This window comes from Vidua macroura, chromosome 12 (assembly GCF_024509145.1).
Source record: "Vidua macroura isolate BioBank_ID:100142 chromosome 12, ASM2450914v1, whole genome shotgun sequence".
In the NCBI taxonomy this organism is placed as follows: Eukaryota; Metazoa; Chordata; class Aves; order Passeriformes; family Viduidae; genus Vidua; species Vidua macroura.
The window spans coordinates 14,472,082-14,751,078 of record NC_071582.1 but is presented as its reverse complement, the minus strand read 5'-3'; the positions used below and the strand labels follow the sequence as shown (position 1 = coordinate 14,751,078).

The 278,997-nt window shown below is 50.0% G+C and overlaps 9 protein-coding genes, 2 long non-coding RNA genes and 1 other non-coding gene across 17 annotated transcripts; 6 read left to right on the top strand and 6 right to left on the bottom strand.

The window, feature by feature from the left end:
- Positions 1-45,002: 45,002 nt before the first annotated feature.
- Positions 45,003-91,541, top strand: ACAN (aggrecan). 2 transcript variants are annotated; one of them, XM_053988768.1, is made up of 18 exons: positions 45,003-45,310; positions 66,366-66,442; positions 66,966-67,337; positions 67,996-68,170; positions 68,699-68,826; positions 69,407-69,700; positions 71,385-71,924; positions 72,422-72,596; positions 72,998-73,125; positions 73,246-73,539; positions 73,701-73,892; positions 74,013-77,204; positions 85,163-85,276; positions 87,966-88,124; positions 88,468-88,550; positions 88,872-89,016; positions 89,559-89,741; positions 91,191-91,541. In XM_053988768.1, exons 2-18 carry the CDS (start codon positions 66,373-66,375, stop codon positions 91,277-91,279), a joined length of 6,333 nt encoding a protein of 2,110 aa, XP_053844743.1. In that variant the 5' UTR covers positions 45,003-45,310; positions 66,366-66,372; the 3' UTR covers positions 91,280-91,541. The 2 variants fall into 2 exon arrangements, with proteins under 2 accessions (XP_053844743.1, XP_053844744.1); XM_053988769.1 differs by lacking the exon at positions 85,163-85,276.
- A 678-nt stretch (positions 91,542-92,219) lies between these two features.
- Positions 92,220-97,313, bottom strand: HAPLN3 (hyaluronan and proteoglycan link protein 3). The gene is made up of 5 exons (XM_053988356.1): positions 97,264-97,313; positions 95,607-95,753; positions 94,985-95,365; positions 93,592-93,894; positions 92,220-93,431 (listed from the first exon to the last, which is right to left on the bottom strand). The coding sequence occupies exons 2-5, from the start codon at positions 95,731-95,733 to the stop codon at positions 93,151-93,153; spliced, it is 1,092 nt and encodes a 363-aa protein (XP_053844331.1). The 5' UTR covers positions 95,734-95,753; positions 97,264-97,313; the 3' UTR covers positions 92,220-93,150.
- A 3,676-nt stretch (positions 97,314-100,989) lies between these two features.
- On the bottom strand, positions 100,990-112,611 carry MFGE8 (milk fat globule EGF and factor V/VIII domain containing). 2 transcript variants are annotated; one of them, XM_053988773.1, is made up of 10 exons: positions 112,430-112,611; positions 108,766-108,891; positions 108,380-108,505; positions 107,774-107,887; positions 107,176-107,357; positions 106,616-106,771; positions 105,589-105,733; positions 104,555-104,757; positions 102,659-102,814; positions 100,990-102,390 (listed from the first exon to the last, which is right to left on the bottom strand). In XM_053988773.1, the coding sequence occupies exons 1-10, from the start codon at positions 112,500-112,502 to the stop codon at positions 102,247-102,249; spliced, it is 1,425 nt and encodes a 474-aa protein (XP_053844748.1). In that variant the 5' UTR covers positions 112,503-112,611; the 3' UTR covers positions 100,990-102,246. The 2 variants fall into 2 exon arrangements, with proteins under 2 accessions (XP_053844748.1, XP_053844749.1); XM_053988774.1 differs by having other exon boundaries at positions 104,555-104,739; positions 112,430-112,610.
- A 13,821-nt stretch (positions 112,612-126,432) lies between these two features.
- Positions 126,433-163,884, top strand: ABHD2 (abhydrolase domain containing 2, acylglycerol lipase). Of its 2 annotated transcripts, none has more exons than XM_053988396.1 (11): positions 126,433-126,484; positions 136,189-136,269; positions 137,065-137,265; positions 145,720-145,895; positions 146,799-146,966; positions 149,754-149,937; positions 153,477-153,569; positions 155,232-155,345; positions 156,567-156,636; positions 157,363-157,447; positions 158,316-163,884. In XM_053988396.1, exons 3-11 carry the CDS (start codon positions 137,072-137,074, stop codon positions 158,510-158,512), a joined length of 1,281 nt encoding a protein of 426 aa, XP_053844371.1. In that variant the 5' UTR covers positions 126,433-126,484; positions 136,189-136,269; positions 137,065-137,071; the 3' UTR covers positions 158,513-163,884. The 2 variants fall into 2 exon arrangements, with proteins under 2 accessions (XP_053844371.1, XP_053844370.1); XM_053988395.1 differs by lacking the exon at positions 126,433-126,484 and adding an exon at positions 127,144-127,218.
- Positions 163,885-165,932: 2,048 nt separating this feature from the next.
- RLBP1 (retinaldehyde binding protein 1) lies at positions 165,933-171,148 on the bottom strand. Its single transcript, XM_053988585.1, has 8 exons — positions 170,960-171,148; positions 170,096-170,139; positions 169,732-169,860; positions 169,256-169,457; positions 168,001-168,179; positions 167,236-167,394; positions 166,483-166,593; positions 165,933-166,372 (listed from the first exon to the last, which is right to left on the bottom strand). The coding sequence occupies exons 2-8, from the start codon at positions 170,105-170,107 to the stop codon at positions 166,214-166,216; spliced, it is 951 nt and encodes a 316-aa protein (XP_053844560.1). The 5' UTR covers positions 170,108-170,139; positions 170,960-171,148; the 3' UTR covers positions 165,933-166,213.
- Positions 171,149-173,201: 2,053 nt separating this feature from the next.
- On the top strand, positions 173,202-197,471 carry FANCI (FA complementation group I). Of its 2 annotated transcripts, none has more exons than XM_053988269.1 (37): positions 173,202-173,323; positions 173,400-173,472; positions 174,010-174,140; positions 174,545-174,701; positions 174,781-174,838; positions 175,270-175,311; positions 175,570-175,693; positions 176,622-176,707; positions 176,885-177,017; positions 177,246-177,338; positions 177,834-177,970; positions 178,756-178,936; positions 179,515-179,602; positions 180,722-180,852; positions 181,505-181,575; positions 182,468-182,582; positions 182,974-183,096; positions 184,189-184,257; positions 185,313-185,414; positions 186,237-186,419; positions 186,514-186,635; positions 187,022-187,186; positions 187,437-187,616; positions 188,894-189,057; positions 189,453-189,529; positions 189,964-190,080; positions 190,784-190,835; positions 191,392-191,519; positions 191,644-191,712; positions 191,838-191,925; positions 192,228-192,409; positions 193,030-193,086; positions 193,166-193,225; positions 193,958-194,044; positions 195,059-195,154; positions 195,691-195,816; positions 196,568-197,471. In XM_053988269.1, the coding sequence occupies exons 1-37, from the start codon at positions 173,240-173,242 to the stop codon at positions 196,631-196,633; spliced, it is 4,017 nt and encodes a 1,338-aa protein (XP_053844244.1). In that variant the 5' UTR covers positions 173,202-173,239; the 3' UTR covers positions 196,634-197,471. The 2 variants fall into 2 exon arrangements, with proteins under 2 accessions (XP_053844244.1, XP_053844243.1); XM_053988268.1 differs by having other exon boundaries at positions 192,225-192,409.
- Positions 196,250-207,423, bottom strand: POLG (DNA polymerase gamma, catalytic subunit). The gene is made up of 23 exons (XM_053988270.1): positions 207,363-207,423; positions 206,197-206,821; positions 205,712-205,907; positions 205,151-205,318; positions 204,754-204,900; positions 204,461-204,540; positions 203,868-204,050; positions 203,595-203,752; positions 203,260-203,383; positions 202,956-203,180; positions 202,688-202,808; positions 202,433-202,504; positions 202,201-202,320; positions 201,861-202,021; positions 201,697-201,750; positions 201,490-201,607; positions 200,912-201,047; positions 200,559-200,805; positions 200,363-200,485; positions 199,891-200,062; positions 199,416-199,624; positions 198,167-198,324; positions 196,250-197,049 (listed from the first exon to the last, which is right to left on the bottom strand). The coding sequence occupies exons 2-23, from the start codon at positions 206,775-206,777 to the stop codon at positions 196,988-196,990; spliced, it is 3,615 nt and encodes a 1,204-aa protein (XP_053844245.1). The 5' UTR covers positions 206,778-206,821; positions 207,363-207,423; the 3' UTR covers positions 196,250-196,987.
- A 111-nt stretch (positions 207,424-207,534) lies between these two features.
- TRNAR-UCG (transfer RNA arginine (anticodon UCG)) lies at positions 207,535-207,607 on the top strand. Its single transcript has one exon. It is a non-coding gene; the product is annotated as a tRNA-Arg (tRNA).
- A 2,147-nt stretch (positions 207,608-209,754) lies between these two features.
- On the top strand, positions 209,755-212,010 carry LOC128813447 (uncharacterized). The gene is made up of 3 exons (XR_008439041.1): positions 209,755-209,839; positions 210,440-210,877; positions 211,701-212,010. It is a non-coding gene; the product is annotated as an uncharacterized LOC128813447 (long non-coding RNA).
- A 570-nt stretch (positions 212,011-212,580) lies between these two features.
- Positions 212,581-253,693, top strand: LOC128813517 (basic salivary proline-rich protein 2-like). The gene is made up of 5 exons (XM_053988712.1): positions 212,581-212,645; positions 212,737-212,884; positions 213,187-213,445; positions 228,142-228,211; positions 253,043-253,693. Exons 1-5 carry the CDS (start codon positions 212,581-212,583, stop codon positions 253,050-253,052), a joined length of 552 nt encoding a protein of 183 aa, XP_053844687.1. The 3' UTR covers positions 253,053-253,693.
- On the bottom strand, positions 216,617-217,708 carry LOC128813441 (uncharacterized). Its single transcript, XR_008439040.1, has 2 exons — positions 216,972-217,708; positions 216,617-216,811 (listed from the first exon to the last, which is right to left on the bottom strand). It is a non-coding gene; the product is annotated as an uncharacterized LOC128813441 (long non-coding RNA).
- Positions 229,184-233,851, bottom strand: LOC128813440 (uncharacterized). Of its 2 annotated transcripts, none has more exons than XM_053988569.1 (2): positions 232,467-233,851; positions 229,184-229,520 (listed from the first exon to the last, which is right to left on the bottom strand). In XM_053988569.1, exons 1-2 carry the CDS (start codon positions 233,499-233,501, stop codon positions 229,455-229,457), a joined length of 1,101 nt encoding a protein of 366 aa, XP_053844544.1. In that variant the 5' UTR covers positions 233,502-233,851; the 3' UTR covers positions 229,184-229,454. The 2 variants fall into 2 exon arrangements, with proteins under 2 accessions (XP_053844544.1, XP_053844545.1); XM_053988570.1 differs by lacking the exon at positions 229,184-229,520 and adding an exon at positions 230,072-230,400.
- Positions 253,694-278,997: the final 25,304 nt, after the last annotated feature.

Genomic DNA, 278,997 nt, shown 5'->3' with positions numbered 1-278,997 from the left:
TTCAGCCCTGTTCTCAGCCCTTTGGGTTACACCAAGATTGCAACCTTGTAGAAGACCGTGGCAAAACTCCAGCAAAGCTTGAAGGTCTCCAGTTTCTTCTTAGGAAAACTTGCTGAAAGAATAGTGATAAAAATAGTATTTCTGAAAGAAAATCAAATGCCAAGCAAGAATAGTATTTTCTCCTAAATATGAGGCAATAATGAGAAAATCCTGAGTCAATAAACTACAAGAGAAATGCTAAGCTGCTAGAAATCAGGTGGGGCTGCTTCCAACTAGCCTGTTACCATGCAAATGTAGCACATCTGGATTTTCTTTTGTTGCTCTGACATTTCTTTTCCAAAAGCCATAAATGCCCAACATGGCTTTTATTTTTTTTTTTCCCTTCAAGACCTGCCTTTCCCAGTGCTCAGTCCTCTGGCAGTTCTGCTTTCCTACTGTAAGCGGGTGAGGTGGCAGCTTGCGCCACTGCTAGAGAGATTGCCATTTGTCCCAGGGAAGGTGTGGCAGGTGAATCTGAGCTGTGTAAGAAAATCTGAACCTGGCACAGCAATGCCAACATGCCCTAAAGCAAGTCTTGCAGCTCTGATAGGGAGGGAGGGCTATATGGCACATCTTCTGACCTCCACCGTGTGGGAAAGGCAAAGATGTGAGTAAGGCAGGGTGGAATGAGGTTTTCTGTCTCGAACTGCAGGCTTTGAAGGTCAAGGATTCTTCCATAAAGTCCCTGCCAGGGCTTACCCAAAGGCTCCTGTCACTCAGCTCTGCCATGGAGGTTGCAGACAGGGCACTTTCCACCCAATAGGCTCCTGCAGGATGAGTCAGGCTATGAATGTGGGCAGAACTTCAGAACATCCTGGCACACCCACAGTTTGGATAATGTTGGCCAGTATCTTCCCTTCAATCGAAATGGGCAGAAACCTGTCAGCCTGTGGGTTGCTGAAGTCTTTTGCCTTTTTGCTTGCCCATTGCTTGAGAAGAAAGCAGAGATTTCTGCACAGTGTGTGTTTATTCAAAATAAGTTCTTGAACTCCTTCCCTCCCCAGGTTTGGGACTGCATGATCTCTGTGATGACAAAGCTGCATTGCTTGCTCTGATGGGACACAGGTCAAATTTCTTTCTCAATCCCTCACTCCAAACACCCTCTCCAATATCTGCTTTAAAAAAATCACCCTTTCCATGTCCATTCTGCCAGTAATTGCTCTTACTGGAATCTCTCATAGTTCAAGTGCTGTCAAAAGAAGAAAAATTGCCCAAATAATCTTATTCCCTTAGTGTTACCACACTCTGACTGCTCCATCCAGAATGTGTCTGCACTAAGGTGGAGATGGAGTCACCATAATAATTTCTATAATGGCACAGCTGAAGGTCTTTAAAGGCACAGTGGTTATGGGCAGGAAAACCTGCAGCTAGCAACCAGGTCCAGTTTATGCAAACACAACCTGACTCACAAAAGCCGTAGTCAGAGGAAGAGTTGAGAACTCCTTCTGTGATCCCAGGGCTCTTTCCAGCTTTCACTGGGCTGGCCAGGCTTTGGGATGAGCCATAGCCTGGGCTGTACTTTGTCCCAAAGCCTGCTGTGTGTGTCCCAGCAATGCAAGCCCCTCTGTCCCTTCCCCAGGCCAGCCTGAGCTTGTCTGCACAGCACAGACTCCTCTCACCACCCAGCCAGCTGCAAGGCACACAGGGCTGAAACCTGGGCACTGAAACCTGTCACTACTGCCAGGAGAGCAGCAAGAGAGCCCTGAAGGATTGCTCTCCAAGTAGCATAAGCATTTTCCAAGCCTCAGTACAAATGGAGAGGATGTTTCTGTTTCCAGGCCTGTCCCATCATGTCAGGCTGGGGAAAGCTGGGGTATCCTTGACCTTCCCTGGGCACAGTCCCTGAAGCCTACACCTCACATTGTCTGTAGCAACAATTATCTCAGTGCTCTGGCCATTCAGAAACAGCTGTCTGATCGTGCTTTTTAAAGACAAAAGCTCCAGAAGGTGCTGGAAGGAGGACCCTGAGCTTCCTTTACAGCACAGCACGTGCTGATGTTTTCTGAGCAGCACCCCTGCCTTGAGACACTGAACACATCCAGCACTCATTAGGTGATGGATGATTAGTGCAGGATATGTGCTTGTCTCCTGCCCAGCCTATTCTTCTTGCTCAAGATCAAGTACAGTCTCCTCCTGGTCCTCTCTTTTGTTAGGTTTTTTTGGGTTGTTTGGGTTTTTGTTTGTTTGTTTGTTTGTTTGGGTTTTTTTGGGGGTGGGGTTTGTGGGGCTTTTTTTTTTGTTTTGCTTTGTTTTTGTTTTTGGGGGTTTTTTGTTTGTTTGTTTTGGGGTTTTTTTTGTTTTTTTGGTGGTGGGGGGGTGGTCCCAGGTGGAAGCAGAGGAAGAGCCAGATGAGCTTGTTCAATTCCCATGGCAGAGATGTGACTGCCAGGTGCCTGCAGCCTGTGTCTGCAGAAGGGATGATCCTGCTGGGCTCCCGTCCTCCAGAGATCCCTGTTGCTTTGATTATTATCCTTGCAGCCAGGCACATTGACCTGACAGGACCTTGTCCCTTCCTCTTGTGCACATCTCTCTGTCTTCCCTTCCTCTGGGAACAGAGCTCTTGGCTGGAGGGTCAGGATAGATTCTGCCCCATTGAAGTCTGGGGCTGGGATATTTAGATGAGTATTTAATGTACAGAAGTTTCAGAGCCATTATGTAAGGAGGAGAGCAGTAGGGGTTTGATATCAAATCACCTACCTCTGCTTTTGTCCTGCTGCTTCCTGCTGGGAGAGGAATGAAGTGCTGACCTCTGTGTGTGTGTGTGCAGCTGTCAGAAGATGCTGGCTGGTCACAGAGGTGTTTCTGCTGGTGAACTCTGTGAGCAGGGGTAAAAGGTGATGCTGAAGGCAGCATTGCACCCAGGGCTGAATCATCCATGACTCGGGGGCAGACAGTCTTGGCAGGGTCTCTGGTGTTTCCCTGTGTGCTTCATCATTGCAGAGACTCCCTGGTCACGAGTGAGGGGACAGCTACCAGGACTCTCAAACCCACCACTGCCATCTTTCTCTCCAGACATCCTGGCTCCAACCTCCCCAGGTTACCATGGAAGCCACAAAGTGCTGCCAAAATTCACACCTTATAAGAACTTCAGAGTGGAAACTCCGAATCTGTGCAATTTCCACACTTCCAGTGGCAACCTCTCCATCCTTCTCCACACCTCCATCCTCCCTCCCAGTACTTTGTTATCCTGCAGATGCACAGGCTGGGCAAGCCCCCTCATTTCAGCAGCTGTGCCCTGCAGCTGTGTGCTCTGCCTGCCCCAGCCCTCAATGGAGTCATTGATAAGCAAACCCTGGTTTGCTTTGGCCTCTGGTTCAGCTCCTCAGGAACCCTGAAAAAGAGACACCAGAATTTTCCCAATGTATATCTAGGAATTAAGCATTTCAGGAGGGGCACACAGCCCCAGGCCTAGAAATGCAGCAGGACCCAGAGGATTTGACTTCATCTCCTCCCTGTTCCTCCTCAGAGCTCCTCAGGGATGAAGCGCCATTGCTTTCCCAAAGCAGGCATCACTTTCTCAATACTGTGGGTACAGAGACCTCACAGCTACTGGTCTCCAGCCCAGGCTCTCCACCATTTGTTGTCCAGCTCAGGAGCTGTTCTAATATAGGGACTATCTGCATGTGTTGTGGGACACCCCCAAGTCCCCTCCTTCTTGCCTCTAAAGTGCCCTGGTGTAAAGGCACATCCAGCTGGTTCACTGGCTGGTGCTTTTGGCTTTATGCTAATGGAAAGTTTTCCTTCACAAGGTATTTTTTTTTTCCTCCAAGTGACAACTAAAGTCCAGTCCTCAACTTAGCAAGGACAGAGCAAAGGTCTCTGTATATGAGTTGTGGGTTCTGGCTGGCAAATATTAACATCATATATGGTTGTTGACTTTCCAGGTTTACAAATGTACAAGTCACACACTTTGTAGACCAGCTGGTGGGAGATATTTTCTTTAAGCTCTTTGAGAGCACCAGTGAAGAACAGTGAACATTTCTTATTCCCCAGGCTACATACTTATTTTATCCTTAAATGTTCTTAGTAACTATTCACAAATTAACTCCTTAATTTTCTTGAGGAAGAAAGGCCAATAGATTATAGATAGCAAGGGCTACCAGCAGAGATAGGGCAGCACAGGTGAGAGCCTTTTTTATTGCTACAGGGTGATGCAGAGAATTTAGCAAGCTGCATGTTGCAAGGTGAAAATTACACAGACCAACATTTTGATGAGTTAGATAAAGATTTATATATCCATATTATATATGGATAAAAGCACACACACGGAGAAAATGAGTTTAGCTAATGGTTGAGCCTGGCATTTACATTGCCTTTGTCATATAAGGAGCCAAGCGTGTTTTATCATGCTACACAAGAGCAGTTTTCCCTCACCACTGAAAACTGGGGGGAGTTGTTTCAGTTTTTCATGGCAACAACTTGAAAGAGAAAACACAAATGTCCAAGCAGAGCTGCTGGCCAGATTGGTGAAGCAGCTTTATTGGAGGCTGCTTGTGTAGAGTTAGTGCCCTTCTTCCATCAGGTACCAGGGGAAACTTGAAAGGTATTTATCCCATGTATCTACAGTGTGTTAGAGTTCATCCCAATCTTGGCAATGCCCCTCTGTGCTTTGTTCTTGCACAATCAGGAAAAACCCCTGGATTTTACTCCACATCATGCCATTCCTGATGAAGGATGTTGACTGATATAATTTTGGTGTCTGGATGTTCAGCCTAAGCTGTTGTTCCCTTGGCACACCATCGTGCACCACCACACATGTACATGGGTTCTCCTAACCCTGGGGGCTGCTACTCCATCCCAGGGAGCAACTTTCCATCAGCTGGAGAACCGTGTGCTCCCACAGAATGAGAACATACCATTGGTTCTGCCTTCATCCTTACTGTTGCCCTCTTCTCAATTCTAACAGTTGCTCTTTTTTCCCCCCACCTTGGTTCCTCTTTCCCTTCCCTCCCTGTCTCTTCTGCCCGTGCCTGCTCCAATTCATCTCTTCTTACTTGCCTGCTTGTGTTTTTTTAAATGAAAGGGCTATACAAACAGAACCCCGTGAGTGCCAGGCTAAATTCCTAAAACAAGCTTTCTCTTCCGGGAGGAGACCCAAACACATTCGCTCATTGATTGGGCCGCTAGATGATACTCAGCCTCCCCCCCTCCTCCTGTATTTTAGATAGGTTCTCTTTTTTTTATTAAATGTCTCTAAAAAGACCAACAGATTGCCTGTGAATGACCACACAGTAGAATCCTACAAAGCTCCCATTCATGGCCAAGAAACTTGTACAATCCCAGTGGTGCAACAGAAAGACAGCTCTTTATAAACCTACCTGAGTTAAAAGGTCAATGGCCATAAACTCCCCCTCCCTTCTTTCCTGCAGGGTTTGGGTTTTTAATAGTAATCAGTGGTTTTTTACTATCACAAGGAATAGGTCTTTTGAAGGGTGGGGGGAAGGGTTTGTTTTTTTTTTTTTGCAGGAGGGCTGCAGGGAAAGAGCTGTATCATGCTGAGAGTTGTGCCCCAGGACCCCTCCACTGCTGTTCCCTTTATCCAGGAAGGGATGGATGGATTAAACCTGGCTTGACTTGATTTTTGCTGCTGGGTTTGGAAAGCAGGAAAGTGCTTTACCTTGAACATCATCTGAAGCTGAAAGAACCTCCTGTGGATGATGACCATGGACATGGTCTCTGAGAGAAGACAGGAAATGGAGTTATGTGATCAGGAGTCCTAAAATCAGGCCAAATGTTTTGACCAAGGACAGGCAACTTTTGATGGTGTCAAAAGTACTTCCAGCAGCATCCTTTCCTCTCAATGATCAGACCATGAAAAAGCTGGTTTGGGTGCCTGAAACCCCTTTTAGCCTTCTGTTGCTTTGTTATAATGTACAGACAACACACAGGTCTCTGCACTTTCATGTGTACTAACAAAAGGCCATAAAAGAATGCCTGCAAAAGAAAAAAAAAAAAAAAAACAGAAAGAAAACAGGTCATCACAGACAGAACATCCAGGTGTGTGGCCAGCTAACACTGATATGTCTCTCCACAATGGCAAAGCTATGATAGAATTAGGTGCTTCTGAGAGATACTCATGGAGAGGCATGTACAGCAGGTTAGCTTTGTTACATCTCTGTGAAGGGAAACTCTGCCTTCTCTGAGCAGTTTCCTCAGTCAGAAGGTTAAGAAGAGCCTGTGAACATTGCACATGAAAACCTGGGGTGCATTGCCAAGGAAGAAAGTGTGTGAGTACTCTCTGCTGTGCTAAGTCAGAACCAGCGAGACCCATTAGCAAACAACACTCAAAGGTTTGTCCAAGAAGGAACATTTGCCAGCCTCTACAGGAATTGGTCTGGTTACTTTTATATCTCTGATAGCTGTAAAAAATGTAGGTGATTCTGAAAATGTTAAGTAATTTTTATAGAAATTATAAAATCAATTTCCTAAACATCTCTGAGGAGAGAGTCCTCCCCTGCAATAAACAGCTCATGGGACCATAAATAAGAGGACTTCCAGGTGCAGTGTTTATGATTGTAGCATGTATTTCCTGTCTGAGAAACACATTTTTATTCAGGAATTATTGGGAAAGGACTACAGTTCCCCATGGCAGTAGGGATAAAAGAATAGGTGGGTCTGGATGAAGGCAGGTGCATGTTTGTTTGAGGAATCTTCAAAGGCATCAGCACACAAACATACATACTCATTGTGGTGGGAATAAAAGGTTATTTAAGTTCTTCCATTAAAAAATATCATTCTTCAATTGTTTTAGCATGTTTAAGATGTTTAAGCCCTTATTAATATCCTTTAAATCTCCCTTTCACACACACTGTAAAGCCTTTCAACGAAGGACTCATTTTAATGGACTTAAATGTAATCTTGTTGTTTAGCAAATAAAATAAAGGTTTCACTAATTAAAAATGTTACAACATTTAGACTGGTCTTTTCTTTCCACTGCTTTAATTAAAAGGCATCTTGGGGGAAGGTTTCAAGAGCTGTATCCAAGTTTGATTTATTAATTCTAATACCAAGGCCAAAAAGGAACAAGCTGTTCTTGAAAGAATTTTATCCAGGAGATGTAGAGGGTGGAAAATAAGAAATGTAGAGGGTTTGAAAGGCTTGGCTCAGCTATGAGCCACTGGTTCAGGTGGTCAGCTCTGAGCAAACCCTTCAAAAGAACAACAAGGGGGTATGTGAGGCAGAGACAGCATTGCTTAGTCTGTGTTGCCATGGAGAGCGGGGTTAAAATAGACACACTTTGGAGTTCAAGGACGAGGAATGTGCTCTTTGGGTCCCTGAAGAGCAACCATAGCGACGGCAGCTCCGGCCCCATGTCGCTGGCTCCGCATCCCACCAGCTATCCATGGGCTCTGCAGGGCATCATCGGGCACGAGAGCCCCGTCCCTCCAGCAGGCAGTGGAAGGACACCAGCACTTGCTTTGCAGGCTCCTCTGACCACCCACACCACCCTGGCAGGCAGTTCAGGCACAGGGTGCAGGAGCAGGGCTGAGATTTGGTGATCCCCATGTGTTTGCTGAGAAAAGGTGGGTTACCTGTTAATGGGATTAGCTTCCTGCTAATCCTACACAGTGTGAGTGCTCCCTCCAGAGCCCCTGCTGACTCCCACATGCACTGGGTTTGAATCCATGTTTTGGTGGAAAACTAGCCAAGAGAGGTTCTGCTCCCTCTGCTTTTTCCTTCCCTCACTCAAACTCCTGTTGATGAGCACCTGCTCCATGCTCAAGAGCAGTGAAATTTTCAAGGTTCATAAGAAAGCTTGTGTTTGTTCTCAAAGGCCATTTTTAAACTCAGATCCCTGACCCAATTAGACACGAGATGGCACAATGGAGCACGGTGGCCAGCTGCCTCACTTCAGAGAGGAAGGAGTAGCTGGAGGATGTGAACTTCAACTGGCTTTGCCTCTAGGAAAATTGCAGTGGTACCACACCCTGTACCTCCTCTCCCTTCCCCTCCTCCTAGCAGTGCTTGAACAAAGACCAAATTCCAGCCTGGTTTGCCATGGACACCCCATTGCACAATGCCAAGCCTGCTACCTTGGCTTTGATGCTGTGAGGCATTGGGTCAGTGTTAAATGGCAGGGAGGCAGAGAGGTCCTGGAGTCCCTATAGTGCACAAACTTATGAGGAATGATATCCTAAGGGCTGCAGCTGTTGTCCCCTTCAGAGAATGGCAAAGGGATAGGGGCTTGCTTTTTCCTATGGAAGGAATTTGGGCTAGATTATCATTTTAGGTCCCTTTCAACTGAAATTTCTATTCTATTCTATTCTATTCTATTCTATTCTATTCTATTTCTATTTCTATTTCTATTTCTATTCTATTCCAATCATCTAAGCCTGTTTCCTTTGATAAGTGCAGAGATAGTTGCACTCATGGCTCCTGCCTCATTCTGAGGAGCAGGAATGGGTGAAGCCAGGTGATGAAGGTGAAGCTTCTCTAGCACTGACCTAAGCAGACACCCACAGCTCTGCCCATGGCTCTTCCACCTCTCAGCACTGATTGTCTCTCCCATCCCTGGGTGGGGGAGCTCGGAAGAACTCTTTCAATCTTCTGTTTGTTTTACAACCTTCACCTCGCTCAGCACCTGAGCTGTGAAAACATAAAGGATGAGATGGTGGGAGTCTGAGCCTCAGATTCAGCATGGCACCTTGCCACTAACTACCACAGAACATCTCTAGGTTCACTCCCTCATCCTTCTTAGACTATAAAAGCTATTTTTCAAAGCCTGGCCTCATGTGTCTTTACTGCTGTTGAGCAATGACACCGCTTTCCAGCTCAGTCACTTGTATCTCTCCCACACATCTGTTAAAGGACCAGCAACAACTGTTAAAGGGAGCATGAGACATCATCCACTTCTGGAAAATGTTAATGTTTTCCTGCCTGATATGCTCAGCTAGGCTGGAATTATTAAAAAAAAAAAAAAAAAAAAAAAAAAAAAGGACTTTTCCACAAGATTTCTGGGAGGGGTCTGCAAAGAGGAACTTGTTGTCAGCCACAGTTCATGACTAATGTAATATAAAAAGCAACTGTTTGGCAGAACTTTTGGCAAGGGACTGTTTCAGAAATGAGGGTATTATTTTATGTGCAAGGTTATATTTAGAATTTGTAGACTGCAGAGTCGCAAGAAAATAATTGCATCAAGGAAATCTGGTGGAATCACAAACCATGAGAATGCAAAGCCTGAATCACCCTAGCCCTCAGGAGCCTGGGATTCATTCCACCAGTGCTCACAGCAGCTCATCCAGTTGTTGGAATTTCCTTGACTTTAAAGCAGTTTGTGCTTCCCTGTTGATATATTTACAAAGGCAATAACTGCAGCATGTGAGAATGACGGAAGCTGTAAAATGGTTTCTAGACCCTTAGAGAACAGACTTCAAACTGTCTCATTTTGAATTATATTTCCTCCTCCTGGAACGGGTGCATCTGAGAGGTCTGAAGATAGGAATCCTCAGGAATTTGATTATTGCTCAGATGTGGCTTTCCACACAATGATTCACACGCTCCTCATTTGGGCATCCTGATGTCACTTCTTCCTAAGAATGTGTCTAGAATACAAAATGCCCCAAGATGAGAATGCAAAGCATTGGGCTGTGACACCCTCACCCTCTGCGCCCCACAAGATCCTCTCATGGCAGCTAAAACTCCCCCAGGCAGCTGTGGGCAGTGTTGATAGTAGAGGCCACAAAGAAAGCTGACAGATATTTCCTTCCAAATTCTTATGCTGGATGACAAAAGTGGTCTGATCTGATGTGTAGTCTTTAAGACACCTCAACAGTTTGCAGCTGGCTAAACAGATGCCTGATTTTGTTTTTAAATTAGATAGGTGTTTTGTTGAGGTTTCACTCTGATTGTACAGTGATGGGTCAGGTATGATCCTGACAGTCACTGATCTCTCCTTTTCTAACTAAAAGTGTGTGTTTATCTCAGGGAAGGGACGCATGAATAGTGCCAAGGGTTGGCTCAGGTTAACTGGCCTTGCAAAAAACACATAATGCCTCCTCTTCACTCCTGAATCTGAGCTGAAGAGCATAATGGCTTTCAGTTATTTTTATTTGGTCAGGGAAGACAAGACCCTTGTCACAGCATCCCAAGGGGCAGATGAATACAAACTGTCCATGGCTCCCAACCTCCCTCCTGCTGAAGGGCACGAATGGGACCTAAAGAAGAGTCTCTTTCTTCACAAGTTAATACACAGCCATAGTGTCCTCAGTGAGCAGGAAGGAGGGATGGGGCAAAAGAGCGCTTCAGAGAAAGAGATGAGAGTGGTGGTGACATTTATTTCAAGACCTTCATGATGAAAGTTTCCCCATGCTGTGAGGACTCATTCATGCCTTTTCAGAGCTGGCACTCAACCAGGGCTTAATCCAGTGCAGAATGAAATCAGGCATTATGAAGAGATGGATGGTTCTAATTGAAATAATAACATAAATATAATTGAAATATAAATATATATATATATATGGACAGACACATGCACACTGTGTAAAACCCCTGTGGAAACAACAATAACCTTTCAGCTCTGCAAGCCAACCAGCCTATTCCTGTAACCACCTCTAATCTGTATGTTTGCACCTGGGGTTCTTTAAGGAAGTGCAGAGTTGTAATTAGCTGGGGGTGTGGAGAAGTCAGATGAGTGGGATATTCACACTCTGAGACCAGAGCGTGAATGTGCACGAGGTCACAGGCAGAAAGAGCCAGCGTGCCAGCCTCATCCCAAGAGGACATTTTACATGCTCTCCATCATCAAACAGCCACACACTGCAACTCACAAATTTCCTCCAGTGACCATAAAGCTTTTAAAAAAAAACTTTCCATCTGACCTAGTCATTCAAAAAGTTGCTCTGTGACATTAAAGAAAGACCCTTGGATTTCACTGGGCTGCTGCACAGCTTTAGCAGCCGTGAAGCTGGTACCAAGCTGCCATGAGGCTTTACAGTGCCTACATTGTTGGTGGGAACCTTAGGGAAAGAGGTTTCTGGACATGCCCTAGCGTCCACTTTCAGGTGATAACTTCTTGGCTAATAAACACATTTAAAACACAAAATATGAATTTCCCTTATTGCTCATGACGGAGTGGCTGCCAAGCACTGGCAATTAGGATTATGTCTGGAGAGGGAAGGGGCTTAGCCAGCACCTTTAGACGTTCAACACAGGAGACTTGGCTCACAGCTGAGACTGCTCCCACATCTGGCTGAAAGGGCTGGCTGGCTGTGACACTCAGGTGAGGCTTTAAGCTGGGCCTAGGTCTGGCAAGGTAAGGCACAGCTTGCCCCAGGTTCCTACAGGCCAGTTCCTGGGCAAACAGTTCCTTCTTTTCCCTGTTCACTGCTTCTTTGCTGGTGTTATCTTGGGGACTAAAGTTGTCTACGGAGTCTACAGATCCACACCAGCAGTGTCAAAAGTGGTTGGGAGGTTCCATGAACAAAACTGAGGAGTTTAGAAATCCAAATCTCCAATCAGTATAGCACAGCCCACAAATGGGCTCTTGTCTCTTCCTCTCCTGGACACTGCTGGCCACAAAGAGACTTTTGGAAGGAAATGTTTGTATTGTTTGTGAGAAGGATGCTCTGTAAACAACTGAGACCTGAAGCTACCCCAAGGTAACATTGTAGTGTGACTAGTGGGGCAAACAGAGAATTTGACAGAGTGAATGGTGAATCTGAGAGTAATGTGGAGACTTCATTCTGTCGAGGCAGATGTTGCCATTGGGTGGAGTGTCTGGTGTGTGTTCTTGTCAGTGACAAGTCTGAAAAATGCCAAAAAATTGTCATCAGTGATTAAGCTCCTTCACACAGGGTGGCTTTGGGAATAGCAGTCAATGGCTTTATAATTAGCAAAAATTACTGAGAAAAGTGTAATTTGGATGCTTCTTTTCTCTCATCAAAGACTTTTCGTCTCTAAGTCCCCTTCTGAGCTGGCCTGTCTCCCAGCCCATCTTTCCTGTGATGACAAGGGACAACAGACCGCCTCAGATCACACAAGGCAGGACGGATTCACAGTTGCCAATGTGTGAATCATACAATGACTAAAGAATCTCTGCTGGAGTCTGCATTTGCATTGCACCTGATCCTGGCTGGGTGGTCAGTCCCAGGCACGGTGTTCCCTGCTGGGACTCATGCCTGCCAGCTAAAGCATGGATCACCCAGCAGACTTGGAGCTGACTAACACAGCCAGAAGCCCGTGCTCTTGAAACTCTTTGATCCTCCCTGCCTGCAGCCCAAAGATCCAAACTAGAATTAGGACCACATCAGGGCCTTCATCTCTGAGCTGGTCCTGCTGGATGGATCATGGCTTCTGTTCTCGGTACCATTAAAACCTCTTCTCTAGCTGGATCACATATGTGTGGCTGGAGGAACAGGAGTCTGGCAATGTTTAGAAGCAAGGTTGCTGACTTTTTAGGCATTAATTACACTCAGGAAATATATCTGGTGTGGTTTGCATGCTTAGCTCCCCACCATACGTGTATGAAGCTTGGTCAGCACAGCCCAGCTGATGCGCAGAGCACACAGAAGCCCAAACTTTTCCTTCTGGAGATGATGAGCTCAGGTGAGCCCCAGGGAGCTGTGACAGATTCACACCCATGCTGGATGAGGCCCCAAGAGGATGTACAACACCCCTTCCACAGGCAGATTGCATACATTAATGTAGAAATTTCTCAGGAAAACCCATTCTTAGAGAGAGCTGGCTTCTATTTAGCAAATGCCACATGAAACGAGCTGTCATGAGACTGCTGTCTTTTATAGTATGATGAATCCCTTTATTTCTTGACCTCTTTATTTCTTGAAGGAGTTCTCTTGAATATAGAGATTTTATCTCCTCAGAAAGAAAGAAATTCACCATCTTTTTATCTGAGGCTATATTCTCCTTCCCAGGGGGGCTGGACAAGCCTGCCTGTGAAGCTGCTCCTACTCGTATGAACCCAGGGAATGTCACCAAAAAAATGTAATTAGAGTTCAAGGGAGCTGGTGGCACTGTGGTTGTGTGCTGGACGGTGACAGCCAGAAGTGACATGCTGAAGTCACATGTCAGACACATGTCAGCATGCAAAGCATGTGTTCAAACACCCACAGGTGGGTTGGTTCCTTAGACGTGACTCCATTGATTGCAGGGGAACTGCAATGAATGAGGGACACAACACCATGTGGAAGTGGCAGATACTGCTTCTGCTGCATTCAACAGCTGAGCCTGTAAAAAACACCACTGGAAACACCAAATATCTGGACAACAAAAATCCCTGCTCACTGCTTCAGGGAGACAATTGGGAGAGGTCTCCAGAGGCATCAGTGGAGTCTGGGGCTCCCACTGGGGCCAGTGCTCAGTCTCCCTGAGTCCCACAGCCTCCGGCGAGCCCTGAGCAGCATCCTGCCAACAGACTGGAGCTTCTTAAGGCTCAAAGACTGGAGGTGTTGTTCCAGGCACAAGGCAGCAGTGTTTAAGCTGCCAGTCCCCAGGGCTTTCTCTCTGAGCTCTGTGATTGCGTCATGTCTCCAGTGAGGTCAGCGCTCAGGTATCACACGGAGTTTCTGCCACTCCGGGCTCGCAGGCGCGCTCTCTCCGAGCAGGATGTGGCCAAGCCATCACCAGGAGGGTGCAATGGGATTGTCCCTCCTCAGTAGTCCTTTCTTCAAGGGCTGGCTTCCCCCTGCACACCCATGTGAGTCCTGTGGTGGGAAGAAAGGGGCACTTGTTTCTTGCCTACCGCTAATAGAAAGGGCTGGAAGTGTAACCTGAAATGACAACCTGAGTGAAATGTGATGCCTCTGGAGGGGCCCAGAAGGCAGCAAAGTGGTGCCTTCCAGCCACGCCAGAGACCCTTTTCTCCCCCTCTCCAAAGAAGCAGTCAGCTTGGGAAATCTTGTGCTCACAAACGTATATTTTTCCCTCTAAAAACAATAAATGCTGTTACAGATGGGCAAAGCTGAGGTCCAATGTGGCCACACACCGTGAGGCTTGGCAGGCTTCCTGTGCTGTCGGTAGGCTCTTCGTTTCCCAAGGAGACTTTAGATACTTCCTTCTGCTGCAAGGGCCACACATAGAGATGGAACAATCTCTTGGAGGATGCTCTGTGCCCCATCCCATCCAGGATCTGGGCAGAGGATGAGACACCAGTGCCTGACTGGAATTTGTGCCTCCAACTCCATCTGCCACTGCTGACCTGCAAAAGTAGAGCCTGCCTGATGTGTAAAGGTCCACTCCAAGCTGCCCAACCCATTTCTCGATGCTAAATTTCAGTGGGCAAGGCTGTGAATTCATGTGTTCACAAAATTGACCATCATGTGGAGAAACAGCTCTGAGCATCAGCTGCTCTTTCAGTCTCACCAACTGCATGGGCTGGACTGACTTAGAGTCATCCTTATCTCTCAGGTACAAGTTTTTTGGAAGCTTTTTTGGTACAGATGTTCAGGCAAAGGTCCAATTTCATCTGAATAAGGTGTAAGCAAGAAAGAAACATTGTTTAGTGTCTGTCTTGGACAATGTGTAAATTCTCAAGAGCTGTCTTCATAATTTTACCCCAGCACTGTCTTTGACCAGCAGTTGCCAAAATTAAAAAAAAAAAAAAGGTCAGACCCTAGACAGATGTTAGAAAAGTTAGGGCAAATAAATAGTACCTGGCTTCATATCAGGAATCCAAACTATGAACAAAACTCAATGTCCAGTTGTCATTCAAGCAAACATAGGACAAGAAAGCAGAAACTGACCAAGACCTTGATGTCTTCCACATATCTGCAACACCAATCTGCTTCCCTGATTCACATCCCCTCCCGGCCCTCCCAGCTCCAGGCACCACATCCCCTGCACAGGCTGACCTCAGTGTGAGCATAGGCACTCTCACATTCAGACACACTCAGACACACTCTCACACTCTCTCACACACTCTCACACACTCCTGCTCCCTTTCCTCCTTCCCACCCAGCCCGCAGCGCTCGTTCCGGGCAGTGTCCTGGCTGCCGTGGCAGGGATGCTGCTGATTCACGTGTCGTCACCGGCGGCTGCCCTCCCGCATCCCTTGGCTCTGCTGCGCCGCACGTCGCTGGCACACGGCGGGGCCAGGAGCCTTTTCTGGTGTGAAGTAGGGTACTGGGGCAAATGCCCGCTGCATAGCAATGAGGAGAGAGCCGCCCGTGAGCAGACACGGAGCAAAGGTTCCCCATTCTCTTTTCTTGGCTGCCGGTACATGTGGGGCAGCGGGGATGTGGGAGAGGAGGGAAGGAGCGGCGTGAGCCAGAGACAGCAGTGGGAGCTCTGTCGCACTTTGGGATGAATGCTAAGCAGACCCCACTGGGCGGGAGTGCCCAGATGAATGGGATCCTTTCACATCAGCCTGACAGAAAAGGGATTTCATAGTTCTCCGAGCAGCACAGAGCTGCCTTAATCCAGCAGATACAATGCCCTGCTCATACGGCTCAGGAAACAAAATAAATATGTTCTTGCAAAGACATCACAATGAAGCTTTTAAGGACTCAACACAAGAAGCCTCTACCTGGTTCTCGGGTCTCCTTGCATGTGTGGGAGCTAAGAGCTAGGCTTTTTGTTTTCTCCCTCTCCTTGCCTTTCTCAACATCTTCCCCCATCACTGAACCTGGCCCTGGGGTGGAGGAGGAAAAGAACATTTCCATATAGGCTGTCCTCTAAAAACAAATAGAAGCAGTCACCCCCAGGTTAATTCTAATAAAAAAGAAAGCAATCACAGATACCACTGAGAAAAAAATTTACTCTGCAGATCAAGTGAAAATAAGCAAAAAAGACAAGAGCTGAAGGGACCGTGTTTTGGGAGTACAAAGAAGGTGTTTGCTCCCCATGTCTACCATCTTTGCCATCTCTAGCAAACAGCCATCACAGCACCAGCAGGATGCAGTAGTTGTGACTACAGGTTAACCGTGAGTGAAGCTCACTGTCAAGGACCTGTGGCTGTTCTTTCCACTTCCCCATTAATCCCACATGCAGGGATTCAGCCAAACAGTCCAACAGGGCGCAGTGTAGCAATACCAAAGCCAGTTTATTTCAAAAGCAGCTGTGGAGATGGAGATGAGTCCTTTGCACCATGGCTCAGTCCTTCAGCATGTATCCTGGCCTGCCAGACTGCAGGCTGCTGCTGCTCAGCAGAGTCTGGTACCCAGCAAGCTCCAAATGGCTTTGAGACTCCTTGTGCACTTGCATCCAGCCATGGGTAGAGAGGAGTCTTTGGCAGTGGTGGCCATCCTAGCTGCCCTGCTCTGGCCACATGCTTGGCTTTTGATATTCTGGCTTTTTCTTGTGTGATGCTGCTGCAGCAAAGAGCATTTACTCCACTGTATAAGAGTGATACTGTACGGAGGATCTGTGGCACCCTCACTGCGCTCATGGGGTTGTTTATGGTGCTGCCATCAGTGATGCTTGGGTCTGTCCTTCCCTTCTAAGACTTTTCTTCTCCAGGTGGCACGCAGCCTTGAGAAGGGGCTGGGTGACTTCAGCACAATTAAGGTATATGTAGTTAATTTCTTATTTCTATACTGATTTGGGTTCCCAGTTCAAGGTGACCCTTATTGTGCCGGGAGATGATATATTAACATCTCTGCTAAGAGGTCACAAAGGCTCTTTGAAACACTGCAGTTGAAACCTCTCTGAGGGGATGGGCTTGTAATACCCAGAGGTTGCAACAGAATTATACCACATATATGGACACGTGACTGCCTTCACTGGCCATCTGTGCTGTCCCTGGTGTGGAGCACCAGGTATGTCAGGTTAGTGGAGCAGCCTTTGGCACCTATCCGGAACAAATTTCAGCCTGCAGGACTCTGCTGTCACACATCACCTCAGAAAGTCTCCTGCCTGTTCTGTGCATGGCAGGTACCCCACAGCAGCATAAAACTGCCAAATCCTCCCCTGACATAAAGAGCTTGTGTCAAACTAACCGAAGCATAAAGACATTAAAAAGAAAAGAGGCAAAGGTTTTATGACCAGAACTGGTGGCTTCCCCACCAGACCTCCCTGAATAGACCCAGCCCATAAAATGCCAAGCGACAAGGGCAGAAATTTTTCTTTCTATCAATGAGCAGAGATGTACCTTTTGGAGACAAAACTCTGCTTTCCATAACCCTAGCAGCCTCTTAACCCACTGCAAGACTTCTGGTCACATTTTGCTTTTCCAAAGTGTTAAGCCCTGTTTCTGGTCATATTTTGCTTTCCCAAAGTGTTAAGCCCTGCTGAGAACTATTGATGATGCCCATTGCTGATGCCCATTGCTGAAACGAAACACGCTCTTCCCAAAATTAGCCTAACTGTGGCTCTTGTTGTTGGATGTGTGTTCGCTCCCATGCGTTGCAGCCTGTCTGGATGCAGAGTAAAATGCCCATTTTTCTGCCAGCTTCCCGTGCCCCTTGGTGTGTGAGCGCTGCCATTCCCGTGCCAGAGCTGCTGAGATGAGGCGGTGGGCTTGGCTGGGATAGCAGCAGCCCCACAATTCCCCAGAGCCACGAGGTACCAGCAGTGCCAGACTCTCTCAAGAGATGTGTGAGCCACCAATCAGCTTCTGCTCAGTGGCAGAGCAGAAATCCACAATTCTGGCAAAATTTAGGCCCTTTTATTATTCTCTCTAGCAGCCTTTTTTAGCGTCCCAAACCAGAGTTGAATGGAGCTGCCAAGGGCTGTCATCCCAAGTTTCTGTTTCCAATTTCCTTGCAGTGGAGATGCTGAGATGGCTGAGAATATTTCATTTTACCACCTGGCTGCCAAAAGGCTGGGTCTGCATTTTGGGTGATGTCACATTTCCTGAGCTTTGGAGAATGGTTGTCTCTCCTTTCTCTTTTGGCGCAAAATGAGCTCAATCATTCAAAAAAAGAAATCCCTGATGACCTGCCAAGGAAATACCAATGAGAGAGACAGGAACAAAAGCACAACTGTAAAATCAGAGGAGACAAAAGGATTCAATAAATCTAATTTTTTTTTTTCCCCACACAGACTGTAGCATCCATGTCAACTAATGACAAGAATTATTTGGTGACATCGAAGGGAGCTGGAACAAATCTGTTCTTCCTTAACAGCCTTGTGTCTAAATCACCCATCCCAGTGGGTTTGTGGTTAATCTGGCTAAGGTCTGTGCCCTCTTGGACACAAGCTGTAGCTCCCATACAGCCCTTCCTAGCAGGATTCATCTCGGAGATGTCAGGGAGATGACTAATAACCAAATGTGCTCTCAAGCCCAGGGACTGAATTCATTTGTGTGGCCAAAAGCCCCATTAATAGTCTGTACACACAATATATATAGTTACCTTTTAAATATAGAGGCTTTGTCCAGAGGTATTTCCATTTAAAAAAAGCCCTGTTTACTCCCAAACCACTTGGGCTCAGACATCTCGACGTCCTGAACCTAAATGTGGATAAAGTGCAAGGCAGCTGTCCAAAGGGTGAGACAGAAGGGAAATCACTGTGCCAAGCAGCTTTAATGGAAAAAAACATTTGGAGTTGCCACAGTTCAGTATTTCTTTTTTTTTTTTTTAAACCTGGGTAGCCCGAAAAGTGCAATGATTGGGTTACATCAGAGGTAGGGATTATGTGCTCAGGATTACCACCACATTAGGTGCTCATGGAAAAAGAAGACATATCAGTCACAAAGGGAAAGCTATATTTGGTTATTGGAATATCTCACTACTGGAAAAGTTTGGAGTCTGATTTGCTGGGAATTCCCACAGCAGCAACAATCTCCTCTTTACGTCATCATTTGCCAGAGCATGGCATTTTTATCAGTTTGCTAGTGAAGTGACCCCAGCTTCTTTAAGAACACTTGCAATTCCAAATCACCTATAATAGAACCTCTCTTCAGTAATTTTGGGTTAAGAAGTATCCAATTGCTCCTTTTGCTGCGCCACTCAGGAGCTGAATTGCACCAAGTTTTGATTTTGGTTTGGGTTTGGTTTTGTTCTTGAGGGTGTTGACTTTGGTTTTTTCCCCTTTCTGAATTAAGAACAGGAAATCAGTTTAAAAGAGCAACAGGAAAAAATAGCACCTCTATGGTGAGGACATGTGATGAGAGGACGGGTAATGCTTAATGAATACAGGGGTTTGCAAATATTTTCACCCAGAAACAACGTTCCACCACCTGTAAATAGCAGCAATTCAAACAGAGAGCTCAAGCTCAGAAATAAATACATGAATCACTGTTTTTATTCCTTAGTCACATTAGTTACTAAATCCTTGGGAACTCCAGTTCTTCCACTCTCCTGGTTGGGCTAGGAAAAGCAGAGGTGCAAGGCCAAATGTTGACTCAGAGTGGCAAAGTAAAGCATATATGTGACAGAAGGGCTTTCAAGAGTCATTCTCCATGCAGTCTGCTTTGTTCCTGCTAGAGCTCTTCTGAGGCTCTTGTTGAGGACTCACAGATTTAGAAATGAGGTTAGGTTTGACCAAAATAAAAAAAGAAGCTATCCAGCTAAAGGAAAGCCTGAGAATCTATGGCTCTGGGGTGGTTCTGCTGGCTGGTGTGGAGAAGGATGCAGTAGGGGTCTGATCCCAGCCATGGATGGCTGTGGGACTGCACTCTTCTGTGTTGCCATCACTGCCTTAGACAGTCCTTTTGGCTGGCTGCAGGAGATCAGTGCAGGTCTCAGCTCACCAGGGAGGCTTCTGGAGCATCTCCCAACATGCCAGGAATGGCAACCACAGCACAAGCTTTTATTCCCACATTTAGCCCCATAGAGAAGCACTGTTGGCGTTTTTGGCAACAATGAAAACACATGAAATAAAAAGGGTTCTTGGGAAAGGAAATGGGGAGAAATGAAAAAGGAAGATCCTGAGACTGCATCTCTGTCACCTAAGGGACAAAGAGAAATAGGCGTTGCTAATTAATGGGTGTTTTTCAACATTATGTAAAATGTTCTATAAAGTCTCCTTTGAGCACAAGCTGCCCTGATGGGCTGGGGGGTGTTTGAGCCTTTTCAGGTCTCAGCTGGCTCGCTCGCACCTCGGCCCTGCCGAGCCCGCCGGCTGCTCCTGCAGAAGTGGGGCATTCATGCTGCAGGAGTGTTAATGATTTCACTCGCCATAAACCCGGCCACTCAACCGCGCTCCGTGGACACACACCGAGATGAAATGCTCCCTTTGAGGGCCACGAGGACAGGACTGAAGTTTCTTCCTGGGAGAGTTTCATCTCCAGCCCCAGGGAGGTGCTCATGGGAAGCATTGTTCTGTTCCTACCAGCCACAGAAAAATCTTTCCCTCTTAGCCTCACTGGTATTGATATATTTTAACGTGCTTAGACAGCCCTGGGCTGAGGAGGCTGTTAATGCCTGACCTAGAACATTTTCTTGGCTCCTGCATTGAAAAGGGGGCATGGGGACTCTGTACAGCAGCAATGCCAGCACTGAGGGGCAGAAGACCTTCTCATTGCTGAGCTCTCCACCCCAGACATAGTTAATTTCTTCCTCAAGCAATCTGTTGACAAATTTTACAGGAGGCTGGGAAAGTAATGAAAATAGTCTGCACTGCATGTTTATTTGAAAAATGCTATAAAAGCCCCTGAATAATTTTCACACTGAGGTGATCTGACCAGCCTGACATGGAATACTTAAGTGGGTAACAGCCCCAGGCCTGCCTGCGTCACCCATCTGGGCACGATGCTCTTTGTTGCTGGTGCTGCTCCAGCCTTGCCTGGGGGTGAGACAGAGTCTGCTGCTGGCTCTGGGCTGCTCCCGTTTGCATCCAGCTGTGGGATTTGCCATGTCACTGTCAGGACAACTGGTGCACTGTGGTGCTCCATGATCCACTCCCTTCACCCAGAGCATGGGATACAGGGAATGAACCTGCACCAGGAATGCTCCTGCACTGGCAGATCCTCATGTGGTGACTTAGGGTAGCAAAGCATCATCCCAAGGTGAGATACATCAAAGGGAAAGGAGGCAACAAGCAAAAAGCAGGATTTTCTTTCTGTTTTCAAGGAAAGAAAATGATGCAACCACTCAGATGTGGTAAATTAAATGTGATCCTATCTTGGGAGCCATCCCTTCAGATGAAACTTCACAGGTTCCTCTCTGTGAAATTGGACAGATTGGACATTTGCAGCTCAAAGGAACTACAGATTCCAGTGTGCAATGGTCCCTCTCCTTCTGGAAGGTCTGAAGGAATTGTGGATACTGCTGGATTGAAATGTTTTCACTAGTAAGGCTCCATGCCAGTAGAGATGTTTCTATAGCTTTTATCCTCGCTCCATCCACTGACCTCAGAAGTATTCCCTCTGTGATACACTCCTGCTTTTCCCACAGATGTTAACAGCAGGAAGATCCAAACCTACAATCTCCATTGGGTGAAGCAACTTTACATGATGGTTCCCTTCCAGCAGATCCTTCACGGATATGCTGGGGCAGTGGGAGGTGGGACTGAGAACTGGGGAAGAGCAAGGATCTTCTCAAAGAAGGGGATGGGCCACAGCAAGGCTTCTTCTGGAAGTCTTCTGGGAGACTCATGAGTAACACCTCTATAAAACTACATGGTTCTTTCGGAGGGAGGGATTTCTTTCATGGGGTGGCTGAGGTCAGAGTTTGGACCAGTGTGTAAGACAACAACTCAAGTTGTTCTGGGCTTCAAGAGGACCCAGCAATGCTTCTTCCAGTGAACAAAGCTTTTTCTACCTCTTCTATAGGAAGAAATGCCAGCACTCTGCCTTCCTGCGTCAGTACCTCTGTCCCCCAGTGAGGCAGGGAGCAGCCTCAGGAGGATGGGTGAAATCCCTTAGCTGCTGGCATCGTGAACAGGACGTGTCACTTCAGTGCAGGAAGGGAACACACACTGCAGACTTCCTGAGCAAGCAGGGAACTCCATCCTGTACCTGACACAGCCCCTCCAGCCTCCTTTGCCTGAGCCACCCGCTCCCCTCCACGAGACTGACCATCTGCCAGCCTTCCTGCCTGCCCCTCCCGTCCCCTCCTTCCTGCCTGCCCAGATAGGCTCTCCCACTGAGGCAAAGCAGACAGCTTCTGTTTATTCCCTTTCCTCCATCTGCTAGTGCATAATATGAGCCCACTCCACCATTTTTCCCCTTCTTTTCCCCCTTTTGCCTTGCTGAAGGAGCCACTCTCCACTGAGCCAAGGGACAGCCACCTGCACTGCTCCACTGCCCATGTCCACACTGAGACAAAGAAGATTGTCTTTGGTCCAAAGAAGAAGATTTAAAAACAAACAAAATCTTTCATTTGGCTTCAGCACTTTCAGATATTTGTCACAGGAGCATAAATCCAAAATACTGACAGGACATGAAAAATATCTCTTCTATTATTAACGTTCCAAGGTTTTTTAAAAAATTATAGCCTTCACCTAAATAAATTAAGAATGGACCTTTCAACACGAGGAAAATTTTTTAAAACCCTAATACAAATATCACTCTCTACTGAGCTGGACAGCCCCACACTGGACACTGCAAAGCCTTGTGGGATTTTGGGTCTGGGATGCAGTGGGAAAACATCATAACTCCCTTGCACAGCTGCTCCAGCACACAACACCACTCTTATGGACTCATAACACGACATTCCTGGTGTTTGCTCTGTTGCTGCACAATTCCCTGCAACTTTCTGTGGAGCTTAAGCATGTAAATCCTGCATAAATACACAAATTGGTTATTTCATAACAAAGCACCCTGCTCATAATTTTTCTAGGAAGAAATGGCTCAAGAACAGCTGGGGGTGGGGAGGGTTGAAGGTTGATTCTTTTTTCTTTCTATTTACCCAAGTCATATACTCTGTATGCAACATCAAATTAAGGTGTCCCTTGCAAGACTAGAGCAGGTCCCCAACAGGGACTTGCAGCAGAGCCACATTCAGCACGACAGTATTTCTGTGACAGTGTGACAGATCCCTGGCTGGATGTTCTTGCTACGCTGTACATGAGTCCCACCTCATATATTTCATTAATACTCCCTGCAAGCCTCACCTATGGGAAGTTGGGAGTGTGTTCATCACCTCTAGAGGTGGCAAAACCCATCCCAGTGTCTGGGAGCAAAAGGAGCTGCTGCAAGCATTTCTGCACTGCACAGGCAGTTCCCAAAAGCCAGCAAGAAGCCCAAGCCTCCTAAAACAAATTTTTTTTTTTTGGTAGTGGGTGGAGGTGGGAGGAGTTCTGCCACCCCCACTGAGAGTTATCCAAGGTGAGTCTCAACTATATTGCTCTGCTTCCAAATAAAAAATATCTTTGCTTACACATAGTATTTATATGTTCCTCCACCCTGGTTTTGGCTCCTTCCCACTTTTCTTCAGAAACTGCAGGCTGAAAAGGGCCATTCAGGGAGGCTCGGCAATGCGAACACGGCTCCAGCCCCTCTGCCAGCTCCCTGCTCCAGAGTGAGCACAACAGATTTTCAGCAGGAGAAAAAGCTTTCTTGGCCTGTGTTAACATTTTCACTTCTCACACTCAGACTATGTTCCCTTGGGCTTTTTTTTTTTCTCTTCTTTCTTCTTTTGATACTCACCATTGTAATAGAGACCATAGCAGCAAGCAGGCAGCAGAGTGCAGCCTATGTGAACTCCAGCTGAATTCTGTATGTCCACATAAGCCTGAGGAAGCAGCACCTTCTTCCCACGACCCCTCTTCTGCGATTACACTAAGCTGATGTAGGTGGCCCTTGGTTTCTGCTCCTGAAACATATTTGTAGCTGGTTCGCTACCAATAAGTGCAAAATGGAAAATAAACACAAATATGCATTTCCCTCTTGTGGATTTGGACATAAGATTCCATTGTTTTGTTTTTTTTTTTTTTCCTTGTTGGAAATTGAATTTCTTGCTCTCTACAGTATATTAACTGTGTCCTAGTGGTCAGGTCTTCAGCCAGGACAAAACAGTGTGGCTCCACTTACTCACTGGAGCATGGCTGATTTGCATTTCACAGCCAATTCACCTCCCAATTCCAGTGCCCTACAGGCTTGTATGAACACAATTCCAGTGTCTCCATAATTGTTATGAAGCTGATTTTCAGGGGAAATTTGAAATCTCTTCACTGTATGTCAACTCTCTGAAGACATTCTTAGACTCTTGGATTGATATCTCTATTATCAGTGCAGCTAGTCTGGGCAGAACTGGGACAGAAGCATTTCATTGGTCAGTAAGGTCAAAGTAGTCAGTATTGGTCAAAGATAAGTTGAACCTGGTGGGAGAAGCCCATGGAGAACTCTGGAGCACACAGAGTGACCTTGATCCTTTTGCCAAATCACCAAGCCAGGCAACACCACAAACTCCACAGCTGCTGATTTTTAAGCATGTTGTCACTGGGATCAAAACTAGGATTTCCCAACTCCTGCAGCCAGAAATACTACCGAATTGTAATGGCTTTTGGACGTAGCCAGTGTCAAAACTGAGGACGCTGCTCTAGAGAAAAGCTATGTTCCTCTCCCAGTACTTGTGCTGGCTGTGCAGGAGACAGCTCTTCCCCGCCCCTGAAGGCACCAGGGGCCATTTGCTGTGATTCAGGGTCATGTTTGTTGTACACAAACACTCCTCCAGACTTTGGGAACCTGAAAAAGTATTTGTGAGTGCAGTGCACACAGCATCACAAAGATCTACCTGTGAAGGAAATGTTTATGGAGAAGCACATCATTATTGTCTTGGTTTTGAAAATATGTTTTATACAACCAGGGCGCTGGACTCTGGTGGCCAATTGCCAAATGTGGACGCCAAGTGAGTGAAGGATGCAACACACAGATTGCCCATGGGCTGGCTGGGGTGATTCAATAACTCCTTAAAAACATGAAGGAGAACATGCTGAGGGCCTGGTCCCATGCCAGGGTTTGTGGTGGGGATGCCAGGATGCTGAACAGCGATTCCCATCATTTCAGTCCCAAGCTGCATCTCCTCTCCAGGTGGACTGAGACAACAAAGCCAGAAAGAGAAGCTAGGTTTGTGCACGATTTTGCATGGGAAACAGGGAGTAATGGCAAGCTGGGGGAAAGCTCTGCAGTAAACCAAACTATGGGAAAGGCACAATGCTCTTTGCTTCCACAGCAACACCCAGAGCTACACCATTCCCGGAGGACTGCTCATAAATCCCAGCCCATCTTCACTCTCCAAAACATCCCTGGAGCAAAGAGTGCTGCTACCTGCCCTGATGTAACCAGACCTTGTCCTGGTGAGCTTGGCAGAACAGCCCCCCAAGAGCAAAACCAGGCCACAGTGTCTCCCTGGCATCTACCACAGCACTCCCCATGCTGCCCAGTTCCAGGGATCTTACAAGCTTTTCTTCTCCCCATGCACTTGCCAGGTGTGTTTCCTTTGGCTGCCTCTCCCCAATCTCCTTTTCATTTCTAATTTTTGTATTCAATCCCTTCACACACAGCAATTGGCTCCAGTTGGAGCAGACACAGGTCCTCATTTGTTCCAGCCAGAGCCATAGACCACGGAGTGCTCTGAGTCGTGAAGAGGAGGAACATGGTGACAGAGAAGTGACTGACAGGCCCAGGTGGATAAAGGATAAGGCGAGTGGAGGGGACTAGGTCGTGGGAATGCTGGCCCAAGGGGTTTGTGGAGCTGGGTGAGCTCCACTTTCCTCAAACAGCTTTCTGTTTTCCACCAAAAGGAACATCATGTTTTTTAAAAACCCCAGCAAATCACAAGTGCCAGTGGAATACAAAACACAGTGTTGTTCATGGTTGGGTTTTTCATCCAGGACTGGTTTTGACTGTATTTTTCCTGTTGTTTATTGTCACTTGTGGTGTGTGTGTGTGTATCAGCTGGTGTCGCCATGCTCTGGTGAAATGAGACACTGATGGTTTGGTTTGCTTGCTCTTCTCCAGGAAATGTGGCTCCCTTGTGGCAGCCTGGTCCTGTCACTCCCTTCTGCCTCATGGTGTAAGTGCAGAGGTTGTGATGGTGTGTGTGCTAAAAGCCATTACAGAACTGCATGGAAGGGATGGACCCAAGACCATACAGAGGACTGCGGTGAAGGTGGGCACAGGATCCATCTCTTTGCCCCAAGTACAGCCTTTGTCCTCACACAGGGACAAGAAACTCTGCCATGCAAGCCACTGAGGGAACTTTGAAGGGGTAAAGCCCTGAAAAAGTAGCCATCTGTAGACCATACTCTGCACCACATCCTGCACCTGCACTGGGACAAACCTCGTAACCCAACAGCAATTAACAGGTGCGCTGAAGTTGGCTAAAGAATTAGATAACATCCTCTCTCCTCCTTCAGGTGCTTATTGCCTGTGAAATGTCTACAATGGGACACTGCCAACTTGGTCAACCAGGGTTCTATAAGGATCTTCACAAACATCAGTGCTGCCATCCATAATGTCACCAATGTCCTTAGGACTCAGTTAAAAATCTCCAGGTCTTAAGGCTAACATGCTTTCTCAAGACTTCTTTTCAAATTTGCTTTGACAGGTGACTTACTCTTTACTTATATTGATTTTACAGCATGGAAGTGTCCCATTATGAAATAAAACACCCCTGACCAAAGACACATATTGCTTCTGAAATGCAAACACAGGCCAAAAACTGTCTCAGCCATTCAGAAAGGCTCAGAAATGACCCACAGAGCTTGTCCCTGCCCATGGGGAACTTCCCAATCTCCTACTTTATCATCATCTTTCTAAACCTTGTGTCACAAGCAGATGAAAGGAGATGCCTTTTGAGAGGGAAAAGACCATAGTGACTGTGGTAGCCTGGCACTGAAGGAGTTAAACCAGCAGCACTTTGAGGGGCTGGAATCCACAAAGGTGTGCAAATGGCAGCCAGCCTGTCAGAAGTGCTGAGTTTGCCCTGGGACTGCTAAATTCCTGCCTCTCCCCATGCAGTTGACATCTCCATCCTCACCAACTTGCTGGCTGCCTTCCCTTCCCTGCAGGGCTGGGAGAGAGAAATGAAAACACAGATGACTATGAGGAGAAAACACTCCTAAAAAGGTGGTTTCTGGCACAGGAGGGTTTGCCACGTCACGGGCACTTCTTGGCTTCAGCCCTACAAGCAGCTCCCACCGAGGTAGCCAGCAGCCTGCGAGGAGGAGGATGGAAAAGTACCAGGGAGTGCTCACTCCCAGCCCCCCTCTCCTCCCACGGGGGGCTCTGCAGACACCCTGCACACACACAGCCCTGCTGTGGTATTTAACACAGGGCTGTGGGGACCGTGGTGCTTTTAGAGGGCATGGGCCTCGAGGGGTCACAGAGCCCTGCAGTGGGAGCAGGGAGAGCACAGGAATACATGACCTGGTCCTTGCAAAGCTGCACTGGAAAAAGGTCTCCAGCTGGCCCTATTCCCACAGCTGATCCAGTACATTACAAGGACAATGGAGGGGTCACTTGGACAGTCTCAGGATTTTCAAGCCTGTCTGCAGGCAAAGGTGTTAAATCTTTAGACAGCTCTTACCAAACTCCAAGCCCAAGAGGCGGTAGATGGCCCAGAGAGCACAGACAGCCTGATTTGAGATCTGGATGAATATTTTGCAGTCACTATTTCAAAACGGGACATGAGCAATTTATAATGAAGCAGTGTCACCAGCTGGCATCTGAAAAGCATTTCCTCTCCGTCAACAAGCAGGAGAGAAACTGGAGGGAATTATGTGAAACCAAATTTCATTTGCCTTTATTTATGAAATTATTCCCCAGCTCAGCAGCTGAGCAGCCTCAGAATCAGTTTGGGGATCAGGGTTCAGGTTAGGATGTCCCCTAATCCACCAGCAGCAAGTGCCTTAAGCCCTGTTTGTGATGTGATATAGTGCAAAAGCTTGCCAAGACAGCTCCTGTGTTTGAATATTGACAGTGGAGTCATGCCTGTATTTTCTTAAGCTGATGCTATGTAGGAGATAAGAAAATTCAAATCTCATGTTTGTGAGCTTCATGCAGCCATGCAGAGAAAGAGAAACAGCTTTTCTCTACCTCTGAATCTGATTTGCCCATTATCTCCCAGCTCCTGTCCTCCAGCCTGGGGAATAATTGGGAATACAGATCTCTTTATAATTCTTCTCCATAAGCACATGAGTCAGAGCTGCTGCCTTCATTTGCAGGTAATCACACTAGTGAATGCAGCCACACTAGTTCCTTGCTTTTTAGCATCCTTAGAGGGGGTCTTTGAAGTTTTATTGCTTTGGATCTGAATTAGCTCTTTCAGCTCATTATTTATGGCCATTTCTCCAACCTGAAATGGGTCCCACAAACTCTCTGATCAGCTGGATGAGAGATCATCTAACTCAGAGGGAGTTTCTGGAAGTGTCACTGCCCTCTACTCAAAACAGCATCATCAAGAACACTTAGCTTCATGATTTTCCTGTCATTTAATGTCACAACTATGCCTTCCATGCCTCTGCAGCTATCAAGGAGTCCTGGGACCTGTGCAAGTCACCCTTCTCTCACAGAAACACACTGTGCAGAGCGTGTCCCCTCTGTCTGGGCAAGGGGAGGGGAAAGGCAACGTGCTGCATTGCTGCACAAGGGATAAATCATTAACCTGGTTCCCTGTTCAGCTTCCCTGGGCAGCAGGTAGTCAGTTCTGAATTCATTCCTCAGTTTTCATTACTCCTGTGGCTCTGCTCTTCAAAGGCATTACCACCACATACCTGTGCTAGGGCAGTGCTACCACTCCTCTTCTGTAATAGGAAATCCAGTTCCTGAGAGGACAAAGGCCACAATGTCCACTCAGAAGCAATGCAGGGAACTGAACAGGTCAACACTGCATGACACAGACGTCCTTCCTCCTACCAGGTAACCCATGGAGGGAACAGCACTGCAATTTATAACTGCCCCTAAGTACAAAGCACTTAATGCAACTTGCAATCTGACTCATACCACTCCTTAGAATCATTTATTGCTATATGATGTCATTTGTTGACAGCGATTTGCTGTCAGTCAGGTTCCTGGTGTTGGATAGCAGGAAAAATTTCTTCACCAAAAGAACTTTTAAGTGTTGGAGCAAGCTGCCCAGGGAAGTGGTTAAGTCACCATCCCTGGGGGTATTTAAAAGCTGTGGGCACTAAGGGACATGGCTTAGTGGTGGACTTGGCATTGCTGGGTTAATGGTTGGATTTGATCCTCTTAGAGGTCTTTCCAACCTTAGTGATTCTGTGATTCTATGATCTCCCAGTGCCATCAGTGATCCTGCTCTGAAAATCCTGGTGTGGTAACATGGGAGGGGAGGGAATTGGAGAGCAGCACTCCTCACACCTCCAACCGCCTCACCAGGCTTTCAGCTTTGCTAAAGCAGGAGAAGCAGTGGTGTCTCCATTAGATGGCATGGGTGGTTGTAGCTTGATTTCTGCACTGCCCAAGCTCAAGGCTGCTCTCAGACTTCACAAATAACCATTTAACCCCAGATAACAGTTCAACTCCCACTGAATTGCATTAAAGGATTGAACAGCATGTGTCTGTTGAGTTCTACGGGGAAAAATACAAAAGCAGCAAGCAAAGGAGCCTGTTGATTTAGGAAGGGTGACAGGTAGAAAACAGCTGTCCAACTAAGCTGAGGAGCATGAAGCAAAGTGCAGGGCCCACTCTGAGCCTTGCTAGACAAGAGTGCTCTGTGCACGGAGAGCTGCAGGACTTCCAGTTCTTCCAGAAGTCCAGGTCTTCAGTCGCTGTTCCCTGCCAGATGCCTGTGGTCACTAGCTCCAGGGCACTGGCAGCCAGGACAAGATGACCAGAGTTGCCTCTTCTCTCCTGAAATCACAGAGTTATGCAAATTGCTCACTGGCTTAACAAACTGTTTTGAATTAAACATAGATGTCTTTTTCTTTTTTTTTTTTTTACGTGAAGGTTGCAGTGCTATCTGTGCTACCACTAACACCAAGAGGGTACGTTAAATTCTTGCCCAGGGCCTGAAAGAAAATCATGGCTAACAGGCAGAGCTAATCCAGTTTGTACTCTAAGCCTACACAGTCCTCAGTGTTTTTGTTTTATCACCCAGAAACCCATCTCCATGCAATTTTATGCTGCTTTTCTGATGAATCTTAACCTTCTCCCAAAGGACTTGATCCTGCCACCACTGGCAGGAGCCCTGGGTTTATGTCCTCATTGGTACCTTCAAGCCCTAAGCATGAGTGCTGTGTTAGGGCCACTTCTTGCATTCCCATAATATTTCTGCTGCCTTCCCCCTGCAGGCACTGTTTAAGGAGACTACCCTAAAACCTCTGTAGATTTCTGGTCAAGAGCTTCAGAAACTTTGGTCATTTTCATGCCAGGGCACCCTACTGCTTTAAGTTCTGCTCCTGACTTTTCTGAAGTTGGGGAGTTTACCTCCTCTCCAGCCAGGACACCTCATGACACCTATTATAACAGACTCACTGATGTTTTTAGGAAGATTTGCTGGTGAGTTGCTGGAACAAATGCCTATCAGCTGGAGCAGGGCCTGGAGAAAATATATCCTCCATAAAATCCTTCTCTACAGCTGATTAGAGCTCAGCAGGCTTTTCTGCTGAGACACTAAAGCAATCCTTGGTCTCAAAGAGGGGCTTTTCAATAGTCTGCAGTGGATTGTTTAGTGAACTAAGCACTGGACTGGGAAGAAGACTCCTACTTTTCAGCCCCAGGGCTGTCTGCAGCTTTGGCCCCATCCTTTAAAGCCACTGAGTCAGTTTTTCATGAGCCTGTGAAGAGGCTGCTCTCAGGCCATGTGTGCACTGCCAGCAGCACAGCCAAGCACAGTTATCCAGGCAGCTTTAAATGAGTTACCACGGGTGCTGGAAGGAGCCCAGCCCCAAGTGTCCAGCTTTCAGTGCTGTGCACTCAGCCCTCTCCCCCCAGTAAGGAGGCAGAATGCAGGGAGGGAGCTGGGAGGCTCCCAGTGCACCAGTGTCACCAGGAGAGACATCCCAGCACACCACTCAGCCCACAGTTACATCACTGCAGTCTGGGGCTTTGACAGTCAGGGCCACCTAAATTAATTTAACGAGTGAGTGCAGTAAATACAGACCTGCCCAAACTCTGCTGCCTGCTGCACCTCCAGCCCTTCATCCCAGACATACACCTGGCCAGGCAGGTGCTTCTCCAGCCAACCCAGCAAGGGGAAACATATCTCTGATCAAATCTTAAAATCTCTTTTTCTCTTACTCTTGCTTTCTCTCTGCTGGTATTTTTTGGTCCCGCTGGGTGCTGGAGCTTGCGTGGAGGTGTCTGATGTGTGAAGTGAAATATGAAGGCAGCCACAGGCCCTGCAGTCAGAATCTGTGAGTCTCCAACAGCAGCAGGTTGGCAACTTCTCAGAAGACGGCGCTAGCAGTCACCCCAGGACAGAAGATTCTGTCTGAGGGTGTTTGAAGCCAGTCTGCTCTGAGCTCTGTCAAGCCTCTCATTGAGGCTTCAGCCCTTATTAACCAGTTCCTTCACTCCCCTGCACTTCATGCTCATGCCTAGAAAGGAAACCTCTTTCTTCATCTTTACACCCTGAATTCCCTCAGCAGGAGCTCCCTGCAGTGCAGACTAAGGCCCCATGGAGAGGCTGGACCCAGGGTGGGGGAGGCAAATATATTGCTGTCCAGAAAGCCAGAAGTTGTTATACCAGACCAATCTCTTCTTCCTCCAGCATCATAAATCTCATGTCATTTCTTTTGCTGTATTGAAAAGTGACCATTTATTCCAAATCAACCCAAATTCTCTCATCTGGATTCTGATCCTGGATCTCTGAATTTGATCTTGAGGCAGAAGTTTCCCATCAATTCTCTCCAGGCTTACTGCTTTGAGGGACCTTCAAATAATTGAATTGTTGTTTCATATTGTATGCTTGTATTCATTTGCCAAGTGTTTTACTTCCTGCTCAAAGTAGGGTTTCAGAAGGAGTCCTTGAGTCACTCCTTGTCACATAGAAAGGAGGCAGTTTTCCTCCCATGCTCAAGCAGCCTTTAAAGTTAAAGTGGTGCAAGCAAGATAAAATTACGGTGTCTTTGTTACAAGACTGTCAGAGAGGATAAAAGTGAGAGAGTTTGGCAGGGCCAGCAGCAGGGAAGTGACGCTCTCAGCATCCACTTGAATAAACAGCAGGGAGGGTGCTGGGCTCTTACTCTGAGTGGCTTAGGACTACCAGCCTTGAGCTGGGGCAGGGATGCTGCACCTGGCCCAGGTATTCATGGAGGCAGGGAATTCCTGAGAGCAGTACTGTGGTTTGTGGGGTCTGTGGGAAGGACCCCTGGGGTGTGGAGCAGCAGTTCCCATGCAGTGGGAAGGGAGGATGCTTTGGGGCACCGGGTTTCCAGCTCCCCCTTTCCCACCACTCGTGCTGCCGTGTTTTGCTCTGGTGCCCGCTCTCTTCTGCCTGTGGTGTGCCACACTCTGCGTGGCTGTGGCAGAAGTGCTGGACCACTAACTTTCCTAAATCAGAGACACACTAGCAGCTTATTTGCCCATGTCAGCAGAGAAAGAATTAATGTCACAAACCAACCTCAGCACTAACGGACATGGAAAATTGGCAAGGAGGAGAGGGCCATAATTGCAGCGGCTGCGGCAGCGCGGAACAGTGCTGCCAGAGACACACATCAAAGGAAAATCCCTGCCGACCTGGCTGCCTCTGCCATCAGCCCTGCTTCCCTCCTCCATCTTTTGTCTCCTGCCCCGAGGCTACCCCAAGCCAGCCCTTCACCTCTGCAGCCAGACTGGGGTGTAAACAGTGTGGCTTTAAACAAGGGAAGAGTGGCAGGGAAGAGACATTCGGAGCCTGAGTGTCTCCGGGGCTCCCAGAGATGGGTGCTGTCCTTCCTCGCACCCCAGCCACCTCCCCACAGCCTGAGCAGCGTTAAATAGAGAAGCCTCTTTGGGGACAACTGGAGCCAGGGCTTTTCCATGGCTGGCATGAGTCAGGGGACAAAGATGAGAGCCACACACAGGGCAAATGGAAAAATCCAACCAGCACACCTTGCTGGTGGCTAACAGAAGGTTATTCTTGGCCACCTTCACCCTGTGCCAAGGAGGAGTGCTGTAAACACTGTCCCAGGGCCTGCCCTGCCTCCTGGTACCCCTTCCCAGTTAATCAGCATCCTGAGTTACAGGCAGCAGCTTAGTAATGGGAAAAACACTCATTTGCTTAATCATTTCCCCAGTGCCCAGCTCTCCTTGGCCAGCAGGGGTTTGATGCATGCCATGTTCCTCAGGTCCATTCTCAGCCCCAGCAGCCCCAGTGCAGCACCTTCACCTGTGACAGGTGGGATCCCTGGGCAGATCCTCCTGACTAAGCCTGGGTACCTTTCCAGTCCCTGCACTAACCACCAGGCACTGCTCCTCCCTAGTGGCTGATAGCAACCACACAAACAGGCTCCTAGAAGGAAATAAACAGCCTCAGTATATTTTTGCCTTCTGCTGTAAAGCTGGCACATGGCAAAACAGAGGGAACATGAGCTGGGAGTCAGGGATGTGCACAAAAAAAATGACCTTTCAGATTGGAGAGAGATCAGAAGCTTCAGGAGAGCCTAAGAGATATTCCAGCAGGGAATATTGTACAGGGGAAGGTATAAAGTCCGAAAGGAGAAGAGGACAGATGAGCTCCCAAGAAAAAGGGATAGGCAGAACTTGAATGTAGTGTAGAGTGGCTTTTTGCACTGCTTCCACAGCCCTCCCTGCTCAGCACCCCTAAGTGTGTGTGCTGTGCCAAGCACCACCATACAGCCAGAGAGCACACGGTGACAGCTGAGGTGGCACACAAACAATTGAGCTGCTGTTGAATTACTGAATTATCCAGGTGCTGCCAGCTCGCTTGTGGAATAGTTAAATATACTGATGTCCCTGTCGAGGATGAGGAGCCCAGGTCAAGTCATTTTGCCCGTCAAAGTCAGTGGCATTGCTGTGAATATAACCCAGGAGCCCATGCCCGTCCCTCTGCCAACCACCAGGCACTGCTCCTCCCTGATGTCTAATTCAGCCACCACAAATATGCCTCACTCCTCTCGTAAGCACAGCAGGAAATAAATGGCCACAGTATATTCCTGCCTTCTGTAGAGCTGCTGTTCAGCCCTGGCATTGCCCTCAGGTAACCTGGGAAAGAGTGGCTCTTGTATGACACCCAAGACGTTGCTGGCCACAAAGTGATGTAAGCTTTGAAAACCAAACAAGCAGAAACAATAAGGAAGACAAACCAGCCAGCAGCAAGCACATTATTTTCATAGGAAACAGCAGGATTTGTGAGCAGGAGAGTCTAAATGCTGCTTCCCCTGCATGGGAACAATTGTACTGGGGCACTGTAGGTTGATTTGTGGGCAGCTAAATATGTGTGAAGCAGAGATTTTTAACATGGCCTTGGGCAGGGCTGTGCAATTCACATCTCTGCTTTTAAATAATGGTACTTCTGTGTGTCTGAAGTTAAAGTGACACCTCAGTGTGGGTGGAGAGCTCAGACAGTTCAACAGAAGGTGCCATGCAATAAGGTACCAGTATGGGTCTCATGGACACATCAGTCCTCTGCTCCTGTATCAGTGTGCTCAAACTAGAGTAAAACAGAAATTTCATTTTCAGGCATTTCACTGAGCTCCAGGGATCAAAAAATGCCACCTGAATAAGATCACACCTCACTCACATAACTCTCTTTTGGACGTAAGCAAGGTTCGCCAGGAAACTCCAAACTCCAGGGAATGCAAAGCCCCCAGTGACTGGTTTCATGGAAACACCCAGGGAGAGAGAGGCCTGTGGTGGGCTTTTCACTGGAGTATGGACAAGGCTGAGCAACTTGGGTTTGTCTTGGAAGTTTTTGCATTGAAAGAGCTCCTGTTCTCTTTGGAGTGGGTTCAGCAGATGGAGGAAGCAGGCGAAAGTTCTTCTATTATGTTGAAGAGGTCTTCAAGATAGAAGGACTGGCTGATTTTGTACACTGGCACGAGGGTAAAACTGCAATTGGGTGGCTTTAGCTGAAGGAGACACCAAGGATTTTGATATTGAGCAGTAAATTGGGCTCTTGGCCCTTGCTTTCCTCCATCCATGGGAGTGGAGTCTCCCCCTCGCTGACCACCCAGGCTGGCAGCCCTGGGGGAGGGAAGCAGGAGCATCATGGCCTGCAGTAGCTTAGTTTAATCCCAGCCCCTGATGCACATGCTGCCCTCCTGAACAGTTTCTTTCTTGCAGCTTGAACACTCCACATTGTCCTTCCCCACGGTTTTGCAGGCAAGGTCCTTCTCCTGGCTGTTAGTGTTAACACAGGTTTCCCTTGTTCTGTCCCTTGAAATTTCCAGTAAAGCGCCCTTAATACAATCTCTCTGTGGCTGTGCTAATTATGTGTGAAATATTTTTTTTCCCCCATAAACCAAAGAAAACAAATCAACACAGTAAGATCCTTTCTCTCGGGCTGTTTGGCAGGTCTCACAGTCGTCAAAAACGTTACCAAAGGTCCACACAGTCTCTGCTGTCTTTTCAAAACAGCTACTTTTGGGTTCCTGTAAAAGGACCCAACAAAGGAAAGGGTAAAACAAATCAAAAGCCCTGAAAGACTATTTCCCACCTGAGTAGTCCCAAGCCAAAGGACAGGCTGTCTGCTGAATGTTTGTGCTACGTGTGGGGGCTGAAGAAAGCAGAGGAAAGGGGTAGGGTAGCACATCCCCGCAGCCCTCGCTCCCTAGTGTGGGATTTCCTTGGTCTGCTAACTGCTTCCACCTTTGCAGCCTCAGCTGCTGCTCAGTTCCACTTTCCCATGCAATGGATCTGGCTTGTCCTTGCCACCCAGGACATGTATCCAGCCTTTTCTAACTGTGATTGGGAAAAGAGGGGACAGAGGTGAAGCAGAAGACAAAGCATGGATGCCACTCCTTCCCTGCAAGAAAATATTCTTGTATTTTTTTTTTTCCAGTACCAATACAAAGCACTTACCACTCAAGGGAACACTATCCCAATATTTAGGGAGGGAGGGAGGGAGGGAGGGAGGGAGGGAGGGAGGGAGGGAGGGAGGGAGGGAGGGAGGAAGGAAGGAAGGAAGGAAGGAAGGAAGGAAGGAAGGAAGGAAGGAAGGAAGGAAGGAAGGAAGGAAGGAAGGAAGGAAGGAAGGAAGGAAGGAAGGAAGGAAGGAAGGAAGGAAGGAAGGAAGGAAGGAAGGAAGGAAGGAAGGAAGGAAGGAAGGAAGGAAGGAAGGAAGGAAGGAAGGAAGGAAGGAAGGAAGGAAGGAAGGAAGGAAGGAAGGAAGGAAGGAAGGAAGGAAGGAAGGAAGGAAGGAAGGAAGGAAGGAAGGAAGGAAGGAAGGAAGGAAGGAAGGAAGGAAGGAAGGAAGGAAGGAAGGAAGGAAGGAAGGAAGGAAGGAAGGAAGGAAGGAAGGAAGGAAGGAAGGAAGGAAGGAAGGAAGGAAGGAAGGAAGGAAGGAAGGAAGGAAGGAAGGAAGGAAGGAGCGTGCTCTGGGAGCAGCTGGTCTTGGTGCTGTGACTGTGCCAGGCCTGAAGGCTCACCTGAAGAGTCCTGGCATTACATCATGTTTGGGCTCCCAGCCCATCCTCTCTGAGGTGGCAGGTCCCCTCCTGGGGTCAGTGACGTTACTCTTGCAGCCTGACATCGGTGTCATTACATCAAGTGTCACCTTCTTGCCCACTCTCAGCTGTCCCAGGACTGTGAGAGTCAAGTCACCATTAACTTGTCCCTCAGAGGGAGTGGTTTTGACACGGTTTTGGCACAGGAACTGTGCTGGAGCAGCATCATTCCTGAGCAGGTATCACTGCTCTTGCCCCCAGGCCCTCAGACAACTCTGCTGCAGTATCAAAGTCAACTCATTCGTGCATTTTGCTGAAACTCTACAGCATCAGGGCAGTGCTTGCTGTCTGCTTCTCTGAAGAACAGGATAAATCACACCCAAACCTCAAAGGGGCAGATAAGGGCTGTGAGTAGAGCCATCCCTCTGCCTCCCCCAGCCCTCAAGGCAGGACTGGCCAGGGGCTTCTGCAGCAGTGTGGGGTGTCCCAGGCTGAGCCCCAGCAGCTGCCCCAGCCCTGTGCACAGAGGCTTGTTTCTGGAATGCTGCATCTGGCAGGGCCCTTCCCACTTCACAAATATTGACACTGGGATCTCAACATCCCAGCTGAGGAATAACATTTCCAGAGAGCCCTTGATCTGCAGAGCTGCTCTGATAAAGATGGGGGAATTTGGATTTTAATCCTTTGCTTTCCTCTCCACTGTAGTAACTCCTCAGGTGTACCTGTCCAACCCTGACCCAGATTCAGGCCCCAGGAACCTCTGGAGAGAGGCACTGAAATGCCTCCTTGGAGCTGCAGCCACCTCTTTGCAGGCCAGTGGGGGATGTTTCCCAAAAATGTACAGATGCCAGGAGGCAGCAGCTGTCAAAGGGAGACCTGTTTAGAGCTCCAAGCACGGTCCCAGCTGGGTTTTTAAGAAAGCAGTCAGTAAAGTAGAAGTGTACAGATTGCTGGGAAGGTGTTCTGAGGACTTCTCCCCTGCAGCCTTTCCGGGTCCAGCATTGGCAGTGAGTGCAGATCTGATCCCAGCACGGACCCAAAAGCCTGGGGCAGTTCAAAATGTTCTCTCCTAACACAAACACAAGCCAAGGTAAGTTTTTCTTACCAGACACACCACATGTGCCTCAACCCAGGTTCAAACATCTGTTGTTCATCTTTTCCACCCAGAAACTCAGCAGAGGGCAGAAAGAGACATCAGCCTGAGGGAAGGACCCAGCAGCACCGAGCTAAGGAAAAGGAGGAGGCTGTCTGGAGGTGTGTTTAATAATGGAGACCCATATGAGCATCTCCCTGACTCTGGATGCTTCTCTGAGAACCTCAGTCCAGTGCTGAGGAAAGGATGGGAGGGTTCACAACCTCCTCTCTAACCATGGTCTTCTTAAAGGAAGGTTTATCTACCCCCCCTGAGTACTCAGAGCTAAAAGATGAGGCAGGTTATATATCCACTGGCAGAAAAAGTAGAGGTGTGCTATTAGGAGTAACCTGAGGATATTCTGGTCCTTTTGACCTAAAACTCCAGCTCCACCTACCCAACCTACAATCCAGAAAGAGAAATGTCCTCTCTTCTGCAGCAAACAAAAAGACACATTTGCTGAAAATAAAGAGTGAAATGATGGAACCAGAGGATGAGATTTCATAGTTAAACTGAAAAGGAAAGAGACAGACTAATAATAAATGCAAGAGAAGTGGAAGGAACAAGCTACCTACTCACTGCCAACCCTGAGGTTGGATAATTTATCGAGGTTTCCGTGTGTCATGCCTCAAGAAGCCCCCTACACTCTTTTCCATTTGCACAGTTTTGCAGCTGAGTTCTGGCAGCTCCAGCAGCTGCAGATAGCAACATCCAGCACTGATCTTACATCCACATCTGTTATATGTGTAATTGCTGTCCAGCTGAGGGAAGCTTTTAGTGGGGTTTTGGTTTTGAGATTGACTTTTTTTACAACATTTCCTTGTTTACCAGAATGAAACCTCTTTCACTTGCAAATTAAGAAGTGAGATATAAATGGGAAAGGGAAAATGAATATTCTGGGCAGGACTGAAAGGGTTAAGAGGCTCAAGGGGATTCTTGTGTTAATAGGATGACAGAAGAGGCCAAGAGATGAGCATACACTTCTTGCTGAGGACTGAAAACCAGTTAACTACTGTAAGAAAAGCCCACTGCCTGCTGTGAATGTTCTTGGACAGTCTGCTTGAAAAATGACCTCTGGGCTGTTGCATGCCAGCAGAGCCAAGTCTCCCTGCAATCCTTTTATTCCTCAGCTGAAGCTGCTCAGCCTGGAGGATTCCTGGAAAGCTCTTTGCCACCAAGTGCCTTGGCCTGGTCCTCTGCTGAGGCTTTAAATTACCAGCACAGTGGCCATGACCTTCAGGGTGGGAAGTACAGAAGGTGTTTCTTCCAGCTTTCAAGAGAAAGCCTTTAGCCCTCCAGAAATAAGTGACTCTGGGTGGGGAGCACCTCAGTCACCCCTCAGCGCTGAGAGGCACAGGTTCATCCCTCCTGTTTTCCAGCAAAGGCTGTCCAGAGGACAAGCCATACCCAGAGCTGTGGAGCAGCCCTTTCCATGGGTCAGGTTCCTGCTGGTGTTTCTGTTGAGCTTTCTTCTCACCACCAACAAATCAGCTCAATATTTCCTTGTGAAGGGGCATTGGTGTGCTCAGGTCAAAAGCCTCTCCAGTGACCTCTCCCACCTCCAAAGCACCTGGCACATCCCACCAAGCCCAGATAAGCTTTTTGAAGGAGGCAGATGAAGTTTCACCTGCTACCAGAGCCTATTTGCTTCCTGCTCTTTGCACTCCCACATCCATTCCCTGCCTCTTCCTTGCTGACCTCAGACAAGCAAACACTTTCCACTGGAACAACACAAATGCCATAAAAAGCCTTGTTTCACAAAAAGAGCAAACAAAGATACAGGAGAAACTCTCTGAAGAGCTTCTCCCAAGCAGCAAATTTCACTGGGGGTTCAGGGAGACTCCAGGCTTCCCTGCTGCCACAGGCAGAGGTGGTTCCCCCTCGGGAGCCGGGCGGGGAGCTGGGAGTGCTCAGTGTACGTCAGAGGGTGCGAGACCATAAATACCCAGCGCAGCAAACCTGCCGGGCTTGACGTAACCCCTCCCAAGCTTCCAAGGTCAACAGCGACCTGTTTGTACTGTGCAGGGTGAGAAGAGGCATTCTGGGAGAAAGGCAAACAGAGGAGATGTCCCATGCCCGTACAAAAGGGGCTGTATTCCCGTGTTGCTCTGTCCCAAGTTGGGAGGAACATAAAATTAGCACTGTTTTCATTTATTCATTGTACAAACATTCTGCGTCGTGCCCACCCCCACGTTTCCTTGCTGAGCCTGCAAGTCTCCATCAGGGAGGCTGGGAGAGGGGCAAAGTTAGGTTCAGTCCAAGCAGCTGATTAACAAGGTGAGGTGAGGGCATGAATGTGGCAAGCGGGGAAAAAAGGAGAAAGGGACAGCCGTGAGTTGTGTGTGAGGGCAGGGAGCTGTGCACAGCCTCGCCCTGGCCAAGGGAGCAATGCACACTGTGCCTCCTGTACAAAAGCTGTTTCACTGTCACCCAGGGATGGCCAGGAAGGCTGGGTATGTGTCACACACTGCAAGCATGGAGCTGGGCAGCAGGAGGGACAGCAAGTCCCTTGTGCACCATGGACTGTGAAGCCATGTCTCATCCCATTAACAGCCCTGTGCCACCCCATGCTGCCACCTCGCCACTGCTATCTCCCCTCACCTAGGAGATGTCAGCCCTTCCCTGCACCTCAAAATACAAGAGCAAGTATCCCTGGGGAGCCCTCCAGAAGAACAGAGGGATGAGCAGCCCCAGGACACTGGGAATCCCTTCCGTGTGCTGAGCCCCAGCCCAAATGCTGGTGTGAGCCCTGACACCACGTATCTTAAGCTGGTGGTGCCCATCACCTCCAGATCTTCCCTTTGGCCATCCAAGGATGAAGATGAGATGCTGGGCAGCTCGGAAAAGCATAAGAGGCCTCATCTTGGTGATCCAGTGTTGTCCAAATCTTTAACCAAACTTGTCCATCCCCGCTCCCTTCATACAGCCCTGTTGCGCAATCGGAAAGACACCAAGGGGACAAGAGAAGCAAAAAGAAGAAAATATTTTTTTTAAATGCACCATCAAACAAACCTCGGACTGTGTGCACCATCCCACCCGCCAGCCCGGGATTCTATTTTTGTCAGGGGATGAACAAGCCACAATATCAGGGTGGGGGCGAGCCCCGCTGTTTACGTCTGCCAGCGCTGGGACGGGCTGAGAGCAGAAGGCAGCTCATTCAGCAGGAGCCTCCTGGCCACTGCACCTTCAATAGGTGCTTTGTCCAGCACAGGAGGTTCAGGAAGGGCATCGTTTCCAATCTGGGATGCAAACAGGGCTGAGAGAAGATGTGTGTGTGTGTGTGTGTGTGTGTGTGTGTGTGTGTATGGGGTTGACTTTTTAAATATGGGGTGAGTTTTCCACCTGCACTGACAAGACTGATATTCACACTGGAATAAAGGGGCACAGGTACTGTGTTTGGTGGGGAGGTTCCTCTGTGTCCTTTTTACCCCCAGATGTTGACTCATTTCTTTTCAGTCCCCTTCCATGCTTTCAGGATAAAATTTAAGTAGGCAAAGTCTCTCCTGGGAGGTTTTAGGCCCCTCCTAATTTTTAGCTAGAGGTATGTCAGCACTGTCCCTTTTCATCCCTCTGGTGGGACTCCAAAGTAAAACTATACAATGACACCCCGTCACGGACCCAGTGACTAAAGCAATGACATGGGCATTTCTGTATTACACCCATCATGGGATTTTGGCTTGGAGAAATGCAGAACCCAAATATGAGGGTCAAAGCTGACATTTTGAGGTGGCAGCTTCACCTCTACAGAACATCACTGTCCATAAAAACAACTTATCAGAGCAGCAAACTCCTGAACTGCTGCAGCAGATAAGGGCTTTACTGGCTTTGAAAGAGGGAAGAGGGCTGGGAATGGAGATGTTCTGGCTCTAAGACTGCCTTCACCCGTAACCTTGAGCAAGGCACTTTGGTTCTGTGTGCCTCAGTTCAGCGTAGTGTCAGAGCTTCGGCAGCACTGCGGGGCAGGGAGAGCCCAGACATCGATCTCTGAAGGAAATTGTGGCAGCTGATCAAGAAGTGTCTGTTGCAATGTCAGACGACTGACTGTAAAAGAATGAACAATACTTTTTGGACATGAGTCCAAAGGTCGTGGATTGACCCTAAATCTTCACCTGAAGATTTACACCTGAAGAGTGTTCATAGACTGAAATCGTGCGCAGACTGAAATTGTGCACCCCACTCTACCTGTGCACAGAGTAGCTGGGATCCCACAGCCCCTTCTCATGTCCCCAGTGCTTTTTAAAAAATGCCAAATTAGCTTTTAATACAATACAATAATTCCAGAAATGATAAGTGTTTTAGGGACACAATACCCTCCTTTTCATTCTGAGAGTAAGACAAGCTGGGAGCTGTGAGATGACTGCTCTGGTAGTTGTAGGAAAGGAGCAGCAGTTCACAACCATGAGTGGTTTGATTAGCACAATTTTTAAAAGCAGTTTGAAAGGTTTATTCTTTATGTTAATATTTTTTCTATTTATTTTTTCTTTCCCCCTCTCTCTTGGCTGAAAACCCACCCAACCCCACCTTTGATTGATTTTGAAAAACTGTGACTATCACCTTAATTGACACAACCTTTTTCTGTCTGGTGTTTTTCCCTTTTCTGGCCATTTTCATTCAGTGACTGCTTCCACTATATAAATTCTGGATATTCAATAGTTTTCACAGAAAAGCTATTATCTACTTTTACTTGGCCACAGGGTTTGTTCTCTGTTCAAATATTCATGCTCCCTGAAGGCTAAACTTAACTGGGAATAGACATAAGCCTCCTTTTAACTTTATAATGACATGTAAAAATCTTACCTAACTGCAAGCACTTTTGCAATGTGTTACCTGTATTTCAAAAAGCCATGAACTGTTGCTTTCCTTCTTTAAACAAAAAACAAAAGTCATCTATGTGACTTTTTTTTGACCTGGCCACTCCTCAGCTTAAAGAACAAACAAACACAAGAGCAGTTTATGAATCACAATTTCTCTGAACATATTTAGCTGTTTTTCCAATCCTTCCTGATGCAGACAAAAAACTGGGACAGCCAGCAGGTACTGAACAGTTTCTATCCCTTTCCTGAAGCTGCTAAGAAACCGGTATGTGTGGAGCATCACATTTTCCTAACTGGTCAGCTCTGAAGTGGAATTTTCTCTGTTCCCTGGCTTAAGCTCACCAAAGGTTCAAATGAGGTTTTCTTTGCCAAACCACGGCAGCAGCAGAGGGTACAGAGGGCTCAGTTATTCCACAGCAAAACAACTAAACATGTACATTTCCCAAAAGATCTTTATGTTACGGGGAGAAAGGGCTGTGGTCAGGCATGAGCTGTTTCGGAGTGTCTCACGTACGTGAGTCTGAGCAAAATCAGCCAGGTCACATTTTATAGATCCTGTCTATGTGTCTCTTATACCCAGCTGGAAATACCAAGTCCTGCCTGGAGCATGAGCTGTCATGCCCCATCTGCAGTGTGTTTTGCCTCTCTCCTTTCATTGCCATGGCTACACTGTGCTGGCCATGAGGAAACACCCCAGCTAGTGCGGGGGGGAGGCAGGTGATGATCCTGCACAGCCCTGTCTGTCCCAGCCCACCCAGCACCTGCAGATGGTGGCAGCCCTTGGATGGATCCAATGTCCTTTGAGCAGGGCCCAGGTTTATCTCAGCAGATGAAAAATTAAATTTGATATGAACAGACAGTGCTGGTATAGACAGACAGGCTCGTTGAGGTGGGGGAAGCAAGCACAAATACAGGCTGGGCAGAGAACAGATTGAGAGCTTACTCTCACTGAGGAGCAGGACTTGGTGTTGGTGGATAGGAAGCTCAGAATGACCCAACAATGTGCACATGCAGCCCAGAAAGCCAAATACATCCTGGGCTGCACCAAGCAGTGTTTCAGGTTACAAAGACACTGTCCTTTCCAGTGTCCTTTCCAAAGCTCTCCCTCACTGCCTTTTGGACTTTTAACAGATGGGCACCTGGAAAGTTTTGAAATTGATATCTAGTGCTGCACTACTGGGGGAAAAAAAGGTGTGGAGGGGATAATCCAAAGGGAAATTCACAACCAAAATTTGGTATTGAATCTCTGAGATGGAATAAGGTACTTGCAGGAAGAAGTGAGGCTCCATGCTCTGTGGTCTGGGAGCATTACCTGTCAGGATGATGGATGCAGGGCTGGTGGTTATGAGCCTCAGGTTAAAAAGTGAGGCAGTCAAGGAAGCAAGTTTTGAAGTGAGGCATGGGACCAAAATAATTTATGGAGAGAGGAGAAACTATTATATCACAAATCAGACAGAAAATCAGGATCTTGGGAAAAGAGCAGGAAGTGCAGATATTAAAGATCATATTAAAAGAGAAATGGAAGGAGAGATACTGAGGGCAGCCATGTGGCTTTGGTGCACTGGGGGACCTGCCTGCGCTCAGTTTCAGACTTTACCTTTACTTTAGGCTGGTGGTGCTCTCTTCCATGTTAGAAACAACAGATTTTTCAAACAAAAGTGCTTTTCTCAACTGTGAACACCTCAGCAGTTTCTCACCTGCTCCCAGCTGTCATTTGGCCCCTTCACAAGCCAAGGTCTGCAGTAACAGACCCATTTCCTCCTCCCCAGTCACAGCTTTTTATCCATCTCAAAGGTACCAGCAGCCCCACAGAATAAAAAAAACAAAAAAAGAAAACACATTACAGTTCTCTCAGCACTTTCTCACAACTTCACTCCGGCCAAGGATTCAGTTATGAATCCTCCTCAGTTTTGGGGTAGTCTCTTCAGGCTCCACTATTCCTAGGTGTGTGTACGAGCTCTCCATTTCTCCCCAGTTCACCCCAAATAACCTTTAAGCACACTTATTCCCAAATGCCTCCTTTCTCTGCCTTTATATCACTTATCAGTTACTGATGTTCCACGTGCTTCCCTTTTCCTGATGCTGAGCATCCCTTCCTTCCCTCCATCACCTGCCTCCCTACCTCAGAAGCAAGTGGGGCCATGCAGAAGTTCCCTGAACTCTCCTGTTTGCTGCTGGTTTTGGGCTTCCCAGTGGATCTGCTCCTTTCTGCTCAGACTGCAGTGATATTGACTGCACTGCAGACACACATACTTTGCTCAGGTTCCTTAATTAGCTTCATCTTATTTTAGTTTGCATAAACCACATTCTCTTTTTACTACACAAACTATTTCTTCTCTCTCAACCACTTGTGGTGCCCCAGCCAGGTTTGCTTCCAAACCAGAGGGCTAAATTTAATCCCCCACTCCCCATTCGGCTTTCTCCATTTACAGTATTTTTTTCAGTAATGCTTTTTTTCCCCTTTCTTTTCTTTTCTGGGTTGGGTGTTTGGTTTGGGCTTTTTTTTTTTTTTTTTTTTTTTTTTTCCTCCTTCTTTCCAAGAGGCTGGGCTTCCTTTTTGGTCCATAAGCCCTCCTATTTCCCCCTGCCCCCTGGATGCCTGCCTACCTTTACTCTAAAATCCAGAGGAGGATCCAATACACTTAGAGTGCCAGCTCTTCAAGAGGTATCTAAGGAGGCTGACAGGAGTTTGATGGTCTCTTTTGCAGCCAGTGGCAGCTAATGTGGTCTGAAACCCTCTCTCTCTTTTTTGCCATTCACACACAGTACTTACTCTTCAAGCTTGCTGCTGCTGCCACTGCCTGAAAGGACCTGAAATACCACATAGGGAATTTTGATTTCTTCTGGAGAACCAGGGAAGGAAAAAAAAAAAAAAAAGCCAAAAACGCAGGAAAACTCATCTGGAGATTGTGAAGAAGACGTACAGTAACAGCAAGAAGTGGCAAGTTCTTTACTTCTTGAACACTGAAAAAGACCTCATTTCTCTGCCAGGTGTATGGGACTTAGATTCTGGAAGCACTGCACTGAACTGTTAAAGGTAACGTATCGCACTTTCCTCCCTTCTCTCTCTTTGGTGTCTTTGCCTTAACTTTCCTAAGTGCTCTACAGAAGCAGGCTCTCGGTGGATTGGTTGTTTCCCTGCTGAGCAACCAGCAGAGAAATGTGAGAGTTGTAAAATTGATTGAGCCAGAGCTTCTCCCTCCTGCAAGCAGCGCTGCTGTGAAGGGGAGCCCGTGCCTGGGCTTCACCTCGGCACGATGGGTCCTCACCAGCACCCCACACCTTATGGGGAGCAGACCCACAGCCAGGGGCAACAGCTGTGTGCCAAGTTGGTTTGTTGGCTCAGGGAAAGGAGGGAAAGAAGGATGGATTCAGAGATCCTACAGTCAGAACCATGAGGTGGGAGAGCAGGGACAGGGTTATCCCCATTCCCCCTCCGAGCCATCGGTGTTTGTTTGTGGTGGATTTCAGCTGCTGCTGGAGCTCAGGTGATGTGTCTGATCCTGTTCCGGAGCTCTGGGGATGGAGGCTGCTGTCCTGCTGATTTGTGGCGAGTGTTCCAACCAGCGCTGGGGTTTCCTGTGGTCATAGCTTTGCTCGGTGTCATTGCTCTGCCACAGGGCAGGCAAAGGGTGAGCCCTGAGCTGGAGGGGTGCTGAGCTTTGGAGGGCCTGGCAAATTTAGAAAGAGAATGAAAAGAACCAGGGTGCCCGAGGGTTTGACAGCTCTCCCCTTACGTGAGGATGTCAGGGACTGGCAGCTGGCAGAGTCCCCTGGGTTGCTTCCAGTGAGCTGCTCCGGGTGTTCCTCAGTACCTGCCCGTTTTCCGAAGCCGTTCACAGATGAAGTATATTTTTAGCAATAGTTTTCGGGGAACTGAGCTCTTCTCCAGAAGTAGAGTGAACAAAAAAAGGTTTTATTTGTCAGAATCTCTATCAGAAATTCCTTCTTTCCATTCATTTGCTACTCTTTAAGATTTCTCAGTTACATCTTGTGCTCAGTAGAGCTCTGCACACAGAATAAAGAGTACATTTTAACCTTTCTCTTTTGAGTCATTTAGCTAAAAAGACGTCAGTTTGTTAAGCTTTTCTTGGTTTCTAAAATAGCTTTGCCAGATGTGGAAAGGGGCAAACATCCCACAATGAAATAGTTGGGAGAGAGGAATTTCTTAGCATTCCTCACTACTTTGGTTTCCATCTATAAGCTCCTGGTAAAGGATGTTGGCTGGGCAGAGGGGCCAGTGGTTTGGGGACTGAAATTTGTGGGATTTCAAATCCTGCAAAGGCACTACTGGGAGCTGAACTATTCCTTTCTTTGCTTTGGTTGTTTGATGTTATATTTTCCTGCTGGCTTGAAGAGACTCTATCTGCCTGACAGGTCAAAGGGGACATTGCCCCTTTCTGAAATGTTTCGGGTTGTTGTCTGAGTGGAAAAGGGGAGGCATCACCCCCCACCATCACTGACAAGGACAGAGACTGAGCTCTTTCTGCAGCCTGGGCAGTCTTTGGAGGGGCGCTCCATCTGTTCCACTTGAATTGCTGTTTAATGTTTCATATAATCACCTCCGTGTACAGTAGCCAGGTTTGACAGCAACACGAGGACTGGAGGATGGATGGGCAAAGACAGCAGACAGGATAGGAAATTGAGGGTGTGAAAGAGGTGGAGGGAAAAACTTACTAAGGAAAAGAGGACACGAAACAAAATTCAGCAGACTTAGATTCCATCAGAGCAAACTGCAGCTCATCGCTGTAAAACACTCCAAATAAGTGAGGAACATTAAGGGGTTTAAAGGAAAAGAGAATGGGTGGTATCACTTTAAAGACAAAAAAAAAATGAAGGTACATGGAAAAAAGTTTAGATTGTTGTTAAGTCCTCTGGTCTCACCCAGAAATGCACAAAATGATCAGGAACTCCAGAACTCCAAAAGCCACTCCACTGTTGGTCTCTACTCTCCTCTCCCCTCTCCGGGGCAGATCTGCAACTTGCACGGACCCAGTGACTTCACTGCTTTCCCATGCTGACTGACACCCGGCGGCAACGTGGGCTGGTGGAGGGCCAGCTGGTCCCATTTTAAAAATCAACGGGACCTTTCTTAGCTGCCTGAGGAATCTTTTCCACCGCCACCCGCCTCCATCTCCTTGCTTTCCCCTTTCGCTTGCCAGTAGTGGGACGGCTGCTCTTCCACAAGACATCCTAACCCAAGTTGCTCTCGTCCGCCTCCTCCTCCTCCTTTCCCCCCCTTCCCGAGCCCTCTGCAGCCTCCACGTGTGGAACAAGCCGGGCTGTGTGTGCTGCTCTCAGGCAGCTTCCCAGCATCAGTAACAAAAGCCGTGTTCATAGCGGCTCTGGACCACATAGGGAGCCAGCGCACGCCGGCTGCCGAGCAGCCCAGAGCAGCCGGGGCTGTTTAAAGAGTGAAGGAGAGAGAGGGACGGCAAAGAGAGGGAGCTGTTATATATTAAAAAAAAAAAAAAAAAAAAATACTTGAGCCCAGTGCAACAACGGAAACCTTACAGTTTACTTTTAAGAACTCAGAGCTTCCTTGTGAGCGGGCAGAACAGCCCAGCCTGTGTGTGCGGGGCAGGTCTGCGGGCTCTGCTGTGTGCACAAGGGCGGTGTGTGAGCTGCCTCCCTCCCCTCCCTCTCAATGGGCTCACAGTATAAATCTAAAGAAGCTTTTTGTTGGCCTGATGAATAGGCAGGGGGTTTTGTCGCGCTACCCGCGCAGTCTTTTTTGAGACGCTTCACACCGAGATTTTTTTTCCTCCGTGTGCTTTTCACTGGACTTTCCTTTTTTAAGAAAAATTTCCACGTCTCCCTTGCATAACATCGCCCCTCCCCAATGATTGCTCCGTACGGAGCAGAGAGCAGAGGGGTGGGGGAAGGATGAGAAACACCAGAACCATTCTGCTTAGGCACCCCAAGACCCTCCATGTGCTTTAGCTGTTGAAATGCCCTGAGGTGTTAAGTAGCAGCCCCATGGAGCGTCTTGCTCCCACTTCCTTCCCCTGCTTTACAAGCCCAACTGCTGTGCCATCGGCTGTAGTGATCCAATGCTCCCAAAGGCTCCAGCACATGGATGGAGGCAGCTGGAGCTGTGTCATTTTTGCTGTGACCAAGTAAGGAAAAGGGAGATGCTGTGACTTGAGCATGTTGGTCACACAGCAATGTCCAGAAGCCACCAGGACCTCATTCCTGCTGTACACGCTCTGTGGAAGTAGCCTGGAAGCTGGCTTTGCCTGTGGGTTTCCATAGGTCTGGCAGTTCCTGAGGCTGGCTGAGGGGGAAACCTTGCTGTGCCAGGGAGCAGGGCAGGAGGAGAGCCACAGAAAGAGTTCTGCTGAGAGAAGGGAGCAAGAGATGAAAGTAGGGTAATGAAAGACCTGTGACAAGCATAATCCTCTGGGTTTTCACCTTTGTAGTTGCTCTCTATGTTAACCAAGGCTTTATGCAACTAATGGCTTTTCCATAGAATACACTTTGTAGATCAATTCAGAGGATACCTGGGGCAGATGAAGTAGAGAAAATTTTGGACAAGACCCAAAATTAACTCAGGTGAATGAACAGCCCTACCTCACTGCTCAGCTCCTGCCAAGTTGTCACTGTGTCCTAATTGCTTGGGGGCTTATGATGGAAAGGAGCAGTTATTGCTGTGAAGAACTTGGGTTAGGGGATGTCCCATGAGAGGCAGGTCTGGACAGCTTGACCCCGGTGCTTGCTATGATATTAGTGAGGCACCACATGACCCTTGAACACTTGGATAGTCCTGGTTGCCACCATGTTATCAGGAAGCCAGCTGGGAGCCAGGGATCTCCTGACACACCTGGGTGTGGGGGAGATGAGCCCAGCACAGGGTAGGGCAGGTCCTGGAGGAAAGGGACTCGCTTCGACAGAGCCCACATCAAGTGGCAAGAGACAAAAGAGCATCTGCAAGAGCAGCCACCTCATGTCATGGGAATGAAGTGATCAGGACAGGAAATCTCTTCTGGCAGGGTAGTGCTCATGGGTTAGACCTGAGAGGAGTAAAATTGTCTATTAAGCCATGCCAAGCAAACCTAGTGTACATTAGTGGGAGAATATGGAATGTAAATACTCATGCTTCAAGGCAGAAGGGAACCACTAAATGCCTCATGTTAAAAGAAACTTCCTCCTCAGCAATTTACTCCCTATTTTTCGATGATGAGAACTTTGCTCTGAAGCTGGTAATATAGGTCTTGTCTAAGACAGGATGCTGGTCTGAACACACACCATTGGTTTCATCTGCTCTGGCAATTTCCATGTGCCTTTGGCTTCTCCAGTGCCCTTGGTTAGCAGTGGGCAGAAGACTTGGACACTCTATTATTTGTTTATTTAGTAGTGTAGGCAACCACTGAAAGACAAAAGGAATCATTTGTCATGGCTGTAGGACATACAGATTTGACTTAATAGGAATAATGTGACAGGACACAAAACTCTGTAGGGGAAACTAAAAGGAAATAACCAAGGAACATCTTCTGCCTGAGGTTAGATCACAGACTGGATGCGAAAGGTATGTGGAAAAAAAATGCAAAGGCCAGCAGCTGATAAACGGATGAAAATGTTGTTGATCCCTTCTAGCTGGAGCTCCTATCCATCATTTGCACCTCTGCTGAAGGAGCAGTCACTGTGCTGGTGATTGAATAACCTATAATCCACAGCAAAACCTGCAGCTCCCGCTGGGATCCTGCACAGGGTCAGGAATAAACACCCCTGGAAATCCCCAGGCACCACAAGCTTTGCACAGGGCAGGGCAGATTCAGTAGTTTGGCTGGCCTAAGTCTATTGACTGCAGAAGATTATTCCAGCTTAGCAGTCCTGTGGTAGAGCAGCTGTAGATCTCAGTATAATTAACATTACATCATCTGTACCACAGTTTCGAGGTTGAAATAATCATGTAGGTTACATATTGGAAATTACAGAATGGCTTTCATGTAAATGATTAACTGCCACTGTTACTTAACCCCAAAAAAATAGTTTCTCTGGTGTTTGGTGTATAAATAATACCCTGTACTTCTATAGTGCTCGGCTTCAAAGTAATACTTCAGTGCTCTACCACAACAAACACTCTGCAAACTGTAATAACTGGTCTGCAAATTATGTCTTTTCCTGTGTTGTAAATTATACCATGCAGTTACTGCCACTGCTGCTATGGCATTCGGTCTGGTTAGTAAATAATACTCTTTCCCTACCATTGTATCTGGGGCTTAAATAATAACCTGTCCTCATACAGTAGTTGGCATGTAAGCATCACCCTCATCCTTCCTGGCACTTTGGAGTGCACAGAGCATCCTGCTGGTGCAGAACAAATTGTAGCTTTCCTGTCCATAGTATTTGCCCTCTAAATATTGCTCTGCTGTTTTGTATAGCACTTACTGTATAAATAATACCCTGCTGCCTCATAGTAATTGATATGTAAGTGATCCCATGCAGGGTTCTTACTCTGCTAATACCAGCACTGTGCAGAGAGGGACACTGGGCTCTCAGCTCAGCCCTTCACCACTGATACTTGGGCCTTCTCTCAGAAAACAGGGTGGTCAGTGGCCACAGAGCTAATGCTACCCTGCAACCATCACTGTGTGTCAGCAGGAAAAGGGATCACCCCTTTGCTTAGCCAGCCAGCCCGTGGGATTGTTACCCTTCCTCATGTCCTTCACGACCAGGAGCCACTTTTCCAGTCAGGACAAAATCCTTGTGCCTTCATAATTCCCAGATTCCCTGCAGTTTGTCTCCTGAAAAAAACCCTTGATGCTGCTTGCAGCAGAGATCACCTGCTAGTCCTGTTGTGTGGCTTCCTGCCTGTCACAGGACACATGAAAGGATTCAGCACCACCAATAATGTTGAGATGTGTTTAGCAGAGGACAGAAGGGTGTTCATTGCTCAACTCTGAATCTGTCTAGCATTTTGAAATGCTCCAGACCAACCCCAGCATGCCCTTGATCCCCTGCTCAGTGCTGTACCCATTTCATCTGCAAAATCATTCCTGTATCAGCACAGAGATAGGCACATGCAACTTCCTTTGTACCCATCAGCACATGAATGTGTTTTGGATCGTTTTGGCCATTCTTTCGCCATATCCAGGTGGGAATGTGGGTTACCGGCACAAAGAACTCAGAGAGAACCAAGCTCTTCATTTCAGCTTGCCTTCAAAGCTGTGCTTCCAGCTCTCAGTACTGGCACATAAAAGATACCTGAATTATCTCGCCCAGGCACCATCACCCCTCTGAGAAATATGGCTTGAAGTTCAGTGTGGTCTATGAAGCCTTCCTGAAAAATAAGTTCTCAAGTGAGCTGGCCTCTGCTGAATATCACACTGCCATTTTTCAGCTTTTAAATCCACACAGGATACCTCACTTCTGATCTTGTTTTGGTTATTTGCATACAATTGCCATTGGCCTCCTACTTGGATAAGCACATTGAACTGACATAAACACATGTCCTTTATGAATGTTATGCTCAGCCCTTTCTTTCCTAGATGCTAAGGTTCTCCACTCCTCCTGCATATTCAATGGCACCTCATCTGCTCAGGTATTGATGGAGAAAGGGTGTTTTAGGAACTTCAGAATCACAGTCTAGCAGAAAAGGCAAGAAGGTTGGGTTTTTTATGCTTGGAATGGAAACTTTCTCACACTTCAGTCTCAGATTAACACTGAAGCTTTTCTCCATTGTGTGTATTGGCAAAAGTGAATATAAATACATTTGTTGGCACCTTCTCTTCAACCCTGGCACAGTTCATTTCCAGTTTCTTCTATTCTCCAACTGGATTGCTTTCTGTTCTGTAACGTCAAGTGCAGCTGACTGGTTTTCTGTAAATCTGCATGCAGTACCTCACCCATCAGAGATGTCTCTCTCTTCTGTGCTGTTGGGTATAATTAAACAATAATGTAACTAAACTGGTTGGGTACAAGGGTCATTAGATGTTCAGGTAGCTGATTGGATTTATCTCCCTTATAAAATCAGTCCTTTCCCAGAAGTTGCTTTAGGGATTCAAAGCCAGTTTTACAGCAGAGTAACCAAAGAGAGAGAGAAGCAATTCTGCAAATTCCATTATGTGGCTTGCTCATCCATTTGTATCTCTAAATTCTGAAATACCATGCACAATTTGGCAGCCCATCAGAGTTTTACTACACAGTTTTGACATCTCATGGCATCTCAGAGAGCACTATACCCTTTGCTATAGTGTCAAAACTTGTACTCAAGATCCTTGAAAGCACCATATAAAAGCAATCTGTTAAATTTGTTAATGGCCAGTGGGTCAATTGTCTCTTGCTTTCCAAAATACTTGCTTTTAGTTTTCATTCCCTTTTGCAACCTCCTTATGGTGGGAATGAGATTCACTGAGCAGAGGGCAAGCACAGGGCTCACAGCCTGAGGGGAGAGGATGTCCAGCATGGATTTTGTACATTCCCAATGCCCACAGGAGGTTCAAGATATTGACTTGACTCCAGATATTGGCTGGACAAGGCTGGAGTTTGTATGGACCAAGCTTAAGGGGCCAAAATGATTGTCACTGTAGGCCCTCACCTTCCCATTATGCTTTCATTAAAAATGATTAACTGAAAGCATGACTCATTCAACATGTTTGCAGGAATGCTCGTCCTAAATGTTAGAGAGAACATTTTTGGTTTGCACATTTAGCTGTCAGCTATTTTTCTGAACATCTCTCCTGTTGTGTGGTTTATTTCAGTGGTGCATCAATGTCCACTAATGCTGTGATGGCTCTTCAGTTACACTGTGGAATTTCCATGATTTGCAGGCTGCTGTGTGACAGTGCCCAAATGTTATGTATGATTTCATCCAATTCTCACACTGTGTGTAAAAGCCATAGAGCATTTTCCTTGCTATATTGTCTTAAGGAATCAATACTTCTTCTGTCTGAAAGCAGTGTTCTCTGTGCCAGCTTGTGGGGATTTAGACATCCTTTTGAGGGCTCTCCCCCCTGTCTTTTCAGGACTTGCAAGCAGTTACCTGTCTAGACTAGGTTTTAATAGAAGAATTTGGGATTAAAGTTCCCAGCCTCAGAGGTAAATGGCATCTTTACTACTGATTCCAGTGGTAACTGGATCTGGCCACCTGCCTGTCTTACTGGAAGAATGACAAGATAGGTTAAAATAGATCATAATTATTACTTGCCTTTGAATTGGTCTTTTATGCCAATAGTACAAAACAAATTTACTTTTATACAGTTTCCCTTAGTATTGTTGCATATTTGAGTTAAAATACCAGCACAACATGCTCCAGGGTCCATTTAAAGCCCACATCTCCTCCATTAATGCTAGAACATGTGTGCATATTTTAAATACTTTGCTAGGCAGTTATTCTGCCTACAAGGGGATCTGTGTTGGTGCCTTTCTGTGCCTCAAAATGTGGGCACTGTTGGTTTTAAGGTGTTCCACATATCTCTGGAAAAACATTTTCTGTTGCCCTTACAGAATGCTTCACCAAACACTGGACAACATTTTGGAGCTCTTCCTCAGCCACATCTTATTTATTTACCTCTCAGAAAACTTGTTTTTCCCATATAATTGCTGTTTGGGTTTTCTCCATACCTCACTTTCTCTTTTTGAAGGTATGACATACAGACTTTGCTTAGCAAACTGCAAATTTGGGCTTAGCAGCAGCAGCTCTCCAAATGTCTGTGGCTTGTATTAAGGTTACATTTCTTTCCCTTCACAGTCTACACCTTACAGAATAATTTTATATTTCATGCAAGAGCCTTGCTTTTGGATTCCCGTGGTCTCCACAAATTCACATTTGGTCTCTCTATGCTTGCCCAGCAGCACCTTTCTAGATTCCAAGATCTCTAAGGCAGAGATTGTCATCTGCCTGTGCTGGGGTTATCCAGTGGAGCCCAGAGATGTGAGCTGTAATGAAAAAATTATTGATATTCATTCACTGACCCTAGACTGAAACCCATTTTGGAGGGTAATTGTCTTCCTCGTGCTCTCTCTTTCAATGTCACATCCACACAGTTTTCTCCTAAGTTATACCATACCTAAAACCATTTATAAGATTTATAAGATTAAAGGATCTCTATATACAAAATGTACATTCAGGTCAAAGAGTTTGTCTGTATTTCCAGTGCAGTGTCTCTGTTCTTTAGGATAGTTTCATCATGTGTTTGAAGGGAACAGGCCTTTCAGTGTGGGCAGAGTTCCAAGACACTAAAGCCTCCTTTGGAAAAAAAAAAAGAAAAGGCTGTGATTGAGTTTTGGACTGAGCAATGGGTCCAATATGATTAAAATTTTATTCTTTTATCTTTGTTGCTTTTTTCAGGAAGTGTTTGTTTGAAGGGTTTTCTTGGTGAATTTTGGCCTGAGCCAAGATGAGAACCTCAAGGCAAGGAACTGAAACTCTTCTGTCACTTATTCTCTCTCTTATGATGAGGAGTCCCATTACCTTTCCTCCTGGGTGGGTGAATACATCACCCAGAGAACAACATCCACTGGAGGGAGGGGTCAGAGGCTGAGAAAGGACAATTTTTTAAGCATCTTTTCCATCACATTGCTCCTTTCTTTCTAGCTCCCTTGCCAGTCTCATAAAATAGCACTTAAAGCTTTTGAGGTCTCTGATGGATGGTCCTTCTCTGTGGCAGCCCCAAAACAAGCTTGTTTGGCTGTGAACCATTTTGTCCTTATCTTCTTTCTTGTCGTGGTTTCTTCTCTGCTGTACAATTTGGCTTTGTTCTAAAGCATCACTATAGTAGAAAAACACAAGAGAGAGATTTATTTTCTGCCTGGAGTCCCCATTGGTTTCTTCCCAAGAAGAAAAGGACAGTCTGAACCAAAGGCAGGAATTACTGTTTGGACAAAGTGACCCGACAAGTGAATAGGAGCAGTGGATGAGTGTTCGTGTCCAGTGCAAGTGCCCCTAGCACAGAGAGCTGAGCATCCCTCAGTGTTCCCTGCACAGTGAAATACCCTTGGCTCGACTGGTGCAGGACAGGGCAGTTGACTGCACTCTGTTCCCCAAAAGGAACGGAGCAGTACTAAATTAGACAGGGGACTTATTGACTGAGCCAGTTAAATTAAGTTAAACACACACTGCGTGTCTTAGCTAAGAGTGAAGAGAGCACTGCGCACCAGAACGGTCTTCTGGTACAGGAACAGTCTGAGCACACAAAAAAAGGAAGGAACTGTGCAGGCATGCAATGCTATGAAGATGCTCAGAGGTCTGGAGCACTTCTTCTTTAGAGACTGGCTGGGAGAGCTGGGAATGTTCAGCCTGGAGAAGAGAAGGCTCCATGGAGACCTTAGAGCACCTTCCAGGACCTAAAGGGGCTACAAGAGAGCTGGAGAGGGACTTGGGACAGGAACATGAGGGAATGGACTCAAACTGACAGAGGGGAGTTTAGATTAGATATTAAGAAATTCTTTCCTGTGAGGGTGGTGCAACACCAGCACAGGCTGCCCAGAGAAGCTGTGGATGCCCCATGGCTGGAAGTGTTCAAGACCACGTTGGACAGGGCCTTGGGCAAAGTGGTTTAGTGAAGGGTGTCCCTGTCCACAGCAGAGGGGGTGGCACTGGATGATCTTTAACATCCCATCAAACCCAAACCATTCTATCATTCTATGACTACCAGGTGCCATGAGATGGCAATGGCTGGGAGAGTGACTGGGGATGAATATAAAGGAAAAACATGAAAGAAGAGATTATCTGGTGAGATTTCAGGGGCTTAAGCCGTCCACACACTTACAGGAAAGCCCCTGGATTGTACAGCCAGCCAGCAGCCTCAGGCACTGCCCCTGCTCAGCTCCCGACGGCTGCTTGGCTCCATCCCTGGACGGGACCAAGAGGCAGCGCTTTGTCCATGGTCCACAAAATCTTTCACCACTGCTGAAGCTGTCAAGAGGGGGACAAAGTGGTCTGGGAGAGCTGGTCGAGGAGGAAATGAGAGGAGACAGAGAACCATTCTCCTGCTGTCGTGCATGAGGCAGTTTCAGGGGGTGCAATGCCCAGCCATTGATTAAGTTTTCCTAGAACCAGAAATGGGAGTGAAAAGCTGCTTCTCTTCCTTAATCCTTCCTGTACCATTCAACCTCCTGGAGAAATACAAGCTGGCATGGATGTTTTGTGCTCAATTTAGTTGTCAGAGGTTTGCTGGCAGAGGAAATGGAGAAGTAGGAGAGTCTTGTTCAACACAGCCAAGGCAGCAAAACCCTCATTTATAGTCTGAATGTGAAGCTTGTGGTCTCTTTGTGCTGTGTGCCCTCTCCATAAGCTGGAAGGCAGAGTGAGCCCAGCACCTTCAGAACTGAGTGATCATATAATTCCCAGACAACAGACCACTTTGGTGAAAACCCACCCCAATGCTCTGGTAAAGGCCCTTCTTTTGACACCAGAGTGTGTGAGATCCTTCAGCAGCAGTGGCAAAACTCACACTTGCATTGTGGTTGGGGGTTCACGTTGCTGCCAGAGAAATTACCTGAAGTCTTAGTGAGTAGAGGGTGAGAGGAAAAGCTCTTTTACTCCTAGGACTTCCTCTGCTTGCCTTGCACAAAGGGTGTGTGGGAACACTTGATATGCATGTGCCTTTCTAAGGAGTCACAAATACTTTAAGGATCTGGGTACAGGAGAAAATAGTAATCCCTTGCTTCTCCAATGAAAATGCCAGTGATCTGCTGAGTAAGAAAAGATTGTTCTTCATCTTCTGGAGTTATGAAGATTAAAAAATGCCAAGATATTGATAGATTTCAAAAGTTGCAGATTATTTATGGCAAATAGTAACAGTCTCTTGGAGCACTGGCACTGCATCCTGAGCAGCACGTGGCAGGATGGCTCCCCTCTTTCAGCCAGTAACCAGAAAACCCCAGGCCCTCTCCCGTGCCATTTGCCCTTTTGTCTTCCAGGTCATCCCAAAGGGAGGATCAGTTTGAGATTCCACCTTCTTAGCAAAACTAAACTGTTCATGTCTTGAATTTATGAGACAGGAAATCTACTGAGGAGGAAAACTGGGGCTGAAACAGCCTCATTTAAGTAAATCTAAGCACAGTGTTTACACAATGTCTGGAATTAATGCAGAGAAAACTTTCAGGTGCCAACTTTGGAAAGAGAAAATGGGGAGCAAAAGGAGGCAGATACTGAGACTGTGATGAAGCTGGAAGGTCTTCCTCCAAGTTGGAAGAAAGGTTGCTTTTACTGCTGTTAAGCACCAGCAGCATGCTGTACTCTCTAAGTCAAGGCCCAGATAGGATATGATTGCTCACCTATCTTTTTTGTGTCCAAGGAGTGACACTATGAGGAGGTTTAATATCACCAGCTGTGTGCATTCCCAGCATGGACAGCCTCACCAAAGATCAAGGTGGGCTCTGATGTGTGTAGCACATCAGTAGAAAGTGTCCTTAGCCAGAGGTTGCTGCAGTTTTGTATCTTGTGAGAGGTGCCCATTCCCATGAAGGGACATTAATGCAATGGGGCCATGGGGTCACAACATGTCATCAGTGTGGCACAGTGTGTAGAGAGACCTACAGACACAAACATGGTCCTGTGGCTCTCACCTTGAGCCTCCTGAGGTTGTTGTTATTCCAAGCTAGCATGATGTTTTCTGTCTACCTGGAAAAATCATTGTGAAGTTGGCAGGAACCAGCTTTGCAGTGTCTCTTCCAGTGCCACCCAGTGCCCTGTTAGGTGAACTTCCACATGGTATTTCTTAGGAGCGTCCAAGGTGATTTTGGGTAGCAGAGTATTAACAGTTAGCAATCTGGGCAGTAATGAGCAGAGTCTGTGAAGATTTAGGTCTCCAAGCCTACAGATTCTCTAAGAAAACATGGTTTCAAACACTTTATTACTTTCTGGAAAGCCATCCTTCTGAAGGGCTGAGCTGGGTCAGAGCAGAAGGGTTGTCCATGAACCCTTTCAGGTCTGTTCCAACCCAAACCATTCCATGGTTCTTTGAAATCTTCTGCCAGCATAGAAGCACTGCAGAGATTTGCTGTTCTGTAGTCACACTCGTATCTTGATCAGCCAGAGAGGGATGATTTCTCATTGTTAAGGCTACATCTTTGTACAAATGAGGTTTCAGCCTTCTCCTGAAGGAGGCTTCTCCAAGTGAGAAGTCAAATTTTGCACGAGGGAAAATTTCCAGTGCAGCCTGTTCATCATCCACACATTCCAGCAGAGCAACAGGACATCCTGTGGTAGGAGCAAGTGAATGCTGCTACTCAGATGAGCTTTACCTGTCCTACACAAGCTCCCTCAGAGGATTTTCCAGGTCCCTCAATCTTTTCTTCCTCCTCCTCTGTACTGTGCTTTGGCAGCTCAGATCCTAAGTGCACAGAAACAACAGCTTTTGTGGTTTTCATGGGAGTTGTAGTGATCCAGTGCATTTGGATGGAAAAAAGTTGCCAGTTGAAGGACTGATTATTGACTTCCTTGGGTCATGGCCCAAGCTGTCATCTTCACACCTCACATCTGGGGAGAATCTGGTTTCTCTTCTTTTATATTGTGGTGGTTTTGCTTCCCATGTCTGGGGGAGTTTCACTTGAGGCTGACAGCAGCTCCAGAAAAAAGTGCACAAGATATAAGAAGACTTTACGAAGTGCATAATCACCCACCAATTTCTAAAAATTAGATGTCTAACAGTGCTCCAGGCTCCCTTGCTAGCTGACAGAAAAGGCTGAACTCCTCTTTAAAGGTTCTCAGCTGAGACACCTATTTTATAAGGAGATTAACTGCTTTTTAGAAGTTTCAGTTCCTCCTCTTGGACTAGAGCAGATTTTCAGTGTGAGCTTCGACCAGTCTCAAAGGCTCATTGTTCCCTTGAATTGAGAGGCTCCAGGGCCTGTTTGAGTGTAGCTCTGGCTTTCCATATCAAGCAGATACTTGGAGCCATGGCAGCCCAGGGCTTGGTGCTGATCCCACACCTTGCCTGAAAGGCTCCAGCTGTCATCTTCTTGCCACAGTGGGTGTTTTGCAACTTCTCTGTCCTTGAAGGATAGAAAAATTACCATGGTGGGTGTTGCTAGTGGCAGACAGTTCTGGTTTTCCTGCAAGAGGGGTAGCTTTGGAATAACTGGTGGTATGGGCTTCTGCTGTCCTGGAGCCTGTGTGTTTAACTTGTTGCTGAAATCAATGGAGATATAATGTAAAACCAATGAACACCAGGGGAAGATGAGAGCTGTTCTGTGGCAGATATCAGATAAATGCTTGGGAAACCTTTTGTGTTGAGTAGGAGTTTTGTTCCAGCCCATCTGTCTGAGCTTGGATCACTAACTGAACCTAGCACGGGACTGTTTAGGTTTTGTTAAGATTTCCTCTGGCATCTTGCTCGTTGAAAGCATGAGCCTACAGCCTTGAGCACTTTGGCTTTTCCTGCAGTGTGTGAGCAGTATAATCAGATAAACAGTCAGACTATAACAGGCTGCAATTGTTTTATTGGAAGAGAAGTCATAAAGACACTGGAAAGGGTAGAGCAAGCACCAGCTTTGGCTGTCTGTGTCGGAGGACAGAGAGGAGCTCTGGAGCTGATGACATGGCTAAAGGCAGCCTGGTGCCATCACCAGGGTGCATCAACAGAGCTGTGTCTGACCATGTCCATACCTACAGTGGCCAGGGGTGCTTGAGGACAGGAGCCAGCTGAGGCTTGAGGTGAAACCTCACATTAACCCTAATCTTCAATAAATGTTCTCTGTTTTGTGCACTTACAGTGCCTCAGCGCCACCAGTTTGCCATCCCCTGGAGCAATCCAGGCAGCCAGTGCTGCAGGGCTGTCAGGACCACATGCTTCAATGACAAAATGCCTGAGCACTTGCTGCCATGTGTCTTTTTGATTGGGAAAAAAAAAAAAAAAAAAAAAAAAAAAAAAAAAAAAAAAAAAAAGACTTTATTGTTGCAGGGATAGTTTCAGAAACTGAGCAGGCAGGAGCAGCATCCAAGCTGCTCTGCACATAAAGAGCTTGCAGAATGGTTAGGAAGCCAGACAGAATGGAATATTTCTCTTATTTTCTTTACAGCTGAAAAAACATGAAAAATCACAGGAGTACATTTATTGCCATATTTCTGTTCCAAGGTTTTGCCTTATTTAAAAAGAAAAGAAGAAGAAGAAAAAGAAATAAAACTGATTTTGCTCACCTCACTCACTTCACCCACCTCCCCTTCCTTCCCTCCCATTTCCTGGACCTGGGTGAGGTTTTTAACTGAAAATCCCTGAGTCCAGCACAGAGGCTGAGAACACACAGAGGGACAATAAAGTGTTTGCTTGTAGAGATCACAGAGGAGCATCTGTATGTTTACAGAGAGGATAAACCACTGTTTGATTTCAAAACCTACAAGGGCACAGGATGTGCTCTCCTGATGCCCCTGCTGGGTGATGGGGTCTCCTCAGACCTCATCAAACCCCTGGTCTCAAGTGCTGGTACCTGAAATATTAATGTTGAGATAAGGCTGGATGAAGGTGACCACATGTCCTCAAGAAACTAAGGTCCATTCCCTGAAAGGGAATAAACTGGGGATGGAAAACCAGTTGAAGAAAGAGAATCCAAGGCTAAATAAAGAGAGCTGAATGTAACTCTTGCTCAGGAGACTCTTTATAGCCATAATTTTAAAGGAAATATTGTCTTTGGACATGCCTTTATGTCCAGGCATATCTTCTAGGTAATGAGTGACATTTTTTTAGCTGCCAGAAGCAAAATGTAAGTGTACTAAAGGCTTTCCAAAACTGAGGAAGAAGGAAGCTTAAAACGACCCATCTGCCCCTACCAAAAGAAAAAAAAAAGAAAGAAAAAAAAAAGAGCAAGCAAAGGCCACAGGAAAAACTGCAGATGGGACTCAATTAAAAAAATTAAAATAGACTAGAACAGAAAATGCTTTCCAGCAAGCAAACATCTTCGCTTGTGCTGCAAATGGGCCATCTGGCTATTTTCCACTGTATAGCCTGACTGTGTAGGTACTTTGTTGAACTTCCACTGTAGTGACTTTTCCTTTTCTTGCTCCCTCTACATTCTTCAGCCCTTTGAAAAGGTGGGGATGTGGTTGGAAGAGCAAGGAATTAAACCTGTCTGCATATAGGTACACATTTCCCTCCACACACACTTGGATTCTCAAATAAACATATTTATATGCAGCCAATTTAGGACACTGCACACAACCTGACACAGAAGCACAGTCTTAGCAGTAAAATAGAGTGGCAATAAACTTCAGTGAAAGGGACAGTTGTTCTCCGGGTGGGGAGCTCCTGAGCATACCAGCAATTCCCAACCCTGTCCTTCTCAGAAATGTAGGAGTTTTTTCCTGAATTCTTCCAGGCCCAGGCTGAATTGGAGAGGGCCTTGTTTCTGTCTTGATCACTGCTTAGAGATGGTAGGATGGCCAGAATTTTTGTGGCAGTTTGATTGGATTCTTGTTGCTCCACACTGCTCAGTACCCCACACAGGGACAGAGGCACAGCCATGACCTTGTGTAACTCCTCCTGCCTCCTCCTCTCTTCTCACCACAAAATCTGCCTGCTCCAGCTGCTCTCTCAGAAAGTGCAAATGGAGTTTTGCAGGAGAGCAATCTGTAGGGATGGGAGGTGTTTTTGTAGCACGGACTGGTAGGAAGCATGGTGTGATCATTGCTGCCTGTCTGGAAGACTCTGTGCTGAAAGAATTACCTCTCACAGTGCTCCCCACTAGAGCCTGGACAATCTTCTCTTTTCAGCTCCACCGAAGTGTGTGCAGGACAACTTCTCTTCAGGGTGACTTCTGCCCGAAGAGAAGGACCCTGCAACTGAATTGGAGTTTGCCAGCAGTGATCTGGCAGTTCCTGTGGGTGTAGGAACTCACCTTTTTCTAGTAGCCAGAATACCCCAGTGATTTTCAAGGAAGTAATCAAAGGAGGATATGTCCAGAGGCCTGTGTCATTTATGACACATATGGTAGGGGCATTGGCTGTACTTCCAGCATGTTTCCAGGCTTCTCTCCTTAGCCATTCAGCTGCAGCTGGGGGCCAAGCAGGAAGATCCTGAGCAGGGGATGTTCCTACCATTGCTTAGCCTGCTCCAGACCGTACCGAGCCTTTACTCAGTCTTGCAGCTCAGCCACTTATCCCTGAGGACTTTTTCTCTGTGCCAGGTCCCACCTCAGTGAGCACACACTGATACTCCCACACACTGAACTGCACCTTCCTGTGCTTTGGGCACAGCCCACTCAGCTTGACCCTACACCTCAGTGAGAGACAGAATCCACATTTGAGCTACTCACCCTGCCCTGCCCTGACAGTCAATCTGTTTAGACGTTGCTTTAGAATGACAGGAACAACCTCCCCAGTTCCCTTGTCAAGGCAGACCAGGTCTCCATCGCCTGTGCTATCCACGTCTGCTCACACAGACCTCCCTCTTTACTCACTTGCTTCCAGAGCTGCTTGTTCAAGGAGCTGTTTACCCATTAGCATGTGCCTGGACATCCCACTGGAGACACCACAGAGCAGAAGTGTTGCAGCATGGAACCACTGCTGTAACAACGGGACGTTAATCAAAGACATTCCCAGCACGGTGAATCCCAACCAGAGCTGTGTGCAGACTCAGGGTTGGATCTCCTTGGCATGCTTCAGCGGAATGAAAAATGAAGATCAACATTGCAAACAGCACCCTGAGGAGTAGGTTGGGTTTCTTACTGGCAGGGACTCAACACTTTCGCAGAATACACCCAAAACATTGTTATTCTGATTTGTTAACCACTGCTCACAAGGAAAATCTACTTCCTCTGGACTTCTGTGGGATAGGAGGAGGTTGGGTTTTTTCCTCCATAGCTAAACCAAACTGCAAGGATACCACTGGTCTCAGCTGTTGTCATATGAGGCTGTTTTTCCTTGTGGAAGATCAACATAAAGCCTTAATAAGACTAAGAGTACATGAGCTTGTCTTAGCTTTTGGGACAAAGGAAATTTCTTCTGGTTAGGGCATTCTGTTGTGTGATGTCTGCCTGATGGGCAGATGAACCTGCTCTCCTCCTCTCCACTGTTAATGTACACAGAAATATCAACTCAGAACAATACCTGTTTCCCATAGCCACAGACCCTGTAAGTCTTTTCAGCAGCCAACTCCTGTTATATTTAAACAACTCTGTTTCCTTGCTCCAGGACACTTCTATTCTTTAGTAGGTAACCCAGGCCGAAAGCTGCCTGCCTCTCTTGGCTGAGTTTCTCTCATGACACTCAGGGATATTCAGCTTACTTTGATTCTGACAAAATGCAAGTAGGTGAAAGGTACCTCATCTAAGCAGTCTGGAGAAATAAGACTTTTTATTTAATACTCAAACAGGTATTTTACTAGTGATTAGGAGAGTGTCCTCTACCCAAATCCCTTCTGCCCTGCAGGATCCACCCTGATAGAAACTCCATTACTTCCTTTGGTAACGGTTTCAGTGATCCATCACCCACTGTGCAGAATGTGGGCTTTGTTTCCCATTTGATTTTACTCAGCATATGTCTCTCAGCTATTAGTTCTGGTCATGAATTTCTTCTAGATTAAAGAGCCCTTTAGCACCAGCAGTCTCTGCTTGAAACGGTATTTCTGCACAGTTGTCAACTTCTCAGTTTTTCTTTTTTTTATTTGTTACAATAATTAGGTTCAAACTTCCTACTTTCCAGTCTTCCCCCATATAGCACTGTCCAGCCCTCAGATGTTTGCTAGTGGATATTTCTTCACCACCTTTTTCTGGTATCTTCATGACAGCCCAGGGGTGTGCAAAGTATTCCCACTGTTCACCTCTAATACACAGAGAGGAATTCCTGTTTGGTTTACTGTGAGATAATAGCAGTAGCTCTCCTGTGACTTCTTTCTAGGACCCAACATCCCCTTGTCAGGCATGAATTTCTTGTACAATTTTATATTTGATTCCATTAAAATGCAGTCTGTATGGAAACCCATTGGATCTAATACCAACCCCTGTAGATGGCCATTAGAAATATTTCCCTCAAGGTCCCTCAGATGGATCCCATTAGGGAGCCACCAGCCTGGCTTCTGCTAAGCCATTTTAATGGATGTGCTACTGACATTACACATCTTCATATCACAGAACCCTGAAAAATTCAAACCTTATCAAAATCTAATTACATTGTGTTGCAGCCATGCAGGCAGCTTTATCAAACAAGCTTAGAATCATGCCAAATAATAAAAGGCTGGAAGCACCTGTTTTATACACAAGTGCCTTAACTAAGATTAGTATTACGTCTATTCTTCAGTGCTTAATGAACTGAACTCTGTATCAAATTTTCCATTATTTTGCCTGGAATTTATGTCAATCAAACTAGCACGTATTTATGAGGCTCATCATTGTGTATCTTGGCTGACTGGACTCAGAGCTTCAGTACTTGGGACCTGCCCCAGCGCTGCAGCAGAGATTATGAACGAGCATCAGTGGGCCAGCAGCTCACTCAGCCAGCTCTTTAAGGACTCCTGGGTACTGCTTGGCCAAGCTGATTTCAGGCTGTTTGTCAGTGGCAGATGGTGTTTCCAATTCCCCTTGCTTTACTGAGGAGCAGAAGGCCCTTCATTGCCCCCACAGCCCATGCTGTGGGCACAGCCCACTGCCCCAGTGCTGGCTGCCAGACTCTTTGACCTCCTCTGAGCAGGGCAGTAGCTCCACACTGCCCATCCCTGCAGGGAAATGGTGAAGTCAACTGACATCTGCAGAGGAGGTTTGTAATACAATGTTTGTGCAGACATCACCCCTCACCAGAGAGACACCCAAACACATGTACAGCTCCCAGAGTTCTCCCTGAGGTTAGCACTTACCTGGAATTTTATTCCCATGCACAGCAGAAAATGGGATATCTCCATTTGATCTTGTTCAGCCCTACAGCTGCAAACTGTAGTCTCCACACTCCTCTGCCAGTGTGATCCATCCCTGTTCTCTCCTATTTTCTGCCAGTGGAGCTGTCTCTATTCTCTAAAGATAAGGTTCTGTGGTGTGTCAGATTCAAATGAATGAGTGCATGGAGGTCAGTTTTTTCATAGGTGAAAGGTTAATGCTGAACTGTACAGGATGGGGCTTATTTTTGACCTTTTCTTGTGTCAGTGTGGATATATAATGGAGTTTTCTACAAGTCCAGTAGGCATATACCTGGAATGTTACCTGTCAGGTGAAGTCACCTGGAATCTTTCTAGATCACAGGAGTGAAACAGCCAATATTCAGACCTCAAAGGAAACTCCAGTGATTCAGTAGGTGTGGTCCTTCCTTCTGAGTCAGGGCTGAAAAGTGATGCCAAACGGTGCTGGGTTGCCAGAGGACCTGTTTTTTATTTGAAATATTGAAACCAACTCGAGTCTTTGTGATGATTTAACACGGCATGATATTATACTGGATGGTAATCCAGTTAGGATTAAATTAGCTGGCCTCCCTATATTGCTTCTGTCACTCAATGTCAGCAGGACGATCCTTTCTTTTCCTAAAGCCTTCATAAGAATCAGGTTGCTCTGACTAATTGAGGGATCCCAAGAAGATATATTTAAGGTGGATTTAAGATGCCCAAAACTGTATCCTGTGGATTTCTTGTATTAGTTCTGGATCAATTTGCACTTGAGGATATGCTGGCTCTCTGTGCATGTTTTTTTGGAAAAGAGTTGTAACATTTTACTTTTCCCCATGCAGAGGGCAATTTTTGCTTCAGAGCATTTTAAGGAATAGAAAATTCTTCCAACCATCTGGCCTGAGAGCCAGTGCTGGCTTGATTTGGAATGCCCAGTGAGGAACAGCTCCTGTTCTGAGACAAAGGCTTAGTGGATGTGATGGTCCCTCTTGAGTAAATACGTAACAGGTGTGTGAAGACCTGTTGTAAAATTGTCTTTCTGCTCCATAGGTAAGACTGAATCACAAGAGAGAGAGTGGGAAAGCAATATATTAAGTAGTGTATAAAAACACTTCAGACTGTTGTACATAGCAGAGCATCTTATTTATTTGTCCCATGGACTGATGTCCCAAAGCAAGTAGCCCTTTGGGGCAGAATCCTTCCCCAAGGACAGGCTTTCCCTGCTGGTGTGAGGAATGTAGGAGGCTTTAGGGGCAGCTGAAAGCATTGCACTGCCTTGCAGCAGCATCCACAGCACTCAGCTGCCTGTGAACATACACAAATCCGTTCTCCCTGTGTTGTCTCTTGCAGGTAAATTATGACCACTTTACTATTAGTGTTTGTGTGTTTGCAAGTCATCACCGCAGCCGACTCTGTGGAGCTCTCAGGTACGTGTCCAGGGCATGGCAAAGCAGGACTGAGCCACGTGCTGCACTCTACTCCCATCCCCATGGATGGGCAACCCCCAGAGATAAACGTGCCCAAGACCTGTGCTGTGCACACACAGGGCTCCTCTCTTTGGATGGCTGCTGTGCCTCAACCTCTCACTGCTCCGGTGCTTGGGAAGCCAGGGAGATAGCTGCAGACTTGTGGGGAAACGAAGAGAATTTCAGCATTTCCCTTTTAAAACATTACCAGGTGTGAACTCGTAGTGTGGGCAACAGCTAGGCTGCAGCAGAGCCCTTTGTTCCCTTCATTCCCACATCCAGCACTGGTCCAAATCTCAAAAGCAGCCATGGTGCAGTGGTCATTGCCACAACTTCCCTTTCTAGACTAGACAAAAAGATCATGTCTGAATATGTGGGTACACGCTTGCACAGCAGATACAGGCACTGGATCACATGGAAACATGGGGTATTTTGTATTACATGTGTTATTGATGTAACCATTGCTCTGTTTGGGAACTGGCAGACAGTAGTGATGGCCTGGAAGTCAAGATACCTGAGCAGTCTCCCCTGCGTGTTATCCTGGGAAGCTCCCTGAACATCCCGTGTTACTTCAACATCCCAGAGGAGCAGGACACCAGTGTCATGCTGACCCCACGGATCAAATGGAGCAAGCTCTCCAACGGGACCGAAGTTGTCTTGCTGGTAGCCACGGGTGGGAAGATCCGGCTCAACAGCGAGTACAGGGAGGTGATCTCCTTGCCCAACTACCCCGCCATCCCCACGGATGCCACACTGGAGATCAAGGCGCTGAGATCCAACCACACCGGGATTTATCGCTGCGAAGTGATGTACGGCATTGAGGACAGACAAGACACAATAGAGGTCCTAGTGAAAGGTGGGATCCTGCCCTTGCTCTTTTCTCTCAGTGTCTTGCTGCTCGACCTGGGCAGAAGGGAGGAAGAGGCACGCAGGCAGAGAATGCAGTGTTCTCCTCATAGGAATAAGCCCTTTCTCTCAGGTCACAGATAAGGGGATGGGTGGAGAAGCCACAGGCCAAGCATTTATTTCAGCAGGCTAGGACCAGACTAAACAAACCAGTAAAATTAGTCATGGCAGAATATGGCAAGCAAATGTCTCTTCTGGCAGAAGGTGAATTACAGAGGCAGCAAGACGACATCCTTGGCAGGAGGTGGTACTGGATACACTGGGCTATTACTCAAGCGGGTAAAGTTGGAACAGGGCCCTTATCAGACCTTTAATTTTTTCCAAACATTTTAGGAGATGGGATGCCCTCATCTGGAGAACTGGGCTGTTCTGCAAAAATTTCCATTGCCATATTGCAAAGCCTGTCCTAGTAATAGGTGGATAAAATAACAAAAGGATTTTGTACAATCCTTCTCTTTTTTATGGTTTTTGCTTTCTGTATAAGACAGGGAGACAGCTTCCACTGCAGGACTCTACTACAGGATGAGGCTTAATTTTGCCTTTTTCTTGTGCCTTTTCTGGAAGGCAAGGGGCTGGTGATTGTGAGTGATGTCCATTGTCTTTTCCAGGCATCGTATTCCACTACAGAGCAATCTCCACAAGGTACACCCTGAACTTTGAGAAGGCAAAGCAGGCCTGTATCCAGAACAGTGCTGTCATTGCTACCCCTGAGCAGCTGCAGGCTGCCTACGAGGATGGCTACGAGCAGTGTGACGCTGGCTGGCTGGCTGATCAGACTGTCAGGTGAGAAGCCAGGCAGGGGAAGGGAAAGCCACAGCAGCAGTTAGGGAAGGACTCCTGTAATGAAGCCAACAACTGAAAACAGTTGCTAAATCTCAGCTGTTGTAACTGCTGGTGTGCAGAGGGGGGTGGTGAATTACAAACCATTCTCTGCTGGAGGTGAATCTCTAGTAGGAAAGCAGAGTGACCACTGTCCTCCTGGGCTGGTGGTGACAACTGACTGGACAATATTTTCATCCTGATCCTCCATCTCCCCTGAACAAAACCAGTGTTGTGCCAAGATGCACAAGTTTGGCTCAATCAGACTGAGCTGTGCATCCCTCACTGGGGAGGCACCTTGTCCTGATGTCTTTGGTCAGAGGTCCAAGGACCCTCAGAGGGAGGGCAGGACAACAGATCATCCTTTCCCTTTCCCATAACCTGGGAAAAGCCATAAATCACCACACTGGGCAGTGCTCTGCAGCTCCCTCCCAGCTTTCTGTGACTGCCAGGATTCTGCCTCCCCCTCCTTATCCACAATCTCTCCCTCAGGTACCCCATCCACTGGCCCCGGGAGCGCTGCTATGGCGACAAGGATGAATTTCCAGGAGTGAGGACCTACGGTGTCCGTGAGCCAGACGAAACCTATGATGTTTACTGCTATGCAGAGCAAATGCAAGGTGATTTGGGCCCTTTTATTGTTACTAGACACAGAAGCAGCCAAAGCCCTGATCATGCCTAGACTGGACAACAGCAAACAGAGAAAAGACAGGTTAAAGCTCGAAAAGCACATACCCCGGCCAGCCCAGATGTTCTCTTGTCTTTTTTATTAGACCTTGGACAATTTTAATGTGAAATGACTAATGCAGCACTGAGGGTGGAGTCCATCTAATCTCCACCAGAGTCCACACCATCCTGCCTGGTCAGCCATTTGAGTGTGTGACTTGCAGACGCATCAATCATTCATGCTTGTGACAGGGATCCATTGAAATATTTGGCACAACAGAACTGCAATTGTCCTTTATCTCCCCCTCGCCCTGTGTCTCCAGCTGGTGTGGTGTGTTTTGCTCAAATCTGCATTTGGTCTGTAAGACTCACTTTCTTCTGGTCTTTACAAAGTCACCAACATGGGCTTGCATTTCAGCTCTAATACAGGAGTCTTCATCTTATCCAAAGTCTTATGAGTGGGAGGGAGACAGAAAGGGAATTGGGATTAAAATCTACAGGCAATTCCTGTGCTAATGGATGATGTGATTACAGGCAAAGTCTTCTATGCCACTGCCCCGGAGAAGTTCACCTTCCAAGAAGCTTTTGACAAATGCCGCAGCTTGGGAGCGCGCTTGGCCACCACGGGAGAGCTGTACCTGGCCTGGAAGGACGGCATGGACATGTGCAGCGCGGGCTGGCTGGCCGACCGCAGCGTGCGCTACCCCATCTCCAGAGCACGGCCCAACTGCGGGGGCAACCTGGTGGGCGTGAGGACGGTGTACCTGTACGTCAACCAGACGGGCTACCCGCACCCCGACTCCCGCTACGACGCCATCTGCTACAGCGGTGAGTGCCTCGGGGCACCGAGCAGCGCCTCTGCACACCAGCACAGAGGAGCTCCCTGGCCAGACACAACCTCTTGCTTCTTTGGTGTTGGGTTTTCTTTAAAAAAAAAGGGGAGGGGAGAAAGCAGGTTTGGCAAATGACTAAGTCCTCTGCTCGCGTTGAGGTAGGAAGGCTGCTTGACCTGTACATGGGGGGCTCTGCGGAGGTGGGGGTAACACAGTCCACGTCTCTTCAGTCCTCCTACACCCTCCTGCTTTTAAAGCTCTTCTGGAGACACGAAGCAGAACTCAGGTGCTTCATATAGAAGACTTTGAATGCTGGAGAAGGAAGTGAAGGAGAAAGAGGGCAGGTCTGACCCTGAAGATGTGTGTAGTGATGAGATGTGGTGTGGTACAAATGCGTGACTGAGTTTCCATGCTGGGATAAATCTGAGACTGATGCAGTCTCTGGGAATCGTGGATTAAAATTGCACCCAGGAAATGAAGAGCATCCCAGCTGCCCCCCCCCCCCCCCCTTTCTTCTAACTGCACACTTCTCCCTGCAGCAAGAAGAGGGGAAAACACAGTGATATATTGTCTCTTCAGGGCAACCAGAGGCCAACATTCATATAGGACTGCCACAGTTAAAAAAATCTGTTATGCCCAGAAACATCTCCCAGACCCATGGAGGTACCCAGTTATGTGGACAAGCTAAAGACTGGTCCACCAAGCCACAGCCTTCTGATTATCTCAGGGTTTGCCTCTGAAACTGCTGCATATGGTCAGTCCTTTTCTGAGCAGCTTTACAGAAATCTCTGAATCCATGGAGATCTCAAAGATACTGCCTAAAATGAACCAGCAGTAAAATTGCATTGGAAATAGAGCAGGAAAAGTATTATTAGAGGGAAAACCCAGGCATTGTCTCATACTTTTCCCCTCCCCAGCCAAGAGCTGCCTTGCTGCACATCCAAGATGTGATCCATCCCTCCCTTACCTGCCCTCACAGTTCTGTTTCATGCTGCTCTGCAAACCAGTGTCCTTGTCCGCTGAGCTGCTCAGTGCCATGTTAAGCACGTTGTCCTAGATCCAAGGGTGTGACTTGGGCAGGAAAGTGATTTGGAAGGGGAAAGGTGGGAGCTGTTTCAATGGGTTTGGTACAGCAAGTGGCCTTGGCTGTCCTTACAGTGGGTTAGGATGTTTATATGGGATGAGCTCTCAAGTCTCCGCCTGGGCAGAGCAGAAGGTGATCGTGATCCTGCTGAGGTTTCATGCACCGAGTGTGAGGATCCAGGCTCAGGCTCTCCCACGGCTCAGACGGATCTGCCGTGGAGGTTATCCAAGCTCACCGACTTCCCTCCGTCCACCTTAATTTCCTTGCAGCAGGCACTAGGGGTCAGTACAGACTTGGATATGGGCAAGGTGTTCCCGGGGAGGAGAACTGGCAGGAGCGAGGGCAATGTCTCCGCTGATTAACCAGATTTGGAGCACGAAGTGGCTCAGTGCCTCGTCACATGCCCTCCGTGCTGAGGCGTTCTACAGAGCCACAGTGGAGGAAGTAAAACCATTTCTTTTACCAAACTGTCACTATTTCCCTAATCCTCCCAGAGCCAGAGATACCCTGCTGCTTCTTGGAGGCAGCACCAGGGCAGCTCACCTCATCAGACTGACATTATCCTCCCTGATTGCTGCTTTGTGTCCTGATGCAGGGGACGACTTTGAGAGCCTGGTCCCAGGGCAGTTCATCGATGAGACAGGGAGCGAGCTGGGCAGCGCTTTCACTGTCCAGACTGTCACCCAGACCGAGGTGGAGCTGCCTCTGTCACACAATGCCACGGAGGAAGAGGCCCGCGGCAGCATCGCCACCCTGGAGCCCATTGAGATCACCCCCACCGCCACCAGGCTGGACGAGGGCTTCACTGCCCTGCCCGATCTCTTCACCACCGCTGTCACAGTAGAGACAGCTGCCACAGAGGAGGAAAATGTCACCAGGGAGGATGTCACAGCGGTATGGACTGTACCTGAAGAGGCCACCACCATAGATTTAGGCACTGCCATCACCACCTTAGCCTTTGGCACTGCTAGCACCACTGAAACAGCAGAGGTGAGCTCGGTGGAAGAGGTCGTGGGGGTGACTGCCACACCAGGACTGGAGTCTGCCTCAGCGTTCACAGTGGAAGATCAGCTTGTGCGAGTGACAGCTGCCCCCGGTGCTGGTCACCTTCCCGAGCAGCCCATCTCCCCCACAGGTAAGGCACCAGGACTCCAAGAAGCCTGAAGGCCAGTTCATTCTAGAGGTAACCAATCAGCTGAAAAAAAGCCTGAGTTTCTGCCATCTCAGAGGGCATCCAGGTCCCTGGAGGTGCACAGGCATGTTAGGGGTCAGGGACAGGCTGAGCACCTCCCTCACAGTAGGGCAGGAGGGAAGAGGAGCCACCCCATCATGTGCTGACCAGGGCTCAGCTGGCTGATGCTTGGGCTGCAGTGGTCACACTCTGCTCTCCCATATCCACCTGACTCCAGGGAAGGGGAAAGTCAAGGCAAGAAGACCTTAGAGGAGGGCTAAAGAGATCCCCAGAACATCACCCTCAGTGGCATCAGGGCTCCATGAATGAGGCATTTCCATCAAAAGGGGTTTGAGAGGGCCTAGTCCTTGCACTGATTTTTGGAAGACCATTTCTGGTCACACATCTCAGTGCAGGGGAGTCCTGTACCTGCTGTCTCACCACAGCTTCTCTTCCCCCAGGTGTGGTGTTTCACTACCGTGCAGCCAGCAGCAGGTACGCCTTCTCCTTTGTCCAAGCCCAGAAGGCCTGCCTGGAGAACAGTGCCGTGATTGCCACCCCCCAGCAGCTCCAGGCTGCCTACGAGGCTGGCTTCGACCAGTGTGATGCTGGCTGGCTGCGGGACCAGACAGTCAGGTAAAGCTACACTGACTTGGGGAAGACACCCTTCAAAATGGCTATTCAGCCATTGAGGCTTTACTCTGGTTTGTCCTGCTGCTCTCCTCATCAACACTGAAAGCTTTGCTGACCCAAAATTTTCTCCAGGCTGTGATATTCAGTGGCCAGTAGATGTGTTTTGCCCATTTTTTCCTCTCATTTCTTAACCTGTGTATACATCTTGCACCAGTGAGCCCTCCTGGTGTGTAGGAAGAGCAGCAGGAAATTTGTATTTATTGCCTCAAGCTGTAAGTGGACTTGTCTCTGAGGACCTCAAACAGTGAAGAGTTCATGTCCCGCTCCCAAGCACACTGAGGTTCTTCAGTCCTGGCTACATAAGGCTGACCTTGGATTACCTCTTCTCTTCCTTTTTTTGGTAGGTATCCCATTGTGAATCCCCGGAATAACTGCATAGGAGACAAAGAGAACACTCCGGGCGTGCGGTCATACGGCATGCGCCCCGCCTCGGAGACCTACGACGTGTACTGCTACATCGACAGGCTCAAGGGTACATCCTCCCCTGTCCCTGGGCACTGCTGTGGAGCAAAAACGTGCCCCACACGTCTGCCTCTGTCTGCAGATGGCTGGGATGCAGGGATTCACCCGTGTTTTCCCTCCCATCCCTCAGGCGATGTGTTCTTCGCAACCCAGCCGGAGCAGTTCACCTTCCCAGAAGCCCAGCAGTACTGCGAGAGCCAGAACGCCACGCTGGCCTCTGTTGGCCAGCTCCACGCCGCCTGGAAGCAGGGCCTGGACAGGTGCTACGCGGGCTGGTTGGCCGACGGCAGCCTGCGCTACCCCATCGTGAGCCCCCGGCCCGCCTGCGGGGGGGACGCGCCGGGCGTCAGGACCCTGTACCAGCACCACAACCAGACGGGCTTCCCCGACCCGCTGTCCCGGCACCACGCCTTCTGCTTCAGAGGTACCCTCCCACCCCTGCAAAGCACAGAAACCTGTCTCCTGGGGGAAAGGGATTTCAAAAGGGAGGCTGGGCATATTGGGGTGGCGGTTTGAGCGAGGCACTTCAGCGGCATCTTGGATTGTGAATTTTTGGAAACTCCCTCCAATGCCTTTTTGTTCCAGCTCTGCCTCCTGTGGAGGAGGAGGGAGTCACCCCCTTCTTTGAAGATGTGCTGGCAACACAAGTGATCCCTGGAGTGGAGGGGGTGCCCTCGGGGGAGGAGGTGACCATGGAGACAGAGTCTGCCACTCAACCTGAGAATCAGACAGCCTGGGGTACAGAGGTCTTTCCAACCGATGTGTCACTGCTCTCAGGTGGGTTCAGAGCTTCCTTGTAGCTTGTGTCGTGCTGGCCTGGTGGTGTAGGGTTGGGACCCTCACAAAGTATAAATAATTTTCCCAACTCCTTCTCTTTGTCTGTTCTTTCTTTTCCAGTGAGTCCATCTGTTTTTCCTCCAGCTACCATAGTACCAGAGGAAACCAGTACCAATGCTACCGTCAGCAAAGTGTCAGGGGAGGTGACAGAATCTGGAGAGCATCAAGTCAGTGGTGAATCTTCAGCATCCGGGTGGGTTCCTGGAGTTCCAGATACAAGCACAGAACCAACTTCTGGAGTTTTTGAACTTAGTGGAGACCATTCGGGCATTGGAGAGAGTGGATTACCGTCGGTAGACCTGCATGCCAGTGGCTTCCCACCTGGAGAAAGTGGGCTGCCCTCAGGAGATCTGAGTGGTGTGTCTTCTGGTGTTGTTGATATCAGTGGCCTGCCTTCTGCAGAGGAGGAGATATCGGTGTCTATTTCAAGGATACCAGAAATTAGTGGGATGCCATCTGGAGTGGAAAGCAGTGGGCTGCCTTTTGGAGCAAGCGGAGAAATCTCTGGCACTGAGTTAGTCAGTGGTGTGTCATCTGGAGAGGAAAGTGGAGTGACCTCTGGTTTTCCTACCATCTCTCTCGTGGATACCACATTAGTGGAAGTTGTAACAGCAGTGACAGAACGGCAAGAGGAGGGAAAAGGGTCCATCGGAGTCAGCGGTGAAGGAGATCTGTCAGGGTTCCCATCCTCTGAGTGGGACAGCAGTGGTGGAATCCAAGGCTTGCCCTCAGGAGCTGAGCCCAGCGGGGAGCCCTCTGGGGTACCCGAGCTCAGCGGGCTGTCCTCGGGAGGGTCTGAACTTAGTGGCTTGGCCTCAGGACTGGATGCCAGTGGAGAAACATCTGGAACACATGAGGCCAGTGGCCTGGTGGACCTAAGTGGCCTTACCTCTGGTATTGAGGGAAGCAGTGAGGCCTCCGGCATTACCTTCGTAGATGCCACTTTGAAGGAAGTGACAACAACATCGCCAATTACAGGAGCAGAAGCAAAAGAGACTTTGGAAACCAGTGGATTGCCTTCAGGAGATGAAGATGGATCAGGCATGATATCTGGGAGTTTAGACATCAGTGGTGAGCCTTCAGGGCATGTAGACTTTGGTGGGAGCGTTTCTGGAGTGCTGGAGATGAGCGGATATCCGAGCGGAGTGACAGACAGCAGCGGAGACATCTCTGGAGTTGATGTCACCAGTGGTCTGCTGTCTGGAGAGGAAAGTGGACTCACCTCTGGCTTTCCCACGGTGTCTCTTGTGGATACCACTTTGGTGGAAGATGTAACACAGACATCAGTGGCACAAGAAGTGGGAGAAGGACCATCTGGGGTGATAGAAATCAGTGGATTTACTTCTGGTGACAGAGGACTATCTGGAGAAGGGTCTGGAGCTGTGGAGAGTAGTGGGTTTCCTTCAGGGGCAGGAGACTTGAGTGAAGAGCCATCTGGAATCCCATACATCAGCGGAGAATTTTCTGGAGCCACAGATCTAAGTGGACAGTCTTCAACAGTGGCTGATATCAGTGGGGAAGCCTCAGGGCTTCCAGGAATCACTTTAGTCACTTCTGATTTAGTAGAAGTGGTGACAAGACCAACAGTATCACAAGAACTGGGTGGGGAAACTGTCACGTTTCCCTACAGTTTGGGGCCCAGTGGTGAAGCCTCTGGATCCGGTGAACTGAGTGGGGAAACATCTGCACTGCCAGAAAGTGATCTAGAAACATCAACAGCTTATGAAATCAGTGGTGAAACATCTGCATTTCCTGAAACTGGCATAGAAACATCCACGATTCATGAAATCAGTGGGGAGGCATCTGCATTTCCCGAATTTAACACAGAAACATCAACAATTCAAGAAATCAGTGGGGAAACCTCTGCATTTCCTGAAATTTTCACTGAAACATCCACAAGTCAGGAAGCCAGGGGTGAAACATCTGGGTATCCCGAAATTATCATAGAAGCATCCACAGGTCAAGAAGCAAGTGGGGAAACCTCTGCGTTTCCTGAAAGTAGCACAGAAACGTCGACAATACAAGAAATCAGTGGGGAAACATCTGCATTTCCTGAAATTAGAATAGAAACATCCACAAGTCAAGACCTCAGTGGGGAAACGTCTGCGTTTCCTGAAATCAGAATAGAAACATTCACAAGCCAAGAGGCCAGGGGTGAAATATCTGGCTATCCTGAAATTAGCATAGAAGCTTCGACGGTCCACGAAACCAGTGGAGAAACATCTGCCTTTCCTGAAATCAGCATAGAAACTTCAACAGTGCATGAAATTAGTGGAGAAAGTTCTGCATTTCCTGAAATTAGAATAGAAACATACACAAATCAAGAAGCCAGGGGTGAAACATCTGTCTACCCAGAAATTAGCATAGAAACTTCCACGGTCCATGAAACCAGTGGGGAAAATTCTGCATTTCCTGAAATCAGCATAGAAACTTCGACGGTCCATGAAATAAGTGGGGATATGTCCTCCTTTCCTGAAATTAGCATAGAAACTTCGACAATCCATGAAACCAGTGGTGAAATACCTGCATTTCCTGAAATTAGAATAGAAACATCCACAGGTGAAGAAGCTCAAGGTGAGACATCTGTATTTCCTGAGATTAGCATAGAAACTTCTACAGTCCATGATATCAGTGGGGAGACATCTGCATTCCCTGGGTTCAGCATAGAAACACCAACAAGTCAAGAAGCCAGGAGTGAAACATCTGCCTATCCTGAAATTTTCTCAGAAACATCCACAGTTCAAGAAGTCAGTGGGGAAACTTCTGCATTTCCTGAAATTAGAATAGGAGCACCCACAAGTCAAGAAGCCCGCGGAGAGACATTTCCTGAGATCAGCATAGAAGCATCCACAGTCCATGAAACCAGTGGGGAAGCATCGGCGTTGCCTGCTGCTAACATCAAAACAGCTGCCACATCTTTGGGCAGCGGGGAGCCCTTTGGTACTCCAGAGGAGAAGGAGATTCCTGACACAACATCTGGAGCTGTGACACACTCTATCACAGGCATTTCAGGGGAAACCTCTGTCCCAGACATTGTAATTAGTACCAGGACTCCAGATGTTGAACCAACACAGGGACTCAGGAACCCTGAAGAGGCTCAGCTTGAAATGGAGCCTTCCCCTCCTGTGGTGTCAGAACAAGAAACAGAGACAGCTGTTGCTCCAGACAGCCCCCATCTGCTGGCCACCACCACTGCTGCCCTGCCCCAAGTCTCACAAGAAGCAATTGACGCATTAGGACCCACTACAGAAGGTAATGTGTCTCATATGGAAGGGAAAGCTTTGTGGATGGGAAGGAGGGGCATAGCTGTCACTTTTTTTGGTTTTTATACAGCAGAGAACATTAACACGGAAGCAGACTTGAGCAGAACATTGTTCTGATGGAAAGCCATAAACATGGGGTTTTCCACAGGTCATGATCACAGAATGATAGAATTGTTTAAGTTGAAAAAGACATGTATGATCATCAAGTCCAACCATTAACCAAGCACTGCCGAGTCCACCACTAATTCATGTCCCTCAGTGCCACCTCTACATGTCCAGAGTTTTCCACCTGGCATGCAGCTGAGACTTCGGAGAAGATGGGCTGCTAATCTCAGTCCTATTTTGTTTCTCTTTCCATGGTGGGCTGACTTGCTGCCTAGCCCCAAGTATTGCTCAGCATGTGGCCACCCTCTGCTCTCTGCAGCTACAACAGGATAAACGTGTGAGATAATGCTCAGAGCATCACTAGCTTCTGTAAGCTCTGTTGATAAATGCCCTTCCCTCCACCCTGCCTTTTTAGTGTTTTAGTGCTCTGTCTTTGGTTGGGCCCCCTTGTTGCCAAGTACAAACAGACAGAATAGTTAAGCCTGATTAACCTCTTATGGTGGAAACACTCTCCTGGCATTCTGATGAGCATTTCCTGAAAAGAGGTTGTGTGCTGTGAAAGCAACAGTGCACAGCAGAGGGGAAAAAAAAACAAAATGCAAAACATTGTGCCTCTTGGCCAAGGGAGGTGCCCAGTCCTGGTAACGCAGGATGTCCTGCAGCATCCTTGGACAAAGCCTGGTTTCCCTTTGCTGCCATCAGGAGCTGGCACCTGGGGACAAGCCTCATTGGAAAGCCATTAGTGCTTGTGCTGTTGTATGAATGTCCTGCATGTCCTCAGTTCTCAAAGGGCCACATGTTCTTGTAGGGCCACACATTGCTTAAGTATGGTACAAAATGTATGTGCAAAGAGTTTTACTCACTTCCTTCTGGCAAAAATGTCATCAATTCTAGCCCTTCCCACATTACCTCCTAAAATGCTTTTCTGGGTCAATTTAAACCATTCAGAGTAGCTAGCTCTGGACTCAGTAAGGGTCAGTAAGTGCAGGGCTTTGTGAAGCTCAGCCTGGTTTCTAACGTCATTTCCATCCCCAGAGTGTTTCCAATGAGTCACTGCATTTCTCTCTGCCCTCTCCCTCTGCGAGCACAGGTAATCACAAACCTTTGTTCAGTCCTGCTCACAGCACACCTGCGGTCCCCTCTGCCCGTGCTGAGCAGCTGCCCTGGGGATGCTGCAGGAGTGGGTGAGGGCAGATCAGCAGGGTCATTCCCACAGCACTGCACCAGCCTGGCACAGCACAGGGTGGTACAGGAGTTATGGACCCAAAAACCCTTCTTGCAAAAGTAGGCTCTGCTTTTGGGTCGTGCCCACTGCCACGTCCAAACCCAGAGACAAAAATAAGCCAGCAAAGGCAGCATTGAGGGGAAGGAAGGAAGGAAGACAGTGAGGTTTAGTAAAAATAATTTTAAAAAAAATTGGCCCCAAACTATGGATTTTATTCCACTGCTTTTTCTTTTTAAAAATTAACCACAAGGCGATTGCCAGATTCCTCAGATCATTTGTTAGCCAACATTTTTGTGAAGTATTTTGAAAGAAAACCATGTGTTCAGCAGCTCATGTGTGAAGAATCTTGAAAAATGTTCTGAAATTGGAATATGTGCATTTGCAAGTCACAGAGAGGACAATGTAGCAGCTGGGGTTTCTTAGCAGGAGACAGCAAGAGGTAAGCAACCACTACATGAAGTTTAATTGTACACATTATAAATTAGAAATGGACTTGAACACATGTGTTTGGCTGGTAGTCCCACCAGGGAAGATATTCTAGGGTAAAACTTCTTTTTTTTTTTTTGTAAACTTTACTACAATGTCCCTACAGAGTTAAATGCAGACCCAGTCAGGGTATGAAGGAAGCTCATCCAGGTGTCAAAAAAGTGTTGATCATGAACTCAGAACACCCCTAAAACAAGGCAAACCTCTTCTAGAGAATTACAGCAAAGAGATGACAAAAGAAAAAAAAAAAAAAAAAAGGAAAAAAAAAAAAGCAAGAAAAGGGATCCTAGGTTTCCTTTTTTGGGTTGTTACTTTTTACAGAGCTCTGGGGATTGTGAACATGGGAAGTCTACAAGGAAGAACGGTAGGCTGGATCCCAAAATGCCATTTCCCATGTTGTGGCTGCCTTTTCACTTGAAGATTCCCAGCGTTGAAATCTAGCTCTTGCAAAAGCTGTCAGCTCCCATGTGCATGCCTTGTGCTGTGCTCAGGGTTTGTAGGGTGCAATGGGGGCCCATGCAGTGCAGTGGATTTTCACTGACATTAAAGCACGGGTGAAGCTGGTTCAGCTTTACAGGAGCTTAGAGCGAGGGACAGGAAGAAATGTGGATTTTGCCCTCTGGCCCTGTTGTTGGAGGGTTCCAGTTAGATCCAGCAGTCTGTTTAGTGGGATGATTTAAGAAGAATGATATTATTCTGCTCTGCTGGAGCCTAAAAGTATCTCTAAAAGCCAGAGCCAGAAGACTGAAGATTAACACTTGGAGTGCCAGTATGTTTTAGTGTTTAACCAAATTGAAGGCTGTGCATGTACATGTCTTTAGTCAGCATTTGATTCCTCCATGAGGACAGGAACCCCACAAGCTGAAAGGATTGTCCATAGGCTTGGCTTCCTCACCCAGGGTTTTGCCAACTCAGCAGGTCTTTTTGCTTCTGGTAGCATTTGAAGGCAAATAATTATTAGCTGAAAAAACATGCTGGCACTTCAGTGAAAGGCTGCGGTTTGGAGCTCTGAGACCAGTCAATGACTTTAAAACTTCACTCCAGTTGTGGGGGGGAAGAGAAATGTGCTGAAATGGCATCTTTTTATGTGAAGTTTTGCTTGTGTCTGGTGAAACAAGTCCATGAAGTCTGTTGCCTATGGCCCCACACAGCAGAAGGTTAGAATACAAATGAGAAAAGGTCTTAATGGGCTTTCCTTTTACTTCATAACCTGGAAGTCCAAGGGATTGAGTTTTGTTGGTCCAGAGAAAATCATGCAGGAAAAAAAGCCAAGAAAATATTCCCCTGATTCAGAATGTTTCACCCAATGTGGAATACAAATGATGCTCTCAAGGAGTTGGAGGTCCCAGTCCTGGCTGAGAGGCACAGACCCTTTGTGGCTGAGCAGGTGATTTGATGTCTCCTGAACACACTGTCTGCTTTGCATCACAAGTTAATTTGCTTAAACAAAACCTTCCTCTGCAGAGGTAGCCTACAGCCTTGGACTAGTGTTATTTACAAATCCATGTATTTTACACATAATATTTTGGAAACAGAGATATCTAAATTTCCTTCTTCCTCTTCTTCCTCTTCTTCCACGAGAGTGTTGGACAAATTGAAGGTTCCAGCAGATCAACAAGTCCTCCTGGAAACTCCTGGTCTCTAGGAAAATATTTTTTTTAAGGCTACAGCAATGCCTGCCCCTTCTGCTGCATGGAGGCTTTGGTTCAATTAGTGTAGTTAATTATTTTAATTACTTAATTGCTCATTGTAAGTCAGTAGCTGGCTATGTAATGTTCAATACTGGCATTTAACTTAAAATGTGAGAGAACTGGTTTCCCCAACTCTTCCTATTCTTTTCTTCCAGGAGTCACCCTACAATTGCTCCAGTGTTTTTCTTTGATGTTTGAGCTATCAGACCAGTAGTTCTAACTTCCCAGCAGACTCTGAAAAGCAAATTTAATTTGTACCTGGATTTTTTTTTTCCCCAATCTCTAGGAGATAATTATCTAGTTGGTCTCTAATTCCCTGTTTGGATAATTGCACTTACAAGGAGGCCTATAAAGAAAGGGTGAGAAGCACAACAGGCACTGTTGGGCATCCTGAAATGTCTTGCCCTTCTCTCTGACCTTTTCTGCTCTGTAGAACAAAAACAGGACAATATACAAATATCATAGAATATATTACTAAACCTGTTACTCGCAGCTTCAGGGAAACTATAGTTTGTTCAGGGTTTGGGTGACAGCATCCTCTCTGTTCACCAGCTGCTTCTTCTTAGTAGATGTTTTAAACACAAAGATGACCTTGTTTAATGGATATTCTCGCTCATCTTCCATATAGGCAGGCATGGAGAGAAATGCACAGACTGCACTTTTTTAGGAAATGGTAGCATTGTTTCTGGTATTGTTGTCTCAGCTTGAGATGAAGAATTTTAAAAGCATTTCCTTCTCACCACTGACACTGCATGTTCACTTTTACATACCATTTGCCTTCTGAGCAAAACCAGGACCAATCTATTTTTCTTTCATTTCTTCCAGGTTTCTCTTTCCAATTTCCATTATCTAGTACAAAAGATTTTTTCAAAGGCATTGGGAGAATCATAGAATCATAAAATGGTCAGGGTTGGAAAGGACCTTAAAGATGATCTAGCTCAGACCTCCCCCTACCATGGGCAGCGATGACAAGAATACTTCTCTTGTTTTTAGTTGCACAAAAAGAAAATTATTCTGACTAAATATAGTGTATATCTGGCAATGGAGAAGAAGTCTTAGGAAGAAAATGGTGGAACAAACTCAAATTTGCATTGCAGCTGTGTAACTCCCCTTGCTTTCTCCAGCCAACAGTTTACATCTTCCAGATGCAAGACCTGGTTTACATTGTCCATTTTGTTGTAATTGGTTTATTAAAAAAGAAAAGAAAAGGCATCTGAAAGTTAGACCTTGGGTCCTGATAGTAGCAAAAAATAGAAACTGTTGTGACAGTAGAATTGGGGAATTTTTGCAACTTCTGGGCAATATTAAGTGCAGTATGAATCCTCTTAAGAAGAATTGCTAATTCTGCGTTATCCTCAAGAAGTGAGTTAATAACATGTTCTAACTGGGTTTCCTATTCTTGGCACCGCGAGGCATTTTCTCCCGTCTTTGTTTTACATCTGCAGCTCTTGAAAGCGAGGGCTGCCTCCCTTCTGCATTCCTCGACTATCGACTATCGCTGTCCTTTGTTAGCTCGGGGTAATAATAGCAGTGGTCTTGTCTCCCTGTCAGCTGATAAGCACTTGAGCTGCATCGCAAAGCAGAGCTGACTTTTTGGATGACTGCTCAGCCAAGCAAATAAATAGCTCGTGTCTAAATCCTTGAGTGTCAAGGTACCTGGCAGCCAGCGCTGTGGAGGTGGGGGCTCGCCCCTCGCTAGCGTGTTGCAGGCTCTGCAGATGGCTGAAGATGTGTGCAGTGATTTGCTAACCTCATCTAGCTCTAAACAATGCGGAAATAGACACATTTATAGCATATAAAACGCTATAAAAAAAAAAAAAAACACAAAACAAACACTTAGTGTTGTGTGATAGATGGATTTTTTTTTAATGGAGTTCTCGCCTCCTGTAAATTGTGTTTGTGGCTTACATGCCTTACCCTAGAAACACCCACAAACCAATTTGCCAGGATTTTCAGAGGCAACATCACTGCCAAATTTACAATTTAGACCTCTCTTGAATACCTCTGAGATCCAGATTTTCTGGAAGGATCAGAATCAGCAACACTTTCTCCAACCTGACAGATATATTTGAGTTTTTCAATATCAGCTTGGTGAAGTGATTTTACATCTAGATGGAGAGAGGGTCTCTGAATCAGCCCAACAGGCTGAAGGGGATTTTGGTGTTTATGATCATCATGTGTTTAAATCATCTTCTCTCCAGCCATTTGTAGCACAATTTTGGGGAAAAAAACCTGTCTATGTTTCACTTGTATTTGATGTTTGTTTCTCCAACATTACCTACAAGTGCACACCCTTTCTCTATATGTTATATACAAAAATATATATGTATATGTATGGAGAGATATGTAACATATATATTATAATAAAAGATTTGTTTTTACTGCATATATAATATGTGCAACCATATTATATGCAATATCTGTAAAAGGAAACTCTGCTCCTGACTTACTTCCCAGCTGGAAATTTGCGGCAATGTGTGTCTGCTCCCCCCTCCTCCAAGACCAGGGATGGCAGCACACAGCAGGTCTCCTGCATCTCAGAAGAGATCTTGGACACGCCAAGTTTTATTCCACATGGCCGAAGACAGCTGAAGGCTCATTATCCACTGCTAAACATTCAGCTTTAGCTCTTGTGAGTGCTTCCCTCCCTCTTCTGCACTGTTCTTTCCACTTCATGGAGCCTGACGAATGAAGGAAAGCCTTTCCTTACATGTTCAGCTGGAGCCCACTGGAATCAACATGAACTTCTGCTGCCACTGCTGTTGAAGAAGCCCAAAGGGCCTCTTGAGTTGCAATCACCCCTCAGGATGCCTCGTTTTTCTTTATGCTCTCTATCATCTAGGAACTCCAAGTGTGACTAATAAGAAGTACTCAGCCAAGTTCAGCTCCTCTATTCTTCCTCTAGGCTTGTGACTCCCATTTTGCTCTGAAAAGTCTCAAAGTATTTACTAGTATCATGGAAACAGGGATTATCTTCATTTTGCAGTGAACAAAGAAATCCAAAAAGCATCCATGAGATTTAGAAGTGCAATCCAGAGTGAAAAATTCCTTCTCTCAGAGAAGATCTGCAAAACTGGAGTGAGAGGCTCATCAGCCATCTGAGGAATGATTTCACTGCTCACAGCCTAGAGTAAAGATGACAATCTCCTTGCTCCAAAGCACACACAGATTTACCATCCAAGGTCAGAAAGGATTTTTTCCATCACTTAGGCACATTACAGAACATGTCAGCTTTTAGATGACGTATCAGACCTTGGCCACTGAGTCACTAGACAGCCACAGGGAGTATAACGCCCATCTGTTCTCTTGTGCCTGGGGACACTGAGCAGCTGGGCCTCAGCTCCAAGAAAACAATACCCAACCAAATACACCCCAGTCAGAAGATGAACATAGATCTTGGGGAGTCGCTGCTCTGCTCTGCTATTTCCACAACCAGTATATTTATCACCTTTGAATCTTTCCTCACTAACCCTGTCAGCCACAAGAGCATGGAGTCATCACTTTTAAACCTTGCATTTCTCCTGAGTGTGAAAGAAACGCTGTCTCACATGATGATCTAACCAGCCATCATTTAATCCAACCTGCATGGATGTGTTCCCATTTCCTTCCTTAGTCTTCCTCCTTGTTTCTGAGTTGAATATATCTGAAATCTTTCCATTCTGAATGACCCTTCTTCTGATTCCAATGCTCTCTTCACCAAGATGGAGTCCACAGCTGGAAAAGATGTACCAACTTCTTCCATCTTCATCACAACCTGAAGAGCACATAGTGAGGACAGGTCTGGAGAAAATGTCACTGCACTCCAGTATCCCTCCCCAAGGAATAAGCACCCATACCCAGGCCTAAGATCCTCAATGAGAAAAAGCTGAGGGCCTCTGAACCACCTTTGAACCCACTTCTTTTCTTCTCTGCACTTTCTTCATCTTCACTGAGAAGAGATTTCTTGATGCAGAACTTCATCTAAATTATGATTAGGAAGAAACTATTAGTGAGGACAGACAACCAGGAATGCTGCTTAGGACACAGAGATCTATTTGAGTATGTTTCTATCACTTATGGAAGAATTCCACATTCCTCCTCATAGACCTTTAGCTGGTGGAGGCACAGGCACAAGTTTACATGTTTGATGCATCAGGCAGAGGCAGCAGACAAGGAGGAATTACCACAGCCAGTGCTGTGTTTCGGATACATCCTGCTGAGCTTTGTTCTGATATCTTCAAAGTGGTGTGCAACCATCACAAAACCAATGTCTTCCTTGTAGGGTGGGTTGGGTCTCTTGCCTTCATTCTTCCAGCAGCAGTGGCAGTATGTTGTGAAATACAACCCTCCCAAGTCCCCCCAAAACAACTGATATTCCCTCCTACACAAGCAAGGAAACAAGTTCTCCTGTTGGTGGAGTTGCCTCCCAGAGCCCTAATGGAAGCCCTTGATTTCTTGCAGACACTGATGTGTGCCACTCAAGCCCCTGTCTGAATGGAGCCACCTGCGTTGATGGTATCGACTCTTTCAAATGCTTTTGCCTTCCCAGCTACGGAGGGGACCTGTGTGAGATCGGTACGGCCTCCCTGGCTTCAGCTAATCCTACTAACTGCTGCACCACCTTGTTCCCCTGCTACTCCCCAAAAAGAGCTGATCCCCAGTGCTCCTGTCAGTGCTGGCCTCATCTCAGTGAGCTAACCTCTAACAGCAGCTTAAAACACACAAGGGAAAAGCTTTGAGGCTTTTGAGTACCTAATTTGATAAGTTTGTTCCTCACAGCACCGTGTCCTCTAAGATTCCTAAGCAGGAGCTTCTGGTGTCTTCTTCAGCTTTCTCTTTTTCAAGTGTCTCTGGTGAAGCTCCACACAGATCATAACAATGCTGATCATCGAAGTTGCTCTCTCTTTGGGCCAAGGGTCATTCTGTTCATCTGTAACAGTAGGGAACTTTCTGAGTACATCTTCACCCCAGGCAAACTTTCTCTGCTAGACTGGAACTTCGTGGAAGGATGCTTCAACTGAGCCATGAAAAATGACTGTGTTTCTCTTGGGGAAGATGCAGCTGAGAGACACATCATTCACTCCAGGAATCTCCACTGATTTGACAGAGCATGACATTTTTGTCATCTCCACAACATAGCTTCCTGTGGCAAAATCAGCAGGGAATGTATCTTTGAGAAAATGGGAAACAACCTGTATTTCCATGAAAATTAGTGCACTAATACTTCTTCTTGTTTCTACAAGGAAAGGAGAAGAGTTTTTTCCTTAAAGCTGATGAAAGTCCAAACTTTTGTCAGCTTAGATGAGGGGAAGCTCTCCTGCCTTACTCAAACAAAAGAGAAATAAGGTTGCAGTATCTTCCTCACCTTGGCATGAGTCGTGGTAATATATGTTGGATTTTCTCTGCATCTCTTTCTGCTTCCAATATGAACATGGAGTAGACTATAAGGAGCAGGCTTAGGATCATTGAACCTTCTGGGCAGGAATTGTGCTGTCTTAGCATCAATTTTCCAATGCAACCTCACCAGTTCTTGATTTACCCACCCATGATACCTGTTGTTGAAGAACCTTGTTATCCAGCCAGAGACTCTCCACCCTGTAACTGCTTATGATCTTGTTTTGTCCAAGCCAGACTTAATTTTCTCTTTTCTCTGAATTATGGGCTCTGATACCTGGGAGATGCAAGAGGAAGCCAGTTCCCCAAAACTTGTTGGAAATGTAAATCTTCATATTCCCATGAGACAGACCATCCTTGCCATTGGTGTCCAAGAACAATGGGATACTGTAGGTGAACAATGCACACAGACAGTCCCTTTTGTCACCATGAAAGTGTCCTTAGCAGGGAACAAGATTTTCATCATTCTTTTCCAATAAAATTGCTGTCATATTTACCTGTAAGAAAAAATTATGTAGGAAAGCATAGCCTTTCTACTAGAAAATCGCCTGCTGAGATTCTTTATCATGTGCTGTCCTATTCTCAGTCTGTGATGACAAGGGATGCCATTAAAGATAATAGGAAAAAGTCTTAATCTCAAAAGACTGAGCGAGTTCTCGGTTAACTTTCTGCAAGAGATCTGCCTGCAAAACCCAAGAATCCTCTGAGCTTCACCTACTTCCAGATAACCCATTTGATCTGTTGAAGAAAGCAGGAAATGCTTTTAATGTCTCAAATAACTACCAACCACTCCAACATCTATGAAGTGCCTGCAATCTCCAGCAGGAAGAACACCAGAAAGGTGGATTAGGAGGAATTATTGTTACTGAAAGTGACAAGTGCTTTGACCTACCAAGTTTAACAAAGAAGAAAGAAACTGAGTACAGAAAACCCTACTGAAAAGGGAGAGAGGCATGAGGGCTCATGGAAGCCCACCACTCTCAGAGCAGCAAGGGCCTGAGAAAGGATGGTAGATCAGGCATCTGAAAGGCTGAGATTAAACACATTTCATTTTCTGTTTCCTTCAGTCACATGTAGCAGACAGATGTGTGGTGTTGCATTGTGTGGGAACTGCTGAAGGTCTTTCCTGGTGGTTTCTCCATTTGTCTCTACTTTCCCCCATCTGTGGTTTTATTTTTTCTTAAATGTGTTCAGTTCCTCAATATTTCTCAGATGATAAAACATCTTCTGAAAAACTGGGAAATGTTTGTACTTCTTTAGCTTCTAAGCTTCTAAGCTGTTTCATTGAGACTTAGTTCTCTCTCTCCACTGTGGTAAGTTTCTGTCTCCATTGCTTTTCACCCCTCTTGGGTGGTTTGTTTCTCCTCCAGAGCTCCAGAATCACACAAAGTGATGGAACCACCCACACCTGGTGGCCCCTTCTTTCACGTTCAACACATATGCATTGGTTCTGGACATCTGGATATGGGGTTTGGAGGGTTTTTTTCCAAAGCAAGAAAACTCTGCAGGACAGCACAAGTGGGAAGAGAGGTGTTCTTGCTTGGTCAGTTCCTCAAAAGCAGATTTCAGGAACATTACACAGGGATTGAATCTCTCAGGAATAAGTGAGTATCATTCAAGCTTTCTAGTAGCACTGCTTGTGTCACTGCAGACACAGGGCCTTCACACAGGCTGCCCTCTCTGCATGTCTTGGATGCCTTCTGACAACCTTCCCAGGGAATTCCTACAGACAGCAGTGTCAGGGTGTGCTTTTTAGTGAAAATGACCATGTGTTGTCCCATGCCATGGGAGCATGAGCTGCTAAGAGGTGAGTTGAAAGCTTTCAGACACATGCACCAACTCCTTTTCATCCCTCTTCTGTGTGTTTCAGACTTGGAAAACTGTGAGGAAGGCTGGACCAAGTTCCAGGGCCATTGCTACAGGCACTTTGAAGAGAGAGAGACTTGGATGGATGCAGAGACCAGATGCCGACAACATCAAGCCCACCTGAGCAGTATCATCACCCCAGAGGAACAAGAATTTGTGAACAGTGAGTGCTGAGGGCAGCCTAAGACTGAGCATGGATCCAACCACTGGATTCTGGCTCTACAGGCAGATTTATCCAGAGCAGTGTAAAAACCACCATTTGCCCCACTGGTGCTCCTATGAATCCTGACAAAGCCTCATCCTTGTATGGGTGCACCCATGCTCATGGCAGTTGAGTGGGGAGGGAGCTGGACAAACATGAGGTAAGGGAAAAGGGCATCAGGAATATTGACTGGGAGGTAGCTGAATGAACCAGAGGCTCCAGGGACAGGGACAGCTGAGATGGCAAAGAAATGCCTCCAGCAATGTGTAGCCATGACTCTTTTCTCTCCCTCCTACTTTTCCAGGTCATGCACAGGACTACCAATGGATTGGCCTCAGTGACAGAGCTGTGGAGAACGACTTCCGCTGGTCTGACGGGCACTCCCTGGTGAGCCTGGAGTCCACAGCACGAGTTGGCACCAGCTTTTCAGGGTGGTGGGAAGGGCCCCATGGCTTACATGTTGAGTGCTTGGGTTGGGCATTGAGTGGAGGCAACCATAAACTTTGCAGGGCTCAGGGTTTTTCCAAGCCTCTAGAAAAGCTGGTTGGGTTCCGGCAGCATCACTACAGAAATAACTGGTGTAGGGGCAGTGCTGGCAACTCACGGGCTCAGCTGGAGAGAGGTGTGGGAGAGGTGGGGTGAGGATGAGGGAGGGAGCAGAAGAGACTGGGGCCCAACCTTAGCTGAAGGACTGTCCTCTCTCGGCAGCAATATGAGAACTGGCGGCCCAACCAACCCGATAACTTCTTTTCGGCGGGCGAGGACTGCGTTGTGATGATCTGGCACGAGAAAGGCGAATGGAACGACGTTCCCTGCAACTATCACCTCCCTTTCACCTGCAAGAAAGGAACAGGTCAGCACCCTCTGCCATACTGGCAAGGATGGGGGACTCAGTAGGCGGCTGTGGGTCTGGAGCAGAGTGCCCAGTGCCCAGGAATATGGGTTTTGTTACTGCAAAGGGTGATCAAAGAGATAGAAGGAATTAGAAACAGAAGTTGGCCAAGTCTCTAGGAGAAAGTTCCATAAGGACTTGAAACTAAATAGGACAAGCTATTGACATTCAACATCCCCAGGCAGAGTCATACCCTGGCTGCAGCATCACTCGCACACACCAGCTCTGTGCCCTCCTGCAGACACAGGCAGCTGTTGTGATGCTCAGCTCTCACAGCCTCTCCAGGAGACAGATCCCTGCTTAATTTCAAATCACAGAATTTCTATATCCCCCTGCCCCTAAGCCTTGTGAACAGAGGGAGTCCAATCTCAAAGGGAGTTAAGGCTTTATTCACGGAAGAGTGACGAGGCTTTGCACGCCCAGCCTGCCCTGGGTGTGAGCTGCCTGCTCAGCCAGGCTGCTGTGCTCTCACTCACTCTCCAGTCTGTGCCCATCTCCCACAGTGGCCTGCGGGGACCCCCCTGCGGTGGAGAATGCCAGGACCTTCGGTCGGAAGAAGGAACGCTACGAAATCAACTCCATGGTGCGGTACCAGTGCGACCAAGGCTACATCCAACGGCATGTGCCCACGATCCGGTGCCAGCCCAACGGGCAGTGGGAGGAGCCACGGATATCCTGCCTAAACCGTACGTCTGGGTCCCTGTACCTTCGGGGTAGGGCCGATGCCTCCCTGCAGCTGGAAGGAGCTGGGAATGCGGGACATCATCTCGGGGTGCAGGATAGCTCTGAGACAGGCAGCAGGGCACACCATAGTTCCCTTGACTTCTTGGAAGATTCCACGGGAGCCATGGGAGCTGACATCTTCTTGGGCAGGTGTGGACCATGGAGCCTGAATTGCAGGACTGCCCTGCCCTGGATTGCAGGACTGCCCACCAAGGCAGAATAGGGGCAGCTCCAGAGTCAGGAAAGGGCAACAAGGAGCTTACCAATGGCCCAGGCTACTCAGAGAAGGAAAAATAAATGGCTTCTGAAAGGGTGAGTTTTGGCACAACCTGCATCAACAGAGAGAAAAGGATGGAAGAGCTATGGGGCCCTCCAGCCCTTCCCTGGTGTCCCCCTGCCCTGGGAGCAGACAGGAGTCCTGCAGCAGACACAAGCCAAGGCATAGGGCTGGGTTCCTGACTCTCCTTCTGTCAGGCCTCCAGCTGATGGCAGTCAGCCTTCTTCCACTGGTGTCCCAGCCCACTCCCAGGCCTGCCTACACCCCTGTCCCGTCTCTGATTGCCTGCAACTTCCCAAGAATTTTGTTGGCCTCAGACAAATCACATCTGTCCAGTGGCCTCCTTGCCAGGTTCTGGTCCTGCTGGGCAATTCCAGATAAGGAAGATTAAGCAATGGTCCCACAGCCAGGGAAAGCCGATACAGGCTTAAGGGACAAATCTCTGCCCAGAGAGGAGATGAAAGGAGGAGGGATGAAGGAGGTGTCCAAGGGCGGCTGCCTGGTGCAGACCAAGATGCTGATTCCTTTGGCTCTGCTGTGGGTCTGGAGAGCTGCAGGCTGTTCTTAGCACGGACTGCCAGCGATCAAGAGGCCAGGTCTGCTCCCAGCCAGCTTTTGCTGCTTCCACCAAAACCCTTCTGCAATTTCACACCAGAGCATGCCAGCTTCCAGGGAGACTGGCAGCAAAGATCAGGCAGAAACCTTGTCCCTGCCAGCCAAGCCGGGCTGTTTTCCCTCCTGTGCCCTGAGCACATCCCACTACTAATGAATATGGGGGTTGGGGATGTAGGGATTGATAGGGCAGTGGGTGAGATGGGGACGAGCTGCCCTCGTGGCTGGGCACAGGGAAGGGATGGGACAAGCAGCCGTGGAGATGATGCTCCTGCCCAGGCTCTCGCCGAGCCGCAGGCAACTTCTCCCCTGGGTGAAGCAAAGCCGGGGCAGGGCAAGAGAAGGGCCGATTGTGCGTGTGCGGGCGGGCTGGCGCCGGGGCACACGCAGCCGCCCCCGGGCAGCGCTGCCTGCGGCTGCCCGTGTTTTTCCAGGCAGCCAGGGGCCGGGGTGGCCAGCGTGGGACAAGCAGCTTCTCTGTCCCGGCTCCTGCCAACAAGGTGCCTTTTCTTCTCCTCCACAGCCTCCAGCTACCAGCGCAGGCTATATAAGAGGAGCCCCAGGAGCCGGTCGAAAGCCAGCGGCAGCGCCGTGCACAGACGCACCCATTAGAGCGGGGCGAGAGACCGAGGGGAAAGCAAGAAAGAGAGATTTTTAACAGAACAGTTATATTAACAGAGTCGATTTCTTCTTCTTTTTGTTGCTTTTTTGTCATATAAGGAAAAAAAATTATATTAAAGACAAACCCACCTTTGTGTATATATATACAAAAAAAAATTGTTTTTCCAAGCACCAAAGCAAAACGAATTAGATCTCAGCATTTTTACTAACCGTCCGGTTCCAATTATCTTCATGCCTTTGGGGACAGGGAGGGGGGTGGGTTTGCAAAGGGCAGGGGGTTAAGTTAAATAATAAAGATGATTATTTTTTCCTGATTTTATCCACGAACAATGTAATTATTTCTGTTATTTAATCTCCAGGGTGAACAGCACCTCTTGGGGCTTTATTTTATTTTTTTTTTCCAGAATCCTTCTACTGCTGCAGCACGTCAGGACGGGTGGGGAGGGCTGGGGGGCTGTGGTGGAAGGAGCTGTGGGAGGAGGGAGGCAAGGGGATGCTGAGACCCAGGACACAGGTGCTGGGGACTGTGGCCCCTCTCTGCTTCCCCACTGCCCCCTCTGCAGCACAGCACTCGTCCTGGGACAACGTGCTCTTTCCAGGGGACCGTGCGGGGCACCAGCGTTCCCTGCACCTATTTATATTTTTGAACATATCCTATTTTGAAAGAATGATAAATAATAAAGAAAGCGAAATCGGAATGGGCACTTGGTCAGTGTTGTTTTTTTATAGGGAAGAGGGATGTCTAGTGGGCTGGGAAGAGAGGGATCTCCCATGGCAAGGCAAAAAGGAAGGAAGGGGAACCCAAAGAGGGTGCTCCAAGCTACACAGGAATGGCTCAGCCCCAGGCAGCACCTAAGGGACCATGGAGGTAGGAGGGGTGTCCCAAGCCCTCGCTGAAGAAGGACTCTGGAGTAGGATACTGACCCTCCTTGTTCAGCTCCCAGTTTGGAAGGGGATTAACCCATATGCCTAAAACCCATGACCAGTAGGAACTGCTTCACCTTCCAGCTTTCAGTCCTGACACCCAGAGGGTTAATTAACACTCACTAATGAGGGAACACAAGGCCCTTGCAGGAGCTGAGCTGAGCCAGCACTAATGAGACATGCTTAGCCAAGGATGAGACAGCCAGGGATCCCCAAATCCTTTCTCCACAGAAGACCTCTCTCTTGTGTTGGGACAGAGATGGGGACACAGCCATGTCACTCCAGGGCTTTCTCCACCATTTTATTAGAAGATGTTCAGAAAAACACATCTTTTCATAGCCAATGCTCAGAGAAGAAGGCACCAGAGTTCAAATGGAGTTCAGGCAAGGGGCACACAGAGATAAGGCACTTGTGCTCCAGCAGGGACAGGCACAATGGCATCCTTCAGCAGGACATGGATGGGGCTGGAAGAGGGGCCAGGATGCAATGGAGATACCTGCTCTCTGCTCTGGCCAAATCCAGCCTTGCCTCATTCCCTCATGGCCTTGCCTCATGAACTCGGAGGCAGGACCAGCCTGGAAGGGCAGGTGGGTGTCAGTGACAACCTGCCACCGCAGGAAGGGGTCACCACCCATAGGGTGGCACGGCCATGTGGGGTGGCAGCAGCAGATCCCCCCATGGGGATCATCCTTGCATACATCCCACGACAGGGACTGTCCCACGCTGCCAAGCTGGCAGCCACCCCAAGCAGCTGCAGGTGCCAGCTGCTGAGCAAGGTGTGGAAAATATAAAGGAAGGAAACAAAACAAAACAAAAAAGAAACCTCCCCCCATCCCACCTCCCCCCAGTCAGCCCCAAAACAGCCCTTGGAAATGCCCGACACTGGGCACTGGCAGGCTGGAAACATCCTTCATCCAAGAAGGATCCCTCCTGGCTCCTTATCTCTCTCTGTAGCAGAAGACTCCAAACCTGCCCTTGCTGGGGAAGCCGAAGCTGCGGACACCGGGCTCCGCGGGGCCACAATTGGCCCGGGGTGTGACAATGGGGTAGCGGACACTGCCATCTGCCAGCCAGCCGGCATTGCAGCGGTCCAGCCCCACGAACTTCCAGGCGGAGTAGAGCTGCCCCACCCGGGCGATCTCGGCCCCTGCATCCTGGCAGCTCTGCTTGGCCTCCTCCAGCGTCATCCCAGCCAGGCGGTCCAGGTAGAAAACCTCTCCTAGGAGGGAGAGCGGAGCGTGAGAGGGGAGCATCATCCCGAGCATCCCCATCTGGAATGCCTGGAACAACCCCACCCAGGCCAAGTTCTGTGCCCTAAGAGGGAGGGACACACAGCACCTTCCCCAGCATCCTACCCCCACCCCGGGCCCAGAACCCACCTTTGAGCGCGGAGGAGAAGCAGAAGGCATCAAAGCGGTGGAGGTGCCGGTGCCGCGGGCCGTAGCTGCGGATGCCCGGGGCGAGGTGCACGCCCCCGCAGGGCTTGCGGGGCAGGCGGATGGGGTACTGCACCGTGCCATCGGCCAGCCAGCCCGCGTTGCACCAGTCCAGCCCCTCGCTCCACGCCTGGAAGAGCTGGTTAAAGTTGGCGAGGATGGCACCTTGGTCTTGGCACACTTGCTCGGCTTCGTGGAAATTGAGCCTGTACTGCCCGCGGGGAGGCTGGTAGGGGAACACGATGCCTGGAGGCAGATGGGACACTCAGCTGGCTCCGTGGGCAACCCACCCGAACCGAACCCAGCCCCAGCAGGAGCCATAGGGGTCCCTGACCCGTGTCAAATTCAGGGTCTGGGACAGGGACCACCTCCGTGTACGGAGACAAGGCTCAGGCATGCAGGGATGGGGTCGCTCTGGACATGCAGGCGCCAGCAGCGAGTTGCCAGCGACATCTGGTGGCACAGGGACACACGGGCTCGGTCCTGGGGACACAAGGACCCCCTCACGGGGACAGCACCTGCACATACAGGGATTCACAGACTATAATGGGGATGCAGGGACCACCACCACGGGGTTGTACAGACCACGGTCCTGGGAACACACAGACAGTGGTCCCTGGGAGGCATGGACCACCCCTGCGGGGATGTCATGGAAATGCACGGAACAGGGATACAAAGGTCAGCGTCCTCATGATCCCAGGGGACACATGGACCACCAGCATGGGGATGAATGCTCTGTCGTGGGCATGGATCCCTATAGAACCACGGGCATCACCACTTTGGACACAGTCACAAGGACTGGTAGGGACAAGTCACTGTGGGAGGCAGGGCCAGGGGCCAAGGGGGTGGGGCAGGGACAAGCAATGGGGACATTTCCACAGCTCTGAGCTCCAAAGCAATGTCAGGGCTGAGTCAGGTCCCTCATGACAAATGAGCAAGAGAGGCTGGACGAGTCACCAAGGATCATCACATGGGATGCATTGGGATACCCAGAGCTGGGAGGGGAGGGGACAGCTCCATGTAATGCTGCACAGTGGGAAGATGGGTGGATAAAGGCAGGAAATGCTGCGGCCATAGAGTGACTCCCAACTCTGACTCCAACAGCACCCTTGGTGTCCCAGCTGGGCAGACAGCTCTGGGCTCACTCACTCCTGAGGCTAGAGCCAGACAGCCTCAAGCCACTGTTCCATCAGACCCAGCATCCCAGCCCCTTTCTGCCGTGATCAAGCTCCACAACCCCCCTGCCTTGCTGTGTCCCCAAAGGAGAAGGTACCACAGGAAGGCCAGGCTCACTGGCTTGGTGCAGAGGGTCATGTGGTCCCCAGCATGCCCCCACCTTGCAGCCGGAGGTCCACAACGTCACTCTCGTCCTCCAGCCCATCGATGACCTCGCATCGATATTTGCCATCGTCCTTCAAGCGCACATCGCTGATGACCAGCGAGGCCTCGTGCCGGCTGGCCTCGCCGGCCTGACGCATGTGAGCACGGCCCTTGAAGTCCCCAAAGGCCACGTAGGTCTTGCCAATGGCCACCATCACATCCTGCTCTTTGGTGTAGTCGTCCCGCAGCTTGGACCACTTGATGCGGATTTTCCGCTTAGGTCCCAGGTCGGGCTCGTAGCGGTAGTGGCAGGGCAGGGTGACATTGGCACCGTTGTAGCTGTAGACAGGGTCTTTGGAGGCTTCCACCACTAGTTTGGATCCGCTGAAGTAATCCACTGGGGGGAAGAAGGAAGGTGTGACGGGCAGGTCAGGATCCAGGGCTGGGCAGCATCCCCAAATCTTCCCTCCACCCACCACCTCTTCTGCCAAGAGCATCCCCCAGGTATCCCTGAAGCATTCCCACTGCTCCTTTGGGCCCTACATCCCACCAAGTTATGGGTCTCCAACCCATCCAGAGGCAAAGGGGCACTTCAGCCTCCTGTGACAACCTGCCAGCCCCCATTGTCCCCAGTATACCTTTCTCCTGCTCATCGCCATTGTCATTCATGATGTGGTTGTAGTAGAAGCCGTTGTAGAAGGGGCGGTAGAAGCCACTGGCCAGGTGCAGCAGGGTGGCCTTCAGGAGGAGTGGGAGCAGCAGCATGGCTGGGAAGCAAGCCTGGGCTGAAGAGGGGGAAAGGACTGCTGTGACATCCCCAAATAGCCAGGAGAAAGCCAGCACTGCCTGGCAGTGGTGCCAATCAGACTCCATACCACGGGTGCAAGGAGAGGGGTGGGAAGAACCAGCAGAGCACCTCCAGCTCCCCTGCCTGCAGGGGAGAGTGCAGGCAACCTGAGCCATGCCCCCAGACCCACCCTCCAGCTGGTGCTCCCAGTCCCCTCCATCCTCATCCTCCCACCTGGCTCACACTGCACACCAGCACATTCACTGCTGCTGCCCATTGTGGGGGTGCCCAATGTGGGGAACACCTGGCCCAAGAGCAAGTCAGGGACGGGGCAGCTGGAGAAATGGGATCCCAGGGTGTCTTTCAGACAGGAAGTACTGGGAAAAGGTCACATAGGGGTGCAGGGGGAGAGAAGTGGCTGAGCCCCACCGTAAAGCAGCAAGCTCGGTTTACAAGAGGCAGCCGAGCGTGCAACCCGACCAAGGAGTGCGGGAGAGAGCTCGGGCTGCCTCCACTGCCCCGGCTCCAGACAAAGCCCAGCAGCAGTCATCATCCCGGCCAAGGATCCCCTAGTCCAACCCAGGGCTGCCACTCTGCATCACAGACATGGCTGGCACCGACCTCATGCAACACATTTGGCTGCCAAAGCATGTCCCATCGGTGGGGGGTAGCCTGGCTAGCCCACGACACCAGAAATGTGCACTCACACAGGGTGCTACCAGCAGAATTGGCTACTTGTGAGCATTCCCGGAGCCGGCAGAGGGGGCCCGGCACCCGGCAAGCCTCCCGCAGACCCCTTCCAACACCGGCGGGGGTCTGACATCTGTGCCCTGCTTAGACAAGGCTCACGAGTGCCTGCAAACACACCCCGGGCCAGGGGGCTGTGGGAGAGCAGATGCTCAAGCCGGAAGGGTCCAAGACGGGGTACGGTGGTGCTCTCCAGGGTCCGGGGCGTAAAACCGGCTGCTCTCACCGTAGGTTGCTCAATCCGACTCTCCTCTGCAGTTAGTGCCTCTGCTCACCATGGGGTGCAGGCACACTTGCCACCCACTGAGGCCAGCAGAGCCGGTACCCGAGGGTGCAGGGTGCACCCGCTGGAGCGCCGGCACAGCCCCGGGAGCTGGCACAGCAGCGCGGCGCTGCTGGCACCGGAGCCGCGGGGACACCGCCACGTGCTGCCCACGGCCGCAGGGTGGGCTCGAGGCACGGCAGCTTCACACCTCGGTCTGCAGGGCACCAGCCCTGGTCCCCCTGCACCCCAATGCCTGGTGAGCCCCCCCAGAACCCAGCGTTGCAGTGACGTGCAGTGTGCCCAGTGTTCTCAGCTGCAGCGCCGTGAGCATCGTGCTGCAGCACCCAGCACAGCGATGCCTGGCACCTTTCGCAGTGATGCCCGGCTCCCTCCATGGCAATGCCATCCCCCCCTGCCCTTAGCGGCAAGCAGGGTGCCCATCGCCCCGGGGTGCCAGCCCTCCCCAGTCCCGGCACTGGGGACAAGCCCTACTCACGCTGGTTGCGGGCAGGCTGCAGGCGGGCGTGCAGGCAGGCTGCAGGCAGATGCACTGTGTTTAGGGCTCTTGCAAAGCTGAGAGGAAGCAGCTCGAGGGCCTGCCTCTTAAAGGGAAACACACGCCTTTCCCAACCCCCTGCTCGCAGTCCGGAGCTGGGGTGGGTGCCCCTGGCCCCCTGCCTGCCCACCAGGCCTGTGATGGCCTCACTGTGCATCCATACACTGCCCACATGCTGCCCACACACCATTCACACACCTTATCTGCGGTGTGCCAGCTGCCTGCACTGCCCCCGACTTGGAAGGGACAGCAGTGGAGAGAAATGTGCCCTGTTGGGGCTGGTGGAATCCTGTGATGTCCCAAGCAAAGCCCTGTTGAAGCCAGAGTGCCAGGGAAGAAGAGACATCCCTTGTCCCGCATCCCACTGGAGGGCACTGGCCACAGTCTCCAGACAAAGGAGGTGTCCAACACACATGTGGCAGGAGCACTACAGGCACAAGCAGCTCAGGACAGGTGGGCTGTGGCACGTGGCACGGAGTGATGTGTGCCAGTGCCTGCCTGCTCTGGAATTCAGGAGGGACAGCTGAGCTGTGGGGTTCAGCCTCTTCAGGGTCTGCTTGATGCCGTGGGGACAAAGCAGAGGTACAGAAACCAGAGTTTTCTCTGGGATGCCCAGCTGCACCCATCTGTGGGGGCATCATCCCTAAACTTGGGCGATGCCCTCCATGCCAGCTCCCACTGGCACACAGACAGGCAGATACAGCTCCAGGAGGATCGAGTCCTCAGGAAGGGCAGCACGGCGGCGGCACCGCCAGGGGATGCCGGTCAGGGGATAGACAGAAGGGACAAACAGAGGAACCACGATGCGGCGTGTGCCCTGACCCATCGACCCGCTGTCCCAGTCCAGTGCGCTGCTTCGCCCCCCACTTTGTTGTTTTACGGCAAGGAAATGAGGCGTGGGGGCCCCGGTCCAGCTCTTGCCGCCGTGCAGGATGGCTTCAAGCCGGAAAGAAAACAAGCCGTGTAAAAATAAACGGCCCGAGGCTGGCTGCGGGGTGAAGGGGGCCAGGAGCCCTTCCCGACAGCGCCCAGCACGGAGCGCCCGGGGTGCGATCCTGCCTGCCCGTCGCCGCCGCGCTGATAGCGAGCAGCCAGCAAGGAAACGGCGTTATCTGCCGCCAGCGCCGGCACGACAGCCCCTGCTCCGCGTGGGAAGCCCCGACCAGGGATGGCTGCGGGACCCGGGGTCTGGAGGCACTGCTCTTCCTTATTCTCCTTTTCCCTGCACACCCAGCAGCCCTGCCAGCCCTCCCCGAGGAGGGACGCGGCGGAGCCGGGCTGCCCCGGGACACGGGAGTGTGACGGCCGGGCGCGCCGCCTGCTCGCCTGCCCGGAGCAGCCTGTCCCGCAGCCCACAATGGAGGGACAATTACATCTTCCGGCATGAGGCCACTGTACTGCCTGCATCCTGGCCGAGGGTCCCTGCTACCCCCGGCCCTGCCACTTGGCCGGAGGAGGTGGTGGGATGGTGTCCCAGCTGCATCCTGGCTGTCAGTGTCCTGCTGCTGCTTGCCCAGGTTGTTCTAGTGATCCAGCAATTGGGATGGTTCCCTCCACCCCCGGGCTGTGCAGAAAACAGACAGCCCTGTTAGGGCACGTTGCTCCCTGGCATGGCTATCCCATTGTTCCAGAACCGAGGAACAAGTCCCACAGTGTCCTGCACTGCCTGCACCACAGCACCTGCCAGCAGCCATCCCCTGCCTGGCCTGAGGAGGGGAGCAGCATCAGGGAAGGGGACAGGGATGACTCTCAGCACCTCTTTTCAGCAACAGCTCCTGCCTCACCTTAGGCGACTCTTGTCTGGACATGGCCAATGATTTCTCCATCTCCTCCTAGGGAGCAGAGGCATGAGGAAGGATTTGGCCACCAGCAGTCCTTGAGGAAGAAGGGATCTCCTTCATTCCTTCCCACTTCTCACCGTCTTTTTGTTTTCTATTCCCAGAGATGTACCCTGGGTGTGACCACAGGTTTCAGGTTGAGCAAAGCTGTGCAGGGTCAGGGAAGCTCTGACCTGGGAGCACATGTTTAAGGCACATGTCTAGGGCTGGCTGAGCATTTGGCTGAATGGGAGCCGTAAAAGTGTCATCCTCATCTTCCCCACCTCAAAGCCAGCGCCTGACAGCTCTGCTGTGGCCTCACCAGAGATTTGTCCATGAAATGCTGCTTGCACAGGATTATTTCAGCAGGAACACTCACATTCCTGGTGGGATGGAGGAGCCTGTGATCTGTGCTGGGCTTTCCGGGTGGTGGTGAGAGGATGCTCTCCCCGACGGCTGCTTCCTGAGGAGCCAGCTCCCAGCAGCTGGCAGCAGTCAGCAGGGTGCCGCAGCGTGCCGGCCATCCCGGCCTTCCTGCTGTCCCAACAACCCAGCCGCGTCCAGGAAGAGCATCCGAGGGATAGGGACAAGCCATGAGGGGCTGTGTGTGGTGGGGAGGGCACTCTGGCTCTCCCAGTGCCCCCATCCTGCGGCTCTGGGGGATGAGGGAAATGCCACAAGGCTGGGAAAGGGCTCAGAATCCGTCAGAGGGGCTTGCTTGGGGAGTAGCAATGGGCAGGGGGAAGCAGCAGCCAGGGGCTGAGGATGCATGCCCCGCTCTGATGTGCAGCATCTGCTCCCATCACCCTCCTCATGGAGCCTCTGCCGTATCCCTGGCTCACGGCTGTCTTGGCTGGACTCGAAGCGAACTGCTCTTATCTCTGCCTCAGCTTCCCGATGATAAGGGTGGCATGTCTGGAGGTGAACTGGGCAGACTGTCCCCCCTGTCCCAGGCTCTAACTGTGGCTGCTATTTGTCACCAAGCAGCTGCAGCCACAGACACAATGAATTCAGCCCAGTCTTTGCAAGCAGATTCCCAGCTCCTCTGATGCCCATGGCTGGCACTCCCAGGACAAGGCAAGAGCCCGCCTCCCATAGGCAAGGCCCAAGGAGGAGATGCCTGGCTGAGCAGGGCACTGCTGGCCACAGGGAGGTGCAGGAAGATTGTCCAGAACTGCAGGGACAGAGGGTTGTGGTAAGACATAGGTGACACTTGGCTATTCATGCCAGCTTCAGGGGTCCCTGCCCAGTGTGGCAGATTCTGGACAAGAGCAAAACTCCTCTCTCCTGTTCACCACAATGCCCCCTCCCTGGGGGCACGTCCTCAGTGCAGGCAGATCCTGCTCCAGCAGCATCCATGCCCCAGCCCTCCCCAAGAGGGCTCTGTTGGGAACATCCCCACAGGCAGCCCTTGCAAAATTCACAGCTCCCTCCAGCCCTGAGAGCGTGCTTGGGTGTAAGAGCTGATCCAGCTCCAAGCTGGGGGATTTGCTCCAGGATCAAAGCCAAAGGAGGAGACACAGGGTGTGGGGTGCTGATAGAGGCTTCCCCTCCCCAAGTCCCATCCCGCCGCGCCTGGCCAGCTGTGAGCAGTCTCCAGCAGCTGCGACAGGGTGGAGACAGTGGGAAGGATGCACACAAAGCCCTGAGATACCCTGTTTTTCAGGCAGGGAAGGGAGCTAGGAGGGTCTGTGAAGGCAGGAGAGGTGCAGGGCCAGCACAGCAGCTGGCCACCCCATAGGATGGAAGAGTCGAGGGGCTCAGAGGGAATCCAGGAGGATCACCAGACCAGCCAGGCTTTGGGAAATGGCCTTTGGGGAGGCACACAGCAGACAAGCCGACACCCCCAAAAGTTTCAGCTGGTTTTAATACTGTCAGAGACACCCCAGAGTGGGGCCATTGCTGCCATCCCACTCGGGCTCCCTCAGCCCTTGCCAAAGCAAACCCACTGCCAGCCCAGCCCCACGGCTGCTTCACTTCCCGGCAGGCAGGGGAAGCATCGCTACCAGCCCAGGACAGCCTGCCCGTGCTCCCACCTGGGACTCACTCATCTCCTACTGCTAATCCCGAGGGCTCGAGCATTGCAAGAGGCTCCCCTCCACCCCATGTACAGGGAAAAAAATCAGGTTACAAAAAGGATCATGGCACGGCTCTCTGCCCACTGCATTTGGAGGGTTTAATTACCACCTTTCCCATCTTTTCTTCGTATCCTTCTGGCTACAAACCAACTCTCCCCACTACCAGATCGTAGTTCCCCTGGTCACCACTGGGCTCTGAGGACAAGGGACAGCCAGGCACGCCAAACTGCAGTAAGCTGGGGATGATGGCAATGCTGAGACTTGAGAGGCTGCTGGAGCTGGCATCCCAGAAAAGGGAATGTGTAGTGCCTGCCAAAATGCCTGCTGTGGTGCCTGCCAGAGTACCCAGCAGGTAAAGCCACCATCACTGGGGATCTGGTGCCTCTTGACAGAAGCCATCTCATCACTCCACTCGCACTATGTGGTGCTGACATCGCAGGTAAGGAGACTCAGGGCCTGGCAAAATGGGCAGGGGACAACAGCTGAGACTTTTCAGAGGATTTTCACAGCCCCTGCAGACAAGCAGGGAGGAGGAGGGACATTGGAAGCAGTAAGCCAGGGGAGCCTGCCCTAAGACCCTGAAAGCAGCTGAGCCCCAAGACACAGTTCAGGCAAGGGACTGCCACTGGCTGCAGCCTCTCTGCTGGAAGCAGAAGCAACAAGGAGAAAATTTGTCCCCAGGCTTAGCTGAGAAGATAAAGCCAAGCCCTGGTTGCAGGACAGGGTCCCCCAGCAAGGCCTCATTTGCAGGATGGTGTCCCCAAGAAAGCCCCAAGTTGCAGGAGGAGGTCTCAACCCTGGCTGGAGCAGCAAGAGGGCAGGAGCCATCCCCACATCCCACCTGCAAGGGCCCTGTAAAGTGCAGTGCTGCAGCCCCAGCACCGACGCGGGGCAGGGGAGCCCTCTTGGCCGCCTCCTGAGTGTGGGGACATGGAGAGGGGGGTGTGAGGTCAGAGCAGGAGTGGGCAGGGGCAGGCAGGTGCAGGCTGGGCAGCGGGGAAGAGCAGCCCCGTCCTTCTTCCCCGTGCCTACTCATCGCAGCCCAGCAGCTCCACGCGCAGGGTGATGCGGTTGTTCCAGGCCACGGGCAGGATGCGGACATAGCGGGCATAGAAGGGCACATCGAACACGTTCTTCTTGTGTGAGTAGTTGTCATTGTTGCCATGGAAGATCTAGAGGAGAAAGGTGGGTATCAGTGCTGCCAGGACCCCAGGGCAGCAGTCACAGCTTCATCTGACAGAGTTCAAGAAGCCTTTGGACAACACTCTCAGGCACATGGTGTGACTCTTGGGGTGCCCTGTGCAGGGCCAGGAGTTGGGCTCAATGACCCTTGTGGGTACCTTCCAACTCGGCATATTTTTGTGATTCTGTGACCTCAGCCCTCCCCCCTCATCCTTCCCCACCATGGCATGCCTGGCACCTTGCCCTCCCCACACCCACCTTGGTGCTGTTTGTCTGGGCATCCCGGTACAGGGTCCAGGACGTGCCGTTGTCACTGTAGGCCACCTTGTAAGCTGCCACATACTGGATGTGCCCAAAGTCACGGGCTCCTTGTGTGATGATGCCTGTCACCTTCTTCTGGTCCCGGAGGTCAATCTGGCAGAGACAAGGCTCGTCACAGCTCCTTGCAGGAGCAGTGCTCCCACCCTACAACACCCTTCATGCTCCAGAGGCAGCCAGGAAGAGCTGGCCCTCGGGGGTCAAGAATGGAGAAAACACCACTTGACCCCCATGCCAAAGCCAGACAAATCATAAAACATGACTGTGAAATATTTGATCCTTCAACACTCACAGCATCCCTCAAAGCAACCAAAAGTGGGTGCAAACCCATCTCAGCTCCCATGCCCACCCCTGCCACCTCCACATTTTTCCCTGGAAACACCAGTGTGGGAAGGACAGCAAAAAACCTCAACTAAAAAAAAAATACAGGATTCACAGAGGAAATGCATTTCCACTGGAAAGTAATTCTGGCTGAGAAAATATGCAGTTCAACACAATCTGACATTTGGGTTCTAAGTGAGACAGTTTCTATTCTCTTTACTCTGCCACACTGTGTTTACTGCTGCTGGCATGTTACAGGGTAAACCACCAAAGGAGCTGAAAGCCTCATTAATTTAGTTCTGTTTTCATGCTCATAGAGGGCAATTCCAGCTATACAATACATATAAATCCTGAGTGTACATGTAAATCTATACACACATACACAAACAGGCAGCCTGTGGTGCAACAGCCCAACTCAGCGTGTCATCCTGACCCCGTCATCAGCCAATGCCTCGATAAGCTGGTTTATTTGGAGTTGTAAGACAGCTGCTTTTAATCATTTCCCAAATATAAAGTGGGACAAATATCTAAACTGCCTTGTCCTATTATGTCATGGAATCATGTGAAAAGTACAAAAACAGGGGAGCAAAGGAAACTGAGAAGGAAATTTCAAAACTATTTGTTTCTATTCCAGACTGGGAAGAGAAAAGCAAGCCTGATTTTTTTCCTGCAAAACAGAAACATGGTGTTCTGGGCAGCCAGAGGCTGTTGGGACGGTCACTCCAGGGATGGCATTTCCTTAGGGGGTGAGACAGAACTGGGGTGCTGCAGGCTTGATGCACCCCACAAGAAGCTGCAGATACGGCACCACCTTGTTCCTATGAGCACTGACTCTGACCCAGAGCTCCAGGACTGCTGTTAAAACCGGTGGCTGTGGTCCCATCTTGACCTGCCCCTGTGATCCCTGCTCAGGGAGAGCATTGCTGGACTTTGTGACCCACAACAAGGCTCTGGTCACACCAACCCAGCTGTTCCAGCTACCCTGAAAAAGGAGATGGCCCTAGGCACAGCTGGAGGAGATGGTGAGGAGACATGAGTGAATCATGATTTTAAAGAGTTAAGATTTTAGCTGAGGGTTAGAACTAATTCATATTGAAGTTAGATACACCAACAATAGGTTAATGATTATTAGATGCTTAAGTTAAAGCTAATTGTTATATTATGAGCTCATTTGTAGAAGGAAGTGGAGCAAGTAAACCATTATAGAAACATACCAAATATGAGACCACCAACCCAATTCAAGAGAAGAATTACGCACGCGTGAAGGACTGAAAACCTAATTTTGATACAAAGCAGGGATGGGAGGTGCTGGGGTTATGCACATGTATTATTTTGGGAAATAAATAGAAGGCAAAAATCCTTGTGTGGTGCGGTCACACATTTCAGGGACAATCCCCACAGTGCTGCCCACCGGCATAATAAACATACCACTTTCCAACTTTGACTAGTTAGAGAGTCTTTGTCCGTGATTTTCTGTTTGAACGATTCATGAGGTTACAGAGACCAGAGACCCACCTGCAGCCACTCAGACTGGTCGTTCTTCAGGGCTGTCCAGGCGTTGGTTTTTCCCGTCATGTCCAAGCGAGCGTAATGAGGGTGCCAGGCAAAGGCATCGATGCCCCAGGTCTTGAAGACACTGGAGGCTGTGATCTGCTGGTCGGAGATGAGGTGGGATTTCATGCCCAGAGGCTCCGAGCAACCTGCCGTGTTGAAATACACTGTAACACAACAGTTTACACGGGCAGTGAAAAGGAAAGAGACAACAGCACCGCTGCAAGCAAAACCCCGCAGACCTGTCAGAAGCCATCCCCACACTCTCATTCCACTGCCCAGAGCAGCACCAGGGCCAGGCAGGGAAATGCGCAGAGCTGTCTTTTCCCGGGATTTTTAGCTCCCAGCTATTCCCTGGCTCACAGTGCCTCCTGCTGCAGGGATGAGTAGATGTCCCCACAGCACAGCACAGCCCAGCCCAGGCCTGGAATACAGAAAGCTTTGGCAGGAAGCAGAGAAGGATGTGGAAAGAGCAACGCAAAGATATCCCCAGCCAAAAGCACGGATGGCATCGCACCCACGCAGCAGCAGGACAGGCCCCAAGCCCCCACAGCATCCCACTCCCACACTGACACACGAGTCCCACTCAGTTCCCAGGGATGTGCTGCACGACAGGAATGCAGGAGGCACAGGGAAAGGGCTCCTACTGATGATCCTTTACATTTCCCAGAGGACTTTGATCCTCTGCTGCTTTTCAAGCTCTCCAGCAGGAAAAGCAGCGGGATCACAGCTCAGATGGGGAGGGGGCACAGTAAAAACCCCTGGCTTGGGAAGGTGTTAGCAGCGTGAGAATGCAGCTCAAGCTGGCTGAGCCGATGGGATTAACAGCTTGTGCTTCCCAAACGCACCCCTGGGTATTCCCAGGCATCAGCGTGAGCAAAAACAAGCATCGCCAAATCCCTTGTCCAGAGGGATCAGAAGCAGGCCAAGGGGTGATGCCCTGCCCCATGTCACCCCCTGCCCTGCAGCCCCCGGGAGGGGACAGCACCGGCATTTACCGTTCATCTCGCAGCCGATGAGCTCGAAGCGCAGCGTGCAGGCGCGGCGGCACATCACGGGGTAGATGCGGATGAACTGGGCCGTGATGGGAGGGTTGAACATGTTGGTCTGCATGGTGCCATAGTCCACGTTCCCCTCAAAAACCTGCAACAGTGACCAGGCCTCAGTGCCCCAGCTCTCCCACAGTCTCCTGCAGCAAATCCCTTGCACAGCAGACAGAGAGATCTCGGCACTGCCAATGGCAAAAGAGCACAGAGGGGGAAGCTGGGCTTTGTTTTTGTGCCCCGGAACAGTGCAGGACCTTGGAGGAGCTCCAACACTCTCATCAGAGCTTTGCAACATTCCCTGCTTCATCCTCACCCCCACAGAGCCACACAAGCAGCAACACCCACTCCCACTACCACGATGCTCCTCAAATCATGACAAGCACAGAGGTGGCTCATTTCTTTCTTTTTAACATAATAAATAGAATCAAATTGTCTTTCATGCACTTTTTCCACTGCTGCAGAAACAAGGGGAATTTTTCTATTTTTTTAAAGCAAAGCAGATACTCCCAACCATTCCCTGGATGCTCAGAAAGCCAGCAGGAGACACTTGCCATAAAGAACTGCAAGTGGAGAGCATGGCAATCTGTAAGTCACTTTGAGAGACACTCTGTCAGCTGGTGCTTGCTGCAGATACAACACCGAGCTACCCAAGCTGCTCAGTAGCACTCCCAGACCAAGCCCAGTTCCCACAGGGTGTCAGTGGTAAAGATACTATCTGAATGACCTAAATCAGGCCTGCTGCTTCTTTGGTTATGCTTATTATGGTCAATTAAACAGAGGCAGGGAGCATTGCTTGGCACTGGAACCGCCTGTGCCATCTCGCTGCTAGGAGAGTTCCCATCAGTTCCCAATGCAGCTTTGCCCCAGGTCAAAAGCACTTTCCCACGCACAGGGATGCAGCTCACAGCCACTTCAGCACCCACAGCACCACTGCATGGGGGGAGCTGGGACACCCCCTATACAGAGCATCGTAGCCCACCTTGTCCACATCCTTCTTCTCATCCTTGAAGAAGGTGAATTCCCGCCCATCCAGGCTGTAGGCAACTTTGTAGGCGCGGACAAACTCCTGCTGCCCCACGCGGCGCGCGCCCTGCGTGATGATCCCGCTCAGCCGCATCTTCCGCAGCAGGTTGGCCTGTGGAGGGGAGAAGAGGATGAGTGGGGTGCAGTGAGGATGGGGTGCACAGTCCTTGCACCCACTAGGACCACCAAGTCTGGGTGGGAGGGTGGGCACTGGGACAAGGAAAGGGGCTGCCCATGGCACTGGAGCTCCCTTGGGGAGGAAGCAGTCCATCCCTCCAGCCTTGCATCCCAAGGTGGGCAGAGCAAGGGGAATCATGAACCCATGTCCCACCTTCCTCCAATGGATTTGCCTCCTCCAGGCACACCTTAAGATACCCCTGGTGGCAGCTTGATGCAGCAGTTTAGCCCCACGCTTGCCACCAGGAGCAGTGAAATCCTGTGACAGCAGCACTGCAAGACCAGCCATGGCTGCTGGGGCTGCTCTCTGTGCTGGCATTCCAGTCCTGCCACAGGTACCTGGATCCAGGGGTTCTTATCGTAGTTGCTGGAAGTCCAGGCATTGACGATGCCGTGGTTGTTGAGGCGGGCGAGCTCTGGCCCCCAGCGCTGGAGGCCAAGGAAGCCGTAATAGACAGAGGATGCTGAGAGCTGGGCATCAGAGATGGCTCCTCCTTCCATGCCCAGGAGCACAGCACAGCCTGGGGGCAGAGGGGAGATCAGGATCAGAGAGAGACACTAACCAGGGAGCAGAACTAGGGGTCATCTGTTTCTTGTCTGGGGGCAGAACAGGAGAGGGAGGCCAGCCCTAGGGTCTGGCTGTCCCCAGGGTGTCCTCTCCTCCTCATCCCTCAGCCAAAACCACACCGTCCATCAGTCCCTCTCACAGCACAGAGGTCTGGAGGAGAAAGGATCTTCCTGGGGCACTCCAGAGAGGAGAAAGCACCTTCTTGAGGATGTTCCCTCCATTAGGACCAGGCCTGCTGGCATCAAGGGTAGCCACAGCTGCCCTCCAGATCCCCTAAATCAGCTGGTGAGATCCCTCCTGGCAATGAGGGACAGACAGTAGGGAACAGGAGGGAAAGGGAATTCAGTACAGTTGGTGCCAAAGACTTACGGACGTGGCAGGTCTTCCCCAGAAATGGAGAAGGACACTTGCAGGTGTAGTCACCATCCAGGTCCAGGCAGGTGCCTCCATTTTTACAAGGCTGGGAGGAGCACTCATTCTTGTCTAGGAGAGAGAGAGGAGGAGCTCAGGAGGCAATTCCAAAACCAGTCCTGGAGAGGAGACCCCTCCTTCAGCACAGCAAGAAGAGGGAGAGGCATCCCCTAAACAAGGGCCATGGAAGGGTCCATGAAGAGAGGGTGGCACAAACTGAAGCTCTAACCCAAGGACCCATCTATGCTGTGTCCCCACTGAGTGCAGCCATGCAGGTGCACCAGGACACACAGTCACATCAAGGCTGGGAACCTGCATGGAGCAGGCTGAGCCTTGAGGCACCCCTTGTGTTATTAGTTGAGGCACCAAGTCCCTCCAGAGATGCAGAGCAAGGTTCAGACATAACCTGTCCCCACACCATGGTCCTTCCCTCCACCCTGCAAGCTCCAAAACAGCCTGGTGCCCCACACAGTCACAGCTGCTCACATCCCCTAGTTGTCACCCAAGGGGTCCCCAAGCTCTCAGTGGACAAGCTTCCCCTGCCTGCCCCCCTGCTGTACTCACTGTTCTGGCAGTGCACCCCATCGTACCCCGCAGGGCACTTGCAGATGTAGTCGGTGAAGACGTCGCCCCGGTTTGGGACCAGCTGGCACTCACCATTGTTGTGGCAAGGATTAGGGTGGCAGGGCCCTGGGGAAGGGGAAAAACAACTGTAATATAGGCGCAGGTGGAAAATAAGAGCATCCAGTGAGCTTCCACTCCCCACACACATTGCATTACCCCCAAGTGCATCCCGTCACCATATACTCAGATCTGTGCTCTATGTGTCCATCAGCCATCAGAAGGGCTGAACCCCAGGGCCAGTGGTGCAGGGCCAGGACAAGGGCACACTAACTATTAGCAAGGCTCCTGGCTGACAGGGAGCACCTGGGAAAGGGTCAGCTCCTCACCTTTCTCTGTCTCATTGCAGTCAATCCCAACATAGCCCTCAGGGCAGATGCAGAAGAAGGGGGCCTCATTAATCCCAGTCAGGCAGGTGCCCCCATTCTGACAGTGGTTCACGTCGCAGAAGTCACCTGGAAGTAAAGCCAGGTGTCACTGCAAGCCATCCCTAAGGCACCAATCCACCAGAGCCCCATGCACACGAAGGCATCCCAGCCCAACAGCAGGAACTGGTCTGCTGCAAATCCCACAGGGAAGGGAGCACCTGGCAGGGACAGGCTGCTGGACCTTGCAGAGGGCTGCTGGCATTCAAAAGCAGTGGTTGAGACTGGGAGCATAACCAGCAGCAAGGACCTGCCTTGCACTGACACATTAAAAAAGAGGTTGAACAGATGCTATATGACAAAATGAAGACAGGAGAAACCCAGGTTTGGGGGCATTATATGTTTTTGACACTTGGCTGGGAAATGTGAGTGACCAGGCTGGGGCTCACTCAGGCACGAGAAGGACAGAATGATTCAAGGGAATGGGGCTGGTGCCGTTGCTGGGTTTTGCTAATGTAAGTTTGTACTTGTAAGAACACAAAAAAAAAAAAAAAAAATCATTGTAGGGGGAGCTCGCATTCCTCAGTTCCCAGATGCTGGAGTCAGGCAGGGAGGAAGCACAAGGTCCATCTCTGCAGGACGCCTGCCAGACCTCCATCATTCTCCGAGCAGCTCCCACAAGGCAGCCCTGGCTCACAGGCAGGTTCCCCCAGGGAGCTGGTGGGGCTGCACCATCTTCCCTGCTTGTTCATCCATCTCCAGCATCTGCCACGGTGTAGGGTTTATGTGGCAAGGTGGTGGTGGCAGGGGGCTGCAAAGGTGGCTCAGCAAGAAGACAACAGGAGCTGCTCCCATGCTGGAGACAGCCACTCCCAGCCGATGCCAAAACAAACCCTCTGCTGCTCAAAGATGGTGCCTACCAGCACAGCTTCTGTGATAATATATCCAAGATAAAATAAAAAACACTGTGCAGCAGCTGTAGAAGAGGAGTGAGAAAAAAATGAGAGACACAGCCCTGCAAACACCCCCGGCAGAGAATAAGGAGGGAAAGAAAGTGATCCAGGTGCAGGAACAGGGATTCTACTGCAGCCCATGGAGAAGACCTGTCTCCCTGAAGCCTGTGGAGGACCACAGGGGAGCAGATATCCACACTGCAGCCCACAGACAACTCCAGGCTGGAGCAGTCTCTTCCTCATGGACTGTATCTCATGGAAAGGACCCACACCAGAGCAGTTAATGAATAACTGCAGCCCATGAAAATGACCCACTCTGGATCTTTTCCTTCTTTTCCCCACCCTGTCCTGTTGAGGAGGGAAGTGAATGATGTCAACCCACTGCACCCTCCAACCTTCTAAGCTCCATTGCAGGGCTGAATCAGATTGCAAGAGCTGGGCTGAAGTTCCTTCCACCCTCAATTTATTCTGCCTAAAAGCCGCAAGGCAGCAACATTCCATAAACCTAGACCAGATTTCCACAGGACTGGTTGAAAGCATCAGTAACTCCTTGTCAAACAGGACAGCACATCCCTTGATGCCAGGCATTTCTCTGCTACACTGCAGAAGTCAGAACAAGGACTGAACCCAGGTAGAGACCTAGGAATAACCCTTCACTACCTGCATGACCTGGAGAAGGTGGAAGTTGATGAGCTGTGGGCTCACTGCCCAGATGAACACCAAACAACGCAGCTCTCATTTGCTTAAGCTACTACTCAGTGAGCTCCTACTCATTAGTCCTTTAATAGCAGGACCTTCGAGTTAATCCTTCTCTTCCTGACACTCCACATGTGTAAGGTACAGGCTGGTGGCAGGCAGGCCAGTGTCAGGTGGAGGTTTCCGTAAGGATGTAAGGATGCTGTAGCTCCCTTAGCCCAGCCTCAGGAGGCAGAAAAACTTGGGCACCAGTTCAAGTCACTGCCTGTGCTGCCCAGCCTGTTCTGCATGACCTCATGCTCCATCAATGTGCTGCCATGAGCTACAGCATGGGAGGAGAGGGCTCCTGCTGATAAGTGGGGATGCCTTTGCTCCACGCCCCTCCACCCCTCCGCAGGTCTTGGGCACATCCATCCACCCCCATCCCACGGATCTCTCCCAGCAGCCAGTCAAGGCTGTGCAGACCGAGCTACTTCTGCTCAACAGTGGGAGATGGCTGATTCCCCAAACACAGAGTGTCAAGGAACGGATGCTCCCCAGCATCAGTGTTGCCTCCAGCACAGGAGTGTCTGGGGTGTGACATGGCAGCAAAGCAGCAAGGTCTCCTCCCATGGGTGGGACAGGAGTGGTTCAAGTTTTATACTTCAGTTATTGCAAGTAACTGGACTCCCTTTTATCCCCTCCCAGGAATAATCCCTTACATGGTGGGTGTTGGTAGCCATCCCCCTGCCTAGCAGTGAGGCACACAGGTCACTTTTTCCACTGTAGCAAGCAGTTTTGGATGCTCCTGTTTCTGGACTGTTTCAGGCCTTGTTTCAGAGCTGTTCAGCATCTCCATCCTCCACACACACATTTTTCTCCAGTCAAGGACAGAGCTGTCACAGGCTGAACGCTCAGGAACCAAGGCAACAAAGATCAACCACTGCTTTTGGAAATGTTTGCTTATATGAGCCCACAGGCTGGCTGGGAGGCAAAAATAACATCCTCCGAATACTGGGACAGCTCATCCCAGCGGGGCTGGGGGAAGTCAGGTCTCGGGAGGGCAAAAAAGGCACCTCAGCCATCCAGGGAGAGCAAACATAAACAGAGCCTTCCTCACCCCTTCCTGCTGCCCTTTGTCCCTGACCGGGAGCCTGCACTAAGGCTTTGCTCCCCTTTTCCCTGGTCTCCTCCATCCCTTTCGGAGCCAAGCCCCCAGGCATGACCCACGGGGTTACGATGAAGCTGCTGGTCCCCGGGTTTGCCCTGGCCAGGCCAGCTGGGCGCGTACCAGGCGGTCCCAGGGACGCTGTTTACATTGCACGGTTATCTGAAAGCACAGGACAGCCCGGCTGAGAGACTCCCGCCTCGGAAGAAGGGACGGGGCCGTGGACCCGAGATCCTCCGCTCCGGCAGCAGCAGCCCTGGGGCTGCACGCCCTCTCACTCGCACTGCGTGCCGTGCAACCCGCACCGCAGCCTGGACCCAGTCACCCTGCACCCCCAGGTCCTCTCGCTACACGTCCCGGATCCCCGGCACCGTGGATCCCTGGCATCTCGGGGTCCCCTACATACCAGACAACCCCTACACACACCCCCTACACCCCGGACAACCCCTGCACCCCGGATCCCTCGCACTCCACATCCCCAGCATTCCGGGCTCCCCTGTATTCTGGATCCCCTGAAACTCGCCCTGTCCAGCACCGCGGATCCCCTGCACACCAGGCAACCCCGCACTCCACACTCTCTGCACTCTGGCTGCCCTGCGCCTCGGACTGCCCTGCACCCCGGAATCCTGCACACCGGACAACCCTGCACTCCAAATCCCTACCGCTCGGATCCACAGCATTCCAGCCTCTACCCAGCTTTCCCTGCACCCCGGATCCCCTGAGCCCTGGCTCCCCGGCACCCCAGATCCCTGGAATCCCGGCTCCCCGGCACTCCTGATCCCCGGTTCCCCGTCACCCCCGTTCCCCGGCACTCCGTCTCCCCGGCACTCACCGGACACGAGCAGCAGCAGCGGGAACGCCACCGCCACGGCGAGCAGCGCCCTAAACAACCTCGCCGCCCCCATGCTGCGTCCCGAGCCGCGCCGTGCGCTCCCCCCCGGGCCGCTCCGCTGCGCTCGGCTCCGCTCGGCTCGGCTCCGCCGCGGGGCTCGGGGCGGGCAGTGACTCAGCCCGGCCCGGCGCGGCCCCACGTGCTCCGCCGCCCGCCCCCGGGGCGGGACCGGCCCCGCCGGCGGGGAACGGCCCGGCCGAGGGTCCGCGCCCCCGGGGTGCGGGCAGCACGGGGGTACAGGCAACAAGGCAGCGGAGGTGTCTCTGGAAGTGAGAGCCACCACGGCCACGCTGATGATGCTTCAGTGAGGGGGACCGCTGGCTCACCCCACGCCACATCTTGGCCCTCGGGTGGCCGGTAGGGACTTCCCGAGCCTGGCAGTGCCCATGGCTCCTGGCCCTGGCTGGCAGGCAGAGGGTGCAGAGTTGGACCGGAATGTACTGGGGGCTGCCAGCACTTGGCAAAGGAAGAACTGTTTTGCAGCACAAACCCCAGTTTTCTCTCCCTGGGTGGGATGAAAGCTGGAGAGGGCTTCCCCTCCGATGGACAGTGAACACAAGTGCCCTGTGCCATCCTTGTCATCCAGCATGCCAGTGGCATGGGGTTTTCCCAAGTTCCTCCTAACTAGCACCAAGAAAATCAGCTTGCAGCCAGGTCCGGCAAATATGTGAAAGGGATTTGGAGTGACATAACAGCTTTCTGCCCAAAGCACTGCACCACAGCTCCACTGGTTTGGCCACAAACTAGCTCCTTTTTGAGCTGTGCCCGGCCACTAAGACCTGGAAAAGCCCAGCCACACTCTTGAGAGGAACTGGTGCCCTGTGGGGAGCTCTGGCCTGGAAGGCAAAAACATATTTAGCCTTGGAAGGCTAAAGCATATCCAGGCTAAAGCCATATTCAGCAGCAAATTCTTTGGAAAAGAGCACTGCACAGCACAGGAATGCTGGATCATTTGACCCTGTCATGGAAATCCACTCCAAACCCCCCTCCTCCTCCTAAACGTGAAGCTGATTTTATCTCTTCTTGCAAAACCCTCCATTTCAGCATTAACTAACCCACCTCAGACACTTGGGCTGCTCATGTTTATGTTGACTCTGCCCAAGTGTTGCTACATTTCTGCCTTTGGCAATGCAGCCACGCAGTCCAGCTGCATGCCATGCACTTTGACCAGTCTTCCCACCTCCACTCCAGTGTCCAGCTAATGCTTTTGTCAGACACAGTCAACCAGCGCCCATGAGAGCACCCAGAGCACAAGCAGCACCCTAGGGAGAGACTCAGTGTCAGGTCCAGCTGCACCACTGCACTGGTGACTTCTCAGGGCACCACAGAACGAGAAACACATGGAACTGGACACGTATTCCCACCCACACCCACCACCCTCGCTGCTGGTGTTTCCCTAAATTAGTAACAACACAAAGAAAACTCCAGGTAGAGTTTAACTCCAGTGTAGGGAGAAACAACAGCTGGAAAGGAGGGAGCACGCAAGACACAGTACTTGCTTTCGAATAACCCTTCAACCTCAGGGTAATTGCTGCTGTGGTGTTCTGAGGAAAACAAGGTCAGGAGGAGGAGAGCGCAGGGCAAGATTCCCAGGGCTGTGCACAAGCAACTAGGACAAGGGTGTTTGTTCGGCCTTTTGAGGGGCTACTGCCTGGATTAGTCTCAGAGGGAATGCAAGACCCAGAGGGAGCTGCAGAAAAAGCATCAGCCTCTCTAAAAACAGAAAGCAAAATGTTTTCTTTCTGTCCCCAGAGAAATGAATGCCAATGTCCTAGGAGCGTGCATGGGAAAGGATATTAAAACGCGAGTTGTGGAGGCCAGATGGAGCAATGCTCTCCACAGGGACAGTGCATCTTGCAAGTTCCAGTGGCTCTTTGAATTATGCGATGGAGAGTGGCATCCCACGAGAAACTACACTTGGGAAGTGTCTCTGCTGTCCCAGCGGGCAGAGGGAAGCTCTGGACATGGGCAGCAGAGAAGAGAGAGGAACAACTTGTCAAGGACAGGGAAGAAACGAGGAACAGAGGCAGCTCCCACAGGCAAACACCACGCCCGGGCTCCTACAGCCGCCAAGTTTTTGCAAGGGATGGCTCTACTTGAAAGAGTTGGGTAGGTTGAAGGTCAGGCATAATTTCACTCCCTTCTGCAGGGACTACTTAGGCCTTGCTATTGCAGTATTTACCACTGGGTTTGGTTTCTTCTGCGGAGATCTGCCAGATTCTGCCGTGCGTAACCCTTTCCGAGCTGTGCTGATAGCAGATAGCCTGGTTCCCGTAGCTGGGGTGATAAAGAGGAAAATAGGTGAAGATGGGGGCCATGTATTTCTCTGATGCAATCTTATTTATTTTCCAGCTTATACAAAGGTGTTTTCCTGTGAACAAGAAAGGTGAACAATGCACAGGTGATCCCTTGCCCAAGTCCCCATCTGCCATAAAACTGACCAGGCTGATCATCATGGCTGATGAATGTGCAGTGACAGCTTTGGTATCAGCATAGTTTCATGTGACTTCCCTCCACTCCCTCTCAGAAACCCATAGAACCTCTCCCCACCACAATCAGGTAGCAAAGATGCCCCTCCACCCCCCGCTCAGCCCTTGAATGGATCTTGTTTTGGGTAGCAGCTCCTATTCTTTCAACTATCTGTTCTGTAAAGGAGTTCACTGGCTTAGGTCTATCTCAAAAGTCAGCTGTTACACCCCAGAGGGATTTCCCACCCAAAACGCTCCCACAACACTCCTTGCAACATGGTTTTCCTCTTTCACCCCAGTTTTGAGAGCCCCAGAAAGATCCCTGACAGAGGTAGCCCTCATCCTTCACAGGCACGACTCTTAAAAAGAGTTCAAAGTTGTGGTTCAGGCCACAACACAGTCCTGGGAAAGTTTCCTGCCACATGGGATCAAGCCTTCCACCTGCCACACGTGTTAGCCACTCCGAGTGGGAAGGAGAAGTGATCTGTGGCACCACAGCAGTGGATTAAGCCCCAGTCTGCTCTTAATCCCTCTAACAGGATAACCAAGGGCTTGTGCCAGCATCTCTAACGTCCTGCAGCCCCAGCCAGCGTCACTGCCCACTGGTCTACCAGCACGAGGTTTCCAACAGCTGCCAAAGATATCCACTGGCTGGGACAATCCTTGTGTAATATATGTTATGGAATAATTCATGCTTACATAAAATATACATGAAATAAGTTGTGCTTGTATGAAAGATTCTTAAAGTTTTAAATAAAAAGCCACAAGCTGCAGCCGGGGAAAGATTGTGAAACCACAGATGGCAGCAGGGAGAAAGACCTAATTTACAAACGAAAAACCGTGGCTTCATGCGGAGATGGGCCCTTTCCTGGGACAATCCAGGAGACACCCAAATATCTACGATCAAGATAGTCAGAGTCCTCAGGAGCGTGCAATCCAGTACCAGGTTCCCATAACTCAACATCAGCATTCATCGCTTCCCACAAACAGCTTTGTCCAGCCCAGCACAGAGAAAAGGAGACCCCATGAATATGTGAAGCAACAAAAAGAATAGGAGAACCTCTGCCCCAGGTGGAAAAAAACTGTATAAAACTAACCAGACAAAGACAACATTGGTGAACAGAGGGCATCCGAAGCGGTAGAGTTCGGATCAGTGTTCACCCAGTGCTGATCTCGGGCTCGGCGCTGTCCCTTTGATCGTGGCTATCAGAGACGGAATCTCGGTCGCGAAATAAAAACCTATTTTTTTTTATTATTAATTTGGCTCTATCATTTTATTACCTATAACACTTGCATGTAGCCAGACTTCTCTGTTTAGTTTCTTGAGAAACAAAAGGCTTCCACACTCTCTGCCCTTTCCACCAAATGGGTAATAGTTTCTTTAAACACAGCTGTACACTTAGGGATGCTAATGTTTAGGAATTGGGAACTTCAGGACTAATCAAAAAATCTAGATACTGAATATCCTTGGGGCATGGAAAGCTCCATAAGGCTACTGAGAGCCCTTCTGGATACCTAAAACTTTCTGATTTAAAAGGAAGAAGGCAAAGGGCAGCACCATCCCCTGGTTTTGCTCTGCTGCCCGCTGCTGATCTCGTCAGAGCTCAGACGAGATTCCAGCCAGTTTAACTTCAAGTCCTTTGCTCTAACCTAAATAAACAAGATTATACCCAGCTTAAAGCTGGTGTGTCTGTGTAAGGTACTTAATATAAGCACCTTTATATAACCCCCCTCTCTGAATCCTTTGCAGTCTTTAAGGATTTATCCATGCTTATCTCCAGCAGAAAAGGTGTTGCCTTCATCTTCATTTGGCAGATGGGAAACCAAGCACTGGAAGGGCTCGAGGGAAGGACGTATCTCCCTTTATTTTGTTCATGCAAAAGCTAGACATGCAGGCTTGGCCTCTTACACACATGGCCTCCTGAGCCAGTGGTAACAGCACCACTTCCAAAGATCATTTGTAAATGCTACAGCAGGAATTACCCTGGGAAATACCTGCCTCCTCACTGATGATGGATTAGCATTGACCTCAGGCCAGGATTAAAGCCCTTCCTGGTGGTGGCTCCCTGTGGTGCCCATCTCAGAGCACTGCCCAGGACAGACGGGGCACACTCCACATCCCAGACTTGCCTTGCCCTCTATAGCCTGTTGCTTGGGAGCACCAACCTGTAACACGAGCCCACACTCTGTGGTTCACCACGGTGCTTAATCTGCTTAATCGAAACCCCTGATGGATTAGAAGCTTCGAGCAGCCTGACCCTGCCTGAGCACCGAGCAGATATGACAGGAAGATAAACCATGGCTCTTTGTTCTTTTTTCAGGAAGCTCTTTGCAAGATCCTGCCTTGACACAAAGCACTAAATTGTGTACTTGATAGCTTTATTATCCAGGTCCCTCTGATAACCCAGGTTTCTGTGGCAGGTTTCTGATCCTCACCCTGTTACCACGCTCACAAGACCCTTCCTTACTCAAGCCACCAATTTGGTGCATGTGCTTCTGGCATATGGTTCATGGAAGGTTCTCCAATGCCTGCAGGGCTTAAGGCAAGCTCACAGTCTGATTAAACACGGGCCTGATGGCGCTAATGCTGTATGAATATGGAACGACACTAATGAACTCTAACGAGCTAGACCACAGGGTTTGTTTGCAAGAGCCCAGAACCTGTCCTACCGGCTGGTGGAGAAGAGGCAGTTTGCTCATTACTGCATGCTCCCCTCCCGCCCATCCATGCCGAGAGAGGCTCTGCCCAGGTGGAGGCCTTATTAATTTGTCAAGTTGTCTTTTGATCTCTGTATCTGGAAGCATAATGAGAAGGTTTGAACTCTGCCCGTCCCACCCTCTCCATACCTCCCACTTGCTCTGATTCCCCCAGAACCTGACAGACAAGGGGAGAACTGCCACAGCTCTAGGATTCACTTCTTCCTGGAGAGAAGCATATTTGTGGCCTTCTAAAACACACTTCAGTAACCACAACCATGGCTGATGCAGCAGGAAAGCACCAGTCCCTGCACTCCTTCCTTTCACACACGCACCTGACCCTGTGAGGGAATCCAGGGTGACCACATCTCAAAAGCAGCTACTTATTCCCTTGGTTCCCCCAGGCCAAAGCAGCTCTTGGAGGCCACCTGGAGCCACTTGTGCCCCTAGGTGGAGAGGCTGGTGACCATTGATGCAGGATGTTGGCTACCATAGGACCTCTGCACTGGAAGGAAGCTGCTGGTGACCAGTGCCTTCCGCTGGAGCTGCTGCAGGAGCTCCTATGCTGGCAAAGATCCAAACATCTCCCTCATCCCGTGACCCATCAGAGCCTTCCCTTTATGATTCTGTCTCTCTCCCATCCGGGATCGATCCTGCACTGCTGGCACACCAGTTGAAGCTCCTTCTCAACCACTTCCTGCCCCTTGGGCTGCAGCCTCCAGAGCCGCAGCGGAAACCGCAGCAAGAGCTCGTTTGGCACCACACTCTGTGTCCAGGAGAGCCAGCTCAGCCACTCAGTTACTCCTCTCCCATGGCTCCTCCTTCTCTCAAAAGGAAATAAAAACAAGCTCCAAGGCAGACATGTGTCCCCAATGAAACCCATCTGTCAGAGCCATCGTCACGGTCTCACCGGGCTCTTGCCTGGTCAGGGTGTCCAGCCCTGTCATGGAGAAGTGCACGTAGCCAGTCCCAGGGGCAGCACGCACCCGAGGGGACACGAGGCTGGAGCAGGGGATGCCACGGGATGGCCAGGCAGCTGTGTCCTCTCTGAGCACTCTGCCTGGGGCTGTGCTACCTCCTTTCTCAGCAGCAACAACAACTTCCAGGCAAGGAGCCAGCTGATAGCTCTGCACAGCCACAGATGTCTCCATGCAGTTCCCATACACACTGTTTGGAGCAGTAAAGAGCTCTCTACAAAGAAACAAGAGTGGGCTGATGGGCAGGGATATCCACCCATCTCCCCTACCTGCTTCACGAATTTCCTCCAAGTGATATTTCCTAGCACTTAGTTGTGTGACCCTTTTAAAGACTCCCAAGTGTTTCTCCCTCTCTGCCAGGAGGTTTATACCAACATGTTTTTACAATAGGCATTCAGTTAGTAATACTCCATATGTCCTCTGCAATCACCACTCCTTCTCAGTGGGATCTCCCATCACATCAACTACTTGTCCAGCCTCCAACAGAGCCTTTATTAGAGCATGAACCCATTTGCCTTCTGCCATCAACTCCCCCTCGAGGCATTTTCACATTTCACTTTTCCCTCTCACCTCCTTGTTCTGCCCCACAGATCAGTTAGTAATAGTAGATCCCACCTATTCTGCATTCTTCCAGTGCTCTTGGAGAGTTAAGCAGCTGCAGCTCCAGTGCTGAGTCCCTCTACATGTCCCCAGCTGGCAATGGGCTGCTACCCTGAGAGCCCCAGCAGTAAAACCAGTGACTCTCGCTGCAGACATCAGAGCAGACACAGAGTGAAAACATGTGGGTTCAACAGCCCCTCAGCTCCTAACAGGGCTTTGCAGCTTACCATAGCATTCCATTTGGTCCATGGTCTGGGCCAGATTTGTTTGTATCTCTTTAAGATGTCCCTCAGGGATGCAGCCCCAGCACCTCCCTCAGCACGTGTGGTGGGGCCAGAGCAGTTATTAGGGGCTTGTGTGGTAATCTGTGTCCAATTTAGGAAGCTCTCTTCCATTCCTTGCTAACCCACCTCAGGACTGATGTAGAAAACAGAACGGAGGTCACCTGCATCAAGACCTGATGTGGTTCACTTCTGTGAGCAGGGCTGGCTTCTTGACAATGGTGCTGTACACACCATTCACCTGAAAGAACCCCAGAACCTTCCCATGACCCTCCCAGAGGGAGGTGCCGTCCCTTTAGCTGTGAACAGGGCTTATTTGCAGTCTTCCTCCTTTGTTGTCTGCCTGCATCTTCTCACTTTTGGTCGGTTGTTTTCGGCAAGACCTGAGAACATAAGAACATATGTACCTGTGCTTCCTCCTGCTCCAGCTACGCCTGCACATCTGCCCTGCCTGCTGCAGGCAGGGAGAGCAGCTCTGCCAGCTGTGAGGACAGTGACCCCCAGCCACAGGCCGGGCGGCAGGGCTGTGTTTTGCAGAGCACGTGCAGCCCCACGCAGGAGGCACGTTTGCTCCTGCTGCCTGTGGTTCCTGGCAGCCTTTCCAGGGAGCAGCCCTCGGCTCACAGAGCTGCTTGTTCGGGAGCATGTTGTGTTTTTGCCTGGGCTTGCAGCTGCCTGTCAGCTGCTGTACAAACACGGCCCTGTCTCCCATCTCCCCCCGGCCTCTTCTCACTCCTCAGCTCTGCTCTTTGTGGTGCTCAGGATTAGCCACACCTCAGCTGGGTAAACAGGAGCTGATCCTGACCCATCAGCCAGGGGCTTTGCAGCCTCAGCTGCCGCAAGCAAGAAGTGCTCCTTTATTTTTCTCCCAAGTAAATCTCCCTTTCATCATTCAGCAGATCTGAAGCCCTTAATTAGACACAGCAGTGGATGTGATCCTCTTCATTGGTTTCATCTTCTATTTTCTTTCTTAATCCTTTTATTTTCTTTCTTCACCCTTCTATTCTCTGCTTTTATTCCACTCAGCTTCCTTATCTTCTGATCTGTTCCTCATTTTCTCAGTTCTTTTACCCACTTTTTGCTTTTACACCCATCTGAGAAAAGCCACCCTTCCTTTCTGTATGTCACCTTCTGGGTGCAAAATAATGAACTAATGAACTATTCTGGTCTGAAAAAAAGCCCTGGAGGTTGTTTGTAACTCCAGCCAGCACCTTAGTCTTCATGTCAGCTCAGAGGCAGCATTTCCTGCAAATTTCTACCTGGCTCTGAAGGGATGCTGAGCAGGGAAGGAGGAGGACACCCATTCCCTGCAGCACAGCACCCTCTAGCCTCCACCAGGGCGGTAGCTCTTTCTTCAGCTGCAAGGAAGGAAGGACCTTCACCATCATCACTCAGCCACGCATCCTTCTGTCCTGCCACACTCCCCACACATCCAGCCCTGCTCCCTGCATGTCCAGCCCGGCGTAACTCCAGCAAAATCCTCCTGCAGCATTACTGCCAAATCCCAGGATGGATTTCATGGGAACTCTGGAGGTCAGGATCTTAAAGCTCGTCTGCTCTAAGGAGACATGTGGCAAATCAGACGTCATTTCCCAAAAACTGAGACATCAGTTTTGCAAGGTGGAGCCCACAATGAGCCAAGGTGGAGGTCAGCCTGGAGATGGGGTCATTACAGCATCAGCAGCACTGTTTATTTCCTCCAGCCCATGCAATACATTAACTCAGAGATGGTAGAAAGGGAAGTGCTGCTCCTGCAAAGGCAGGTAAGATCAGCCAGAGGAATGGAGTGCAGTAGCTCTGCAGCTGCTTTGTTTTCTTGGGACACTGATCTGCAGGCTTCCAGGTGCCTGCGCATGGAAAAGGGTGGTCAGTTCACCCCTGGCCGTGGTGGCAGACCTTCACTGCTTGGCTGTGACTGCCAGTGCATCTCCAGGAAGTCATCAGGCAGATGGAGATGCTCTGGATTAGCCTTTCATCCCAGCCATCCCACTGCACTTTCCAGCTTCCTGCTCTCCTACCCACCTTGCCAAACCATGCTCCTGTGGACCCTGCCAGCCTCACCCACAACCCTCCTCCCTGCACCAGCATCAAGCCTGTTTCCTCTCACCCCTGCTTTCCTTCTACACCTCCAGGAAATAGAGCTCTGGCCCTCTGCTCCCAAACACATCACTCATTCTCCCAAAAAACAACTGTAACCATTTCTTTTGTACTCACCATCATTCAAACACTGTTGTGTTCTCCCTCCCTCCCTTCCTCACAGATCTATCCCAATTCCCACTATTCTGGCACAAAATCAATCTTCCGCCTCCACTCAATTTATTTCCATGAATATTGCTCTCTAGGAAAAGGCCCTTCCCAATTCCTCAGGCAATACTAAAATTTGGATTTTCACAAGGGGCTGGTAATCCCATTGTTCAGTTCACTGAGCATTTCAGTTTGCAGGATTGCAACCCTGCATTTTCCTCAGGCACCACTACTTCTATGGAAACTTTTCCACAGAAAGCATTTTGCAAGTAGCCACTGGAAAAAAAAAAAAAATGTGGCCTTAGCAGACTCTTTTGCCAGCTTTCTGAGGCAGGACAGTCACAGTCTTTCCAGATTCCAACCTCAGGAACACACTATAGTGGCAAATGTCAGACAGACCGCTTGGGATTAAACAGAAGACCAGCGGTTTCCTTTATTCAGCAAGACATCTTGGAAACTCTCCAGGAGAAGCTCATACATCCTTCTGGCTCTAGTACATCCATTTGTTGAATCCACCCTGCTTTCCTCAGAGACACCTCCTCTCCCTGCTCTCACTGCCTGCCAGACACCTGCTGCTCTGATGCCACCTTCCCTGCACAGAACCCCTCTGCTTCTGCAGGTGGCTTTAGGGACAGGTGCCACACCAAAGCACTGCCTGGCTCCTGCAGCTGTATCTTAAGTTACCAAAATGTGTGAAAGGGGCAGAAACAGCTCTAACTGAACAAGAGGTGGCATTAGAGGTGGCTGCAGGGAACAGGTCTGATCAGCCTGGCAGCTTTTGGTGCAGAAGGTGTCCTGAAGGTAGGAATTTCACCTAACCATACTCCTGGAAAATTCAGTAGTGTTGTGGCACAGGTTCCTTTCAGGGAGATACAGACGGATCCTTCTCCCAGACCACTGAGTTTTTTTGTGGAGCCAGGCAGGGTCCAAGTGCCATGGAGCACATGGAGCAACCAAAAGCAGGACCAGCAACACTGCTGATGCCAGGGAGTGGTTTTCAAAACCTCTTCCTCTGGGCAGCAGCTGTGGCTGGATGTGGGATAAAAGCAGTGAGCTGGCTGCTGGGAAATTGTGGACAGAAGCAGCAGAACACAGCCTGGTAAAGTGCTCAGCTCAGTGGCATTTCTCTTTTGGCCTAAAGAATTTGGGAATGCAATAGCCCATCTGCTCTGAAATGATCAGTGATGCTCTCTGTACAAGCAGGCCGAGCCCTCTTGGGTTTGGGAGAAAAACAAAAAAAAATGAGTCATAAAGTTTCTAGCAATGGCCTTCAGCCATTAGAGGAGACCAGAGTCTATGTTTTAGAGGGGGCAAAAAGGTGGAGAGCAGTACCCAGAAGGGCTGAGGTCAGTCACTTCAGTTCTATAATTAGGAAATAAATAGCATGCTAAATAAACCCAGAGCACAAGCTTTTGAGGAGTGTGACAGAGCTGGAAGTTGGCAAGGAGCAGCTGAATGAGAATGTGATGGAAAAATACTGATCAGGTGGGCCACGTGCCACCTCCCCAGCTGGTTTGTATGATGCAGCCGTTCTCCCATCCCTGGCACTTGCCTCGTACGTTGCCAGCTCCTCAGGACAGAGGCTGGTCTATTTAGAGATCTGCAAAGTGCCCATTACTCTTTTAGACACCATTTTCAGAAAATATCTAAGAGTCCAAAGAGCACTGTGCCTCCAGATCCAACAGGCTCGGGAACAGCATGGCTCCGCAGCCCACAAGCCAAAGCCTCACTGGCACTGCAGGGAAGGCAGAGCAGAAGAGGAGGAAAAAGCATTGCCTTTATTTCCATCTGCAAAGCTTTTTTGTGCTCACATGTCACTGACAGGCACTTTGCTTATTTTCAGCTGGCAATCAAACCCTGCCTAAGAGGTGTTTTCCTTTTTGCTCCTGCTACACACTGCCATAGATGAACACCCTGATGTTTCCTCTGGCAAAAAGGTTTCCTCAGGGGTGCAAAGTCTGCAGGAGTCCTTCAGCACACAGCATGTTTGCTGAGCAGGAGAAAAGCTGGGCTGGGGGAAATGAAGCAGAAAAAGAGTTCAGAGTTGTGGCAGCAACAGCCAAAAGAGAGAGGGATATGAAGAACAAAAGGTGATTATCACCACGGTGTTGCATGGGGGAGTCTCAGGTTGGTTCAGCAGCACGTGGAGTTCTCTTTGCCTGGTACCTTTCCAATTGCTGCATTTAAAATGGTGGGATTTTAATTAGTATTTTTTTGGCCTCTCTGTACAGAGGTAATTGCCTGCCCAAAGCACAAGGCAAAGCTGCATTCTTCCTGTGCTTGCAGTATCCAGCATGTACATTTGTCCACTTTTGCAGTAGCCACACTGCTCAGAGAGGGATCCTCCTGTCTCCAAAGCATTAGAGTGTTCCTGGACACCCCCATCCCACCTCTCAGCAATACCAGCAGGCAGAAATATCTGCTGGGCTGAAGCAGCTAAATCCCTCCCTAGAAGGCTGGAAATTAAGCTCAGCTCTTTCCAGCACTCTTCCTTTGGGGATGGCTCAGGCTCCTGCTCAGATGGCATTTTCTGAGTATGACCTGTTTACTGTGAGTGCCATAGCCTTGCTCCTGGCTCTGGGCCAGAGCGCTCCACCCGCGGCACGGGCACACGCGGCTGCTGCAGCAGCAACTCTGCAGAGCCCACCAGCACATCGGCCAGAGCAACTCCCCACACGCTCACAGGGAGGGCAGCTTCCTTCACAAGCCACAGCTCACCAGCCCAAAGTCGGGTTTGCATTTCCAAATGTGCTTGCTTCCTCCCAGACATCCCTGCTCCCACGCTACAAGGTGCAGCTGGAACCCCTCAACACTGCCCAGAGTAAAACACCAATGATTTGCAGTGGTTCTTCCCTCTCTCTCTGGAGACACAGCACCTTTTCCATCACTTCGCTCCTTGCAATAAACACAGCTCAGGATTTTGGCTCCCACTGCCACAGCCACCTGTAAATTTATGCTGCTACCTCTTCAGTGTTCACCTCTCCTCAGCAAGAAGTGAGCAGCAAGTTTGGTTTGCTTTGTTCTGTGACAGGTCTGTAACAATGCTCTCTTAATAGCTGAGCTTCTCTCAGGTCGGAGAAATCTCCAACAGTCTCAAGGACTTAAAATAAAAGCCTTGCCTGGAGGCTCAACTCCCGTTTGAGGCATATTTTCCTGCCCGGATCTGTTTTTTCCTGCCTGGATCAGATGGTGAAAGAGCTAAGGTACACCTGGAATCAATTGGACTGCAATTTTCTGCAATCAACCTCAAACACATTCCTCAAATACTTAAAGCTGAGTCTGATACCGGATGTTTATCTGCCGAGCCTATCTGTTAACTTGATCACAAGCATAACTCACTGCCTTGAGACACACCAAACCTCAGCCCAGCTGAGCCACTGACAAATTTAGCAACCATAAACCCTGGGTATTTTCACAAGGTTAATTAAAAGATAAGGAATACTCTGTTTGACTGAGTGGTGTGGGATCACACCTGTAGCAAGTGTGGAGAGAGGAGGATGCTGTTTGTTCTGCCACCTTCATTCCAGAATTTCCCTCTCTGCCCTTACCCAGAGCTCCCTCCTTCCCTGTGACTCAGGCTACAGCAGTTACTCATCTCTCCACGTACACAGCGCCCTGGAAAATGTGACTTGCTCCTTGAGAGCTTTCTCCACGTAGGAAGCTCCAACACCCAGTAAACAGAGGAAACATTTAAAATATCTGAAATGAGAGGAAGGATTTTTCCATGCAGTTATATAAAGCAACCATTAACACAGCTCAGAATGGCTGATGTTACCAGCAACGTAACACGGGGCTCTTTTGGAAGAATACAAAAAAAGTAGGTTTATAAACATTGCATCGTGGACAGTTTTTTATCTTATCATTTATTTTCCTCCTAGTGCCTTTCAGATGGGGCAGATCCATCTACCTCGGAGTGGATTTCGCTGTCCCAGTCACACACGCCGCTTGGTGGGACAATGCCGAGGACTCTGAGGGACCGGGGCACTGCAGGCCCTGCACTGCTGCTGGCACAGCCCAAGGCTGCTCCCAGCGTTTGGCACCCAGAGCTGCCCTCTGGGCCCACCCTAAACAAACCCAGCGCGTTGAGGGCCCAGCCACCATTTCTAAGGCTCGAAGATCCGGTTTCTAAAAGACGCAGTATTATATAACCAGCACCCGGTACAGCACACGGCTCATCGGCAGCCTGGAGGGATTTTTAGTCCCCAAGACCACCGAGCTCCACGGCACTGAGGAGCAATCGTGTCCTTCAGCTGGAGCCGCTCCCCAGGCTGCGTCCCCCACGCCACGGGCGGTGACTGTGGCGGCAGGAAGCGGCGGACTGAAATGCGGCTGAGGCTCCCCCAGGCCTCGCAGCCCGCCGTGCCCCAGGCCCCGCTCTGTCATGGCCGCGGCGCCGCTGTCCCCGCCGGCGCCCAGAGCCCCGCCCCCGGCCCGCCGCCGCCAATCAGCGCCCTCCGCCTGACGGACAGGCGCGCGAGCCATTGGGCCCGCGGTGTCCCGGCCCCCGCTCCCCCTCTGGCCAATGGCACCCGCGCCTCAGTGATGGAGCGCCCGTCCCCGGCGAGCCTTCTGACCAATCGACGCGCGGGCCTGGGCGGAAGCGGCGCGGCGGCGGCCAATGGGAGGGCGAGGGCGGCCGCTAAAGGGCAGCGGGCGGCGGGCCCGGGGCAGACGGGCGGGAGCGGCGGCGGGAGCTGGCGGGGCCTTCGCGCCCGGCCGGGGCTGCAGGTGAGGTGGGAGCGCCTTCCCGCAGGGCTCGGGGACGGCCGAGCCTCCTTCCCGTTCCTCTCGGCAGCCCTGGGGGGCTGCCCCGCGGCCGGGTCTGTCCCTGCCCAGCCGCCGTCCTGCCGTGCACTGTCTGCGCGCCCGGCCCCGCGTGTTATTGCCCGGGAGGAGATGGGGGTGTCCCTCGGTGGGGCGGTGGCCGTCAGTGTCCGCTCTCCTCGCGGTTCTCCCCGGCGCTGGAAGCTCTGGGAAGTGGCGGTGCGGTGCCAGCTTCCACCTTCGCTGCCCGGGGGTGCGCGGCTGTGCCGGGCAGGAGCTGCGGTGGGAGCAGCGCATCCCATCCCTGTGCTCGCAGGGAGGGAAGGCCGAGCTGGGGTGCGATCGGGAGCTGGGTGCGGAGCAGAGAAGGCTCCTTGCGTGAATGCGAGCCGGGGGGATTGTGCCCCTGTCAGGTCATACTGCTTCCGCTAAGCGAGGCTCTTCCCTGGTGCTCACGCTCCAAGGTCCTGACCCTGTTGCGAGCATCTTGCACCAGCTTCAGACTCCCTTTTGTTGCTTGCTGTGTACCTGCTTGCTGTGTACCTGCTTTTTACCCTGTGTGATGGGACTCTGCTCCATCCTGCACCTTCAGGTGGAACATGTGAATCTCCTCCAGCACAGAAATGTCGATGTATCTGTCACAATTGATGAGTTACAGCTGCTGGGATCTCTCACCTGATGCTAAGTTGTTTGCAGAGGTATGTCAGGAGCAGCTTTATTCATGCAGTTGTGCTGGAGGGATTGCACTCTACTTTAAGTCCTGTGTAGGTTCCCTTAGAGAATTCATAGCAGCTTCCTCTTATTGTTGATGAACAATTGTCACTGGTCTGGCAAGTATAAAGATTCCTGTCAGCCCCTTAGATTGCTTTTTGGCTTTCACAGCACTGGTGTGTCTTTCTGTAACAAATGTTCCTGTCTTGTTAGTCAGCTAACTGGTACAGTGTGTTCGTCTTCCATGCCTCATTTATCAATTATTATCATGCTCAGCCATGTTCATAATATTGCTTAGGTTGACATGTTCTAGTCCCTGTTGATGTGGTGTCCACAGAGCACTCAGTTCAGTTGTTTGCATTTGTGATATCTTGTTTTTAGACTTTGATAATGTGTATTTCCTGTGCAAGGAATTTTGTTATTGATGAGTAGTCTTGGGTTGCTGTCTTATCTTTCATGAGTCACCTTCTCTCTGAGGTGCTTGCTTAGTTCTCATATCACAAAAGAAGTTTCAATAGCTTCTCTAGTCTCAGATCAGTGGACATGCAGCCATTCTTCTTATTCTAGACATCACTTACTTTGTGATCAAAGTCAAGAGTAAGAACAGGAAGAATATGAGAAGAGAAATAAAAGCTAATGTTTGAGTTCTTCCATTCTCCTGTCTTACTCTTAAGAATAGTTGCTTTTGCATGGGAGGTCTTCTGTGTTACTGAGTGAATTAGCTGCACAAAAGATGAGGCTAACCTAAGATTGTGCCAGACTGTCTTTTTTAGGTGTGTAAAAGATGTGGAGATTGTGGATAACACCTATCTTGCAGAACTGTTTCTTCAGAAACTTAAAAATTATCTTGTTCTATTCTTCCTGTAGAAGCTGCATTTCTCTATTCAGAGAGTGAATAAAGCTGCTTTATGAAACTTGTCATGTGAAAACTCAGATTAACACATTGAAAGAGTTTTTCTGGGATGTGGCACTGGGAAGGAAAGATGGCAAAATAACACCCTTTGATCTTGACACAGGCATATGAAGATGTTTTCTAAGTTCCAGCCATACTCCAGATGGGATTTGGTGTAGGATAGTAAATGGTTAGAGCAGTGAAATGCCTGGGTGCTACTGGATTTACATTGTCCTGTTACCTTTCTTCATCCACAACTCTCGCCTCTTCATCCAGGCTTTCACACTGCCAGCTCTGGCAGTACCAAAATTTGGATTAAGCTAACCAAGAACAGGATTTTTCAGTCTCTCATAGGAGTGTAAGTGCTGTGTTCTTGGCTGCTTGTAATTCCTACTGAAAGGTGCAAAGACCAGCCTGAAATTAGTCACTTGGACTTTTCAGACAAAGCCTAAACAATCGTGATTTGTTAGTACTTTAGAGTCTTCATCTTCTTCTGAGTTTTCTGGAAGAGTGTGTTTCATAATGTGTTACAGCTCTGAATTGCTGTTCTTAATGTGCTATAGTTCAATTGATCTTCTGTGCAAGTATTTACCCTTCTTCTGCCTATATACCTTGCAAAGTTTAAGCTAATATGCAGTTAAACATCTGATCAAACTCAGCTGATTGATTGAATTTCAGTTGATTTCATTTCAGTGTGCAAGGGCACACTGTCCTTGTGGAGAAGCAAAGCTCCACTTGCCCAGCATATATGGGTGGCAGTGATGGTACCCTGTGGGGCAGCTGTCTTAGCCTTTTCTGGCCCTAGGAAGGCTTCTACACTCAAGGGCTTATCTTTCCTGCAGCCCCCTCAGTTGACTTAATAATAAAGATTGTCTCTGACTGCCAGCCTTACTCTGCCAGTATCAGGCAGCAGTAATTGAAAATGCTTTGCAAAGCAGTTCAGTACAAACCAGGTGCTTGAAATGTCATTGAGCCTGAGCTCTTAAAGGTAGTGGCAGTGGAAGGCAGTGCCAGACTTGGCAGAGAACAGAGTTTTATCTGTATCTCTAGACTGACCAAGTGCTGTTACCTATTACTCTCTGCTTTCATTTCTCTGTATCATGGGTTCAGTCTGACTAAAACAAATGACATTGACAACTTCCTCTGTTAATATGGGTTGAGCTCCTGGAAACACCGAACTTTTCTGAAATGTCTCATGTCTTATTTGCAGGTAACTGAGCTACAGCCCTATTCAGGGCATTGAGTACTCAAAAAGTATAGTACAGGCTCCTCATAGGAAGGGATAAGTGACTGCTGCTGAGAGGCTCACTGTTGAGTAGCTTGTCCTGCTTCTAAACTTACCTCAAAGCATCCTCAAAGATACTTTTGTATAGAGCTGCAGGTTCCAAAAAGCTTGTGCAGAGGGGGTTCAAGCCTGGCTCTCCTTTATCTGGAATACCGAGTTCTGTGAAGTGTTGGTTGAGCACATGTGAATATGAAGGGTTGTACTAAGTGAAATAAGCACATGCAGAGTCATTTACAGTGAACCTCCTTGTAAGAGGTAAGGACAAAGTGTCCTAAAACATGAGCCTGTAATACTCCTAGCCTGTCACACTGATTCAGTGGAAGAGAGGACAGTGTAGTTCATTGCACATTGAATTGCTGGTGGCTGCTGTAGTGCTCCAAAACCTCTCTTTTAGTTGCAGTCTGGGAGAACCTGAGTATTCAGCAGTGGTGGTAGCTGGGTAGTTGTTCTGTCCTGAAAGGTTTTTGCCTCATTTTCAATGTTACTTGTGTGAAATGACGTTATTCCTCTAGTGCGAACCTTCTATCTGTCATGGGCAGGCTGTGAGAGAATGACTCTGCAAATCTTCTGCTCCCCTGTGGAGAGGAGCTGCTCATCAGGGGAACAAAGCAAGCAAGGTGTTTAAAGACCTCAGTGAAACAGCACGTCAGCTTTTCATATAGCTGTCTTCAAGCTGCTTGAACTGGACCGTTCTCAAATGAAGTTCTCTTACCTCTGTTGTGCTTTGTTATAGGTGGGTTCTCCCTGCTGTATGTGGAGCATGTTCCCCACTTATTCAGCCCTCTAGCTGAGCAAACAAATGTGGTGTGTTTGGACCTTGAGCTGTTCCTCCAGTATGTTCAGCTGAGCCCTGTGGCAGTGTGGGAATGGAGGGGTTGCAGTCAGAGGATAAATGAGGCTTTAACAATGTGATGCTTCAAAATATAATGAAGGAATAGAGCAGACTTCCTTGAGGAGGGTTGGTCTATAATGCAGTTTTTATTAGCTTACTTAGCTCAGTGTGGCTTGATTCCAGCAGCATTCCCTCAACTACTGAGCGTGGTTTGTTGGGTTCTCTACAGTCTGTGTACTCTGTTTCTTCCCTGGAGCTTAATGCTGCTCCCTGGCACAGTTATGTGGTAGGCAAGGGACACCTGCTAATGCTGTAAGACTGTAGAAAGGTGTTACCCAACATTTCTCTCTGTGCCTAAAAGTTATCTTGACCTCTTCTACAAGGACCTGTAGTTACATAAGGTAGTGGATGGGGAGACAGTCCCAAGTCTCTGCACCTTATCTTAAAGGAAAGGCTCATGTTATTTCAGCAAACATAATTACTTGACTACTGCGATTAATTGATTTCTGTGAAGTCAGCGTCTGATCCTGTCTTGGTTTAATCATGTTCATGAGGTGTGTGCAATAAAAGCCAATGCAGAGGTTTTCAGTCCATTTGACAAAAACAGGAACCAGGATAAGGTGATGTAACAAGGACTCTACATAGCAACCTCAGCTAATGTATAAAAGCTGCCTGTCCTGAAATGGAACTATTTCTGATTAGTTAAGATGATATTGTGGGGAAACAAAGGCAGTTCCTGTAGTTAGAAGGAAGTCAAAAACAAGGCTCATTTGACTGTAAATTAGCATTCTTGGATAAGTGAGAGTGCTGAAGAGCCTTTGGCCCTGTTTGCTATAGATTAATTCTTGGGTGCTTTTTTAAGCAACCTGCCTTGGGCTGTACACCCAGCTCTCTGAGATGTTTGATTTCTGCTATGAAGGTGTAGAATTCCTCAAGGGCAAGGTAAAAGCTCTAGTTCAAGGCACTTGGCTTTCTGACTGTGCTGATGGTTCCTTGTGCTATGAACTTTGTCCTTGTAACCTCACAGTACCTCTAAATCTAGTGTGAGCCAAGTTTGTAACTGATGAAAAGGTCAAGTTCCAGTGAAGGCACCAGCCAAGAATTTTTTTTTAGAGCAGGGTGTAAACAATAGTTGTTGGTTTCTGTACTTGCCAACCAGCCAAATCCTGGCCTGGTATGGCCCTGGCACAGGGAGGGATTTGCACTGAGGACTTCAATAGGCTGTCCAAATAGTGTTCTTTTAAGCATCCTTGTGATGGGGCATGTCAGTGTGCCCTCTTTATTTGGAGATAAAATCTGTCACATGTTGGACAACAAAGCTGTGGTGGGCTTTGCCAAACTCCTGAGGACTGCACTTTGTCTCGTGGCTGCATCTAACCCTAAACTTAAGTGCCTTAAGTGCTCAGCTAATTCTTAATTATACCCTCTGTGCTTTGAGGTCTGAGACTTAGCTGGCTCTTTTAAATGGCCAGAAGTACTGAGTGATGCATCAAGACCTCAGCATTTGCTTCTGACGTGTTCTCTGAGCCACACTGAAGGTAATGGGAGGTTCTGCACTGGGTGAGCTTGGGCTGGGTAGGTGCCAGTCTCAAGATAAGTGGTATTATGACTTGGTTTTTGTGCATAAGCTGATGAGGCATAGTATTGGTGTGGCCCTAAAATACCTGTGTCTGTAATTTTCAGGGAACAAAGCAGGTTAGACTTAACACTTATAACATCAGTATTAAAAAAACAAAGGCATTTTTTATACAGGTGCTGGGTAAAAGGATATAGAGCTGTGCAATAAAGTATGAGGCTTTCTTCGCGAGTCCTCTTACACAGGTTCTGTACTTGTGTAGCTTGTCCTCCAGTGCCTAGTCTGGCAGCCTTTCCCATCAGGACACGTGCTTCAGAACCTTTCTCAAGTGGATTCATCTTCATCTGGATGGTCTCTAACCATCATCCTCTGCATTTAAACTACTGAAAGCTCAGCAGTGTGACACTGCCGTGCACTTCCTGGAGTGACATTTGAGTAATATGTTGGCATAAAACTTGTCTTTGTTTAAAAAACTATGCAGTGCTCTACTTTTTACCCTTTCCTTAAAGAAGTTCCTTTCCCCATAATGTGGTTCTAAATGTCTTACCTGGAGGTGACAAGCCTGTACCTTCTGGTTTTGCAGTGTATCTTTCAGAAAAGTCATTAGCTTTGGCTGATATTAAAGATGATTAATTTCTTGGAAACATCCCATAAAGAACTAACTTCAGCCTTCCTCCTTAAAAAGGTGGGAAAAAAACCCACCTTATTTCTGATCCCAGTCTGCTTAGGCACAACTCTTTAAAGTAGGGTGGGTTTGCTTTCCTCTTGTCTGATATACTTGTTTTCAGAGTTTTATTCCCAAATAGACACTGAAATATATGAAACCAGTCCAAGAAATGTCTGATATGTTAGTTAACAAAGTCTGCCTGCTTAAATCTGTCAGAAGTGGCCTCCTTGGCTCTTCTGAGGCCTAGTGGGTAAGAGTATTGCTCTGCTAGGTAAGCTGTCACTGAATGGGAAAGGTTAAAGACTTTCACTGTTGGCCAGGCATGTTTCCAGTGTTGTGGCATCCAGCTGAGCTCTGAGAGCATCAGTGAGCCAAAATGCTGAGGGGTGGGGAGGCATCCACGAGGCTTTTGTACCAAGCTGCCCTTCCTGGAAATGGCATTCCTTCAAGATTCTTCAGTCCATGTAATGGAGAATTGCACATCTCGTTAGTGGAGCCCGTTTCAAAGAAGCCTTTGCTCTTTGTGTTCCATAAAGCTGCATCCTTGTATTAGCCCAAAGCACTTCTAATGCTTCAGTGAAATAAATGAGTCTGCCAGGCTTTCAATGGCTTGTTAAAAGGCCTGAGGGGGGAGGATCCTGTGGGAATGGCTTCCTTTAATATCTTTGCTTTTTTAATATTGGCTTTCCAGTATGAAAAGTCAGACTGTTTCTGTGGGTGGAGGAGCTGTAAAGCTTGGTAGCTACCAAATCCTGTGCGTGCCCTGTTGAGTCACAGTGACTCCTGTCTCTGGAAGTTTCCTCTCCATAGGAAACCTGAAACTGAAGTGTGTACAGGTCTTGGATTTGTTGATAGTTGTGAATTCACTTACTGTACAAGTAAATATTTTGATGATGGCTTTTCCAAGAACCCAGTGTTCTTGAAGGACTACATAAAGAATTTGCTGTAGCTCTACTGGCTTTTGTTGTACTTTTATCTGTTTCTGTCTGGAAAGGGTGAGACTTGGGATTTTTTTCTCATTATACTTGTACAGATGAAGTGCACTCTGTTAACAGCAATGCTGAAATGTTTCCTGTAACATGATTTTCAGCTTTTTTGTGATGAAAGGGCAAATTAAAAGACCACAAATCCAGCACTTGCTTTCCTGTGATTAATTTTTAAGTTATCCCTCAGTTAAAATTGGGATTTAACAACATTGCTTTAGAGGCCTGCAGGTCTTTGGGGCTGTCATGCCTGTAAGTGATTAAAAAAAATTAAATTGTGCCTTGCTTCAAAATAACATCCTTGGGGCCAAGAGCTTCTACTTCTTTGGGTTCCTCAATGTGGATTTCAAATGCTTTGATGGATGGAAAGGCTTGATTGCTTCCAGTGGTATGCTTTTTGGTAATTTTGCCTAGCCTTCCAGAAGTGAATCCAATGTTTTGTATATAGAAAAAGTCAAATGTTTGTCCATTTAGATTAATGGTGACCCAGTTAGAGGAGATTCTAGATTAAAATTTGTCTGGCTCAACCCTGTAGTTATTTATCTTTTTTGTTTAGATAGATAAGTGTATTGGGCCAATGCAAAAAGGGTTTAACAAAACAGAAGCAAGGTGACCTCATCCCAGCTGGTTAAAGAGGGACACATTTGTCCTAGGTGATTAGAGACAAAGCTCAAATCCATTTTAGCAAGATAAACCCTTAAAATTTTAGAGTTGAGTGCCTTGACTCAGCCCTTGCAAATCTGCCCTGGCTGAGACAGGTCTGTTTAGGTCTTCAGAAACACCAGGCTTTAGAAGTGCCTCAAGTGACACAGCTCCATGGGGCATGGAGTCTTCATGGGCTGGATCCACTGCTTAAATAATCACTGCAGGAAGCTGTGCAGTTGAAGCAGTGCCAGCTTTGTGTTACATCTACAGGCTGATCTGAGCTTTTGGGTAAAGATTTTGACAAATACATAAACCTCTAGCACATGTTTGTGGCCTAGGTTCTGTGAATCTGTTTTAAACTGTCTAAAATGGAAAATACTAGTTCATAAGTGTCAAAGCATACTCCTGCCTACCAACAGCTGATTTTTCTGAAGGTAATGGCAAGCTTGCATGCTGTTTTAAGGGAGTGACAGGCTAACATGAAATATAAAAGTATCAGAAAAGATGTGATGTGTTTGTAATCTGAAGATTATATGGGAGAAAACATCTCAGGGAGATATGGTTTAGTTGGATTAATTACATTGAGTCACTAGTACAAAATCCTAATGACTAATTGTGTTCAGTTTTATTTTACATTCACTTAGGTGAAAGTTGTAAGCAACAAACTAGCTTAAAATCCAGGTGCCAGGATGGTCTCAGGTATTAGTGCCTCTTAATTTTCTGAATAACACAATTATAGGAAGATGTCAACAGAACTTCTGGGAGTTTGATATGAGGGAGTTTTGCTTGAGCACCTGATTGTACTTGAGTTCAGGAACCTGGTCTGCTTTTCAGCCAGCTGTACCTTCCCTGGTGAAGCCATTGCTGTTATTTGCCTGTTGTCTCCTACAGAACTGATAGTGTTGGTGAAAGCTTACCAAGTCAAGATGTGAGATAACATCCTGCAGCTGAACATTGTACTTCAACTCCTCTCATGATGCCCATGCAATCTTCTGAGCAGAAGAATAGATGGCTTTTTGTGGCCCATCTTCTCACTTCTACTGTGAAGCTTAGAATTGGAAAACAAAAGCTGAAGAGTTGTCCAAGATTAAATGTCTCTGCTTCCCTCATTCTGTTCTGCTATGCAGATGGTTGTGGTGGCAGAAACTTGGAGCTTTCCAGCATGCTGTTAGTCAATAGCTGATGTCACACGTGTTTTCTTCCAAGGGGTTTTGGTGTAGCTACACTGAGTACAGAAAGTACTCCTGAGGCTCTTTACTCCTGCTATAAAGAAGAGTAAGGCTTTGGTATGCTCTGCCCTGATAGTGTGTTTTCCATTTGGAAGCAGCAGCTGTGGTAGAGAGCAGACAGTTCTGGAGCTTTTCCTGGAAGCTCCGAGTCCCCATCGATTTGTTGTGCCTGTGGGAAGGCAGCTCTAACAGCAAGTATTGCTTACTCTTGTATGGTCACAGGCTGAAAGCTTTCTCTTTTATTGGCATCATCAAATTCTTGTAACAAGAACTTGCATTTGCAGTGGTGTTAATTAGGTGTCTGTGTCTGAGCCTCCTGTGGCTCCCACCGTGTTGAAGTGTGATATATTGTAACATCTCAAAAAGCAAGTGTGGGAACAAGCAGAGAATGTTTACAAGCTTCCATCTGTAGGAGTGAGCTGCCTTGCTAAGCCAGAATAAAAGTAGCAGAAACTTCTTTCAGGCTGGCTTCACACTTCAGTAACATTGTAGACATTGCAGAGTTTAGAAGAGTATCCTGCTAATTCTAGTCCTTTAAATAAGAAGAGATTTGGGTAGGTTTTCTGAGTGCAATGTCTCACTGTCTTGCAGAGATGAAGTCTCTCTGCTAGTGAAGTTGCATTTGCACACTGCAGACGAGTTAATACCCTGTAGGCAAGTGATCTAGTCTGGAATCTGTCCACTGGCAATGAATTTCTGATGCAGATGGATCAGAGTTGGTTATGACTGACTACACAAATAGCTTGCCATGTTTGTGATGGGACCTTTGTATAAATTTGTGTTCATCCTTTCCAGCTGAGAAATACAGCTTGATCAGTAAAAATCAATTTGCTTTCCCCCCCGCACAGGGTAGCTCACACAGCACGTGGATCGGTGAGAAGTCTGCTGAGGACTGGCAACTTTTTCTAGCTTGAAGAAAATTGAAATTGGTAAGACTTTGCTTGTCACTTATCTTACTTGGGTTACCCATATTACTTAGGAAAGACCCAGGGAAAAGCCTCTCCCTTCAATAATAAATGCAGCCAGCTGTTTGAACTGTATGTTCAAAATGAGCTGAATCAGTATAAGAATTTGATTTCAAACTGGAAGGATATATTTTTTTTTTTACTTCTTTGCTTATGTTCCTTTACTCTGAAGCCTCTGAAAGATTAGATATTCATCTAGTCCTTCAGCTGCAGATCCACAGTGAATAGAAAAAAATGCTGAAAATGCCAGTAGATAAAGTGACCATCTTAAGTGCAGGCAGGATTTAGTACCAGTGTTCTCATGGAACTGCAAGACTCAGGCTGAGGAGCTGACACAGTAGTTCTTTCAGGTGCTCCTTTTCAAGTCTGGCTTGTACACCTGTGAAGGAACACAAGTCCAAAGCTGCCAAGGTGCCTTTATAGCCTGTCTTTTCACCCAGCTTCTGTTTGACCTGGGTAGTCTTGGCCAGGATCCTGCATGTATTGACTGGCTGCTGATACCTGAGACACTGGTGCAATTCTAGGGCAGCACTGATTAGGAATAAATCTCCTTCACAGCTGATCATCCAGTTTTTCTTCTGTTGGTCTTTAGAACAATACCAACTAAATTTTCTTCCAGCTTAAAAGTTGCTAGTCTTAGTTGGTATGCTAGGATTTCCTGGCAGTGTTGACTGACAAATTTGTGTATTTAACATGACAGTTGATATTCATATCCAACACTATATTTCTAAAAGCTTTAACGTTGTTTTTTATCTGCAGGCTGAAAATGAGTGCAATATTGGAAACCTCTGAGCTGCCAGCAGTGTTTGATGGGGTGAAGCTAGCTGCAGTTGCTGCTGTTCTGTATGTTATTGTTCGCTGCCTGAATTTAAAAAGCCCAACTGCCCCTCCTGAACTCATTTACCAGGACTCTGCTTTGGCTCGCTTTCTACTCAAATCCTGCCCACTTTTGACCAAAGAGTAAGTGGTATATTTTTTCCATGCTGACTTGTATTATTGGAAGAAGAGCTGCATTTATCCATTCTTCCTCATGTGTTTCATGGACTTGGGTTCAAATGAATGTCAGGGTATACTCTTACTAAAATAAATCTTTTCTAAATCAAGCATTTCTTTATTGTCTCAGGTACCTGGATTTATGACCAAGCCTTGTTGTGTGGAGTTTTCCACAGATGCATAGAAAAAGTCATCACTGTCCATCTTTATAGAATTATAGTGTGCTGATATTATACTATACCAGCAGCAACAGCCCACTGTCTGTGGAAATGGGGGAGGGCTGGATGCAGTTAGCACTTGTTCATGTTCTTGTACTCCTTTTTATTAGAGAAAGAATCTGTTGGGACTCACAGGAAGGAAACATTTTCTTGGTGTGTCAGTGCCCTTATAATGAACATAGGGTTGGCTATTAGTTTTGAAGTGCCTGCTCTTATCTGAAGTACTTCAAGTTGATTGAAAACTAATGAAATTTATTACTGGTAGAGCACATCCTAACTAGTTTAATAAAGTAATGACACAGAGGCCAGTTCTAAGCCTGTTGAATACACTTACACAGCTGACACAAGGTCAATTTGAATTTGAGCAGGCTGATCCCTGATCTTCCATTCCAAGACCTCCAGAATCAGTGCAGCTGCCCTTAGCTTCACCAAGAACATTGTCCAATAATAGCAAGCATTTAGTACAATTTCATGAGGCTTTGGAGGGACAAGGACTTTGATTACAGTATTTCTCTTCTGCAATCACTTAGAAAACTTGCAAGTCCTATTTAGAAGCTCTAAGTACATCAATTATATAGTAAGTGCTGAGTGCAGCTGCATGAACTTTCCTTTTGGATCTCAAAAGTCAAGCTGACTTAAGGATAGTCATTTCAGGGGAGATGAGAGGCTTTTAGCAGTGCTGTGTTAGGTGCCTTGATTACATAAGGTATAAGATGTTAGGCCATGGGGTCTGTAAACTTCTAGAGGAAACAAAGCATTATCTGTTGAAATTGGAATCTAGAGAGGGTTCTGTGATGTACTTCAGGCTAGTGGTAACATAAATGATACTTGATTATGTCTATTGCCTTAACTGCAAAGCAATTCCTTTCCTTAAAAATACATTGAGGAGGTTTGAGTTACTTAGTACTTCAGGTAGTTGCCATCCCAGTGTTGCACTCCAGTCTGACATGTCCCTAGTCACTGAAGGAACGAGCATGAAGCTGATTACCAGCCTTGAAGGCATATTAGTATCAGGCTAGTCTTTGGAAATGGATTGTAAGCTAATTTAGCATCCATTTCCCTGCTATTTCAGCTCTGTCCTCAGAGCACAGGCTCCTAGCACTGCCATATTATTGACTTTCAGTTGGAGAACAAAGCATTCCCAAAAGAGTGAAAATGCAAAACATGTCTAGCAGTATTTAGGCATCTGTTGTGCATTAATTACAGGAGTGATGAGCTACTTGCAGACCCCTGGTGTTGTGTTGATCGTGTGCAAGTTTGATTTGTTTGCTTTCTCTGGATCAGCTGAGCTCAGGCTTGCCAGCTTCTCTGAAAACTGTAGCACTCATCTCCAATACCTGGTTATGGGCAAAATATTGTCTGAAAGACTTACATGACAAAAGGAAGCAAACTCAGCTGAAACAAACCAGAACAAAATGTATCAATAGGTAGCTGTTCAGTCCTCCTACTTCTATATCTCTGTTAAGGAAGACAGGGCTGTTGGGAATATAATTACTGTTGGGAATTGAAAGAGTTTACAGGAAAGACAGATCTAAGATGTATATGTGATTATTTCTTTTTACTGTTCTAGTGATGTTATCACAGATTTTTTTTTCCAATATAGAATTTTTTAAAAAATCAAAGAAATCTTGTCTTTAGGCATGAAAGTCACCTGGAGACTACAGGGGGACAAATGTATTTAAATTCCTGCAATTATGCATGAAACAGTTTGTAGGATAATTAGGAAAAAACTATGTGAAAACAGCTTGTGCAGTACTCCACCGAAGAATCTTGCAAGGCTTTGATTACTTGCTAATTATTCAGAGTGTTAGGAAAGCTGATTAAGCAGCTCTTTTCAGATTCTACCATGAAAGCAAAATAAGTAGCCCAGCAATCCCTTCTGTTACTTTAGGACTGGGTTTGTTGTCAAATCTGTTATAAAGCCAATTCTTCTGTGCAGAGGAATGTTCATAGCTGGGAGCTGACTTTCAGACCTGGTTTGTTCAGCTCCTGCTTAAGGGAGGAAGGGGTTGAGGGCACTACTATGAAAAACAGGCTGGCAGGGAGAAAGAATAATTTTGCTTGTTTCTGCTATCTATGAAGATGTTTAAAAATTCTTAGAGCAAACACTTTTGGACTTTATTTTCCCTTTATGGCACAATCCTCACCTCTGGTCTAATTCAGTGCACTGTCATTCAGTAAGCCAAGTGTTGGTGGATGAATAATTTAGCAACTTTGAATTGTAAAGCTGCCTGAGATGGCTGTGTGCCAGGTACCTTGTACTTGTAGATGTTAGTACTGGTTTTTACAGTTCTGTGAACTGCCAGAAACTTTCTACATATCTACCAAACATTGGGAAGCAAGAGAATCTGTCTTCCTAGAGCTCATGTTGTCTTACCTCTTTTTCCATTGCTCTGACCGTGTCCAGCTCTGTACTTTGGCTTACCAAGTGGAGTAGCATAATTATTAGACCCTTTTCCATTCAAATTTTTGAATTTTCCATTCAAATTGCTGCTGCTTATATGGAAGCTCTTGCAATTTAGCACAGCTATTGGTGCCCTTGAGCACTTGGGCCTAACTGCTGGTGGCAGCTGTGTCCTTTTCCTGCCTTTCAAAAGGGTACAGAAAGTCCTTCATCTGCTCTTATTCCTGTAGAAATGCAGTGCTGGCTCTTTGATTCACGAGGGTAAATTTGGCCAGTGCTTGCTGTACTAGGCTAGACATTTTTGGCTGTTTATTCTAAAAAAGTGTGTGAATTTTTATTTCTGTAGAGATGTGGCACGTGTCATCCGTATCGAAAATAATTATCCTTGCTGTCTGCACACTTTTTATCATCAGTAAAGGCAAGCTCCTCAAAGATTGAGGCAAACGACTGTCAAGCCTGTTAGTAAACACTGTCAAAGATCCAGCCTAGATCCTTCTTATCCTTTGTTTGCACACCAACCTGTGTTGGGTGAGCAGGCTGCCTGGTACCAAAGTCTCTTTTACACTGTCACTGCTTTTCTCTTAGATGCAAGGAGATGAGTAGTCAGAGTAGCTGTCTTCAAGCTTTTCAGTGTTCTTTTCTTCCCCCTAATGGCAAGCAGTGTTTGATCCCTGTCAACTCCTAGGTGTTTTACTCTGGGAGGAACACTTCCAGGAGAATAATAAACTAGAAGAACAGTGTTACCCCTGAAGCTTTGGCAAGTGAACATGCTGAGAGGTAGAGGAGAATGGCAGCTCCCTGTTGGTAAGTTGAAGCATTGACCTTGCAGAGGAAGCAGCCTCGGGGGTCTGAGTTTTTGCTGGATGCTGTGGCATTGGCAGCAGCCTTGTGTTCCCCAGCTCTTATCAGCAAGGAAGATTCTAAGTGCTGTAAATCCTCATGCCTTGTTTTGACTAAAATACTTCTTGTAGTCACTGGCGAGGGAGGAGGGGTGTGATGGGTACTTGACTAAATAAAAACCTCTTAAATGGTGAAGGAGGTGGTTTAGCCAAGGAGGCCAGTCTGTACTTTTAAATAGTTCTGGCTTCACGCAGGTACTGTGGGCAGCAAACAAACACTTCTATTCCGTTTGTTTCTTTTTTTGAGACTCGGGGAATGTGGAAGTTCCATAACTTGCTTAATTTTTTTTTTTGTTGCAATTTTTTTTGCTGTGTCCTCATCACATTGAGCAATCTAGCTGAGCTGATGTAGAAAAAGCTGCTTTCTACATATTTGGGGTCGAGGGTTGAACCCTGCAGACTTTTATTTGAGTTTGCTTTATTTGAAATTCAACTTGCATTCCCTAGCATCAAATAAAGGACAAGGCTCAAACAAAGTTTAATTTTGTAAAGCATTCTTTAAATACCTCCAAACTGCTCTGTAAAGGGGAAAAATAATCTCTTACCTGTTGTCATGCAGGCAAAAGTTCTTACAATATCCTGCCATTGACAAGTTGTAGACTGTTTTCTCACCATCAGTATCCAGTGTGCACGCAAAGGCCATGTAAGAGTTAAAGTGTTAATCTCCTCAGATGAAATGAAGCAATGCTCCAGAAATAAGCCTGTTGCTGAACTTCCACTTCACATCTTTGAGGACCTGAATGCTGATGCCTGCTAATAAAAATAGCACAGTTTTTATGTGCTTTGTGTGAGCTGCTTATACAGCTGCTGCTTTCCTAAATTCCTGCATACTGGATTATGTATGTGCTCTAAAATGATAATCTACTGCCTGAGAGCCACTAAACTTAATCTACAATCACATGCTGGAATTGTTTTAAATATTAAAACGCCAGGAGAAATTTTTGGGAAAAACCTAGAAATTGTCTTGTTCTCAAGCACTGTGGGCAGCCACCTATCAAGATGTGAGGCTGTGCTGCTGGAATGCAGGTTCAGAGCTCAAACAGAAACATTGGTGAGCAGATTTATGTAGCTGGGTGTGAATTCACTCTAACCACTTCAGAGTGGTGAACTCTGTACATGTTGGGCCATGTAAGAGACCTTCCATAATAAGTAAATGCCATCCTCAGGCCTGTTCTCTCTGCCTTCTGTTGCAGAGTCCTGTTACTGGAAGTTACAGGGCTGGTTACTGGAAGACCTAACTGCTTCAAATATTTATCTTTGTTCAGAGTGCCTGCTATCTATTGCAACTGACCAAAACAGGGAAATGAATCAGTTAAAAGCCTTTGTGTCTGGAGAAAGCTCGGAAGCCGTTTTTGGTTCACAGAAATAAAAATCTCCATTTTTGGTACAACACAACTTTTCCCTTGGAATTTTTTTTTTATCAGTACATGCTTGTCTGGGTTGTTGTGTTCTGCTGTCCTTGTCCTCGTGTGGAGGCCTTGGCAAGAGGTCCTCCTGGCTGGTGTTCACTGCTCAGCTCCTGTCACCATAAGCCACTGTTGCATAACAGTGGATATGCTGCTTGACATGGTGTTTGCTCCTGGACTCTTGTACATCTGGGAGCAGCTTCTCTGGAACAGGACACTCAGGAATAGGTACTGAACCATCTCCATGCTGTGCTGGAGTAATCTCTGCAGTACACTGCTTTTCAGAACCGCTTCACTTTATAGCAGACAGAGGAAGGAGCTGAAAATCTGCTGTGCCCTTGAATGCTTTTCTTCCAATGTTATCAATGCTGCAGGAAAGCCACCTGCTTTTGAGTGAAGGGCCCTTGTTTGGAAGACATGGTTAAATTTAGCAGTAATTATAGGTTTAGCATAAAATCTGAAGGGGAGTACTCAAATGCCCCTTAGACTGGATACTACTTAGTTGCTCAGTCTGCATGGTTGTGTTTCCCTGTGTTGCATCCTGCTGTGCTTGTTTTCTTAAGGTAAACCACAAGAAGAATGCCCTGAGTACATGCTCTTCTGTCTGCAGGATGGTTGTTTTGGAGAAGCATCTTTTTACAGCTTTTTCCCAGGAGGAATGTTGACTTCACTACAAAACAATCTGTTCTAGCTCTTGCTATCAGCACTGGGTAGTTGCATTTTTTCAACTGGGTTGAGGATAGAAATGCATGTGCTGTTTGCCTGTAAAAGCAGTGTAAAGGTTTGATTTATTGCAGAGCAGTACTTAGGGAACCTTCAGCTGGGTTATGCAAAGATGGGTCTGGGGCTTTCTTTCCCCAGAGAAACCATCAGTAACCTGAAGAGACAGGCTGTGGGAAGCAGTGTGCTTGAAAACATTTGCCTTTGTTTAAACTCTGGCAGTAGCAGTGAGGCTTTGAAGACTATTCTAATTTCATCTTTAACAACATCCTGTGGTATGTGCTGCTGCATCTCTTCCAGTGGATGGCTGGAAACTGAGCTGTAGATTAAACATGAGGACAGGATTGGTGCTTGCAGAGATCCTTGATTTTTGGTTTTTTTCATGGTAGCATTAATCAGTAATAGCTGTATAACTTAGCTGCTATAGCTGCACAAATTGCTTTCCTGTTAGCCCTATAGGGTATAATTTGGGGATAGTCTTTGATTTGAAAAGCACTGGATGGAACCATAATCACCAAAACTTTCCAATGCCTGCTTTCACCCAAGATTAGAAACCCTGAAGCAATGTTGACGTCTGAGGTTCTTCTAAAAGCGCTGCAAATTCTTATTGTAGGTTGTATTTGTCAGCTCCCCTCAGAAGGTGCTAGCAAATCCTATCTGTAAAGGATGTCTGTGGAAGAAAAAAGACAAAAAACCAGTCAACCATTGTCTCATGTGGAGTATGGCTACTGGTATGAACTGGTGGTACAGTAAATGACTGGGGTTGAAGCCAGCTGTTTTTCCTTATGTTAGAAGAGCAGTGTCTCTTCCATCTAGCATAATAGTTGTGTTCAAAACCCTTGCACTGAGCTGTATGTGACTTGAGCAGGACCATGTGTAGTTCTTGTGCAGCCTGGTTTAGTTTGAGTGCCCTATCCCAATGGATATCTACCCTGAATTGTGAGAATGGGCCCACTGACTGCTTCCTACCTCTGGCAGCTATTGCAGAGGATGAGCTCATCCAGCCTCTGTCACTGCTGGGAATCTGCCCACTTGTACATTGTGCCTGGCAAGACCCAGTGCAGAGATGCTGCTCCTGGCCTTGCCTGGATCCTTTGAAAAGCTTTATAGTTGAGTGGTCAAATCCGGAATGCACTGAGGGCTAATTTACAAGGTTCTGAGCATCAGTGGCAGCTTTTGCAGCCTTTATTGAAGGAATACCTGTTTCTCCAGAAGTCTGTTTTGGACCTCTTTGGGAAGTGCAGGTGCAAGAGTGAGTGAAACTACAGAGAACTGTTGTGCTGCTTTGACTGTAGGAAATCCTCTTCATTGATGAGGGAAAAGGATGGGGAGAAAGAGGCCATACTGCTGCTCTTGTCTTGCTAAACAACTCTAAGTAGTTTTTATTTGGTAGGAAGTCTTTTTAAGGAGTGTGTGGAAGAGGAGGGAGTTGCCTATATGACACATGGGGAGAGGCTCAGCTGTATGAATAGGTCGTGTCAGAGCACAAAGGTAGGGTTTCTGCCACATTCTAGTGGATTATGGGCTTAAGTAGTAAATTTGAGTCCTGAGCTGCCTAGCTTCTGGTGAACAGGGAAGAACATGATCTCTGCTTCATATGCTCTCTCAAAGTCAAAAGGAATAATTGCAGGAAGCCCTAAACACAACAGGGAGGGAGCTGCTAATCCCTCAGGATCCAAGGTGAAGTCAGAAGCTCTCAAGCTTCTTCTGGATACCCTGGTCTGTGCACCAAAGACCACAGTTCTTTAATTGGAAATGTGTCCCTTGGGACTGCTGTTCTCTTCAACAATAAATCATTCATGCTTTCCTGTTCAGAGCTGATGTAACTCTCTTTTTCAAGGCATTGGCTCAGTCTCCTTTGCTGAGTGACCAGGTGACTTGCCCACATGGTGGTGGTGCTAGGGCACAGTATGTTTCCTGTTAAACCACTTGCAGCTCTGCTTGTGCTAAAAAAATCTGATAACTAAGTCTTTAATGCTTTCCAGCTCATAGCTGTGTTTCTCACATATCTCTTTTAAGGGCTTGTAAGCCAGGAAAAGAGAGACAATTTGCTTTGTCGCATAGCTTTAAATATACCCTTAGTAAGTATAAGTAATTGGTAGACTCACCCCTCTTACTGAAAGGGATTTGTTATTCAGTGGAGTTTGGTCAGGTCTGACTGGTTCTCTTAACACTATCTCAACTTCTAATTCTGAAAGGCAAAATCAACCTGCACTGTGTGCTTTGTTTAACTTAGTAAAGCAGTTCTGTGTAAAATGGTCCCAACTAGAAAGTCTTGAGGCTTTCCATTTTCTGGAACTTGGTGTGAATCCTGTTATTTCTGCCACTGGCTTGTACAGTTAAGTGCTTACAGAAGTTCATGTGGCTCAACCCAGAAGGCTTCAGTGTTTCAATTAAAACAGATTTACAGCACTGTACAGTTCTGGAGGTCACTTTGGTTGGTTGGCAACATGCACTCCCAATCTCATCGAGCCACAAGGGCCTCTGTGTATTTAGTGAGAAGCATTTGTTCCTCTAACATCTCAATATAGGGAATGTCTGGGTTTTGGCTTCTGCTGCTGCCATCAGTGCTGATTTTTCACCTTTGGGAGTGTTTTGGTCTCTCCTCTTGTGTAAGGCTGCAAAGACCACTGCTGCCTGTTCAGTCAGAGCAAAAACAATTCCATATTTGTTACTCTATTTGGGAGCTGGCGAGATTTGTTATGGGAGTGCTGATGTGTTCTCAAGGGCTCGTTAACACAGCAGGGGTAAGCAATTAAATTACTGCCTTTCAGGTACATTCCACCCCTCATCTGGGGAAAGAGTGGACATATCCAGACAGCTCTTTATGGAAAAATGGGGAGAGTGAGATCACCACATCCACATGGACTTCGCAAGTACCTGACGATGCCAGATGGAGCAACAGCCACCTTTGATCTCTTTGAGCCATGCTCTGAGCACTGCACTGGAGGTCAGTCCAACAGCTGCTCGCTGCATCTAGCTGCTAAACTTGATTCTGTGCTTTGGGGTACAGATGAGGGTAGAGCTAATGGCTCCTATTTGGCCCTCAGAAAAAGCAGATTTCTTTTTTTAAGACTGTCAGTGTTGAGATCTTCATGGTACAATGCTGCACTAGAACAGTTACTGTTATCTTTATTGCAGTGCTTTTCTAATGAGATAAAAATTCAGTGGCTACAGCTGCTAATGTTGGAGCTTTGCACATGAGAGTTACAGTTAATTTGAAGTGCATATGATAATCCTGAATGTAATTTACTGTGCTTACTTGAATTACAGCAATTACTTTCTTGGTTGATGAAATGATATCTTGTTAAACTAGCGAACAGTGTCAGCAGATCAAATATCATTAGATTAGCCACAAAGTAGATGATGGTTAATGTCAGCTGATCAGAATGTCTGTGCTTAGCAGAGCTGCATTTGGAAGATCTGCATTACACCCAGCTCTAGAGAGGAAATAAGGGGGAAATAGCATAACCAGTCTATTTGGAGTGCTGGGCTCCACAGCTTCCACACATGTCGCAGTCACAACAGGCTGTCAGAAGGCAGAACATGTGTAACATCAAAAATGTCCTTTAGACAGAAGAATGTACTCTGGGTCTCTAGGCAGTGCCTGGAGAACTGTTTGCACAGCTTTCCCTGAAGTTAAAAACCATTCATCTCCCATAGCATGAATTACGTTTTCCCATCTGTAGCACTAGAGCTGCTGGTCTCCTGTCCCATAGAGGATATTTGGCAGACTAGTAGGAATTCTAGCTTGTGGTAGGTGGTTTCCCACGGATCTGCAATGGCAACCTTCTGACTCTCTTAATTTGCATGAAGTGACATTTACTTAACTTCCCTCTCTCTCTGAGCACAGAGGATGTCACGATGGTGATCTGCCCGGGGATTGCTAACCACAGTGAGAAGCAGTACATCCGCACCTTTGTTGACTATGCCCAGAAAAATGGGTACAGATGTGCTGTCCTGAATCACCTGGGAGCCCTGCCAAACATTGAGCTCACTTCACCACGGATGTTCACATATGGTAGGTACTTCGTGGCACCTGGGGAACTTACCTTCAAGCTCATGAAACTTCTAGGGATTGTTCAGCCTCCTTCAGAATAACAGAACTGCTGTACCCCAGTGGGGGTAAAACCGTTTTGTGCTGTTTCTTAAGAACTAAACTAAACTTAGATGGGAGGAAGAGAGGAGGCTAATACTAAATTAGCTTTTGTCTCTTCTGTCAGCTCTTACACGTATGTTCTCATCAAGGAGGCAGTTTTCTTACAAAAAACTTTTGGGAAAAAAGCCCTTTTGTGCCTACCCAGAGCCTGTTTAAATGATTTTAGAGATAGTGAATTTGCCGTTTTCACAGAATGTGAAACAAACCTGTCTCTGAAGGATAAATGCCACTTCTGAGGCTTTGTAAAATGCAACCTGAGAGGAGTTTGTACCAGCCTATCCAGAAAGTACCTTTATATCTTAGGAGCGACAAGTGAGGATTTGCTCCTGGGTGTAACACAAGTCAACAACAGGAACAATTCAGGAGTGTGACAGTAAAGCTACAGAAGTGGTAGTGCTTAACCACCATGACTATGGCTCTCACCTTGAGTATAAGGAAGTCTTTCTTAACCTAGATATTAAAAGGAATAAATGATTTGAAACTGTGTGAAGGGTGACTCCAGCTAGTCTTAACTGCCCTTTTGGTGAGTAATGTGATCCTTGTAGAATGGGGCCTCTTTGCCTGTGACCTAATCTGCTTGTTTCTGAGCTCTTTTGAGCCTTCATCTCCTTTACTCTAAGTATCTATAGGTACCCTGCCAATTCTGTGTTTAGCAGACTTGTGTTAGGCTTTATTTTTTTTAAGTTAGCTGAGCTACTGCTTAGATTTTGGATTAACAGAATAGTTATCTTGAACAGTTAAACTGTCAAAACAGAAATACTGGGCTTTGAGATGCCAAAGTCTGGCAGGCAAATAGGCTGTAATGCTTTGTTGCTTGTTTTAGAATTATTAAATATACTCCTCTTTGGGAAACACTTCAGGAATACCAAATACCCTTATTTGTAGTGAGGCCCTGGGCTGTTATGGCTGCAAGTCTACCATGTCTTGAAAACTAAATTTTAATGCCAAAGCATTTGCTATTTTGATAGAAGTTAAGAGTTTGCTTTCATGAAGCTTTGCTTTTGGCCTTAGGGTGTTATTCTGTAGTACATCTCTTGAGACATACCTTTCTGAGTCTTTTATAGCCTTGGAAAGGGCAAAGAATGCCTAGCACTTCCTTTGAGTAAGACAGTAAATCACTTGGTAGAGTTGCTTGTTAAGTAAAGTCCCAGCAAGTCCAGTAGACTTCACTCTGCCTCCTACCCAAATAACTCAGTGCTCTTTCAGCTTTGCTGTATTCCAGACATATTTGTTGAGGAGCAAGTAGCCTAAATTTAGGATTCACTGAATCCCAGCCTCTATATCAAGCTTGACCTGTTGCTTTTCTAGTTTTGATTTTTGAGCTGCCCTGAAATCATGAAGGTCAAACACTAAAGTATTTTGACCACTGGCTTCTTCCAGAGGAAACCAGAGCAGTGCAGAATTTCTTGTCTTGAATTAAGAGTGTTCACAAGGAAGTGCCCAAACCCTGCTGAAACATTCGGGTGCTTGCTGTTCCACTGAAGCAAACCCTGGTGCTCAGAGTTTACTCCAGAGCTAGGTAAAGTTGGGTGTCTACTGAGGATGCTACAGCTGGGGTGGGGACACAGTGGAGCAGTGTCAGGTTAGTAGAGGGTGGAATGCTGGAATCCTAGGATTTATCTCCCTGGCCAAGTTCCACAGAATAGAGCTGAGTTTCTGACTCTGGACAAGAATAAACATCTGGAGTTTCATTTCTGTTGTTCATGTGATGCCTTCTGTGCTTTGCAGCCTTAAATCCAAAGGGAAGGTTAACAAGCTGCATAAACACTTGAAACCAGTGTACTAATGCCATCACTATTGCAGCTGCTTCTCCATATCTCCTTTTCCCATACTCACAAGCAGGAGAAATAGTTGTAGGTACACAGGTTGTATGTGTGGAGGCCTTCAGGTCTGTCAAACAGTTGGAGGATGCTAGCACTGCCAGAAACTGGATCCCTCAGTGCCTGCAGCCTGTGGGATGCAAGTGGGCGTTTGCTGACAGTGGAACAGATCTCTATAGAGACACTTAACTGTTCTCTTGATGTGGGGATGCCCTTGTCTTTCAGGGAGCTGCAGTATCTTTACCTTTTCACTGGTTACAAAGGGTTGAATATCTCTGCTTTAACCCTTCTCCCTGATTCCAGAGATCACCTGCTTAGTCAGGCTCTGCAGCAGTCTGCTGGGAGCTCTTCCTGACAAGCCACTCCTTTCCCCTCCCCACAGCAGCTGGATTTAGGGATCCATACTGGTCTTGCTTAAAAACAAAAGAGCAAACTGCATTCCATATACCTCACTTCACTTTAGAAGTGGCAAACTGCCTCAGGAAAGTAATGATGTGTGCTGTTCTTGCATGATAATGTCAAGCCCAGAGTTGCTGGACTGTGCTTTTTTAAGCTGTTTTAGAAAGGAAGAGTTTTGATTGTCATGTTAACTGTCGCCATGATTTTTAAGCAACTAAACTTCATCTTGCTTTGGCACTCTGTCAGAACTAAGCATGAGCTAAGCTCCACAGGACTCACAGATGTATGAACACATGTGAATCAGAGCTGTTAAAACCTTAAGGCTATTGAAAAGTCAGAAAGGGTAAGAAGCTGAATTCAAAGCACACAATTGAGGCTTCAAATGAGAACTTAAATATATTATGTTTTTTAACTTTCTTCTTCTTTTTAGGATGCACCTGGGAATTTGGTGCCATGGTGAATTACATCAAGAAGACCTACCCTCAGACCCAGCTGATTGTTGTGGGCTTCAGCCTGGGTGGAAACATAGTGTGCAAATACCTGGGAGAGAGCCAGGCCAACCAGGAGCGAGTCCTGTGCTGTGTCAGCTTGTGCCAGGGGTACAGTGCACTGAGGTGGGTCTGGAGCCTTCTCTGTGCTGCTCTCTTCCGGGAGTACAGGAGGGAGCAGGTCTTTGGAAGGGCAAGGTGAAGATGGGTGTTTCTCTTGCACTGAACTGGTCTGACAGACTGAGTGTGTAGGATGGCCCCGTCCTGAAGGAGCACCTGAAGGTTTGTTGATTTGCAAGCACAAGTAAACTTTGTCAGCAGTGCAAACAGGTTTTGTGTACCTGGCTAGGTACATGCTGGCAGCTTCTGGACTGTGCATGTGATGCTGTCTCATGGCTAGAGTGTCTGAAGAGGAGGCATTCCCTGTGCAGTCCTGGTGTAATTAACCAGGCAGGCTGGGCAGCGTGACCAGCTGCTGAGCTGATGCCAGGTTTGCAAGCAATAGTTTACACTGTCTCATCACTCTGAGAAATATCCCATGGTTTGTAATAGCTTGTTTGGCTTCAGTGTGCAGTTTCATCTGGCAGCTCTTACCCAGGGAGACTGGAAAGACACTGCACAGTCTCTGTCAGTCTGTGCTCCCCTCTTAGTGTGTCTCACTGAAACAGTGCTGTGGGTGATTGAGGGATGGAGAGGTGCTTGCAGCTGTGTTATAGGAGTGGGAGGTGAGGAGGAAAAGTATTACAGCCCTAAAGTCTGAAAATATTAATGTTTCTCCACCTGGAAGACAAGCTTGTGGCACTTTAGGAGCTGTGATGGCTTAATTTTTACGTGCTGTGGAGGGTCCAGGCACAGCAGTGCTGCTTGAAAACTGGACTCAAGTAATGTACTTTAACCTTTCCATGTATGCACAGGTAATGAAGATTAAAACAATGTAACTGGCTAAGCTGCTGTTTGCAGTTTTTACTGTCTGTACATATGGACAATTACTAAGGTGCAGCTGACTCTGCAATAATTTACCTACAGTTTTGAGCTGTGAGACTACTTACAAGCCAAAAGGGACTGTTGAGACTCAGGTATTTGGATCAAGATCTTTTGGGCTGATGTGAGTGGTGAAACTGTGGCAGGTCTGTGAGGGGCTTGCTATGGAATTCAGCCTCACAGCCTGGTCAGGGTAGCTGGAACTCTTGATGCTGATGATGCCCTGCCTGTGTAGGGACCAGTTTGTTATTCAGCAGTCTGAAGACAGCTTTTATGAATCAGGCTCTTACAGGTAAAAGCAGGAAGCTTTTCTGGAAGCACTAAGATGTGAGTAAAAGCTTGACATGCTTGTAATATTCCAGCTATCTAATCCCTTTTGAGGTCAGATGTGACTACTGCTAAAAAAGTGTATAATCTGCTGATAGTTCACACCCTTAAAATCTGAACAGATGCTACAGGAACAGCTGTTCTGTTTTGTTTCAAGTAGAATGTTCTTAGCTGTCCTGGGGTTCTGGCATAGAGCACAGAGCATCCTTTTGAAGCCAGCTCCTTAATTGCAACCATCAGAGAGGGTTTGCAGGGATAATATCTGGCTGAGGTCCACTTGGTTCATCTTCTACAATTATGCAATATTGTATTCCTGATCTCCAAAATGCTGTTGTGAGTAATGCTGTGATGCTTGCATGGCAAGGACAACCTGATTAACAATTCTCCACTTGGATATTTGTGTGGAAAAACAACTCACTCGGTTTTTGTCTTTTTTTCCCCTTAGTTTAATGTACCCCATGGTGTGCGCTGTGTGTATTATTGAGCTCTTGCCTCCACCTGCTGGGTAAACATTTCCTAGCAAACCTCCTGCCACAAAACATCTGCTCTGTATTACTGGACAGCCAGCAGGAAGGCTTCTCAGGTCTTGTCTCCCTTCCTCATACCCACATCTGCTGTAAGTGCTAATTAGCTGAAGAACTAGGGGAAAGCAACATCTACTGAGCAAAAGACAGGAGGAGGGAGGGCCTTGTGCCCTGATTATAGAAGTGGGAGGGAAGAGGTCTAAAGCGCCTCCAGGTAGAATGGTGAAGCCACTGCCTTCCTGGGCTTGGTCTGATGCATGAAAATAGCTGGCTTCAGCCTTAAGGGCTACATGGAAGTGGATTACCCTGATAACACAACCAGTTAGTTTACAGTTCCATTTTTTAAATATTGGCTTGTCCAGCATTTATTCCCCAAATAACTTTCATAAGCAAAGGAAAAAGTTTTAGTGAGCAAGGTGAACCAAGAATCTCAAACAGGAAAGCCTTTCCAGAGCAGCAGCAATACTAGGGGCTGCCAGAAGAATGAGACTCTTTAATGAATTAACACAGTCTAGGGAATGTGTTCCCTGAGGCTAAACAGGGACAGGACTCCTTATTCCTTAATCTCTGCCTGCATAGGCTTGATTCTGCTTCTTGATTTTGTGGAATGCATCTTCATCATAGCTACAGGCTGTGAGGAGAGACCTCAGCTCTGAAATCTGGGCAGTCCTCTAAATACTGGAAGCTGCCTGTGGGTTTTTTTTTTTGTTTGTTTGTTTTTAACACTTCCAGCTCTTCATATTGGGAGTACTGCTGTACACACAGGAACTGCAGGGAAATGTAGTAGCTTAAACTTCAAACTTCTTGTGATAACTTAATAGGTTTGCTTGGAAAACCTTTTGTGAAGAAACAAACATGCATTTTCCTATCTTCTTTCATTCCTCTGCCCTGGCATAAATGTGGTAGGTATAGCCTGGCTAGACAAAAAGGTAATGGATTTTTCTTTTTTTTTTTTTAATCCATACTCCAGCATAGCTAATTACAAGAAAACAGCTTGCTCCTGCCTGGTAGGGGACTTGCAGGCTGTAGCTTGGAAGGTCATGCTAAATCTACAGCAGTTCTCATGATATGTTAATGTTTAAGTGGTAGGAGAGCTTCAGTAGCTGAAACTGCTCCCAGCATTCTTCAGTCTCTCAGTAAATGACAGTGTGTTCCCTCAGCAACAGCAAACCCTGCTAGGAGTAAAACTCTAACCTGCCCATGACCCTGCATAGCAAAGAGTGCTGGTATCTGGCAGAGCTCACACAACTCTGGCTGGCTTAAATTCTGTTTTAACAACAGATAAGCTGAGAAGTGCTCTTCTGCTTTGAGAATAGGTAAAGACTTCAACTCAGATGCCACTCACAGCTGCAGCTAGTATTTATTCCTGCAGTTCCTGCCAATGAACTGAAACAGTAATAGTATCTGTACATATTGGAAACATCTGCACACATTATTTCCTCTGCAGAGCTGTATTACACAATAGACAACACTGTTGAGCAACAGGTTTTAGCCCTTTCCTTGAAAGTCCCATTATGTAAATTACATTCAACTTCTGCAAAGGGGTACTAAAATCCTCTTGTCACTGTTATGGATCTTGATTGATGGCTCTTAAGTGCTCTGATCAAAACTGCTAATTGCATTGTGCAAGATGAGACTGCAGATCTGTTTTCTGATACTAACAAACTTCATCAAAGTGGAAGTCATTTCCTGGAAAAGGTTAAGCTGTGGCAGAGAAGGCCTGGAGGTTTGTTTACACAGCCCCCAGGCTGCCATAAGATGTTAACAGTGTATTAATCTGACCTTTCAAGAGCTCCATTAACAGCTTTGTTTGTTCTGCTGTGTTTTTTCTAGGGCACAAGAAACCTTCATGCAGTGGGACCATTGTAGAAGATTTTATAACTTCCTCATGGCAGACAACATGAAGAAGATCATCCTTTCTCACAGGTACTGCAGTACGTCACTCACACTGACAGTATTGATTGGGTCAATTGCTATATTGGATTTGTCTGCCTGGTCCTTTAAAGTAGGACTCCTGAAAGGTTTAGCAGAAGTTCCTTGATAGATCTGTAGATGAACCAACAGAGAAGGTGAGCCCATGTCAATCTCATTATACTGCAAGATAGACAAATAAGCTTTGGCCATTTTGTTAGAAGAAAGACGTTGTCTTTTTGTGTTCTGTGGAAACTTGCTTAATGAATAAACAAGACATGCACAGGAAACCATTGCAATTAGACTTCAAAGTGGAGTATTCTGCATCTGTTTCACTTCTAGCCAAAGAATTCCCTATTGAAGGAGCCTCTTGTTCTGCCACCTACCTGAGGTAGGACTAATCATCAAGATCTGCTGTATGGAGTTGCTGCTTATCAAATAAGCAAATAGTCAAACCTGTAGCTCTGGCTTCTAGCTGTTCCTCTAGAAAGAGCATGTAGCCAGCAAAACACTTAACATTGCTGTTCCTGGAGTGCAAGTGTGCTGTAGGATCCTTGTGCTGCTGCTGCTGATCCGTGGCTCTTGAATAACAAAAGATATTTGTGTGCTAAACAGGTGACATGCTCGATGTTGGTGTTTTCCCCATCAAAAGTTCTCTGGGTGGTACTTTGTAGGCAAGAAAGTACCTCATCTGTGTGTATTGGAAGTTGCCTGACTGAGGGGAAAAGAGGAGGAATATCTTAAGACCTATTTCATTGAAGGAGCATGTATCACTTCAGACTTCTGGTTCTTTGTTTACACTCCTGTGCAGTATGAAGCACTTGTAGAAGGAGGGCAGCCAGTGTAGGATGATCCACGTAATTCATTCCAGGTTTACAAATATTTAGACAACTTGAACAAATTTGACAAGTGAAGTTATGTAAGCTCCCATTAAAGGGTACTTAATTCTTAACCCAGAAAAAGCTGGTGCTGACTTGAAGGGAAGTGTGTTAAGTAAACTTTTTCCATAATCACTTGTGCCCTACCTTGCCCAAATCAAACCTAGCCTCCTGCCCTGCCCTGCAGCTGCCTCTCAAAGGGAATAAAAACCCCTTTCCAACTTGTGGCGTTTGTTTGGGAAGAAGTTTGTTGTGGTAAAGAAACACATCCTCCCTTGAGGGCAATAACCAGCTATGAGTGTCCATAGTAAATAGCTTTCTGCTAAGGGAATACTCTGAGTAATTTTTTTGTGTGGGGTAGCCTGAAGTCTGGGCTGGGGGGCTTTAGAACCAGATGGTGCAGGAGATGCTGTGCCCAGCATTGCTGCTGCTCTCACCCAAACCACCCACAGGTTTGGGCTGAAGCCAAAGAACCCTCCCTCTAACATGTAACCTCAAGTCCAAATACCTTTAGTGCTCTCTGTTCTGGGAAGTTTCTTTTAAGAGGGCCCCCTCATGCAGCTTTTCAGTAGATAAGGAAAACACATTTTCCTACAAGGAGGCTACTGGGGTTTGTTATGTCTTGCTGCAGAGGTAAGTGGACAAACAAGCTGTTCTTGCTCCCAAGGAAGCCTCATGTTTATGTAACCCATTTCTAATCTTATCTTGTCAGATTTGGTAAACTCAGTTGTCCTTGAACAGGTCATGGTTTTGCTGCCCTTGTGTTATTTGGATGTAATTCTTGATGTCACTCTTGCAGGCAAGTTCTTTTTGGAGATAACAACATGAAGAAGCCACAAAGCCTGTCAGATGCTGATCTGGGCAAGCTCTATACAGCAACATCACTCATGCAGATCGATGATAATGTTATGAGGTATGAAGGGCAGTTCTCTGCTCCCCTACAGAACTCCAAGTACCTTCTCTTACCAGTGTTGCTCTTGCATGCCTCTTGCTGTGCCTGTAGGAGTCTGCTGAAATACAGTGCACACAACTTCAAATTCTTGCTTGCCTCCACATTAAAGAAAATTTAGAAGAGGGGAAAAGCACAAACTTATTGTTAACAGTCACATCTTCTTTAAAATCATCCAGGAGGCATTTATTTATTGGTAACACCTGAACCTGCAACACCTTCCTACCTTCCACTGAGGGAGGAAGAGGCCAGCTCTGCTGCCAAGCTCTAGCAGCAAAAAAGGGGAATGTGGAAAAAAGCTCAGAACTGCTCCTGGATTTCCTTACTCTGTTTGAAAAGTCTTCTCCCCATAAAACATTTCTGCTTTCTCAGTAGACAGTAGGGCTGGCTGAGATAATGCAACCTTTGTCATACTAACACCTAATTAAGTGCTCTGCTTTAATAAGCAGTAGCCTGTTACTGCCTGTGTCCTTGACAACAACACAGCACTTTAAGTGGCAGTGTTCATACCATGGCATGTTCTGTATCAGGCATTGACCCTTTCCAAACTAAAACTGTAAAGTGTTAGCTAAAAAGCTATGACACTTTTGGCAAACCAGGAGTATGGTTGGCTGCTTATAAAACAAACATTCCTTGGGAAATCTTCCTGCTTGCTGCTTGTCCTCCGTCCCTGAGGCCTTTCTAGTTTGGAGCAACAGCTATGTTGTCCCTTATAGTAAACAAAAAGGCACTTGAATATAGGCTTACTGAATTCTTGGTTTGGGATGGTGTGAAGGGTTTTGTCAAAGTAGGACCACAGTGAATTCTGGGGAACTTGTCCAGCAAATTTGAGGTTTATAAGCTGTGCTGGATTTGTATTTGAAAATACTTTCAGGGAAAGATGAACAAGACCCTAACTGTCTTTCATCCACATGTACAATTAAGTGAAGCTGGGTGTTTTAACACCCTGAAAGGCTGCTGGTCGTTAGTTGGCATGTTTGACTTGCCCATGCTCTCAGAATGTTTGAGAAGGCACAGAAAAAATCAAGGCATGTGCTGCCAAAGGGTTTTGCAAAGAGACTAGGTATTTAAAAAGTCGTGTATGGAAATTGAGTCATCATTCCTGTTTCTGCATGTGTCCTCACTTAAAAGTAATAGTGACATGACTGAAACAGGTGATACTAGTGACAGTCTGTTCTATTTCAGGAAATTCCATGGCTACAGCTCACTGAAGGAGTACTATGAAGAAGAAAGTTGCCTGCATTACTTGCACAGGGTAAGCTCTTGCAGCAGACTGCTCTTGCACTGGAAGGAAAGTACTCTGTGGTTTCTTTTGTTGATACCTGCAGATGTCTTAGCTGGGATTTTCAGGAATAATCAGGCACAGTATATTGGAGTGGGATTTCAGATCTTGCTACCTCTAACACTGGGGCTAAATTCTCTGGGCTCTTAAGTGCACATAACTCTGGCAGGTGATAGCACCCGAGAGATGGAGACAAAACCACACATTCAGCTGAACTGCTCTGAGTGTATGAGGATAAAGTGGGAAATGGGTGCCTACATTGAGCCTGCACCTTCAAGGAAGACAGACCTACTGGATACCTCAGGACACTGACAGGCAGATGCTTGAGCAAAGTTTTGCCAAAGTGTAACTGAGATCAATTCCTCCTTTTTCTACTGAACCAGAGAATGGAGATGTTCCAAGGGAGTTTCCTGGACTTGAACCAAGGTGTCCATAACAGAGCTGGCAATAGCTGCCTGATGTGCAGAGCAATGCAGAGTGAAAAAAGGGTGTAGTTATTTCAATTCTAAGAATGGGGACTCAGTCTGTTTGCTCTCTGCCTCTTTCTTACAATTGGGTTAGAGGAAAAAATTAACTCTGAAATAAGAGATCTTAATTGAATTATGCTAAGATACTTTTACAGTTGGTAGATGACATTCAAATACTAACCCCTTTCTGTTTTGTTTTTTTTTTCTTTTCATGTCATGTTTCCTGGTGCAGATCTATGTTCCTCTTCTGTTGGTTAATGCTGCTGATGACCCTCTTGTTCATGAGAGTCTTCTATCAATTCCAAGAGCTCTTTCAGGTATGCTGAAACAGTCTCCTCAAGCTGGGCATATTTGTGTACCTACAGCTAGCTTACCACATCACAATTCCTGATTTCAAAGGTTGACTTGCCTCCTTACATCTGTAATGCTGTGGGAGGTGTGCTAAGCCTCTTTAAGTCACCAATTGCTAGAACTAACAAGGCTAACCCCGAGCAGGAAGAGCCTCAGTCCTTTCAGGCACCTGTTGCTTCTGTTGATAGCAGTGGGTTTCATTCAAGAATGAAAAAGGTTTCTTCACATCTCCATTGCTCACTGGGATTTAGTAGGAAGATGGGTGGTAGTGACAGTCTGGATGAAGCACAGATAACTCCCCTTTGCTGATGAAATGGGGACAGTGCATGCATGGCTCTGTCACTTGCCACCGAACTGGGATCTCTCCCTTGAAAGGAGTTGAGCTGTCTGTCTTCAAACAAGTGTAGCTTCAGCTACCCTTAGAAGCTCAGAAGAGGGAGCTGCTGCTGCTTCATCACACAAAGAGTGGGTGCACAGGGAGGGGAAGCAGGGTTCATTCTTTTCCTGGTCAGAGGCTGTGAGCAGAGAATTTATCCCCAGCTGCTTTCAGACAGAAGCAAGCTCAGAGTTTTTCACTGTCCATGCACCAAGATGGCTGATGCACTGATAGAGCTTAGTGCAGCTTGGCATCATGCAAGCAGTCCTGGTTCCAGTGGATGCGAGTTAAAAGTGCTCATCTGTTAAAGAATGACCATTTTACAGCAGTACAGGTATTGCTGTTAGGGCCCAGTCAGCAGCACCTCTTGGGCAGCCTTTGTCCTGGCAACTCACGATGCTTTCATTCTCAGCTTGAAGATGTTATACTGGAACTTTCTGCCTCTTTTTCTTTTACAGAGAAAAAAGAGAATGTCATGCATGTGCTGCCCCTTCATGGAGGCCACCTGGGATTTTTTGAGGGGTCTGTGCTGTTCCCAGAACCTCTTACCTGGATGGATAAGCTCGTGGTACAGTATGCCAATGCCATCTGCCAGTGGGAGAAGACAAAGCCTCACTGCTCAGATGCTGAGCAGGCTGTGTCTGGCCAGGAGTAATCAACCCAAAGACTCTGGATCACTTCAGTATATCTCTCTGTTTGGGAACATCTTGTTCCCTCACCTGCTGCTTCAGGTTTCCATTCTCCTTGATATCCTGTGGCTGGGGTTTGATCACCATGTGTTTTTCCAAAATTGAGTTAAAGAAGAGGTTAACATCTGGTCAGAACCTCTTTGGATATCCAGTCATGCGGATTTGTAATTTACTGCTCTGCTTGAAGAATTGGGTTGCTGTCTGTAGCTTGTTACAGGGCTACTGAGCTAAAGACTGCTTGCTCTAATATAGCAGAAGTTTCACATGTCAAAATCTCTTTACCTGCTGGTCAAAAATTTGATCTGCAGCATTTGTTTAGGTGTAGATGATGGGATGACTGTGGCTCTTTTCTTGTCTGGGTGCTGGAAAATCCCTGTACGAAGCCACAAGCCAGTGTGTGGTTCAGCCTGTAAGTCACTTCAGTGTGGCTTGAAAAAACAGATGCCTGACTGCAAGTGTAGTGTCAGCTTTGCACCATCTCAAGGGAAACCTTTTAGCACCTAGAAATGCACTTGCACAAGTGAATCACTTTATTCAACTTCTCCATGCTTGAGGTGTGAGTGGATTGGGGTGGCTTTGTGCTGCGTCTCCAAGTAGAGAAAAGCTGCAGCCTGGTAATGCCAGTTAATGTTTCTATGTAAACATGTTCTCACTTCAGGACCTGATCAGTCACCTTCTTGTCATCTTTGCCTCTTTTTAAATACTGTTCTCTTTTCAGTACTGGATTCTTTGTTTGACCTGGGTCTTTTTAAAGCTGGCTCTGGCTTTCAAATGGAAACCCATGATTAAGAATCTGCAGGATTTCTTCTGTGAGCTCAATTTGCTTGAAAGAATATTTTATGGAGAGTTATTGTACTCTCTTAGGGATTAATTGGTGGGGGAGTAGGGTGTATCTATTTAGATTTACTCCCCTTATGTCAGGGTAAATAATACCAAAATACTTCCTGTTCACTTGGAGAGCATCGAGTGGGTTTGAGGCACGTGACTTGCCTTACAGTTGATGTGGAATTGGTGTCCCCAGCCCTGTGCAACTGAAATGACATCTTTGCATGGCTGACTACTTCCAGATCTGTGTAATGCTGTAGGATTACTGGCTCCAGTAAGACACTGGGCTCTTTCTCACTAGAATTTATTTTCCACAACCAGACATCCCCTTCTAGTTCTAATGTGCAAAGTGAAGTGTGAAAGCTGTTTGCAGGAAAGCTGGCTACTCACCTGTGCTTTTCCCTCAAGTGGCAGCTATGGTCTGTGCCAAGATAGTTATTAAAGGAAAGTTGTCCCATGACAATCTGGAGACTTAAACTAGTGGTAAAAATCTTTTTTTTTTTTCCTTACTGTTTGTTCTCTCAGTATTGTAGTGTCATTAATCCATCCATAGGGTTTCTTTATCACAGTGTCAGTGAAGTTCTTTTTTCCTGTCAAAACTTCCCTCATCAGCACTTTATTGCTTCAGCCTTGGTCTGTGTTCCAGGCACTTTAATTTATAGCTTAAGGGTGAAACAAGCTGCAAGTCTTCAGTCTGGTAACAACAAACCTGGGGAACAAGCCTGCTGGACTGCCCTGTCCCTGAACTTCAGTAGGTTGAGTAGGTGGGGTTTCATTTGAATAAAGCAATAATTAACTATTGTAGCAAAGATGCATTGTCATATCAGGAAATTCCTTTCATTTGCCTTAGGCCAAACACCTTGGCCTGTGATCCATGATGAACTGTGGATATCTGCACATTTCTCCTAGTCAGTAAATTGGGCTTCTTTTTTTTCTTCAAAGAGAAGATGAAACTAAGTAAAGCTACAGCAAGATTTGGCTGTGCTAGTGGCTGTTCCTTTAGAACTATTTTAGGGCATCAGTTAGCAAGGATATTCTTAGCTGATGGATATCTTGTCTCTGTGTTATGTTCTTATTCATACTGCATCACTAAAGTATGTCATAAAAGACATTTTGGGGTTTTTTTCCTTAAGTAGTGTTCATGTAATATTCATTGGGTATGACTTAAATATCTTCTCGCTTCAGCAGAAGTGGAGTGTAAACAACACATGTACACATCAAGTAGATACAGTATAAATTTAGGTGTCTAAGTCTCCCAAAATGAGGTGAGCAACTGGACAGTTCTCAAAGCAGGAGGAGCTGTAGCTTTGTCTAATCAAGTAGAGATTTTTCTTTAAACTTGGAGAGCCTTTCTGAGAAGTACTCCTTCCTACCCCACAAACCCAAGCCTTCATACTTCAGCAGTGCCAATGCTGTGGACTTTCTGAAACTCTCCACTACAGAAGTACCGTGGATCTCTGTCTTGCTCCTTTGCCCTGGTTTTGCTCTTGAATTTGAAACTGTTCCAATCACTTGTGACTTGACTGAGTCTGGTTTATTTGGGGAAGGACAGCTTTCGTTGTGGCTTTTTTGTGCAAGGTTTCTGGAGCTTGAGGTTCAGCTTATTAAGCCTGTAGGTGGAAGCAGTGTAAAAAAAAAACAAAAACAAAACAAAAAAACAAACCTGTTCTCTCCATCTCAACAAATTTGATGCTTCTTTGCTTCTTTCAAAGCAAGACTTGTAGTCAGACTTGCAGCAGTCACTTAGAGGTCTTGGGGAACTAGGAGAGAATTAAGCTGCAGTTCATGTTATCTAAATTATGTATTAAATCTTGCTACTGACAATGATGTATAATTGATACCTAGTGATACATGTGGCTTTGTCCAGTCCTAATCTGAAATACTCTTCTCTCCCAAAAGAAGGCAATACTATTCTTGTTATGTGGCCAGGTGGTCTTTATTTGCCCGGTGAACCCAGCCTTAAATGCAGTCTGAATTTTTCAGTCTTAGAGGTGAAGTCTTTCATCTCTTGTCAAAACACATGAGGCTGCTGAAGTGTGCACTTGTAGATCATTGCAGTGTGGTCTGATAGAGCAGTTCATGATTACAGCATGGTGAATCTGACATGTGCCCTGCTTAGTTTCAAACTGGGATTAGAAAAATCGTTAGGAGAGCTCTTCCATGGGTGGTCTCATGGTAAACACACCTTCCCCATCACTGAATGTAAGTAGCACTTGAACACGAACCCTGAGGACCCTCTCAATCAGACAGCAAGTTGCAGAACAATTACTCTTTGATGGTTAGGCTGGTCCAACCATCACCTTTGCCATTTTTCTGGAGATATCTGAAGATGGTAAATAAGCAGCTCAGACTTGCTCTGACTGAACACAAGGAACTTCAGCTTCCACTACAAGAGCTCTGCCAGCATTTTTAATTGTCCCTTTGTTCTAAATCAAGGTGTTTTCAGGTGAGTCTGGCAGTGTTGTAGTTGCACTGTAAAGGCAATCAGTGAACTTCCCTGCAATCCTTTTCCTGAGTGTTTTTCTGCAGTTCCTGTTTATGAAGATATGGGTTACAAAGACAGGGCATTAAGTAAAAATGTTGGGAACTATTAACTCCAGTACTGAATTTAGCCAAGCTACCTGTGTGTCATCTGTCCTGGGTCTGTCACAAGTTCCTAGACCACAGCCCTTTGACACGTGGTGCCTTGCCCTTTTCCTCCTCCTCCCTTGACATCAGCATATCTAGAGACTTCAGTAACAGCTCTGTCAGAGCTTTTGGGGCTTTGCTTTTTGGTAAATGAATTTTCAGACACTATTACTGAGACACACCAGTGATGCACACAGCACAACTGAGTGCTGACTTCAAGGACCTTTATGGGCAGCCTACAACTGGCTACAGTCAGTTTCAAGGCTGAAAATAACAATGTATATAAGCAGTGGATCACTTTCAGCTCTCTGCTCCTTTAGCAGTAGGAATTGAGTCATAGAAGCAGGGTTTGCTTTGTTTAATATGGGACTTGTTATCTTGCAATCCCAAAGTTTTTGTCTATTAACACTCTAGCAGCACAGCTGGAGGTAAATTGCTCAAGTGGCTACATCTCAAAGGAAAGAGCAGAGAGTACCATCTTCAGGACGTAATTGCCAGTTTAGTCACCTGGATTGCTTCCAAGTTTTTCTGGAAGTACTATGCTTGTCTAAAGCTTAATGAAATCCTTCAGGGGTTTTTTTTGTTTGTGTTTTTGTTTTTGGTTTTTTTTGTTTGGTTTTTTTTTGTTTTTTTTGTGAGACCAGAGAAGGCCTAAGCCTTGTGCTGCCTGTGTAAGTCACTTATTGTAAAGAACATCTTGTTTCTGGCTTGAGTCATACTCCATGTGTCCGTATCCCTGATGGGGGTTGGTTCATTTGGGAAGGTGCTGGAGCCACAGTGACTCAAAGCAGTGTCTCTTCCATGGCTTCTAGGTGAAAAGCAAACAGCCCTTCTTGACTTTATGATTTTTCTCCAAGCTTAAAATGCCTCAGAGCAGCACCAGCCCAAGGGAGGGTGCCCTGTTTCTGTACCCTCTTCTCACTGGCAGTGGGAGTGACACTGGCTGGACTTCCTCAGCTGTCAGGGGACCTTAGGCACAAGTGCCACCAATGAGTCAGAGCAGTTGCCAGCTTTCTATGCTGTGCTGGAAAGGTCTCTGGAGTTATGCTGAACATCTGTACAAGGTGGCACAAAGCCCCTTTGCTCTGGTCTGACTGACCAGCTTCCAATGGAATCCAAGTTCTTGCATGACCAGAGAGGAGATATGGGATTTTCTTCTTGGATCTCCACTATAGTTCTGCTGGGATATTGACCCATCTCATGGTCCCTGCCAACTGGAAAGTCTTAAAAAAAAGCCAAATAAAATCCATTTGTATTTGTTATAACCAAATCCTACTGCTTTGCCCAAGTCAACAACTTTCCAAAGGGGCATATTGTGTCATTGCTACATGACAGCTTGACTGTAATTCCTAGTGACAGATCTCTAATCATTCTTCTTGAGAAAGCATAACCTCTTTCTCTGAAAGTTCCTAGACAAAAAGGTGTGTAAAGAGCTTGGGGAGACCTGTGCCCTTGTTTTTCTCATGCAGCTGTGTTAGAACAGGCAGAGCGATTTCCAGTGTTCTCGGTGAGCAGTTGACTATGAAAAGATTTTCAATTTGGCAAAATTATATTCTGTAACTATCTCTAAATGCTGCCCTAAAGAAGCCTGTATATTGAGACACCCTCCCTGCTGCCATGTTCTGAGTCAGATTCTCTGGAGCTGAGAGCTGCAGGGGAGATGATTTGCAACTAGCAATGCAATTTTTCTATATCTGCTGATGTTTACCTTTAAAATTATATATAAATATATATAAAACTGTCTTTGATTTTTTCTTTAATTTTTGTTCTTGTGTGGTGTAAAATGGAAGTCATTGCAAAACAAAATGTAATTTTGTTATCTTTGATTCAGTGGGGTTTCTTTATTTAAAAATAAAGGACTTATTGAAGTCAGTGCTACAGCTAGTGCCAGTGTGTGAAGTTCCATGTGTTGGCAGAGGCTCTCAGTCTTCCCTGAGGCCCAGCTTGGGGAGCTGGCTGGGGGGCAGGTGATACAAGCACTCGTGGTGCTCAAGCCTTTCCTGTGTCCTTTTTGTCTTCTGGCCAAGAAGAGATCTTTGATGCCACTCTCATGGAGAATGGGTGTAGCATTGGCTTAAAAAAGCACATCTGCCGTGAAACTACTGAAAATGAGTTATTTTTGCCAGTGGAATAGAACATCTGTCATTTTTCCCTCTGTGAGAGCAAGTGCATTTCTTAATCTTTGAGCTGCTGGCAGAAGAAACACAAACCAGCATCTCTGGCCAGGACAGTGACATCTTCGAGCCTAGAGCATACAAAAGCCCTGGCAAAAGCACTGCTCAGCTGCCCCTGACAACTCTCCACTGTGTGGTTTATTACCTACAGCCCAAGGGAGGGAGTTGTGGAGGGTAACTGGGACTGGTGACCTGCTGGGGCAGCTGGACTGGGTGCTTTGTGGGACACAGTGGGCTTCATCTGTAATTTATTGGCTGTTGTGAGTTAGTGGTTAGTGGTTAGATCCACTTCAGAACTCCTTCCTGCCTTGGTCAGTCGCTCTGCTCTCAGCTCTGCTGTGCTGTTCTCTGTCTCCCCATCAAAGCAAGCTGCTGGCTGACAAATTGTCACAGGAGGGGTGAGCAGCCACAGGCACCTCCCAAGAGCTGTGACTATCCCAGTCTAAACCCCTGGGGCAGCAATATGACACTCCTGTCTGTGTGGATGGGTTTTTTTTTCCCTTGTTCTGTTTCCACAAGCTGCAATTGCTCTGCCTCCCAGGCAAGCTGTGCTGTTGTGTTTGCACTGGCCTGATGCTTGCAGGGTTGTCACACGTGGTTTCCTTGGGATGGCTCCAGGTACAGAAAGGAGCCAAAGGAGGTGGAGAAGTGCCTTTTGCTCTGTCTCTGGACTCTTCCACAAGGTTGGCACAGCCTCAGGCTTTGGGACTCTCCATACATGGACTCAGCAAGCAGCTAAGGCTGGAGCAAACATCTAACCCCAGACAGACCCTGTCCTCCCTGTGGCTTCAGAGCTGCTGTCCTGTTTGGTTTGCGCCTGAGCCAGTGCCCTGATGAATGTGGCTCTTGTCAGCACCCTCCACCTCAGGCAGCTTTGGGTGGGGGGGGGCTAATCTGGCTGATGAAAAGGACCTGTGTGGAGCTGGGAGAGGGGACAGGACCCACTGTGGGACCAGGCTCAGGGAGAAGGTAACCTGGGCAGAGACCAGGAACTTGTTCCTCTCTGAGCCCTGCTGCTGGCCAAGGGAGGAGATGGTCTGGGAATGGGTGCCCAGTTGGCTCTTTGGAGGAGATGCCTGGTTCATGAACCAAAACAGACTCCCTTGCCTGGGACAGCTACTTATTCCTCCCTCTTCCCCACCTGAATTACCCTAAGGTGTAATTAGTGTCAGGTGCAGCTTGTTTGCTGCACAGGTACCATCCTTTGCCCTCCGTGGTGACTTTTGGTGGGGCTTCCCTGAATGAGCTCCCTTTCACAGTGCAGTGCTAGGAGAAACAACTGTACTGAGGCTTTTGAAGGATTTAGGAGGGGACATTCTGCTTTTCTTTCAATTGTTTTGTGATTGAAATCCATATCTTAGTCTCAACGGCTACTGCAGCTTCTGTTCTCCTCCCTGCCCAAGCAGGAATTAGGCAGAGACAGCTCCACATGGGACACTGATTGGGTTTTTGTTTGCATCTGTTTTCTCTTCCCTGGTTAGAGCAGATGACAAAGAACTGAGGGCCCTTTCTCAGGCAAGAAAGGGACTTGATCTGGAATGCAGGGAGGATGGAGATGGGCAGTTCCTTGGTCCCACTGCCAAAGTGTAGTCAGTGATGAGGGGACAGGAGTCTCCTGCCAAATGCTGGTACTCCTGATCTCCTTAGAACCAGCAACACAGCCAACACCCAAAAAGCTGTGTCCCTGTTCCTCACCATGAGGGACCGCAGAGCTCTGCTGTTAAACGCTTTATTTCTCCCTCACTGTAGCCCTTCCCTTCCCAGAGCAGACATTCTCCTGTCCTCCCCTCGCAGCTCCAGGAAATGCTGTGGGAGAGGGCTGGTGGCCTCCTTTCTCCACCAGCTCTGGAGGGAAGGATGCTGTGCCTGGGAGGGACAGCCCTCTGCCTGGAGCGAGGACAGGAGGGACAGGCGTGGAGCAACGCGCCCAGGGTGCTTCAGCACGAGCAGTCACTCAACCAATGCTACAGGAGGGAGGTGGCTGGGGTTAGAGGGCCACCTCAGGTGCTGTGGTACAGGGGAGGGCAGCAGGCTCCTGCTTTAGAGAGCTGTGTCCTCAGATTCGATGCGAGGCCCAAAGAGCTTCTCTGCAGTTGCTTTGCCATCGTACTTGGGCAGGTTGCCACCAAAGTCTGCTGGCAAGATGTCAGCGTCGATCTCCTGGTAGAAGGATTCCAGCTCCTCGCCATGCACAAAGACCTGGAGGGAGATGGGAGTGACCCTCAGCAGAGGACCAGGGCAGCTCTCCCCAGCCACTCCGTTTCACCCAAGGACATGCCTTGGCCTGCAGGTCCCTTTCCCACACTCACCCTCTCCAGCAGTTTGCTCTTCAGGAACGGTTTGACCACGTTGTAGGTGGTGGTGAAGTACCAAGGCTGGTGGATGAAGTGGACGGCCTTGAACCGCGCTGGGAAGGAGTCCTAGGATCCCAAACCCAGATATGGGTGGTTACAGACAGTGACCTTACCTTTGCTCAGATCTTGCCCAGATCCAGCAATGGATACACCAGCACTGCCATGGCTCTCCTTGCTCCATGTCCCCTTCTCTATTTGATGACCCTTTTCTGTTCTGACCCAGAGGATCAACCATCCCAGCCTCAGGAGTACCAGGGAGCTGAAGAACCTCCCAGACAGCTCACTGCTCCCACTCCATGAGAAGGACCTTCCCTGGGAAGAGCCGAGTGTCTTTGGCATTTGGTCCAAGGGCAGAAATCCTGGAGTACCTGTGAGTCTCCATCCAGCCTGGACCAGGCTGGGCTGAGAGGCTCATGAGGAAAGCCCTCCAGGCCATGCCCTTGGATGCTGCAAGGAGTGGTAGTACTGCTTCTGGTCAGCCATTTGAGAAGGCAGGGAGATGGGGTGGGGAATATTTTGCAGGGTTAAGCCAATTAGCTGGCAAGTTAGGGAGAGGGTGATGGGAAACAGCCTCTCTGCGATGCTTTCTCATTGTTCCAGCATGGTGGCAATCCCAAACCCTGCTAGCCCTGCCACCTCCCTTCTCTGAGCTCTCTGCTTCCCCAGGGTCCCCTCTGCCACTGCTGGGTGCAGACTTTGCCACCTCACCTGCAGCATGTCCACCATCTTCTTGAGCTCGGAGGGTTTGATCCCTGATGCCTGCTGCATGGTGAAGCCCTTGAAGTTCTCAATGATGCAGAACCCATTGATCTGGGTCTCTTCGTTCTCCAGCAGCTTCTCCAAGATAATACAATAGGCACGAAGGATCTAATAGAGAGGAGAGACAGCAGGGTCTTGTATGAGGTCTCACCTCCCATAACCCTAGGGGGTACTCAGGAAGAGTCCCATGGAGTGTTATCCAGGGTCTGTTGGACTCCAGCCTGCTTGTCACAGCCAGCCCCCAGATTTCAGAGCAGGGAGGGGGTGACCGCATTCTCTTTTCAAGTCATGAGCATCAGATCTGGATCAGTGATACATTGAGACCAGATTCAGAGCTGAGCAGAAAATGAAACCATGAGAATCTGTGAGTTACATGCTTGGAACCTCTTTGCCAAGAAGCCCTTTCCATCCCTGGGCCTCGGTTTCCTCCTCTGCCCTTGATTTAACAGTGTGGTGCCTTTCTGCTGTCTCTTACATGGGCTGGGGGATGCAAACCCTGAATTTGGCATGCATCTTGCACTGCATCCTTTGGGGTAGACCATGCTCTCCCAGGCTCCCTCAAAGGATAAATTCAAAGGACTACAGATTTACTTCCACCTGCATGGCTGGACGGATGCACGTGTGTGTGTAAGGAGCATGTGCTCAGATGTGCCAAGCGGGACAAGCCCAAAAGCAGGACCACTGCTGTGGGAGCAACCACTGAGTTGGGCTCACCTCATCGAAGGTGATCTCCTCGTAATCCCAGTTCTCGATGTTGAAGAGCATCACCACCCGTCCGTACTTGTCCCTGCTGGCCAGGATGCCAGGGTAGCCGGCCTCGATGGTGCTGCGCACGGCCTCGGGGCTCAGGTTGTCAAACAGCTCGGGGTACTGCTGGCGGAAGTTCACGTAGCCTGGAGAGAGGCAACAATTGGGAAAACTGGCTGCTTTCCCAGCCTCGGGAAGCTGGGGGAGCTGCCAGAACGGGACGGGCTGATGATGGTGAGATGTCAGTGCTGAGCCTGAGAGCTGTGGAAAGCTCTGCCTGCGGCCCACATGGGTCAGGTCTCCTCCAGCAAAGCGGGAAAGAGAAGCTCAGCAGCAGACCAGCCCCAGCATGCTTGGTGTTACCCCTCCCCTTGCCAGGAGCCTCCCACACCTGCTTTCTCTCCAACACCTTAACAAGTAGATAAAAGTAATTTCCCCCTCTCATTTCCCTTCTCCCCTTCCTCCCTGTTTGGGTGAAAACCCCCATCTACCCTCTCTTGGCACCCTGCAGGCACAAAATAAGGAATTTCATCCTGGGAGAATGCAGGCAAACAAAACAGCTCGTCTGAGAGCCAGCACTGATAATTACAACTCATTATCCCATAAGCTAACACAAAGAAGAGCAGAGCTGGAGCCAGGCAGGTTCCAGTCAGCAGCCACCCTCTGGGCTGCTCTTCTGCTCCCCCTCCATGCCTATGGGTCACTCTCAGTGTGAGGAGAGGGTGCCACAAGCACCCCAACCTGTCCCCAGACCTAGAGGTGCCCCAGGGGTGCAGAGCCCCCCAGGCACCATGCACAGAAGCATCGGGAGGGTGCAGAACTGGCTCCTTACAGAGGTACAGAGAGGGGAGTGTAGGGCACGTACAGGGCATGGGGGTCTCAAGGGGATGCAGCCCAAGCCAGCTGTGAGGGTTTTTTCCATTTTGCTTGGGTAAACTTGTAAGGAATGGGACTGTCCTGGTGCTGCAGGATGCCTGGTGTCACCCTCATTTATTTCCTTCTCCTTCCAAGCCCCTCAACCCTGACTTTTTCTATTCATTCCCTCTCTTCAAACCCTGACTTTTTCTATTTATCCCCTCCCTTCATTCCCTTCCCATGTCAGAGTCCTGCTCTGCCAGCACATTCCAGTCTGGGCTAGGAGGCACCAGCACAGGACTGGGAGCTGCTGGGGGATGTGTACCCTCATCCTCACACAGCATCACAGCCCAGGACCCCTCCCCACCTTTCAGCAGGTCATAGGCTCTGTGGACATCGAACTTGCGAGCACGGATGAAGCGGAGCAAGAAGGAGTCGTCCCTCTCCTGCACCTTCTCAGCCACCTTCTGGCAAATGTCCTCGCCGCCCGCCCGCTCCTGCACCAGCTCCCGCAGCGCCTTCACCGCCACCTCCCTCTTCTCCTCCGTCTCGTTCAGCTCATCCTTTGCCTGGGGGGAGCAGAGAGGGGACCCAGTGATGCCACACACACACACATTCTAAAACACCCCGGGGGTCGTGGAGGCACCCAAAATCTGGGGGAGGACAGTAAAGCTCCTTGCAGCATCCCAGCTTACGGAGGCAGGGTCACTCAATCCCCAGCTTGGAGACATTTTGGTAAGTGCATCCCCCCCAGTACAAGAGGCAGTCGAGAGTCTCCTCTGGCCCCTGGGGAGCAGGAGCCTCGGGCTGCAGCTGCCCCCCCGTTCCCCACAGCCGCCTCACCTTCTGCAGGGTGTGTGGGGGGATCTTCTCGCACCTCCCAAACACGGGGCCGTGGTCCTTGGTGGTGAGGCGCTCCAGCTTGGAGCGCAGCGCCTGCTCCTCCTCCGACACGATCCGGAACGTGCCCGTCTGGGGGGAGGAGAGGATGTGGGGGCTCCCCAGACAGCCCCCCAGCTTCCCCAAGTCTCCTTGGGAGCTACGGGGAAGGGGAGAGGCCCCACACATGAACCCAAGGGAGTGCACTGGGGTTGGGATGGACTGTGTGCTGCTTGGACTAAGGTGCACCCTGTGCACCCCATCCCAGCACTGCAGGGAGGGCATGGTCAGAGCCCAGAGGATGGGGCAGCGTGGGGACAGTACTCACAACTGCAGACATGTTGTCCTCTGTCTTCTGTCGGCAGCAGGACACTGGCAGAGGGAAGGAGGAATCAGCATGGATCCAAATGGTCTCCATGCCCCCCCTTATGCCCCATTCCCTGACATCTTGCGCAGACGGGGGTAGAAGTGGGTGTCCAGAGGATACCCCCAACCCTCCTCAGCTCCATCACCTACTGCCTGCATCTCTGCCTGCCCGAGGAGGCTGAGCAGCCTGGAGAAACACCAGGGATGTTTGCAAAAGCAGCTTAAAAATCTGTGTATTGATCATCTGATACCTTCACATGTTTTTCTCCCTCTGCCTTTCCTCTTTGGGCTGGGAGCATCTCAGCCTGAGCTCACCCAGGTGGTCTCAAACCACCTTCACACTGGCAGAGGCGAGCATCGAACTTTGGCCAGGCAGCCAGCTCATCCTTTTATTTCTGCTACCAAAATAAATAATATTACCAAAATAAATACTCATCCCCAAAGTATTTCCCAAACTCTCAGGTCTCACTGCTCCACCAACTGCAAGGCTGGACTGTAAACCTCTCACCATCTTTCCAGCACAGTCTGGATGAAACACCTTGTTCCCATCCACGAGGAGGAGGGCTGCCTTCATCCTGCCTCCAGCATCTACCCCTGCCTGTCTGTAGCACCAGCTCCAAGCCCAGGCTGTGTGAGGGATGCTTGGCTCCAGCTCATCCATTTCCCAGGGGCATCCTCTTTCCCTCCACCTCCTGGGAAAGGGATAGGCGTCCCCTTGTTCCAGGCATCAAAACCAATTCAAGCTCTGGAGGTGGCAGGTTGAGTGAGGGCTGGATGATGGTCTTCAATGCAGTTCTTTCAGCTGAAAAATGTCCTGGATACTCACCAGGAAGAGGAAAAGCTGAACTGTCCTCAGCAGGTCAGTGCACAGAGCTGAGATGGAAGCGGGGATGGCGAGGCCGGAGTGGAGCAGCGAGGAAGCCGGGAGAAAGCTTTGTAGAGTCACCGGGTTGGGATTAGACCGTCACAAGGCATCAACTCACTGCAGCTTTGTAATTAAGTCAGCCCAGCCCAGGAAAGAAACCCCATTAAAACATTACAAAAGGCAGCTGAGGAGAGGGAAAGAGGGAGCTGGGGCTCCACCGCCAGCCGGAGCGTGCGTGGAGAGGCGGGCTGGATGCCGGACCCGATTAGCAAAGTATAAAAGCTCCTTGTTGTGTAACTCGCTCATTAGCACGGGGCAGGGGCAGAGGCAGGTGGTGGGCAGCCTGCCATCCCAGCCTGCTCCCCGGGGTGAGCAGGATCCCAGCTTCTGCCCCAAAAACCCTGGCAAGATCCTGCTGTGAATTCATGCGGGCAGGGTCTGGCTGCAGGATGGGTCTATGGCAGAGGATGCTCCTTGGGCTCTCCAATTCCTCCCCTATGAGGCCTCCCAAACCAGCATGCATACAAGACCCCTTTCAGCTTTAAAAAAAAAAAAAAAAGACACGAGCAAAATTTCTACAATGCCCTCAAGTGATGATTGACTGCTCGGAGCTCTGGGAACTGGAACCCATTCCACTCCCAGGGAGATGCCACAGACCCAGAAGGGAGGGGAGCCCCGGGATATGGGAGAAACAAAGGTCAGTCCACATGTGGGTGCAGCAGGATGGCAAAATGGGTTTTCTGGGTTGCCCCAGCATGCTGAAGCTACATAGGGCAGGAGAGCCCTTGCAGCCTTAATTCTTTGGGTCAAGGGTTGTGGGAGCTGCGTGAAGATGTGGAGAGGATGGAGCCGTGCTCAAGCCCAGGGGAGGAGCTTGGCCGGGCTCTTACCATGATGGGGATTTTGGGGAGCTGGCAGGGCCAGGCTAAGCACCAGAGCAGGGCTGAAGGGGCTTACACAAGGCATGTTTTGTAAGGCCTCTGGGATTTACGGATTTGGTTTCCACACAGGGCTGTCCTGCAAGCGGAGCTGAGACCCCGGTGTGAGGGAGGGAGAAGGAGGAAGGCACGAGACTCCAGATGAAAGGCTGGGGTGCTGCTGAGGGAAAATTCAGACCTGTGCCAAAACCCTGAGCAATGCCACTGTGGCCTGAGGCAGTGTGCACTGCTCTTTAGAGGAGACCCCCAAGCCTCCCATCCCCTTCCCACACCCGCCCTGGTGCAAGGCTCAGCTCCCTCCTAACAGCTCGTTGGACCTTTGTGCGCAGCTCAGCGCAAAACAGCGCACAACAGGGGTACATCATCAGCATGGGGTTTCCCAAATAGACCAAATAATGCTCTCTTGGGGTGCCAGAGAGAACCTGTGATCCCAGGGCATCCTCACCAGCACGGTAGTCAAAGATGAAATAGTTTTGCAAACACATGTACAACCTCTGGCATCACAAAGAGAGTGTTTCGTCCCGAGTAAACGGGTCTCAAGGGGGACCCACCCTGATGTACTGTGACAGAGCCCTGAGTGCACCTCTCTCCCAGGTCTGGTTATCCCCCTGCCCACAGCCCCACATCAAACCCGCTCCCCTCGCTCAGCAGCATCAACTCCTGCTCCGCGTGAGCACGGGGCTTGGGAAAGCTCCCACGCTGTGCTGGCACCGGATCCTTTGGCCAAATCCCGCTGCTTAAAGGCGGGCTACACCTCCTGGTACGCTAAAGGCCACCCCTCACGTCCCCCGGAATTAAGGGGTTTACTCGAATGGATCTGAACCCCACGTGGGTGGCGCTCGCTGCCGATGCGGTGTGGCCCTGAACGGGCACTTTGTGCCAAATGCCCCGGTACCCCCGGCTGCCCACCCCACGTGCCTGCAGCCCGCTCCAGTAACGTTTTCACTGTGCAGCGGCCACGCACCGGAACAGGCTGCCCAGAGAGGCCGCGGAGTTCCCCTCACTGGAGATATTCCAGAACCAGCGGGCCGCCCATGTGCTCTAGGACGACCCTGCCCGAGCAGGGAGGCCGGAGCAGGTGACCCGCCGCGGCCCCTTCCAGCCCGACCCACGCTGTGGCTCGGTGACAGCGGCCCGCACGCTGCCGGCCCCCGCGGGACTCGAACCCGGGTACCGCGGGCGGCGGGGCGGGAAGCGCGCGCCGCGGGCGGGAGCTGTTCCCCGGGTGACGCGCGGGCACTTCCGGGCGGGAATTTCGGGGGACGGAGCCGCGGCCCGGCGGTCCCGGGCGGCCGCCGGCCCCATGGCCCAGCGCATCCTCTCGCTGGCGGCCGAGGAGGGCCCCGAGCGGCTGCAGGAGGCCCTGCAGAGCCTGGCGGAGGGCGAGGTGCGCCGCGGGCCGGGCGGGGAGCGGGGATGCGCCGCGGGCGGGCGGCGGCTCACGGCGTCACCCTCTCTTGCAGCTGGGCGACATGGTGACCAGGCAGGCCCTGAAGGGGAGGGAGACGGCGGCTCTGCTGAGAGGGATCTTCAAAGGTGGGTGATGAGTGCGCTGCGCTCGGGGGGCTGCGGGCCCAGCCGTGGTGGGGGCCGGTGGGTGCAGCCCGTGCTCAGCAGCACAGGGAAGAGTCACTTTTGGTAAGAAACCCGCTCGTCAGGGCTGTCACGGGGAAGCAGGACATCCGAGGAGATGGCAAACTGGACTAGAGTTGTGAAGAGCCCGTGGTAAGTGCGGTTTACTCTTGAGAGCCCTTCGGTACCTTGCAGTAGCACTGAGCTGGCCAGATGAGGAGAGCTAATTGCCAAGCTGGTTCTTCTCAAAGTTTTGACACTTCCTGGTCTCCGGCTGCAGGTTGAGTGAACCACAGGATGTGCTAACAGGCTGGCCAACTAGTTTATCCAAGTATATCGTTTCCTGTTTTCTGGGGTTTTTTATTTATTTTGTCAGATAGGTAAAATAGGAAGCTGCAGCCAGGTGACAGTTTATCCCTGCTGATTTCCTGTAGTTTAGCAACGTGTTACTTGCATAACTTTTCTCCCCATTCTTTTGTCTCTCTGTTTTCTTGCTGTAAGGCTCCCCCTGTTCCCAGAGAAGCGGTGTTCTCAGGAGACTCCAGGTTTACAAGCACTGCGTCCCACTAGTGGAGTCAGGGGACCTGCATTTGAGCAAGGTGTCTGAAATCATAGGACTGCTCATGCTGGAGGTAAAGCTCCTTTGGGCTGGCTTTCCTGGGCTCTGCTGAGTATAATTTAATATGTAAATTGAGATACTTCACCAAGCCACTGAGGAAAATTAGTTGTATCTTTTCCATGGATCTTCCCTAGACTAAATTAGCTGGTGTTGGAGTTGGCTCTGTGTGTGAATTTGATTATCTTTAGAAACTTAATCTTAGGCTCAAAACTCTAAACCTATAATCACATAATCTTGATTTATTGCTCTGTTCTGTAAAGAAAGTACAAAACAGAGATCTCAGGGCTGAATTTTCCTTTAAAGGGAGCATTTCCCTGTAAGAAATTCTGTCTTCTGCTGGGTTTTGGTGACAGTTTGGGTGTGTATGTGGAATTCTGTGTAGTGCCTCAGGCTCTCTCCTGCTGTATGTTCTCCCAGGCCCGCCAGCTGCCAGGCCACGCGTTAGCAGAGCTTGCCAGCCTGTTTGTGGATATCATTAAAGGGGGCAGCCTGACCAATGGGAAATCCTTGGAGCTGTTTTCCACTGTTCTCACGGCCCTGGCCAGTTCAAAGGAGAACCTGGCTTATGGGAAAGGTAACCCCCCTATCAGCTCCTTCTCTGCAGCTTGTACTCCTTTCTCTGGAATCAACTCCTAAGACTTTTGCTTTTTCAGGTGAACTGAATGGGGAAGAGTTTAAGAAACAGCTGATAAATACCCTCTGCTCCAGCAAGTACGTGTGTCTGGCAGGTCTTGGTTACATGGCAAAACATTGTGCTTCACACTGTGCTTGGAAAAAGGCATCACCATGGGCTGTGTGTCCTGTCATCCCTGAATCCCTGCCCTCTCTGACAGTGTCTTCTCTAGTTGGGAATCCAAGGGAGCACCCTGTTCCCAGATCTTGTGAGACTGTTGCATGAACTGGTCTCAGGAAGTGCTCAGTTTTATTCCTTTTCTGGCATTTGTTATTAAAGGGGCTGGGGCACTTCAGGACTATGGAAATGTGGGTAGTTAAGATTGATGCTTTTTCTGGTGGAAATCTGGCTTCTAAGTTTAGTATCAATGAAACAGGGAAATGGTGACATCGAATAATTGTGTAGGAGGGGAGAGCTAAAGGATAGTCCAGCTTGCTCTCAATCTTCCAACACATCTTTGTTTTACCAGGTGGGATCCTCGGTGTGTGATACATCTTGCCAACATGTTCAGGTAATTCTTTTTCTCTTCAACATCAACTTGTGCCATGGTTCTGTTTGTGTCCTGTTTCATAAGCAGTCTGGGGCAAGTACAAATAGGAGGGCTGACTATACCAGGCAGAGCACCATGGGTGGTTGGTCAGTGAGTATCCACACCAGATTTGGATGCAAAACTCATCTGGGCATGGCATCATGGTTTTTGTTCCATGTGTGAGTGAGCCTTGGCAACTAAACAAAATATTTATGAAAAAAAATATCTTTGATTCAACAGGGATATTCCACTATCAGGAGAGGAGCTGCAGTTTGTGGTGGAAAAGGTCCTTAGGATGTTCTCCAAATTAGACCTGCAGGAAATTCCCCCTCTGGTCTATCAGCTGCTGCTGCTTTCTGCAAAGGTAAAAGCTCACAGGAGCTGGATTTCCCCCAGGTTTAGTCCAACAGAAAAAAAAAAAAAAAAGTCCAGAGTGATCTGTAGTCTGAATTTTGGCAGGGATTCTGATTGTTCCCAAACCACGCTGTAGGGACACAACAGAACACCAGTAGGTTTTGTTTCCTCTAACTCCCTCTAGCCTGAGGAAGCTGACTGCTCAGAGAAAGGTGGGATCTTGGTCTTCCTTGTGGGAAAAGAAGCAAACCTTTGGGAAATAAGGGATGAGCACAGACCTAGCAGACGGCAGAGAGGATTGTTTTTTCTCAGTGTGGTTTTGCTCCTTCTCTGTGATCTGCATGCTACAATAATAGCTCATGCACTATGATTGTCTACTGGGCTGTAGTCTGACTTGTACTGGGAATGTGTCACCTCCTGTGCTCTTCTCCAGAGCAGAGACTGCCAGGGACATCTCTGCCCTTTGACAGGGTGATCTGGCTCTTTTCCTTGCTTCATTTGTGACCAAGTCAATGCCAAAATGATCCAAAGACAAATTATATGTGTATTATAGAGGGTCATTTGGGTCCACTGGCCAAAATGTATTGTTAGATTTAAGGTTAGGAATTTGAAAGCCTTCCCAATTGATTAAAACATAAAGGATCCTTTCTAATTAATAACAACTTAAAAAAAAAAAAAAAAAAAGACAGTCAGAACACCTGAGAGCCTGAGTTTCTTCCAGCTATTCGATAATGCAGTCAAAAGAAATAAGTGCAGTCAAAAGAAATATGAAAACTGGAAGTCTGGAAATGAGCCATAGAGGAGTGCTCACCTGCGTGAGCAATTTATGGAGGGAAATGAAAGATACCCTGAGATGTGTGATAGGTGTGGGAATTGAGTTTTGTTCTCTGGGATACTGCAGGCCCTGCAATGGCTTAATGTAATGTCCTGCCTTGCAGGGCAGTAAGAAGACTGTTTTGGAAGGAATCATCAGTTTTTTCAATCAGCTGGATAAGAGACAGAAGGAAGAACAGAGGGTTCCTCAGTAAGTTCTTGCCCTGTCACTCCCTTTCTTTACTACCTGGGTATTTGTAGTCACACTGCTCCTGCCCAGGGCTTCTTGAATTTGAACAGGTAAACCTTGTACAAGAACATCCTTCTTGATCCATAAGGAATGATTTCTGGCTTTGGATGGCTTGTTATTTTCTGTTAAAACTTACAGGTCAGTGGACCTTGAGGTGGCCACAATGCCTCTGGACCAGCTGCGCCACGTGGAAGGCACCGTTATTCTCCACATTGTTTCTGTCATCAACCTGGACCAGGACCTGGGTGAGGAGCTAATTAGACATCTGAAGGTATGGCAAAGATGGAGCAGCCACTGTTATTGAAGATACTGAAGCAGGGTTTAAAAACTTAGTTTATTATCTGGACAAGGGATTTAATAATTTTTATGGTTGCAGTCAAGTTCTCTTTAGCGAGTGTTGTGATATGTTTGAAGAGACATGTGCCTGATGGCTTCCTGAATTTCCAGGGTGTTTCAGTAAAGACAACAAGTTTTCTCACTGCTCCTTGCTGTTTCCTAGACTGAGCAACAGAAGAACCCTGGTAGAGCCCTGTGTCCCTTCAGTGTGGCTCTTCTGCTGTCAGTTGCTGTAAAACACAGACTGCAAGAGCAGGTATGTGCTTGATAAGCTTGCAGAGAGCTTCCATGGGGATGCATTCTGCACTCCCTGTAAAGGAAGGGAAGCATGGTTAGGTCAGAGTCCCATCAGAATTAGGCTTAAAATGGTTTCAGGATGCTCGTGGGTAGGCAATTAAATCATTGGTATGCTGTACTTTACTGAACACTCTAAAAGACCCCAGAGCAATATCACAATTTTCCAGAGTAGTGATTCCTGTGGGTTGGTATTGTAGGATGAGAAGAAAAACAGTCTATTTTTCTAATGTTTTGGCTCTGTGGTGGCCACATGAAGAGCATCTGGCAGCAAGTCACCCTCCTTGAGGCACTTAATGAGACTAGTGTATTTGTCCTGACAAAGAAGTGAGTTAAGATTTTTGGCAGGCTGTAGTGGAACTTGTGTCTGGCTGGTGCTCTTACTGGAACATACCCAAGACTATACAGGTCCCATTTCAAAGATCATTTCCTCACACGTAATGATTTTATGTTCCAGATATTTGATTTCTTGAAAACATCAATCACAAGAAGCTGCAAGGACCTGCAGTTCCTTCAGGCCTCCAAGTTTCTGCAGGATTTGTTTCCTCAACAATATGATATAACTGCTGTCATTCTGGAAGTGGTGAAAAATAGGTGAGTTGCTGCCACGTGCTGCAGAACATTCAATGGGCTTTAGAAGTGGGGAGAGTTTCAGCTTTGTTTAAACGCTCTAGGATACGAAATACTTCTGACCATGTGCTGGCAGGGATCAGTGTCAGAATCCAAAGGTTTTATCCCAGTTTTATATTAGCGAATTAAAAAAAAGAAAACAACAACATGTGGTTGTATAAATCTGCTCCTTCTACCTCAAATCTCAGGGTCTGGTGGTACAAAGGACTAAACTGATCAGGGCCTAATCTGCAGTGAGTCATGCTGCTGGCTGTAGTTTGTGTTCTGATCAAGGGATGAGGAGTAGGTTCACTGTTTCAGCTGGTTCACTGGTTAGTCCTTTAAACATCCTGTGGAATAGCTCTGGTCTGTCACCAGTTGTCCTTTAGTTTGATGGGAGGCATTCCTCTTCTCTTTTTCTCCAACTTGAAGATCTTGACATCAGTAGGGTACTCGTGCATCCCAGCCATAGCCTGCTGTTATGTTCAGGTCAGACCTGAAGGCACATCATTCCCTATGGTGAGGAAACCTTTGGGCTGGAAACAAATTCTGACGGAGAACCAGGACTGCAGAGATGTGCTGAGCACCTGTCCCTCAGTCTAAGGACAGTCACAGGGTTATGAGGGCTGTCATCTTCCCTGCTGTCATCAAGTGTCTCTCACTGCTGCTTTGGACCCTGGAATGACTGCAGAAGATTTTACCTCTGCTCTAATCCAAACTTTCCTATGACTAAGTTGTTTCTTTCCTCATCTATTTAATGCTTTCCTCAGTGCATTTGGTTGGGACCATGTTACTCAGGGCTTGGTGGATCTTGGCTTCAGCCTAATGGAATCCTATGAACCAAAAAAGCCCTTTGGAGGAAAAGCTGCTGATAACAGTTATGGCCTTTCAAAAATGCCAGCCAAGCAGGCTTGCAGACTGGGAGCAAGTATCCTGCTGGAAACATTTAAGGTAATGTAGGTTTTGGAGAAGTTTTTTTTTGGTGGGGAGAGAACAACTCTGTTCTTATTCTATCCTGGTAAACAGTGTCAAAACCTTGCCTGCTATATCCATTGTGAGTGTTTTGCAAACAATGCTTGATTTTGTCTCCTATTTGACCCTTTCCAGCCATCCTCATGAAGGTCTAATTCTAATCTGTTCCAGCTGTCATGATACTTGTGTAATCCCTATTACAGTTTCCAAGAAACTGCAGAGGTAGAGAAGGTAGAAAAATTCAGAGGTACAAATAAAATCTGACAAGGTGGGATTGAAACCCATTCATCTTCACCAAACCGGTAAATTTTCATCCCATAGATGATTGGAACCATTATGTTCTGAGTGTACTGTGTGTGCCTTGATGTGCTGGTTCTGATTGTCCTGGGATGAAATCTGAATCCAGTAGTGTGGACTTAGCTGAAAGGGGACTTCTGGTAACCATCCTTGCTTACCTGTTGGATCTGGATTTGCTTTGTACTGTACAATGCCTGTGCTGTGAAGTACAGGAATATCTTAAAGGTTTTGATTTTTATTTATTGTTCTTCCTCATTCAGGTTCATGAGCCCATCAGAAGTGATATTCTTGAGCAGGTCCTGAACAGAGTCCTCACAAAAGCAGCGTCTCCTGTCAGCCACTTCATAGGTAACAGAAAAGAGAGAGAAATGTCCTCTGCTCTGCTCTGTGGACAGTCACAACACAGCTCCTCAAAACACATTATAGAATCACAGAATTGGATTTGGCTTGGATGGGACCTTTGAAGGTCATCTAGTCCACTGCCTTGTAATGAGCATTGAGATCTTCCGCTAGACCAGGTTGCTCAGAGCCTCATCCAACCTGATCTTGAATGTTTTCAGTGTTTCACCACCCTCACTGTAAAAAATTTCTTCTTTATATCCACTTTGAATCTACCTTCTTTTAGTTTAAAACTATTAGCCCTATTCTTATCACAACAGCAACTTAAGTCCCCATCTTATAAACCCCATTTGAGTACCAAAAGGCTACAACAAGGTCTCCCCAAAGTTGGCTTCTCCAGGCTGACCAACCCCAACTCTCTCAGCCCATCTCAATAGCAGAGGTGCTCCAGCCCTCTGAGCATTTTTGTTCCCCTCTGGACCTGCTCCAGCAGGTCTCTGTCCTGCTTGTGCTGAGGACCCCAGAGCTGGACACAGTACTCCAAGGGGGCTCTCACCAAAGTGGAGTAGAGGGGGAGAATTCCCTGCCTCAGCCTGCTAGCCAGGCTGCTTTTGATGCAGCCCAGGATGTGATTTGGTTGCTGAAGTACCTACTGAAGTGACCTGAAGCTAAGGAAATCAGTTGTTCCTTGTCCTCTGACTGAGGTATCAGCTGCATCAGATTGCCTTGTATTCATCACAGAATGAAAATATGTTTGCAGGCAGTTGCCATGGAACAGCTGACACGCAGAAAGTCAGAATCATCAGTCAGTTGCCTGTTCCACATTCCCAGCCTTGCCTTCTCCTCGTCCTTGGGAGCCACTGAGGCTGCTGGGATGTCAGTGCTGCAGTCTCTTCACTTGCATCTCAGTGCCCTCTGGTGGGGTGAGGCCCTTCAGCTGGGCTGGGAGCATTTTTAGTGCTTGGTGTCTGCAGTAGAATCAGTTTGTCGATGCTCATTTTATCATGACCTCTCTGTGTCATGGAAGGTCTTTGATTAGTCTGTAATAGTTAGCTCTGCAGACATCTTCTGCTCAGGCTTTTCTGGCCCCTTGGCATCAGCTGTTCTTTTTGTCCTTTTATTTTTCAGACTTGCTGTCCAATATTGTTGTGTCTGCTCCTCTCGTGCTTCAGACTTCATCCTCCAAAGTCACAGAGACCTTTGACAATTTGTCCTTTCTGCCCATTGACACAGTGCAAGGGCTTCTCCGAGCAGTACAGGTAAAGCTTTGCATATCTCCGTGGATCTCCTTGCTACTTTAGTTCCAGTGACAGCTCTTGGCCACAATTATATGCATGATCTGATAACCCTCCTCATGAAATAAGCCTTCATTCTCTGCTGTGGGTTGTTTGGTGTAGCATGGAACTGTTCTTCAAGCATGGATTTGCATGTGCCCTCTAGCAAAAAGCATATGGTGTGGTCTGGCACAGGACCAAAACTGCTCTGTGCTGACCTTTCATCTGGAAGATGCCCAGATGCTGCACCCTGTAGAAAACTAAATCTACAGTGTTTAGCTGAACAGCTGTAGCTGTCACGTTGATTTTTCTCCTTCCAAGCTCCATGTCAGTGTTCCTCTTTGCCTGGGCTGAGATATTGCCCTGGTGTTTTAACTTGTACCTGCTTTGTCCAACCTGGGGATAACAGTTATTTTCCTAAGCCCTTGCATTGTGTCCTCACTAACCCGCTAAGGTGTCTCACTGCCACAGCTCTCTGGGTTTTCTTGTCTATTTTAAAATGTTTTGGTCTTCCTACTGTACTGATGACAGTACTGGAAATGCAGGGCCAGATGGGCCTGAGGAAGATGAGCTCATATGCCCCAAGGGCTTGGCATGCCTTAGTGCTTTTCTCTCCAAAGGTTATTTTCCTTTCCAGCCTCTGCTCAAAGTCAGCATGTCAGTGAGGGACTCCCTGATACTTGTTCTCCAAAAAGCTATCTTTTCCAGGTAAGCTGGGGAGAGGATTCTTTGAAAAAATTTCTACAACTCATTTATGGTTTTGGAGCAGAAGTATTTTTATTTTGGGCTAAGTATCTTGTTAGAATGTTCTTCCCATAACTAGATAGTGACATCTCCTGTCCCTTTAGCCTGGAATTGTGGTACAGTCACAGCTCCACTGAACTGAGACACAAATCCCAACCCCCATCTGAATGAATGGGCTTTGCAAGTTCAGAAAGCTGTTGGGAACTCCAAATACATAGGTAAAATTAAAACCAATTGCAACATGTGTCTAGCACAGCTGAATACATCCAGGGAGGGTCTGGAAGGAGCCACTGATCAAAATGCTGAGCTGCCACATTCCTTCTGATCCCTTACAAGGTGTTGGCTTGGTCATATTTTGAGCAAACCATCCTGCTGTTATTGTAGACTGGATTTTCTTGACCACTGGCTGCCTAGTTACGAATATAGAATTCAAGATTTGGGATTATTTTTCAAAGCAAGGGACTGTCTTGGGAAAGACTTGGCATTTCTGTGAGTAAAGCAAAACACCAGGTTTTTATTAGAAATTTTCCAACTCTGAGCTCTGTGACACTCTCCCAGCTTTCAAGGGATATTTAATACTTGGGTCTTGGCCTGGGCTCTCCCTGAGTGCGAGCATTGTAAGGACAGAAAGGAGATTGAATATTGTGAGAGTGTAGAGCAGGGGAGTTTCCAGCAAACTGCCCAGCTCTAGACTGTTTGGGACTGTACTGCCCTTTTGGGAAATACAGTTGTACAGGTTCAGTCACTCTGTATTTGTGACCTTTTTTTTTCATTGCTGAGTTGATATTTTATGTGCTTCTGAGCTTCTTGCTTCCACATTTCCTTACATAACCCTCTTTCCTGTCCCAATTCCCAGGCAGCTCGATGCTCGTAAAGCTGCAGTCGCTGGCTTTTTGCTCCTGTTAAGAAATTTTAAGGTTCTGGGCAGCTTGTCCTCTTCCCAGTGCAGCCAGGCCATTGGTGCCACTCAGGTGAGTGCTGTTCTGCAGTCCCTGTGTGGCCATGTGAGACAGTCTGGTGTCTACTACCCACTGTTTGAAACAACTCAAAAGGGAAGTGTTCCCCCAGAATGGAAATACAGCTTTAGTAAGGATTAGTCCTGGAAATCCAGCAAGGATTTCCTTCCTGTAAGGAAAGCTTTAGGAAGTGCAGTGTGCAAAGAGAAGCTGGCTTAGAGATGTTGCTTCTCAGAGTCATTCTCTCTTACAGCACCAGTGCTCTGGGGAGCATTCCCACTGCTCCATGACAATGATGAGGAGCACAAGGACTACCTCAGTGATTGTTCAGGGGCCAGACCCTTACCACCTTGCTCCTGTGTTGTGATATTGTAACCAGTATAACGTGACTAATGTTCCTTCTCAGGTCCAGGCAGATGTTCATGCCTGCTATAATTCTGCAGCTAATGAGGCCTTCTGCCTAGAAATCCTGGGCAGCCTGAGGCGATGTTTGAGCCAGCAAGCAGACGTTCGACTCATGTTATATGAGGTAAACATGGTTTCTTCTGTCTCTTAAACAGCCACAAACTCTTCTGTGGTCTGATTCTTCTTTAGCCTCAGGTAAATAACAATCATGTTATTGTGAAAAACAGCCTTTCAGCTCAGTTTTGTTCTTCATGGGACACGTGTAACGTGTTTTCACTCCTTCTGTTGCTGTTTTTTTTTTGACTGTTATAAACCCAAAGACACGTTGATGTATCTTCTTCAGCTCATGCATTGTTTAAGAGCAAAAATATGTCAAAGTCTGTCTTGCTGTAGTAGGGCCTAGGGAATGAGAAGGATACTTGATGCCCTGTGAGGAGGAATGGTATAACAAGCACTGGATAGATGTGGAGCTGTTGAGAGTTAATTATGGACTCCAAAGAAAACCCTGTCTGGAGAGTATGGAGAAGCTTCCTTACAGACTGCATCAGGGATCTGTCTTTTCTCCTCTTCCTTTCCAAGTTTCTATAAAAACTTGGCTGTCCTTAGGTCTGTTGTGATAGGCCTGTTATAAAGGGCCATTTTTGGGTGCATATATTAGGTTGTGTTATAACCATGGGATACCACCTTGAGAAAAAAACCCTGTACCGGTCAGAGAGGTTTTGTTTCCTTCTTGTCTTGGGTTGGATTGACCTTTGATGAGCTGCAAGTTCTGGGTGTATTCGTCACTGTTGCTAGAAAACTTGTGCTTGCTTTATCCATCCACTGAGTTTTCTCAGTCTGCAGGATTTGTTGCCTCCTACAGTTTCCCCACTGGCTTGTTTTGCCTTTGAAGCAGGGTTTCACAGTTTGAAGTTGGATCTTGTGCTTGTGTTAAATAGCAGTGAAAGTCACTCTGGGCTTGATGCCACCGCTGCTAGGGAGATACAGCTTGTGAGAGGGCCCCTGTGAGGAAATTCATACTTTTTCTGATTCATACCTTCTTTCTGTGGTGCCTTGGCTTTGCCAGGTATGGAGTTTTACTCTGAGCACATTGTTACTTCCTCATGGTTCCTTGCGGTGCCAAAGTGTCGTTGCAATCTTATGACGCCAACTTATTATGCCTGTGGTTCATTTTCTCTGCTGTGTCAGCCAACTTGTCCTTCCTTCCTGTCTCCAGGGTTTTTATGATGTCCTTCGCAGGAACTCCCAGCTGGCCAGCTCTATAATGGAAACACTGTTGTCTCAGGTAAAGTCCTGCTCCATGGTGGGGCTGCACAATTCTGCACTTCAACCAGTATGGCAAACAATTCAGGTTAAATATTGGGGAAATTGTTTTCCCTCACACTGGAAACATGTTTGGGTGCTGTGACACTTCACTAAAGAGGTGTTCAAACCCCTGCTACGCTGAGAGAGCAGACTAGGTAAATGTCTGGAGACAGGTTCATTTCCTGCCATAGGATGGAAGAGGAAGGATCTCTTGGAGCTCTTTCCAACCCTTCAGTTCTTAGGTGCTGTGGTAGGTGTGAGCCCAGAGAAGTTCTTTGTGCTCTCCCTGTTCCTTAGCAGTGCACAGCAGTTACCCTTCCATAGTTCCCCAAGGATATGTGCTGACACAGTAATTATTGTTGCCGTCTTCCCATCGGGAGAATACCCAAGTCCATGTAGGATCTGGGAGGATTAACTCATCCCCCAGCAGTGTTGCTCATGGCAACAAGACAATCACATTTCCTCAATCCATTGGACAGGCTGTGCTTTCTTTGAGACAAGTAATTTTCTTCCCTTTAATCATCCAAAGAGTTCATGCTGACTAATTCCAGCTTTCCCATGACAGTATAGGGTCTGAGAAAGGAACATCAACAGAGCCAAAACAGCTTTTGGGTAACAGAGGGCACTTAATAGTAAGTTGGTGTAAAGGTGTAAAATTTTATAGCATCATTATGTATCTATAACTTTCTATAGCAGCAGCAGCTATTGATCCTCACTGTTTAAAGGAGGGGTAACACTGCAGGTGGGTTGCAAGTGATGTTACTTATTGAGGCAACACAACAGCAAGTGGTCAGCTAATCTTGTTTTAGGGCACTGACGTGTCCTGGCTGAGGTACAGGAGCAACTCAAGAAGGGATTTTAATCACCAGTAGAGCAGATGACGTGGCTCATGTACTTGTACAGTCCCCCTTATCACAGTGCCAGGTTTTGCTCTCTAGAATGGGGTACAAAGACTATTATACTCTGTTTTCAAACGTCCTAAGAGGCTCAGTTACCAAGTAACTGGTTATTTTTATTTCTTGTTTTCTCTGACAGATAAAGCAATATTACCTGCCCCAGCAAGACCTCCTGCCTCCACTCAAACTGGAGGGATGTATTATGGCTCAGGGAGATCAAATCTTTCTGCAAGAACCACTGGTAAGAGCTATATTGGTTGGCTACAGCTGCAAGCTCATCTGTTACTAGCATTTTAGTTGTCCTCCATGAGCTGAATACCTTGTGCTTCTTCAGCCTCTTCTAGCCTGGAGCAATTCTTTTAATAGCAACAGAGCTGGGCATCTCACCCCTGCCTCAGGCTATTTATTAGAGCTCCCCAAGCATAGTGGTTGTGGGGACCTGTGTGAAAAATGCTCTAGGAATAGTGTTCTTCTGTTATCCTCCATTGAGTTCAACCTACAGGAATTTTTTTCCCTCCTTTAACTTAATTCCACATAAAATAGTTGTGCAGTTTGTGTGTAGCAGGGGGAAGAATTTGTCCTTTGGTTTTGCTCCTTTGAAATTGTTGAAGATGAGACCTCAATGATTTGTTGGGTTTCCAAGGGAACAAATTCCAATTAATCATTTTGCTTTCCCCTAAGGAAGCTTGTGTGCAGTAGCACACCCAGGAAGGGCACAGACACTTCAGCTAGAGTGAGAGTCCCTTTGGAAATTCCCTTTCCATCTCCTTCAGTACCTGAGGTGGTTGGGTGGAGGGAGCAGTGGGAGTTAAGTCTTTACATCCCATCTAGAAAAGTTCATTCAGACAGAGCACTGTCTGAAGCTGGAACTGAGTAGCTTTATGTGAGATTACTGATCCCCTCAATTTGGGAATGAGGCATATCCTCAAGACTCAAGGCAGTTACAAAGGCAGCCACAGCTCTTTACATCCCACCATAACAGTCTGGGCCATGTCTACTGCTGCCAGTGACCTCCAGCTCAGAGGCTGAGTGTGACTGTGTGGCTGCTTCCTCCTTCCTCCAGGCCCACCTGCTCTGCTGCATCCAGCACTGTCTTGCCTGGTACAAGAGCACTGTGTGTCTGTGCCAAGGAGCTGAAGATGACGAGGAGGAGGAGGAGGGTGTGGGATTTGAGCAAAACTTTGAAGAGATGTTAGAATCTGTCACACGACGAATGATCAAGAGCGAGTTGGAAGACTTTGAACTGGTAAATCAGATTTTCACTTTGACTCAGTGAGAGAAGACACCGAGTTCTTCTCAGTTTTTGAACAGATTTTTCACTTGTTTCCTTTACCTCTCAGGATAAATCAGCAGATTTTTCACTGTCTTCTGGTGTCGGTGTGAAAAATAACATCTATGCCATTCAGGTGATGGGAATTTGTGAGGTTCTGATTGAGTACAATTTCAACATTGGGAATTTCAGGTAAAACATTAAATCTTACCCTCTAGCACTAGCTGTGCTATTATTTGCCCAGCTCTTTGGAGTACAGCCTCATTGCAGGCACAGGATGGTAGTGCCAACACAGAATCAATGATCTGAGCACGAGTGCCTCGTGGCACAGCCACTCACAGAGCCTTGGGGAGTGTTTTCCATTGGAATGTCATGTGTTGTAGGAGATGGGATCTGACATGTTGTAGAAGAGCAGGTTGAGGAGGATTGGGTGAGGTATACACTGTTAGGGAGGCAGGGGGATGTAATAGATTTCATCATTTAGGAAGTGTCATGGTGTAATTTGGCAGCTGAAGCATCAAATGGGAAACTCCAAGAATGCATTTTCTCCAATAATGTTTTCTACAATTTTATTGCAGTAAGAACAAGTTTGAGGATGTCCTAGGCCTGTTTACATGTTACAACAAACTCTCTGAAATCCTGAGGGAGAAAGCTGGAAAGAACAAATCTGCTTTGAGCAACAAAACAGCACGGAGTTTCCTGTCCATGGGTTTTGTATCTACTCTGCTCACAGCTTTGTTCAGGTGAGAAGGTGTCCAGTCCTCTGGAGCAGAGCCAGACATCAATTCAAACCATGTGTTAGTGTGCTTGGAAAGGCTGGCGCAGCTCTTACCCTCTGAGTGTTCACTACAAGCTACCAAAACAAAGGGTCTTTTCCACCCCCAGTTCAGCCAGAGATTTTATTTGCAATTTCATATTAGGTTTTGGATCTCATAGGCCATCCCTGAGCTTCCTCTGTGCATCCCCAGTTCTCTGACAGTTCTGGTCCTGCAGGGACAATGCCCAAAGCCACGAGGAGAGCCTGGCCGTGCTGCGCTCCAGCACGGAGTTCCTGCGCTACGCTGTCAGCGTCGCTCTGCAGAAGGTGCAGCAGCTGGAGGAGACGGGACAGACGGACGGACCAGACGGACAAAATCCAGAGAAGATGTTCCAGAACCTCTGCAAAATCACACAGTGAGTCAGTGTGGCATGTGGAGACATCAGCAATGCATTTGGGGGGGATTTTTGATTCTCAGGTAGGGTTTTGAAAGAAGAATTCAGTCCATAACTGTTTGAAACTGTTGTTGTTTCTGGGTTGAGGTCACTGCCTTTCTGTGCTCCTGAGAAATCAAGTGGAGGCACTACAGTTTCTGTGCCATAGTGAGTGACACAGCTTTAATAACTTGGCCTAGAAGAACCAAATGCCATCAAAAATTTTCAGTTTCTTTCTGGCTTCTTGTTCATAACTCATTGTCATAGAGAAGGTAAGATGATTACAGGCTGGATTCTTGAGGCCTCTGGAATGCAGCAAAGTTAAAATTCACTTTGAACTACGGAACAAAACAGATGTATGAGGGACACAAGCTTTAGAAATCATTTGTTTAGGACTTCTGCAAGATGCTTGAAGACATTCATGCATCTAATCCTTTGGAAATCCAAGAATGTGAACCATGTAAATGTCTTTTGGAATCTAGGTCATATCTGCATGGGGTCTTTTCAGAGCCCAGTCAGCAGAGAGCACAAAATGCAAATTACCCCTGCCATGCATAATGCCGGTTTTGTGTCTCACCCCAAATAATAGAGGCTATTTTTGTTGCAGTCATTAGGACTACATGTGAGCTACATGTTTTGCGTGATTGGACATTGAAACAGAATAAGATCATCTGTGCAGGCAACACAACTAATGAGAAGAAAGGAGAGGGAACAAAAAAGGGAAGAAGTGGGGTTAGGGAAGCAGGAAAAAGATGTTTGCCTACAAATAGAAAAGTCTTCTTTGGGCCAAACAATTTTGCTTTCCTCACAGCTTTTTACTTTGCTTTGCCTGCCTTTACCTTTCTGATTTTATTTATAGAGAGCCCTGTAGTGAATTCTGACATTTCACAGAACCAAACTGCCACGAGTAAAACTCTTTTTGTCACTAGTAGATTTGACACCAGTGGTCAGGGTAGTCTGAGAAAGAGGGAAAGCAGAGTGGAAGAAATGAGTGTAAAAAGATGGACTTGAAATGGGATTGGAAGGTCCCTTGGCACCTGGAAAGAATTAAATTATTTAGCTGTGCAGGAAGAATGCAGTAGCTGTTTTGCTAACATTGAAATAAAATCTTCTTAAAAAAGATCTCTTCCCCCACCCTTCTTCTATAGGTAAAAGATCTTCCAGTTTAATTATGTTAAAAATATGATCCTAAGAGTAGATCTAGTTCTTGCCCTGTGCAGCCAGCTCTACTGGAGTAAATCTCATCTCCCATCCCACAGGGTTCTGCTTTGGAGGTACACTTCAATTCCCACCGTTGTTGAAGAGTCAGGGAAGAAGAAAGGCAAAAGCATTTCACTTCTGTGCTTGGAAGGTTTGCTGCGGATCTTCAACACGGTGCAGCAGCTGTACTCTGCCAAGATCCCCCAGTTTCTGCAAGCCCTGGGTAGGCACATGGTACCATTCTGCTCTGGTTTCTACCCTCCAGGTTCCAGTCCATGTGTGGGCAGGTATCCCTAACTAGGGAGAGATGGCTCTGGTTCTTGTCTCTCAGTAACAAGGTGGGCTTAGTAGCATAGGTTTCCACACCAGAGACAAGTTCTAGAGATATATTTTACCTGCCTTTATAACAGAGCTCTCAGTCTGTCAGCAGAGGATAGCTGGGGTCTGATACAGCATTCATCTATTTGAAGTTTGCCTTTAACATGTTTTTCGGCTCACCATGGTTCTGCAGTCTGTGTTCCTCCTCTAGCTGTGAGCAGTCTTTCCCACTTTTGGAAATAAATCCTGTATTCTGCTCTTGGCATTTAGCTTTTTTCTGCACCTTTCTGTCTCTGCCAGATATTACTGATGGTGACGCAGAAGAAACGGATATTAATGTCACAGAGAAAGCTGCCTTCCAGATCCGACAGTTTCAGGTGAGTACCACTGTGTGCTGCAAGTGTTCCAAAGCATTTGGGATTCTGGCAGGAAACATTGCTAGCTCTCTGTTGCTTGACCACAGGGTTGAGTATGTGATAGCAACTGTGGCACTGATTCACTAGCAGTTCAGAAAAGTTTCTGGTCCCTAAGGAAAGCTGAAGATCCGGGTGGGTGGATGTGCATGTGTGTTTACGGAACTCGAGGTTCTTCAGTGCAGCATAAACTTACCTGAGTATTCTAAAAGTCACACTGACCATATGCAGACTGTAAGCACTCCTATCAAAAATCAGCACTTGTTCTTGAGAAGAGTCCTGTTTTTGTACTCTGTCGTTCTCCTTGCTGCTGATCCCTTTATCTGCTTGCAGCTTCTGGTTATTTGCTTATGCAACACATATTCACACTCAGGGGGTGTTTTCCTTCCCCTAACCAGAGGTCCCTGGTGAACCAGCTCAGCAGTGCTGAAGATGACTTTAATGCCAAGGAAACACAGTCACTCATCACTGTTCTCTCCACATTGTCCAAACTCCTGGACCCAGCCTCACAGCAGGTACTCCTCAGCCTTCACATGGTAGCTGGGTGTCATAGCCATGGGTGTGGGAAGGAGATTATCAGATGGGGTTGGCATCTGTGGGCTCTGGCATGTGTGCCCTGCCTCCTCCCACAGACCACAGCAGGTCAAAGGGACACTTCTGTTACACTGAAGGGCTCTCCTGTCACACACCTGCAAGGACACTTCAGAGAAAGTTGTCTTGCCATCCCATTCCTGCACATTCTGATCCTGCCTTTGAGCACCTGAATGATTTGTTTGCCTGAGCAGGGACTCCTAACATAGCCTAGTTGTGGTGTGGCCTCCACATGGGAGTAGAGGCAAAAAAGGCCAGCAGACTCGTGTCCAGTCCAAACTGGCTGAATGCCTAATTCCTTCCATGCAAGGAGTCATTTTCTAAAGTGCCCCAGTTTTACAAGCTAGGAACTGCACTAACTGTGCCAGAAGTCTGGAGTCATCATTTACCTTAAATTAAATGGAGCTGTTACACTGTCCAAGGGAACGTATAGCCATTACCCTGTCCTGGATCTCAGTTTTTGACTTGTTAGTAGGCTAAGTGTCCCATGTGGAACTTCACAGAGCACAGCTAGATTCCCTACTCATCTTTCTCTATGATTCATTGTCTTGGATTTTTATTACTAGTAGTAGTTTTGTGTTTTGAATTCTGTTTCAAAGTCATGGTATCTTTTCTCCTCTTAAATAGTTCCTTCAGTTCCTGACTTGGACAGTCAAAGTTTGCAAAGAAAATGCTCTTGGTAAGTAAGCTCTGAGGAGCATGTTTAGATGTGATATGTCAAGTCTGACATTAGACCCTTACTTACATGCTCTGTCCTGGTTTTACCTCTTTGTCAAGATACATTCAGGTCCCATTCTGTGGCAGATTAGCACAACATTGTGATATAAGTACAAGTGTTAGAGAGGGAGCTCCATCTCTAAAACTATTAGCATTTCTGAAGGAAAGGAAGCCACTCACATACTTGACTTTTCTCCCTTGTTATTTAGGCTCAAATCGGGATTTATACTCTGCAAAGACAGTACTTTTGCCAGGGTTTGTATTGCACTTCCTCAGTGCTTTTGGTCACCGTTTTTCTATTACCAAACAGCTCCAGTGGGCCACAGTTCCCCTTGCACTATTACAAGGGATGCCTGATGTTTTAAACCCTGCTTTTGTAGCTGGGGTATTTTGATAGGACTTTCACCTACTGTTGAATCCATACTGAATCTGAGACTTTCCCTCACTGGATGTCTGATGTTCCTAAGTAGCTAGGCAAGCTCTGCACCTGGCACTGTGTCACTTTCTCTTCCCCACAGAGGATATTTCTTGCTGCAAGGGTTTGCTGTCTCTGCTCTTCAGTGTCCACGTGCTCTACAAGAGCCCTGTTGGTCTCCTGCGGGAACTTGCACAAGACATCCATGCCTGCCTGGGAGATATAGATCAGGTATGATGCAGGAGCAGCTGAGCTCTTCCTCACATAGTGCTGTCAGAATTGAGTGCATCTCTGGTGCAAACTATGTGACAGAAGTTAAAGTCTTACCAGAATTTCTTTTCTGTCCTCTGCCCAGGACATAGAAGTGGAGGGTCGGTGCCATTTTGCCATAGTGAATGCCAAGACTGCAGCCCCCACTGTCTGTGTGAGTCAGAACAGCATGTGTGTGACACCTGCAGTGTCCAGGGCTACTGTGCTTGGAGCAGCTTGCAGGTTCTTGTTGTGCCAAACTCCTCCAAAAACCTCTTTTGTTACTGGTTTCTGTCTCAGCTGCTGGTTCTGGGTCAGGTGGATAAGGTCCTTGAAGAGGTGGATTGGCTTATCAAGAAACTCACCAGTCTGGGGTCAGACACGTCAGGTAATGGAAGTGGTCCAGTTCTTACTGTTACACCTCTGTCAAAAACAGCTAAAGATAGAGAGTAAGAAGACATTTGAGAATTTTGAGATAGCATCATCTGAGGTCAGGTTAAACTCTCCCTTGAGCTGGTTCCACATGAACAAAGTAAGATAAGGGTGTTGTGATAAAATCTCTCCAGTGATTATTTTCCCCTTGCCCCACTGGGGCTTTATGCATCAGACACAAAGATGGTCTTTTGTGCCTCCCAACTGCACAACTGGATTCATTAGATATATTCACGAGATACCTCTTTCTTCTAGAAGACTCCTCTCAGGCATCAAACCAAACTCAGGCTCTGGAGAAAGGTGTAATTCTGCAGCTGGGAACTCTTCTGACAGTCTATCATGAGCTGGTGCAGACTGCACTCCCAGCAGGGAGCTGTGTGGACACACTGCTGAGAAGCCTCAGCAAGACATACGCGATTCTCACCTCCCTCATCAAACACGTGAGTGTGCTCTGCTGACGGTGGGCTGCCTCTGAGCTAAAAACCTTCTCCCCATCTGCTGCAGCAAGCTCACAGTGACCCCTGGCAGCAGCTACGCTCAGGACTGGACTGTTGATCTCTTGAAGGAGTTGAGCCTTTGTTCTGTTGGCTTTCATGCCCTCAATTTCGTGACCTTTCTGAGCAGTGATAGTTGTACCAGTGGAGATGAAAGGAAAGGTTCTCTCCAGCTGAATTTGGCTTTGCATGGCTTGGAGTTGCTGTTTCCAGTGTGTGCTGTGGGTTCCTCTACACAACTGTGTGCACAATGAAGGGCACTCACAGTGCTCACCCAGCCCTGCCCTTGCCACTCATTTCCATTCCCTGAAGCAGGACCTGGGGGAACTGGACGATGAAACTCCACAGGCCTGTGGAGCTCCTGAGATGAGGTGGTGACTGCCCCAGAGCTCTCCTCTCATAGCTCTGGAATGCAGACATGGCATTTGGGATGGAACAAGCCACTGGGGAGGGTATCTGTGCAAATCCTGCCCTCCCCACTGTGCCATTGTATGAGCTGCTTTGAGCTCTGCGTGGATACAGGATGGGAACAGCACACCTAGAAGAAACTCCTTTTTTCCTTGCAGTATATCCAGGCTTGCCGCAGCAGCTCAACTACCATCCCAGGAAGACTGGAAAAGCTGGTGAGTGTGAGCAAATTCCTGAGGAAATGGCTCATTGCCTTGAGTTAGGAGTAACACCAGCCTCTCTGCTCCTTTACAGGTGAAGCTCTCAGGTTCCCATCTGACCCCACAGTGTTACTCATTCATTACTTACGTACAGGTAAGGCCTAAATTAACTGGTACAATCACAGCCAGTCCATCTGATGCTGAGTGGTGTATCAGCTTCAGTACACAGGCACCCTTGGGGATTATTAATCTTCTTGACATGACCTGAGTTTCATGGAGTTCAAGCTTTACTTTGTCAAATATAGCATAAGACATTTCAGCACCATTGGGACTGAGCATGCTGATTTCTGCTTGAGCAGGGAAGGAGCTGGGCTTTAGCTGGGTTTTTTTCCCCTCTGTTCATGTGGGGGTTTTTGGATGAGATTAATACTGCTGTTAACCACAATGGCAAATAAAGGTCAACAACACTGCAGTCATCACAGTGTGAAGTAATGTGGGTGCCAAAGACTGCAGTGCTGGAGCTGGGATTTATTTGCCTGGAGAGGAACTGGGTACTTGTGTGAGCACCACAGGAATTTTACAACATATTGGGGCAGGTCTCGTGGTGTGCAGAGCTATCACTGCTGGGGACTTCTCATACATGCACATTTCTGAATGTATAAATTAAGAAATTAGTTTCTTTCTTGGGTTTGGGTTTGTGGTTTTTTTGTTTTTGTTTTTTTTTTTTTTTTTTGAGATCACACCTAATTCCACCTTTATATCGCTAGCTTTCTGTTATCTAGCTGGTAATGCTGTTATCTGGAACAAGGACTTCTCTGGCCTTTCTTGGCTGGCCTTTCTTCCCTGCTTACCCTCTAATGACACATCTTTTGGCATTCTCCTTCAGAACATCCACAGTGAGAGCTTAAGCTTTGTAGAAGAGAAGAAAAAGAAGAAGAAAGAGGATGAAGCTGCTGCAGTCTCCACAGTAATGGTAAGACTGACTCACTCCATGAGAACATGGGCTGTAGTTGCAGGATTGAGGCTTGTGGTACCTGGTGGCTTCTTACAGATCACCAGACAATTTGTCATATGGGCCTTTTAAGTAAAAATTAAATTTAATATACTGTAATTTCAGAAAAAAAAATCTAAAAGAGCACAACAAAACAAAATACAACCAAAAAAAAAACCCACAACAAAAAAGCCATCTTCACTAAATGCAGCTTAAAATCTCATGGACATGAAACAAAGGTCAATCTGGATAGTCTGCCTTGTCTGGTATTTTTACCATTTGGGGTAAGCTATGAAATTAGAGATATGGGCTAATTTATTGGAACCGATATTGCATCCTCTTTAAGTGTTTCTTAATTTTATCAGTACATTTAAAGATGAAGGAAGGAATGGATTCCACTAAAGTAAAGCAGTTGAAAATGACTGGATTATTTGATTGGGAGCAAGTGAACAGGCTGGCAGGTTCCTGGTCCTTGATGTCCTTCGTCTCATCAGCCGTCCCAGACATTCCTGTGATGTTAAGGGTTTAAAAAAGCCACAAATAAGATCTTCCTAGCTTTTCACTGAGTGTATGGAAATGGGCTGAAATGCTGCATGTCCTTCACCACTCTGTCACCATGGGGAATGAACACCAATGGTGGTGCATAAGCAGGACAACAATGTAGTGAAACGTCAGGGTGCTCCTTGCTTGGATGGCTTGTGCTTGTGATGCCTTGGGAGAGCTGGAGCAGAGGAGCTGCTGACAGGGATGTCAGGGTTGTGGACTGTAGGCAGAGCACAAAACAATGCACGGGAGAGCCTCACTGCAGAACCATCTGGGGAGCCAGTTTAAAGCTAGTGACAAAGCTGACAAGGCTTGCTGGGTGGGGCAGGACTGGTACAGAGCAAGGCTACCAAAGACTCTTTTCTAAACTGGGAATGTTGTGGTCTTCATGTCATGCTACAGTGCCATTGTGCCTTTCCAAATCTGACCCATCTCACTCCTCTCACATTTCAGGCCAAGGTGCTTCGGGAGACCAAGCCAATCCCAAACCTGATTTTTGCAATTGAGCAATATGAGAAGTTCCTTATCCATCTCTCCAAGAAGTCAAAGGTAATGTAAAGCAGAGAGATCTTCTGTGACCTGAACCTGGTGCAACAGTGGGATCAATGGCATGGTGGAGGGCTGTTAAAGTCTCTTTTAATGCTCAGATTAGGAAGGTGTAGGGACCTTTCACCCCTTACCCATGCTCGTGGCCCAACACTGCTGAATTGTTGCCACACTGATACCAGCCCGTGCCAACATCAGTCCTGCCTGTGACCTGTGGTTCCTGGTGGAGCAGGAACATGCACACTTCATGCCACCTTCCCTCACTCTCCCCCACTCTGTGTCATGAAATGTACCACAACGAGATCCTACATGAGAGTGACAGTAGCTGGCAATCACTTGGCTTTTAGGAGAAAGTAAATGGGCCCCTGCACTGCACGGGGGCAGGTGCTTTTGCACCCACTTTGTGCTTCAGTCCTGCATTATTACTGTGATGGACTCTGTCCCAGTGCTGTGCAAAGGACTAGGCAGGGTAGAAAACTAAACTTAAGATGCTCATGGCTGAATGTTTTCCCTGCCTGGTTTCCCCTTGGTTGCTGCAGGTGAACCTGATGCAGTACATGAAGTTAAGCACCTCCCGGGATTTCCGCATCAACGCCTCCGTGCTGGACAGCGCCCTGCAGGAGCAGAATTCAGAGGATGCTGAGAACGAGCCACACAATGACCAGGTCAGGACTCATTTAGCTGCTTTTACTGATAGGCTTCCTCCTCTTTAGAAGCCAGCTGTATTTGTGAGTTGTGCAGGAATGTGTGAGGTTAGAACAGCTTGTCTTTCCTGAGTTAGCTCTCACTAAGCTGATAGGAAGGAGTGAACAGCTTCTCTCAGAACACCCCCTATACCCCAAGCCCTCTGCCTCAAGCAGCCTTTATTTTCATGCACCAGCTCTGTGTCCCTGGTCCTGGGGAAGTGAAACTGTTGGCCAGGATCAGACCTTTGCAGCACAATGCAAAGTGGTTTTGTATGCAAGTTTTTGTAGATAAAGACCTGGCAGGGTAAATTCTGCAAGGCATCATTCTCCTCAGACCCATTTCTACTACATAATTCTGGTGAAGGCAGTGAGTGCAACATGCTGGCTAAGAAAAATAAAGAGTTTACTCTGCTGATTGTCCAGGTTTTTATTGATGCTTCTGTCCATATTTTCCTGAGTATTTCAACAAGCCAAAATCCAGGACAGAGTCCCTGTCCTGTGCCACTGGTAGCCTGTGGTCTAAGTTCCAGCATGAACTGGGGAGGGGGTGGCCCATGGGGAAAGTCTCAGTGGCTGACAGGAATCCCATATTCAGGTCATTTTGTTAATGAGAAAAAAAGAGCTAAATCCCGTTCTGCACAGCTGGCTTCTTGCTCTAGGTAAACATTCCTTGGACTACTCACACAAAAACAATCACACTCTACTGCTGCTCTCTCCCTCCCCTCTCCAGAGCAGCACAGTGGAGCAGACAGATGAGAACCAGGAACCCAAAAAGAAGAGACAGAGAAAAAAATAAACTGGGGTTGCTGCCACTGCCTCCTCTCACAGTGCCTGTTCCATGGTGGACTCGCCTTGGTCTCGGAGGCTGCAGATATGGAGATGATGGTTTATTGCTTCTCTTGCCAAATACTTCTGCCTTCTTCCTTTGTGTTCATGGGAGTGACTCTGGCCTCTGTCTCAGGTTTCACAGCTGGCTGCTGCCATCAGAAGTGCCTCTGCTATTTGAATCTTCCCCAGAAATATCCCTTCTTACAGCAAAATGGAAAGGAAGCAGCTGGGATCAGTCAGTCCCTGCCAAAGGATCTGCTTCTGAAAGGACAGGGAGGCTTTGGCACGCGGTCTGGACAACTGTCCTGGCACTCTGGTGTCATCATTGCTTCTCCAGCGAACCTTTGGTTATTTCAATTATCTGATAAATATCCAGTGCTTCCCCTGGAAGACAAGGGGACAGTCAGTTCCCTGCAGTACGCTCAGACTGCAATGCAAGAGAGCGATGGTTGGGATTCACTTTAGTTCAGAGCATCTAGCACAGAACACCCTATATTTATTCAAACTTCTGTTTTGGGTGGTGGTGAGAATGCAGAAACCAGCACCAGTAGGGAGCTGGGAACATGAGCTGGTCTGCCTTGGAGTTGAAGCTGCTGTGTGCTCTCCTGAGCAGTGAGAGGCCACAGCTTCCTCTGCCCAGGCTGGTTTTGTTGTTACATTTTTGCTGACCCCGATTGTGATGCACTTGCTTCATTTGCCTTGTTCTTGGTGAAAAGTGCCCTTTTTGCCTACAGAGCACAAATCCTGTTTCTGAAAGCACCCTTTGCCTGTAAGAGTCCTAATAAAGGTTACTTAAGGGCAGAGTATCTGATGTGTGCAGTGACTGAGAGAACAAATCTGAGGGCAGGTTCTTCCCTTATCTGGGAATGAGCTGCTGCACAGTGAGGAGGAGCTGCTTTCCTGCCACGAGTTAAATGTTTGCTTGCAGCAATTGGAGGGTCACACTGAGTGCAGATAGGGATGACCTGAGGCCTCGGGACTGCTGAGGAAGCACCCAGCAACGCCAGAGCAGTTCTCTGAACAGAGCTGTGCTTGGCTAAGGAAGAGCAGGGAAGGAGGGAAAGAAACAAAAGATGGCAAAGTTTCGGTCTGCAGGGCAAAATAGACAAAGCAAGGTTGCTGAGGTGCTTCCTTTCAGAGAAGAAATTAAATTTGGTTAGTGTTAAAAGTGCACAGGAGGGCTCCTCCAAGGGGCACAAAGCAAACAAAGTGTGGGCGAACAGGGCCAGGCCTGGCTCATCACTGTCACAAATATTTGGAAAGCAGCAGCATGAACGCTCGAGGACGGAGGAAAGAGGGGCAGGCTCCAGCACGGTGGCTGCCCTGTAGGTCAGATGACGTGTCAGGAGCCAAGGGGCTCATGAGGTGCCTCAGCTGAACAGAACCCTCAGGGAATGACTACTCAGGCCAAGTGCTCTGCTTAAGCTGGGAAGGCTCGTGCAGAAGAGATTACAGGGGGCAGCTTGCAGGTGGAGAGGAGATTACAGGGAACACTGCTCACCTTGAGGGATGCCGTACTTCTCCATCCCCATGGGATTTGATGGTGTCACACAGTTCATGGTCACCTCTTTCCTTAAGCACTGGTCAATATCCACTGCACTGAAGAAAGCCACTGACTGTGGCAGATCCTGGAGGCCCAGTTTGTAGGCAAACATGCACCTGGAGAGCAAGAAAGCAGGTGGGACAGTGCTGGACATGACCCGTGACCTTGTCACACCCCATTCCAATCAGCCACATTTACCAAACACTGGCCAGCCACCCCTCACAGGGTATTATGCACCCACATCAGTCAGCAGGTGGGGGCCAAGGTGTTTTGAGTCCTAGATAGCAGGAGGGTCAAGTATTGCTAAAATGGGCATGGGAGGAACAGTAATGGTGCCTCCTTGGAAGTAATGGAGCCTCCTTGAGAAAAGGGAAGAATCTAGCTCCTCGCTGCTGGCTAATGCTCCCTGGCAGGCAGAGCAGATGCAGGATTTTCCCAGCAGGAAGCCCTGTGCTCACAGGAGCCAGCACAAAGGCAGGAACGTAAGGGTGCCTGCCCCACTGTGGCTGCAGAAAGGCTGTTTGTGTCATTCCTGCCTCCACACAGGAGAAAGCCAGCTCACCTTGGCTAGCTCCTGTGTAACCAAATACCCCACCGTGCTGGGAAGGGGATTTGGCAAAGCTGGCTGTGCCACGGCTGGATCAACAGGAGCCCTTGGAGGTCAGCAGCTTTCTAGGCTGAGCTTAGTTCTGCATGGAGCAGGGAAGCAGCAGGAACACCCCAGGCTGTGGGAGGGGTGACAGCGCTGGTGCTCACAGCAGAGATGAGCCATGCCCCCTGCTGTCCCCTGAAGGCAGCAGGGGATGAGGGATGGGACAGTTTCAGGCTCCCAGCTCCTCAACCAAGCCCAAAGGCTGCTGCCATGTGACAGCTGCAGACCTGAAGGGAGCAGGAAGAAATGCACTTGAATCCCAGCAGAGCCAGTTACTGGCTCCATCCCCACAGGGCCAAAAGCTGATGATTAAAAAAAAAAAAGCTTTTGCCAGCACATTATCCCTGGAAATCAAAGCTGAGGTCCATTTATAGCCACCTGAGTCACACATGAAGGAACTGCAGCTCCCAATGCTGCTAACTTGCCGTGAGCAGAAGAAAACTGCTCTGCACCAGCTTGCTGTAGGCAAAGCCAACCCCAGCCCCTGGGGCTTGTCTGTCCCACTCCAGTCACTGCTGCTCCTCCCCAGGAGACACCAGAGCCATCACGTCTCACCTTGTGAGGAGGTTGGTGATCTGCAGGGCCAGGGCTGCCCGGTAGCGATCCTGGTGCTGGACCAGGTACCGCACCTCGTCGTGGATGCTGATGCAGAAGCGCCCGTTGATGTCAAACTCCTCAAACAGCCACTTCATGGCAACCAACATGAGGTGCAGGTAGTCAACAGCCGAGCTCTGCACCACCCAGTTCACTCTGCTGGTCACAAACTGGTGAAAGGAAAGAGATGGACAGTAAGAGAGCACTGCAGTCAAGGGCACAGTACCTGTACAGGACAGCTCCTGGGAGAAATCTGCTAAACTCAGGGTGGTTGGCTTTTCTTGGTGGCATGGAGATAAAGGCACAATGGGTTTTCTGAATGGCTACAAGAGCCTAGTGGGCCTCCAGCAATCTTAAGAGGGGCTGAACATCAGGAAACCACTTCAGAATAGATAAGCAAAGCCAAAATCTCAGCATCTCAGAGCTGCATCCTTACCTCCCCCTTGACCATGGCAGGCTCCAGGGCCCTGCTGATGTGACAGCCCAGCACTGGGGTCTGTGGGGAGGGGGATAAGGCAATGCTTTCCAGCTTGTTGAACATCTCAGACTCAGTGCCTCCAGCCCACACTCTTTGCTCCACCACGTTCCACTTCTTCTCCCTCCTGGACCTGTGGGGCAGAGGGGAGGTTTGCTGAAAAAGTGGGAGGGGGTTGCAGGTCCCCATTTGAGACCCTCAGACACTCCCTCCTGGTTTGCGGCCGCAGGACGAGACCCTGCTAACTGTTCACTGGGAAAGTGGGTGAGGCTGACAGCCCCCAAATCAAACCTCCTTGGCCCTGGAGGAGCAGGAAGGGCAGACCAGGATTATCCAGCCCCATCTCTCTTCTCTGCCTACTGCCCATCAGGCTGCAGCACTCTCCCCCTCACATCCTGATGCCACAGAGCCATGCAGGGTCAGACCATCTCACCCTTTCATGGCTTCTCTCTGGAGCCGCTGGACATCCTGGGCCGACACCGATCCATCCTCCGCCCTGTCCACAGCCAGGTCCAGCTTCGTCACCAGCCACTCCCCCTCCTCAGAGAGATGAAACCTGGAAGGGAGAGCGAGTAACCCAGCTCCTCTGGGTGGAACAGCGCCACCAGCCCTGCCCGCGCAGCACCCACCTGCGGATGCCCTTGGTGACGGCGTACATCTGCTGGGCCTTCTCCCGCGCCTGCTGCTGCGTGAGCCGGTGGTTGAACTGCATCAGCAGCCGCTCGGCGAAGGGCTGCCCCGCCCCGTAGATGCGCCCGTAGTTGAAGACCTTGGCGTGCTCCCGGCTGATGCCCACGGTGGCGGCCGTCTTGCTGTGCAGGTCCGTGGCGTTGCTCTTCTTGCCCTGCAGAGTCATCCAGCCGAAAGCCGTGCAGCCTGCGGGAGGGGAGCAGAGGTTGGACACCCAACGGGATCGGGATGAGGATCGGGGGATCACCCCCCTGCCCAGCAGCCGCTCCCCCGCGGCGCAGCCCCGGCTCACCGTGCATGCCAGCGAACTGCGCCTCGCCGAGCACTGCGGCGATCCACAGCTCCTGGGAATCCACGTCTGCGCCCACCAGGGAGTAGCCAGGTGGCACCTGGACCATGGCTTTCAGCTCACTGCCCACCCGGTCAGCCTGCAGGACACGATGCCCAGGTGAACACATCCCTCTCCTCCTCCATGGCACATGAGCAGCCTTCCTCCCACAGCCACAGAGTGCTGGCACAGCACTCCCTGTGCCCCTAAGTTTTGCTCTCAATGTCAAAACCGGGTTTAAGTCATATGGACCATCACCCACTTGGTTACTCCAGCAAAGAAGGGGAGCTTGAGAGAAGACAGAAACTGGTATGTTGCTGTTTTCTTCCCCTTTGACCACATCCTGAAGCTCCAGAGCCTCTGCCAACTCCTTCCTTTCTCCCACATGAAAGCACATCAGCAAGAGGACCCCAGCTCTGGCCCTGCCACCCCAAATCCCAGCATCCGTATCCAACGCCTATTCCAACCCAAGTACCTCCCATCAGTCCAAAACACAGAGGGAGCCCCAAAACACTCCCACAGGGATCCAAGCATGGCCATACCCGGGCGTTGCTGGCTGTCAGCCAGGTGGGCTCCACCGCCCGGCGGGTGACAGTGCCTGCGGTCACCACCTGCGGCAGGATGGCCCCGTAATTGTCCTCCTCGTTATAGTCAGGATGCCTGGGGCAGAGGCAAGGATGAGCATCACCCTGCAAGAGCCCTCCTGGCGCAGGGTAAAGGGAACAACAGTCCAGATTTGGGTACTGTACCTGGTCACCACACGAGGCAGCTCCCCTTTCTTCAGCCACACCACCATCTGGGAACTGAGGGGACACATGGCAGGTGAGATGCTGAGCCCCTGTGCATCCACACAAACTCCCCTGTCTCAACAGCCTCCACCCACAGAGGTGTCACCATGAAAGCAGCTGCTCACCTGATCCGCTTGTGAGCATTCCTCCAAAATGAGATCATTTTGTTAATCTCAAGGGCTCTTGTCCCGTGTGTGCGGCCCACAGCAGCCCGCAGGGTGCCGTCCTCCATCTGGGGCAGGAAATCCTTGGCAAAAGGGCTTCCCACGTTGTTATCGTTCCCATCCTTTAGCAGCAAAAGAGGTGTCAGGGCGCAGCAAGCCACCACTCCACATCAGCAAAGCTCTGTGCATCCTCCTGTCCCAGCTACAGAGATGGATTTCCCCCACCCAATGGCACGGGATGCGATCACGTGGGTCCCAGCAGCACTGTGGGGACAGAAGAGCCTCAGGAGCCCCAGCTTGCCTTGTGAGGCAGCTTGAAGAACCAGCACCCAGGGATGTTGACGTCGTTGTAGGGACCATTGCCATGGTGGAATGAGGGCTTGCTCTTCCTCTCTGCCCACCTCAGCTCTTCCATCTCCTCCTGTGACCAGCAAAGTAAGGCAATGCCAGGAACATTTTCAAGCATGGCAGGAGGGGGAATCAAGGAAAGAGAGATCAATCCACCACCGCATTCCACAGGAAACCCCCCTTACCAGCACCAGGCTCTGGTCTGCTTTGCTCATTTTCTCCTCTGGATCCATCTCAGTCCGGCTCAGCTCCTCCATCTGCAGCAGAGAGGGACCGTGGGGGAGCCAGATCAAACACCAATCCTCCAGTAACCCTTATTAAAGGGAATTTCTTACTTGCAGCCCTGGAGCTGCACACAGCGCTGGTTACTGCATGCACACAGGAGAGAGCACAGCCCCACACCTCCCTCCCACCAGGGAACCCTCCATGCCCTCCTTCACCTTCTGCCATATCGTGCTGCTGTCCATCATCAGCAGCTCATCCTCTACAGCTGCCTCCAGCCCCGGGGGCTGCTCCTTGCCCTTCTCCAGGCAGTGCTGCCTGTACAGGTCCTCAATCACCCTGGCAGAGGAGAGGGCAGGGCTGACACACCCACAACGGGCCCAAGGCTCTGGGGCAGCACCTGGGCAGAGTGCCAGGGTGCCAGGGAGCTCCCAGATACCCCCGTGGGGCAGCTCCCAGCCCAGCACCCCATTACATCCTTCTCACCTGTGTGGGCAGGAGGGGCCGTCAGTCTCTACAGGGGGTGCTGGCAAATTGTCCTGCCGCCCTGGCACCAGGTATCCCCAGCCATGTTTTTCTGAGTAATGGAGGGGGAAGCCATCCCAGGCCAGGCGCATCAGCTTCGGGGTCACCCTCATCTGCAGGCTGATGAGGCTGGGGCCAGGCACCCAGCCCTCCTCCTCCAGCCGTGGGCACAGCTTGCGGTACCAGCTGGGGAGCAGCAGGGATGGGTCAGAAAGGGCAGGGCAAGCCCCAGCTCAGGGGTCCCAGCACAGGGTCCCCAACTCACCCCGGGTGGCCCGGCAGGTGCTGGAGTCTCTTGGGCTGCAGCGCAACCGTCTCCTTCAGGCGCTCCAGACAGAGCTGGCTCGCAGAGACTTTCAGCTCCTCTTCCTCACTGGGGGGACCAGGGTCTGGTGGGGCAAGGAGAAGTGGCTTGCAAAGGGCCTCTGTGCCACCCTTCTGGGGACAGGGACATCAAACCAGTCCCCCACCACATGAAGCAGCATGGTACATAGGCCAGCAATGATTCACCCTCCAGCACCAACAACCCTTGTCCCTTTGGGCAACCCTGGGAAAGCAGCACTGGAGCATCCCTCATCCCCAGGGATCACCTGTGCTCACCCTCCTGCCATTCCTGTGCTGACTCTTCTGCATCCATTGCTGCTGGGGAGACTCGGCTGTTCCCATCCTGACCTTTCTTCTTCTTCCCTGGATTCTTCTTTTGCTTAAACTCCTGTGTGTCCCATTCGAGATCCCAGAGCCAAGGGTCATCCTTGTAGCTGATGACACACCGTTGTCACACCACAGCTTTGCTCCTGTCCCTCACACCCACCCACAGCCCCCCATGGACCACCTGGTGCCTGAGCTCCTTCCTGCAGCCCCAGCCCGTGGTACCTGTGGTCGTGCAGCAGCTGGCAGGCATCATTGGCCAAGTTCATCAAGGACTTCTTCATCTCCTTCTGCAGCTCCTCGTAAATACCCTGAGCATCATTCAGGTACCTGTTCCAATTCCCATTGACTGGCAGGTAGGACACTCCCATCTCCAGCATCCCTGCAAACGTGACAGGGTGGGGGCACCTGGACCCCACAGCAGCAAGGAATTAGATATCTGGCAGAGAGAACACCAGACTACAATAGACATGAATGTGTCTTCATCTAGAACTTCCCAGCCTCACACAACCCTCAGTGCTCTTCCCATAAACCCTGTAAGGATCCCTGTATCTTCTGCCTGCCCTGTGCAACATCCCCAGAACTGTATGGCTCCAGACTGCCTCAGGAAGCCTGCTCACATCCCTCAGCCACTGTGCTGCTGTTTATTCCTGGTCACCTACATGGGAGGAGTCTGAAGTCCCTCCTGAAAAGAGGTTCAGGACACCCTAAGGACAAGAGGAACTACATCTCATGCCCAGAGGCACCATGACCCTCCCCACTGCCCACCAAGCCCACAGCCCCTTGGCCAGCACCAGCCAGAACCCGGTGGCTCTCACCTCTCCATAAACAGTGGCAGCTGCTCTTGAAACACCTCATGGGTGGCCTGGACATCACGGGCACAGTATGACACCAGGTCCTGGGGACAGCAGCAGGTGAGAGCAGGCAAAGCAGCCACCCCTCTGCCAGCACAGGGCAAGGCATCAGGGCTGCAGGAGCACAGAGCAGGTCACAGCCCCACGCACACCCCATGCTGCAAGAAAGGGCAGCAAAATGGAAACTACCCCAGCAGCTACTACCACCCTGCTCCCCTCTCCAGCTCCTGCTGCCTGTCAGGGATGGTCTCCTGCACCTGGAAGTTACTCCTGATGTCAGCCATGGTGCCCTTGACAAAGATCTCCCGTGCCTCCTTCTCCAGCGGCTTCCCCCCGACGTAGAGCGCGTGCACATCCGCCAGGTTGTTGATGCTGCCGACGTGCACCCAGTCCCACGAGGTGATCTGTGACAACGGGGGGGTCAGACAGTGTGGGAGGACAACCAGCTGCAGCCAAGATCAGGAGGAGTAAAAGATGCTGCTGCTCCAGCTTAAACCAAGGCCACCTTATCTGAAACGCGCTGGGAGAGCTTCACTCAGTGGAGCTGCTCCAACAGCTCCCACTCTGCCAGCGCAGGAGCAATCGGCCCCGTCACAGGAGCACGCGGCCCCCTGCCACCCACAGCACTGCCAGCAGCTCAGCTCCCTCACTCACCGCCGGCCCCTCCGCCTTGCCGCGTGTTTTCCTCATGTGCTCCTTGACCTGCTGCAGCCCCTTCCTCTTGCCGTGCTTGGCAGCCATCCAGAGGCTGCGCTGGAAGCCCGTCAGCCCCGAGATGGCCATGTGCATGCTCATGGTGTCCAGGAAACGCATCTTGGAGCCCTGGGACACAACACAGCGGAAGAAAAGAGGGTTTGGGATATGCTGGAGGAGCTGCAAGTCCTCTGCTTAAGCTGCTTTTGCTAAGGGAAACTTTGCCTCCCACACTCCCCTTTTGAGAGCCAAAAGCATCCCCAGTGCAGGCTGTCAGTTGCTCAAAGGTTCTTGCCACATCCCTAACTGCCACCCCGCAGCCTCCAGCAGCCCTATAGGGTGCAAGAATATCTTCCTCTAAAGGGATCCAGCCTCAACCTGTTCTGCAGGACAAAGTGAGCACAAACCTGGGGTACCTGTGCAGAACAGCATCTCTCAAAATAACCCTCAAGAGCCAGTGCAAATGATTATCTGGGTAAGAAACTGCAGCTGCCAGAACAAAGCAAAGGCTCAGTGGATCACCTGGATAAGATACTGCTCCTTGATGAATGCCCGGTCAAAGGCCACGTTGTGTCCCACCACCACTCTCTCCGTCCAGTCCTGTTTGCTGGCACAGCTGGCGCCTGCTGGGCTCTCCATGGGAATGAGGTCGGCCAGGGTGAGGTGGCTGGACCAGGAGTAACGCTGCTCCAGCAGCCGCCTGCTGCACCACGAGTACCTGCGGGGGACACGCGGCACCTGCGGCTGTCACAAAGCAGCCACAGTGCCACGGGGTGCTGAGCAGGACCCCAGCTGTGCGAGGGAGGTGACCAACCCCGGGAGTGCTGTTCTTGATAAGCAGGACACACACCCCACATCCCAGACGCTCTGGGGCTTCGTTGTGTCTTCCCTGCAAGCCAGCAGTGGATTGCAGGAAGAGGCTGCACTCAGGACCATCCCCATCCTCTCAAAACTGTCCCCCCCAGTGCTGCTGTGACCCCAGCGTCGCTGCTGGCACCGCGTCTCACCAGGCGTGCGGGGAGACCGCCACGGCCAGCGTCGGGCAGTGGCCATCGGCCACGCACACCTCCACATCCAACACCAGCGCCCGCTCCTCGGGGAAGTCGACAGGCTCCGCTTGCCCGTCGGGGCCGTAGCGGGTCCAGCCCAGCTGCCAGGCCCAGCGCTCGGGCAGCGGGGGCAGCCGGCAGCGCAGCAGCTCGTCGGCCGCCTCCAGGTAGGGCAAGCTCTGCTTCTGCGCCAACAGGCGAAAGTGCTCGTCGATGTTGTCGCCGTACATGCGGGGCAGCTGCAGGTCCACGTCGGGCAGCGTGGAGGTCTCCTTGCCCCACAGGTCGTGGCGCTGCAGGTGCTGCACGCTCCGCTGGACCTCCTCCGCCGAGTAGCGCACCTGGGCCCCCCGGAAGATCTGCTCGTGGAGGCTCCTGGAGAGCATCTGGATGTTGAGGGGGTTCATGCGCCGCTGGCCCGCGGCCGCCTCCTGGCTCGGCTCTTCCGGCAGCGGGCGGCTGGCCGAGGAGCTGGACGGGCGTCGCCGGGGCTGGGGGCTGCAGCCCCGCACCGAGCGCATCCAGGACACGCGTCTCATCGTCCCCCCTGCTCCGGGACGTGCCCCGGCACGGGCGGCTGGAGCTGCGAGGGGAGAAAGGGCGAGGGGTGAGCTCAGCACTGACCCCCGCCATGCGCGCACTGTCCTGTGCAGTCACACACTCCTCTGTACAGCTGTGCCCCATACAGCCGTGTCCCCCATACAGCTGTGTCCCCCCGCACACGTTTTCTCTCATTTAGCTGTGTCCCCATACAGATGGTTTCCTTCATATAACTGTCTCCATACAGCCGTGCACCATACAGATGTTTCCCCATACAGATGTTTCCCCACACAGATGTTTTCTCCCATACAGCCGTGCCCCCATACAGATGTTTCCCCATACAGATGTTTCCCCACACAGATGTTTTCGCCCATACAGCCGTGCCCCCATACAGATGTTTCCCCATACAGATGTGTTCCCCCATACAACCATGCTCCCCATGCAGCCGTGCTCGCCATACAAATGTTCGCTCATACAGATATTTTCCCCCATACAGATGTTTTCCCCCGTATAGCCCTGCCCCCATACAGCTGTTTTCCCCCCATACAGATGTTCCCCCCCCCCAAATTCCCCCCGGTTCCCACCTGGTTCCCGCAAGCGCCACCGGGGCCTGCACGGGCGGGCAGATCCAAACCGAGGCGCCCGGGGGAGCTTCCGGCCGCGGTGACGTCCCGTCCCGTCCCGCCCCCCTCCCGCGGATGGTACGGCCCGTCGGAATTCCCTCAGTAAGGCACACGAGGAGGCGCGAGTGGAGGTGGCCGCGTGGCCTAATGGATAAGGCGTCTGACTTCGGATCAGAAGATTGCAGGTTCGAGTCCTGCCGCGGTCGCGCTGAGGGCGCTGTGTTTGCGCTCTCTATTTTGTTGCTGCCGCCAGTGCCGCGGTTCTGCCGGTCCGGTACCGAGCTCACCGCACTCACGGTGCCCCTTTTGCCCGCGAGTTTCACCGGCCCGAGCAAGGAGGCGGGCGCGGGATGCTCAAGGTGGCGGGGCCAGCACGCACCGCCCTTGTCACCTTGAAAGCCCCAAACCCCACGGATAGGCTGGGGACGGAGCAGTGCGTGGAGAGCCGAACGTGAGCGCAGTGTGTGGGATAATGGGCTGTAGGATGCAGGCAAGAGGGTGTAGAGTGCAAAGAATGGGATGCAGAGTGCAAGGAGTAGATGTAGGGTGAAGGGAATGGGATGTAGGGTGCGAGGAATGGATGTATGGTGCAGGGTGCAGGGAAAAGGCCACAGGAGTAGGATGTAGGGTGCTGGGAATGGGCGTTGGGTGGAAGGAATAGGATACAGGTTGCAGGCAGGGAAAAAGCCATAGAAGCAGGGGTGGAAGGCTGGGCATATAGGGTGCAAGGCATGCGATGTAGGGTGCAGGATGAAACGTAGGGTGCGAAGAATGGACTGTGAGGTGCAGAGTATGGATGTGGCATGCAGGGAAGGGCATGTAGGGTGCAAGGAAAAAGCCACAGGTGCAGGGAATGGGATGTAGGGCACAGGGCAGGGGATGCAGTGTGCTAGGAATTAGGGTGCTAGGGTGTAAAGTGCAAGGTATGGATGTAGGGTACTAGGAATGGGATGCAGGGTATAGAGGAAGGGTCACAGGTGCAGCAAATGCGATGCCAGCTGCAGGGCAGGTGGATACAGGGCGCAGGGGATTCAGGGTGCAAGGGACGGGATGTAGATTGACAAGGAAGGGAAATCGGAGGTGCGGACAGGTGGGTGCAGGCTCCGTGAAGCCGCAGGAGCTGTTGTGGCCGGGACGGTGGCTCCTGGCACAGCTCAGCCGCACGCTGACATTGCCGTGCCGTGCCGTGCCGTGCCGTGCCGTGCCGTGCCGTGCCGTGCCGGGCCGTGCCGTGCCGGGCCGGGCCGGGCCGGGCCGGGCCGGGCCGCCAGGTGGCGCTGCGGCCCCGCCGCAGTGGCCGGGCTGGGCCGGGCCGGGCCGGGCCGGGCCCCCCGGGGCCGTCGGGGCGCGGACACCGCTCGGGTCCCGTCCCGCTCCCGCTTCACGTGCGGCACCGGGCAGGGCCAGCGGGCACCGAGACTCCCCTTCGCCCCTCCCGGCCCCTGCGGAACTCCACACCCCGGGTCGCCTCCTTTCCAATTCCCCCGCTCCCCATCGCACTCCCCTTGGGGGCGCAGGGTCGGCGGGATGGAGGGTGAGGAACCGCTGCTGCCCTCCGCTCTCCGAAAAGGCAGAGCCAGCGTGGGAGCAGTGTGGGATGTGAGGAACCGCACACGCACACAGGGCGCGATGCAGGGTTCTGCGGCTCGGAATGTGTTTCACAGCCCCTCGGTGCCCCTCAAAGTCCCTGCTGCCCCCCAGCTTGAGATTCGATGCGGGAGTTGTGCTTCACCCAGTTTCACCCAGCAGCGGGAGGCACCCGCTTTGCCTGAGCCCGCCAGGAGCCACAGGGGTTGCCTGTCCTCGGCCACCTCCATACCGGGGACTTAAGGTTTCAGGGTCTTTCTGCGGGAGCTCGGCGGGCGCGGGGTGTGGAGCCGGCGGGGAGAGATGCTCCAAGACTGCGGGTGCTCTGCCCGGGATGGAAGAGCCATGAGCTGCCCTGGAGTGAAGGGAAGAACGATTTAGGGACCCCCGGCTCCCGGGTGGTTGTAGGAAAGGACCTGGGTGCACTTGTTCTTCCCACCGATGCATTGTGTTAACGCCGATTTCTCTAATTTGGCGTCCTTTATCTCCTTATTTTCATCGTGTTCGCAAAAAATTAAATTCTAAAAAATCCAAACCCGCCCCATCAAAAAAAAAAATTATCCTCTCTCCAAAGCGTAAATATCAAAAATAAATTCTCCTCTAAATGTTTCTCGCGGCAGCACTCTGGGGAGGGATGATGACAACGAGCTCCGCTGCCTTGTCTGCAGGCAGGACCGGGCCAGGGCTGCCTGTGCCTCACCTGAGTGCCGGCAGGAAGGTTCGACAAGGCAGGGAACCACTAAAAAAAAAAAAAAAAAAAAAAAAAAAAATCACCACTATGAACAACCCGAAATAACCTCAAAAACCCGCCGTTTCAGCAGAGCTGGCTGCAATGCATAAGTCGGAATGGGGTGTGTATCGTCTTTTTTTTTTTTTTTTTTTTTTCATTACCTAGGTTTTTTGGTTTTATGTCTGTCTGTCATGCAGAGAAGCATCCCCATCCAGGTGCGCCCCGTCGGGGTCCGGTACCTGCGACTTCTCGCCAGTTTCTTGGAGACCCCACTCCCCGCCGGGAGCTCAGTGCTGTCTGTCGGATAATGGGGCGGTGGGACTTTGTTTAACCCCGTTGCCCCTGGGGCCAGGGGTCAAGGGCTTCCACTTCCCCCGGGACACGGCGGAGACGCCGTTGGTCACAACAGGAGGACAGCGGCGAGGAGGGGGAAGTGATGGCCGCAGTGTCCCCCTGTCCCTGCCGCGGCCCTCCCCGTGCCATCGGCGTGGAATCCCGTAAACCTCCTTCTCTCCCCGGCATCGAGAGGCTGAGAAGGGCTCCTGATGGGTGTTTTGGGGGGGCAGGCGGAGGCCAAACATCACCACGGGGCAGCGGATGATGATGCAGAGGCAGCCCCTGTTTTCCAGCATCCCCCGGTTCTGCTTTCCCCTCCCAGCTGGAGCAGGACGTTTTTAACGGGGTGCCGGTTTTAACGGTGTTTCACCCCCTCCCTCCACAGGTGGAGATGTCTCAGCTGCCCCCCCGGAGCCAAGAAACGGGAGAAACGGGCAATTTTTATAGGTGACGTACGGGCTTACGTGGAAATCCGTGCCCAGCACTGCTCTTTCAGCTTCTTTTTCTCCTGAAATAACCCTTCCGAGAAGCTCGTACCCCCCTATTCCAGCTCTCAACCCCTTTTTTCAGGCTGGGGAGGAGTCGGGAAAGAGGGAAGGAAAAGAGACAAGAAAAGCACCCCAACATCCCGCTCTTTCCCTGCTCGGGAAGCGAGCCCCGGAGCTCCCAAAGTGAGCGCTGAAGAGGGCGACAGGAGACAGGCGGGAGCCGGCTCCGAGGTGGAGGGGTCGGGGGTGGGATGAGAACAGAGGAGGATCCTCCTTTTCGGGATTAAGGGAGAACCAGCGAAGGAGGGAAGCTGGCGGCACCGCGGGCATCCGAGGTAAGTCCCTCTCCTGCCCGCAGCGGTGGTACCTGAGCCAGGGCGCTGCTGCGGGGGATGCTTTGAGGGTTCAAAGGAGCCCGATCCCGGGGGCGCCCATTCCCGGGGCTGCCCCATCACAACCACCGGGCTCTGCGGGGCCGGGGCTGCTTTGGCGGCTGCGGCTCCTGCGGAATCGGTGCCGGTGATCCCGGCCCGGGGGCTGCCGGCAGCCCCTGTCCCGCTCTGTGCCCGCTCCCTCGGGGCTGGGTCAGGGTCCCCCCGGGCCGAGCAGCCCACGGATCCCGCTCCCAGGCACCGGGGCTCCTCCCGTGCGTGTCTCAATTCGCTCAGGCTTGACTTGGCAATAAGCTCTCTCAATAGGGTGACAATAGAGCCCCGGTGGGACCCGAACAAAGAATTTGAAAGTAGTTAAATTGCAGGACACGTCCATCGCCTGGGTGCTTGAATTAAAAAAAAAAAAAAAAAAAAAAAAAAAAAAGAAAAAAAAAGAAAGGAAAAAAAAGAAAAAAAGAAAGAAAAAAAAAAAAGAAAGAAAAAAAAACAGAGAAAAGAAAAAGGAGAGAGACTTTTCTTTGGGCTGGTGAGAAAATGCTCAGGGTAAAAGTTGGTTTGGCGTCTTCATTTCAGCGACAATGGAGCAGAGCTAATTCAATAGGAAACGGGGGGATTTTTTAATGAAAAGACCGCCGGGGTTACACCGAAGTTAAGCTCTTGTGAATTAATTATTAGGGCAAATAAACTGGGAGGGGGGGAGCGCTCGGGAGGGAGTGTTGCAATTTCTTAATATTCTCCTTTTCGTGTTTAACGACAATGCCATTAGGTTTTCGACTCTGGGTGAGCAAAAGGATTTCTTACACTCCCCGGGAAGAGGAGAAGACGTGCTTTTTTTTTTTTTTTTTTTTTTTTTTTTTTTTTTTTTTTTTTAATGGTGTTAATTGCTTTTAAAATAAAATACTACGGAATTTGGCAACAAGCTCCGATTTCTGCTGGCGATGGCATTTTGGCATTTGGGGTTGTATTTCCTTTCGTGGCAACTCGCAGATGCAAAAAAGGAAAATAACGGGGGAATTTAAAAACACGAATGTAAAGGCGAGGCGGCGTGTTTGGCTGTTGCAGATCTCTCGGGCTCGATCGGTTTATTTTTTCCTACATAGAAAACCTGTCTGGGGATCCCTGTGTATTCATCGGGGCGGCGAGAGACTCCCCAGAGCCACTCCGGGGCATCGGTGGAGTGAATCGGAGATAAAAATTAGGAGCCAGGTTAAACGCAGGAAGGAAGAGGAGAGGTCGGAAGCGAAGTAAAGGTGTGCCAGGAGGGATTGGGGTGTGGGGGGTTGTGGGTTTTTGGGGAGGGCTTTTTGAGCCTTAGAGCAGAGGCTGCAGGCGGTGCAGTATGTGTGTGGTTCTGTAAAGACGAGAGGAAAGACAGAGACGGAGGGGAGAGGAGAGGGACGCGCCGGCGGTACCTGCGCGCCCGCGCCCCGCTTCCAGCTCGCTGTGGCCACCGAGCCCTGCGCTGCGGCTGTCGGGGCGAACCGGGCTCCGGGCTCGGCCTGTCCGTCGGGGAAGGCATGGCACGGCACGGCACGGCCCGGCTACACGAGGGACCCCTTTTCCAGGGCTGGGGACTCGGCCCGGGGGCAGCCTGTGCCCCGCAGGCGGGCCGGGCCGTGCCGTGCCGGGCCAGGCAGGGCCGGGCCATGCCGTGCCGAGCCGTGTCGGGCCGGACCGGGCAGTCGAGGGTCCTTTCAGCATTTGGACAGCGGTGCGGGGCCGGGAGGGCGGCCGGGGGCCGGTGGGAGCTGCCCGGGCCAGGGAAGGGTTAGGGGCGGCCTCAGCCCTTTCCCTGTCCGCAGTCACGGGGTCCGTTCCTCAAGGGATGGGGGGCACCACCAAGAGGGGACTCGGGTGGCGGGGTGTGTGGGGGGGCTGGCCCCGCTCTCCCCCCCGGAGAAGCGCTTCTCGAGGCCGGGGGAAGAGTGGGGCGCCCGGTGGGGCGGCCAGGTGAGCGACGGCAGCCCCGGGGGAGCCGGAGGCAGAGGGGCTCTCCGGGGGGAAAGGGGGGTACCCGGCCCCCCTCCCCCGCGCAGCCCCATCCTCGGGGGGTAATTAAGGGGTGAGGCGGAGGGGCTGCGCTTTCTGCTCGGCGGAGCCTGCCAGCCACCAGCCCCCGCCGCCACCGCCGCCTTCCTCCCGTCCTCCTCCTCTCCCCCTCCCTCCCACCGCCTCCTCCCCTCCCCCTCTCCCTCCTCCTCCTCCTCTCCGCCATGGTTGGAGTGAATAGGCGGCTGCCGGGCTGACGTCAGTGCGGGCAGAGCCTGCCGGCGGCGGCAGCTCCCGGCCAGCGACCAGAGCCGGCACCGGCAGCAGCCGGGAAGACGCACGGAGCCGGGGCAGAGCCGCCTCCGCCGCCCCCGCCGGCCCGCGCCTGGGGCTGGGGGCTGCGGGGGCCACCGCTCGGCCGGGGGCAGCCCAGCCCGCCCCTCCGCCCGCCCCGGGGAGGGGAATGGCCCCGCCGCCCGCTTCTCCCGGGACCGCCGTCCTGCCCTCCGCAACGGCAGCAGAGTGAGTGTCGCGGCCGGGCATCGCCGCCTCGGCGGGGCGGCCCCGGGGAGGCGGGAGGGTGCGGGGGGACAGTCTCCTCCGGGGGGGACACACCGGCTGCCGGAGGGGGAGGAGGGAGGCAGGGAGAGAGGAAGGGGGTATACGAAGTTGGGCCGGTCCCCGCCGGGAAGTTGGGCTCCTCCAGGTGCCGGCGGGACCGGGACAGCCCCGCGTCGCTGCCTGGCCCCGGCTCACCCTTCGCGGGGCACGAGTGGAAACACCGGGAACCTTTTGCTGCCGGGGACGCGTTTGCTCCGGCAGCTTCTCCCTGGATGCCCGGGACGTTGCAGCTCGGGAGAGGGGCCCGGGGCGGGCTGAGCCCCGACGGGACGGCGGGGAGCTGGGGCCGAGCGCTGCCGGGGGGCTGCCGAGTTTCCCCCAAACCTCCGCTCTCGCCGGTCGGAGAAGCGGCACCGGCCAAAACGCCCGGATGAGGCCGAGCCTCCCGGGACACCCAGGCTTTAGGCCGCGGGAGAAATCTCGGGCTCCCGAGGAAGTTCATCCTCCCGGTGCAGCGGGTGCTGCTACTGGGCCTGTTTTTAGGGATAAGAGGGAGGACATCAGGGCGTCCTGCTCCCCTGCTCGGATTTACCCCTGAGGACCAGCAACGGGGCTACCGCTGCTTGTGCCCTGATCTGCCACCGGCTTCTGGTGCCGGTGGATTTTTTTAATTTTTCATTTGCTGTATGCATTTCCTCTGCTTAAAAAAAAAAAAAAAAAAAAAAAAAAAAGAAGAAGAAGAAGAAAAGGGAAAAATTATTTTATTTCATCTTCGTTTATTATAATTTTCTTTTCCTTTCTGTTTTTACCCTCATTTTTAAAATTTTCTATTTTTCCCCCATTCATTCTTCCTTTTTGCTCCCTGCCTTCCCGCGACTGCTTATTTCCTCGGGGATCGTTGTTTGGCTTTTGTGTTTTGTTTTGTTTTGTTTTTTTCCCTGTATCACCCTGGAAGTGAAACGCATTTTAGGCCTCAGCCTTAAGGAAACCCGAATCATAGCAGTGCAGGTGGCCTGAGACTCTGCACCTGGCCGGATCCCTTCGACGTGCCTCCACCCCCGGCCCCCGGCCGGGCAGCACCTCGCCCCGCCAAGCGAGGAAGGTCCGGGGCGGTCCCCACCTGGGTCCCGGCCCCGACGGCCGGAGAGAAAAGAGGAGCCGGGGGTGAGACGCAGCCGCTTTCCCTTTTCGGCGCCGGGGCTTGCTCAGAGGCGGCTTTTAATTACTAAACAAAGCGACGCGTTTCCTTCACGCCCGTCGGGAGCTGCCGCTTCTTTGCCAAGCCCCGATGGTGAGGGGAAAAGCAAACACACCCCCCCACCCCGCCAAAAAAAAGATAAAAAAAAAAAGAAAAACCATCCTAAAAAAACAATTAGGAGAAGATGCAGCTCGAGGCTGCGAGGCGTGGGGGGTTACTCCAGGTTGGCTAAAAATAACTTATCCTAATTAAAGAAAAGTGACGTCAGACGTGCAGGACGTAGAAGAGGGGAAGGCAGCGGACTCGTTCCTGGGCGATCACGTTAAATAATTCAGGGGCGGCCTGGTGACCGGGCTCTTCCGAGGTGCGGCCAGCGGGGCCGCCCGCCTTGCCTGGCGCCGGGGTCACCCGAGGAGGCAGCGGGCAGCGGGGCCGTCCTGCCCGCGGGTGGGGCGGAAGGTCCGCCGGGCCGGGGCCGGTGCAGCACCATGGCCAGAGCCACGCCGGCGCCACCGTCCCTCCCCGTCCCGTCGGGCCGCCCGCCGCCGTGGGTGCTTTTCTCTCGTGCAGATGAAGGAGAGTCCCGCGGCCCCCGTGGGCGGCCCAGGGCAGGAGGACGCGAGCTGGCTCCGGGTGATGCCGTCGGAGCTCCGGAGCCAGGGCAGCCCCGCCGATCCCTCCCCAGGCTTCTCGATAGTGCTTTGCGCTGTGCCAAGGAGCCATTTTGTACGCATCCTGCTAAAATCGCGCCAAAAAGAAAGCCCAAACAACCCCTACCCGCCACAAAAAAAAAAAAAAAAAAAAAGAAAAAAAAAAAAAAGAAAAGAAAAAAAAAGCCACCCCAAAATAACCAGAATTAAAAAAAAAAAAAAAAATCCCACAATACCCAAGCCTAAAAACAAACAAAAATAGCCCGAGCTCATGGTGAGCTCTCCCACGTACTGGGGCTCTGCCTATACGGAGAGAGAGTGTCAAGGCGAGAGCTCCGAGCAGAGCAAAACATTGCCGAAAAGGAGCAGGGAAGAAAAATAATGTAATATATATTTCTGCCAAGAAAATCACCTCCTTTGACCGGCAGAGAGAGGGAATCTCGTCTCCAGCCCCGAGAAGCCCGGCGAGGCGCGGTGGTTTACCCGCAGCATCCTCGCCTGAGCGACACGGCGGCCCGGGGGCTCGGCACGGCGGGCGGGAGATCTCGCACGGCGGCAGCCGGGCAGAGCTGCGGCTTAGCAGGACTGGCGCTGCCCGTCTGGGCCCCCTCGCCGCTGCCGCAGGGACAACGGGGCTGGAACGGGGCCGCATCGCCGCCGAAACGGCCCCGGGAGTGGGGAAAGCTGTCGGCGGCGCGCCAAGCTTCTCCCCGCCACCGGGGCCCCGCGGTGAGTAACGGGGCCTCCCCCGTGGGGGTAAAGCGAGGCCGGTCCCCGGGCAAGGCGAGCCCTTCGTACCCGCTCGGTGCCACCGTCCCCGTACCCCCGGGCTGCCCTCCGAGGCAGCGGGGCGGGCGGGCGACTTCCCCCGCCCCAGCCGCCAGCATTCTAGCAGCGACCACCCTAACAGCGAAACCGATAAATTAGGAGAAAATCCAAGGCCGTAAAATTAAGGAGATCCCATTCATGGCATTTTTTTCCCCCCTCCGTCTCCAGTATAGATTAAAATAAACGCCGGCCAAGTCCCCTCCCGGGCCACTCCGGGCCGCAGGGAAGGCATCGAGGGGCTGGGGACAGAGAAATTATTTCTCTCCACCTTCTCCAGCCCCGTCGGGGCGGCCAGAGCAGAGCCGGGCCCGTTTCTCGTTAGGCAGGCGGCGGGAGGGAACGCGCAGTTCCCGCGAGCCAAGCAGCGGCGGCCGGGCTCGCCTGGGCGCCGGGAGCAGCGCCGGCTCGCAAAGGGCTGGCAGCCCTCGTCCTTTAGCTTTTAGCCTGATTGAGCTCGTAGATTTTATTTATTTAATTTTAAATTTTTTTTAAGGGAATGGCGGGGAGGGGGAGGGCGAAGAGAGGGAGAAATATATAATCCGAGCGGAGCTCGCCGGGAGCCGGAGGCGGCGGGACCGGCAGGCAGCGCTCTGCCGCGGCTGCTCCCGCCGAGATCGCTTCGTTTTGTAGCAGGTCACATTTTACCTTCGTCTGGAATTTAAAAAAGGAAATGTTCAGAAGCGGCGAGGGATTACAATTCTAATTTTTTTTTTTTTTTTTTTTTTTTTTTTTTTTTTTTTTTTTTTTTTTTTTTTTGTGTGTGTGTGTGTGAGGAGTAGGTCAGTTAAGCACCTCAGATAATCATATTTACCTCCTGGCATTTTAGTCTGATTATTGCTGCTGTTATTATTTGTATGTGCCGGATTCGCCGCTACACGCACATCGCGTTAAGAATCTGTGCAGGAAATAGCAGAACCTGGAGGGGAAATAATGAAAAGTGTGGGGAAATGGGGAGCAGAGGATGTGTGGGGGATCGCGGGTGCGTCCCCGGGGCATGTCTCGGGACGGGCGGGCCCCGCGTCTGGCTGCGGAGAAAGGGTCTTTCGGGCTGCCCCCAGGTGCGGAGGCCGGACGGGAAGGGATTGTTGGGGGAGGAGAAGGTGTTAGAGAGGTACGCTGCATGGAGGGTGGTGGGGGTGCATGGCGAGGAGAGGGAAAAATGGGAGAAGGAGTCGGGAATACGAAAAGAAAATGGATGGAAAGGGAAAAGGTGAGGAGAAAGGAAAGGCCAGGGAAAGGGAGAGAGTGAAGGGGAGAGAGAAAAGGAAGAGAGGGGAAAGGGAAAGGGGCGAAAAGGAGAGAGGGGAGTGCCGAGGAGGGGGAAAGAGAGGTTAGTTGGAGGTGCAGGGCTATGCAGGGGTGCTGCTCGCCTCTCCCCCAGCCCAGCGGAGGTGCCGCGGGGGCACGTCGGGGCGGGAGGAAGCGGGCAGGGGGTAGGGGAGGTGAGCGAGCCGCGGCGCAGCCCCCAGCACAGGCCAGGGCAGGGCGGGAGGAGGCGGCCGGTGGCGGGGTGCGGCGGAGGGGCCGGTGCCGCCCGTGCCGAGCCCAGCCGTGCCGGCCCGCCCCGTCCCGGCCCGGCCCGCTGCAAAGCCCATCCCGGGCTGGAAAGCGCGGGAAAGGGGGCGCTGATTTAAATGAGGGGTCGGGGATTGGCTGGGCGCGGCGCGACGTCACTTCCCAAAGGGGGCGATTACCATGCGAGGGGAGTAGAAGTTGGGCAGCGGGGCGGGAGCGCGAGTGCCGCTCGCCGGGCCGGGCCGGCGGGCTGGGCGCCGAGCGCCGAGCATCGGCCCCCGCAGCCCAGCCTAGCCCAGCCCTCGCTGCCCGGCCCGGCCCGGCCTGGCTCAGCTCGGCTCGGCTCAGCTCGGCACAGTCCGACCTGTCTCGGTACGGCGCGGTTCGGCTCCGAGCCCCCGCGGCAGCCCGCCGTGCGCCCGTGGCTCTGCCCCGGCTCGTCTTCTCCGCTTCATATTTATCTTTTTTCTCTCTCTCTCTTTTCTTTTTTTTTTTTTTTTTTCTTTTCTTTTTTTTTCTTTTAATTTTTTTTTTCTTTTTAATTTTTTTTTATGTGTGTGTGGTTCCCGGTGGCAGCTCCTGGCCGCCCTGCCCCGGCCGTGCCCGCACCTTGGAGCGGACGGACGGATGGACGGATGGCCGGCATCCCCGACGGAGGGATGTTTCTGTCTTTGGTTATCTAGCTGTATGAGTGTTGTGGAGCCATCATAAAGCTAGATAACCGAAAGTAGAAATGACTTCCAGACCTGCTCGCCCAGGGGAAGCGGCCGCACCAGGACCGGCAGCGCAGAGACGGCCCGACTCGCCGCCCTGGGGGCTCCAGGTAAGGGCTGCGGGTCCGCGACCTCCCCGTCGGGCCGCTCCGGGCAGCCCGGGGCTCCGCGGCAGCAGGGGGGAGGGATGGGGACGGGGAGGCGAGCCCTGCGCCAATTCTTCCTTTGCCAGATAAATCCGAGGTTTAATTATCGGTTAAACGCACGTCGAAATTCACTCCTAGGCTGGGGGGTGTTGCGGCTCTGGGAGGATGGAGAGAGCGAGCACCCTCCCCAAATAAACCTTCCCCCCCGTCCCAGCCTACGGGTCACACCACGAAACTCCCCAGCTTTTGGATATCTTTCCTTCTCTGTCTCTCTCTCTCTCTCTCCTGCTCTATTTTTTCGGCTTTGGATTTGATCCTGGCCTCCCTTTGGAAGGTCAAGTTGGTGAGAATGTGATCACTTTTTTGCGTGGTGGCTGTTGCTTTTGTTCGTAGCGGCGGGGGGATGCCTAGGGAAGGGGTCCCGCTGCTGGGTGCACCCCTCCAGCATGCAGCCGCCCGGCCCTGAGGCTTCTTTGGGAGCCGAGCGTTTGGCAAGGCACAAAGCCTCCCTCACCTCCGCTGAAAGCCCCAGAAGTTGAAACATAATATGTATTACAATGTCTGGCAAATAAAAAAAAAAAAAAAAAAAAAAAAGGTGGAAAAAGAAAGAAAGAAAAGAAAAGAGAAGCAATTGGCACATCTGCATTCCGTTCCCATGGCGACACAAAGCACCGTGCTCTCTGCCGAGCCTCCCCGGCACGTTTTCCCAGCTGGTGTGGGGCGAGAGCCCCTGGCCGGGTCTGGGGTCTCCCGGGCCCCCCGGCACCCTGGGGCAGCCTGGGAGCATCGCCACCAGCCCCTCGCCGGGCGCTGGCCGCTCGCATCCCGCAGGGATGATCCCCGCGCTGCCGCCAACCCACACGGGTCGTGACAGCTCCGGGAAGGCTGCAGAGAGAAACCTTCCTGTGGCAGGGGTTGCGAGTGGGCTCTTAGCTGGTTCTCTGCCCCCCAGGAGATGCTGCGGGAGATGGGGAGGGCTGGGAAAGACGCTGCCGCGTTCCCACTACTCGGCGAGGTGGAGCGCGGGTACCCTGCCCCATCCTCCGCAGTGGGCATCCCTTGCCGAGGGAGAGGGGAGCACCGCAGGGCCGAGCCGCCCATGCCCAGCGGGGGCGGCACGAGGTGGGAGCCCCCCGCACCTCGCAGGCAGGTTTTCCACCTTCCCTTGCACGGGGTAATGGCGTCAGATGCCACGTAGGCCCGCAAAGCTAAATCTGCCTGTGCACCCTTCCAGGGCCAGCAAAGCACCGCCATAACCACAGTAAGGAAAAAGGATCTCAGCCTGAATTTGGCTATACCGGGAGAAAGAAAAGTTCTGAGGAGCTGTTATTATATATTCTAATGAGAAGTCATTGGAGAAATTAAAAAGGGCAGAGAAAGACGAAGACGCCAGCACTAATTCCGCAGGAAGCCTCCCAGGGAAAAGGCTGTGTGAGTGTGAACGCTGAAAAGCATGAAGGCCTGGAATTAGACTATCATTTAGAAAGCGTTACTAATCCGAAGTTACAGCAGTAATTCCATGATTTGCTGGGTCCCACACGCAGCGCCAGAATTAAAGATACGGATTTTCTAGAAATGTAACTCAACTGTGGCACCGAGTCTCGGCAAGATCCGAATGAATCATTCATTCCAAAGGCAGCGAAAGACGTGTCATTAAGAACCAACCTCCTTCTCTCCAGCCCATCTGGAATATGTATACTTGATGCAATCCCAGAAATTGTGGAAGAGATCGGAGGTGGGGAGGAAGGAATGTAGTCCTTTCCCTCCTTTATTATGTTGGCTATTTTTAAGAAATAATTTTCCAATTATTTTCACAATATTGTGAGTGGCGCTCAATTCTTCTCCTATTTATTTTTTCCCCCTTTGGTGCGCCAGCATTGAGTCAGGTGCAAACGGTTTCAGTGGAGATGCTTTAAAACTAGACTGAACAAAGCAGGAGGGAACTGAGCAAGGTGCTTGATGAATGCATTTATTCCGGAGTAATGATTTGATGGGGGATGGAGGAAAGAAACATTCAAATTCCTAATGAATGTAATTCAGGAGGAATCATTCAACCAGCATGTTAGAGAAAATCTGTTTGGTGGGAGTGTTCTGCACTGGCAGAACCCAGGAGGTATTTCTGTCCCTGGCTTTTGTAATTGCAAAAGGTGAAAATATAAAAAGAGGATCTGAGGAAAAAAAATATACACACATATAATAAATGTCTTTGTGTGTGTATATATAAATACATATATATATATAATTTTATGAAATAAAATAGAAGTGTGGAAATCCGTGTCTACATGAGAACTCTTACAAAAGATTGATGCAAGCTTTTTCACCTTGCTATTCAATCAGCTGGTCAGAAACCACTCTTGACTTCTACTATTTTTTTTCCTCCACAAAATCACCTCTCCTGAGCTGATTTTTCAGGTATTTTTTTCAGGCCATGTACTTGGTACACTTACCCCAGAGCAGTTCCCCTGAAGGGGACTGAGACAGGGACTGAGCGATTTGGCCTTTAATGTCCAGGAGAGAGAAATTGCGGTTGAATTTTTTCTGCTGCTTTAAATGCTTCATTCTTGCCCCCATTGCTGGCATGAACCTATGGGTGTCTCGAGGAGGTGTGAAGGCAGCACCTTCTCAATTAACAAGGGATGTGGCAGTGAGTGATGGAGGACAGCGGGATGAGAATCCCCAGCTCATGCATGTGTGGGTTGGGGGTGAAGCAGTGGATGAAGCCCCCCAGCAAATCTCTGCTTGTGGCATACCCGCTGCATCTAGAGAGTCCCTGGCAGCCCACCGACAGGTCTCTGCTTTCTGTCTTTTTCTTTTGAAGTGCCATATTGGAAGGGAGGTCCCAAAGGGTCTGTCCTTGGGCCAGGGATGGATTTTGGCTGGACACAGTTCCCTTTGTGGCTTTGCTTTTTGCCCTGTTAGGGTGGCTGTTGGTTTGGATGGGTCTTTGCCCCTGCGTAGGCAAAACCCAGAAGGGAAGGCATCTTTTTCGGGAGTGCTGAGATGAGAGTCCATGTCCCGGCATTCCTGGTTCTTTCTCTTCTCAGTGGGACTCTCCTGATGGAGCAATAGGATGCAGCATAGACCAGACATGGGTGAGGTTCCTGGAGCTGGGTTGTGATGTCTTTGTTCTTCAGGCAGAGCTGGGGATGGGCAGAGGGAGACAGAAACAGAAGAATCAGCATGTGCCATTGGGGGATGAATGGAAAATACAGTTTGCGGGTTTCACCTCAAGGAAGTGATGCTCTGGGAGATTGTGTGCTCCAGCTCAGGATTCCCACCTTTTCCTAAAACTTGTCCGCCATGCAGTGGGTTTGGTTTGGTGCATGAGATAAAGGGGGTTTATACCAAATACCTGGGGAAGACAAACTCACCAGGGCTTGGGGTCAGGTGAAGGGGCTGTTCGGGCCCTGCTCTTTGAAGGAGCTCCCCTGGAAGCCAGGCTGTGTGACCGTGCACGCTGGTTATGGATGAAATCACATCAATGGGCATTTTTGTGGAACTGCCTGGCAATGGCGAGTTCCACTCTTGAGGCTGGGCTCAGCCATTTCTTTTGTCTCTCTTGGCTCCCATGCCTTCCCTGCACCCTTGATGCAAACGGGCAGAGCCTCCCTTTACCTGCTGCTCTGCCCCAACTTTGTCTGTGCCGCCGGAGAAAGGGCAGAGCCGAGGAGCTTGGAGGGTCCATCCAACCTGTGGCCATGGATTGGTGCTGCTTGTCCACCAGGAGGGATCACAGCTGCCTGCTGGAAACACTCATGTGTCTGGGTGGAGGGAAGGTGCTGATTTGGCACCAGCACTGAGGTGCCAGGCACATGGTGTGGGTACTGTGTGTCACCCTGACACTGCTGCTGCCACATCGCAGCCCCTCAATCGCTCTGCGCTCTCTGGGTGTCACCAGGGGCCACCAGCATAAGATGGACATGTGGCTGCCCATGCTGGCTTCCCCAACACACGGTACAGGGAGTTGCTCTGTCCAGGTTGGAGATTTTGGTGTTTCATGCCCACAAGCCTGGTCACCTTGGAAAGCTGTTTGCCAGCACCCAAACTGGAAAAACATCATCTTGGGCTTCTCACCATCCCTCTGTCCCTCTGAGTGCACATGTTTGTGACCAGAGCTTGCATACAAGGCTGGGCCATCACACTTCCCACAGACGGGCATCCGCAAAGAGTCAGGACAATGTTCTGGCTTTCGTGTTTTCTAATATTTATTCAGGGGCCCAGGTTTGGTTAGGAGCGTTTGCCTGGAAAGCTGAGGAGTGGGGGTAAAAAAAAGAAAATGGGGGGAGCGAAAGAACACAATCTCCGGCAGTTAGCTGTGTCTTGGAAACTCAGCTTGCTGTTCCTATAGAGGCTTTCTCTTTTCCTTCACCCTGGTCTGGCCTTAAGTACCACTTTAAGCGGGCTTTGCTCATTCACATCCAGGCTCCTTAGAGCAATTGAGCCCGCGGGGGTTTGAAAAGAAGGGACAGTCCTTCAATGGCAGGACCTTGGGCCAGGCTAATTGGTTTTGGTTCAAGGGGATACTGGATTTGTGAAAAGCCCAAAGACATCTTTCCCACGCCAAATCCCAGCTCTTCAGAGGGGGAAGTGAGGGGTGCTAGGTGGAGAAGGGAGCTGAAAGAAAGATGGTTTAGTTGAGGAACCTCGTAAGGACCTGGATGCCCGGCAGTCTCGGCAGGGATGGGTGCAGCCGGGGGCAGTGCCCAGGGTGGCACAGCAGCAGGGGCACGGTGCCCTTCCTCCTCCTCGGGGTAGGTGGACAGCGGTGGCTGGCTCCTGGTGGCATGCTGGCAGCTGTGGCCTGGTCTCATTAAAACAGGCTTTTTCAGTGCATGCCAGACTCCCATGGAGATGCCACGAATGCAGGAAGTATGGGACGTGGGTCCAGAAACCAAATTGCATCTGTGTGCTCACCTGCGCAGCCATGGGGAGAATTTGTTGAGGTCTCTTTTATCTAATTTTGATTTAGGAATTTATTTATTTTTAAACATTGGCTCTCTCTGGCACCATTCCAGCAGTCCCACGACCTTTACTCTCCCCAATCCATAAAAATCACTTAATTATTGGGCTGAAAATCAAGGCTTGGAAACAAAGCCAGCTTATGGGACCATCAGCTCTTGATATATTTCCTGAGAGGACATATTTCTGGGCACCTTCAGAGCAGAGCACGCAGCTTGTTGGATATGAGATATCAAGGCATTATTTATTGAGGAAGTCTTCACACTCCCTCATCTGTTATAATTAACTGATGACATTTTTTCTTAGGTTCAAAATATGGTGAAAAAGTATAATTAGCACGAAGCTGAGGCACTGCATTAAAATGTCTCCTATAGTTAATGTAGGGTAGTCGTGCTATTTATTATAGGAGGAGCTGGCTCTGACCTCTGTGTTGCCTAACACTTTTTATTGTAAAGATTCTTGAACTTTTTTTTTCTTTTTGAGAACCTCTGACACTCCCATTGTTTGCTGTGGGCCCTTGAAATTCGTCTGGGGGAAGCTCTTCGAGTCGAGAAATGCCTGTTCTTTGTCCCTTAAATTCCTTTCAGGTTTAGCTGAATTATGAATTGTTCAGAATCACGATTTCCCTTCGCTTGCCTCTTGGGGGGAAAAAAATTAAAATTTATTGTTTCCTTGGAATAATAATAACAGATTAGGAGCAGGGTGAAACCATGGACTCCCACCACTTTATTGCAGAGCTCTGGACCAGCCAGGGAAGGTGGGAGGGTGTTCACAGCCAGCTCCATCACCCCTTTCCACCTTTAGGTCATATCCTTCCAGCACAGACCCATCTCCTAGAAGAAAACTCCTGCATGTTCTGGTGCCAGGAGGAAAAATTGAAGGGTATGTGGGTGCATTGGCCTGGGCACTGCCAGCCCCAGCAGTCCCCTTCTCTGCTGGCCCCGGGAGAGCAGCCTTCTGCCGCTGCCAGATAACATTAGTCCTGTATTTCATAGTGGCAGAAATCTGTGCCGAGGCTTGGGGCTTGAAATCTCTCTGCCCGCACAGGATGAAGCAAGGATGGGTGCGGGGTGGAGGAAGGGGAATTTGTTACACTTGCCTACAATTGTTTTTCTTTTTGCTTATATAAACAATCTATTATTTATTAGCTATAAATAATGCATTTTTCTGTATGTTTAGAATGCACGTGATTTCTGTATATTAAAAATGTACATGGTTGAAGGCACCAAAGCAAGCGCTGCCAAGTTGGGGGGTACCTGATTTCATTTTGACCATGAGACGTTAATTCAGCCTCTCCCTGCCCATGCCCTTATGAGGCTGACGACACGGTCACAGCCTATTTTTAGCTCACTCCCTCTTTTCCTGTCCAGAGTGGCTGCACAGCGAGGTGGAATTAAGGTTGCATGGACAGCCATAAATTGGACACTTCCTAACTTTGAAGTGCTTGACCACACAATCTAAGCGAGGGCTCTTCAGGGCAGTATTTCTGCATGTGGCATTAACTGCATTGGCTGGGGATGTCAAACACAGGGGTAGAGAAGCTGTAGAGCAGAAAAGACCTATCAGACTATTGAAAGTGTTCGTTTGAATAGGTGGGGGAGTCAACAGAGCCTACACTTGATCTGAGCTAAATGGCCAAGAAGACATCTCCAAGCTGAGAGGGGGGAAGCCTTTGTTCCTTCAGTCCCTGCCTTGATGTTTTCTTTGCCTTTGGTTTTCCCTCGATCCCTCCTAAGGAGGTTTGGGCTCCTGCTCCAGAGGAACCTTTGGCTTGCGTAGTGAATTTTTGTGCTGGTGGAAGCGAGGGTGTCCCAAGGAATGTGTGCACACACACGCACACTCCCGTCATCACACCAGCAGACGTGTGCTACCAGCTTGCAGGTACTTGCTGATTGGTGTCCTTGCCTTGTCTTGCTTTGCCTTGCACACTCCCTCTTTCCCATGTCACTGTCAGGAGCCATTCCACATGTTGGAGGGAAAGGAGAGGCCTTTTTGTTTTACATAGGAAGGATAATCTCCTTTTTAGCTGCTGGAAGAATTACTCCAACGGTGATTATATGCAAAGCACATTTATCTTTGCCTGAAATACGACTTTTTTGTTTTCTTTTTTTCCTTTGTTTACTGGTGGGTATCTTCATTCTGGCTCTCAGTAAGATGCTTGGCTGTCTGTTTTTGAGTGGAGTGGACACCTTGAGCAAATCAGTCTGGAAAGTAAGCAGCCCTTTGTTTTACTTTCCCAGGTATAATGCAGTCACAGCCCCTTGCACATACCTTGTGCCAATACCAGAGCACTCTCCCCCAGCTGGCAGTGTATTTGCCCTGGGTTATAATTATTTGACTGAGCAGTTTTGTGTTTCCAGAATTCCTGGAACCTGATACCTGCCTGGGGCTGTTTCTGGATCGGCACAGGTACCTAAGTGTCCTGCGTTTGGGTTTCCATTGTTTGGTTTTGGCTTGTGTTTCATGAGCATCTCTTTCATAACTTTCCCCCTCTCTCCTGCCTCTCAGTTCAGCAAAGGGCCTGTCTATCTGAATGCAGGCAATAAACATCTGTTCTCACCCTCACTTCTGTTAATGAGATAGAGACAGGTAAGCATCACACATACCAACTTCCCTGCTCTCAGCAACATCAAGGAAACGGTGACAAGCTATTAATGGAAAGTGATGGTCTGGGTGCTAATTAGTGCTTCCTTTTCAACTTTTACCTACATGTCTGCCGAGATGCCCATCCCAGCCTCTCCTCTCTTCCTGCATCCCTTTGTTTCCAGCACGTTGTGTTCACTGTGCACATTCCATGTCAAAGAGTCTTCTCTATTTTTTCCCTGCCGATCACTTTCTGCATCCCTTCATTCCCTGTTTTTTTTCCATTTTCCCTGTCACCCTCATTCTTCTGTGGTTGTTCTAGCCAAAGAATAAGCTTGATATTATAGTAGGATCTGAAAGCTTGGGGATCAGATATGTGAAGTTGGTCAGGAACTGCTCATCTTCATCACTGGGTAGTAATATTTGCTTGTGGCACTAGTGCATGGGGTCAAATTACCCTGGGGATGTGAGGTCAGAGATCTATCCCCTCTTCCCACAGGTAATGCTGTTGGGAGCCTCCCAGCAGCTTGCAGGTCTTGATCATGGAGCAATTAGTATTTAAAGTAGATCTTCTGGTAATGCCCAGAGACCAAGTAGGACAGGCCTCCATGGTGTGAGCCTGCAGGAGATGACAGGTCCTGCCCCAGAGATTTTGTGATCTAAACCCTAAGTGGTTTTGCTGCCCACCAGTCCCTGTTTTTTTTAATGTCTGGGTTTTGAGATCCACCCCAATTTATGCTGCTGCAGCAACATGATTCCTGGTCTCAGCTTGGTGCCCAGTCTCTCCCTTTTCTCTTTCTTCTGGTCCCTGGGCTCTGCCCCTTCCCCAAGGACACTGATCATCCCCTCCTCACCTTTTCTGCATGGGCTGTGGGTTTCTTGCTGCCAGGCTTGTGTCCCAAGGAGCTGCCTAATCTGCCCCTGTCATTCCCAGTCACAGGCTCTGCACACACCATAGCTTTATGGGGAATGCTTGCAGGGCAGTAGGAAGAGGCAGCCATGGTTTGCACATCAGCTAATTAATTTTCATGACTGAACGATGCTGCCTGGTCTCTTGTTTATACTCCTTGCCTCTCCCCTTCTCCCCCTCCTCGCTGACACACACACAAGACGACACATCTCGTAGGAACGTCAGCATCCTTCCACAGCCTTGAGACGCGAGCGGTTATTCTGTTGGCTTGTCAAACGTGGGTTTCCCTGCTTCATGGTACACAGGGGCCCCCTGTTTCACATTTGCTGATTCTTATTAGACCCAGCGCGCCAGGGCCCTGTCTCTCCCTGCAAAGCAACGCGCCGCATCCCATCCATAAATCCAACCCTGGAACAAAGCCTCTTCTACCCTGCCCCATATTTCTACCCAGCCTGCCCGCTTTCCCCTCTCTCTCTCTCTCTCTCTCTCTCTCTCTCCCCCTCTCTCCCATGCTGAAGGTTTCCTAGTGCCAGGGAGATATGATAATTCTTGTGAAGAGAGCATGAAATGCCTCTGCTCTTTGTGTCTGTTTAATTCAATGAGAATCCCAGCCCCAGATGTCATGAATGGTGGGCTTTGTGCTGGCCCTTCCTAAGCCCTAACCGCCAGCCCAGCTCTCTGTCTTTCTTGTTTCCCACCACTGGATACTGATTAACAAACTAAATTATTTTTCCTCCCTAATGATGTTTTCCCACTTTGCCCACCAGGCTGGAAGAAGCCACGGGGAGGAAAGAGTTTGTGCAAAGGATGAGATAGCCAGGGAGAAAATTAAAGAGACAGTGTTGCTGTCTGGGGTCTGGCAATGCAGGTCCACTCGGCTTTATTTCCTTGTTAGAGAATGGGGTCGTGTCTGGCTGTATTTTACGTGGCTGGGTGTGTTTCAGCCGAGGGACGGGCTTGAAAGCATCCGAACAACGTATGCTCTGGAGCATGCCAGGGTCTGTAACTCACTTGCAATTGTGTGTGCAAGTTTGCACGGCCCCAAATTTAAGGTCTCTTTTCCAAACGTGAGTGACATGTGGTAATTGCTTGACATCCATCCATGCATATGGGAACCTCTTTCTAATTGAGACAAATTCTCTTTTCCTTAATCAGACATGACTGAGAGTTCGTGGAGTGGGATGCCTTGGGAAGGGCTGGGACGTCTCCACCTGAGCAAGGAGAGGTGAGTCCCTGGAAGTCTTGCTGAAGGATTGAGTTCAACTCATGCGTGGGAGACCAGCTCCTTTACCTGATCCCTCCCTCTCTCCCACAGCCAAATTCCCAGCCAGGCTTTTGAAACGGGGCCAGTTGTTAGCTGCTGCTAGAGAAGACCAGCAGTGATAATCCAGGGAGCCTGGATGGAGCTGGAGGCAGGTGGCCAAGGCAGGATTGTGCAGAGCCACCTGCTTCTTGGAGCCTAGCAGTGCCTCCTTGCTGGACACCAGCAAAACTGTGTCCAGCAAACACCCTCCTGTAGCAGTAAAAGAGGGTGGGTGTCAACCTTGTGAGTAGAAAAGATGGTAGGGAGGGAGAGAACCTTTTAACAACAATCTGGGGGTGTGAGTTGTGCTGTTGGGAGTCATTGAGAGGGGGTTGGTTTGGCATTTTGATTTAAAAAAAACCCAAACAAATGAAAAACCAGAGGAGCCTCTGTGTTGGTGGTGTGGATTCCTCTCAGCTGGGACATGGACAGGGACAGGTCTGATGGGCAGCACAAGATGGAGAGCTGGGTGTGCTTAGGAAGGCTCTACAGTGGTGCAGTGCTCAGCCCTGCATTTATCAGACAGCACAATATATGTATTTATCTCTCACAATTGAGAGCTCAAGTCAGAGAGGGCCAGAGCCTTGCCTTTCCCTGTGCAGATCTGGGAGGCTAGTGCAGGCTCAGCTTGGCAGTAGCTGCTCCTGTCAGCACCACGCCAGTGCTGCAGTACCCAGCCAGTTCCCCTTTTCCTCACCTCCACTCAAAGGGGGAATAAACAGGGAAAAGGGAGTTGGTTGCCTGCACCCACCAAGCCCCTGCAAGCACACCCACTGGATCCCGCAAAGCACTGCCTCACGTACGGCCTTTGCTTCCCACTGCAGTCACATCTGACCCTTATCACTCCTGCAAGTTAGAACAAGGCAGGAAAAATGGCTGTGCAGTGAGTTTCTTCATGCACCAGGATTTATTAAGAACAATAGGGGAAATCAATCCATCTATGTAGAATACATCACAGGCTGCAATGGGATAAAGCATTTATTCCGCTCTTGAAGGGTAGAGCTATAACTCATGGGAGGCAAAACCCTTAGTGCTCTGGAGTCCCTTCCCTTCATGTGTGCAAAGAAATGCTTTAGCCCATGGCAACCTACCAGCTATTGAATTTGTGTGGAGAATCTGCCGTCCTTCCCCTTTGCCGGCCCCTTTTTGGAAGGCGAGTCACTCATTAAAACACACCTCTGGAAAAATGAAGGGGCTGTCGGTTCGAAGGCATCTCTGCATCTTGGTTTTCCTTTAAACAGAAAGGGAATAGAAATGTCTCAGTGATTTAAAAGCAACCCCCCACCAATTTTGAATGGACAGACTGTGCTTTAACCAACGTAGGATTTGCTGCAACTTTCTGCTGATGCCCAAGGACCAGGCGCTGCAATTACAGCAGAGAGGGATGGGTTGGGGTGTTGTGACAAGGCAAGATGCTGTGCAGGGAGATGTGTGTTGTGCAGCTGAACACCTCCAGTGCTGACTAGATAGATGTGTGTGTATATATATAAGTACTCCCTGTGCCCAACTCTCTACTCGTGGTTGAAGGCATGCAGTGCAAAGACTGGAGCAGTAGTTAGCAGGGGCAAAAGGTGACCAGGATTTGTTATAATCTTTCTGGGTGTGAGAGAGTGTGAAGCTGGCGGGGGGGTTGTGGGGGGGGCTCGTGGAGGGGTGGCATTAATAGTGAAATGGTATTTTCACTAAGCCTATTTCCACTGGGTCTAATCTATGTTGTGGGAAGAAGATCTCTTCCATAGGGCAGACGCAGCGAGGCTGGTGAGCTGTTTGGAGGGGTCTGGGCTGCCAGGGAGCGCAGGCAGTGGGAAGCGAGGCAGTTGAGCAGACACGTCAGACAGCCTTCCTCAGCAGAGATGACTTGGTAGGTAGCGTGCTGTTGGGCAGATGGGGTTAATTCTTACACCCAAATCAAAAGGCAACCGAGGGGGGAATGTTTTATTAATGAAAGCAGCCCTTTGTGAGTATTCCTCCCGAGGCACGTTCCCTCCACCCGCTGCCTTCCCCCCTGGCTGCTGTCTGGCCCCACGTCTTGCTCAGTACCTGCTCAGCTGCCACTCACCCACTGATAGGTTTCATCAAGAAATGTCTCCATATGTGTCTGAGTCCCGAACCTGGGTATGTGGGATGGGAGGAGGAGGAGGAGAGATGAGTCCTTGGCCATGCTGGAGACAGGGGTTTGCCACAGGCAGGCAGAGCTCGGGCTGTCACAGGTTGCACATCAGCCCAATGATTGCTGCAATGGTGCTGCATGAGTCACCTCTTGCTGGCACCAAAGAGCAAGAGGAACAAAGTGCAAGGTAAAATGCAGGTTGAAAGTGGGTAGGGGATGAAGGGAACAGCTGGAGATTGGGTTGGAGAGGTTGGAAGTGCCTTGCCTACCTTCCCATCCCACCACCTCTCTGCCTGCCAAGCAATGGGCTCAAGAGAGGAGCAGGGGATTTCTGTGCACCCAGAAAGTAGCCTCTCCTGGTCTTTCCTACCCTGCTGTCTCCCTGTGCCCATGTCCTCGGGGGCCCTAGATATCTCGTCCTGTTAAAGGACAGGGCCGTGGGAGTGTCAAGGGCTGTGTGTGGAGATTATTTCTGTCGCTTTGTTAAAAATAAAACAAAAGCTGGTTTATGACAATTGATTCAGGAGAAAGAGGAAGTGGAGCTCAATTCCCAGAGCACCTTTTAGCAAGGCTCTGCATGCGCGCGCGCGTGTCGTACGCGTGTCAGAACTGAGCACCCACGGAAGGCCGGGTCGGGAAACCTCACATGGAAGCGGGGAAAAGACCCCAGTGCATGGCTGCTTCCCTGAGGGAACCCCCGCAGGGCTAATGTTTGATCTGAGGCTCCGTTGTACTCCTCTGAAACCTTGGGATGTCAGGAGCTCGAAGGGAGCCTGGGATGGAAGAGGATGCTATTTGCATTTTCCTATGAATGCATCTATTTGTATAAAGCTGGTGTCTCTGTGCATGCGCACACTCCCCTGCGCATGCATTTGTTTGAAGAGCAACACGCTGTCCCTGTAGTGTTCTCTGCTCAGGGCCAGAACTGGTTAGTCTGAAATTCAGACTCTTCCTGGAGGAGCTGCAACTCCCCTCCCCACTTCAAATCTAGCAATGGCTATGGACATAGGAGTCCCGAGATGGTTCACCATGCGATAGCAGAGTTTCATTGTGGGGGATGAAGGCTCCCCCTTTCAAATTTGCACAGACATCAAAAGAATCTGGAAGGTTCAAACAGATCACAACGTAATCAAAATGCCAAGCCACCGTCTGCTTCTGCCTTTGGGTTGACAAGCAGGATTAGCACCCAAGGGAAGCAGGGTGTAATAGTGTTTCACGGGCACTGTGAACAGCCCAGGAGTGTGCGGAGTACAGAAAGGTTAGCCGAAGGGCAGGTCTAGCTACAGACGTACGGTTGGGGGGCGGATTTTGAAGCAAGGAGCTGTACTCATACAACCTCCGTGGGTATTTACTTTAGCAGAAGGCAGGACTCTCCTGTATACCAGTGATGTCACGCTGGAAGCAGTTTAAGCTAAACTGGAGAAAGCCAGTTTAAAGAGTGAAGATGTGCACCAGCGTGGCGAGGAGCAGCAGCAGTTGACCTATAGTGCTGTCATTATAATGGTGTGGTTTTCCGTGTAGACAACCCTGGAGCGGAGCAGCTAGCCTGCCATCCCTTATGTTTCACTGTCTAGCTGAGATGTATAACATGGCCCTGCCTGCATGTGGTTGCAATCACCCTCTGGTTCTCCACAGAGTACTGGAGCAGAAGCCGAATTTTCAATGTGCGTTGTGTGCCTATTGCACCGTCTGAAGTAGTCCCATCATAGCTAAAGACACATTAAATGCTTCCCAAATACTGCTTTAGTGTCAGTAATTGCTGGTCTTGTCCTGAGGGCAGCCCGAGACCAGAGATGAGGGTTCCTTGGTTGGTATTTGGTGTTGCTCATTTGGAGAACTGAGCAGCACTGACGTGTCCACAGTAAAGCTCCCATGGAGTGAGAAATGTATCTGTAACTTTATCTGTGTCGTCTGTGTAACCATGCATTTTATAACTGACCTTGTTTTAAATTTGTGTTAAATTAAGGTTTAGGAAGCTCGTGTCTTCTTTACTGATATTGCTGCAGTTTTGATTTGGGATTTATTCTGTTTTGTCCAGGGGAAAGGCATAATTTATCTATAACTCACTCTCTGATGGCTGGTCAGGTGACATCTTGCCTTGTAGCTCTTGGAATACTCTATCTGTCCAGGCCGTGTCTTCCAGGGCCAGTCCAGTGCCTGGCAGCCTTCAGAACTCGCTGGGACGCAGTGAGGCAGGCGGTTGCCTGTGTGGGGATCAGCCCGCTCGTGTCCAACGGTAAAGCTATGGCAAGGAAAAGCCACCTCTGTGGCCACGGGCAGGGCCCAGGCAATGTGTGCTGCCTGGTGAAGGAGAAATGTACCAAGAGTGTTCCAGCCAGGAGGGCTGGGGAAAGAGCTGTGGGAGTGCCGCGTGCCCAAGGCACCGCAAGCAGGGCCCGTGCTAAGATGGCTGCTCGCCAGCGCACTCTGGCCCACCACGGCAACTCCTTTTCTCCTGAGGCCCCCCTTTACTGGCTGCCACTGCTCCCGGGTGCCCACTGCCTCGGGGCTGGCGGAAGGGAGCCCACTGGGATGGGCCAGCTGCGGGCCTGAGGCAGTGTGGGCCCCGGCGGCCATTTTGCGGGAGGCGAGCGCCGCCTGTAAGATGGCCGCATGGGCATGAGGTGGGGTGCAGCGCTGCCTTGTCCTCGCCACGCTGCCTCCCTCACGCCGTCCCCTCCTTATCTTGCTAATTACCGATGAAGGCAGAACAATAACGGGAGCTGGCATGCCCCAGTTCTTTCTCTGCCACCTCCTTCCTCGGGCGGAAAATCTGCGCACACACCTCCCCCCCACCGCCCGCCAGCCCCTCTGTGATATTAACTGAATTAACATACTTCCTAATTTGCCCTGTGTTTTTCCTGCGCCGGCTCCCAGCCGCCTCGTCATGGCTTCTCCAACTGGTGGGGAAGAAGCGAGTGTGTTCATCCCCTCCGCTCGTTTGGTTGTATGCGAAAAATCCTTAATGACATCTAAAAGGGGTGGCGGGACAATAGCCCACGCGGGGTTTGGCAGGAGACGTGCGATATTTACCCCGCCAGACCATCCTCTCTGCCTCTTTGCCGAGGGATTACGACGGCCGCCGTCCCCGCGTTCCTCCATTTATTTATTTTACTGGTGGCGGGGGGGACGCATTGGCACGCGGCTGCTTTGTGTGCCTTGCTTCACCTATGAAAAGGACATATTAAGGTGTTGCCATAAACCCCCGGATGACAAAGAAAGCGCCTTTCTCTTCTGCTTGTGGGCAACAATGACAGAAGCCTTTAAAACCAAGAATTTTTTTTACCCCCAATTGCAGAAGGCTTCCCCTAAAAGGAACTTAAATACATACCATTAATTCTAAAGCACTGAGCTCCTGCTAACTATGCCATGCTTTTTGTTTCTGATAGTATTTGTCCATTGCAGAGAGCAAGCCAAGGATGCGGAGCCTCCCCCGCCCTCCTCCCTTTGTTTAAGTGACAAAATGTTTCCATGTTCTTGTTTAGAAAATAAACCTTTGTGGGTTTTTCAGCTTTTAGTTTTTTTTTTTTTACCCATTTATCGTGGTGTGAAATCCAAACTCCCCTTCTTCCCAGATCTTGGGAATCCATGTTCCTCATGATCAATTTTCCCTCCTTTATCTAAAAATACAACATTATTTTATAGCATTACTCTGAAAATGCAGCAGTTATATTTTGAATTTGAGTATTCAGAGCTTCAGGATATTGCAATATTTTTTTTTACAAGCAATGAATGAAATGCAATGATTTAAGTGTGTAATGCACAATACAGATGCCATGCATTGTAAATACATTTCAGGGGCATAAAATCCAACACCGAGAGCCGGTGTTCCACGAAAGCCGGGAGTCCAAAAATAACTGTAAAAATGAATTGTCTGTCGGGACGAATCTCTCAGATCCAAGCCAATATTTGCAGGGTTACAATATACAACTGGCTTACTTATTGGCATAAATATCTCATTTTAAAATGCCGATGATAAACTGAAAAAGAGGTGAAGGAGATATTTGACTGATTACTGGATGCCATGGATTCCCTGCATTTAATTTCATACTTACATGCTATTTACTTATCCCATGTTTATGGGTATGCGCTTTAGCTTCATATAAATCTCTCCTGTCTGTCTGTCTCATTGAGTTCTTTTCTCTTCTGCCATCCCATCTGCTTCTCATGGTCCTTCTCCTGAAACCACATCACAGGATCTAATGGGGATAATGGGAATCCGCCTCTGGTCTCTATCATAAACATGCCAACGTGGGCTATTGTGTCGGGAGCTGGCGGTCACCAGATGGTGCTTGGTTGCCCAGGGTCTGTGTCACTGGGTTTGGTCTCTCGATAAACCAACAGCTCCTTTAGCATTGTGTTTTCCCCCAAGATCTACCTACCCTGGCTGAGGAAGGTGTAAGGACCTTGGGTAATGAATCCCCAGGGATGAAATCCTTCTGGGTGTGTTGGGCGCTTTGCAGCCTCAGCTATGCAGCTATGAGCTGCCCTTGCAGAGCTGAGGTTTGTTAATCCCTGTGCTCAGCCGTGTTCACCCTGTCTGCATTCCTGGAAAGGAAAATGAGTGTGGTAGTTTGGGACTGAATGCTGTCTCCATGTGAAAAGCGGTCCATGTCAACCTAAGCCGACATCTTGCTACCTTTATGTACCGGGCTTGGGAAGACAGGGCAGAGACATCTCTGTGATGCAGACAAAATCAAGCCGTCTCCTCTTGCCTGGGCTCACAGACAACTCTTGAGTGTCTGAAAAAGGACTGGCTTGTGGAGGTATCATTGAGAGATGTAGATGTTACAGAGTGACTGAGGTATGGGGCTTTCCCTGTGAAAAAATGTCCTCCAGCCAGGAGAGACCCAGGGACAAATCCTGCTCTTCATTATGTGTCTGTATGTCCTCAGGAGGTCCTGGACATTGTTGTACATGTGAGCTGCAGAGCGGGGATTAATGCAGAAATAAAGATTGAAGATAAAAACAGTGAGAGCGATGTCTCTTCCTGAACGCAGACAGATGGAGAGAGCCTGGCATAATTACATTTAGCAAAGGGCCGCCATGAATGAAACCAATTAAAGGAGAAGCAATGCTCATATGAGAGAGAGAGGGAGAGAGGAAAGCAACCATCTCTCTGGGTCTTCTTGGGCATCCACCTTCTATGGGGGGTGAGTCGCGCACAGTCCCCAAGTCAGGGGTGAGCTTGTGCATGCACCTGCCTCCTGGCTTAGGGGGACTTAGCTTATCTGCCATGGTGAAAAAAGAAGGAAATGGGAAACATCGGGTGCTGGCAGGGCCGGCATGGAGCTGGCTTGCAGCCAGCCCCAGCCTCGCCGTCTCCATTGTCTCATGGCTTTAATGCGTGCCTAGAAATCCAGTATTTAGGATTCAGGTTACCATTGTAAAGCAGAAAGGTCGTGCTCAGCGCCGCTTGGTGTGGATTCCTCCGGCAGCTCTTTTGCCTGCGTGCCCCATGTTGGGGTGGTGTTGGCAGAAGGCCTGAGGCCAGGAGGCTGCAAGGAGCACGTCCTTGCTGCCTCTGGCATAGTGTGCACCTTGCAAGGGATGCTGCTGGCTTTGGGATTTAGGGAGGACAGCAGGAGGGGTCCAGAAAGCCACACAAAGGAGAGGTTTGAATTTCCTGGGCAGCCAAACCCGAGCATGCCTTGCTGACAAGCTTGGCATAAAATCTAGCAAGGCAGGATCAATATGTCTCTTCCTTTGGCTCTCACTTGGTGGGAGCTTCACGAGTAGCTGCTGCTGGTGGCCAAGGCTAAGAGAGGCTTTTGGGACTGTTCCTCCTGATTTCATTTGTAGTCCCAGATATGGCTGTTTTCCAGCTTTCTTCCCTTCTTCTACTATCCTGCTCTCAAGGGAAGGTGCCTTTTGGGTAGAAGAGCAGCTGGCATGGCTGGTCTAGAATAATTCACAAGGGTTTTAGAGCAAACCTTGGGATTTGGGGTGTCTGTTGCAAACCCCCAGCAACTGTAATCAAGGACTGTTTAAAAGTCTCAGTTCTCACTTAAAATTAATAGAATTATGCTAACAAGAAATGTATTTAGAGACATCTTAATTGCAGGGAAAACTCTGGAAACAAGTCAAAGACCTTGTAGGGCTTAGGCATTATCAGTCTGAAGAAAACTCCTCCAATTAGTTGGTTTTTGGAATGAGTCTTAGCAATTTGGGGGATCAAGACTCAAAGCTCAAGGCTGACAGTGCAGGATGCTGCATAACACCTGAACAGGGAGGAAAAGAGAGACTGACAACTCAAAGTGTCATGGATCACTCTGGGTTGGATAGTGGCTGGCTTGGGTCTCATTTAAGCCCCTAGACATACTGAGGACTCTCAGGAGTGGTCCCAGCCACTGTTGTATCGTCCTAGGCACAGAGCAACTTGGGCACAGAGGTCTGTGGTCCAGAAGGTAATAACTGGGGATGTTGATCTCTGGCACCCTATTCTACAAGAGAGGGATGCACATCTCTGTGTGTGCTAATGGAGGTGGTGGGAACAAGGCTGTACAGATGCAGACTGTCTGTGCCTGTGGATATGTGTGGCTCTGTCTCATTCTGGGAACAGCTTGAAAAACAGTGTTTGACTTCCACGCTGCCAGGACTCAGGAAAAAAAAAAGCTTTTTAAAATTTATTTGGTCCTTGCTCTAACTGAGAGGTCATGTACTGTGTGCAGCGCTGTGGAAGACTCTGCTTAAGAGCCAGAGGAGAAGATGCTGTCTCTGTGGTGTCCTCATGGTACGGTGCAGGATCTCCCCAGGCTGCTGCAGACATGTCCCAAGCTGCCACTTGGACCAGAGACTCAAGGGAATGTGCTCCTTCAGTCCATTTGTGATATATTTCATAGGTATTGCCTTGGTCCCAGTGGCCGCTTGTCTGAATGTGCTGTTGCCAGTGTAAGTTTTAATGCATCTCATGCAGCAGTGTACTGGAGCTCTCCAGAATGAAGGGCAAACTATGTGTGTGAGTCTGGACCTTCTGTGTGAAGCTTTTAAGGCAGTTGTGGTCCTGCACGGTGCCCAGGCTGAGCTTTCTGATGGCGTGGCACTGAGGAGCAGAGTAGAAATAGAGGGCTTCTGAGTGGGTGCAAGGCTGGGACCCATCTGACTCATTCTGCTTGCAATCAGGTGAATAGGTGATGTGTCAGAGCAAGCTGAGAGCTTGGGAGGAAACAAATGGTTCACATAGATAAGTGCTGGCTGGGGAGCCCATCAGGCGCTGGTTCCCTTGCAAAGGAAAGATCCTTCCTGCAGCTTGTTGCATTTCTGTAAGCTCTGACTGACTTCTGCCTCCTTGCCTCCTTCTCATCCCCAAAGGACAGAGACTAAAGGAGTGCCTGCTATTGCTGCAAGAGTTTGAGGATGTGGTAGGAAGTGGCTGGTCTCTGCTACCTAATTAACAGCATGGCTGAGTGCTGGGAAACAAAGGCTCCGGTTTCTACACTCTCTTCATCCTTCTTCCCTTCCTTCCTAGCCCCTAAAAGAAACCACCCTACTGATACCATGGGATGTTTCCATAGATACCTCTGTGGCTGCATGGATGTGGAGGGGACTGTCTTTCGTGTGCAGTGGGATGAGGATGGTGATGGTGTGCTTTATTCCAGACTTTGATCAAGCACTCCAGGGAAGGCGTGGCTGGAGGAACAGGGATGCATCTCTTCTGCTTGGGCTATTTCCAGCTGCAGCTGTCTTGAAGCTCTGCAGAGTGCCCTTCTTCCTCCTTTGAGGAAAACCTGTCTGTGTTGACCCATTTGGACATGGAGCAAGGAAAACTGGCCGCAGATGCCTGCTGCAAGAACAGCTTTGCCTGTTCCATGCTCCAAAGGCAGTGCCAATCTACTGGGATTGTGGCACCAGTGATCAGCAGGGCCAGTGCACTGGGCTGAGGGGCTGAGAGCTGCAAGGGCTCTGCCAAGGAGGGATTCTCTGCATCTTGGGGAGTTTTCACACCTGCATCCCTTGATCAGACCCACTCAATAAGAGTCATGGTGGCAGGCAGAGGGACACGAGGGTGTTTGAACTGCATGCTGTACTCCTGAGGCACTTGCTTTATGGCTGTGCAGAATTAGTCTGTGTTTTCTAGGCCACCTTTCAAAAGTGGCTGAAAATTTGATTTCCATAGCCTAAAAACTGAGCTCTGTGTTTGGCTCCTTAAAAGACAGGCAAGGACTAAAAATCTCCTGTGATCTGAAAGCCCAGTCAAACTCTGAATGTCTCAGTGAGGGTGGAAATGGGCTTTGCAGTTTGCTTTTACCACAGTCAAGTTTACTGCTGTTGTTCCCCCAGTTTGTGCACAAGTGCCACACTGAGGAGCTTCCCAGCTCCTCTCTGCTGCCTGAAGTTGGTAGGGCAGAAAGGGTCCCTTGCCAGGGTTGGTTTGGGAAGGACTGGAGTGGTGGCTGTCAAGACTGGCACCTCTTTAGTGCTATGTTTTCATGGCTGTGCTTGGAAAGGGCGGGTGGGCACGAGGCCACCAAGCCCTGAGAGGAGGGATGTCTCTGGTGACGACCACTCATTTTGCCATGCAGCCCTGAGGAGCGGGAGGCTGTGTGTCAGCCCGATGGAAGCTCTCTGCAGGTCCTCCTGCCCGAGGAGCAGGCAGTGACACATTTCTGACACAAACTGAGAGGAGATGCCGGCGTGAGATCCCGGTCATGTCATCTGGGATCAGGTACCAAACCCAGCCGTGGCTGCAGGCAGTGAAGGAAGCAGCTGCCCCGAGCGATGGTGAACATGATGCAGAGCTAGTCCCGAGGCGTCAGCTCTCTGTGTGTGCCTGTGGCAAGGTGCTATCCTCAAGGTCTCCCAGCCCCACACCAGAGGTGCTCCCAGGGCTCTGTGGCTCTCTGCAGTGGAGCTGTGGATGCCGGGGGGATGCTGGCTGAGGATGTGACGGGTTCGCACTGGGCTTGTGTTAGATGACGGGTGCCGGCTCCACAGGGTGCAGGCACAAATATCTCAGGGGGATTTGCTTTCCTACCGAGCCTATTGCTCTCACAGGAAGATGGAAAAATTTGGGTCCTAAAGGGATGAACACTGCCTGCACTTTGAAGGCAGACATCCCAGGAACCATAGAGAAAAAAAAAGACACCTACTGATTTTTTTTTTTTTAAATTTCTCCCTGTTTCTGTCTGCCTATCAGCCTGTCAGCCAGCTAGATGCTAATCCACAGCAGCAGCACAAATAAAGCTAGGCTAGAGGGATGCTAATTTATGCCTGGATTTCATGCTTTGTTTTACTTCCCCACTTTATTGGACAGAGTAGGCTTTGTGAGTGACGTAAAATGTTGCGTGTGCTCTCCCCATGGCAGGTTCCTGCACATGCAGCAGGAGAAGTTCATTTCTCTGTAGCCCTTGCAGCCTTGCACATGCCTTTCTCTGCCTCCCCTGGATCATTTTGGGGGGGTTATTCCTGATAAACCCCCACCTGATGAGGACTCCCTCTAAGTTTTGCTGCACTCTATGTGAAACCCAGGCATGTGTTTCCAGTCTCATCATGTCTTCTCTCATGGTGCCAGCATTTATGCATCTAAACTGTAATTTTTTATGCTCTTGCTGGGTAACTAGACTACAGCCTCAGCAATTTGCATGAATAAATGTCATGTAAAATCATCTGCTCGTGGGTAGTGGCCAGCCGAGAAGTTATGTTGTGAGGCAATCTGTTCTGAGTGATCTGTTTAATGAAATGTTGAGATTTACAGCTCTCAACGTCCATGGGGAATAGCATGTATGGATTTAAGATCACAGCCCTGAGGTGACTTAACCTGTGTGGTACAAGTAGGTGAGGAGTTCTATTACTTGTTGCTTGGGAAACTCGGTGTGTTAAACTGTGCTGTTGGGCAAAAGACTTTGAAATGCCCTGTCTTGAAATAAAAGGAAATGTAAAGAATAGTCTAAGAGGTGTTAATAACAGAGGGTCTTGCAGGGTTTCTTGCAAGAGTCTTGCATGAGATCCCCACTGGGACTCTAATAGTTTTGGAAAGGAAGGATCAGCCACGAGAGGCAGGAAATGGATGTGCTGGGGCTTTGCTGAGGCTTTCAGTTCCCATTAGAGGCAAAGGGAAGGAGATGCCCAAATACCATTGAGTCTCTGTGCTGGTACTGACTGCTCCCTGAAGCCAAAGCTCCATGAGCAAAGCAGCAAATCACTGGGGAAGGAGAGAACAGGCGAGACAGAGCTGAAGGGGGCTTTGAAATGGCCACACTGGCAGGGATCTATGAATTCCCTTGCTTTTTCACTCAGTTTTCTCACAACTCCTGCTGGCCTCTGCAGAGCAAGTTGAGGGGAAGAGCTCAGAGGTGGGTCTTTGTAGCAAGGTCTGCCCTCAGCTTCACCAGGTTAAATCCTAAGTGAGGATTTAATTGCGTTCAGCAAAAGCTGCCCAAATTTACAGCATGGAAATGAGAGCAGAATCATGAGTGTCCTTGTTTCCTTTTACCATCAAATAGATTTTCTCAGCCTTGAGTTCTGCAAGCTGATCTCTGTAGGGTTTTATTTCATTTGCTGTCTTCATTGCCCTATTAAAACAACAGCTCTGTCCCCGAGTCCCTGCGTGTCACTGTGCGTTGAGTACTTATCCCTGTGTATTGGGGCACAGGAATGTGGCAATAAAACTGCTCACAACCACTTGTTTGGATAAAAAGCATAGATTTGCTTACCTTGCAGTAATTTCTCTTTTTTAAGCAGAAATGTTTGCACAGGTGACTTTTGGTTTTGCCTCATGTACATTCTTAGGTTTCTGTGTGACATTTTGCCCTGCCTTGTTTAGTAATGTCCAGGAATTTCCTAGCTTTCCTCTCATGGAAATCACACAAAGGTCTAGGGGGTGGATCTGACTGCAGGAGCATTGTCAGAGGAGCAGAGCTACCTCTGCCCACCAAGGCAGGTCTTATGTGGGTTTGCATCACAGCTTTTCTCTTCTCTGACTAAGCTAAAGGACAGGAATAGTTTTGTACTCCTAAGGTGCACCTGTTTGTGTAGGAGGATGTGGGATTGTGGCATTTGTCTTTGCAGCTTTCACTGGGCTCCTCCGCCAGGCTTTCTTTAGGCTGATATCTACTCAGATTGGGGGGAACCTCTGGGCAACATTGCATCTTGCATTGCTCAGGTCCTCACGTGCAAACACCGTAGATGTGCAGAGGTATCTGGCTTTGTGTGGGTCTCAGAGCCAGCCTCTTTGAGGTCTCTTTGTTTTGTCTCCCTCTGGGTATCTTGTGTGGATTCATTTGCATATATGGAAAACGCTGTCATCATCTTCTCCCCCTCCTCAGCTCCCGTTCCCTTTGCTCTGCTGGCTCTTGGGCATTTCCAGCTGAACGGAGCCTGCCAAGGCCAGCCAAGCGCGGTGGGGCTGGGGGCGAACACCCCCCATCTGCACCATCGCTATTTCCTTCCCCAGGCGTGCCTGGGGGTGCTCAGGGCATTGGGGCATTTTTCCCTATTTTTTTTTCTCTCCTGGTATTTAATAACTAGCAATAGGCAGAGAGTGGGGTCCTGAAGGGAGTCTGGTCCATCCTCTGAGCCCCCAGCTCCAGCACCCTGCTGCTCCCCCCCTTTCTTCTCGTGCTGTAGCATGTCTGGCTGCAGCACCAAAGAGAGCAGTCCAAACCGTGCAGCGAGGCTGCTCACTTGCTCTAAATCCACGAGGCCAGCTTTAAGCACTTTTTGTTCCTGCCGGAAAAAGCCTTGGAGTGGTTATACCAATAAATCTCTTGCTCCTCCATGAAGATGTCCTTCCCAGGACATTTTAAGTCCCTAATCCTCTCCAAGGCATCTCTGGCTCTATCTTCTCTTCTCTAACCTGTACCTGCCCCCCTGCTGCCAAAGACTTGAATGCCCTGAGGCTTCGTCCCTTCAGTCTGCCTGCTCTCTGTGCACCTCTGTGCAGCCCTGCTCCCACTCCACTGTCCCGACATCCTGCTGCCCGCTTCGAACTGGGGACAAGCTGGGCCATTGGAACGGCTGGGGGCGGAAGAAGGGGGTGGAGGAGAGACGGGGCAGCTGCGAGGCTTGTGTTAGTAAACACTTCCTTGGGTTCACATTTTAATTCCTTACCCCCCTTCCACATCTTCTCCCCCATCCTTTCCCTTTTCTATATGCTCACACAATGAGACCATTGTCAAGGGGTGATTTGAATGAGGGGTCTCCGGGCATGTTCCCAGCATTGTCAAACAGAGTGGGAAAAAAACCACAACTCCAGCCTAGCCAGGAGGACCAGACCAGACTGAGACAGATGCCTAAATTAGTGACAAAGCCTTTTGAATGTCCCCCCTAGACAAGGGTTGCCTTGTGCATGCGTGCGTGTGTGTGTGCATGCTCGTGGGTGTGTATTTGTGGCTGGGTGGCAGCTTGCATGTCTCCCCATGTTAATTAGTTTTGCATGCATGTCTGATAAGGTGCCAATGAATATATTTGTACTCCTTCCATTGGTGAAAGCTGTCTCGGTGGCGGGGGAGATGCGGGGTGGTGGGGGTGTGCTCAGTGCAGCCTGGCAGCCTGGGGTAATTGAGCTGTGCGGGGCTGGGAGAAGGGGTGAGGGTTACATCGCCAGAGCTCGGCTTCCCAGCGATGGGATCTGCTGCTTTCGTTGCAAATCATGGAGAGTTTAAAAGAGAACTGAGGCTTTTTTTGGTTCACTGGGTCTTTCTCTTCATCTTGGCTGATTGTCTGGCTGAGGGTCTGTAGGCTCTTTCTTCTCCTCTGCCCTGTGTGTCTTTCTCTCAAGTCCCTTAAAAGGTGTTTATTTCCAATGGATTTGTATCCATCTTTGTATACACACATACACATGCAATCACTCACACAAAGCCCCAGTAACAAAACCTCCGCCTCTTTCTCCAGAAAGGGAGTCAAATCTGCTACCAGTTACAAAATACGGGAGGGAAGTGAAGCGTGTGGGTGCCAGGGGTGGAGCAGTGGAAACAGGCAAATAGAAATGCAGAACAGGAGTTGGAGAGACAGAGATAACATGCTCTATAAAGGATTTATCAACATTTGCTCAGGATAGAGTTATTAATTAGCAATGCAGAGAAAAGTCTTTCTACATCCCCAGTGTATGGACCAGCACATAATGTCATTCCTAGACTGCTGTTATCTTTCATCCATCCATCCATCTGCATTCTGTAGGTTCACACAAGAACTCATTGTATGTGTAAGGATGTAAACATTAGTTCACATCTAATTAATTTCCTGTCTAAATTAATTTTGCATCCTTTCCCTTAAATCAACAAAACTTAAGAGCCCACATACATTTCTTGAGCAGAATGGGAAGAAACTCTTTAATGGGCCAAGATGTCCTTTCTCCCTGTGGTCCCATCTGAGCAGCTGCCAGATGCTGAAAGAGCAGGGACTTACATGGCACAAGGCTGCTCTGAAGCAGAGGTCATTTTGGGAAGTTTACTGGAGCACAGCTTGCCTCCTGTGGAGCTTGGTAGCATCCAGCTTCATGTCGGCTCCAGTTCGCTTTGCCTTCTCTTCCATACTTGGGTTCTGGTACAGTGAAGGAATGAAGAGCAGGAGCTGATACACGATGGAGCAGGGCTGGCCCTGCAGGGAGCCTGGGTGGGAGATGCTTGGTTCAAGCAGCAGAGCATGGGGTTTACTCCTGATGGCTGGCTGGGGAGGAAGGGGAAGGTCATGAACAAGGTGAGGTGTCTGTTGGGGGTTTGGGTTGGGTAAGGCTGACACCTCTTCCCCCGCTGACTTTGCAGCTGTACTGGGTTTTCCTCTGCTATTGGGAGGGAAGCTGGGAAGTGATACAGAGAGATGGAAGAGTAGCCAGGAAGCAACAAAGCCACCTGCCTGGAGGAGAGCTGACAAGTCCCTGGTGAGCTGCAGGAGCAGCAGCTCTCTTTTGTGCTCAGAGAAGTCCAGGAACACAGGCAGGGCCAGGCTACACCTCCCCACTGACCTGCACAGGATGTCTATGGGGGCCAGCCCAAAGAATGCCCCAAAATCCTCACTGCCACTCCAGCACTAGATACAGTGGGCAGCTCATCAGTAATGTGCAGGAAAAAAGGGATTCCCATGAAATGCAGGTCTTCCAGTTGGAGAACAAAGGCAATTTCATGTGACTTATCAGCGGTGCCTAATTGCGCAGGGTGAATAATGAGCAGCTGGAGAGGCAGCACGGCCGTCCCTCCGGCGGGCTGCAGCCGGTGGCCATGGCTGGAAACCCCAATCAGTGCCAGCAGAAAGTGGGTTTCCTCAGAGAGGTGCAGCCCCAGCACTCTGTGCCTGTTTCAGAGCTGTTTGGGCTCCTCCATTGCAAAGTAATTGTGTTAATCCCACATGGATGTAAGAAGGGAACCTGCTGTTGGAAAAAGTCTCTCTGTGGTTGCTCAGACCTTTCATTTACGCACAGGGTGAATGTGTCATCCATGCCTGACCCAGATGCAAGGTGGCCTTTAATCACAAAGAAGAACCAGGCACCAGCATCCTGCAAAGGGCCTGAAGTTCCCTCCCTGTCTGGTACCCCGTCTCTGAGCAGTGGCCATGCAAAGGACCCCTTCCAGCTGACCTCCTACCCCCCCTGTGCCTTCCTCTCCTGTGTGCACATCCCTATCTCTCTTTATTTGGCTCCCAAACTCTGGGCAGCGCTGTAGAAACCGCTTTGTCAGAGCTCCTCGCCAGGTTGATCTGCAGAAGGGGTTTTTTTCCCTTTCCCCGTTGGGATGACTATTCCCACACAAGCAAAGCCTCTTAATGAATCCGTGGCAGCAAAGTAGGTAACGTGCTCTCCCTGCCAAGGCTGCTTGGCACAGCTGGAGTCACGTAATCAGGCTAGGCTGCCAGTCGGGGACAGAGTGGGAAGAGTTAAACTGAGGACAGTGCAGGGACAACTAATCCCCAACAGGAAGAGTAGCAGAGATCTCCCTGTCCTTCATCATCCTCCCCCTCCATTCATGCACTTTTCCTCCCTCTCCACCACATCCTATTCCTCTCCCACATCCTCCCTTTACTTATTTCTTCTTCCATCTTTCTCACCCTCCTCTCCTCCTCTCCTCCGTTGCTTTCTCACTCCTCCCCCGTGGTTTCCCTCCGCCCCCCCCATCCCCAGCCCAGTCTCCTCTCACATGCTCTGTCATGTCTCCAGAGCTGGTTTTCGAGTGGGACTGAGGGACGGTGTATTTGGGCTACGGTGGAGGTCACAGCTATATGGGGATTGTTTAAAAGAGATTTGCCCACATCCCAGCCCATGTGACCAGCCTCAGCTGCAGGTCTCTCTTTCTTAATCTGGAGATAAGCGTGATTATCCGAGGAAGGGCTGTTCGGAGCTTTGTAACTGTGACAGGGGAGCTTTCAAGTCGCACTTTGCTGGCAGAGCAGCGTTTAAAGCCGGGGAATCAGATTCCAAGCGTGGCTTTGCATCTCTTTTCTGCTGGGAGCATGGTGCAGGGCTGGCAGTGGGGATGGGAGCTTTATTAGGACTTTGCTTATGATGCGGAAAAGGAGTTAGGGGAGGGAAAATGGGGGAAGAAAGAGGCGAAAAAAAATCCCAATTCACCGTTTCCCCATCAGTGGTGGCCCAGGAGAGATTGGCACTGATTCAGGGGACAGGCCAGCCTGAACCCTGGTGCAGAGCAATAAGGTCCATCAAACCTGGGGTCTGCCTTGTTTTTAGCCTGGGGATGTGTCTCCTTGTTCTGATCTACCCCGCCTCGCTCTGTTGAATCCTTCACAGAAGAGGTCTCTGGGGCCCTGTTTGGAAATGAAATGCTGTTTTAGCAGCTCCCATGGCACAGCTTCCCCGGGAGAGATGGCAGAGCCAGCTTTGCTGCCCAATAAACACATCAGCCCCAGCACTCAAGGCAGCCAACTCCCTGTCCCTGTTCAGAGAAATATTTGCTGGAGATGAGCCCTTGTGGGGCATCTCTGCAGCCAAGGTGGAAGTGCAGGGACATATAGCAATTGTGTAGTTCAGTATCGTATCAGTGTCTTGTATTGCTGGAGGTTGAAATATTTAACATCTCATACAAGTGACATGGTCCCAAAAGATTTCTTTGGCCGGGACAGGCATCAAAATAGGGTTTAGTGGAAATGTTCAGCTCTGGAGCAGGTGCTGCTTTGCTTCTATTTGTAGACTAGAAACTCAGAGCAGAGACTCATAACAGCACTTCTTTTGATGGAGATGGGTCAAGGAGAAAGAAACCTGGAAGCGAGCCAAGGGCGGGAATCTGGGGCGAGGTTGAATCAGGACGAAGTGCCAGCGCTTTGGACCGTCACTTGGGCAGGACTCACTGTTCTTGCCATATCCTTCCTGGAAACGGTTCAGCTTCCAGCACCGCAGCTGAGGCCAGCCTGATCCAAAGGACACCCTGAATCCCATCTGCTCTCCCCACACTACCCATTCCTAGTGGGTGGGAAGTTGCAGTGAGAGCACCAAACTGCCCCTCTGCCTGGGTTTGTTCATGGACGGGCAGTTCCTTGCCTGTGTCAGAACACCAAGGTGTAGAGTACATCCCTCTTCTTCTTCTCCCACGAAGGAGCATCTCATTTTTGCATCATGCTGCCGCAAGGGCCAGCCAGCCTTAAAGCAGCCCAGGACAAAGTCCTGTGCCTGAAGATTGAAATGTGTCTCTGCAGGGCAGGTAGCTCAGTGTACCTCCAGTGGTTGAAGAAGGGAAGCGGTTGCAAATGTATAATTTTGAGAGCAAGCTCTGAAACATCTCCCACGTTGCCTGCCTGTCTCTGGAGCCCCACACAGCTGCTCTGTGGGTGGAAGCTCTGTTTTTTGTGTGCCCCCGTGAACTTTATTTTTTGCTATTTTTCTTTGTATGCTGCTTAGATGAATCCTCTTCAGTGCCTACAGCTTATTCCAGGGCTTTACTGAGGATCTGGCCAACACACGTAGCCTTACTCCAGGGCATGGTTCTTGAAGAAACTAAATGGGTATGGCTTCTTTTTAGTCTAGTGGCTGTAAAACCAAGCAGCCCAAATCCCAACCTGCAGCCGTGCTGTGCAGATAATGCCTGTGCCCCATTGGAGAACAAGAGCTCCCCTTGAAATCCCACAGCCTTGGATGTGGCAGCGGGAACGTGGGCAGGAACATGTAGGTGTTGGCATGTGCAGGCAGGAACACGTGTATGCCAGGGCAAGCGTGCCCATCTCTGCAGGCACAGGCCCACGTCTGTCTCTGCACCAGCCCCTCTTGTGCACTGGCTTGAAAAGAATCTTCCCCACACCTGCCTGAAATGAGGGTTTAGGGGCATAGGGCTGATGGTAAATTAACCAATGGTAAATGCAGGGAAGCACAGTAGATGGGTTTAATGGGGAGATCCATTTGGGATGCAGCAAGGGAAGGTTTCCTGATGGAACTAACAGAAGGAGCTAGAAAAGGGAGCAGTGTGGTAGATATGGGTGTGAGATCAAAGGCTGTGACAGGGCCAAGAGCGATGAGAGGTGAGAGCCAGGAGCAGTTTGTGTTCCTGGGTGTCGAGCAATGCTGAGGAGAGTGAAGGAAAAACACTGGCTGCTCTGAACAAAAGCCACTGAACGGGGAGATGGGAATGGCACAGAGGGGACAAAGCAGGAGACACAGAATAGCCAGCACCAAGCACGGGTGTGGGTGGCTTTCCTTTCTGGGTAAAAGATGGGCTGGAGAAGGGGGCTTGCACCCAGTGAAGATGTGCAAGGTGTCATGGCCCAAGACAGTGAGCCAACAGAGTGTCACAAGTTTGGGGCACAGAGTGGCTTTGGGAAAAAGAAGCTGTCACAGTGACAAGGCGGGTGTTTCCCCAAAGGTGACCAGTGTTTCCAGGATAGGGAAAAGGAGCTCTGCACCTGGGTTGGGAAGAGCTGAGTCATTTTTCCAAACACCACGTTAGGCCAATGCTGGAGTTTGAGCACAAGCTGGGCAGTAGCGCAAGGCTGGACTGGAATGCCTGCACAGCATCCCTGAGTTGCACTGGGCCTGCAGCTCACCCTGCAGCACTGGGACCCTGCAGGGTCCAAGGGGAAGGGTAGAGCTCTGGCAGTTGAATTTGGATTCTCCTTTCACCCACCCAAGCATCCACCTTCCCTGTAAGGGCAGCTGAGACCCAAGGGCAGTTTGGGCCCTTGCTATCATTGCTGTTGGTCAGAACCTTTTCTTACAATACTCTGGCACCTCCTTACATGAATCTGGGTTTTGTGATTGATGACAAGCAAAACTCTTGTCCAAAAGACCATAATGTTTGCTTGCAGCCTCATTGCTATAGTAACAGAGGTCCTCAGGACACCTCTGAAGTAGGTCATCACAGACCCCATTTTTCTGTGTCTCCCACTGCAGCACAGCTCCAGAAAGAGAATGTACCCACCACAGTCCAGCTGGGCATCACCCTGGCACAGCCCAGACCATCTCAGGGAAGGCCAGGCTGGAGAACTGTCCTCCAGTGACAGCACCCAAGGGTACAAAGGGCTGTCCTGCACCTGATCACAGGAAACTTCTGTTCCTCATGCAGCCCCAGTGCCGGCTAATGGTGTTCCCCAAGTCAGGGCTCCCTTCCAGCCTCCTGTCTCCCCATCCCCCACCTCCTTGCTGCCTCCCTCCCCCCTTTCCCCCAGTGCCTCTCCTCCTGCTTTGCATAATTTTCCATTTTCAGTGTCCCCTTTTCTTTTTCTCCTCTCCATATGGTGCGTCCCCCTCTCAGCCTGGCGCAGGAGCCATCCTTAACAAGCTCGGCAAAGCCCTCTCTCAGGGGCTGCACATGAAAGATGCTCTGTAAAAACAGAGGCTGGGATGGAGCTCCCCCTTTTTTCCCCCCTTGATTTATATGGGGCTGGGATGTGGGAACGTTTCTGGGTCGCATTTTAGAGCCGCCGGGTGCTTGTGCCTGTTCTCTCCAGCCATTCAGTGCAGACCCCTAAGGCCAGCTCGTCCTCAGCCTTTGATCTGCAATGCAGAAAGAGCATCCAGGGCAAGTTTGTGCCTCTCATCCAGCCCCTGCCCTCATTTTGGCTGGCAGGGAGGGATGCCCTGTCCCACCACACCGGGGAGAGGCCATGCCCTTTCCTCTCAGTGTCTGGTGGCCTTTTCCAGCTGGCTACTTTGGCTCCCTCCCACATGCCTGGCACCATGAGGACCTTCCGACTCATGAGGTCCAAGGCACTGGGTCATGGTGAAGCAGCAGGTCGTGGGATTTGTGATACACAGCAATTCTGCACGTCTAACCCACCCCTGCCCCTCTCCAGCTCCACTGCAGATACTGGCCAGTGAGCACCCAGGGGTGCCTGGAGGGTGCTGGGGCTGAGCAAAGGGTGCTGGGGCTGGCAACGCCTGCCCAGCATTTGATGGGTTAAGCCAGTCTCTAGCTAATTTCTCCCAGCGGCTCCCCTCCTCCTCCTCGTACTTCTGTATGCAGCAGGCAGGGCCTCAGCGCAGGTTCCTGCACTGAGCTGTTGCCAGGGGAGTAGTTAGGCGAGTCTGAGCTATGTGGGGAAAAGGCCCGGGCTGTCAAAGTGTCTGAGATGAACCATAGCCCGGTCCCCCTGCAGCTGGGCCCAAGCATGCATCAGCCCTTGTTTGGAGCCTGGGAATGGCAAAGCCCAGGGAGGTTCAAGGGCAAACTTGCTATTCATTAGTCAGGGGTCCTTGACGTTCCCACTCTCTGTCTCCCTTCTTCTTCTTCTTCTTCTCTTTTCTGTCCCTCTTTTGACAGATTCCTGGGTGCTTTTGGGGAAAACTCCCCTCCTCCTCCTCCTCGCCCCAGCAAAAGCCCTCCACATAAACTTCCCCAGCAGACAAGGCAGGAGGACAATAACGTCAGGGCCACGATGCAAACGAGAGCCAGCGGAGCAGCCGCATCCCCCGGGTGTCCTTTCTCCCTGGCCCTTCCCGCGCTGCTGCGGGAGGCTCAGCCGCCGCATTCATTTCGCTCATCTTGCCCATCTCCGATGTTTTATTATCTTGATGCTTGCAGGAAATTGTAACTTGAGATAAGGAAAATGTCAGGCGCCTTCTCCTCTCTCCTGTAGCCCAAAGCACCGAGAAGTTGCTCCGTAGGAAATGTAAACGCTTGCCCAGGTGCAGAGGATGAGCACGAGATGGAGGGAGCCTCGAGAGGCCGCGCGAGCATCTCCGTCAGGAGATAAAACTCGCGGCGTAGGCGTAACACGGAGCCTCCCTCCCGCCCCGCTGAACAGAATATTTCATAGCTCTTAGAAGCCGAAGCTCCCTTGTAATTATCCAAAGCAAACAGCACGTGTTATTAGTTTAAAATGATTTTTTTTTCCCCCTCCCCGGGCCCCTGGAGCAGAATGGAGGTGTAATTGTGCTAAGGAGTTAGCAGGGGAGAGCACAGCTTTTGGTCACATTCAAGTTGGAGGGCTTGAGCCAGGGAGGCTGGTATGAAAGGCTGGTATTTGCATAAGCAGCGTGCATCCCTACAAAAAAGAAAGATATCAGGGGCTTGCAAAATTCAATCAAGGCTGGGAGGGAAGAAAAAAAAAGGGGGGGGGGGTGGAAGGGAGGGGGGAAAAAAATTGACAGTGAAAAAGGTTTTTCTAAGTAACACCCTGTCGAGATTAAATTGTCCAGAAAGTTTCTCCATGTGAGCCGGTGAAGCGGAGGCTGGGCTGAGGGCAGGGGAGGAGCGGGGTCCCTCCTTCCTGGCCTCAATAGGGGACAGGAATCTGATTAGGCAGAGCGTTCTGCATCCATTTACCATTATTTGAGGGTTTTTTTTTTTTTCTCTTCCCACCGCCCAGAATTGCTGTGGCAGGGCAGTTTATCAGCATATAAACCTCAGTGCTGGCTTTGTAAGGGCACAAGGAGGCAGAGGAGCAAGTGTTGAGGCAGAGGCTGAGCTATAATTTCAATTGTTTATTCAGCTTTAAAACAACAACAACAAAAAGATAGACAGTAAATCCACACACAGAGGGGTGTTTTCCCTGTGCAGGGCATTTGGGAGGGAAGGCAGTGTTGGGGCTGGAACTGGGACCTGGTGAAGCCCTATTTTTGCAGGCACCCTCAGTGCAAGGCTGAACTCTGCCCAGAGAGAAAGTGCATGCAGGAGATTTGAGTTTTTCTGAAGCTTATGTCGAATCAGTTGGGTTGGTCCAGCCCCTCCTGCCCTCATTTCCTGAGTGCCAGAAGTTTCAAGCCCACCAGGCAGGCAGTGGGTGATTTCCAGGCTGGGTTGATGTCGGGTACCAACGAGCATTCTCTCTGTCACACTACAGAGGAGCTTCTCTGTCGGCCAAAGCAAGCTCAGCCTATCCCTGCAGAGGGCAGGGACTGTCTCTGCCCAGGACAGGGAACTTTACCTGCCAGGTAAAGCCTTTCCCCTGGGGAGAACAAGAGTTCAGCTGCCTCCTCCAGTCCTGTGCTAGTGAAAACACCCACCACCATTCAGATCTCATCTCTCCTAACCTCAACATCCTTTCCAGGCTTGGGGGAACATTTGGGATGACTCCTAATCTCACATAGAAGTGCTGAGCCTTGGCTTTTTGCAGCCTGGCTCTCTCTAAACACATACAGTATGGGGTCTGTCCTCTCAGCACCCAGAGACAGACACAGGCCATGGTCCTTCCCCAAACCCAAGCACATGGGGTGGGTTTGGCCTCTGCCTCTCTTAAGTTTTAGGCTTGCTTCAAAGTTGCAGAAGGGAAGGGATTTTCCTTGGATTTCCATCAAGTGCTTTATGAATATTGCAATAAAGGGGTTACAGATAATCTATTTTTAAGAGAGAGAAAAAATACCCATGAAAATTGCAGCCTGGACCCCAGAGTGTAGAGTATTTGCACAGTTCAAAGAGTTACGGTGGTTCATCCAGTCACAGCCTGGGAACGTCGCGGTGCGACCTACAGCAGATCACATGCCAGCTACTCCCAGGGCGGCTCATTAGAGAGCCACACAGAAGATTTATCTCTTAAAATGGGCTTGCAAATATTTTATAAAATTTGCAATATTTTATAAAATTACAATTTGGTGCAATAAAAAGAATAAATTAGCCAGCTGATGGTTCCTTTTGCAAGTGTACTCAAGGATTTGTTATATTAGTCTTTACTCCTTCCAATGTAACATTTTATGGGCAAAGCAAAGGGAAGATAGGAAAAGGATGGGACTGGTTTGGGGGGCTAGGGAATACACACTCAACATGGATAAAGTGTAAAGGAAATAGATGAAAAAAATCAGGAAAAAGGGAGGAGAACATGCTGCAAGGTGCGAGATGTGTGGGGCAAAGCATGGGAGGCCTGGGGAAAGCCGAGAAGGGGACTTTGGCTGAGCGTCACAGCTTCGGCTCCAGCTCGGTGGCTTGGTATCACTTTCTCCAGTCAGGCAAGGGCGCCGAGGGCAGGGAAAGTTAACACGAAGATTAAAACATCAGAGGGCTGTGCCTTTAGTGGCTCTGACATGCAGAGTAATCCCATGCCCCAAAGCCTAGGGAGGAAGGACAAGCCGTGAGCCCTCCCCTGGCTGGCGGTGTGCGGGGCAGGCAGAGGTAGGGGATTGAGGAGGGTGCAGGGGAAGCTTGGCATCTTGGGGACTACAGCTTTCCTGGTAAGGAAGAGGGTAAAGTGGTCCAGAGCCATGAGAAACATGTGGTGGGGACAAAGAGAGGATTGGAGTTCTGCTCCACCAGGGACAAGTTGGTCTGTTCTCAGCCAAGCGCTACTGGACCATTTCTCTGACAGAGATCATAACCACTCCATTTTTTTTCTTTCCTTCCTAGATCCCAGTGAGTGGACAAGGGACTTTTGAAGCCTGTGAGTTCCTTCTTCCAGTTGGCTACCACCTGCCTGGACTTGCCATCTGACTTCTCCGAGTTTCTCCAGGAGGGTCCCAACCTGCTTCTCCATTGGCCCCAGAGAGGAGACAGCTTTGTCGCGTGAACACAGTGGATTTCTGCATCACTTTGAAACACAGCGGTGCAGCCGTGGGGAGGGAGCCAGGGCAACACAGGGAGCCAAGGGATCATCCCACATCATTCCTGTATGTTGCCTTCAGTGCCCTCAATACCCCAGAGCAGGACCAAAGTGCTTAGGCAGAGAGACCTGAGCCAGTCACTGTCTCACCTGGTGAAATGCCAGGTGTGTGAAGTTTGGAGGGAGCTTTTAGCCTCCAGCTTTGCTCATGGAGCAGAGCTCGGCCCTTGCTGCTCTTGATCCCTGGGTCTGTGGAGCTGTGGGAGTGCAGCCTTCCCAAAGACACTGTGCTTGGGGCCCAGAAGACCATGAGCTTTTCCAGGCCAGGCAGCCCTGCTGCTGTTGTACTGCACCCTCTCTGTTCCTGTAAGAGAAATGTACTGCCTGTAATTCTCTCCCATTCAAATCCTCCCAACCCCATGCACTGTTGAAAATAAACTCTTCTTTTGCAAAAGTGATCGTGTGATTTGGTGCAGTCTCGAGACGGAGGAGGCAATGGGCACAAAATAAACCCAGGCAAATCAACAGGGAAACGGGAGCAGCCGTGAGCCAAGCAGCCGGGCTGCGCCGTGCCCCGCATCAGGCACATTTCCCTGAAAGCCCGAGCGAATCCCTCGCCGCTCAATGATCTTTATTTGGTCTGAACCCCGTCTGGGAAGTAACCGCTAAACCCAATGCAAACAGACCCCCGTGAAAGAATATAATGAATATGTCTCTCAAATGATTTGGAGCCCTTCTGCCTGCAGAGCAGGGTTCCCCATTGTGCCCCGCTCCCGGCGTGCTCGGGGCAGGCTGCGCGAGGTGGCCGCTTTCCCAGCTGAAATCCGAAAAAAGCAAACAATGGGTCAAGGCCGGCATTGTGCGAGCCCAGGCAGGCAGAAGGAGCGCAGCCCGGCATGGCCAAGTTCAAGGCTGGGCAGGGGGCCGGGCGCGGGGATGCTAATGGGGGCTGCGCGGGGGCTGCGGAGCAGGGGGGCCGGGGGGGTCTGCAGCCCTGTGCAGTCCTGAGCACCCAAAAACCACCTTACAGAGAGGCAATGATTGCCAAGTGCAGCAAGGGGTACTGGGTGGGGACACTGCTGGTAGTGGGAGGAATTTGGGTCGCTGGGGGGCTGATGGTGGTTGAGGGGCTGGTATTGCAGTGGGGGATTAGCGTGAGCTGGAGGAGAACTGGTGCTACTGGGGGCAGACTGGTGCTATGGAGGTGTTACAGGGGGAATTGGCGATGCTAATGGATATTACTGGGGGAACTGGTGCTGTAGGGGGGCTGCAAGTGGAGATGATGGCACAGTGCAGGGCCCTGCTGGTGCAGTGGGCATCCTGGGGGTGATCCGAGAGCCTCGCAGAGGACACAGCCTCTTTGGGTCTGCCTGCCGCTCCAGGCCCGAGCAGAGACCCCCCCACACCCCCTCATCTCCCCACCACTCCCCCCTCCCCGGATGAAGTGTGCGGAGACAGGCGGAGCGGCCCGTGGAAAAACACCATGGAGGGCCTGCACAAAGGGGGTTTTATTCAAATTTGTTTAGAGTTTAGCGGATTTGCATGAAAAATGTGTGAGAAAAGCCGGCTCCAATGACCTCATCCCCAGCTGCCATTAATGTTCAATTAAGTGCTGAATAGTAGCAAAGGGGGGACCGGCCGGGACGTGCAGAGAATCCAGGCTCGGGCGCAGACTGTGAGAACCGGGCGGCCCCCCCGACCGTCTGGCCCCGGCCAGCCCCGACGGGGTCCCCCCGCCGCCGCCCTGCTCTGCACCGGGAGGTGCGCTGAGCCCGTCGGGTCTCAGCCCGTCTGGGTTATTCCCCGGATCAGTCGCATTCTGAAGCAGAGTGCCCCCCCGCCGCATCCAAGGTGGGTGTTTGGAGGGTGTAATGCCCCCTCTCTGCGTTGCCGGGGCTGTTGTCACTCCCCCCGCAGCCCGCCTCACCCGGCCCGAAGCCGCTCTCCGCCTGGCAGACGGTGTCAAAGCCCAAGTTCAAGTCCACGCCGAGGGGCTCTGCCCTGGGATTCCCAGCTCCTTTCCATCCTCCGCCTTTTGTTCGCTTCTGACAATTGCTCTTTATTTCTTACACACCCCCAGCCTCCCCCCCGCACCCCCCTCCCTGCCCGCTCTTGGCACCGTTTAGCTGTCTGCCTGCAAACTTAACAACCCTGGTTCTTGGTATAAGCACTCAAATTACCCTTCTTTCTACATATAAACACGGCCCGGGGTGTGCGGCTCTCCCCGGCCGCGGGGTCCCCCCGGCACAGCCCGGCTCACCCGCACCGACCCCGGCCCCGGCCGGAGGAAGTTTCTGCTGCGGGACACGGCAGGAGAACACGAGCCGAATACAGAACCCCCGCTCTGCGTGGCTCCCCCGGGCTAGCGCTCAGGTAAGGGAACACACCCCCCATTCGCTTTTGGGGGGCTGCCTCTGCTTCGGGGCGTGATGACACAGCAGGTTTTGGGGAGTGATGGGAGGGTGTTTCTCTGTAGGGGTTCCCACTTACTCCTGGCAAAGCCAGCCCTGCCTCGGGCACGCTGATGAGGAGCCCCGAGCCGACCTCCCCCGGGCGTGCGGACCCACCCCCGGCCGGGGTGCGGCGGGGACACTGCCTGGCGGGGGCAGTCGGAAAGCCAGGGGAGGTGGCCTTCCCAAACCTGCCTCTGCCCCGGCCTGCCTCTCTCCGCCCCCCTCGAGAGGGGAACACCCACCCGGGGAGCGGACCGCGGGGTTGGGGGGCCTTTGAGCACCGACACCCCCGGACCCGCTGCCCTCCGGGACGGGGCTTCGGGGCAAAGTCCTCGCCGAGGGTCAGCGGCACCATCCCAGCTGGGTCACACCTCCCTTTGCACAGGTGTGATGGCATGGGGCAGGAGAGGCCATAGCGTGACCGAGGGAGGTGCTGACTGACCCCACAAATAAACCCCGAGTCTGGGGACCTCGGGCAGATTTAGGTTTTCGTTTATTTAATTTTTTTCTAAGACAATTTATTTAATTTTTTTCTAAGACAATTTCGGGTGAAGGAGAGGAGAATAAACACACATGCCCCTCCACTTCCCGGGGCTAAAATAGAGATAACGGATGGAAGGAGCGAACACACCTTCACCGGGGAAGTGAGCAAGGCTTGGGAGAGCGAGAAAGGAAAGGAGGGGATAAGAGGCTGAGAAGGGACAGGGAGGAGGAGGGATAACGGGTGGGGAGACAGGAGAGGATCCCCCGAAACCCGTCCTCGAGCCCAGAGCAGAGACGCGGGCGCCCTTCACCGGCGCCTCGGGGCGGGGCGGCCCCGCGGTCCGGGGACACCGGCGGGGCCGTGCCGTGCCGAGGGCCGAGGGCTGTCACGTCGCATCGCGTCACGCAGCATCGTGTAGTATAATACGGCGCCATAAATGATAGCGGAACATAAGGATATACGTGTTATTTATATCTGTATGGAATGGAGCGCATATAACGCTGTATTGCATTGCAGTCGGGAGTCGCCCCCGGGTTTCCCCCCGCTCCCAACGCCCCGTGGGGTGTGGGGAGGTCGCGCTGTGCCGCGTCCCCGCCGAGGATGCGATGGGGTGGCCGCATCCTCGCTCGGAGAGCGGGAACGGAGCACTCCCCGCCCCGCAAAACAGAGCCCTTCTCTCTCACGTGCGTGTTTGGAAACAGCGGCGTGGGCGCACCCCGGCGCCGTGGGAGAGGCCGCGCCTTTTTTTTTTTTTTTTTTTTTTTTTTTGGTGGCTATTTCAAAAACCCGCACTCGCACCAGTGCCTCCAACGTCCGTCCCTTCCCTAGGCCCGCACGCGTGAATGTACGCACGGCTGCTTCTCCCCACTCGTGCCTGTGGACACCTCTAGCCCCCTCAGCAGAGGAACCAGGGGCGAGCCCCTCCGGGGCACCCACCCGCGGCTCTGCACCCACCGGGGACTTCACGCGGTGCCGGCGGACCCACAGAGGTCACAAATTGCCGGGGGCTCAGCACCCGGGCAAGAGTCGGAACCCCTTGGAAGGAGGGAAGAGACTTTCCCCCGCTCGGTGGGAAATCAAAAATATCCCCGCTCGTGGAAACAGTGAAGACTGGGCTCTGGGTTTGGGGAAAGCGGGACAAAGTGGGGGGAAAGGAGGGATGGAGATGAAAAAGGGATGGAGAGTTGAAGGAGAGGGTGGAGGGATGGAAGGGGAGAAGGAAAGATGGAAGGATGGAGGGGGAGAAGGAAAGATAAAGGGTAGAAAATAAATGGAGGCTGAAAAAGGAGGGATGAAGGGTAGAAAAGGAGGGATGATGGGTGTAAAAGGAGGGATAGAGGTGGGATAAAGACGAGAGAAGGAAGAATATAGAGTGGGAGAAGGAGGAATGTAGGGTGGAAAATGAGGGATGGAGGGGAAGGAGGAGGAATGGAGGATGCAAAAAGAGGGATGGAGGGAGAAAGGAGGGATGAAGGGAGAAAGGAGGGACGGAGGGGGGAAGGGTACCGCGCCCCCGATTGGCTGCTTAAGCACAAAATCCGGAGGTGGGTTTGCGGGGTGGGGGCGCGGAGGGGCCGGGGACTGCTGGGGGGCAGAGGTGGGTGTTCGGGAGGCTGCCGGCCCCCCTGGCAGCCATTTTGTGGCAGTACCTGCCTTGGTGCCAGGGTTGGGCGGTGGGGCCGGAGCAGAGCCCTGCCCGACCCTCCCCGGCCCGGCGGGGCGGTGAGGGGAGCGGGGGGGGGAGGCCTCCACGCCACGGTGGGAAACGTATTACCGCGCCCGCCACGCTTGCCCATTGACAGAGATAAACATGCAAATGAGTCTCTTTGCATGTCATTAGCATACAGGCAGATTGTGGGGGGAGGGGCCGCAGTGTGCGCACTGCAGCGTGCTTTAATGCAACACCCAAACAGCCATTGCGGGTCTCTCCCGCCAGCAGCACCTGCGGCTCCCCGCGCCCCCCGCCGCGGGCAGTGGGACCCCATTACCCCTTTGCACCCCCCGGCCCGCCGAGCCAACACCGGAGCTGTCCCGCCGGGCACCCGGCTCGTCCAGCCTGCCCGGGACTGCAGGGCACAAGGATACGCAGGGATAAATAAAGCCAAACCACGGGAAGCGGCTGTTTTGGGGGCTTTTTCTGTGTTTTCACCTTTTTCGTGTTCTTTCACCTTGTGCAGGGAAGGAAGCGGGCGGGGAGCCCTCAGCCGCCGCCTCTTGCAGCCCCGCTCCCGCCACCGCCCTTAATTGAGTGGGTTGGGTGGAGTGGGGAAAGGGAGTGACAAAGCCAACGAATTTGGGGAGGGAAGGTGCAGGAGAATGGGTACCCGGGGTAGGGGATCCCCACGGCTGCCGGAGCTGGGGAGCGGCCGGGTGCGCCCTGCGGGAGCGCGTTTGCAAACGACGGATGCGAACCTGGGGTCTGTGTCCCTCTGTGGACACGGCTGTGTCCGCGACCTCTGCGAGTGCCGCCCCGTGCGTGCCCGCACACGCGTGCTGCATCCCCGCGCCCTACGCGTGTGCCCACTCGGGTGGGTGTGTCACACCGGCGGCTCACCATCCGGGGGGAGTATGTGCGTGTCCCGCACACGCGTGTGTGCACCAGAGGGGAGGGTGCTCGCACACACCCCGGGCACCCTTCGGGAGCATTTCTCTCACGGGCGAGCACCGCACCCACGGCCAGGGGGGTGCGGGGAAAGGGATGCGATGGGGGATCCCTCCCGGCCAGGCTTCCCCTCCGTGCCGGCCGTCCTGCGGCGAGGGTGGCACCGCAGAGGGCCCCGCCGCCACCTCTCCGGGTTTTCGTTGAAGGGGGAACAGCTCTCCCGTCCTTGCGAAGAGGGCAGGCGAACAGTGTGCGATGGGCCGCGGAGCGAGGAAAACGTATCCGAGTGGCAATTCAACCTCAGCGGGAAAAGGAGGGCACTCTCGGGCACCTTTGTGTGTCCCTCCCTCCTCCCCAAATTCCCCGCACATCTGCGGGGAGAGATCGAGGAAGTGCCCCGGCGCCCCTGGCCGCGGCCGCTCGCAGCCCGGGGGGACCCCAGGCTGGGAAGGAACCCCAGCCCCATTTAGGGGTACTCTGCGGGGAAGGTACCCCCTTTCTTCTGCGTGCCCCCGAGACACGGCACAGCCCCCCGTCCCACACCTCCCAGAGGAGCGGCTCCTCCCTCTGCAAAGAAATCGGCTTTTTGGTCTCGCAAGTACACCCGATTTTTATTCTTGCAAAGAAACACACTTTTCACTCCTCCAGATAAACACGATAATATTTTTAAAATCTTGTAAATAACCCCGATTTTTATTCTAGCAAATAAGCCAGCTTTTCTCTGCCCCGGTGGTTTATTTCTGGCCGGGAATGACAAGGCGGGGAGAGGACGTGGGGGACGGACCGGGCAATGTTTTGGGGAGGGGAGAACCCAAACTCCGGCAGGCGTTGAGAAATTAAATCGCCCTGGCTCATCTCCGTGTCCCACCACAGAGGAGATAAAAGCGCCGGCGAATTTGTTTTCTAACACAATTTTTAAAACCCCGAGTATATCCTTTGCCCGTATGTCCTCGTGAGAGCGAAAATTCACAGAGCAGCCCCGTAATGAATTTTCTTCTGCTAAAAATTCCTCCCAAACTCAGTTAATAGATTATGATTACAAATAATGCCGCCTCTTTTTTTCAGCGACTAAGTATACAATTGGAAATTAGAAACACCGATGTTTTGCTATTATTATTATTATTATTATTATTATTATTATTATTATTGTTTGTTTTGTGTGTAGTAGAGTTTTTTAAGTTTGGGGGTTGGGTTTTTTTTTTTTTTTCAAATAAACCTGAAATATAATTTTCTTAAGCTTAAGCAGCCTTTCAGCAGAGGACTCCAGATAAAATTCGGAGGTTTTGACTTTTAAAACGACAAAAGTGTTAGGCGAAGGTTCTGGGAGAAGTCCCGTAGCGCGGACAATGCCGAGCGGGGATGTCTCTGTCCGGCGTGTGCCACTTACGGAAATCATCCTTTTAATTTCAGTCTCGAGTGAAAGAATTCCAAGAGTTTGAAAAAGTGATTTATGGAGACCTTGAGACCTGCGGCCGCTGGGGCGGCCCCGGCAAGCCCGGCCCCGGCCCGTAGCAGCCCCCGAACCGGCTCTCCACCCCCCTGTGCCCGATTCCTCCAGGATCAGCACGGCAGGGACAGCCCTGAGCTGCCGGGCAAAGTTGGCAGCGCTCGGCAGGATTGATGCCAGGGCTGTGTGGGGCTCAGGGTCCGGCCCAGCTCTGCGGAGCCGGTCCCGGTCTCGGTCCAGGGCTGTCACCGTCTTGTGCCTCCTACCCCAGGCACAGCCCTCACCCGGGGCATCTCTGGCTCCGGCTTTGGGGCCAACCACAGGCGGGGAGGAGGAGGGGAATGCGTTTAACGAAAGAGGGCTGTATTTCTGGCAGCAGGGCCGGCTCTTTGTCCCTAGGACCGGGCAGGGCGACCCCGGGTCTCTGCCACCCCATTTCACCGTCGGGGCACGGCGGGGAGTCCACACCGTCCCCATCACCGGGAGCAGCTCTCATGCCGACGAGGGCGGCGGAGGCTGACCGAGCCGCTCGATAGTCATTAAAACAGCCCCTCGGCTGCACTGGAGTCCCCTACCCACGATTTCCGCACACTGGCGGGTGTGTTTGTGTTGGAGTGGGTTTCGACCTGTGCCAAACCACGGCCCGTCCCCACAGTATGGCCCCGAGGCTTGACGGCCGCTGCGGCGGGTGATCCCAGCCCGGTAACGTAGGGAAAAGGAGGCGAGAGCTCAAGATCGGGCCGGACCAGGGAGGACCACTCCTTCCTCGGCCCGTCGCGACGTGGCCGGAGGATGCGAGGGGACCCGGCGGCGCCGCGCCCCGACGGCGGCCCCGCCCCTGTCCAGGGTCCTGAAACAGTCTGGGGCCGCCGAGTCCGCCGAGCAGCCGACGGGACGGGCTCGGGGCGGGGAGCGGCGGAACCCCGCGGGGTGCGGGTGGAACCCCTCTGTTGCGGGGAGGGACTCCTCGGGTGCGGGGCGGGAGGCGTCGATGTATGGGGCGGGAGCCGGGAATGCCACCGAGGAGACGGTGGCTCTCACGGCGGCGAGACGGGCCGGCAGCTGTAGGGCCGGCCAGCGGCCCCGACGGCGCGTTTCCATGCGCTATTCTTCCCCGATTTACTGCTTGTCACCGGCAGCTCAATGGGGGTCCCCCCGTCTCCGGGACCTACGCTGCCTTCCCCCTCTCCCGCCCCCGCCGGCCCCGCGGCCGCGCAGAGCCGACCCCCCCTCCCCACCCCCCGGCACACCGCTCTGCCCGTCGGCCGCTCCCCTGCGCGGCTTCGGGGAAGTTCAAGAAGTTGCCTGGCCCCGCTCGCTCCGAGCAGAGCCAGCCCAAACACCAGCGCCTGCCCCGGAATATTTCACCGTCGGGCAGAGGGAAGGGAGGGGGGGAGAAGGCTTAAATCCACCCCCCCAAGCCCCTCGGGCTCTAATCTCCCATGCATCGTTACAACTGTCCGCAGCGAGGCGGGGGAGGCCGGGCTGCAATTAGCTATAGAGCCGCTCGCCTTGCAAACAGAGGGGCTCGGATTATTGCAAATTCATTTCTATTTTCCAGGCCAGCGCTTGTATTCTCTGTTAGCATAAGAATAGAGCCAGGCCCTGTGAACTCCTCCGACCTACTGACCCCTCTCCCCAGAAATGAATAGCAGCACTTTCCGTCCCCCCCCCCCCTCGCCAGCCTCTCCAGCAGACTCGAGCCACGGCCTAAATTCCTAATCAGGGTAATTTAATATATCTTAAGCCCCTGGCTGCTTTATTTTCACTCCTTTTTTTTAGTTTGTTTTAGGCATTCACTGGCTCTCACCCCGTCATTAGAGATCCTTATTTGACGGATATAAGAAGCTGTTATGAGACTACAAGTCTCTTTTTATCTTCTAAATAAGCTGTGCTTCCCCGTAATTAGAATGGTGTTCCCAGCCTTTGAGGCCTTTCAGGGCCGCCTAACAAAAAACTTGCAGGAGCTGAATAATCCCGAAGTACAGACTCCCCGGCCCAAGCAAAGAGCCGGGACGGAGAGCCGCGCCGGGCGGGGCAGGGGGGTGGGAGGCGGCGGGGGCACCCACGCGTGGGCTGCCTCGGCTCCTCCCGCAAGTGTGCAGGGGTGGCCTCGTCCGCGCCCCCGGAGCGCTGGGGGTTTTGCTGGGACCGGGACAACCGCTCGTCCTTTGTTTGCGGCTCTACTCCTCGCGCCTCCACCCCTCTGTGAGGGTCTCGCCCCCTCCCACACCCGCACTTGTGACAGCGTGACCCAACCCCACGGGCCAACGGCGGCACCTGGCGCTGCCCCGGCCCTCCGCGGCCCCGCGGGTGTCCCCCACTCCCCGCGCCGGGAGATGCGACCCCAGAGCGGCCGGCGGGGCGGGGGGGTCCCGGCGCGCCCCCCGGGAGCCTCGAGCCGTCGAGGGGATCCCGCCGGGGCGCGCCGCCCGCCCCTCATTGGTCAGCGCGGGCTGACGGGCGCGCTCGGGGCTCGCGGATTGGCTGGCGGGGCAGTCGGGCTTGGTGTCGTCACGGCTGCTCGACGGGGCTCCCCCGGGCGCGGGGACGCGGCGGGCGGCGGGCGCGGGGGCCTGTCCCCTCCCGGGAGCGGCCCTGCGGAGCGGCTGTGCCGCGAGAGTACCGCGTCTCTGAATATAGATATACATAGGTGTGTGAAATAGATGTGGAAACGCCGGGAAAGTGGCTTTGGGATAATTAGCCTTCTTGATGTGGTTGGAGAGTTATCTAATCCAGAGGAGCCTAAAGGCATCATTACGGAGACAATATTTCAGGAAATCCAATTCATTGGAGCAAAAATATGACATTCATTTTGCTGGTTATGTTATTACAAATATCCTTCAAAGCCGACATTTCACACGCCCTCCCTTCCCCCAGAAAAAAAAAAAAAAAAGAAAAAAAAAAAAAAGAAAGAAAGTGAAATAAAATAAAATAAAATAAAATAAAATAAAATAAAATAAAATAAAATAAAATAAAATAAAATAAAATGACCAGACTAAAAGCCCCAAAGCTATGGACTGGGAGCTGGGAGGAGGAGGAGGCCGACGGCAAAAGGATCAGCCCTCAGCTTCCAGGACCCGAACGCAGAGGGTTGGCTAGAACACGAAGGTCTTTGATGCTGGAGGAGCTCCCGGAGTGGGGCAGAGAGCTGTGAGGGGTTCAGACAGAAACAGCCCCAAACACCGGACACCAGCGCTGCGGCTCTCGGGGGGCCGGAGGAGGCCGCCCCATGCTCGCCTTGCGCTGGGCTGCGCGCTATTTTCAGCTCTTCCGCGGAGGAATCTGCGGGGCGAGCGGCGGTGGGCGGCGGGCAGCGGGCAGAGGGCAACGGGCAGGACGGCTCTGCCTCGTACGAACAATCTCGGAGCCGAGCGGCGTAAAACCACGGCCCTTCGGGCACGGCTTCCCCTCTGCCGGCGCTGCCCGGAGCTCCGCTGGTGCGGAGCGCCAGTGCCACTGGTGATACTGGTGCGACTGGTGCCCGCCGGGGAGCAGCTGGCCGGGAAAGGCTCTGCCGGGGTCTCCCTGCCCGGATCAGACCGTTTCCCATCTCTTGTGTTTAGGGCCGGGGACAGGCGCGGGGCCGCAGCCGATGATGGGGTGGCTGTCAGTCGGTCAGCATCTCCCCAAATCCCACTCAACGAAATCCGCCCCTTGGAGCGTCCTTCGCCTCCCCTCCGCACCTCAGACCGCCGGGCACCCGTCCTGCTCCACGGAGGGGCAGGGACACGCGTGGGCCTCCGCCGTCGTGCTGCGCCCCGCGCGTCTTTTTGTAAAGAGACGGGCAAAACGGGGAAGGACAATGCTGTTTCCCAGCCCTGGCCGGCAGTGTCGGCAGGGAAGCCGGGCCGCCCATCCAGCTTCGGTTTCCCGAGCCATACCGGGCTCCGAGAGGCCGACGGCGGCTCGTCCCGGCGGGGCGGCGGCGGGTGTAGGTCCCGAACCGCGCCCAGCCCTGCTCCTCCAGCTGCTGCCACGTCCCCGCTCCAGCTCGCAGCCTGGTTGTTTTGTTTAATTAAACTCAATGTCAGTGTTAATTTTCCGCCTGGCCGGGCAGCCCTGCCTTTGCCGGAGCCGGAGTTTGGTTACAGATGTCAACGCGCCCCATCGGGGCTGCGCCGAGCCTGTGGAGACGCGCTGCGCCGGGCACGCGTGGCCACGGTCACGGGTTCGTGGCTGTGGCCGTGGGCTGCGGGGCCGGGAGAGAGCGGGGGCCGGACTTCCCCGGGACCCATTCCCGCCATTGGCGTCTAGGTCCTGCAGGGGCGAAAAGGGTGGGCACTCATCGTTGTGATGTGTGTCATGTAGAGAGCTGTTCCTGTGTGTCTCGCGTGGATTTCCACGGAGAACGGGGAAACTAGTGACAATCCGTCCCGATGGGGTGGGAGCGACACGCTGGGAAACCTGGAGGTGCATTTTGGGAGGGAGGAGATCCTTCCTGGTGCTATAGGAAAGAGGTCCCCTCCCGAGTTTCCTGCCTGGCTCTGGAGGGTAGAGATGCTCCAGGGACAAGTGGAGGACCCCGGGCCACTCCCAAACCAATGTCAGCTCTGGAGACGATTCCCTCCCTCCCCAGAGGTGTCCCAGGGCACAGGACAGCGACAGGGAGGGGACACTTTCTTGCCTGCTCCTGCCCTACTTTCTGCAGAGCCCTCAGCCCCAGCTCATTCATTGCCTTTCCAGCAGCCAGGCAGCTCTCTGCTTTCCCCAATTGCTTTTCCAACCCCTCCAAACTTTTGGTGGTTGCAGCACCCCGGGTGGCTGCCAAAGCAGCTTCCCGTGCCAGGCATCCAGCTGGAGCATCTGACCCCCTCTTTCTGCAGGCTGGACTCTATTTAATTCCTCCCCAGACAGCGGCTATTGCACAACTCCAAGATACCTCCTCACCCCGCCCTGCTGCCTCCCCAGCCCCTGTGGGATGCCCTCAATGAGGCAGCGACCCACGTGGCACAGGGTGAGCCTGCTCCTCACCCTCTTCTCTGGTCTATCCTGAGTCATTCCTGACATGCCATGTGCCTCTTGGCTCTTGCCAGTGCCCAGGCTAATCTTTTCAATACCCATGTCTTGGAGTGCTCTTCCTCCATGGATGAAGCTGTTTCATTGCCACATAGGTAATGGATTTATTTTTTCTGTGCTCAACACTGAATCTCTCCTCCACTTGAAGGCCAAGTTCATTAGCACGATGAGTTCCTTTCCATAGCCCTCTACACAGTGCCAAATTTTTCGTTGGAGCAGCAGTGAATATTGTCCTGTTGCTACTTCCTCCCTCCTCCCTGGGACTTCTGAAGGCTCGTACTCCGGTCTGCTGCGGGGGCTCCCGCACTGACTGCTCTGAGCTGGGAACCCCTCGGGTTTGTTATGCCACTTTGTCTCCTAACTTTTAACCGGTTATTCATTCCCCAGCTGCTTTTCAAACTTCCCTTCTCGGCAACAGGCTCAGCCTTATTTACCAAACAATCAGGTTTATTGCTGTTTCTCCCCATTCTTTGTTACCATTTCTATCTGTTTTCCCCATTAAACTCAGGACGTTGTGGTTTTCCGGACCCCCTGTAGAGCCCTTTTGGGGAAGTTGGCTATCCTCCATTCCTATTTACAAAGACCGATTCACACAGGAGGCTAAACTACAGCTACTGAAATAGCCATTTCATATTTAACTTCTTCTAAAAGCCTCGCCTAAATCCCATCTTTTCTCACTGCCTGTTTCTGTGCACTCGATCAAGCTGTTTTGCAGCCTCTCCTCCTGCTATCGGGGCCACCAGGGCATCCAGGCCCCCATAAGACTGGGAGATTTTCTGTGAGATGATGGTAACAGCATCCAGTGTAGGAGGGTCTTCAGTGTAGGGGTTCATACCATTTTCTTCTTCCTCCATTCTCTTCTTCTGCAGATTGCAAGCCCCCAGACATCCACCTCTGGTGCTTTTTATTTGTTTATCATCAGCAAACCATTACTAGAAATTCCCTTTGTCCTGCTTTGTTGCTTTATGTTGATGCTGGGGAGTTCACCTTGGAGAGGAATTGAGGATGGGATCTGGGGGCTATAGGGGGCCACAGCCCCTACATGGGTGACTGGCAGAAACAAGCCACCATATGCCTGCCCCACCATTATGGGGGGGATTTACTTCTACCACCTGTCCCTAAAACTCCCCACAGATTCCTTTCTTCTGGTGATTGCCACAGTCCAAGTATCCCCACCCCTTTTCCAACACAGGCATCACATCTCAGGAGATAGAGGATGGATGATGGTGGGCCCAAAACAGGAGAAACTGGAGGGGCTGCAGAGCTGGCCAGTTCCAGTCTCTGAGGAGATCCAGCCCCCTGGCATGTGTCCACCCTCTGCCTTGATGGAGGTGCAGGTGTGAAGAGGAGGAAAGTGGGCCCTGCCTTATTGGAGCCGCTCGTAAACAAAGCCACTTGAGTGGAGAGGATTCAGAGAGCCCAACAGCCGCAGGAAACTATAATTACGTTTAAATATTGTTAGCATCATTATCTTTTATCCGCCATCAGATTAAAACAATTATGGCATTTTCAGGAATCGTCCTTGGCATTCTCTTGACCGACGTTATCTGTCAGGCAGGAAATGTGATTTTCACTTGGAGAGGTGCCAGCCACCGTGCGGCCAGTCCCACAGCCTCTGCGGTGGGAGAAGCCAGCAGCCAGGGTGAATTCCCATTTTATGGAGAAGCCCACATTCAACCCATCCCCTGTGGTCAGGCATCAGTCACTCCCATATTACTCTGAGTTTCTACCAATTTGCCTTGGGATTGCCAAACGGTGGCAAGGAGAGGCAGAGGTGGGGACAGCAGCCTGTGCCATCACCTCTGCTGGTGGCTGTGGCAGCGTGCTGGAGCGGGTGGCCTTGGCAAACACAGCTCCGTGCCTGAAAGCTGTGGTGAGCAATTTACCCGAGGAACTCATTTCAGGAGATCTAGTCTAAGTTAATTAAAGATGGCTGGCTGGGGTCATCGCCTTGGCAACAATTAAGGGCAGGAAAGACGCCTCATTAGTAATAGTTTTTAACAAAAACCATAATTTTTCATATCAAGACAATCCTGGGCACATAAGACGGGGGGCAGGAGGATGCTTTCTATGTGGCTTTCTCTTTCCCCACCCTGCCTGTGGGTTAGCTCACAAGGCAGGACTGAGAGATGAGAAAGCAGGATTGAGAGGAAAAGCCCCTTTGCAGATCTGCGTGCTGGTGAGGGTCTGGTGGCCAGTGGCCAGTGCCTGGGCAGCAGCATCAGAGCTGTGGAGAAAGGGGTACAGGGATAATGGGGGTTATGCCTGGAGGGAAGCAGGTGAGATCCAGTTTCTTGGGAAGGGGAGAAGCCACGAACCGGCCATCGCTGCTGTGCAGGGGCTGCCTGCATATCCTGACCCAGGGAAGATCGTGCCAGGCTGCCACCCCAGCCACCGGCGATGGGGTTATTCCTCCAGCTGTGCCTTTGTTTTTTAATTTCCCCCTTGTACTCCAGAAATCTTAATGCCGCTGCCTACTAATGCCAGGCTGGGCAGAGCAGCTTTATTTTCTACTTAATTAACTGTCATCCAGTGATTGATCAATTAATGATGGAGCCATCATGGTAATGCTCTGGGAGCTGGTGCACCGGGGCCAGGCCGAGTCATGTGCTCGCCTTCCCACTCCTACCTGCTCCAGCACCCAGCACGCTCCCCCCAGCACCAGGGCTGTGCCGACTTCTCTCCTGACAGCAAAGGACACTGTGACAGATGGAAAATCCCTTGCTCCCAGGAAATTTGGCCATTTACAGGGCAGCTGCATGAGGGACTAGGGACCAGCAACTGGGGACCAGGAGTGATGCTCCTGCCCTGTCATCCCTGACTGGTGTCTGGGGGTGGCAGAGGGGCCACTTCCCTGCTGGACACAGTGCCTGCTGCTGTGTTAAGCTCTAGCTCAAGTATTTCTGCAGCTTCCCCTTGCCTTAGTGGCATTTTGGCTGATTTTGACCACCAAGGTGATGCTCTCACCGTTGACCAAAAGGAGTCAGGGTTCAGCAGAGCAAGCAGCAGGGCAGCTCTGCTCTTGGCCTCCTTCTCCTCAAAGTTGCACACACAGCTCAAATGGGAGAGATAAATATAAACTCCACTCAGATATCCATAGAAACAGAGCTGGAGATGGAAGACCCCATGCAGATAAAAACCTTTCTCCTTCCCACACGCTGCTATTCCCAGTATTATTCCAGAGCATTTTATAAAACCAGTAGAGCTGGGCAGGGACCAACAGAAATGACCAATAAGGTGTTAGCAGGAAAATCCCGGAATGGGGGAAACACTTTTTCTGCTGAATAATTCATCTGTTATAAAAAACCCCATCAGGACCGTGTTTAAGAAGGGGTGAGGCTGCACCTGGAATTGTGGGGCCCGCCGGCACACACGTGCACAGGGCTGAAAGGGATGCAGCGAGGAAGTGGTGTAAGTCCTGTCGCTTAATTACTGTTTCCTCTCCGCCCCGTGCAAAGTGCTGAGATGCGGATTTGATGTGCTGAAAAGCGTCTGGCATCTTGTCATGCACCAGCCCATCTCCAGCGTTCAACAGCTGGAGAATAAACCTCCCCACACACCCCCAGGTGTACTCCTGCACCTACAACATCATCGCCTGTTTATCTACGGATCGGTCCCGGTGATAACGTGTTTGTTCAGACAACTCTGACTGCAGGTAGAAAAGAAACCGAATTGGTACCAAAGGGAACCATCCGCTGCTCAGGGCTGCGTGTGCAGCTCCTCCTCCCCACCGGCTCCAGATTGAGTTGTTTGTCTCATTACATCCCTGCACACACATCCGCACCCACACACCAACACATATATAATCCTGTGCGTACAGCCAGGAGAAAACCTTATATAGTATTATAAACATCATGCTATTTTTTGAATTAAAGCTCAAAACTGTTCATTGGAGATGACACACGCAACACGTTCAAGCCCAAGAATAGGTTTGGAAGCAACTCGGGAAAATATCAATATTCTCCAGCGTTTCCTTACATCCCAAAACCAATCCAGCATAATTTCTGCTATCAATAATGCATGTTTACAGGGAGAAGACATTCAAGGAGGCCCATGGCTCGAGCCCATCCTCCCTTTAGGGGTGATGTTTCTGCACTTCCCTGAGCTGGGAGAAAGATTTATTTCACCTATCCTTATGGCAAGGAAGCTGTTTGTGGAATTAACCCCCCTGGGAGTTTTTTGGGTGAGGAACAGAGCCTTTTCTCTGCCTGCTCGGTGCCTGGAGGTGCTCGGTGGTGTGAGGTGTGGTGTGCCAAGAGAAGCTTAGGCAGTCCCTGGGCTCGTGCCGGCTGCCGAGCTCCCACATGTCGTGGCCATGTGGACCCTAGAAATAAGCTGAGGTTTGGGTGGCAAGGAGGGGTTTGCAGTGTGCCAAGGTGGGGGATAAAGTGGGGAGTGGGTGGCAAAGAAAATCTCCCTCGTAGTCATACAAGAGAGAGCAGAGAGCTGGAGAAATTGTGAATTCATTTGGAAAAGTAATGGCTGAGCACCCTCAGCATCTCCCTGGCTTGTCTCCCCATCGGCTGCACCCTGTGTGAGGCAGCGGGAGCTTGGCAGATCCTGGGGGGCTTTTGTAGGACTGACCATGGAGTGGAGGAGGAGGAGAGGCCATGGGGGAGGTGAGCTGGCTGCTCACCCACACAAAGGGGCCCAGACCAGCAGTGCCCAGCATCCCCTGACCCCCACGTGGGGCAGTCAGGAGGGCACAGATATATTGTGGCCAGCTCAAAAAGATGGTTCAAGACAGAGCTGGAGCAATTTAAAACCAATTAATAAATGTAAACTGTCCTGGCCCTTGCTGTTCATTAGGCAACCACAAAGAAACTTTATTTTAGAGTTGCAAGTCCTCTTTTTTTTTTTTTTTTTTCCAGAGAGAAACTTTTTAAATATGTAATTGGCTCTGGGAACCAGGACCCAAAGGGGTTGCAAAAGCAAGGGAAGCAATTGCCTTAATCAGTCCAAGATCTCTGATTTATTTATGTATTTATTTCTATTTCAAAGCAGTGCTGCTCATCATATCAGAGCCTTTAGAAGCACAATTATTCTCTCGACAGAAGAGCTAACCTAGGCTGCGATTATTTGCCTTTCTGAAAGGCAGCGGTTCCCCGTCAGCCGTCCTTCCCACGAACGCAGTCCTGCTCCCGCATCTCTCCGAGCGATTTTAGCATCTGAGAAACATTCCCCCCAGCCTTCCCATAGCCACAGCCTGCCTGAACACCCAGCCTTTCTGCCGAGCTTCCCAGCTTCAAAGAGTGGGGCGAGCGTTCACTAAATAATGATTCTTTATTCCTGTTCTTTGGCTGCTTTTCAATCGGTGGTCGGGAAATGCGCTCACATCTTTATGGCTTGTAAAAGACACTCGAGTCACAGGTGGAAGGAGCTGGGCAGACCCAGCCCCAGGTGGGTTTTGGAACATGGGGGTTTGCTTGTGTTTCACCCCTGAGAAAAGCTTTATTTCCAGGCTGTGCCTGGAGCTGGGTTCGGAGTGGGATCAGGCTGGAATTCAGAGGCGATGCTCTGCTGGCCTGCAGAGACAGAGGGTGTTCCAGCAGCGGAAGGGAACAAGTGGAAAGACAGGAAAAGAGGGAGCTGTCCTTTGAAAAGAAACCTTCTAGAAGCTGCAGTGGGATGCTTGGGGTTGGGGCAATGTCCCAAGCCCTGGCTGCCCACCCCGGGAGCACCCATCCACAGGGTGAGTGGGCAGGTCAGCACTTGGGATGGGCAGGCTGGTTCCTGTGAGGTCAAGGGGGCCACTGGGGTGGATCCTACTCTGTTCCCTCCACCAGATGCAAATTTTGCCCCATAAAGAGACAAATCTCTTTTCAGTGACAGCCCTGCAAGGATCCCCATCTCGGGGGGCTCAGCTGCCCCATCCCTGGAAGGTTCCCACAGCGAGTGGCGATACAACGCCGCGTCCCCAAGCCACCACGGCGCTCCTCGGCAGCAGCACGAGCCATCCGTGGGCTCGGGAGAAATCCTCGCGTGTTCTTTCCCCCCATCCCCGTCCCTGCAATGCATATTTTGCGAAGGTTTAATTGGCAGCAATTATTAACTAGCACAGACCCTGGAAACCTGCCAGTCAGGAAAATAATGAACCATTTTAATACACATTCAGCCCGTAAACAAATGTGGCTGCCAGAGCCATTGCGGCCGCCTGGCACTGGGAGAGGCAGCACAGAAGATCAGCAGGGAGACCCAGGGCAGCCCCACTGTCCTTCTGGCACTGGGTGAGAGTCTGTGTCCCCAAGGCCACCCCGTGTCCCTGTGGGAAAGGCCTCGGCTTTCCCTGGGGGTTCTCCACGGGACCCTAACACTGCCCTGAAATAGCAGCATCAGTAATGGAATGGAACCAAACCCATGTAGATTTAAGGTGCAGATTTGGGCTTTGGGATCGTTTTGGTGGGTGGAACTGTGTCTGTGCATTGGGAAGTGAGCACAGGAGATCCCCAAGGCTGAATCCTGCAGAGCATCCTTGCTCCCTGCCTTGCCCTGCATCCCTCCCTTGCTCCCACCAGCCCAGCTGGGGTCCTGGCCCCTCCACCCCGACTCTCAGAGTCACAGGCACAGGGAACAAACCCACTCTCCCCTGGCAGATTCCTCCTTTATCTGCCAACAGGCTCCCCCCAGACAGGTTTCCAGGGCATTCAGACAGTGGGCAAACAGCCTCCTCTGCCCGCTGCAGGCAGGAGAATGAGATGCTGTGTCCCTAGAAGGTCCCTGGGGTACTGCCATCCTCCAGCACCCCTCGGCACCCCCCTGGCATCCAGCTCAAAAAGGCAGGGCCCCCATGCTAAAAAAAATATGTGGGACACAGTCTTGAAATTTTTCATTCAGGGAAATATTTCTGCAAAGGAGCCGCTTTAGGTTTATTCTACAAGGGATACATTTTTCCATGTTATTTTTTAATTTTCTCTCTCTCTTTCTCTCTTTTTTTTTTTTTTTTTTAAATAGTAAAATGATGGTTCTTTTAACTTTCAGTAATTTGTGGAAATTAAAAAAAAAAAAAAGAAGAAAATCATTTGCAACGCGACCCAGATTTAAATGGCACTCTGAAATGGATGTCGCCTGGCTTTGTTTTTTTTGCCTTTTTTTTTTTTTTTTTAATGAACTGATTCCCAGAATGGTGAAAAATCTCTCAAATCTAGATCATGAAAGTGTAATGAATTGTTTTCCTGATTTTTTAAATGTTCCTGACAAATAATTATTCTGTATCTGAAAGGAGATTAAAATAATCTTCGTTTTACATGTAGCTCACAGAAGCATATTTTACCATTGGAAAATAAAGTAAAATAGTATAAACCAGAGAGACTTAAAATATATAAATTAGTAAAAAGGTGGAATCAGGTCTTTCCTCGGGTTCATGTGTGTAAAAAGTCATTTTTATATCTTGCCTGAGCTAAGACTATTGCTGCCTGCTTTCAGAAGTGGTTTCTTCCCTTGAATTACGTACCAAGGTAGTAAAGATACAGCATTTATAAGCCAAAAAATAAAACAGGCACAATTTATTAAACAGCTACAATGTGACAATAAATAATTTTAATGTCAATCAAAATCGGATTATTGTCACTGAAATTTGGATTGAAAAGATAAAAGCCTGAAAGGAAGAATTGAAATCCAACACTGGAGACAATTCCAATATCTTTGTTCCTCGCAATAAATATTTTGGGTGAGAGTTTAAACCAGCTCATTCTTAATTTGGGGGAAAAAGATTGAATGTGGTAGACTTTTAAGAAATATACTAAGAAAATATATTCATGTTTGGGATTGGTGAGAAGAGCTTTTTTTTTTTTTTTTTGTGAGAAATAAAAAAATATATTTTATTGTATTTTTAAAAAAACTGCTTGGGTTTTAATTTTATTTTCAGTGTCAGACAGTGGTGGGAGAGGGATGCTTTTCTTGACCCAGTGAATATTCCCTCTTCTTCCTCCTATTTTGGAAAACCCAAACACAGCACCTCTTGAATTAAATTTGGGCAAAGCCGCCCAAATTTGGGACGGGCATTTTTGGGTGCAGTCGCACTCCGAAGGCCCAGGGAGCCCCGGCTGCTGTGGGGTGCTCTGCTCCCACACAGCCCCAGCCCCAACTCCCTGCCTGCCCTGCTGGGCCTTGGGGGCAAGGGCCCCCTTCCAAAACCCTCTCTGAAACATTCCCCTTTGCTCCCAGGGATATTCACAGGGGTAGTATGTACATCCAAGGTGAAAAAAGCCCTTTCTCAAAGTGGTAAAAAGCCCAGTAATTCCCCTGGTGGGGAGCAGGGCATGTGGGAGAGTGGAGGCCAAAGACAGAGCTTTGGGAGAAGCATCCTCATCGCCTGTTTTTTAACCCCCAGATGAGGATGATGAGAATGGGGTGCAGGCAGGGCTGCTCAGTTCCCCTGAGGGGCTGAGACCGTCTGGGCAGGAGAAGGGTCCCTTCCCAATCCCCTTCCTGACAGCATTGCCCAGCTGCCCTCCGGCAGCGGCTCTGCCTTGGCACCGAGTTCAAACCGTGCCTGAACCGGCAAATATTCAACTGGAGTGGCCGAGGCAGAAACACTCCGTGTGTCTCTAGGGCAACGTGTTTGTTCTGCATCCCAATAGTGCCCAATCCCTCCTTGAGACAAAGCTCCCAATTGTTTTTACAGGGATTTAGGTGCATGGTATAAATAAATACACCTATTTATATATATGTAAAGGTGGGCATGTGCACACCAAATGAATGTACAATATTGGTGTAAAGCCAGGGTGTCAGAACACACACGGATGGAGGTGTGGGCTAGGAGTGGGATGTCTAAGTTTGTCCCCGGAGCGGCTGATGGATGGACAAGGAGGAACCGGCGGGAGCCGAGTGGTTTTAATCAGCATGTGTGTGTGTGTGTGACAATAGTTGGGTGAAGAAGGGGACCTGACACCAGCATTCTTGATTTGTTATAAATCACACACATAAAAATTGGGGGGGGGGGGGGGGGGGAAATTAAATCTTGGGGATTGCAGTGCTTTTAGCGCCAACTCAATCCCCAAGCTGGAACAAAGCTTTGCCAGCCCTGAAATAAATGATGCTTCACCTAATGGCTCTTATCCCTTCCCCACTGCCTCCGACCAGGCAGCTTTAGGATTTTAACGATGCCGATGTGATGAGAAGCAACGTCTGGGCCTGGTGCTGATTTTTACCAGCAAAGGTAGCCCTGCCAGGTGGGGTGGACGCCCTGGGGACTCGTGGTGGGGAGGGGAGGCTCGTCCCCACGTCCCCAGGTCCCAGCTCGGCCGTGGCTTCGCTGATGCTCTGCAGCCGCCGGGCTCCTCTCTCTGCTCAATTGCACAGCGCGCAAATGGAATCGCTCTCCTCGCTGTGTTTGTGGCCATGGGAGTGGAAGAATTACATTGGGCTGAAAATAGTATTTACTTTTACTGATTGAAAAATAGATGTTAGGAAAAAAAAATAAAAAAAAAAAAGCAAAAGCAGGAATTGAAACTATAATTACAACAAACCATATGTAAACTCCCAGGTAAACACTGATTATACTGTGTCATTTCAGCCAGACTTTATTAGCGAGGGAAGAACAGAATCTTCTTTCTCTCTCCGCCCGCAGCGGATGCAGCACGCAGGATCCCACTGCCTGCCATTTGCAGAACACTTTTCACCCTAAAAAATCTTAGGTTCGTGGCCTGATCCTGCCATAGCTCTCATCAGCTGCGTTTCCTAGGTGAGCTGTGCCATTTCGCTCGCGTGGCTGCAGAGTGGGGCCCTCAGGGTGCTGCTGTGGGTGCAGGTCTGAGCTGCCCCCTGGCATATCCTCTTCTTTGGGGAGAGGCAGGGAAGGGACTGGAGTGTGCCAGGGGAAGAGAAACTCAGGGTGTGGGACCCAGCTCGCTCGCTCCTACAGCGTGTCGGGATGGGATGGGATGGGATGGGATGGGATGGGATGGGATGGGATGGGATGGGATGGGATGGGATGCCCCAGCTGCAGCATCCCCTTTCTCTCAGGCAGTTCACAGGCCCAGCTCCAGGAGGACAGGGCTGGCCAGATCCATCCTTGGAGAAAAGCTGGAGGAGATGAGTGGCTGTAGCCTTGCTCCCTAGCAATGGAGCCAGACCCCCTTTGTCAGGGAGCTGCCTCCCCAGAGCCCAGCACCCCAAATGCAGCAGAGGAGCATGGCTGGAGTATTGTTCCTGGACATCTGTCTTACACAGCATCCCCCAAACTCACTGCCACAGCACAAGGTCCCACAAAGCCTCCAAAATCTCTCCTCCCTGCCAGGCCTGGTGGAGACAGAGCAATGCCATCACGACATGTCAGTGTCCACTGTGTCACTCTCAGGACACCTCTGAGCAGTTGCAGCATCCCCTCCTCTGCCCTGCAGTGCAAGGGTCACCCGGCAGCACTGTCCCCTTCGGATGAATATCTGGGGAGCTCTTGCCGCAGTTTCCTTGCGGGGTGGATGAGGGGAGATGGGAACGGAGGGAAAGAAGGAAACCACGAGTAGCGTGAGGAACGCCAGGTATCCTTACACAACGGGGCTGAGGGCTCGGCGGCCTTACAGCTTTGCCATAGTGGCACCCTGTGGCAAAACGCATTACTACAGCTGGCAGGGACTCCGGAGGGGGACACGGCCTGGGGGGCCCTCGCCCTGGGGGCTCACACCCCGCGGGGACACTGGCAGGCAGGGATGGGATGCCGGGGGCTGAACAGCCGGTGGTACCCTCCACCGTGACATCCCAGACCCCCGTGGCGGGTCCCACCCATCTCCGCGGGTCAGCCAGGATGCTCATCCAGCCTAGACATCCCCTGGGATGGTGCTGGAGCACTGGCAGGCTCGCTGGCCATTGCACGCGTGCTCGCCTGGGGCTTTCTGGTAGCATCCGAGTGGCCGGGCGGCGTGGGCTGTGTGGTGATGTGGAGCGGGGGGTGTGTGTGTGTTGGTTTTCTCCTCCCGGAGCAGACCCGGAGTGACGGAGCGAGCTCTTTGTCTGCCTTCGCCTGCCTGTCACGGCTCCCGGCGTTTCCCAGCCACCTTGCACGGCGCGCAGCCACTTTGGCAGGAGCTGTCTCGGAATTTTAATGCGGCTGATTAACGCGCCACGGTGTAATCGTGGAGCCAGCCGTACCCCTTCCCTAGCCTTGCCTATTGGGGGAATAAATAACCAAACCCAACTAGGCTCCCCCACTCACGGTGCCTCATCCTATTCTGAACTGAACTAGAGAATGGGACTGAACTGGAGGCAGGAGGTGATGCCAAAGGAAGAGATCCTGATGTCTGTCTGCAGCAGCCCAGGAAGCTGAGGGGTGTAACAGAGATGCCTCTGCCATCCTGGCACAGAGGTGGTTTTGGGGCCGGCACAGGGATGTGTCAGGGATTGTGGCACTGCATGACACGACAAGGAATTTTGGGAAGGGTCACCTCTCCCTCTGGGATCAAGGGTGGGCAGTGGAAAACTCCAGGCAGAAGGGGAAGGTGAACGGGGAGAGGGTGGAGGGGAAGTCTGTGTGCAGAGCAGGGAGAAGATGGCTGAGCAGATCTCCATGCCACCCAGGAGATGACGAGGGGGAGTTATTGACACAGAGGACACATTGCTAAATTTTCAATCTGTCCCTTTCTTAGGTGGTGTTGACAGAAGAAGATGGGTAGGAGATTTCAATGGCAGGCACACGTGTCCCAGGAGAGGGTGAGACACCAACAGAGATGGAACAAGAAATGAGCCTTGGACAGCTGCAGGAGAGAAACCCAAACCTTCTTTGGAAGTAGAGTCACCTGCAGGCTGGGGGCACCTTATGAAATACTCATCCCTCCAGATATCTGAGAGCATCAAGCAGCCATCAGGACCTGGCATGGGTCCCATCAGCACTGGGGAAGGTGCAGGGCTGAGCGAGGGGCTGGGAGAGACTCTGCACCCCTTGTCTGTGGAGCTCTTAGAGGAGAGAGGGGTGCAGGAGGAGACCCCTCCTGGACATCAGCTGCTCTGGTGGGGCTGTGCCAGACCTCCACTGCAGCCAAAAATCACACGGGGAAGAAGAGACACAGAAGCCCTCTGCAGCGGGGTGGGGCTGCAGGTGCCTGCCAGGCTTGGCGTGGGGAGGCTCCCAGCTCCACTGGCCTCCCTGTGGTACCCACAATTCCCATGCAGGCTGTCAAGCCGAGCCCAGCAGAGACGTGAACAGCCAGGAAGAGAAGGGAGGAAGGCGGGGGCAGCCCAAGTGACTGGGAGCACAGCCTGGGCATCCCTGTGCTGGCCATGTGCCAGCGACTGCGAGCAGTGACAGGGCACATCTTCTTATGACACGCACATGCAAGGCAGGATGATCCTGGAGCAGGGCAATGAGGGTGGGAGGTGCCACTCAGGACCCATCACGCTGCTGGGATGTGCCCACGGATAGAAGGGCAAATGTGAAAGGGAACCAAGGGAACACAACAGCACCTGAAGTAAAGGGGTGAAGACTGAACGTATGAAACAAAGGTGGTTTGGGCTCAGGTGGGAGAGAAGATCCATACCTGGAGCATCTCCTTTTGTGGGAGATGATTTCAGAGGGGTTGTGAATGTTTGAACTGGCTCAGGATTTGCCTGGGAAAGGTTAGGCTGGTGTTTCTAGTGTGATTGCAACCAAGCCAGCTCTGCTGGGGATGGCTGCAATGTTTATTCCTGGTGGGGAAGGAAGGGATCAGCTGACTTTTAGATCCCCAAAACCATAAAGAGGGGGAATGGGCCCTTTCCCATGATCATGGACAATGATCATACTGCTTCAGCTCGGGGCTTTTCAGATGTCAGCCACGTCCCAACAAAATTAAATTACGAAGAGAGGGGGAAGAAACCCCAATGCAAGCAAGGCAGCACAACCTCCTCCCCTGTCTTAGGGCTGCCCTTACTAAAGGCTCAACTGACCCTAGTTTTAGGACCTGAAAGGTGAACTTCAGATACAGAGCAAACATCCCATTATGGGGGTCTCTCTTTTCACCCTTAGAACAGAAACCCTCCCATTTCCACAGCTGCTGGGTGCAGCCTCCTGGTCTCACCATCACAGCCTTTTGTCCCAAGCAAGAGCTTCCTTTAGGAAGGCAATTTCATTCCCATGCACCTTCCCTGGTTTTCTTTGGGTCTGTGTCCCCTCTACAGCATCCTTTTACCCTATTAATATCCTTTGACTGTCCTCACACCTGCAGACAATCTGGTCCCCAACCACCTCCACCTCCCCCCTTCCTCAAAAGCTTCCCTCAGCTGTCTTTAAGTCGTAGCTGAAATCTGTGGTATGTAGGAGGAGAAATTCAGTCTGACAGCAGTTTAAAACACCGCACTACTTGGCAGATTTAAATGCTATTTTAAATATAAGCTATGACACAACGGACAAAAATAGCATTGAAAATACCCTGTCATGTTCCATATTGCGAGGAATAGGAAAGCAGACCAGGCTAGAAAGGAGCAGAGAGAGGGGCCAGATGGAGAGGAGAGGTTATTTTGTTTGTTTTAAAGAAACTGGATAAATGTATTTTGTATGTGACTGAGTAAATGTGTTTTATAGAGCAACGAGCCAAAAAAAAAAAAAAATAAACCTTCTCATGAAAAATCTACATATTTTATTTGATGTGGGATCTGCCAAAGCAGGTTTGCTGGTGAGAGGATATATTTGTTATCAGGTTGTTTTGGAGATGCTCAACACCAGCAGCCACCAGCTATGGAAGACCACTTGGTCTCTGCTGAGTCTTTTTCTTCCCTTTATTTATCTATGTTTTAATAGGAAACTGCTCTTTTCAAAAAAAAAAAGAGAAAGCCATCCCAAACACCTGGAA

Excerpts from the sequence above, each read along its gene's own strand:
- ACAN (XM_053988768.1), top strand. The coding sequence starts at position 66,373 with ATGACCACTTTACTATTAGTGTTTGTGTGTTTGCAAGTCATCACCGCA. Across the intron at positions 67,338-67,995 it reads AATAGAGGTCCTAGTGAAAG|GCATCGTATTCCACTACAGA; the intron begins GTGGGATCCTGC and ends TGTCTTTTCCAG. Across the intron at positions 72,597-72,997 it reads CTGCGGGACCAGACAGTCAG|GTATCCCATTGTGAATCCCC; the intron begins GTAAAGCTACAC and ends TTTTTTTGGTAG.
- HAPLN3 (XM_053988356.1), bottom strand. The coding sequence starts at position 95,733 with ATGCTGCTGCTCCCACTCCTCCTGAAGGCCACCCTGCTGCACCTGGCC. Across the intron at positions 95,366-95,606 it reads TGGCGATGAGCAGGAGAAAG|TGGATTACTTCAGCGGATCC; the intron begins GTATACTGGGGA and ends TCTTCCCCCCAG. Across the intron at positions 93,895-94,984 it reads TGTGGACCTCCGGCTGCAAG|GCATCGTGTTCCCCTACCAG; the intron begins GTGGGGGCATGC and ends ATCTGCCTCCAG.
- MFGE8 (XM_053988773.1), bottom strand. The coding sequence starts at position 112,502 with ATGGGGGCGGCGAGGTTGTTTAGGGCGCTGCTCGCCGTGGCGGTGGCG. Across the intron at positions 104,758-105,588 it reads CATCGGCTGCGAGATGAACG|TGTATTTCAACACGGCAGGT; the intron begins GTAAATGCCGGT and ends GTTGTGTTACAG. Across the intron at positions 102,815-104,554 it reads ACCAGTCTGAGTGGCTGCAG|ATTGACCTCCGGGACCAGAA; the intron begins GTGGGTCTCTGG and ends TGTCTCTGCCAG.
- ABHD2 (XM_053988396.1), top strand. The coding sequence starts at position 137,072 with ATGAGTGCAATATTGGAAACCTCTGAGCTGCCAGCAGTGTTTGATGGG. Across the intron at positions 145,896-146,798 it reads CTCTGAGCACTGCACTGGAG|AGGATGTCACGATGGTGATC; the intron begins GTCAGTCCAACA and ends CTCTGAGCACAG. Across the intron at positions 146,967-149,753 it reads ACCACGGATGTTCACATATG|GATGCACCTGGGAATTTGGT; the intron begins GTAGGTACTTCG and ends TCTTCTTTTTAG.
- RLBP1 (XM_053988585.1), bottom strand. Across the intron at positions 167,395-168,000 it reads AGGAGATCACCTTCGATGAG|ATCCTTCGTGCCTATTGTAT; the intron begins GTGAGCCCAACT and ends CCTCTCTATTAG. Across the intron at positions 166,594-167,235 it reads AGATGGTGGACATGCTGCAG|GACTCCTTCCCAGCGCGGTT; the intron begins GTGAGGTGGCAA and ends TTGGGATCCTAG.
- FANCI (XM_053988268.1), top strand. The coding sequence starts at position 173,240 with ATGGCCCAGCGCATCCTCTCGCTGGCGGCCGAGGAGGGCCCCGAGCGG. Across the intron at positions 186,636-187,021 it reads TTCAACATTGGGAATTTCAG|TAAGAACAAGTTTGAGGATG; the intron begins GTAAAACATTAA and ends ATTTTATTGCAG. Across the intron at positions 189,058-189,452 it reads CCAGTTTCTGCAAGCCCTGG|ATATTACTGATGGTGACGCA; the intron begins GTAGGCACATGG and ends TGTCTCTGCCAG.
- POLG (XM_053988270.1), bottom strand. The coding sequence starts at position 206,777 with ATGAGACGCGTGTCCTGGATGCGCTCGGTGCGGGGCTGCAGCCCCCAG. Across the intron at positions 203,181-203,259 it reads CACCTGCCGGGCCACCCGGG|CTGGTACCGCAAGCTGTGCC; the intron begins GTGAGTTGGGGA and ends GCTGCTCCCCAG. Across the intron at positions 202,022-202,200 it reads TCTTCAAGCTGCCTCACAAG|GATGGGAACGATAACAACGT; the intron begins GCAAGCTGGGGC and ends TTGCTGCTAAAG.
- LOC128813517 (XM_053988712.1), top strand. The coding sequence starts at position 212,581 with ATGCCGTGCCGAGCCGTGTCGGGCCGGACCGGGCAGTCGAGGGTCCTT. Across the intron at positions 212,885-213,186 it reads GCGCCCGGTGGGGCGGCCAG|TGCGGGCAGAGCCTGCCGGC; the intron begins GTGAGCGACGGC and ends GGCTGACGTCAG. Across the intron at positions 213,446-228,141 it reads CCCTCCGCAACGGCAGCAGA|ACATGACTGAGAGTTCGTGG; the intron begins GTGAGTGTCGCG and ends TTCCTTAATCAG.
- LOC128813440 (XM_053988569.1), bottom strand. The coding sequence starts at position 233,501 with ATGGAGGAACGCGGGGACGGCGGCCGTCGTAATCCCTCGGCAAAGAGG. Across the intron at positions 229,521-232,466 it reads ACCTGACCAGCCATCAGAGA|GAAAACCAAGATGCAGAGAT; the intron begins GTGAGTTATAGA and ends TTCTGTTTAAAG.